The 288,358-nt window shown below is 38.7% G+C and overlaps 3 protein-coding genes and 2 long non-coding RNA genes across 10 annotated transcripts in view; 2 read left to right on the plus strand and 3 right to left on the minus strand.

The window, feature by feature from the left end:
• Window positions 1–1,190: 1,190 nt before the first annotated feature.
• TNRC6C (trinucleotide repeat containing adaptor 6C) lies at window positions 1,191–147,682 on the plus strand. 6 transcript variants are annotated; one of them, XM_058166277.1, is made up of 23 exons: window positions 1,191–2,729; window positions 35,361–35,457; window positions 43,499–43,520; window positions 76,819–77,151; window positions 89,564–92,140; window positions 98,304–98,510; window positions 98,784–98,953; window positions 101,209–101,289; window positions 109,309–109,366; window positions 109,654–109,799; window positions 115,837–115,986; window positions 122,315–122,461; window positions 123,369–123,488; window positions 126,828–126,911; window positions 128,331–128,562; window positions 130,401–130,568; window positions 131,484–131,675; window positions 132,120–132,263; window positions 136,672–136,770; window positions 140,616–140,810; window positions 142,845–142,915; window positions 144,855–144,994; window positions 146,156–147,682. In XM_058166277.1, exons 2-23 carry the CDS (start codon window positions 35,395–35,397, stop codon window positions 146,514–146,516), a joined length of 5,760 nt encoding a protein of 1,919 aa, XP_058022260.1. In that variant the 5' UTR covers window positions 1,191–2,729; window positions 35,361–35,394; the 3' UTR covers window positions 146,517–147,682. The 6 variants fall into 6 exon arrangements, with proteins under 6 accessions (XP_058022260.1, XP_058022259.1, XP_058022261.1 ...); XM_058166276.1 differs by having other exon boundaries at window positions 1,192–2,729; window positions 98,301–98,510; XM_058166278.1 differs by having other exon boundaries at window positions 1,192–2,729; window positions 76,819–77,067; window positions 98,301–98,510.
• A 12,552-nt stretch (window positions 147,683–160,234) lies between these two features.
• On the minus strand, window positions 160,235–164,515 carry LOC131191967 (GTP-binding protein Rhes-like). The gene is made up of 2 exons (XM_058170646.1): window positions 164,433–164,515; window positions 160,235–162,600 (listed from the first exon to the last, which is right to left on the minus strand). Exon 2 carries the CDS (start codon window positions 162,302–162,304, stop codon window positions 161,681–161,683), a length of 624 nt encoding a protein of 207 aa, XP_058026629.1. The 5' UTR covers window positions 162,305–162,600; window positions 164,433–164,515; the 3' UTR covers window positions 160,235–161,680.
• A 37,041-nt stretch (window positions 164,516–201,556) lies between these two features.
• SEC14L1 (SEC14 like lipid binding 1) lies at window positions 201,557–237,647 on the minus strand. Its single transcript, XM_058165733.1, has 16 exons — window positions 237,432–237,647; window positions 234,890–234,980; window positions 222,330–222,479; window positions 222,119–222,250; window positions 221,345–221,473; window positions 219,952–220,183; window positions 219,447–219,556; window positions 214,876–215,065; window positions 212,853–212,941; window positions 211,781–211,851; window positions 210,800–210,971; window positions 210,436–210,570; window positions 208,825–208,959; window positions 206,980–207,234; window positions 205,681–205,859; window positions 201,557–204,076 (listed from the first exon to the last, which is right to left on the minus strand). The coding sequence occupies exons 2-16, from the start codon at window positions 234,950–234,952 to the stop codon at window positions 203,971–203,973; spliced, it is 2,148 nt and encodes a 715-aa protein (XP_058021716.1). The 5' UTR covers window positions 234,953–234,980; window positions 237,432–237,647; the 3' UTR covers window positions 201,557–203,970.
• LOC131189561 (uncharacterized) lies at window positions 219,460–246,666 on the plus strand. Its single transcript, XR_009153072.1, has 5 exons — window positions 219,460–219,565; window positions 219,893–220,038; window positions 244,719–244,781; window positions 244,946–245,111; window positions 245,232–246,666. It is a non-coding gene; the product is annotated as an uncharacterized LOC131189561 (long non-coding RNA).
• Window positions 246,667–288,251: 41,585 nt separating this feature from the next.
• The window catches only part of LOC131189560 (uncharacterized), a 3,184-nt gene continuing 3,077 nt past the window's right edge, over window positions 288,252–288,358 (minus strand). The window contains exon 3 of the long non-coding RNA XR_009153071.1: window positions 288,252–288,358. This exon is cut by the window's right edge and continues 77 nt beyond it. This is a non-coding gene — a long non-coding RNA (uncharacterized LOC131189560).

Here is a 288,358-nt window from a genome sequence, read left to right on the forward strand (position 1 = left end):
ACTTTGCATCTCCTTACATTGGAGGCACTCAGTTTAATTTGGTGCTCCCCTTCAGGTTAGAAAAGTTAACAATCTTTGGCTGTGCACCCTTAAAAATAAGGACCACCAAAGCGAGAATTATGCTATTATTGATTCTCCTCACCTCTTCTCCAGCTCACTAGAGAGCCTATATTAAACAAACATCAAGCCACTTCCTCAGCTTGGTACCTCTTCAGCTTCAGTAGCTGGGTGAATTCCCAAGGCTCACTTCACCCTTTCTGAAACCAGCCAGTGGACCAACAGGTGTAGCTTACCTTATGTATGTCATCCTGGGAAACAGGTTTAAGTTATTATTCTGAACAAGGGATCTCTAGTGGGAACAGGTCGAAATCAATTTTGCCAGATAACTCTGATCTTTCCAGGGCACTGCGAGGCGACCGCTCAGTTTAAGGTAAATTCAGAAGAAACGGGCTAAAGCTGTGGGGTTTTTTTCCCCCCCTAAAGCGGGTAATAAAATTATAAAATAGCAACGGCATTGCATCTTTTACTTTTTTTTTTTTATTTCGGCTCTCCTTTCAGTCACTACCGCTGACTGAACGCTTGTGTTGCGCGACAGAAGGCGGCTACTAACATAATGGCTTCAGCGTACATTCACGAAGGATACAGTTACATAAACAAATAGGCGGATCAAACCACCTATTTGTTTTCCAAATGGTTCGGGGCGGCTGCTACACGTTTCGCCTCGAAGTGTTACCGAAACGAATGCCCTGCGCCTTTCTCGCATTCTCAGCCTTGGGATTTTTGCTTCGCTTTTTTCCCCTGTGTAAAAGCGGCCGGGAACGACCAGCGGTTCTCACTCCCCCTCTATGGAGATTTAGCTAACACACAAGATGGACGGAGCAGGTAAAGCCATTCGGGGCGGGCGCTCACCGCCCAGCCAGGGAAAAGGCCTCGGCACCCGCTCTCACGCGACTAGACAAGGCTGAGAGAAAGGCGGGGCCCGCTAACCGTTCCCGTCGCCCCATTGGCTCGCCTTTTGTATCATCTTTGCATGTCTCGGAGCCTTCTTTTATGCGTTCGGCTTTGGCACGTGATCGGAGAGGTGGTCGGGACTTCCTGTTTGAGGTCAGGGAAGGGAGGGGGAGGGATTCTCGCCTCTCGCTCGCTCTCCCTCTCTCTCGCTCGCTCGCTCTCTCCTTCGCTCCTTGCTCCCTCCCCCTCGCCCCGTTGTGGTCTCGCGCTGGCTGCCTGGCGGGGCTCTTGTCAGTTAGTAACAAAATGGCTGCGGTGGCAGCAGCTCTGCTCCTGAAGCGGAGGGCACAGGCGGCGGAGGCGACGGCGGCTGCTGCTGCTGCTGCTGCTACTACTGCAAGGAGGAGTGGAGGGCCGGTTCGGCTGCATCACTGAACCCAGCGGCGTTGCTTGTCCTGCCAGCGGCCCAACCCCCTTCCCTTACAAGCGAAAGCTCGGTCCGAGGAGACGTCCCTGCGGCTGCTGCCTCCATAAATCCCCCTGGTTCCCCCAGAGAATCTCTCGTCAATCGCTGGGGAGGGACAGGAGAGCGGCGAGCGGCGGCTGCTGTGGATTCTGCTCTTAACTGGGTGGATCCCGCGGGGAGAGGAAACGACTGACGGACCTCCTTGTGAGAAACTCAGCTGCGGGATCGCCCCGGGTTTTGCGGATCCTGTCTTTGTGAGAAAGAGACTGGATTTTGCCTTCTTCTCTGGATCCACCTATGTTTGGTTTGTCTGGGTGGATCCGTATGAAAGAGAGTGGTGGGCTCCTTCCTCACCACGAAGCCTATTTTCTGGATCCTTTTTAGGATCCCGGTACATGAGAGAGACTGCTGGAGCTCCCTTCCTTGGATCCACGTATGAAAAGCACTGCTGGTGGATTTCCCTGGCATTTGTGGATCCTTGCCTGGATTCTTCTCCCCCTTGGATCTTCCTGAAAGAAACTGTTAGATCTTTTTTTTTTCTGCTTGTGTTCTACGTCTCGCTTTCCTTTAAAAAAAAAAGACTTTACTGGGTACTTGGATCTCTGTCTCAGAGTCTTCTGGCTCTTTTTTGTTTTTCTGAGCTAATCTCCTTTAAACTTTTGAATGGGTTTGCTATTATCCATTTTAATTTGCACTTTTGAAAACAAAATATTCAGATGCTCCTCCATGTAAACTGAGAATCTACCAACACCTTTTTAAAAGCCGTACCCTGAACAACTACAAAGCATACAGATTTCACGCTCATCCTGACAGTATATTTTTGCTGCAACCATCTATGTTTAATTTTAAAAACAAAATTCTCTGCGCAGAATTTAGCTGAGAACTCATAATTGTGAGTTTTGCTTCACTGAAGAAAAATAATATTCTTGTTTTGGAATTGGACCTGCCTCTGCTGCACTTATCTTCTGGGCTGGAAATAAAACTGGAGCATACAGCTCTTCTACTGTTGGTTTCTTGTCTGATTTTCCCAACCCCTTCCTACTCTTTTGTGGCAGAATATTTTTGGTGGTTTTTGTTTTTTGTTTTAATTTGGAACGAGCATAGATATTAAAAAAAAAACTGACTTTATTGGCCGTGAGAGATTTTTTTCATATTCAACGTGAAAAATACGGGTATTTTTTGTAAGAAAAAGCATTAAAAGAAAGGAGCACGGTAGTGAAACTCCCAGGCGCCAGACAAAATATTCATTTGTTCTTTTTCAAGGAGACCGAGTCGAAAGCTGCCAAAGAGCCCCAGAAGGAAACGAAGCAAGGTAAGAGAAGGACCATTCACATTCTTAATGTGGAGGCAGAAAAGTTACAATGGAAAAAGACCTCTTATGAAGTTCAGTGCCTGCAGTTCCTTATGAAGTAGCTCTTGATCCAGGACTATGTAACTAATCTGTTTTTTAATCATATAATTATTAAAATGAAAAATTAACAAATCTCCCTCTCAAGCTAATGTATTCACAAGCTAAAAATATCCCCAATTGACAGCTTCAGATACTTTAAAAACTTCAATGTTTCTCAAATTCCTTGCTACTACTGAAAACTCCAAATGCGTCATTTATGAAAAAAATATGGAAGAAAATGAGAAATGATTGCTTTTGAATTATTAAAATTTGCATGGTGTTGTTACTATCTTACTCTTACTATCATGTGGTGTGCTGTTTGGAAAATAGTGATAATTAATCTTGGCAATTTCAGTGTAAGTATCGCTAGAATAGAGAAGCTGATTGAATGTAACCAAGTGGTCAAAACTTGAACTTCATCTATGATTAGTTACTGTTGGGCATTTAAATAATGAGCGGTGCAATTCTGTATAGACTTATTTGAATTAAATTCCATTGTGTTTAGTAGGACTTATCAATTGGTATGTGTAAAGGACTGCAGCCTTCCCCCCCTCCATCCCGAAATAGTTTTTCTGATGTCTCTATTTTTTTGCTGGAGTATTCTTAATAAGGCTAGATTTTTTTCCCTTTTCATAGTATTATTTTTGATTAAATGGAACAAACAATTAAAAATAAACACAAAGATAGAATGACAATTTGCGTGTAATTTTACTATGGAACTTCGCTGAAAGTATATCCAAAATCCTTGGATTATTTAAATCAAAAGCTAGGCTCTTTAGAAACATAGCTCATGCATAGAAGAGTATTGTAATACTTTTAATATTACAAAGGTGACTAAGGCTGATTTAAAATTTCTTAATGTTTTTGTCATTTTATAAACAGAATGCTAAAGGATGGTTTGATTACTTAAAAGTCTGCATGTGGAACAGCAAACAAAATAACATCTTTGTATTACTCTAGACAAATGTTTTTATATCAGTAGATTCATAACATAGAAACCTAGATTGTGAGAAATACCTACATATGAAATCATTTATAATTATTGAAATGTTTTTAAAAGCCGATAATGTGTTTCATTATTTCTGCATATTTGAATTTTTGCTGTTAGTTTTGTCCATACTGTATAATTATTTCTTTCAGAATTTAGAAAAATGAACAGTTTTACACAACAAAAACTCAAGACTTAATATAACTTGTTACAGGAATTTCTGATTATCATCAGAGTTGAGAGTCTCTAGGTTCTGTTTCAACTATATATTCTCAACTTTGATCTAAAATGCCTCAGAAATATTTAAATTTCATTCATATATACAAACATGTTTTATTACTATTTTTATTTTTAAAATTTTAGATTTAAATTTTCTACACAAGTATATTAATAATCTTTCAATTAACAAAACATTTTATCATAGGTAACTTTGGAAAAAAGGCTATTGCCTTTTTAAAATTCATTAAAGTATTTTTTTTCTTTCCAATGTAATTATAGTTATTGATACGTTTTGCTTAACTTTTTAGCATATTTGTAACATAACATGCTTTCCATTTTTAATTACTATGTTAAGTAGACTGTGAACAAAATACAAGATTCTAGTTTTGCAATAATTTTGTTGCATTCTTAATTTTAATGCAAATATGTTTTCACTGATCAAGAATTAAATGGACTTAATGATAGGGTTAGTGCAATATAGAAGACAGAAATGCATTCTGCTTTTCCTTATTGATTTTTCATATTTCCTGAAAAAGAATAGTCAAGCTGAGAGCGACTGACCAGCGCAAAGGAATAGTGGGCTTATAATAGATATAACTCAATGAACATGTCAATGCAGTAGTGCGCAGCAGCTATGAAAAAAAAATGAATTCCATGCTGGAGATCATTACAAAGGAGCCACAAATAATACTATTCTGTAGTGTTCTGATGCAAATATATAATGTGACTATATTTGAAATGCTATATATGCAGACAACAACTGTGTACTTAAAAGTATATTATCAAGCTGAAAGTGCAGAAAATGGTAACTGTAATTATTAGACAATTCCATCATTTTCATATGTAAATGATCATTTAGTGCTTTTTAATGGAGAAAACAGTGCAAAGTAACTGGGCAAAACAGCGGTATATAAAGTTTACATGGCATACAAAGAAATTGATGAAGTTTTTCATTTTCAAAATAAAAAAGAATCAAAGGTTGCCAAATGATGCTGAGTGTTGAAAATGCTTCTTGACACATCATATAGATTCTAAAATGTGGTATCACAACATAAAGCTATAGCCAGCAACTTTGATAATTGTAAAAGGGATTATATATATTCATGCAGAAGAAAATTGCTAGTAAAAATGCTACCTTCAGGATCAGAGAGAGCATGCTTAGACATACTGAGAAACAGCAGCAGAGGAAGCTGTTATTCCTTTCTTTTGGGATTTCCATGGGCATTTAGTTGGCCATTATAGAAATAAATATTGGAGTAGGCCAATGGTTTGATTCACTTAGGTTCTGGTGTCAACAAGCAGTCTGCAAAACACTTTAAAATAATTTGTTCTTCCTCACAATATGAATTTTGGAGGTCCGATATTGATAAAAAATACTATGTCAATGCTAGTCTCTCTATCAGCTAAGCAGGCATAGTCAATCTCATGAAGGGTGTTTGTACTCTTAAATCATAAGCTCTAAAGTGGTATATACTATCTCTCTTGTGATTCAGTAGTCATGCCTTTGTGGAATTCATCACAGTTCTTGAATAGATAAACTGATAAAAGAAAAGTGAATCATGCACTTACCTTTTGGTGAGAAATTTTGCTTTGAACCTCACACTTTTTAAAATGTGTACTAATAAGATAAATATTCTATATTTTGAAATTCTGTCCTTGTAACAGATTTTTTATTGGATGAAAGAGATCCTTTCACATAATAATTACTATTTTCCCCATTGAAAGCAGTAACTTTTAATCTTTAATCTACCATTGTAGCTAATTTTGCAACAGTGATTAACATTGCTGGGCAGACAAATATTAAGGTATTAATTAAACTTTTCAGCTATTTTTGTTGATTTAAATCTTAAATTATAATACATCAGTATTATAAATGTGTATCATAAATTGAAGGATCACATGGTAAGCATTGGAGTATCATATGTCTAACAGCAGGTTTTTTGGGTGTGGTGTCTTTGGATGTGTTTCAGAGATTCAATGTTTTAGCCAGGTGTGAAAAAAGGGCAAAAAGGAATACTCACTGTAGCAAAGTTTATATAAATATTTTTCCTTGCCTTAGTTAAAGATGCAAACAAATTTCCATCAATGGACGGTTCACTTTTATTTACAAGGATGATTGTTTCCTTAATGATAGTAAGTTGTAGGAATACAGTTACTAAAGCATCAACGTAGATATAATTTGGAACTCAGCATCTTAATGGAATAAAAAAACAAGGCCATTGAGAAGGAAGAATGAATAATACCTAAATTTACATTTAGTTGTTCTCTGCAGCTGGTCTTGTTGAGATAAATATGCACTTTTCCCAATACTGTCATCTGGCTCCTTTCCAAAACAAGCTGGAGGAGCAGGAGGTCAGGGGTGGGGCAGCCTTTTCCTTCAGCAAAGGCGGATTTCAGATGGAAAGAATTGCTAAGAAAATCTCTGTGAGAACACTTACAGACTTAATGCTTAGCTTCTACTCATTTCAATTCATCCAAAGAATAAATGCTAATTTTTTATCTTTCAAATCTGTCACTATCCTAGGTAATACCGTTACTTCATATAAAGCAATTTTAAATATTAAATTTAATACGTTTTGGTGAAGCAATATGAACTATATAAAATTATTGTTTTGGCTGTTCGTTAGGATTTGCATTCCTTGCTTTGCAGGATGTTAGCTTGTGATGCACCATCAAGTTGTTAAAAACTAAAATCCATATTACAAGATAATGTCATACTTGAAACCTTTTCCCCCCTGGTGTTGAAGCTGTAGAAAAGAACTGATCATTCTATTTTAGTACTATAGATGAATGATAAGAAACCTCTTAAGTGCCTGATGATGATGCAGTCTAGCCAATTTAGTATCAACTGATGCCTTTTGGTGATAATGTCTTGAGCTTTGAAGTAACTTTATAAAGGTATTTAGCTGGGTCAGAACTGAAAGACTCAAGTATTTTGTTGAATTGTAATATGCTCTGGATGTAACAAACTTATTTACCAAATTAGTTTTCTATGATGCGTGACTTTTGCATCTATGCATAAATATAGCAAGTTGCAGAGAAAGATGAATTACCATTTAAAAACATTCTAAATTGGACTGTTCATTGATTTCAGTGGAACTTGCTTTAAACTGTGTACTAAGAGCTGGGATTTAGAGAGCCACAAAATACTATTGCTGACATACAGAGAGATAGTAGATTTTTATATTTCTTCATTCCTCTAGTTGTGTCTATTTGAAGGAGTGCTTGAATTTTGTTTGTGTCATGGGATTGGATGACAGTGAGAAACTAAATAAAACCCCACACTCTTGGGCATTTGGCATGTTGTGCAGTTCTTTGAACTTTGGTCAACGTTTTGAATTAAAGCAATATTTTCAACTGTGAATTTCCAAATACAAAGGTATTTAAGTAAGTTTCTGTTCTGTAGTCATACTGTAATCAGTATTATTTGCATGAGTGTTACCTATTTTCATCTTCTCAATGAAAGCTATTGGGAAAGTCATCAGATGTTACTATGTAACAAGTCTTTTTTTTTTTTTTAATTTTCTCTGCAATCTAGGTTAACCTTGAATACCCAGTTGGGTGTGGCTTTGTATCTAAAGAAAGGATTCAGAGTGAAGGTAATAAACTTTAGCCTTTGAATCATAAATAGTCTGCGGCATATAGGCCAGTTACCAGATCTTCTCTTGTTATATTTTACAGCTGTGGAGAGCTTAGGAGTGAAAGCAGAATCTGCTATAGAAGTAATGTTTTATGGCTGGCTGCCCAGATTGTCTAGCTTTGTACACAGCTCTGTGGTTTGTCTTTGGAGGGCTAGAAAGGTGAAATGTATTCTTAATAAACAATTTTATCTCTGCAGATTATTTTTCCTTTTGAAAATATTGTTTTGTCATTTAATTTTTAAATAAACTGTGCATAATCATAAAACACAACTAACAAATTCTAGGTCAAGTTTTTTTACATGTCTAGATTACTTCTGCTTATTATTCAAGTTGAAAACTTTGTTCAAGAATGAGGCTAAAAATAATTTTAGCTTTTTTTCAAAATAAATTGATTTCCTTGGAGCAGCCATAAAAATAAAGCTATTGTTAGTACTTGACATAAAAAGATAATTAAACATACTCTACTGTAAAGCCCTTCTCAAATTCTGTCACTGCTGTGGTACATTATAGACAAGAAGAATCATTGACATGCTTTTCTATAACAGCATTGGTAATATTTTGTTACTAAAAGCTTATTAATTCCTTTTTTTGTTTGTTTGACCTTGGTCTTTTATCTTAAGTTAGGGTGTTTTTCTAATTCAGTTTTTATTTTGTTTAATCTTTGAAAGGATCTCCAGGAATTTTTAGTTAAAAAGCCTGTTTGTAATTAGTAGCAAAGATAGATATTTAATCTTTAATCTTTGATTCAATTTCAAAACACTTACGTTTTGAAACTCTAGGCAAAGTAACTAGAGATTTGTTCTATGAATATACTGTATGAGGGATTGTAGGCAAATGAAAGATTCAGCCCAATAGCGGATTTGCTTTACTGCTCCTCGCAGTGTCACCTAGTTGTCAATCATATGGAAATAATATCTACCACCTGTGAGGTTGAAGGAACAAATAGTTTGTTGTTCTACACTTGAGGAAGAGCTGAAAGAACTAATAAGCTTTTTCACCTTGTTAATATCTGCTTACGTTGAAAGTTGTGGATAATATTAACTGCTGTTAGTTGATCTTCAAGAATACAGTTACAGAAGTATAAAAGATATTGTCCATTACTGTATTTTGGCTGTCCCATGTAGTTGACATCTACTATTCTTACCAGTTTCCAGTGTCTAATTATTATTTTTCCCCATACTTTCAAGTCAGTCTTAACTCCTGGTAACTGTTTGTACTAGTACTTGCAGTTTTTCTTGGCAAGATTTCAGAAGTGGTTTTCTAGGACTTCCTTCCTAGGGCTGAGAGGAGGTATGACTGGCCCAAGGTCACCTAGCTGACCTTGTACCTAAGGTGGGACTAGAACTCAGGCTCCCACTGTGTAGCCTTGTGCCTAAACCACCCCACCAAACTGTCTCTCCCATCTGATTTTTAGAGATAGAAAATTAATTTAAAATAACTACTCAAAGCACAGTTTCTCTATTAAATCTATAAGGATAGTATGAAATGTGAAAAACAACTTAATTAACTCAGTTTTATTTCAGTTTAGTTAATCTGTTAATCTGTTTATATTGAATCTTTATTAACTGACTGGTTTGAGCAAAATAAGCAAGAAAGGAATAATAGAGATTTACTTCTCTTGCTGTAAAATATTACTGTAATGGCATTGGTTGAAATATTTTAAATGATAATATTTCATAAAAATTCAGGATTAGTTCATAGCTGTTCAGAAATTGATTTTCAACTGGCAAAATTATTGCTTTCTTTTACTATCTTAAAGGGTTTAGTTTATGCATTGGAAAAAATTATTTATTGATGCACACAAGCATTTCTGTATTCACATTACAGTTTTAAAGGTAGCAGTATTGAATGAAAAATTATATAAAATGTCATTGAGTAATATTTATTCTTATAAGACATGAATATCTATAGTTAGGAGCCATGGTGGCATAGTGGTTATAATGCAGTATTGCTGGCTAACTCTGCCCACAGCCAGCAGTTTGATCCTGATGTGCTCAAATTGACTCATCCTTCCATCCTTCCGAGGTCGGTAAAATGAAGACCCAGATTGTTGGAGGCAATATGCTGACATTTGTAAACCCCTCAGGTAGTGTTATAAAGCACTGTGGTGTGGTATATAAATCTAAGTGTTATTGCTATAGTTGGCATTAATACATTTCCAAAATAGTGCTACTTTGGAATTAAGATTTAAATATAACTAGAAAGTAATGCCTACATATACATTTATGTGTATATAGAATACTTTGAATATTTTTCTTAGGTTTTTTCCTTACAGCTTTTGTAGTTTTTCCATTATTTCTTTTAAAAAGTAAAAAGATTACATTCATTTAATTTTTTATACATTTGTGAAGTATACAGTATTATTTTACTTTTCTTGTACATTTCTTGTACATTTATGAAGTATATTACACACTGTATTAGATTCTCCATTTAATGCCTGCAACTTCCTGCTACATAAATGTCATTGTCCTTTTCCAAATGCATATATGGAGATCATGCTAACTGGAATTAGGCCATGTGAAAGCAATTCCTTACTGTCTCCAAAAGGCACTTGTATTTATCAGAGCTTTTGGGGTTTGATAGGTAGGACTGCTTCATGAAATTGAATATCCTAGTAATTTGAACTGAATATTTTTTCTGAGTCTTTTCAGAGGAAAACAGTGTAATTCACTGAACGTTATCTCACATCAGTCTACCTGAATTTTGCTTGTAACCCTTTCAAACCCGATCCCATCCAGTTATGTGAGGTGAAAATTTCCAGAATTCTCAGCTAGCTCATTAGTACAAGTACACAGAACTTGATAGAGTAATCCACCACACTGATTATATATACTTTATATTGAAATATATTGGTGAGAAACATGCCCCCAAAGGAAATGTTTCCTGATCTTGAAATGATACCCATTTATAAATTGTACCAGTATGTTTTTAAATAATTATTCTTCCAACATACTATTGTAAAAACAGAAAACATATATTTTTAATATACTGCAGATGCAAACAAATATTAAGGAATATGATTTCAGAGCAAGTGCCTCATTATTGTTAATTGTTCCATATTTTTTTTAAAAAATTTTGATGACTCAGATAAAAATGATATATCACTTAAGGGATAGAAAGTGATGGTAACTAATTTGAATAAAGTCATTTATTGAAGAAAAAAATGTTTTTGATTTTTTATTTTATTTTTGGAAGTGGTTTTTGCTTGGTACATTTGCTTTGCACTTATTTGCTACTAATAAAAAAAGAGCATGTTATGGACCAAACATTTAAGAAGCTGGATTAATAGTAGTATTTCTTTGTAATTCAGCTTTTTTACTGAGCTTCCAATAACTGCATGGTTTTTATTTAAACAACAAGCATTTTGCTTTACTATGTCCCTCAAGTGAAGAAAGCATAGAGGATGAACCTGAAGATTGCCTCTCCCTTCTTCTTCTCCTTTTGAGGGGTCCTTGGTGCTATCTGAACTTGGTTGTTTTGTTGCAGACATTTCATCACCCAATATCAATAGTACTTCATAGTGCTTTACAACCTTCTCTAAGCTGTAAAGCTCTCTCTACAGAGTCAGCCATATTGCCCCCAATAATCTGGCTCCTCATTTTACCCATTTTAGAAGGATAGAATGCTGAGTCAACCTTGAGCTGGTGAGACTCAATCTGCTGGCAGTCAGCAGAATTAGCCTGCAATACTGTATTCTAACCACTATGCCACCATGGCTCTTGTTCTGGTTTGTATTGTAATTGTATTGTTATCCTTTCTAAAATAAAATGAATTTCATATTTCTGAGTTCCGTTAATCTATTGGATTGGATTTATACATCACTTTAGCCATGGTTTGGTTAATCATGATTTATTGAATCAGTCACAATTGGTTGGTATCACAAAACATGCTAAGCTATTAATAAAATAATACAGGCTGAAGCATAATTGGCTAAGTTGTGGCTCATGATTTTGGGTGACCTAAGTAAACTGAATAAATATGCTGTGGAGAAATATATTCATGGAGTGCATAAAACACAAATTTAAAGAAGGGCAATCCAAGAAGCAAGTTTTGCAAGTCAAATTATTTTTTCAGGTTACCTCTTTCTGTCCTAAAGAAAATGCACCAAATTTTCTGTACTTTAAAAGTTGTAACAGGAAAATTAAACATTTAGGAAATGCTAAAACCAGCTGACAGACCTTAAAGATAAACGTATTTCCCCTTAAATGATGCTACCAGGCAGGTTTCCATTAACTTTAGGTAGTAAGATAGTTATTGAAAACATTTCTGTTTGTATGCTTCCCTTTCAATATAGTGCTATGATTCCCAAACTGTGCTGCTATGCCCCAGAGCATGCTAGCATACTCACAGGGTGCCACAGGATATTTTACTATTTGATAAATGTCATTGTCTTAACTTTCTCCAGGGCACTATGACACATAGTTTGGGAACTGCTATGCTTGCCATGAAAAAAATTACTTAGTAAGAGTACCAAGAGCACCAAACTTGGAAACTTCTGATAGAATGTGTGGATTGTTTTATTAAGAAAATATTTCGTAAAATGTTGGGATGTATAGTGAGACACTATTCAAATTTGGCTTTCACATATTAAATTTATATTTTATTCTTCCTTGCTTTTGAACATCAAATACCTTATTGCAATGCTGCTTGGATATTCTTTTCATTAGTTTCTCTTCCCCATTCACCTTTCGTTCAAACATAGCAAGCATAACTGAACTATTTTTTGATTTTCAGAAGTTATTCTTCTAGAGTATCACTTAAATTTAAAAGTTTGGTAAATTGATAAAATGTTTTATCTTGGTTTTTACTTAACTGAGTGCAGTATCTTATACACATTTTGTTTAAAATTGTTCAGATATATGAGAATATCACAGAACGGTGATATTCTACATTACACTTTCTACAAGCACAGCTTTCTTTAAGTCAAGAATTTGTTTAGATTATTTCTAATGAATTACATAGAAATGTTTATGTAACTTTCTTGACAGCAATATGGAAATGGCCATTACTTTTTGAGGGGATGTTTTTGAGCTTGCCATCTTAAGCCTACTCTACACTATTTCCTTCTGGTCACCCATCTATATAAGAACTGTATACACCCTACTTAGCTTTTCAAGACAAGTCATGGTTCGATAGCCTGTGCCACATAAATATTGTTCACTTGATTCTTCAGTTTATTGGCACAAAAACTCTATTAGGAAATAAAAACATGGTTGTTTTTAAAGCTGATTTTATTTATATTATCTCAAACTTTAAATCAATTGTGATACGTTTAATACCAGAATTTTAATTTAATATGTATTTAAAATACCCTTAATACTTAATTGACTACTAAAGAGACTTGAAGAAGACTATAAAATAGAAATAATACAAAAAGCAAACTGGTCTACTGATAAGCTGAATATTTTTACACCCATTTTGGCATCTGAAATTCTCAGTTTATATGTGAGTATGTGTGTTAGTCTGGTAAAATCAAGTAAATTTTAAATAATTTAAAATGTAACACATTTATTTTAGAATCGTTAAATATAAAGGTTGGAAAGAATCTTGACAATCTTTTCCAAATCCATTGGCTAATTTAGGCCCCTGACAGAATCTAGAATAGAATTTATTGGCCAAGTGTGATTGGACACACAAGGAATTTGTCTTGGTGTATATGCTCTCAGTGTACATAAAAGAAAAGATACCTTCATCAAGGTACAACATTTACAACATTTACATCTACCATATTTCAAGGTAGCCTTTCCATTTTAAAAAAAATGTACCTAATATCTAATCTACAGGTAGTCCTACATAATGCTTCCTTGTGAACATCTGTTCAGAAATTATTCAGAGTTACAATGGTGCTGAAAAAATGAGATTACAATGTGACTGAAATTATGGCTTTTGTAGCACCCCTGTGGTCACATCAAAATCCAGATGCTTGGCAGCCCACATACACTATGACTGGAAGGATGTTTCAGCTACCCCCCTCTATCTTCTCTCATTTATGTCTCTTTGATCCCCTGCTGCCCTATCTTGCGGGGCAGCAAGTGTAGTTCTGGGGCTGCCTACCACCCTTTGGGAAACTTCAGGTCCCCTCCTAGTCAACACCAATGAACATTCATTTGCCTAGATGCCTTCTCTCCCCTGCTCCATGTGGCAAGTGCCAGCAAGTATTCATTCACTCCCCAACTCACTCCAGCTTGCTAGCTCATTCATTCATCCCTCCTAGTTCTCTGTACCAATCTTTCACTTTTTGCTGTGTCCTTTTCAGACCCAGCTTCTCCAGTGAACATTTCCTACAATATATTTGGCTCCTTAAGTCTTTGTAAAACTGCACTGTTTTCATAAATGGCCGAAGTCACATGTAAAACAATTCTTAATTAACAATTGCAATGGTGATTGCTGGGATTGCTGTCATAGGTCGTGGACACATGTGATGTCTCACTTTACGAATGCCCTGTTTTATGATGGCAATCCTGATCCCAATTGTGGTTGTAAGTCAAAGACTACCTGTAGTGGCAGTTCGTTATAATTTGAATCTATAGCATCTTGTCTTTTCTTTCGGAACAGTTCTGAACAATTCTGTCTTATCCTCTACTACATGATAGGGATTCTGTTAAAAACAGCTTTCATGTTTTCCTCTAGTTTTCTCTTCTAATAGACAAAGCAAACACAATACCTCTAAATAATCTTACCATCTTGGATGTTCCTTTCTGGATACACATCAGTTTATCAATCTCCTTCCTAAAATCTGATGCCCAGAACTCAATGTAATATTCTAGGTGTAGTCTAAATAGTGGAGAATACTAGAGAGAAGAGTATGGAGCCAGTGATTGTTTTTTTTAATGGAACTGTAGCACATTGTTGCTTCTTTCAGGCACACGATCCTCCAAATCACACTGTTCTTTTTCACATGTACTGCTGGTCAGATTTACTTGTAGATATACTTCTGTGCTTAAGATTATAGTTGCACTACATGACCACGACCCCTTTTTCAGCTTTCAATTTCCAAACATTAGGAGTGCTCAAATGTTGTGACATGCCTTGGAGGATTTTAAAGATATTTTGATTACTTTAATATAGTTTAGTTGTGCTTGGTAAATAACTACATAAATATCATAACTTTTTAACATTTTATTTGTTTCATTTCACAGGTTCAGCTGTCTTTCTCTTGTTATTAAACATTATTTTGTCTGAGAGTATTAATACTGCTGGCCTCGTTTCCTATGAGTGTAATAACTGATATGTAGTGGCTTCTAAAAAAAGAACAAGACTGGGAACATTTACTCATATGCACAACCTAATTGGGACTGGCAGAGACTTGTTGCCATCTGAATTACCAACATTGCGAGACGTTCTCAGATATGGCCTACTGTTAAGAAAACAAAGTAGTGATTATGCTAGAAACTACCCAGGAACCAGTCTTACAAGAGATGTATATCCAAAAGTGTTTGAAAAGTGGGAATGAGCAAACAGTTCTTTTGTGACCTCTGTTGTAAATTCAATAGTAACAATCTTGAACAAGATCCAAGAGAGCTGAGATCAAGCCAAAAACGTATCTCTTGGTAGAGGAAAGCTAGATGTCAAGACTTTCACTGTGAAACTTGACAAACTGTTTGACATCCTCAACTGCAAGTGTAAAATTGTTCTGTGTGTCTAATTTGGCTGCCCTGCTGGCTGCAAAAAAGAAGCTCACATTTGCCCTAAGGAGACCAAGATACCAGTGAAGGAACTTGCTTTCATTAAAGGTCAGAGAGACAAGATTGGGTCTTTTGGATCTCATCAGATTGGTTTGCCAGATGTGCCCAAGCAGAAATAAGTAGGCAAAAGGAAAAAGCAGCAAGATGATGAGAGACAAGTCTCACTAAATATAAACAGAGAAGTATTCCAGACATTTCGATACCAACAAATGAAGTAAGTATCTCTTATGATGAAAATGAAGGACATACGACTGATGATGAAGTTGAAGAGGAATGTGATGGAAGTTATGAAGAGAGGCCTTAGACCAAATACAAGTGCCCTCTACTTCAAAAGAAAAGACAGAACACAACAGATTAGAAATAACAAATGTCGCTATGCAGAGCATAAGATGCAGTATTGGTCCATATGCCATGATGCCTGCTTCATAGATGCTTGCTTGATCACTGAAGAAGACAAAAGACTTGTAGTTGACCACAATAAAGTCAAGAAAGCCCAAGAAAAAAAATTATGAAGTCCCTAGATCAAGAATTTGATGAGCTCTGTAAGAAGGGCAATATAGAATGCATCTTCTTCAACGGCTGTATAGATGCAACTAAATTTATGCTGAAAGCAAACAATTCAGACAATTCCCCAGTACCATCAAAGAACATTGTTCTGTGTGCAGTGAGCTGGTGGAAGATATTTTTACCATTTCACTCCAGAGAAAGGCTCAAAAACAGGAAAACCTGCTCCAGTGATTGCAGATAGTCTGGTGTATTTCATGAAGAAGAAAGGTATTGACAAAAGCTTGAAGGCCACTAGTGGAGATTCTACAAGTGTTAACATTGGCTGTGAAGCTGGTGACATACACTGGGTAGAGGTCAAGATTGACTGAAAGTTGATCTGGTTGGTGTATGCACTCCACACAAATGAGTTACCCCTATAACACTTAATGACAAAATTGGATGGAAAGATCTTGTCTAATAACAAATGGGCAGGTAAAATTGGCAATATGCTAGACATTGCAACAGAACTTGACATTGATCCTTCATTTACCAGAGTTTTAACTGGTGAACCTTTCATTTCACTGAGCAACAGTGTTGTAAAGGATCTCTCAACTGATCAAGCACATGGATATAGGATCGCAAAGGCAATAAGGACAGGAGACCCTCTCACAGATTAGCTCTTCTGGAAATTGGCCCTATAAGCCATTCACACTGGTTGACAACTGCAAATAGGCTTTGTCGAATATGGGTTTCAAAGCGTGGCTTTAATGACAAAACTCTCCAAAACTTAAGAATGATAGTGGAATACATTGTTGGTGTGTACTACTCTTGCTGGTTCAACATCAAAGTAAAACATTCCTGGATTGAAGGCCCCTGTCATGTGTTGTTCCAGCTGCACCAAGTCAGACTGCAAAAGATGGCTGCAGTAGATGCTGTTTTGCTAACCATTCAGCTCTCAGCATGGTGCGCTTTCAGTGAAATGATAATCCAGGCAATTTTGTGCTCAGATGACATTCAAGAGAAGAGAGCTGGTGTGCAAAAGATCATTGACTTGAGGGATGCAGACAATGATGCGCTGGGAGATTTTTCTGTACATGCAAGAAAAACGCACTTAATCAGTGCCAGAGCATCCACTCTGCTGGAGCTGATTGACTGGTCTGAAGGTGTATATGAGCCACCTTTGATGTGCAAACTGACTACAGCGGAAATAAAGAAGTTCATTGATGAACCAATGCAACTACCACAGTGGCCCTGTCATGGCCAATCAATAAAGAGGTGTATGAAACAGGTCACAGAGGCAGAAAGCAGAATATATACACATGAGAAACATGAGGATAAGAAGCAAGTTGGCAGCTGATGTCAAAGAATAAATCAAAACAAGACTTGATGAAACTCACTTAAACATTTTTTGTAATTCAGATAATTGCTTTCTGATGTTAGTTTATAATTGCATGGATTATGTTTTGGTGAGCTAGATAAGATTCATGCAGAAAAAACTTTAATTTTTGTAGCACAAGGTGTAATTTTGAGAGGATAAAGTTAACAGTATTTGTGGGCTATATGATCAAATACTAACTAAATGTTGTACAATTGCAAAAATAACAGCAGATTTGAATTCTTGGTGTAAAAACACATATTTTTAGAACCCCCTCACTGAAAAAAATTGCAAAAATTAATTTTCATCCCATTAAATGACACGCCCTAAACCCAGATAGTTCTCCTAAAATTCCTCTGCAGAATTTGGCTCACACTTTCCAAGTCCATTGCTCCTTCAATACACGTGAACTATCCAGGTTATGAAGCTGCCAAGCAGTCCTAAACAGACTCCTCTTGCTTTGCTTTGTAGTTAGGATAAGATAATTATGTTGGAATTATCAATGGGGAAGCCAGATTCACTTAACAGCGGTGTTACTAACTTAACAACTGCAATGATTCGCTTAAAAGTGGCAAGAAAAGTAGTGTTTAATTTTCTCCAAAATTTTCTCATTATTGGCAAAAAGTTTTGTCATTTCATCTGGTCATTGAAAATTGTTCCAGTAGCTTGCTGGATCATCCAGGTGATTTCTGGCAAATCTGAGCAAAGAAGCTATGTGCTTTCTGAAAAGTTATAGGTTTTTAAACATTCTATGCATAACACTCATGTTCATTGTTTCTCTTACGATGGACACATGGATAATGACATCAAATAATGTAAACATGACCTGACTTTACCTTGATTTTTTTTTTGAAATTCCCAGAGTATTATGTACTTTTGTATGGTGGGTTTTTTTTTACAACTTCTAAAGGGAGTAATGTTGATTTTGTATATTCTTTACACTATCTGCTTGATCATGGATTGATGGAGGCCAGCGTATTTGGCAATGGTTTATTGACTTGTGCTTACTCATTATTTTTACTGAATTCTGCATACATCTTCTTGTTTGAAGCATAATGTTCATGATGCACAAAGGAGATTGCAGTGGTAGCATCAATAGTGTATGTGGGTTTTTCCCCCATAGGCAAGAGCCCTGCAAAATACACTTGATAGTCATCTCATTGATTGAAACATCTGCTTCAACCTACCTCTTCAGGGAATTGATTATCCCTATTAGAATAGGTATAACATATGCTTTCTAACAGACAGTGAATATTGGCCCAGTGATGTCATTAAAAATGTGATACAGTATATTGTTTTAATGGTGTTTGTTCAGTCAGTAAGTATTATTATCAATAGTCAAATGCAACACTGAATGTACCATAAATTATAGTACTGCGGGATTGCAGTTGTTTAAAAAGTATTCTTAACTATCATCACTATCTATCTTAACTATCTATCTTAACTATCATCATCATGGCTTTGTGATCCTTTACAACCTGATACCTATTTACCAAGAGAAGTTATGTGACCTATTTTATTAATCTAAGTATTTCTATCACGTAAGATCTGTTACAGAGGCAATGGTGCTGCTAATCTTGCTCCAATTACTTAGTATTATTAGTAATTTGGTTAGGATTCTGACATCTAGGATTGCAGTGAACATAGTGACAACTGTTCTTGTTACCCTTGCAAATAGAAATTTTCTATTCTTTAGATAAACATCCACTCACACAAGCACATGAATGGATACACTGATTCTCAGGAAGTAGATATGAATCAACTTACAACTACAGGTAGTCCTTGACTTACAACAGTACATTTAGTGACTGTTCAAAGTTACAATGGCACTGAAAAAAGTGACTTATGACCTTTGCAGCATCCCCATGGACCCATGATCAAAATTCAGATACTTGGCAGCTGGTTCATATTTATACGGTTGCAGTGTCATGTGATCCCCTTTTGGAATCTTCTGACAAAGAAAGTCAATGGGGAAGCCAGATTCACTTAACAACGGTGTTACTAACTTAACAACTGCAATGATTCGCTTAAAAGTGGCAAGAAAAGTTGTAAAATAGGGCAAAACTCACTTAACAAAAGTTTTGCTTAGCAACATATATTTTGGACTCAAGTGTGGTCATAAGTCGAGGACTATCTATTATTTCTTTGCTGCTTCACAATTGCAGTATACACACAGCCCTGCTGCTAGCATGCTTTCGAAGAAGCTTCAGTGTCCATGACTGTAATAAAATGATGTAAATATGAACAGTTAACCTAATTAAGAGTTACCTTAAATGCTGTAAGACTTTCATATATGTTAACAAGTTCCTCATTATAGGTCTTGTATTTCCTATAAAACCTTCTTTTCAATTTAATTTGGCAAACTTAAACCATTCAGGCAGAGAAACATTCTGTGAAAAGCTTTTTGCCTCAGGCTGAACATGTACTGTAAAGTTTCAGGGTTACGGTTCAGCCATTTCAAAAGAACAAGATGGGGAAAATGAGCTCTTTTAATGCTTCTGTCTTTTGGAGAAACACAACATAAAAAATAGAATTCCTTGTGACAACTTGGTTAAGTGTACTTGCTTATTGATTTCAATGATAGTGTTTTTTTAATAGATCAGTGTGTCAGTCCCCTTAGTAAGCATGCTCTATTGTTTGGATAAACACACACACACTCTATTTTTATTTGCTTTTGCAAACAAGTGACATGACTAGCTTCATTATTTCAAGTAATATATGGTGTTACATACAGTGTAAGGAACTAAAGAATTCAAGGAAGGGGCATAGAAATAGCTCAGAGAGGTAAAAGGAAACTGAACAGAAAGTTATACAATCAATGACACTTGTCATTTGGATGTTGCTGATTTCTTGAGTAGAAGATGCTTACAGAAACAGGATGGTCATGTGCTGGGATAACACATAATGTCAGTTGAACTTGCTGAAATGGTACTGAATTAATGGTTCATAGGCTATTATGTAAATGCATCTCCAGTGTTTCTCAAATCAAAGCAACTTGCCAAATGTCTATTAATTCAGAAGCACAGAGGAAGAAGCCTAGAATTTAAACCTAAAGCATACGTATATAAGCTTTTTACTTCTTTACAGAGAAATGAGCAATCAACTCTTGAGTTTGAGATTTAATTGGCTACAATAAATATTCTAATTCAACCAAGTTGTGTCTTGGAATCCGCTGCAAGTCTAGCCAAGAGTTAAATTATACTGTGTTTCCCCAAAAATAAGACTCTGTTTTATATATTTTTTTCCACCAAAAAAGGTACCAGGTCTTATTTGAGGGGGGATGTCGTCCACTGACTCGCCTCACCTGCGCACATCGCCCCCGGCCTCCTTTTCATTGACAGAAGCCTTCAGGAACTTCTGCAGCTGGCAAGGCTTTCCTGAAAACTCTGCAGCCGATAACAGAGCTCCGGATTGCCTGCAGAGGCCTTTAGGAAAGCCTTGCCAGCTGCAGAAGAAATGGGCTGTCAAGGCAGATGTCAAGGTATGCGAGGCCTGGTTTCAACTGTCCAAAGGTAAGTAGTAGGGTAGCTCCACCTCCCATCCCTGCCCTAGCTTAATTTTTACCTGTGCACCCTGGAATGGGGGTGTGTGTCTTAATTAGGACTTATTTGGGGGTAAGACTTATATTGGACGCACATGTAAAAAACAAGCTAGGACTTACTTTCGGGGTAGGACGTATTTTCAGGGAAACACGGTAGGTTAAATGTCTGAAGATTGGTGATTTACTACCAAGTCTGGTGAATAGAGCAGGAACAGGTTAATGGTTTAATGTGTTGTTGAACTCAATTATTGTGATTTATTAAAACCATGACTAAACTGCCATAGTGTATTGTTTGGACAAAGTCAAAGACTTCAGCTAAACCTTTGTTTGTCTTCTATTCTCAAGTAACAGATAGGCTTGAGCAGCCCATTGATTTTTATTTTTTGGGGGAAAACAGCAAATTCACTAACTTCAAAAAACTAAACAGGGTTAAGTTGAATCTGGTTTGCATTGGATAAAAGCTACCAGAAAATACAGTACCTGTAATGAATTTTTTTTTTAAAAAGTACAGGGAATCCTCGCTTAGCTCTAATTGGAATCAGAGTTGCCACCACTAAACGAAGCAATTGTTAGGCAAAACATCATATGACTGTACCATGTAGTGATGGTAATTCCAGTAGTTCCATTTGTGGTTAGTCATTTTCAAGGTAAGCACTGTTGTTAAGACAGGACCTCATGCTTCTCCTGCCCTGTCATACTTGCCTCTTCTTCAACTCCCCCACCAGACTATGTCCCCCTCCCCCCGAATCAGGGTATTTTACCCCAATTTCTACTGCCTACCCCTGCTGTCCCTGACACCTCCAGCTAATTTTTACTATTGTCTTCTGCTGGCCTGGGTAAGAAAGAACCCCGAGGATGTATGTGGCAAGGCGCAAGCTGGCATGGCAGCAAAGTCTTGTCCACTAAAGAGACCTTCCTCCAGGGTGCTACCACAGCCTCTCCTGAAGACTGTTCTGCATGTCACTTGTTTATCCATCTGGCTCCTTCCTAGCCGGGCTAGGTAAACTGTTATTAACTGACCAGGTTCTGTTTCTTTGCCATGCTCACCACAAGCACCCGGATCCCAGGCCAGCAGCAGGAGGAAGAAAATACTGAAGATCATCTGGGGGTTAGGGCGGGAGAAGTTGAAGTGGCTAGCAGTTGTAAATGCAAGTGGGCTACCAAGCGTTTGAATTTTGATCACGTAACCAAAGGGTGCTGCTGTGGCTGTAATTTCAAGGGCCAATTGTAACTACCATTTATTCAGCACTGCTTCAAATGTTAAATTTATAATTGCAGCAAGATTGACAGAAAGCAAATTAAATAAGTAAATAATCATTAAACAGATGACTGTTATGCAAGGATTACCTGTATCTTGGACAAAAATGCTATCAAGAATAATACATGGATATTTCCATGAATTTACCTGAAATTAAGATTAACTCAAAGATAACTTTATCTATCCATATAAATTTAGAAGTTGATTTAAATGTCCTTAAGTAAAAGATAAATTTGAATGTGAAGTTATTTTAGGATTGACAAGAGGTAAATGCAAAAAAGGTAAGAGGAGAAGATAGTTCTGTAAAGTGTCAATGTTTAACACTTGTTATAGCCCACACATTTTACAACTGGAGTTTCCTTTGGGGTGGGGGTTCATAGATTTATAATTATATGTATATGTTCTTTTGCTTGTTGCTAATTTATAAATTTTCATGATATTTTATGGATTCTTTTTGTACTTTTTTTTTACTTAGTCATGTTATTCTTGGCTGTTTAATTGATATCAAAATGTTTAACTTCATTATTTAGAAAGGAAAAAATCTACATGTAAAAAGAAAGCACATATTTATGTTAAAGTTTTAATATTTTATTTATTGAAGAAGGTTAATAAAAACAGGTTGAAATATTTTTAAAAATATTAAAGTATCACTAGTGTATTAGAATTATAAGTGACATAGAAATAGCTATCAAGCATCTATAGTGGGAAATAAATGCGGTAAATATATAGTAGAAAGTACATATGGTTAGGACTATGTAAGGTATGAAAGTAAGAAAATATATGTACAGTGTATAATATATGTAGTGTGTATTTCTTATGTTGAAACAGAAGATTTAACCCTGCAGAACTGAACAAATGAGCCAGCAAGTCAAAGCAAACAAACAAACAAAATTAGCATCATATAAATTTAAGCTAGTGGTGGTGACCAAAAGTTACCTGAGAATTGGAGGATTAGGTGATTCTGTCACCAAACCCAGTGGCTCCGAGCCTTTTGGGCACCAGAAATCGATTCCATAGAGAAAGGTTTTTCTGCAGACCAGAGGGACTGTGGTTTTGTGTGCTGCTTACATCCTATGGGGCTTCGCTTGCTTGCACGGTTGCTGGCATGCTACTTACTCCACAGACCAGAGGTTTGGGACCCCTGACCTAACCAATAGGTGCAATCTATATTACATTGTAAAAACGTTGGCTAGATTCTCATGAGTTCTTAACGTTCTGTAAATTAAAAGGGTTGCATTCTAGAACACAACTGAGGATAAAACTTATTTCTTTAAATCATTATAATTTACTTTCTAGTAAGATCTTATTAGACCTTTTATTATCTTTTATTATCTAATTAATGAATTTATTCATATCAGGAAATGCCAGCTGCCCTTATTGAGGTGGACAGGGATCTATCTTCCTTTTTTGAAGGCAGTTGCAATGTGATGAAGAGCAAGAGAAGTTTTCATATTTCTCTTTCCCTCTCTCTTTTCAACTAATGGAATAAAGGAGGTAATTGTATGCAGAATGTTTTAACTATGGAGTCCTTGGTGCTCTCTGAGCTTGGTTCTTTGTATCATATAACTGTCTTTGCTGCCAGCATAAACGCAACTTGAAAGTAAAATACATTTTTTAATTGTATATGTTCTTAGAGAATGTTCAAGAAAAGTTATAACTGTCAAGTTTCAATAAAAGAGTAAATAAAAGCTGCATTTTTTATAATACGTAGCAACAGTAATAAGAAAACAAGAAATAGTGGGTTTTTGTTATAACTAACTATTAATTGTGATTTTTAGTAACTACATAAAAATATCTCGATATGGCACTTTCCATGATTGATATGGCACTTTCCATGATTGTATGAAAAGTCATTTTTGATTCCTAGCAACCATATAGATAGGTTTTTCTCCATACAAATCTCTCCCTAACCTGGTCTTACAATAGTGCATTCATTGTCACTGTAACTGAGCCCATTCACTTTGCTGCTAGTCGTTCTCTTCTTTCTTTCCATCTTCTCCAGCATTAGAACCTCCTCTAGGGAACTAGATCCTTATATAATGTGTTCAAAGTAGGATAATTTGAGCCTGGTCATTTGTTCCTCAAGTGGGAGCTCTGGGTTGATTTGTTCAATGATCCATTTGTTTATTTTCCTGGATGTCTATAATATTTTCAGAAATCTTCTCCAACCCCATAGTTCAGTAGCATTAATACTCTTCCTATTCTGCTTCTTCCAATTTCAACTTTTGCTTCCATAAAGTGTCCCAGAGAATATATTTTCTTACACATTGTCTTCTAAATGTGTGCTATTGGTATATAGTTTCTGACTGTATTTGCTACCTAATTCCCTAAGAGCAGATTTGATTTTAGGAATACTCTTGTTGAGGGTGGATGGCCAATAAAAGCTGAATATCTGACTATTCCCCTACTTAATATCCAAAATACATGTAAGAAGGTGATTTAGAAAAAAAACAAGGTGTTTTTAAAAAAGTTTATTAGTACCATGTACAGTAGTACTATTAATTCAATTTGGCTTTAAAAGCCAAATAAGCCTAGATAAGAATGAGTCTTCTTCTGAGCATTCTCCCTTCCCTTTATATCTTTGGGGGAGGAGGGAAAAGCCAAGAAACTATATTTAAAAATAGAACTATTATTAAATTAATTGAGTTAAGTTTACTATCAAGTTAAATGATGCTAGAGAGAATATAACAATATTATCTACAAAACTGCTTATAATACTACAATGTCAACTTAGGATAAAAAAAACTTTTGATTTTGAATTATCTCAAAATTGATATCTACACAGTAATTATTGCATTACATCATGGTAACTTTCCTGAAATTAACATGAGATCCCAACTTTAACTACAGTTGAACTACAGTTCAAATAGCTGTATTTTGGATTTTCCTTGGAAGACTGTGCAATAGCAAATTCATGTGACTACTGCTCTGTTTTTGTCATAGAAAAATTAATCTGTTTCCATATCTTGTTATGGATTTATTATTACCCGTGTCTTGTCTTGAGAAATTCAGTCTGGTTCATAATGAGCAGATCTGTAATCATTCTACAACTCCTGATAGGGTCTAATGACCTCACCTTCCTCAAAACACAAATACAATGTGGAGGTCTGGAGAATGAAAGGTTTTTCATATACAGTTGATTATATCTTGATTTCCACATGAATAAAGATTACATTAGCAGTTTGTTGCCCACAGAGAAGCAAAGTGTATATGTAGTAATGGGGAAAAAAGGCAGAATAAAATTTTCTCCTGCAAATAGCCATGCTATATTTGTATTCTTAAGAAATTGACATAATTTGGGCAACATCAGTGAGGCTAAAGTGTATTTGGAGTTCTTATGGAGTACATATTTCTTACCAGTAACTCTCTTAATAGCGTTACAAAATGTACAGTATATATTTTATGCTTAGTGAATTTGGTGTTACAAGTAATAAATAAGACTCAGATTTTCTGTTCTATGGGTTCTTTGATTTATTTGCTGATACAGTTCATTTTAGAGAAAGTAAAAATGTAATATTCATTATTTAAGGTTTTGAAGGAGACAATTTATGAACATCATATTTTAGCTGTTAGACTTAAAGTTTTTATAAACTTAAATTTTATGATAATTAAAAATACATTCAAATCTACTTTTGTAATCTAGTGAAATCTCAGATTCTGGAATTTTCAGCAGAAATCATGTTCAACAGATACTCTCTTCAGTGAAGAACTGAATTCTTAAATAACAATAAAAATGCATTGTGGCTTTCTTCAGAAGAGGATTAGAGAAATTTTGAAGATAGCCACATTGGCTTTTTGTTGTTGTTTATTCTCTCCATCTGAATTTATTCTTAATATAAGTGTTGTTTAATAATTAATTTGGATAGAATAAGTGGCTTAGACCTAATGATTGCATATTTCTTCCATTGTCAGAAATAATATTCCTCCCACTACCATCTATTAAAGAACAAGGAGAATGTTATTGCACTCACATCCCCGTTACATACTTCCCAAATGCATCTGGCTGGAAATAGCAGGAATAGAGTGGTTTACTATTAGAAGGATTGTGTGATGCTTCGGATTCAGTTTCAAAAAGTTGCTTTAGAATGTATACAACACCTTTTTACAACTCCTTAAATAGCCTAATTTTTCCCTAGGATAAAGTGGCAACAGTGCAATTAAAGGAGAAAATGTGGTTGCTTTAAAGAGTTGTAAATAGATGCTATATTTGTACCCAGCAGCATTTTTCCAAATTATTGACAAAAGCATACTGTAGCCCATTCAATAGCCTTTGGGTTTGATCTAGCATGGCTCTGTTTCCATTTTACGTAATTCTATTATGTTTCTAAAGTTTTAGAAAGCAGCAGAGTCTTAGCATCATGACTCGAAGGGTTTGCCTATTAAAAATGTATAGAGAGCCAGATCAGAGCCATTAGGTACTGTCTTGGTGAAATATATCTTAGTAGGGTCTTTGTTACTGCGAAGCAAGTTATCTCAGGCAGCCCCAGGTAGGTTAATTTACCTTTATCCAGGTGCATGGTAATGCTCAGCTGGTGCACCAACTGAAATTGGATCAAGGCCTGCTGCCCATGATACAAAGCAGTGAGTGGATCACATAGTACGCCAAGTGACAGATCTGCTGTTTCAGGGCAATGCCACATCAAAAGACAATGCTGGAACAGTCAAGGGCTTTCAGGAATGAATATCAAACTCTTTTTGCTGGGATTTAGCCTCTTCATGTTTTATCCCATCCAGACCCTAGCAATCTCATGATACTTAGATAAGATACGAATAGCTTCTTCTACCTAGCATATTGATGATATTGCAGCCTGAACTGATAGATTACCTTTCCAACCACTTTTGTAGAAAATTTAAAAACTGGGAGAAAACCAAATTTTGCCATAGCCCAGAGCAGCAACTGGCCACCTGATCTCCCCACTGTTTGAAACTATTGACTGGAACAACTCTAATGTACCCAGTGACTAAGTCTTGACCATCTTTCCCAGAAAGAGTGAATTAGAAATGGAGGTAATAAGTGGCTTTTTGAATAATAGGCAATGAGACTTGTGTTTCTGGAACTGGTATGAGTATCTTTTAAAATGTTTCATTTCTGTTTTTTTGCCTAGCTTCTTTTTCACAGACGATATTGGCTTACCTTTGTCAAGCCCCCAGAATGCCATACCAGGATTTAGATCACATAGAGAAAATTTGTGGACATCCAAATATTACAGTAATAGTTTTTCTTAAATCCTTCATTGCTGGTCACATGGGCTAGGTATTCAACTTTTCAGAGTATAAAATGCAGTTTAGTTTTTGGGGAAGAAAATATGGGGAATCTGCCTACCAGGTATTCATCTGGCTAGCGTCCTTAGTCTGGTCAGCTTCAGCACATTAGTTTGCTGGTTTTGAGCACATTGGCGGGCTTTTTATCTCCTGCTTGGCCAAGGATGAAAAACAGCTTCTAAAGCACAGCTGAGAGGGAGCAGCAATGAGAAAAGCAGGCAAAGCAGGAGACTGCTTCACTCGCTAGTGCCTCATTAGGGCTGAAAAAAAAGCTTCGGAAAAGCTACATTCTGAGTATAAAATGCACCCAAATTTCCAGTCTCTTTTTTTGGGGGGGAAGGGGGAGTGTGTCTTATACTCCAAAAAATACAGTATTTATAACAAAATACTTTTAGATCATATTAAAATGCTTTAATATACGTTTCATAAATTTCATCTCTATATTACAATACATTGATTTGTTAGTAGAAAAAGGAGCTGGAGAATTACCCAAAGTGCTCACACTATGGAGGTTGAAGAAGAATAGTGGGGGGCTACTGTATATTCTGACCTATTGTTGAAAACACTAAGGGGCTAACAGTTGGCTCATTTGCTCACATCTGTTGGTAGCTGATAAGTTTTTTGGGGAACATGGTAAGGGCACAACTGTCAGACACAAGAAATAAAATGGGCTGGATTTGCTGTATAGTTAAGCACTGGCATGCCTAGAATTTATTCAGAATAGAGCATTGGCCTTGGTAACAAATACTTTAATCAGATTCTCAATATCAAGCATTGAATCCACAGCTGAAATTTATGAGATCTACTCTATGCTGTGAGATCCAAAAGAGTAACTTTTCTGCTGAATATAGAATAGGCAGCAATTAGCCCAAAAGATAGCACTTCATAAGATTTAGCACTAAAGAAATGCAATCAGTCTGATTAAAATCCAGTATTTACACTAATTGTGAATATATTTTAATTGCTGATTATGACCATCATGCTGCCTATCTGTTTGAAGATTGCCAAGAATTCCAGGAAGAGGCTTTTCCCCTACATTTTTGTGAACTTATATAGGGTCCAGTCCAGTGGTGAAATGTAAAATTTGTTACTACCGGTTCTGTGGGCGTGGCTTGGTGGGGGGTAATGTGACTAGGTGGGCGTGGCCAACTTGGTTTTTTTTACTTTTAAAAGCATTTTTTCTACAAAAAATGCTTTTAAAAGGCTCTGATGATCCCAGCTGAGCCACGCAATCATCAGAGGCTTTTTTTTTTACTCTTAAAAGCATTTTTTTGGCCAAAGAAAAAATGCTTTTAAAAGTTTTTTAAAAAAGCATCTGATGATCATGCAGCTCAACTGGGCATGTGGTGGGGGGGAAGGGATTTTTGCTACTGGTTCTCCGGACCACCTGCCACCATCGCTACCGAATCGGGCGAGCCAGTCCGAACCGGGAGCATTTCACCCCTAGTCCAGTCTAGTGGTATACTACTAGCTACAGAGCAGCTGATGTTCTGGGTGTTGTAGCTCAAATCTGCTATGAACTGGATTGACAAATTCCTAAAAATTTAACCATTAGCTCTTGCCAGCTGGTATGAGTTGCTTCCAAATCATCATTGGTCCAATTGCATTATCATGCATGTGCAGGCCTCCCATTCAGGAGGTAATGGAAGTAATGTTCTATGCCTATTGTTAAAAAAGAGCCAGAAAGCGGACACCATGGGATGGAAGCCTTGTGCTTCAAATGCTTTGTGTTTTTGGATCACCAGTTATCAAGAGCACGTGGCAAGAATATCAAAAATCTGGGACAAAATCACATTTTCCTTTCACTCTCTCACATGACAAATCGAGAAATTTGTCTTCCATAGTCTTCCATGCTGAAGTCTCTTCATTTTGCAAAATAGCAAATTAACATGCCCCATCATAGAAACAATTATGCTTCAAAAAATTGTATCTCTATTGATAGCACTGTTTCTTTAGGTTTAGCCATTAACCCAGAAAATTGCAGTTACGTGATGTCTCATTTAACAACTATGGTGATTAACTTATGAGTGCAGGGAAAGTTACATTGTGAGTCGCAATAATGTGGTGTCTCACTTAATGACCATGTCACTTAAAAGTGGAGTTGCCATTCCCAACTGTGTTGTTAAGTGAGAACTACATGCAGTGTGACATAATGTATGAAAATAAGTATTTGTTATGTCAGTAGAGGACACAAATGGCCCTCCTGCAATGGAAACAAAAACCAAAATGACTATGCAGAGTGCCAAGAATAATTCGGTGTTCTTCAAATCCATATTTGATTTAAAGTTTCCCTATGCTATTGTATTGAACATATAGAGAATAATCTCTCTTCCTAGTTCAGAAAGGCAATGGTTGGTTGGTTTTTTTAAATCCTTGTTCTTTTTCAAGTGATGCATATGGAACTTTGAGGAATACAGGAGATGGCCAGCATACACAAAGTGCTGATTTGGAATAATATTCTGAAAATCTAAGGGATGCCTGCTAGATATTATCAGAAAGACTCCTTGTTTCTTCTTCTACATCTTTTCTTGAACTTTTGAAATTATTATTAATGAATAATCTAATGCATAAAAATTCCCTTGACTGGCAAAAATAACCAAGCCTATTTTGTAAATGCATATGTATCTGTGCAAGGGTAAGAACAATATAAGAAAGCATTCTACATATATTCATCAAACCTCTGTGGAGAAGTTTCTTAAACTTCAAAGGCATAAAGTTTTTGCCTCCTTACTTCTCCCTCAGTTGCTTATGTAATTGCTTTTGCAAGAAACTGAAACTGAGCAAAAATCCTTAAAACAACTAAAACCAGGGAGGCTTCAGGAGAGACCATGCTACCAGGTGATTTAAAGCAGGTGGAATTAATCACACACACACATTTTCTTTAGCAGAGAAAAGTAGATTGCATTTTGCTTGAGGCTTTTCCATGGTGCTCTTCCTCCCGATTGCCCTATACAGGGGAATCATACCAAGAAAAGGTCCAGTTCACTTAAGTACATTATTATGGCTTGTAGAGGTTGCCGGCCTTAGCCTGTCTCTTTAAAAACTAACTTTTCTTTATCTCCCAATGTTCTTGGAATATATTCCTCAACCAACCATCTAAGCATAATTGTTGTGGGAAAAACTGAGGAGGGAGTATTGTGTACGCTTCCTTGACTTTACAGATAATGGTGGGATATTAAACTGACAAATAACTCAAGCTGTGTAGCGCTGCAAAGAGCACTTGGGTCATATTTCTTTCAATGTCATGATATGGTTATTCATATCTCTCTCTCCCCCTCCCTCCCTCTACTTATAATGTATGTTAACATCCTTTATTTCTTGTAAACAGCAAAGTTTTATCTTTTATTTAACTAAAAAAAATCCATATTTTTAGCATTCTGTGCTCTGTTTCTCCATATCTATTATATTTAGACATTCAACCAATATATTCTAATTGATTAGAACCTATAATTGATATTTTCCATGTCACATCCAAATCTTTTGAATCTCTGCTTTCCAACTTGAGTCAGATGTCACTTATCCTGATTATTTTTTGGGACCCATTTATGCCATAGGTAGTAGCATATTGCAGATAGTCCTTGCTTTCCGACCATTTGTTCAGTGATCATTTGAAGTTGTGATAGAGATATACAAGTGGTACTTATGAACATTCTTCAAAACTCCAACTCTTGTATCACCTCTATAGTCATGTAATCATAATTTGTGTGCCTGGCAACCAGCTCACACTTATGCCAGTTGGAAGCATCCTTCAGTCATGTGATCACCATTTGCAACTCATTTACTTTGTTTGTGGGAAGCTGCCAGAGAAGGTCACAAGTCACTCTATTCAGTTCTCCTGACCTTTCTGCATTTGCACCCTGCCATTTTCTTCACCCCCTGGCCCTCCTGTATTTGCACACAGCCTGCACCAGGTTCCAAGACATCCTGTAGCTTTTCTGACTTCCTTGCAGCACCGCTGTAATTGTATGCCTGAAAAACCTTGGGAGATTCTTTTAGTGTAGCTTTAGATTAAAGTATAATTAGCTCATCTGGTTGTACTTCCTATCTGATCTACCTAATAAGGTTGATATCAATCTTGCATACCTCAGAATCTCTCCTAAAGAAAAAAATTTCAGAAGTAGCCTTGGATCCTCAAAAAACTCCATTATCCACCGAGTATTTGGAAGCAGTGTTGTTGCTATACCAACAGGAAGTGGATGCACAGATGACCAATTTTCAGAATGCCACGTTACACAAGAGCTGGGCCAGAATTTGCATGGAGTTGCAACTTTGCCGATATTTCTCTGGATTTAATCACTGATCTTGACTCGGGATATACTAGCATACTGGTAGTAATAGATTTACCAAGTTGGTTCATTTTATTGCTTGCAAGGGCCTTCTAATGATTTAGGAAGCAGCTCAACTGTTTTGGAGCTATATTTTTAGATATAGAGCAGTGGTCCCAAATCTTTTTTGGCACCAGGGACCGCTTTCGTGGAAGGTATTTTTTCTCCAGATAATACATAAATAATATATGAATTGATAAACTATCTCTTGAAGTTAAAGGGAGTTAACCATTTACTTCCAAGCTCTTTGAGTTCATGTATTAATACTTTAAAAAACCGCATATTATACACTTTCTTATAAATAAAACTAAGTGCACCTAAAATTCTTAGTTATGCAATCTTTAACAAGAAATGTGTTTCATATTATATATTTCCTTATATTCTGTTCATGTTCCCCTTTGAAAAAATCAAGCTGTAATTGAATAAAAAGATAATGAAATTTTGAACCTTTTTTAAAATCCCTATTTATAGTTAAGTTCATGGCTGTCATCAGTATAACAGCATAATTCACAGTTTATTGATTTTGGTTGCTCAGAGCTGTGGTACAGGGTCAAAAGTTTCATCTGCTATCACAACAGGTCAGGATTTTGTGCCCTGGATATTTGACACTGAGTGAAATTGGCAGAAGAATGATAGACTGCCTATTTTCTCAATTTTGCCAATATACAAACTCTAGCACAATGCCCATGAGACAAAGAGTTTTGTTGTTATCAGCCAGGAAAAAGTTGAGAAATGAGCTGTAACAGTGCCTATTGAAAAGCAGCTTAGCAATATGCTGTGCAGAATTTTTTTATATAATTCTGCATACTTTTAAGATTTAGCTTAATCCAAATATAATTATTAAATCAAAATTATGTTATTTAAATTAGCTAGAAATATGTTATGAATTAATTTGTCAGTATGTACCATTTTTGAATCCAATCTGAAAATACAAATTCATTTATTTCCTATAAGATACCTAAGGTTTCCCTGAAATCTGTTTTAGTGTAATATAATATAGACTGGGGGATCATTGCTGCTAGGAAATATCTTTCTGCCAATGTTAGTTTATAACTTCTTGTTGTTTTAATAAAAGGCTTGCCTATTTTCAAACACATATATATGTTATAATGCAGAATAAAAATAGTTATTAAAATAAGAGACTGTGTGCTTCATTATGCAAATTGACTGTGCAGTGGACTTTGCTTAAAGATAACTTACAAGGAAGGTTTGGGAAGTGCCTGGCAAGAGGGGAACAAAGAATCCAATCCTCTGGCAGATGATGGTCTATCAAAGGAATGAAAGTACTGTATTGGATAGAGTTTACAATAAAGCATGAATTGTTGCTAGTTCTTAAAATTATTTTCCAATCCACATCCTTCCTACAGCCACTTTTTTTTTGGTACTTTTGAAATTAGCCTTTTCTAATTACAATAGACATTCTGTTTTTTATTTTATTTACACTTTCTGTAAGATTTACATTTCCGGCACACTGGAATCAGCTATGATTTTTGCCAAGATTTTTGACTTCCATCTGATCTCAATTTATAATTGTTTTTGTTTCATATTTTTTAACTTAGGCTTTTACGGTATATGCAGCACAAGAATCAGACCCAAACAGTAAACCGGAACATATATCCTTTAATTCTGTCCAAATTAAATTATACTATGGGTGCAGGTTAGGGATTTTGGAGTAATTGTCCGTTTTTAAAAAAATATATATATATATAATTTGATGACCAAACTGATTTATTTTTAAGTGAGTATTTATGGAGATGCTTTGTGCAAAGGGAGTCTTTAGTAAATAGGAAGAAAAGTTTGTTAATCTGTTTTTTTCTGTTTTGTATAAGAAAACTGCAGCCATATACTAAATAAATAAATAATAAAACTAAGGAACATGTAATTGGTATGCATTGGCAAGAAGCCTGTAAAAATTACACTTTTTTTTTAATTTGTGGAAAAGTAAATAATGTTTACAGGCAAAGAATATTTGTTTCAACCTCCCAAAAGAAGGTGATCAAAAAGCTCCTAACCTCTTGGTTTTTAATATTAGACATTATCTGTAAATCAGTTCTAATAATAATAATAATAATAATAATAATAATAATAATAATAATAATAATAATAATAATAATAATAATAATAATAATAATAATAATAATGTTTTAATTTGTATACCGCCCTTCTCCCGAAGGACTCAGGGTGGTGAACAGGCAGATAAAATACAAACAGAAACATACACCATAATTAAAACAACCCTTAAAAAACTGATTCAAATTCGCCAGAAATTTAAAATAACATTACACCCCATAAAAAATTACAGAAATTTAAAACCCACAATTAAAATTTAAAATTTAGAATTTAAAATCAGGCCAGTCCAGCCATACGAAATAAATAGGTTTTAAGTTCGCGGCGAAAGGTCCTAAGGTCAGGTAGTTGTCGAAGCCTGAGGGGAAGCTCGTTCCACAGGGTAGAAGCCCCCACAGAGAAGGCTCTCCCCCTGGGGGCCGCCAGTCGACATTGTTTGGCTGACGGCACCCTGAGGAGTCCCTCTCTGTGGGAACGCACCGGACGCTAGGAGATAGAGGCTGGCAGTAGACGGTCCCGTAAGTAGCCCGGTCCTAAGCCATGGAGCACTTTAAAGGTGGTAACCAATACCTTGAAGCGCACCCGGAAAACAACAGGTAGCCAGTGCAGTCTGCGCAGGATAGGTGTTACGTGGGAGCTTCGAACCGCTCCCTCAATAACCCGCGCAGCCGCATTCTGGACTAGCTGAAGTCTCCGGGTGCTCTTCAAGGGGAGCCCCATGTAGAGAGCATTGCAATAGTCCAGATGAGAAGTAACGAGAGCATGAGTGACCGTGCATAGGGCATCCCGGTCCAGGAAGGGACGCAACTGGCGGATCAGGCGAACCTGATAAAAAGCTCTCCTGGAGACGGTCGTCAAATGATCTTCAAAGGACAACCGACCATCCAGGAGCACGCCCAAGTTGCGTACCTTCTCCATCGGGGCCAACGACTTGCCCCCGATAGACAGCCGCATCTGCAGCTGACTGTACCGAGGTGCCGGCATCCACAGCCACTCCGTCTTGGAGGGATTAAGTTTGAGCCTGTTCCTCCCCATCCAGACCCATACGGCTTCCAAACACCGGGACAGCACTTCGACAGCTTCGCTGGGGTGGCCCAGGGTGGAAAAGTACAGCTGAGTATCATCAGCGTACAGTTGGTATCTCACCCCAAAGCCACTGATGATCTCACCCAGCGGCTTCATATAGATGTTGAACAGGAGGGGTGAGAGAATCGATCCCTGCGGCACCCCACACATTAATCTCTTCCTGCCCAGAGATTTTACATAAAAATTAAAGTTAAATACAATGTTTGAAAGCAGAGTTAGACATCATCTTTTTGCAGATGTTAGAACCAGTGAATTTCTCATAGCTCTTTTGATTTCTTCTAATTGTTTTAGAGATACATTTAGAGCTACATTAATTTTTGAGAGCCACAGAACGTTTCTGGTTTATATCTTTGTTTTTTAAACAAACTGGTGTAATTAGACCTAGTTTTATAATGTTTCATTAGTGTTCAGTTAGTAACTACAAGTAAAATAAATGGTAGCAGTGTACTATGTAAGAAGTATCTCGTATATGATTGTTAATTTAAATTGATATTGATTTAAATTCTATGATGGAAATAATTTAAATATCTGGTGGCAGATAATTTTAGTGTCTACTGTAATTCAGGCTTCCCTGATTTATATAATTGTCTAAAAGAGGTTCTATTCTTTTTTATAAATAGGGAAAAAGAACAAACACAAGAAGAGGAACATTTGATGGAAGAAAAGAAAAAGAAAAAGCAGGAAGAAAAGAAAAAGAAGGAAGGTGCTCAGAAAAAGGTTTGTTAAGATCTCAGTTATATAATTTAACACTTAGCCAATTTCATTCATGTGAGTTGGAAAAAAATTCTTTTGTTGAGAAATATAGTCTAATTAGGTTTCATCATTTGTAAAAAGTACACAAACATTATGCGTAAGTTTGTTCTTATTCTCCTGTGTGCTGCTTGGAGAGTCCAAGCAATGGGTTATCATTGTCTGATTGGCCAGAGACTGAGTTGGAATTTGTTTAGCCACGCTTCTTCTGTCCGGCCAAGCTCCAGTTTTTCAACTCAGTCGTCCTAGAGAGACATGAAATCAGTTTCCCATTACTTGGATTTGTACAAGTGCATTTCAACAAACGAAAAAAACGCAGTTTAAAATATCGGAGCCCTTGGATACATCAGGGCTGATTGCACCGCTGCAGCAGTGGTTTGTCGGCCCATGCCGAGACGGCCTGCAACCAAGGACATCGCCGTTCAGCCAAAGTGCTTGGCAGAGAAAGCGGCAGGTTGCTTATTCAGCCAGCCTGTCTCTGATGGACTCAGCGCCCTTGGATAAGAAAAACTGAGGCTTCGGTCTTACATGAGTTGGCAGCCAGATTTAGCGCTAAGTAAACCATATTGTCAGTTTCGCGCTCGTGCAGGGATCAAGGTTTTTGTGACCATGTTGCCGGTCTCACGCCATTCTCCCTCTGCTACTGCTGTGGTTGGCTAGGGCACCTTGAAACTGTGTTGTCGGTTTTGCGCCATTTCCGCCGCTGCCCCCACCGCAATTAATTACTGGCACTTTCAAGCCGTATTGTCAGTTTGGCGCCAAAACCTGGTTGGGCCTTGGAGATTGACTCCAGCCTTTGGCCTAATTACCACCTTTTCTATCGGCTAGCTGGGCTCAAGACTCCAAAAGAGAGGATCCTTCCCAGGACTGGGATTTGTCCCAGATCCAGGCCTAATTTCAACAATAATATATAAAAGCTATTTCAGCATTCTAAGAGGGTTCCTCTCATTCCAGCAATTCTGATGCTTCCTCCCCCACACATCAGTGGTCAGAAGCCTCTGATTCCAAGAGGGCAAAATTAGCATCTACGGGGCCCTCTACCAGGTATAAGGCTACTACCTCACGATCCATCTCATTAGCATCTGAGAAGGATGCCAGGAGAAGACAAAAGGCCTTAGAGACCCCTATTTGCCTCCTGGCGGAGAAACAGGCTGGCAGAGAAACAGGCTGAGGCAAATAGGGACCCTGGAATCCTGCTCAGCAGCAAGGAGGCTAGCACTTCTTGGGGAAGGAATTACCCCGCTCAGGCCCAGCAGGAGGACCAGCTAAACTGGTCTCCTAATGTCACTACCGGGATGCAAGAATTTCAGACAACAGCCCATGCAGGGGATTTTGCTCCCCTATCCAGCTTGACTACTTCAGGACTGGAGGCTACCTCAATTAACAGACCTTCTGGTCCATCTGCCACCTTCATTCCTACCGCGGCAGGACTCCGCCCGAAGGAAAATCGGGCCTACCTTGTCTCAGGAGCTTTGCAACATTATTACACAAACCATTTCACAGGGCATTGACGCAGCCCTCCTTCAAAGATGTTTCTTGGGTCCATTGTCATTGGGCCCTTCCAGTTCAGTGGTTCTACACCCTCAAGGGCAGCCTGATTGGCTATCTCCAGGAGCCTCACTCCCCACTATCCTCCCATCACAGCGATATTTTGCTCATGGGTGAGGAAGATCTGGGGGAATATGACCTTTCTGAAAGTGAAGGTATCACCCCAGACAAGCCAGTGTTCACTGGCCTTTTTTGTCCCAACTTTTTCAAGACCTTATTATTCAAGGCCAAAACAACAGCAACATGGGGGTAGTCAGTGGGCAGTCTGAGGGTTCCATGGATCCTCAAGACCCTACTGCCCTTCATAGAGCCCTTCTCCTAAGGTTTTTTTAACGTCAACCAAAGGCAGTGGAATCAGCCCAGGCTCCCAGTGGGATGGACAGAAAGATATATACTGTAGAGCAGGATCTAGAGGAGCTCCTGAAATTACCAACTGTGGATGTTCCACTGACCAATCTGGCAACAGCTAACATCCTTCCCTCTGACTCGGCAGAGGGCTTAAAGACCGAGGACAGGAAGGCAGAGCTATTTGCTCATAAGACCCACCAGACAGCAACCTGGGTGATTCGATCATCCTTTTTCACTAGGACATCACTAATATGGCTTTGTCAAATGCAGGCCCAAGCACCCCCCGAGGACCCAGGCTGCATCAGGATATTAATAAACTGATGGTAGCAGCCAAGTATTTGGCAGATGTGACCCTCAATGCGGTGAAGTTTGCCTTGAGGGCGTTGACATCTAATGTCACCTCCAGGTGCCTTTTATGGCTTCAGCATTGGCAAACCGACATGAAATCTAAATGGAGACTGGTGTCTGCTTCCTGTAAGGGAGGCAATCTCTTTGGGGAGGTTTTAGACCCTATCCAAGTGGAAGGCAAAGACGAGGAAAACTCTTCCTCACATCTACAGGAGAGCGGAAAGAAGGACTACCCCTTTCTATCGCAGGCAGTCCTTTCGGGCTCCTGAGCCTGGGTTTAACGTCCCTGCCTATCAGAGGACATATCCTCAGGGTATGGACCGCTCACAGGACATATCATCCTTTCGAAATAGGGCCAGACAGCTGCAGACCAGACGACCCTTTCGGGGAGCCGGCAGCCGACCCTACTGTCGGACAAAGTGACTGTCTATCCAAGGTCCCCATTGGTGGCCGTCTAGGGAGGTTTGCCAGCTGATGGCAGGAAATGACTACTGTCATTTGAACATTGTAAACAATGAGGCTCGGGCTCACTTTAGAGTTCTGCTCCAATCCCCCAAGAAGGTTCATCTGATGCTCGGTGCCCAGGGACACCTGATGGAGGCCGAGATCCAGCACCTGCTGGCCATACACGCCATAGAACCGGTACAGGCAAAGCAGCAGGGTCTCGGCTTCTATTCCATCCTCTTTCTGGTCCAAAAGAAATCAGGGGGAAGCAGAGCCATCTTAGATCTAAAGAAGCTACATGTACACATAAGGTACAAACGCTTCAAAATGCAGTCCCTGCATTCCATCCTGGGTTGCATCAGACAGGGAGATCTCTTAACATTAATAGATCTCAAGGAGGCTTACCTCCATGTCCCCATCAGACCATTCCACAGAAGGTTTCTCAGGTTTTGCTACGCAGGGTTTCACTTCCAATATAGGGCCCTTCCCTTTGGCCTCTCTTCAGCCCCCAGGATCTTCAACAAACTATTGGATGTGGTGGCGGCTCACCTTTGGGTAACACCCATCACAATACAATGTTATCTGGATGACATATTGATTCAGTCGTCATCCCCGCTGCAGGTGAGACAGGACCTTCAAATCATGGTCCAAGCATGGTTTTTCTGTGAATCTGGAGAAGAGCCAAATGACATCCTGATTCATTTGGGAGCAAGGATCAATACCGAGAGGTGTCGAGTCTTCCTCTCCCAAGTACATTGATCCAGCATAAGAGCCATAGTGGAACAGGTCAAATCCCTACAATTAGTGCCATTGGCGCTTCTTTCCCAGTCATTAGGAAAGATGATCTCCTGTCTGGTGATATTCCCTTGGGCACGATTGCCTGCCAGGGCCCTGCAATGGCTACTGGTACCAAGTCAAAGATCCAGGCTCAGCAACTCCAAAACACGGATCAGGTTCCATGGAAGGTGCTCAGATCCTTTGAGTGGTGGACGTCGGCAGCCATGGAGAAGGATTGTCTATTCAAGGAGCCCACTTGTCTAGTTCTGACCTCAGATGCCAGCCTGTTCAGCTGGGACACTCACCTGCAATCCCGAGTGAGCCAGGGTCGGTGGTCTCCGGAGGAACTCCTAAACAACATCAATTGGCTGGAACTAAGAGCGGTGCATCTGGCGCTCCGCCATTTCCAACAGTTGCTGTCGGGTCATCACGTGTTACTATTGATGAACAATGTAACAGCGAAAGCACACGTGAACCGACAGGGTGGCACATGCTCCAGGATCCTGATGCATGAAGCAGAGGATTCAGGCCCGTGGGTGGAGACACACCTTTCCCTGCAAGAGAACACATCTCTGGGGTATGCAACACACAAGTGGACTGGTTGATCATGGCAACCATCGATCAGTCTGAATGGCACCTGAACCCAGACCTGTTTCACCAACTGTCAGCCAAATTCAGCCACCCATATGTAGACCAGGGTGAAATCCAGCTGGTTTTGACAGGTTTTGGAGAACCGGTAGTGGAAATTTTGAGCAGTTCAGAGAACCGGCAAATACCACCTCTGGCTGACCACAGAGTGGGGTGGGAATGGAGATTTTGCAATATCCTTCCCCCAGGAGTGGGGAGGGAATGGGGATTTTATAGTATCCTTCTCCTGGAGTGGGGCGGGAATGGAGATTTTGCAGTAGTCTTCCCCTGCCATGCCCACCAAGCCACACCACACCCACCAAGCCGTGCCCACAGAACCAGTAGTAAAAAAAAAATTGGATTTCACCACTGGTGTAGACCTATTTGCCAGCCCAACGAACTCACAACTAGTAAGATTCTTTTCCAGGTTCCAGACATAGGCAGCCGAGGGGACCAACGCTGTCTGCTGCCCATGGCCTCTGGGCCTGTTTTATGCCTTTCCTCCGACCCCTCTCATATCGAGGGTCATCAGAAAGATCTTGGAGGAAGGAGCGGAGCTCCTCCTCATGGCACCCCACTGGCCCAGGTGAGTATGGTTTGTGAACCTGGTGAACCTATCCATCTCTCACCCCTGGAGGTTACCCCCAGACAGGATCTCCCTCAACCAGGGGGTGGTTCTACAGCCAGAGCCTCAGTGGCTCCAGTTGGGCTGTCTGGCACTTGAACAAGAGATCCTAAAGAGGGACCATTTCTCAGGGAAAGTCATCTGTACTATTCAGGCTTCTCGACGTCCGTCAACGAACAGAATAGATGAAGCCACATAGACATTCTTCTGTCGATGGTGCACCAAGGGGAAGTTAGTCCCCACATTCGCATCTGTTCCAAATGTTTTGGACTTCCTTCAGGTGGGACTTGATAAAGGATTGTCCACTAATACCCTCCGCAGAGAAGTAGCTGCCTTGGCAATTATCCTGAACTGTGATGGAACGACAATCTGCTCACAACATCTGAGGGTACGTAGCTTTCTGAAATGGGTGTCCAATCTACAGCCCCCACCTGTCCACAGATACTCCATTTAGGATCTTTCACTAGTTTTGCAGGCACTCACGTCTCCTCCATTCAAGCCACTGAGGTCCGCCAGTCTTAAACTATTGACCTTTAAGTTTGCCTTTCTTATAGCAATCACATCTGCTAGGCAAATTTCTGACCTGGCAGCCCTTTCTGTGCAAAAGGACTTGTGCATTTTTCATCCAGACAGAGTCATTCTCAGATTGGATCCAACATTCATTCCCAAAATCAATACCTTGTTTCATAAGGGCCCAGAAGGTCATTTTACCGGATTTTTGTCTGAATCCCAGGCATCCCAGGGAACGATTATGGCATTCCTTAGGTGTATGCACGGCCCTTCGCAAATACATCAGCAGAACAGCATCGTTCAGGAGGACTGAATCATTATTTGTTTCATTTCAACCCAGGTCCATGGGTAAAAAGGTAACTCTATCCACCATCGGGTGATTGCTAAAGGCGTGCATTGCTTGGCCTATGAGCATCAGGCCAGACCTGCGCCAGGCAACATCATGGCACACTCAACCAGGAGCATAGCCACCACGGCCACTTGGGCTATACAAGCTTCTGTCCAGGAGATTTGTAGGGCGGCAACTTAGGCCTTTCCTTCACCATTTATCAGGAATTACAAATTGGACAAGTTTGCCTTGGCTGAAGCGGCATTCAGGAGAAGAGTTCTACAGCAGGTTCTTCTAGTCGAGGGGACCCATTTCCTGCCCTCGGGATAATTAGCTTGGGTATATCCCATTGCTTGGACTCTCCAAGCAGCGCACAGGAGAAGGAACGTTGGACTTACCTGAATGTTCATTCTATGTGCACTGTGGGAGAGTCCAACCCCGCCCTGTTTCTATATGGGTCCAATGTCCAGGGGTGGATGAATTCATCATCCTGGCTATGTCCTCTCCAGATCCAAGTCTTTGTCGAAAAGCTGGAGCTCAGCCGGGCGGAAGAGGTATGGCTAAACAAATTCCAACTCAGTCTCTGGCCAATCAGACGATGATAATCAATTGCTTGGACTCTCCCGCTGCACACAGAACGAACGTTCAGGTAAGTCCAACAATTGAAGTCTGTGTGTTTATGTTGGGATCAGAGTTAAATATTGAATTGTCAGAAGCACTTGGGAATGAGTCCATTAGCATCTCAGAGCTGGACATGAACACTACTTGATCAATTTTTGAGACATTTTTCCCAGTTCATATTCATTCTCTCTCCATCTCCTTCTTTCCCCTTTCTAAGGAAGTTTTGCCTGAAGGGACCATGGCAATAACTTAAAATTTTATAGGGATTGCTTTTTATTAAAAGCAAGGATTAATAATTTCTTACTCTTTTAAAAATATTGCTCTTTATAATAGCAAGCTTTATTCCATTATTTAACATGCTGCAAAGATTTTGCCAAGACCCTTCTATCATTTTGAGGGATGGGATTGTCTCACCCCATCCCATTTGTGCCAGCAGAAGAGGCATGCTGTGGGTCCTGTCAGCTCGATTATTCCAGCTGGTGGGGTCTAGGATGAGGGTCTTCTCTGCTGTTGCTCCTGCCCTCTGGAACATTTTTACCCCCGATATGAGGTTGCCCCAACCCTCTTATCCTTTCGTAAGGGCCTAAAGACCTGACTGTGCCAGGTGGCTTGTGGAGGTTGGATGATTGAGTAACAACAGATCTTACCTCAGAAGGCATGATAAAATCAAATATTTAAAACAGCCTTAAGATAGGTAGAGAGAAGACAACAGACTTCTCTTAGGATGTTGTTCTATTTACAATAATAATGATTTTGAGATGTTTAAAGCAGCAAAGGGAATCCAGAACTCTGAATACATTAAAGTTCTTTGTGTATTTAAAACTATCTGAATCATGCAGATTATAATATTAATATGTTTAATATCACTTATTGATTCAAACATTCATGAGGTACTTAAGGCACTTAAGTAGTTATATCCTTTCGTCCTAGAGTGGTTGTAAACTATACTTCGTATGTAGGTGTATACATATGGACATGTGTATACCTACTAATGTGCATATTTCATTACCCAGACTAAATAAATCATTGATAGTCTACATTCTTTTTATAATTTAATTTGTATAATTATTCAAATACATGTGTAATTAATTTGAAGAGTTCAATGTAAATATATTGAAGTGTCATATTTCATAATATGTCACTTTAGCATTTGTACTGTATATTCAATATTTTCTGGTGGCAAAGCAAAGTTACTTTGATCACTATAAACTAGAGCCAGTATAAATTACCTTGTGTTTACTGTGTTGCTTTCATTATTTGTAACAAAAATGTTTTGAGCCTATGCTTTTTTAATGAAGTTATGAATTAAATATATGTGGTGGAGGGAAGATGTGCAACCTGATGTTTTTGAATTGCTTAATTCTCGGGCTTGTGAAGTTTACACTTGAAGGTTTTTAAAAAATTCAAGTTTGTATACCACTAAGCTAGAGAGTCAAGAGTCAACAACATTAAATTTTGCTTGTCCTCATGACACTAAATTGGTTCTGAAAGCACTTCTATAGTTACATTACCAACAGAGAAATCCCATTTCTATATATTATAAGGGTTCAAAAGCCACTAACAGTAAAAATTCTCTCTCTATATATATGTATATATAGTGTGAAATTTATATTTACTGACAAAGTAATAAAGGGAAACTAGTATAGATCTATTTCAAGTTATTTAGTTCTCATCAGCTAGCTATACCCTTCATGGGATTTGAACTTGGGCTTGCTTGCATATTAGGCAGATGTATTAACCTCTAAGCCACAGGTTTTCCTCGCTTTGTCAGTTGTACCAGGGGAAAGATTAAGTGGGTTTAACTGATCATTTTGTTGTTTTTTGTCTTTCAGGCTGCTGAACAAAAAACCAAAGGTAATTGAATATATATATATATATATTGATTTAAATTGTTTCCATGACTATTATAGCAAGAACACGGTATAGTATATAATATGACAAGAGTATGTTTCATAGTATTATTCAATTTGTGATTACAAAGGGGCTGCAAATTAACCCTGGTACTGATTTTAATTGAGTTCGTAAGCAAGTTGGTAACTTTATAGCAGTTCCATCCTAGCAATACAATACTTAAACTGTATGAAATATGGACACAGAATATATAGTCAATATATATAGATGATAGCAAAATTGCAATAATTTTTGTTGATTTTATTATTGTTTTATTACCTTACTTATCTAATAACAGGAAAAGAACATAACTATCATTTTCATGTCCAAAAAAAGACAGTAAAAATGTAAAACTAAGTCATTTCTTGTAACTCTTAAAAATAACAATGGATAATAAGCTCATTCATTTTAGTAGTTTTAGAACCCACAGGGAGAAACTGCATTCATTAAAAAGGTCACTACAGTATTAAATCTACATCTAAAAAAACAGATGGTAAAGCATTCAAGCATTGTCTTGGAATTTTTTTCTAGTATTTGGGCCCAATTAAAATAGCAAGGTAATCGGCTGATTCTTGTTATTCTGAAATAATAATTATTAGTTAAAACACTGGATTTTGAAATTTTGAGATACTGCCTAAACCATTTTGTTGTTGTTTGTGCTAAATATGTTGCTTTAGAGTATATCTAGCCCTGTCATAGCTCAGAGACATAGATTTAGTTTAGACATAATAAGCAGATTCCTTTTCCTTCATGTTCCATTGCCTTTGGATTGAGATAAACATTGCTACTGCAAATAAATCAAGAAAATTGGGTTTTCTGTCAACTGTGTGGAGAGCTTCCCAAGTTTAATTTGTGACACAGATTGTCAATCAGAATGATAGATTATCACATAGGAAGGTCTGAACTGGATTTGAGATAAATTTGCTTCATCCTTCATCCACACCACGATAGCTGAGATGCTGTGATTTGTCCAAAAAAATGCCATGTCCAAAAAGCAAAAAAGAAGGTTGTTTTTAAATTTTAAAGTTCCACTACTGTTTAGATATTATTTTAATGTAAATGTAAAGAAACATTCCCCATGATTCTTACATATGCACCTAGTCCCCACATCTGTTTTTATAAAGTGGAATAGCAAATTCTGTGTCCTATATGGAGATTCTGTATGTTTTGCACTTTACATAATCCTGTAAAAATGCAAAATGTAACATTTATATGGCATAAAGAACATTGCTTCATATCAGAAATTCAAATTGTGATTAGGACTAAGCAATACTATAGTAAACTGAAAAGATAAACAGGAATTTTCAGAACATGAAGGGAATATGAAGAAGTCATTTTGAGCAAGTAGACCTTGCATAGCAAGTGTATGCACTGGAGTTGTTAATGTGCTAAAAGAATATCTCCCCACTTCCTTTCCTTGTGAAAAGATTCATGGACAATTGAGTTGTCAAGTTGGGATTTTTCCTTTTATTTTATTCTAAAACATCTAATGGACATCATTTGTAAGCATCCATGAAAGACAGAACACCACTGTTCATTTGAATAAATAAATCAAACTTCAAACAAGAGGGGGATGGTTTATAGCCATGATGGTGAACCTATGGCACATATGCCAGAGGTGGCATGGAGAGCCCTCTCTGTGGGCACACATGCCGTCGCCATCTGCTCTTCTGGTTTCCGGCGTGCGGATGTGCACCGGCCAGCTGGTCTTCGGGTTTCTGGGGCTCCAGTGCATGCGAAGACCATGTATGATGGAAACCAGAAGATCAGGTGAGCCAGCTGATCTTCGAGTTTCTGGGGCTCCGGTGCATGTGCATGAGTGCGTACATGCATGTTCCGATTTGGGCACTTGGCGCTGAAAAGGTTTGTCATCACTGGTTTACAGTGAAGCATTTACATTCATGATAGCATGAACAAACCACCAAATAAAAATAAGTGGTATGTTTTTAGAGATAAATCTTTTGGGGAAAAGAGGCAGAGGCCTCTGTATCTGTAATCTAACTACCGTAATAAAGATTATATTTGACATAATATAGTGTGGCCAGTGCTTAAAAGCTTGCAAAAAGACTTTGAAGATAATAGCCATTCCGTGAAGATTAAAACACATTTCTGGTAATTCCAGACCCTTCAACATGAGGCTCAATTCATAGATGTTTCTACTAATAGCTGCTGACATATTTAATGTCTATCAAACTTTTTAATCTTTGTTTATAATCATCTGAACTGCTAACCACAGGCAGTCCTTGATTTACAACCATTTGTTTAATGATTGTTTGAATTTACAATGGCACTGAAATAAGTAACTTACAACCATTTTTCACACTTACGACAGTTGCAGCATCCCCATGGTCAACATGATCAAAACTGGCATGTATTTATAAACGTTGCAGTGTCCTGGAGTTATGTGATCATCTTTTGTGACCTTCTGACAAGCAAAGTCAAAGGGGACACCAGAGTCACTTAACAACCATGCTATTAACTTAACAACTGCAGTAATTCTCTTAACGGCTATGGCAAGAAAGAAAGTAAAATAGGGCAAAACTCACTTAACAGCTGTCTTGTTTAATAACAGAAATTTTGAGTTAAATTGTGGGCGTAAGTCAAGGACTACTTGTACATGCTATCTTCGTGCTATTACTTAAATTAAATATGTGCTTTTGCTAAAATATTCCTGATAACCTAAAATTCCTATATAATTTCTTCATGCACTTTTTTGCTTTTTTCCTTCCTATTCTTTACTGATCACTTTCTTTTGCATCTTAATTAGTTTTAAAATACTATTTTTGGTATGGAGCTAGAATTTATTAACCAGAGTGTGAAGATGGGCACATCATCGGTAGTGGTTTTCACTTACCTTCGCTACCGGTTTGGAACTGTGAGTGTGCATGTGTTTTTCCTTCGCTCATGCGCGGCGCTTCTGTGTATATGCAGAGCATTCATGATGACATCCAGGTGGGTGGGTGGAGCCTCTTGTCGCTGCTACCGGTTGCCCGAACCAGGGCGAACCGGTAGAAACCCACCACTGCACATCATATATCACAGATAGCATTTTAGTACTTCCTGATTGATTTTAAATTCAGAAATCAGCATTACTGTCTTTAACAATAAATCCCATTGTTGAATGCCGATGAGACTGACTGAGATGGTATAGGGTTTCCTGCCTGGGCAGGGGGTTGGACTAGAAGGCCTCCAAGGTCCCTTCCAACTCTGATGTTATGTTATGTTATGTTATGAGACTGTAGATACGTCAAAAGGTAAAAACAAGAGGGAGCATTCAGTATAGGGGAAAATCCTGTGTGTTTAGGCTTGAAGAAGCCCAAAACACATGCAGAAACCCTTCAATAAAAATATTGTTCTATATATGTCTACTGAAAAGTAAATTTATTGAGTTCTTTTTAACTTTCCTCTAAAATAGTGGGTATTGTTGTAGAACTATTCATTGAAGGAATACAATTAATATACTTACAAATCTAATTCTTCAGTCTTGCCTTTTGTGGACTTTTTGAAATTCATCTGCTTTGAATATTGAAAGATCATATTCAGGGCAGGTTAGCCCTATATCATGAGATGGTGAAATAAGTGGCAGGCCCTTTGCCACTGCCTTTACTTGGAAGACAGACTAACTATTCAGGTCCCACAACTTGTTTTGGACTTCCTAAATTAGCTTAGCAGTAAAATATATTTCAGCAGATTTGCATTTGCCCATCATTGGCTTACTGGGCTTCTTCTGAAATATCATTCATTAATTAATATTTATTTTCTAATACCAGTATCTAATATCTGCTTTTTGGACCAAAGACTACAATAAAGATTTTAGTTGCAGATCTGTTGCTCGTAATTCAACTAAAAACAGATGTGCCATATCTATTTATCTATGTTTGTTTGGTTGCTTGCTTGCTTTTGAGTCAATGTTGATTCTTGACAATTGCCTGGACTAATTCCTGAAGTTTTCTTTGTAAGGTTTTTGGAAGTGGTTTGCCATTGCCGCCTTCCTGGGCTGAGAGACAAAGGGACTGGCCCAATGTACCAAATTGGCTTCATGCCTAAAGTGGGACTAGAACTCATGGTTTTCTGGTATCTGGTTAACCCTTAATTACTACACCAAACTGACTCTCATATACCTATCATATACCACAGGTGCCGGGAAATGGAAGCATATCACTATTAGTTCTCCGAGCTCCATCCAGTCTCTTATAATTATTATCACTTCAGTAGCATTTTGAAAAATATCCAACATTTAAGCACATTCTTTTATCTCCCTTCCCCCCACTGTTTTTCTTCTATCTCATGTTACTGCTTATGGTACTTGTTTTTATTGAATTGTGTGGTATATTTAATTTTACATTTAATTATTGTGACACAGATATTTCTTCAATTCAGTAAGGTAGCACACTTTCCCTTACTTGCTTCTTTATCTGATTGATTCTTGTTCCGGTAGCCAAAAACTTACAAAATAAGACAGAAGGAATTATTTTCAGCAGTGCTTTTTGTATGCCTCTGATAACTTTTATATGTATCACTTACTTCAGTGAGGCTTGGCCTCAGTGCCCCCATTACTTATTCTACTTTTGGAATCATTTCTCATCATTAAGCTACCAGTTATTTTGAAATCCAAAAGACATGACTGCTTCCAAGGACATGGCTTGTAATTTAACTGCCAAGTCCTCAACACAAATTTATAATCTAGAGAGAAGCTGAGAAACAAATACTATGTAGGTAAAGGTAAAGGTTCCCCTCACACATATGTGTAGTCGTTCCCGACTAGGGGGCAGTGCTAATCTCCGTTTCAAAACCGAAAAGCCAGCACTGTCCGAAGACGTCTCCATGGTCATGTGGCCGGCATGTCTAAATGCCAAAGGTGCACGGAACGCTGTTACTTTCCCACCATAGGTGGTCCCTATTTTTCTACTTGCATTTTTACATGCTTTCGAACTGCTAGGTTGGCAGAAGCTGGGACAAGTAACGGGAGCTCATCCCGTTACATGGCACTAGGATTTCGAACCGTTGAACTGCCAACCTTTCGATTGACATGCTCAGCATCTTAGCCACTGAGCAACCACGTCCCTCTAAAATATTATGTAGATAAGCTAAATTCCTCCCTTGTGCCACTTTCAGCATCTTTTTTTTTTTATTAAAAAGTTTTACAGAAAATTTCCACAAATGCCTCCCTTCCCCTCCCCCTCCCTCCACCCTCCACCCAACCCCCCGACCTCCCAGAGCAAAATACAGGGTATAACATCTAATAATCATAAACTAGAATACGCTAACTATCCATAAACTCGCATCCCTCCCCTAGAGCCCTAACTCCCCTTTTACATAAAGAAAAATATACAAATACAATTTTTACTTTCTATTCATTCATAAGCTATTTGGTACTTCTTGGTCTGATATTTGTTTTGAATATAATCAATCCATCTTCTCCACACTTTCAGCATCTTCATGCTGAACCCAATGCATCATCCAGAATGAACCCAAAACACATATTTTGTTTCAGCACTTATTCAAATTGTGTATCAGTTGGTCAACTATTGCTCAGACTTTAGATCCTGAATCTTGTTCCCCTGTTTTTTTCAATTTGTACTATGCCAGCAACAGTGCAGATATGATGCACAGGGCTTCAGTAGGAGGGAGGAATTGGTGAAAATCACAGGCCAATCAAAATTCAACAGACATGCCGTTTCTTTGCCAGATGGTAAACTGGATGCAGTAATACTCCTCCATTTTCCAAGATGATTTTGCTGTATCCAGCCTTCTTTTTCCTCCACTTAGCATAAAATTCATGCTATTCATCTGTGTATAACTCTGACTGAAAAAAAACACAGTAAAGGCTTCTGGTTCCTTTAATTTATTATCACTCTGAATGCAAGACATGAAGATATTTTACCTACTGTAGGCATAATCCTACAAGGATTGTTACTTTGTTTTTCCATAAAAAGCTCCAGGACCTTCTGCTTTCTTTTGTTTCTTTGTTTCTCTCTCCATCTCTTTCTATCATGTTTATTATTTTTGTTATATTTTAACTTCTAAATGTTTAGAATTTGTTGTTTTCTAAAAACTTATTGTCAGGATTCTGAATGTGTTCAGGGCCCCATTTCTTGGCTTTACTGTTAAATTGGATAATTGCCTTGGCTGCTGTATCTACCTATTTTTGCATTGTTTGCATTATTTTAAAATGTTTTTATTGTTTTAAGAAATGTACGCCTCACAGAATGATGCAGTTGAGATGGGCAGCTATAAAAAATTAAATAGATAAATCTTATTTGAAGTATGGCTATCAAATCTTTGTTCACTAATAGTCTCAAGCTATTCTTAACAGTGGTCTCAGCTGATTGTCATAATATCAGAAGTATTTCTAAATAGATTATATACTTCCATTGCACATTTTATGCAATATGATCTTCATGAGGAATATCAGATGGTTCTGTCCTTTAGTATGTATCATTTCCTTCCTGATTTTCTAGGACAGTCTTAATACCAGAGGCTGTATTTTTTGTGTTATCAATTTCAGTCGCTAGACATGACGTTTTATATGTTACACTTCTATTGGCACTGATTTATTTGCTTTTTACCAACATCATAATCTCAGCAGATGGCAGCACCTGGTTGGCCTTGTCTAAGCTTGAAAGCTGATCCTATTTAGCACTTGGATAGGACAACTCTTCACTTTTTTTTCCTACTTCTGAAAAGCCTTGCCAAGAAAACTGCAGTGACTTCTCCAGGCAGTCTCAGAAAATCGGCATGATTAAATGGAAGAGGGGGAAAAAAAGACTTCTCCAGAGAATATCAGTGATACAGGCTGGGAAATTGAAAAAGCATTCCAGAAGAAGGCAAAGCCAAATTAGTTAAATACTGTTGCAAATAAATTTACATGGATATATCTGTTAAATCGTCAGTAGTTGAAATGTCAAACTCAGCTAAGAGACTTAATTTTATATTGTCATATAAAATATTTTTATGTGCCAGAGCATAAAAAGTTGGGCAGCATATATTGTAAATTTAATAATCATGATAAGATGATGATTATCACAAAATTGTTTTTCCTGAATCATCTGATGCCGCATTTTCTTCCAGCTATTTCAATACTTTTGCTCTGGAAAAAAAATCTGTTGAAATGCAGGCATTTAAAACGTAATTGAACTTTCCTCTCACCATTCCTGGTAATATTCCTGCTCAGTGTAACCAGCAGAATTATAGCCAAAATAAAACTATTGAAAAATAAGGGGAAGATATTCTTATGCTTGAGGGAAATTTCAGGTTTACAGAGATATTCAGGTAGGTAATAAAAATTAAAGGATTAACGGACCTCAAAACATATTTGGAAAAATTGATTTTTTAAGAGAAAAACCTAGAGGATTAGAATCTACTTATTCTGTACTTTTAATAAAAGATTCACTACATTTTCCCTTTGAGCAATACCAAACTCCATAGAAACAGTTATCAGACTAAGAGTATTGAGTGCTCCCTCTGCTGTTTGCAAATTGTTCTTCTTTTCGATTATTCATAAAGAAGGCTCCAGTGTGCAGTCCCATTGTCAGGATGATAAGCTATATTAGGGCATTGTACCTTTTCCTCCATATCTTTTCCATATCTTGCATCTTTCTGTGATTCTGGGAAAATCTGAATTGTTTATAATCCTTCGGTTGCTGCTGAATACTTCTTAATATTCAGAATGTCTTTTTTGATGACTGCTTTGAACCAAATACCGGTGATTCATGAGTTCAGTCTGTTTAGAGGACTACTACTACATTTTAGCAGCTAATACTTCTTTGCTTATATCTATAGTTCATCCAGAAATGGAACCATTAATACCTACTTTTATTTGTATCCTTATTTTGGGTTCTGCTTCATAAATTAGGATTTTTATTCTACTTGGTCCAATTACAAATAGTAATACTTCTAGAAACTGTTTACATTTAAGTCAATAATAGTGTAGAATGGATGACTTCCCTGAAATCATGTTTTTCACTTCCTATCATAACTTGATATAAGCAAAGCTGTAACAAATGCTGATGACTTGTTAGTTATATTGCTGCTTAATACAAAGCATGTATCTTGAAGTAAACTGCATTGAATTTTGAATGAAGGAAGTAATAGCATAATATTATTAGTGGTTTTAATAAAACATTTAATTCATTTTAACATTGATGTAATAGAAACTGATTTACTGGGAGTGGCATTTAATTAATTTAATTCAATTTAGAGAGTTAACTCTATTACATATTAGTACAGAAAATTACCTCTGAACAGTCATTTCTCATTGGTGACATGCAATAAGTTAATTTAGCTCTGAGTTCGTTTGGGTGCTTTGTGAGTTGTGCTCACTGTTGCCATGGTGATGGGTGCTCAAGCAAGAGCTGTCAACTAAAACAATAAATAGAATAAGCCAGCTCTGCACATTGGCACCGTTGTTAGTCTGTAAATACAGACGTATGGATTCCGTTTGCTCTATGCTTGATTTTGGTCTCTTTAGTGTTTTTAGAGGAAGCCACTTGTTTATGCATTTATAATTGATAAAATTGCCCTGGAAGATTTAGCATATATATCTTTGAAGGCATGTCTGATTATGTAAACGAATGGATATATGTGCACAGAAGGGTTCATTGTTATGTGTGCAACAACTGAAAGGAGTGTTGCTAGTTTTCATCAGCTCAGTGATTGTAGACCTGATTTTGCCCAGCTTTGTGTGACTGTATATATGCTTCTATATATGGGAGAAAAAGAGAGTGAAGATGAAAGAGGGTGCTTTCTTCCTTCGTTTCTTTTGTACAGCAGTTGAGAATTACAAAAACTGCTGGATCTGCATTCCCAGTGTTCCTGAATAATTTAAATGCTGCTTCCCATATATGTCATTAATATATGATAGCCCTACAGACATAACATTCTGTTAAGATTCAGATGAATTAATGAAGACTCTTCCCGATAGTGTATCATTCCAGTTTTTCTCTTTTAGACACTGGAATGTGTCTGTTTTAAAAATTTATTAGCCATCTGAGGAAGGAAATTCTTTTGTCATCTTAGTCCATCTTTTAAATAGTAGAAGTGATAAGTTTATATCAGTTGAATAGTGCCTCTGCTTAGAATATATTTTGAAAGCTTCTGTTATTTAAAGTGGGAAGACTAAAAACATAGAACTCCAAAGATTTTTTCTGCAACAGTACTAGATTGACGTGATCAGAATTGAACAGCAGCTTCAACGTATAGAATGCAAATATTACTTAACTGTACTTATTTGACTGCAGTATGTGAAACATTAAATATGGGTATGCAGGTAAGAAAGTCACATATGTAATATCTTAATGTGTCCAAGTATGCGTAGAATAGAGTGCAAAGATGTTGTAAAAATTGACAAGTGTATTTAAATGAAACATGTTTCCAAGTTTCTTACATTCAGGAATGGGTTTTAATCTTAGGGAGCTTCTTTAGTAAAATGCATATAAACACTTTTTATCTTTTCATGTTAAACATGCGAAGCTGTGTAAAGGTAGCTGGGCAAGGCTTCTGTACCTGTCCATAGCCATTCTATTGTTTGAGACAACATATGGTTAAATCCAGGTAATGGATCCTTCCATGAGGAAGGGAGTGATTCCACTGGAGCTTAAAGAGATTCCACCTGCTCTTGAAAAAACCATCTCTGAATTCAACAGTGCCAGACAAAGTTTGTTTTGCATCCAAAGTTTCTCTTTTTTAGAGAAGATTATTTAAAAGGTGGCCAGTATGCAGGTTTCAGAGCCCTCTGGATTTGGAGATTTACTGTCTCTTAATTCTGGATAGGGTTCACTCCCTCAGACATAATTCGTATCCAGCTCCCAATTGAAGAGTATGTGACAGTCATGGCCAAGAGAGACTTTACACAACACCATATCCTGTACCAATTGCTCCCATTCTTGCATCAGGAGATTCTATATATAGTTTCTTCCCAATTGGACTATTTCAACGAAGTCTACCAAAGCTGCAGTACAGGATGGAATATCATGTTAGTGATGAGTGTATCATAGTACTGCGGCCCCAACCTTTATGGTTTGGCAGCCTGATGGAGAGTGAGAGAGGAACTGTCCCACACAAGTGGCAGCCAGCCACACATGAGTTGAGCTATGTACGCACATACACCAAACAGTTCCAAACAGGCCATGGTCTGATAGTGAGCCATGGCCCGGGGGTTGGGGACATGTGCCATAGTATGTCTTTGTTACCACTACTTAATGGATTGCACTGGATTCCCATTGGCTTTCAGGTGATGATTATTACCTTTGAAGCTTTTCATGGAATAGTATCAAATTATCTATGGGATCCAATAGATTAGGTATGAAGCAGTAAGGTTTTTTGATGCCCTAGTGTTGTGTCAACACCTGTGATTGGCATTTTCAGAGCTAGAATGAGCTGCTTTGTAGTGTACCTCTTGGCAGCTCATAGGCAACTGAATAGAGGCTGAATGGGCTATGTATTTGAATGCAGCAAGCTGGTATCTGATTGATTGATGTTACAGGAATCCAAGAAAACTGGTTCCAGATTTGTTTCTAATCTAGGAAGACTTCCAATTGGCCTGTTTTGAAGAAATTCCAGGAGAATCAGTTCCTGATTGGCTGGTTTTGGAATCAGGCTGCTGATTGGTTTTTTGCATTGGTAGACTCCTGATTGGTTCCCTCCATGAAACAATGCCATCTAGTGGGGCCTAGGAAGGGGCCTTTTCTGTTGTGACACCAGCTGTTTGGAGCAGTACTGGATTGGAAAGTCAGGTGAGCCCGTTTGGAAAATAGATTCTCCATATGTTATATTTGGGACTTCAAATTGTGTTGTTTTATATTATGATATTGTAAGTTATTATTTGTCTGTTTCTGGTTTGTTTGTTTGTTTTTAAATTCCATTTTAGCTACTCAGAATCTCAGTTTATAAGTTGGGCAGCCATATAAATAATATGTATGTATGTATGTATGTATACATTCATTCATAGATCCCCAGCCATTAGTTAAACATAAGTAATGTCTGGCATATTACAAAACTAATTTCCCTGTAATATGTTTTCATTCATTCAAATTTCCAAACTCAGACGTGTCCTTATTTATCTTTAATGTTGAAACATACTCAGAGTACATCCAAAGAAACCAAATGCCTCCTCTAATCTGGCTGAGTTGATTATGAGGTAATATTGAATGTGCCAAGACTTCTTATGCACATAATTTCAGGATGTATCTGAAGCTTGTGATTTGACTACTGCTGTATCAAGTTTCAATTCTGTCTAAGTGGTTATAGGTGCTGTTCATGCTGGAATTGTTAATGATAGTGACATAACCCTTTGAAGGCTGAGATCCCTGGCTTAACATGGATATAGATATAGGATATAGTTGCCGTATTGATCATATTGCTGAACTTTCAAATAAGTAGATTGCTGACCTCGGCTAGAACACTGCTGCACTTAAGAATCCTTTGAATTGTTGTAATAGCACAGAGTAGCTCAGGTTAAAGAATGGGAGATTTGGCTGCTGCTTAGCTTGTCTTAACGTGGAATGTAGTGTATTAGAGTGGGCTTAAATTGGATAATGGTCACTTGTAACTCAATCTTGTAATGACAGAATTTATGGGTTACAGTCAGTTAGTTGTATGAAATAGAGCCATAGATAGTACTGGTCCACACTATGAAACTAAGATCTTGATTGCCTATAGAGTAGTAGCATCTCTTATTTAGGAAGATCATCTTGCATTTGTCCTTGCAAAAGCAGTTCTCCAGCCTTTGTTAAAGACATCAACTCTACCGCTGAAGCACTTGAAGTATATTTTTTCTATTGTTTCAACCTCATGGTGATTTGGAAAATTCCATTCTCCTCTAGTTTCTTTGTTTCAGATCTGAAAACAACACCTACAGCCGTCATTGAATTTTTTTTTCTGAGGATAACGGAGGATTTTAGGCCTCACTCATCCTACTAGATCTTAAAATAGCCCCCAAAATAGGTCTCAAGAGCTGACAAACCAATTGCAAAAATTGACAAGTGGTAAGGATCAGTAGTTGAATTTGATTTCAGTCTAAAGAGAAGTCTAATACTATTTTTCATCATCAGATTTTCATCAGATTTTCATGTAGTCTTTATTCTTATACCATCTGACTGCAACAAATAACTGAATGTAGATGATCAAGCTGGAGCAGATTCCAGACTATTTTAGACCAAATATCTTCTCTTACAAAAACAGGGAAATTAAGCCTTTGAAAGATTACAGACAAAGCTAAATTCCTTCCACATTTTGCTCTGCAGGTGGAATGAGGTGAAAGTGGGAATTACTGTAGAGTTTATGTACACATTGCAATACTTGTCTGTATTGAAATATCAATATGTTCATATAAAATATTGTTCATGACCTTTTCATTTGTCTCTGCATGTTTCTTTTGAGTACAAAATATATGAATGGGTAGAAATGGAGATAACTGCAAAAATGAAAGAAATAATGAGAATTGCTGTTAAGGATATAATGTGGGGGGGATAATTATTTCTGCTTTGTAAGATCTAAATTAGAGCTTCATTTGGTATCATATTGGGGTTAGTTAAAAGGTAAAGACCCTGAAATGAAGTCTAACTTGAAACCATCAATTCTCATATCCCTAATCTGAGTGCTAGATACTGTAAATATAGTCATTAATTCAGAGGACAAGTTTTTTCCCCATCTCCTTTATAATTTGACTCAAACATAGTGAAACACTATATCATGAAATGTGTCACACAACAGGGAGACTCCAGAATACTCAGATAATATAATGAGTCTTTAAAGTCATTTGGCAGCTCAGTCTATCAGTCATATCATATCTATACCAGGGGTGGGCTTCAAAAATTTTAGCAAGAGATTTTCTGCCCGGTTGCTGGGTAAGCGTGGCCATAGTGGGTGTGGCCTAGTCGGCCTCCTGCACCATGGCAGAGTGCGGGTGTTTTTGCTTCCCAGGTTCTGGAGGCCCTCTGAAATGGGCCCATTTCTGGCCTTCCCGAACTTCCGGTAGGCCTGTTTTTCACCCTCCTTGAGCCTCTGCACGCGCCCTGCATTTATCTGCATCCAAAATGGGGCGGGGGTGGGGCCAGCCAGGAGTGGGATTTGGGTTTCTTTGAACTGCATAGAATCTTAGCTAGAGGTTCTCCTGAATCCCTGCGAATCCCCAGCAGCCCACCCCTGATCTATACGAGTGTTAAGTGAATACTGCATCCAATGTGGTACACAGTAAACAAAAATGTAATCATAATTAAATGTAACTATGTTATAGCAGTATATTATTCAGAGTGGCATTCTTTAAAAAGCAAATCAACAAAATGTAGTAGTTAATCTTAAAACCGTTAAGAGGAGACATTCATTTTCTTTATTAACAGAAAAAGGGTATTCTTTAACTCAGCAGCTTTCTTTTTTAAAAAAAATCAAACAAACAAACTCTTAAGAGAGGTAGGCTCAATCCTCATTCTTAAAGTTTGGTGATTAATGCTGCCTACTCTCTTCTGCCTAAGGCTAAAAGATACGATAAGGGTATTCTATAGCCTATCCTACCCCTTCTCAAATTAATGACTGGGCAACTAATAACAATGTACAAAAACATAATGTAAAAAAGCCCGCACAAATATAATCAGTAGCCAAGCTTAACTAAAAACACCAATAACAAATCAATGTAACTAGTGAACGAGTTCTGTCAAAGATACGCATCCCAGAGTCCCAGCACAAAACCACATCCTCAAGGCCTTTCAAAAACCCTTACATTTAATAACTCTCTAGTATGCAAGTGAAAAATAATATTCCACATTCCTGTATATCTATATTTCCACAAAAGTACAAAAATAAACCTTAATTCTCATATAAGCTGAAGAACTACTTAATTTCATATATTGTAGAACAGCAAATCTTGTTAATCTGCAGATTGACTGCCAGCCAGCTTAGTCCTCAGCAGAGTTCTTAATTCCAAAGGTCCAGATTTCATTAAGATACAGTTGAAGTTTCCCAAATAACTCTCAGAGACTTTTCTGGATGTTTCACATTGTCTTTTTACTTTGAGAGTCAGCTAAATAGATTTTTTACCTTCTTCCTGGTGTTAGAATGTGAAATATATAACCAGGTAACATAAATGTATTGTTCTTTGTTGCCGTTAGGCATTTGCTAATTCCAAAATTGTTCCATTAGAGCAATTTTAAGACACACTTCAGCAACTCAATTGCAGTTGTACCTTTTTCTTCCTCCTTACATGCATAGCATTAAAATACACTATGATGCTATACATTTTCAGATAGGATGGACGTAGCCATCATAAGGTCTTCAGAATGGTTTGTGCATAGCCATAGACTTCCAGATAAAATTTGGATTATAGGCAGAATGAGAGAAAATGGAATTAAATTTGGTGGGGACAATCGTTTTCTTCATATGGTATTCATGGAAATGACCCTATATAAATCACTCTGTGACATTTTGGAATCAGTTTAGAAAAGGAGTAAAGGCAGGGAAAGAAATCCTCAGACTACATCATAATTGTTAGTATGTTCAATGGTTAAGTTAATCAATGCAGTAGTTAAGTTAGTAACATAGTTGTTAAAAGAATCCGGCTTCCTCATTGACTTTGCTGCTCTGAAGGTCGCAAAAGGTTATCACATGACCCCAGGAGACTGCAACTGTCATAAATGCATGCTACTTTCCAAGTATCCAAATTCTGAACATGCTACCATGGGGATGCTACAATGGTCATAAGTGTGAAAGTGCTGATTGTACGCATGCGCAAGAATGGCGGCGTTTTGAATTTCATGCTGATGGCGGGTCGGGTTTTCCCGGGCCAAGATGCCGTGGACGTCGATCGCCGAGCTGCCTGAGCCCTCCACCCCATATGCCATCATTCCGGCAACCGAAGGGAGACCTTTGGGTCTCGCTGGATCCTCGGTTGCCGGGAATGGGGCTGGAGTCGCGGACGGGTAGCGGACGGCGGATGGTGGTGGCCATTTTGGGGGACGCGGAGCGGCTTCCGCTGGAAATGGCTGGGCTGGATCGTTGCTTGCTGCTTGCTGGCCGCGCACGACATCGGCGGCTGTGTGGTTTGCCGCGTCGGTCATCAGCGGCATTGTCTGTCATCAGCGGCATTGATACCAGCGATACCATCGGCATCGACTGTGGCCTATTAACCACGTTAGGACTTCGGCGGCTGGGTCGTTTAGCTGCATTTGTCATCAGCAGCTGTGCTACCAGCAGCTGTGCTACCAGCGGCCTACTAGCCGCGCTTGATATCGGCGGCTAGATTGTTTGCCGCATTTGTCATCAGCAGCATTGATACCAGCGGCTTGCTAGCCGCGTTTGACATCGGTGGCTGGATGTTAGGACTTCGGCGGCTGGGTCGTTTTGCCGCATTTGTCATCAGCGACTTTGATACCAGCGGTTTTGATACCAGCGGCCTACTAGCCACGCTTGATATCGGCGGCTGGATTGTTTGCCGTATCAAACATCAGCGGCATTGATACCAGCGGCGTTGGATGTTGGTGGCTCTGGCAGGCGGAATTTGACTCCAGCTGATTTCTGGCCACGTACGACATCGGGTGACATCGGTGACTAGAAATCTTTTTTCCTGCTTTCGGCTCTGGCGGCATAAATTATGGGCGGCTTCAGATTTAGTCATGGACGGCATTGGCGGGTGAAACTTTTTGCTGCATTTATCTTCGGTGGCATTAATGGGCAGAATCCATCAGCCGAATTCTCCATCTTTATTAGGCCCCTTACCGGCCGTTACTGGTTCTGGTTCGTGACTGTCCTGGCTCTGACCGTAGGCCGCGATATCATCTATGGTACTGACCAGGGATCCCCTTTTTTCCTGCTGTTATTTATAATCTTTTCATGAAATATTCGCCTACTGAACTTCTTCGACTGCGAGGTTCCCCCGCCTCGCAGGAATGGCCCTCCATGTTATTGAGGGCCTGCCTTAACGAGGGGTCTTGGGATCCGGAGAGGTGGCATGCGATGAAGAAGAACCTCTGGGGATTTTTAAATAGGTTTTTTAAAAAGGGTTTTTCAAAGGGGGGGAGGGAAGAGACGGGTGGGGGGAAAAACCCGTCAGGGAGGGAATGTCCAGTCCCTGGGCTTGTTCATGGCGTTTTTCCATCTGGTCCGAGGGCGGGGGGAGGGGTGTGTTCCAGGTGTTGAGGGCTGTTCCATCTGTACGGTAAGTGGGAGGGGCAGATATGGCGGAAGCAAGGGGCCGTATCATTTTTTGGGAGCACGTGCTCGCTGTTTAAAAGCGATCACGTGCTCCGGCCCCTTAGTCTTTCCCCATTCCCCGGAAGGCCAAGACCCTCAGAGCTTGGGCCTCCGGTTGATGTTGTGCAATGCCCGGTCCGTGGTCAATAAGGCCCCCCGATCTGCGATCTTATTCAGGGGGACTCCGCTGACTTTATGGGCATTACGGAGACCTGGTTGGGCACAGAAGGGGGTGGACCCCTGGTTGAACTGTGCCCTCCAGGTTTCCGAGCATTCCATCAACCGAGGGCCCAAGGTAGGGGTGGAGGGGTGGCAGTTGTGATTCAAGAAGGTCTGGAGCCGAGAGAGTAGCCGGTTGTGAATCCCTCCTTGTGAAGTGGGGCCATAGGAATCAGATGGGTCTGTTGATCACGTACCTGGCTCCTTGCTGCGTGACTACAGCCCTGCCTGAGCTACTGGAGGTGCTTGCCGGAGTGGCGGTTGAGATTCCCAGACTTTTGGTCATGGGGGATTTCAACTTGCCATCGGCCGGCTTGTCATCAACAGTGGTCCAGGAGTTCCAGGCTTCCATGACGGCCTTGGACCTGATTCAAGTAACTGATGGCCCTACGCACATCGGGGGGTCCACACTGGATTTGATTTATATCTCTGGACAGTGGTTTAATGATCTGGTATTAGGAGATTTAGTGACGGAACCTGTGTCATGGTCAGATCATTTTCTCCTCCGCCTAGACTTTCAGACCGTCGCTCACCACCGCAGAAAGATGGAACCAATGCGTTGGTTCCGTCCCAGGCACCTGATGGACCCCGAGAGGTTCCTGACGGAGCTTGGGCCATTCCCTGAGGATCTTGCCCACGGCATGACTGAAGAACTAGTTGCAGCCTGGGAACAGGCCGCGGCTGGGGCTTTGGACCATGTCGTGCCTTTGCGGCCTCTGACCCGGCGCAGATCTCAATTGGCCCCTTGGTTCTCTGAGGAGCTGAGAGAGATGAAACGCCGGAGAAGACGCCTAGAGAGTACCTGGAGGTCCAGCCGTTCCGAGGCTGATCGGACACTAGTTAGGTCTTTTTCGAAGACCTACCTAGTGGCACTGAGGGAGGCGAAACGTTCTTACGTTTCCACCCTCATTGCATTGGCAGATAACAGCCCGGCCACCCTGTTTCGGGTGACCCGCTCTCTTCTACATCAGGAGGGGCGGGATGACCCCTTGCAGGGACGTGCCAAGGAGTTTAGTGGTTATCTATACGATAAAATCGTTCAGCTTCGGGATAGTTTGGACCAAAATTGCGATGATCCAAGTGAGTTGATGGAGACGCGTCTTGTCGATGTTGTTTGGGATGAGTTTGATTCTGTGGCTCTCGAGGACGTGGACAGGCTACTGGGGAGGTTACATGCCACTACATGTTTACTGGACCCGTGTCCCTCCTGGCTGGTGCTGCCCACTCAGGAGGTGACACGAGGCTGGCTCCAGGGAATTATAAATGCTTCATTGTTGGAAGGGGTTTTCCCTGCCGCCTTGAAAGAGGCAGTGGTGAGACCCCTCCTCAAGAAGCCTTCCCTGGACCCAGCTATTTTGGGAAATTATCGTCCAGTCTCCAACCTTCGCAAAGGTTGTAGAGAGTGTGGTGGCATGGCAGCTTCCCCGGTACCTGGATGAAGCTGTCTATCTAGACCCGTTCCAGTCCGGCTTCCGGTCCGAATATAGTACGGAGACAGCTTTTATTTTATTATTTATTTTATTATTTATTTATTTTTATTTATTTACATTTATATCCCGCCCTTCTCCGAAGACTCAGGGCGGCTTACAATGTATAAGGCTTTGGTCGCGTTGGTGGATGACCTCTGGAGGGCCAGGGATAGAGGTTATTCCTCTGCCCTGGTCCTGTTAGATCTCTCAGCGGCTTTTGATATTATCGACCCTGGTATCCTGCTGCACTGGTTGGAGAGTTTGGGAGTGGGAGGCACCGTTTATCGGTGGTTCTCCTCCTATCTCTCTGACCGGTCGTAGATGGTGTTGACAGGAGGGCAGAGATCAACCGCGAGGCGCCTTACTTGTGGGGTGCCTCAGGGGTCGATTCTCTCGCCTCTCCTGTTCAACATCTATATGAAGCCGTTGGGTGAGGTCATCAGTGGCTTTGGGGTGAGTTACCAGCTGTACGCTGACGATACTCAGCTGTACTTTTCCACCCCGGGCCACCGGGGAAGTTGTCGAAGTGCTGTCCAGGTGCCTGGAAGCCGTACGGGTCTGAATGGGGAGAAACAGACTCAAGCTCAATCCCTCCAAGACCAAGTGGCTGTGGATGCCGGCATCCCGGTACAATCAGCTGCAACCGCAGCTGACTGTTGGGGGCGAGTCATTGGCCCCAACAGTAACGGTGCGCAACTTGGGCATTCTCCTGGATGGACGGCTGTCGTTTGAAGACCATTTGGTGGCCGTCTCCAGGAGAGCTTTTTACCAGGTCCGCTTGGTTCGCCAGTTGCGCCCCTTTCTTGACCGGGATGCCTTATGCACGGTCACTCACGCTCTTGTCACTTCTCGTTTGGATTATTGCAATGCTCTCTACATGGGGCTCCCCTTGAAGTGCACTCGGAGGCTTCAGTTAGTTCAGAATGCAGCTGCGTGGGTGATCGAGGGAGCCACACGTTGCTCCCGTGTAACACCGCTCCTGCGCAGTCTGCACTGGCTACCTGTGGTCTTTCGGGTGCGCTTCAAGGTGTTGGTTACCACCTTTAAAGCGCTCCATGGCTTAGGGCCCAGGTACTTACGGGACCGCCTGCTGTTACCTTATGCCTCCCACCGACCCGTACGCTCACACAGAGAGGGTCTTCTCAGGGTGCCATCCGCCAAGCAATGTCGGCTGGCGGCCCCCAGGGGAAGGGCCTTCTCTGTTGGAGCACCTACCCTCTGGAACGAACTTCCCCCTGGTTTGCATCAACTACCTGACCTTCGGACCTTTCGCCGTGAATTGAAAATGCACTTGTTTATCCAAGCGGGACTGGCCTAAATTTTTTAAACTTTTTGAATTTTAAATAATTTTAATTGGGGTATTTTATGAATTTTATGGGTTAAATTTGACGGCTTTAAATTTTCGGCCATTTATAGAATATGTTATTTTAACTTTCTGTTTTAATCTGTATAGTGTATTGTTTTTTATAATCTGGCTGTACACCGCCCTGAGTCCTTCGGGAGAAGGGCAGTATAAAAATCGAAATAATAAATAAATAAATAATAAATAAAAAAATAAAAAAAACAGTCATATTTTCAGTGCCATTATAACTTCAAATTGCCAATAAAGGAATGATTGTAAATCGAGGACTACGTTATTAAATGTAGTTCAATAATGCAATTGTTACATAAGTATTTGTAGAAATACTGTTGCCCTAAAGTTTCTACAGATATTTGTATAAGAACTGTATATTTTAGTATTTTGTATGATACAGGATATGTCCTTGCATATCAGCATTTTCAAGATTGGGTCAAATATAGGCATCATTTTTCCATGGGGACAGTTATTGATGAGGCAAAGAAGTGTGCTATCAAGAAAGCTAAACTAGCTTACAAAGAAAGAAAGGAAGGAAGGAAGGAGTCAGTATATTTTAAACCAACTCTTGTTCCATATTTTCTACAAAGAGTCAATACAGATAGTAAGACAGTAGTTCTCCAGGGATTCTGCAGAGATGGAAAAATAATTGATTTTTAAAAGCACAACTTTGAGAGAGACTGTTACCATAGAAAAGTATATATAAAAACAAACATTTAAGGCTCTCAAAATTAAAAAGCAAGAAATTAAAGGTAGTTCTTAGCGTAATCATACTTTTAAGGGACAATAAGAAACAAATCTAGGTGATCCGTGTAATTTGTATAAAGTGATAGGGAATGCTTTTTGAAAAGTATGTATAGAATGTTCAGTTCTGGAAATCTTTTCAAGAGTAATCTTTTCTAAAAAATTTAAAACTTATGTTGATAGCACATTAGCCTTATTTATTTTATTTTTCTGGATCAGTTTACTTAGATCTTTTTTGGGCTCATTGCAACAGTGGTTCTTCTTGAGATGTATATGTGAATGTTAAATTGAATAATTTAATTAATCCACTGAAAGTGTTTTGCTATACATGCCTCAGTTTAGCATGATACCTAAACGTATTCAGAATTTTCATAATGAGTGAATAAATATGTATAGTACAGTGCCCTGAAAAAAACAACTTTGCTAATACCAAGTTAGTAAAATCTTGTTTGGAAGTATTTCAGTACATGAATTTAAAGGCTAAAGGCTAATTGGGATAGTCCCCGCCCTCCTTTTGTAGGCTTCCATCCTGACACCTCATTTGCAGCCTTACATGCTGCTGTTTAAGGGTGAGAAGTAAAGCAGTTGTCCTTCAGAAGTTTCATACTCTCATCCCATGCTCAAGCCCTACCCCCATCCCCAATTCTTGAAATTGCTGTTTCAGGCAGCTTGAACAGGATAAGCTTGGCAAAGAGAGTAGAAATTGCCTGATGGGGGGGGGGCTACTTCCCCTTCTACCGTATAAGCCCAAACATTCTACTAAAAATGCTCAAGAAAATGTTATCCTAGAAGAATTTAATACATAGCTATTCCCAAATAGAGTTAATTAGCCAAAAATGCCAACGCAGTCCTAGGCTGCATCAACAGAGGGATACACATCAAGATTGTGAGAAGTGATAGTACCGCTCTTTACTATATAATGAGGCCACATTTGGAATACAACATCCAATTCTGGTGGTCACAGTACAAAAAAGGTGCTGAGGCCCTATAACATGTGCAGAGAAGCATCACAAAGATGATTAGAGATCTGGAGACTAAATACAGCTAAGGGAACTAGTTGTGTTTAGCCTAACAAAGAAAATGTTTAGGGGTGTCCTGATAGCCGTCTCCCAGAACTTGCAGGGCTGTCATAGAGAAGAGGGTGTTGATCTATTCTCTGTAGCACCTGCGGGCAGGACAAGAAGGAATGGGTAGAAGCTAGGGAGATCTAACCTGGAAATAAGAATATTTCTGACAGTGAGAATGATTAATCAATCAGTGGAACAGGTTGCCTCCCAGAGTTGAGGTTTTCAAGAAAATACTGAACAGCCATTTTTCTGGGATGGTATAAGGACTCCTGCCTTGGGCACAGGGTTGTACTAGAAGACCACCAATGTCCCTTTTAGCCCTATGATTTTATAATAATGTCTACGAAGACCATGTACTAATGGTCATATCCTCTAATTTCCCAACTACTCATATATAACTAGACCCCCTTGAGAATTAGGTCAGTGTGGTTATGAGTGAGTTTCACATTTTATTTTAAGAGCTTCCTGGACTTTAATTGCCCTATTTGGTTTTTTTTAAAAAAAGGACTTGAAAAATGCAGCAGAAATCTGAAAGCAGACATTGAAATATTTTTACAAAGCATGTTCCTCCCCACCTTCCCCTGTAAGATACCTCATACAATGAAATTTCCTACAAGTCAAATTATTTAATTATCTAACATTGGATATTTAGCTTTTTTCTGCATAGTAGATAACAAAAGGTTTGCTTATGTTAAAAATATTAATGCTTATATAACCTTTGTGATACTTTCATTTTACCAGCAGATGTCTCTGTTGTCAAACTTGAGAGTTTAATAGACAAAGGAAGTAATTTTCTGAATAAAAACTCTCCATTTGAAAATGGGAATTGAGGGGTTAAAATAAGCTTTTCCAATATGAAACTCTTTCATTGCCATTAAAAATAGAACTTGGTGTATTCTTAAGCATCTTGCTTTTTCTACTTGAGTTCCAGTGTTTCAGGAAAACTTGGGTAAGTTTTCTTTGTATCAGGCTTTGATAGGGGATAGTGAGCGTAATAAGCTTAGTTCCATTTAAAAGGTGTTTCCTGTTTCAATTTCCTGTTTCAAGGTTGCTTTAACAACTTATTTCTATACATACTCTATACACCATTTTGTGCATGAAGGTAGTAGCTTCTTTAAGGTTGAAGAGAAGGAGAAAAGAGAACAGAAGAGAAAAATTGGCCATTCGATTGGCTGGATGAATAGCTCTGATTTATGAGATCCATCTGTTTCCTGTAATGAATTCATAAACCCATCAAACAATGACCCAAACCAATTACAGGGGGTTGGGTGGGGGAATACACTGCTATGCTATGTTTAATGCAGTGAAGCACTTGCATTGTATAATCAAAAATTCTTCTCACATACAGTACTTTGTAATGGAGCTTGCTGTATTTAATGGAAGCTGTAAATAAATCCTGTCACAGCAGTGGTTAAGAATGCATTGCTGGGTTTAACTGTTCCATCTCCAGAATGCTTCTTGCAGCGCTCCCCTTCTTTTCCTTCTTAGTGAACCATTGATATTTTGGAGAGTGGGGCAAGGTGAGCAATGTGGGAACAACTTGGGAGCAAAAGAGGTGTACATTGTACAGCATACATACAATTATATATTGTACAATCTTAGATGTGAAGAAACTAGGGATCCAAAAGACCAAGAACTCAATGTGAGGCTTATGTAGCTTTTATTAGTTCCATGTTAAACTTTGCAGAAATGTGTTTAAAAGCTGAATAATTAAGATCTGAGTGACTGATCCCATTCATTGCATTAATAACATTATATGGAATTCCTTAATGCCTTTGCATGGAGTTGGGATGTCTCTGAAATATTTTTTCCTCACATTGGATTATGAAATTTAGTTTTAAATTTAAATATGGGATTATTAGTAGTAGCAAGCAATTAGCTTTATATTGGGAATGTGGGAGATATTTATTAGAAAAATCCAAAGTAATGTGGTTTTCATGCTACTGTGGTTTTGTGTCACAATCGATTCCTGACCTATTTATTTTTTTAAAAAAGAAGCAGTATATAGTTTTGGAATGATCTCTTTAATAAAAATGAAATATTTAGTATGCATGGTGAAATATTTACTCTTATATTTCTTTAACTCCATCGTGATGGCATCAGATTAGATTACATTGTTTGTATCATAAACTGCTGCTTAAATAATAAAATTCATGGAAATATATTACATCAGTAAAAGGGCATAACAGTATAACAAAGTTGGAAGGGAACTTGGTGGTCTTCTAGTCCAATCCCCTGCTCAGGCAGGAAACCCTATACCATTTCATACAAATGGCTGTCCAATCTCTTCTTAAAAACCTCCAGTGTTGGAGCATTCACAATTTCTGGAGGCAAGTCGTTCCACTTATTAATTGTTCTAACTGTCAGGAAATTTCTCCTTAGTTCTAGGTTGCTTCTCTCCTTGATTAGTTTCCACCTATTGCTTCTTCCTCTGCCTTCAGGTGCTTTGGAGAATAGCTTGACTCCCTCTTCTTTGTGGCAGCCTCTGAGATATTAGAACTCTGCCATCATGTCACCTCTAGTCCTTCTTTTCATTAAAAAGATAGTGTCTTTTGTAGATAACGTCTTGTGTAACTAGCCTGGTCTTTTCTGTAGATTGACAGATTGGGTTTGGGATCTGATTAAATGTATGGCATGATCTAATCTATGACCATTGTGCGAGAGGATGTGTTAATATATCTACAATATATTAAGAGCTATCACTTTCAAAAAGTTCAGTTGTGATCAAGAAAAGTGCCTTTAAATCATCTACTATTAAGAAGACATTTGTTGGTTCCATTATCATAAAAAAAATATTTGCAAAATTAATACATTTGTTCAAATCTGCTGGTAATTTCCCCGCAATGCTTTAAAAAACTTCCACTGTTATTTAGCTAGGGCTTGGTATTATGAAATTAAGCTAAAAGGATTTTTTCTTAATATATGTCACAACTTAATGCTTTATTACTTTAAAATGCCTTTTGCAAATAATTACAGTATTTGATATCTAAAGCACAGGGAGTCATGGATCCAATTCATTTGTGATCTACATGATTTTAATTATCTTAGTATAGTTGAGTGTCCCTATTCCAAATTCTATAATCAGGTGAACTTTATTTATTACAGGCACACACCATTTTATTATGTAGTATTTCCCAATCTCTCAATGAATATGAAAGAAGCCTATGTTTTTATACACATTAAACACATTAAACACATTAAAACACATTAAAAACGCTTTATAATAGTTGAAAAATATTAGCTCTATAAAACAATTTTTAAGGTCATTAATTTTAAGTTGGTAACTGATTACCTCTTTATTCTTACCATTGCTGTCAACTGATTAGTTTTTTAATTATTTTATAGCTCTTAACTGATTGATTGCATTTAAATAAATTTACATATTTTAATATACTAATCATTGTGCCATTATAAGGTTGATAAGAAAATAGGCCTTTTTTGTCTTGAGATTGAAATATAGGTTTAATTTGTGCTATATCGGTAACAATAAGGGTGTGGAACTTTTCTTTTTCAGACACAGTCTGGTATAATAGTATAGAGGAGACAATAATACAAAAGCAGAAAAGTTCCATTGTTTTAGATAGATAGATAGATAGATAGATAGATAGATAGATAGATAGATAGATAGATAGATAGATAGATATAAAACAACTGAACTTCTTTCTCTATATGTGTGTGTATGTATGTGTGTGTATAAGATCTATCTATATAAGATAAAATGTGTGTTGTTACCTCCTTCAGCTGAATGTCACCTTCTGCTTCCTATTATTTATAGAAGAATTATACTTTAGCTTAATTGCTATCAACCACATTGGATCAGACCTGATAGGCAAAAGGCTTTTCTTTTGTTTCTACATGATACACAAATTCCTTTGGGGAACAGACAAGTAGACATGACAACAAGAGCACCCTCTTTTTTCTATAGTTTAACAACTATTTCATTCCTGGCAATCAGAAATAAATTGCTGGATATATACATTCTAAATAACAGTCATTGATAACTATAGCCTCCAAATGTTGTCGAAGTCATTAACAGTGATTCTACTCTATCTTCTATTACAGGGGTCCCCAAGCTCTGGCTCAGTACTGGGCTCTGGCCTATTTGGAATTGGGCCATGTGAGTGGCTGGCACACAACTCAACTTGTGCAAGTGGTGGGGTAGTGGACACTCGGATGTGTGTGCAATGGCCTGCCATTCACGTAAGGCTACATGTGTGTGCATGCCGGTCTACAGCTCACATGGCCCAGTTTCCCTCCCCCTCCCAAGCCAGGCCGCCAAGCTGCAAAGGTGGGGGACTGCCATTCTATTAGCTGGTTCTTTAGTTTATGTAAATTTTTATGAATGAGCATTTCATTTTATCAATGTGTATGCTAAAAGTATATTAAGGGAAGCTGGACTAGAATAAGGTGAGCAATGGTTTTAAAACTGGAAGAAGAAATGTTAATAACCTGCACGATGGTGATGATATTCTGAGAGCTAAAATGTAAAAGATCTACACGCTCTAGTAATAAAAACCAAGGAGCACAGTGAAAAATTAAAATTAAATATAAAGAGGAGCGAATCAGCCTTAGAATTGTCAATGATAGCTTCTGCCTTTTAGAATCAGCCATCAACATTAAAGGAACAAGCCGTCAAGAAATAGGCCTCAGTAGCATTTAGTTGAGCAACTACGAAGGCTTTGGAAAAGATTCAGAAGCTGTGTTGTATGTATACTTACAAAGATCAGAATTCTACACAACTTTGTAAAAGTAAAAATTGGATTTTGAAGAAGCAGGGTAAAAAGAGTATTGATGCTTTTGAACTTTGGTGTTCAAAGAGAAGTATTGGAGGTGATACTATTGCTTGCGTTAATGAAACATAACAACATTTTTTACAAAAACCTATCTTGAAGTTCATTTTCTAAGAGATTGCAGTCAGTTTAAATCAGAGTGAACACTATAAATTTCTTAAAGGTCAGCTTGAGTATAGTCTAGCAAGATGTATTGTATTTTTCAGACTATACGATGCTGTAAGACGCACCTAGCTTTTGTGGACGAAAACAAGAAAAAAAAATCTGCCTCTGCCTCCCAGCAATTTGCCTCCTTGCAGCAAACAGCAAACAGCCTGGTCAGCTTCAGCACAGCCTGATTTAGCATTTTAGATAGTTTAGATAATTTATCAATTTAAATAGGCCGCTGCTGCCTATCCCCGCCGCCTGGAACAGGCAAAAAATGGGGAACTTGGAGATGGAAAAGGGTGCACGGAGGCTGAAAACGGGACACGGGAGGCCAAAACTGTGGCACGTGGAGGCGGTGATAGGTGGCAGCGGCGATGGGTGGTAGCGATCCCTGCAGTCTGGAACAGCTGGTAGGCTTTATTCCAGGAGGCAGATCCAACTGCCAGTCAGCTCCTCTTACTAAATCAGGCTGTGCTGAAGCTGACCAGGCTGTTTGCTGTTTGCTGCAAGGAGGCAAATTGCTGGGAGGCAGAGGCCAAAGGGTGGGGGCCAGTTGGTGGGCGGGGCTTCAGCAACATTCACTGTATAAGATGCATAGACATTTCCACCCACTTTTTTGGGGGTGGGAAGTGTCTTATACCCTGAAAAATAGAGTATTTAATAACAAAACGGTATCTTCTCAGATTTGAAAAATCAGATTTCTGCTACTTAATGCAGGCATAACTGTAATGCCTATGATTTTGGATTTCCCTTCTCTAAACCAAAAAGAGAAACCTGCATTGGGAAAAGACCACTGGTATCATGGGTCTTGGATGACTTTGTTTACAGGAGGCATTGCTGTGACTGTCCTTGCCTATTTCTAAAGAGGCTCTGGATCAAAACTTTCCCATTCCCCTGAGATAGCAATTGGACAAAGGAATAAATACGGTGCATACTGAATAATTTACAACCAGATTTATTGCATAATAATAATAATAATAATAATAATTTCAATACTATTGAGGTCAGCAGAAAGAAAAAAAGGTGAAATAAAACTATTGGGGGTGGGATGAAAACCACTGGCCAGATAAAAGTTGTAAAAATACATTGGAAAGAGCAGTTCCTTAGCTGTGGTCCCCATCTCTTCATTCTGTAAATAATTTCTATTTAAGCACTGAATGTAGCTCAAGCCGTATTTGAAAGTGTTGGCAGATTTAGTTGAAACACCTCTAAAGGGAGATTCCCCCCCCCCTTTAATTTACTGTTGTATGAACAAGCCTCTGTCTTGCACATAGCACTTTGTTTTTGAAGCTGCAGCAGCAAGGAGAACAAGCTATGTGAATTTTTAGAAGTTTTAGTTTAAATTATTGAAAGGCATTTCAGTTTAAATTATGTTGTATCAATGTCTTAATTGAATACTGGATTATGATTCATTAGTTCCATAAAGGTTTGATGCAAATCTTTGATGAATCTAATGAAAACAAAACAAAAAAAAATGATGCTTCTGATCTTTTGCAGATGCACCAGAGGAAAAAGAGGATATCAGGGAAGCCTGAAGTTTGTGTAGGCTTGTTCATATAACCCTAAACATACTTTAACATAATATCAAAATTGACTCTTTGGATAAAGCAGCTGTCTTTTAAATGCTGTTTGAGCACATGAAGTAAAAGACATTTTTGTCTAGTTGGATAATATAATAATTTTTAAAGCTGTCTCTCTTTATTTCTTAGATCATAAAAACAGATGGCAATTATTTCTAGAAAGATGACTAGAGTTTATTTTGGCAAAATTTCTGTTTACCTATTGAAGGAATTTTATGCTTTTGATATTGGCCCTACATTTTTTGTCATCTAATCTTCAGTCCTGTTGTACATCTGATATTTAGTTTTTCCAGATTGTTCCTATGCAAAACACTTCTTAAAAATAAATGCAGTTGGTCTGTTGCCATATCTAAGTTATTTCTCAAGCCAGCCATGTGGTTTTTTTTTCCTGTTATTGGTAAGACTCTCAAGTGGCAACAACTACAATGTCTATCTTTGGGCAGTATTTGGAATTTTGTAGCAAGAATACTCCTGCTTTTTTCTTTGAGGAAAAACTTCTCCCATTTAAGCCATTCTGAGAACTGCCAGAAGCATTTGGTTTTGTGCACCTTTTCTTGTCTAGACCTTTGGTTGATCTGGGGTAGAAACCAGTGGTGAGTTTCAGCAGGTTCTGAGTAGTTCTGGAGAACCGGTAGTGGACATTTTGAGTAGTTCAGAGAACCAGCAGTAAAAATGCTGACTAGCCCCGCCCCCATCTATTCTCTGCCTCCCAATTCCCAGCTAATCGGGAGGAAATGGGGATTTTTGCCCTTCCCCTGGAGTGGGGTGGAAATGGAGATTTTACAGTATCCTTCCCCTGCCACGCCCACCAAGCCATGCCTACCAACCCATGCCACACCCACCAAGCCACACACACAGAACCGGTAGTAAAAATTTTTGAAACCCAACACTGGTAGGAACTGGTGTAAAACCCAGTATGTTTGGTCCTATTATTTCTGCCAAGGTTAGTATGTGTGATCTATTTGAGGGCAGGTGTCTCCCTATGTGTATCTCAAAACACCACCTAGATAGCTTTGTAATATTTTGCTTTAGATAATGAGCACCTGCAATATCTTACATTTGAAAATCTAAAGCAGAGCTGTCTCCTTTAACAAATTACTTTCACTGAAGAGAAATTGTAATCTGACAGTTATATAAGGTAATTGTTTATTTTGTTTGAAATAAAGTCCTCAGAAACTTTTAATGGTAATCATGTAATGCTTTAATGCATAATTGCCATATTGGATGGATTCATCTAGAGATAGCTGAAACACTCAAAACATTTCTTATGTAGAAATATTAAATTCTAACCAAATATAGATGTGAGCAAAAATATTGCTTTAAAAATGTCTTGGTTTGCATGTAAATGCAGATGACAGGGCAGCTCCTTTGTGTCTAACTGATCAGTTCATAAAGACACTTCAACTCACATAAAAAATAAGGTTCAGTGAGTAGATTAATCAGATAACAATCATATGAATATATCCTATGTAAACCTTTCTATTTAAATGAGACAAAACCATTTTGTTTGGAAGTATAATAAGTAAATAATATCCATGAACACCTTTCTCATCTCCAATTGTTTTTTAAAAATATCTATATTCTGCTTGTATTTTCTATCACAGTCTATAGGTTAGCCCATTTGTGGCACTTTGGTTCAAAAAGTGTTGTCCTGTGATAATACCACTTTGTCCAGTTAATTCTCTCATGAGAATGAGAGTTTTAGTAGTATATAGATTTTGCTTAATGTTTAGATAGATAGCCCACTGTGTAGCATGCTGCTGTAGTGGATGCCCTCACTCAGCATGGGACTTAATAAGATGATCTGTAAAACCCCGCCTAAGTGTGATAGCCCAGGGCTGGGCATGGAAGCAACACAGCCGGAATGGAAGCTTAACTCCCCTTTATTGCACCAACTTTCCTTCAAAAGTCCTACCGTTAACCGCAAGTCCAGGAGCAAAGCTCTAAACACACACCTCCAATAGTTCCTGGCTGTTATTAGTCCTGAGGAGTAGCACAGTTCTGGGAGCAACCACAGTTCAGGGAATTTCGTTCCATGGAGTCCTCGTCACAGGAAGAGATCATCGGGACTGCAGCATAACCGGGAGCAGAACTGTCCAGCAATTTATAACAGATTTTTAGAGCAATATAAATTGGTTATTAAAACATACTAAGAGAAACATGAAAAGTAAATTACTTCAAAAGAAAAACTCCATTAAATATCCAATATTTACTTGCCCCATGTTTTCACTAGGCATTATTAAGGCAAGCAGCAACCGAACCAGCTTTCCATAGTCAGGACACCAAATCAATGAATAACATTTTATATATCCAACAATCTCACTTCTGTAAGTAAAGAACAGCAGAAGAGGCCTTTAAAAAGAGGCATCCCTCCTTTGCCATCTGATGTTAATGATTTTATTTGCTAATGATTTTATTAATTATTTATCAATAATGACTATTTATTTATCAATATGACTATTATTGATGTTTTTAATGTTTTCAATGCTTTAATGTCTGTAAGCTGCCCAGAGTCATTGCATACTAGATGAGCAGCAAATAAATTAAATAAATAAATAAATAAATAAATAAATAAATAAATAAATAAATAAATAAATAAATGCTGGCCAGAGGGCAAGGCCATGCATGTGTGAAACCAGACCGTCCTTAAGATATTCCAGCCTTGCATTGTTTAGAGTTCGTAAAGGTCAAACTAGTACTCTGACTTAGAACTGGAAACAAATCAGTTTTGAGTGTTTCCAGTCTCATGTGCTTTTTACCCACGTCTGAATACTTTGCTGTGCCTTGCCCTGCTTGCCTAGTCTGGCTATGAGCCTGGGCTGGCTATGTGCGAACACAGCTCCTGTGGTCCGCTTCCTGCCCTCTCCTCCCCACTTGCTTAGTCATCTTGCACCCTCTCTCCCTCGCTGGCGATCCTTCCAAGGCCCAAGGAATCTGGAACTGCTTCATCCTGCTCCTCCGATCGTTCCTCCGTCGCCCTTGCTCCATCTCGTCATCCTCCCTGGACTCAGGCTCCGATGGGGCCATGATGCTCAGCCTTATGTCTTATATTTTTATAGCTTTAATAAGATAAGATTTTTTTTAAAAAAAATCAGAACTTTAATTCTTGCAGCAAAATGTTCTGCATCAGTTTTTCAATTTCACAGTTGTGGATATAGTGAATGATGTATTGTTCCATTAATTTATGTGTGATTTCATCTATTTTTATATATTTTGACTTAGCAGGTTATGGTAAAAGAAATCAAATGTATTAATAGAATTTTTGTTCTGTTTGATAGTGCGTTGTTCTTGGGTAATGTTACCTCAGTGGGGATCAGGGTCTGGGTTTTATTCCAGTTAAAAATTCAGGAAATGTTTCTAGTTTTGAGCAGCTGCAGAGATTTAAACAAAGTCATTGTTTCATCTATATTCCCAGTATATACATTCCTGGTTTGTATTAAATGTACTGCAAATGTAATTCACCATAGTCACTTTGAGTTTTACAAATGAAGTTGAAAAGAATGTAAAAAACAAAGGCTGATGTGAATTTTGTAGGAAATTTAAGCTATTGTTTAATTCTCTGGTAGTATTGAGTAGGAGGGAAAAGAAGATTGGCATCTCTGCTTCCACCTAAGTGTAAGTGGCTGATTTCCACAATTAGAGATTAATTGAGGCATTTGTGAAAGGCAAAATTAAAGCTTCATTGTAATTTGTTAAGAAAATTGTAGGATTGCATGAATTTGCCTGTAGCCTTGGTTACAGTTTTGACTTAGTTTTGTGTGTACCAGGGCCATGATTTGTTCATTTTGAAGATACTCACTTTTATATCTATGTTGTGTTATCGTTCATTTTGCCTAGTAACATTCAAAGTAGAGTATATATACTGCTCTCCTACTACATGGCTCTAGCTTTAAAAGTAATCAGAAATATCAGTTGGCTCACAGTCCCAAAGCAAGACTATTAGTAGATCTCAGTACAGGGAGCATACAACCCTGGCAGTATGCAACTTATGTTAATTACTGATTTGTTTCCAGTTCTAAGTCAGAGTACTAGTTTGACCTTTACGAACTCTAAACAATGCAAGGCTGGAATATCTTAAGGACGGTCTGGTTTCACACATGCATGGCCTTGCCCTCTGGCCAGCATTTATTTATTTATGAAATTTATTTGCTGCTCATCTTGTATGCAATGACTCTGGGCAGCTTACAGACATTAAAGCATTGAAAACATTAAAAACATCAATAATAGTCATTATTGATAAATAGTCATTTTTGATAAATAAATAATAAAATCATTAGCAAATAAAATCATTAACATCAGATGGCAAAGGTGGGACGCCTCTTTTTAAAGGCCTCTTCTGCTGTTCTTTACCTACAGAAGTGAGATTGTTGGATATATAAAATGTTACTCATTGATTTGGTGTCCTGACTATGGAAAGCTAGTTAGGTTTCTGCTTGCCTTAATAATGCCTAGCGAAAACATGGGGCAAGTAAATATTGGGTATTTAATGGAGTTTTTCTTTTGAAGTAATTTACTTTTCATATTTCTCTTAGTATGTTTTAATAACCAATTTATATTGCTCTAAAATTCTGTTATAAATTTCTGGACTGTACAGAGGATATTAAAATGTTCTATAAATAAATTTATGTAATTATATCATAGTAGAATATGATTCTTAAAAGACAAAATATATGAAGCATACTGAAAAAGCATAATTGATTATTTGTGTAATTTTGAGTTAACTAAAATTAGGTGGATCTTATATTTTAAAGACATAAATAAGAATATTTATGTCCTTAAAATAGGGAATTTTAAGGGAATTTTTAGGGAATTGTAAGGAAATATTTTAGGAAAGAAATTTGTTCATATCAGTATCAGTGTGAATGTATCTAATGTCAACCTGTCGGGTAATATGGGTAGTACAAGATGCAATTGTACTTTTGAGAGTCACACATTTTAAAATTTATATGTGTGTGTATAAATTAGATTATTTTATTACTTATAAGTAATTCAAGGTGACAAAGATACATATTGCGCCTTTCTCCTGTTTTCCCCACAACCAAAAACCCCTGTGAAGTAGGTAGAGCACCCAGTCCAACTTTTATGCATAAAATGGGACTAGAACTCACAGTCTTCTGGTTTCTAGGCCAGCACCTTAATTGTTACACCAAAAATTATTCACTCTATTATTATTATTATTATAATGGAAAACTGTTTCTTAAAATGGAGAAAAAGAAATTAAGACTAGAAAAACTAACACATTTCGCTAGTTCTTAACATTAGCAGTTGTAATTCCATATAGATAGTTCTCACTTTATGATTATTCATTTAACAACCATTTGAAGTTATGATGGCACTGCAATATTGTTAAATATTGTTTCCTTAATGTAAATTTCCCCAAGTTTGATATGCTCTTAATATCAAAAGACAGAAAAATATTATTATGGCATACATTTGGAGAGATGAAGAAAAAGAATTTTAGTATATAATATAAAGTTTTAGAAATCACTGACTGTCCAGAAATATTGTTTTGAAATTGTCAGTCACATGACCAAACCTAAAGAATGTAACATTTATGTAGCATAAACTCTGCTTCCTAAGTGTTATATGCTTGATTACTTCACTCGCTTATTCAAGCAAAGAGCATGTTGATGAATTTTAATTTCAAGTGCATTTAAGAAGAGTTGTATTTAATTCTCCCTCTTAATATTTTCTTAACTTTTTATTTTCTTAGTGCCAGAACCTATTAAGACCAGTTTAAGCCAGCCCCAACCTGCCGGTACCAGTACCAGTACTTCCACCAGCACTATTACCAACAATAATAATGGCAAGCGTGCATCTGCCAATGGGCAGCAGCCAGCTGCATCCCGATACCTGCCTCGTGAGGTGCCTCCACGCTTCCGCCAACAAGAACAGAAGCAGCTCTTAAAAAGAGGCCAGCCTCTGCCTGCTGGAACTCTGATCAGCACAAGCCCAGCGCAAGGTACTGGACAAGTAGGAACAAGTCCTCCTCCACAACCAGGAGTAGGTGGACATCACCACCCCAGTAAGACTCAGATCCCCACAGGTGAGTGATCAGGTTGAAAGAAATGTGTTATAGGCAGGACAATTGTTCAGCTGCCCAGCTAAATAGTTAATATTTACCTCAGAGTGGTTGGTTTCTGATTTAAAACACCATGGTCATGTAGAAAGGAAGGCACATTGTTCTCTGTTACAGAATCAGTTCATCTGGAAAGTATAGGTGAACAATATAGAGACAAGACCTGAATGAAGTAATATTGGCAGCTTACTAAACAGGAGATTGATTGGAAACCTTTGTTGATTATGGGCCTTTTGTGGCCATAATCTAACTAAAGGACTTTTCTGCGTAGTTCTTTGAGTTAGGCTCTATAGAAGAGGCAGAAATAAAACCAAAATTGAAACCTTTATCAGAGCAGACTATAAAAGCATTGTTTTGAGTGTTTTGAATACAAAGCAGAGCTCCCATGTTCATAGAGGTTCATTTTGTGCTTGAAATCAAAATTTGACTGTTCACAGTGAAACATGCATGATACAAATTGTTTGTGTATAAAGTATATAACAGTGATGGCGAACCTTTTTGGCACCGAGTACCCAAACTGGAACATGTGCGCGCACATGCCAGAGCGCCAGAAACCTAAAGACCAGCTGGCTGGTGCGCATGGGCTTGCTGGCCACCTGGTCTTTGGGTTTCCGGCATGCGCATGTGCGCTAGCCAGCTGGTCATACAAGTTCCGGAATCCCAAAGAGCAGCTGGTGATGGTGCACATGCCCACAGACCATACCATAGGTTCACCATCATGGGTATATATAGTTATATCCATGACTTATTGTTTGAGAAATGTTACTGTAGCTCAAGTAGATGTCATAAATTGTCAGTCCACCATATGGATATGTACAAAAGCAGGAATCCTAGGAGAACAGACTTAATTCTGAATATAATTTGTATAATGTTGTCTTAATATGTTTTTTTCAAAACTGAATGATTTTACATCCAGATGTTTCAAAATGTTAAGAGAGAATATTGCTAGTGCTTGCAAATTGGCATCTCAAAATCTGACTAAAGTTATTAGCTATTTAAAGTAAGCCATGATTTTTGCAGTTGTTGTTTTAAGAAATGTCAGACCATGAGTTGGCAATCATGCATACTCTAAATGTATTATGAGATATTATAGCAGGATGAACTGCTCCTGTGAGAGTTAATGGGCTTTAGTCCAACTTGTATCATAGATGAGTGGAATTACTTGTGGATCTCAGAGTATATTTCTTCCTAAGAATAGCTTGAGAAAATGAGAGCTGAAAAGTCTACTGAAATTGATCGAGCAATGTTAAATGCAGGACTTATTTGGAGTAAGTAAGTGAAAGGAGAAAGCATCTTCTATCATTGAAACAGCACTCAGAATGATAAAAAAAATCAGCCACTTGGTTCAGTAAATAGAGGGAGACCAGTAGTATTGCCATGCTTTTAAATTTAGTTTTTAGGCTGTACGTTATATTGTTTTAAAGTTCCATTTTAAAAGTTACTGAAGAGAAGAATACTATATATTCCAAACTTAAATTATGGAGTTTGCAACTGCAAAATTTGTTGAAGCTGTTGACTTTGGAAGGGTTTAATAGGGATTTAGACAAGAACTTAAGAATGTTGGACAGTTATAAAATATTGGTTAACCTTGATTCCTAATAGAATTGTCCTATTTATAATATTGTATCTTTCAGTGCTGGTTACTAGCAAACAATATTAAGGAAATGTTATTTCCTTCATGTTTGCTTGAAAACTTTCAATTGGCATTTAGTTGGACTTTGTGTGAAATCATAATAGATTCAATAGACTTGTGTCTGATTTAAAGGGCTGTTCTTACATTCATGAGTTATAGAATCTTGGCCTAAGAAGTTGGCTGTTCTGCCAAAAAAGCACTCAAGACAGCTAACAGCAAAAGGTTAACGGGATTTGGAAGTGGTGCTTACAGTTTTGTCCTCTGTCATCATTTACATTGGACTGAATCTTCACACTTACACAATATGTTTTCTGGTTTAGAAGAACACCAAGCCATATTGTAGTTTGATTTGTTTGAGGATTGTTTGTTTGGAGCTTAATATAATATGTGACTAAAAATATGTAGCCACTCATTATGGTTTTCTATTATGTATAAATAAGGCTACTGTGATTTATTCAACAAAGCAGGCTTTTAAACATTCTAAACTAAAAAATGTCTAAAAATGAGTTTATATGTAAACTCAGTCCCTTTCTGACTGTATATCCTTGCTAGTTTGCCATATGCACTTAAATGAATTCTTAAGTGCTAATAAGTATTTCCAAGTGCAGGGGAAAATCTTCCTCCTTTTTTGCCCTCTCTTTGAGAGGGAAAGATTACATACAATATTCCAGTCTTTATTATAATTTATGTTTAAACCATTTTTCAAGTTCTCTGATTTTATATCTGTACTTCCTTATTTTCCTGGTATTGTTCATTTGTTTCCTGGGTAGGCTAAACTGGCTATGTTAAATGTCAATTTTTTATTATATTCTTAACATTAATTTTATTTTTTTCCCTTTGAACTTGACAACTGTGCTACACTGTGGTTTTACTGTGAATGGAATATTTAGCAAAACAGTGTCAAATATATCATTTACAACAGCAAAGTTAAACAGTTGTTTTTAACTTGCTGTTGCAGCCTTATATCATATTCTTTTTATTAACCATTTTCCTCATAGACTTACGATCACCATGGAACCCAAAATTTATGTTGCTAAGCAAGAGAGTTGTTAAATGAATTGTGCCCCATAAAACAAGCTTTTTGGCACAGTTGTTAAATGAATCACTACAGTTTTAAAGTGAATCATGTTGTTAAGTGAATTCAGCTTTCCCCAATGACTTTGTCAAAAGCAAGCTAGCAAGGATACAAATGGTGATTATATGAACCTGGGACAGTGCAGCTGTCATAAATACGGGTCAGTTGTCAAACGCCTGAATTTTCATCACATGAACATGGGGATGCTGCAGTGGTTGTAAGTGTGAAAACCGGCCATAATCACTTTTTTCAGTGCCATTGTAACTTCACGGTCACTAAGTGACTGGTTGTAAGTCAAGGACTACCTGTGTACATGAAATAAGGTTCATCTTTGTTGATGAGTAGTTTTAGAATAGTAGTTCAATTATCACCGTATATTGTATATTTTTAAAACTCTTAACAATTCAAACTAGGCTACTTTATTGTCAATAAAACATAACTTTATTAGATACGAATATAAATCTGTCATCTGGATTCTGAATTGGATTCTAAACCAGATAAGACTTAATTTTAATTTTAAACCAAATGATCTTAATATCTTGGTTGTATATTAAAGAGTTACATGTCTTTATGATGAAATCAATTTTTGGCGGAGAGCCTCACAAAGATTTGTAAGTGCTGATGCTTCTGAAATTTAAATATGTAAGTGGAGAAGGAAAGAGAAAACTAGAACGGGATGTACACTTAAATAAAAAGAGGACAGAGCAAAGAGGCAGTGACAGTGATCTTTTATTTTTCCAGTAAATAATTAAACTACATGAATAATAAAATAATTTAGATACAACATACATCTTATGTATAATTGTGAATGGCTGACAATTAAAACAGGATTTAAAAAAAGAATAAAACACAACCAATATATTATAAACATAAATAATCAAAAATAGCAACTGTGAAACTCACAGTGTTCCACAATCAATATAACCAAGAAATGAGCTCACTCACACTATGAGGGACCCAGATGTTACAGAAGAAACAAATTTTTAATGTCTTGCAAATGACCAGTAGGGTTTTGGCAAATCTGATCTTGGGAGAAGTGATATTTCAAAATGCCAGAGCTATGGCAGAAAATGTTTTTTTCCTAGGTCCCACTAGATAGCACTGTCTTGCAAATGGGACCCAGAACATGCCTGTTCTTCTGGATGTAACAGGATGGGTAGCCAGTACAGATTTTTTAAAAAGGACAAGTACACTCTGCTGGGGAGCTGTCCTGTCCATAACCTGGTTGCAAGCTATGAAAGGCTTTAAAGGTGATCACTAACATATTGAATTGTACCTGGAAGCATACTGGTAGCTGGTACAGTTCACAGAGCAGAAATATTATAGGGGCTGAATGAACAGCACATAGCCGCCCATGCCACCATATTTTATACCAGTGAAGCTTCCAAATACTCTTCAAGGACAATCCCATATAGAGTAGTAGTTGAATTAGGAGTGACTGTGGGAAGAACTCCCTGGTCTAGAAATGGACATGAATGACACAACATGCAAAGGTCCTTCTGGCCACAGCTGCCACATGCTGTTTAAGTAGGAACCACAAGTCCAGGAGGAGACCCCTGTTAATGCATAAAACATATATGTGTATTTATTTTTAATACATGAAATATGTGCATTTGTGTACATTATGATTAATAATCATAATATGATGCCATATATATCCATTCTAAAGTACACAGAATAGTTTAAATATGAATTGTGTGTGATCAGCTTTCAAGACAATTTAGCTGTGCTTCAATGAATACATTCAGATAATTACGAACATTACTTTGCATATTGTGCCAATGTATTATAGATATGAAAATATAAAGAAGCCAGATATTTGGATCACATCATAACTATATTTAGATCTCACCAAACTGGAGCTCTTCAGATGTGATGGAATTGCAAAGAATTCTGGGACCCCATAATATCTGGAGGGCATTAGCTTAGAAAGCTAGTCTGAAAATTAACTCAGACTATAAAGTTCAGCTGAGTTCAACTTCTTCAGAATGATAGTGTCTGTAACTGCAGTTACAGACAACTGCATTTTGTTTTAGACATATTTAAACACAAAATGTCTGATATCCCTTAGAATGCAATTTAGTTGCCAAATCACTGAGAAGGCAAAAAGTATAACTATAACAGGGAACTTTATCCCAGTTGTCTCTATTGATGCTGCATTTTAATTTCCAGAATTCCTGGTTGTTGATGCAAAGCTAGGAATTCTGGAACTACCATTTATAAACTGTTACCCCTTATAGTTAGGAGTCTAAATTTCAACATAAATTCATTTTCATCACAGAATAAATCTTATGCAAATGTATCTGTTAGATTGTTCAAAGTATGCTGTGCTAATGCCTAACACACCAATTGTATTGCAAATGAAAACTACTACCATTTCTTTTAACTGATTTTGTTCTTGAAATGTTGTAATCTCTAAGATTAAAATTCAGTTGTTACTATATTCCTCAGAATGCATAACCATGAAGCAAGAAAGGAATTAAATTAACTTCAGAAATTCAACTTACAAATGTTAAAAAATGAAAAAAGTGCAATGAAAAATGTAGCCTTAACATATAATAAATGCAATATATTGAAATGGTATTCTGTTGATCAAAGGAAGAATTCACATTTGGTAATTGACTAAATTTTGCATTTATGAACTTAGATTATGAAAACTATGATAGCTAATTGGCAACCTTTTATTTCACAAAGGAACTATATATTTTTAGCTCAGCTAATCGGTTTTAACGGGGTTGGAAGTTGACCTGCTCTTTCTGCTTCTTATGTCCACTTGGAAGTCTTAATCTTCTTTCAAGAAGTTTATGATATAACAGCTGTCTTCTGTTAGGAATGATTGTAAAGCAAATCAAGTTTAGAGTTATAAATGACAGTTCAAGAGAAATAGATTATTCTTTGAGCAGTGGTATGATTTTAGAATGTTCCAAAACCTGAGCAATAGGGAGGGTGTAATAATACAAGTCTTATTTACAAGATTCTTGGTTTACTGCATCTGAAGAACTTAGTGGGGCCATACTTAGTTATACTTAATCTAATTTTAGTCACCTTTTATTTTATTTATCATATTTAGAGTCCATTAGGAGGCATATACATTTTGTTAATAAAATGTTCATCCGGTTTGGATTTTCTGCATTTTTTGATACGTGCAATACTGATTGTTATCAAAGCTTGTCTTACTGATACAGTATTTGATTGAACAAATAGCACCAGTCATTAGATGATTGTTTCTTTTATTTCATAAAACAAGATACATTGGTTGCCACCCACTCCCCAGCATTTCAGTAAATTCAATTAAAAGAATAACTGGGACTATATGTACAACTATTTCAATAAACAGGGCTGATTTGTGCTACCCTACCCTACCAAAATACCACAATTTTGGTTCCTGCCATTACCAAATGGATCCTAGTTAATTCCATGCTCTACTGAAAACAAATTTCTTTCTTAAAATATAATTTATTGAAAATTTTAATAACAATAGTAAAAGACATTCAAACAAAAAGAAAAGTAAAGAAAGTATAGAAAGTGCAGAATTAAGAAAAAAGAAACAAAAGAACAAAGAGGAAGGAATAAGAAAATAAAATAAATATTTAATAATATTTAAATTGCTTCCAATTTTCATCACAAGTACAAACAAATTTAATAATTCTTCTTCACATAAGGTTACAAAAAAGAATCTCTTCTTCTCTTAACCCATCTATTGAAGTACAATAGATCATGAACAAGAGAAAATTCTCAAATATATTAAGTTGACAAGAAAATGGATGAAAAAGAATAATTTTGTTGCTTTGGAGCAGCCAAGTCAATGTTCAGATCTAAATTCTAAAGAAATATTGTGGCTGGCTTAAAATGAGTAGTTCATCATGCTAGAGAATTGTCAAAGTTATATGAAGAAGTTGCTATATATCAGTCTGAAAGATTGATAACCAAGTACAGAAAGTGTTTGACTGCAGTTATTACATTTAAAGGTGATATAATCAGTTACTGAAATTAAGGGCATGAGTACTTTTTCATACAGATACAGTAATGATGCCTAGCTATATCTCTGTCTAGGTTGTTTGTTGCTTTGTCTGCATTCTTCCCTCCTGTGGAACAGTTTGTCACTAAGAAGAAGGTGGCCACTGTTTTTATGATGCTCTGAAGAATAATTACTTTCAGAAGGTCTTTGAAGGTTAATTGTATACAATCATTGGTTTCAGAATAGTTGAGTTTTTTAATGTGATTATTATCATTATCCGATATTATTAAGTACCTCGTGATGAAAACTGAGTTATAGTGGCATTTTTCCAACCAACAAATTTTATGAAAAAATGTTATGTTTTTGGTGGGCCTTCCACCATAAATAACACTACCAGTATTACAGCATCCGATGATGTGAGTTACAGCTCGCAGAAGTGTATGCCTTTTCATGAAGTTTGTTTGTCTGAAGAGGTGGTACCAAATTCCTTTCATATTCCACCATAAATCTCTTTATCACATGTCTTTATCACTCACAGATTATGGGCTTTTTAAAGGTTTGAATACATTTTAATTGTTTTAAATGTGCTTCAGTATGGTTTCTTTGTTGTTGTTGTATTATTTTGCACATGTGTTTTTAACTCTCTAAACTGCCATAGCCACACTGAGATGGACAGCTATATAAAATCCTTTGAGGAAGTTAATTGATCTTACAAATAAGCACATAAATAGCATATTTGGTGACTTTATGAAATAAGTAAAACAATTGCCAAAATTCTTTCAAACTCCATTTATATAGAATCAAGGCCCATATGAAGGTCTGATACTCTGGGGCAACATAATTCAAGCATTCAGAAAAATCCAAAAGGAATTTTCAGAAAATTGTATACAGGTGCTTGGGATTCTTCCAGCAGTGGCTAGATATAGATTTCAATTTATCTCTCCTCTCCCCAATGGTTTAAATAATTGGAATAACATGGATAGTATTTTTTAAAAAATTTCAAATAATTGAAATAACATGGTTAGGTTCATTTTCAAAAATATCCAACCAACAATAATTGTACTGTACAATTCAATCTAGAAATAAGAATCTAGGAATAAATATGGTATGAAAGATATTCTTACATCCTCCTAGCATTGCTGCCAACAAAAACTTAACATGGGAAACTTTTGTAAATAGAAGAGAAGTCAAATGTTTGTTAATACACAGAATTAAATTGACTTGACAATAAGATGTTTGCCATGTCATCCTTTACTTTATTGGAAATGACAGCATAAATACTTTAATACTGTTTAATATTTGTTTATCTTTTTTTATTGGAATTTTTCTCTGTGTTCTACATACATTTCCCTAATGTACTTATTTCACCCCAGTGAAGGAAACATACTGAATTATATATACACTCTTGGTTCAAAGGCATGAAATGTAAAATGCAGAAATTTTTAAAAAAGCCAAGTAATAAAAAGATTTGAATTAAATATTAAACTATGTCCATGAATCTTTGGTACCAAGAAAAAGCAGTGTAACTACTGACAAAATTCAGGATAGAGTTATACTTGTAGTACTTTCTTAATGATGACAATTGGGATTAGACTTGGCATCGCTAAACAACATCATCATAAAAAGGAATGTCACGTGATTTCGCTGCTTAGCAATAGCAATTCTGGCTTTTCCGGTTGCTGTCGTTAAGTGAATCCTGCACCACCAATAAATGTGATGTCACATGGTCTCCATTTGCAATATCCTTCTGGCTTCCCCATTGTTAGAGGCAGGTAACAAAGGTCGTCATTGGTGATTACATGGCCGTGAGATGCTGAAAAGTAATTGACAAGTGACTGGATTGCAATTACGTGATTATGTGGACACTGCGATGGCCACAACTGCGAGGAGCCATTATTACAATCCATTCAGTGCAGTCTTAAATTTGAATATTTGCTGAACAGGTGCTTGTTAAATCTATATAGTCAGAGATATCATGATACATAATATCTCTTTTTAGAAGATTATCCATCATATGTACAAAAGTTATTCAAATTTATATAACTTGCAAATTTCAGAATATTTTTATTTTTGCTATATTATGCAGAATAATTACTGCTGTCAATATTTACAATCCTAACCATTGAAATCTTGTTCAGTTGCACTTCTGTTTTTTCACAATAATGTTTGAATAGTTTTAAAGGTATCTCTAACTATTTTGCTAACTTGTGATAGTAATCATAATTTGATCCATAAACAAGAGTGAAAAACATTGCTAAGTTTTGCAGAAAGTGCAGAAAATATGCACTTATATGTGCTTAATGGAATATACACATCTTTAGCCTAATCTACGTTTTAGAAACTAGTGAATGCAATAATTGTAGTTTTTCTTTGGAGTAATTATATTTGAATAATTACTTCTGGATTACCTGGAGCAGATTACCTGTATGATGTATGTATTTATCTCATCCTTAGTTATCAGATTGGAAGGCTTGAGATATAAATGAGATGAAAGGGTATTTTTTCTTTTTTCCTGATCTTAAGTGAAGGGATACAGGGTTGCTTTCTTCCAAGTCAGCAAGATAATAGTGATTTTTTTCCCCCTGTATCTTATTAGTTTGAAAATGTTATGTTTTGGATCAGATGTTGATACCATCATCCATATAAAAATTGCACAGTGTTTAATAAAAGATGAGAAACAAAATTAAAAAGCCTTAACTAGAAATCAAATACTTGCGCCTCCATGGTAGAACAGATGCAAATATTGAAGGGAAAAACTGCTGCAGTTTGTCTTGTCATTCTGAGACATGCAGCAACAATTCCACATGCTCACAGACTAAAGCTGCCCACTTGCCCACTTTCTACATTCTTGATAAAAGCAGAGAAACAATTAAAAGACTTGGGGGAATTACCTGGTTTTATGTCAGGTTTCCCCTCCCGCCCTCCCCAATATCATTACCACTGCTTGTTTGCCGAGTATGCAGCCCCGTCTTCTTCTTTTTAAGGATGGGAAGAGGAGGGTGGAAATACGAAGGAGGCAGGAATGTGTTTGCATGTAGCCAATCAGCAATATGCGGCTGTTCTTTTGGCTGACTTTCAAAACCAGAAGAAAAGCAGCCACCGTGCTAATTGTGGCTAGGTTTCGAACTGAAAATGTTTTGTGACAGTTGAAAGAATTTAAGGAGGAAGCAAGATCGGTTTAATGTCAGCTGCAATTAGATAATCAAGCTTTTAAATCCTCATCTGTTGATGCCTTACCCAGAGTTAAGGGGGCTATATGCTGGAGGGAGGGGGGGGGAGAGTAGAAGAGTTTCCCTGCATAGAAAGAGCATTTCCAAAGCTAGCAGAGCTAAGGCCTGAGCAAGCTTGCAGGTTGTCTGGGTGCACACTTGCACTGAGCGGTTTTCTTGGCAGCTCTACAGGATGAGGCTCATTCTCAACACAGCCGACATATTGAAGCTGAGAGTCCAGGCGAACCTAGATGCAGAAGGAGAGGCAGCTCTGTACACAATGTAGCGTCTTCTAGGATGGTTGGGCGTCACCTTTCGTCAGGTATTTTATTACTCATTGGCCCCTTTAGAGCAACAAGAGGAAGAAAAAAAAGGGAGGGGGGCAAATAGCATCTGCTTCTGTTAAATCAGTTTATTACATAATGTTTTAGAGGCAGCAGCAGCACAGCGTCCTAAGCTTTTTGGCTGCCTTTCAGGTTTGATAAAATGGCGTCCTCAGAGAAAGAGCTGCTTGCTATAGATATGCTGCGCTGGGCAGAAAAATGAAGTTATTATTTGTCATTATCGACTGCTGTTTGGTTTTGGAGTGTTAGTATTTCACAGAGTACTCATTATCTAATAATGAAGAATGTTCTCTTTTATGCTGCTCAGCTCTTTTCCTGAATACATTAAAGGTTCAGAGGGAGCATACTTCGTTGCATACCGTGGCAAAAAGAGAAGAAAAGAAAAAAAAAGAAAAAGAAAAGAAAATTAGGTTTTTCCACTTGTGTGGCTTAGTATTGGATTCTGTCTGTAAATGAAGCTGTTTTATTTTGGGCTGTCCCTTAACTCTTTCATATCTGCATTAGTATTTCTGGCACAGTCATAGAATTTAAGCTTTTATAAATAATTCTTGTTGGACAAACTTGCAATTTCCACCTAAATGTTTATAGTTGCAAAATTCAGAACACAAACATAAATACTTCACCTATTATTATTAAAAAAAACAAATTCTTACAGATTTCTAACACCTTTAAAAAAGGACTTGACCCTCAGGTTATACATGCTATAGAAATCAGGGGGAGCCTTTTAATAATAAATAAACTTTTACAGACTAAAATAGATCCTTTGTGCATTTTATAAAAACCGTTTTTGTCTTCATCCTAAATATCCACATTATTATACATAAGTTTTGTTTTTATTCTGCTCTAGAAATTTTATTTATTCATATATACTTAGAAGATTGCCTTTTAAAATGCCTTAACTGGTCTTTTAAATAAATAAGAAACACACTGTTGAGTTTAACTGTTAAAAATACCTTTAATTGTTCAATATAAAGAATATTGTACTGCCAAGTTTTTATTTTGATGAATCATAATTTAGACATACTTTATTACTTCATCCCAAAAAGATGCAAGGTTTTTTTAAAAAATAAAAAATTGCCAGTTATTTATAGAAGGCTTAAATATAATTATTTTTCTCTTGGTTTGAGATTTTTCTCAAAATCCTAAATTGTCTCTGACAACTATAGAAAATTTAGTTTACATTTAATAGTAATTCACATTGCAGAACAAAACGTTATTAGAAATAGCGAATTTATTAATATTTAAAATGTTCTGACTACATACAAGAATAACCTCCCTTGAATCTCTTTGTAAATAGTTCAAACTACTACTCTTATTTTCTTTGCTTTTCCTAGTCTCAAAAGCTAGCATTATGCTTTGCTTGATTAGGACATAAGTAAGAAGATTGCTTGCCCTCTTCCTTCTCATGGGTCAGGATTCTATTGACCCCTCTGCCCACATTGGACTGTCATTTATATGTATGGAATACTAACCATTACGTTTAAGTCTTAATTTTCAGGAAACAACTGAGTCTTCTATCTTTTTAATTTTAGCATTTAAAAAGTCTTGAAAGTAACATCATTGTAATGTTTGGATCTATTAGGCCTATTGTTTCTAAGTTCAAGTCCTAAATATCTGTGATACAATAATACATTTTATAAGATTTAAAGTACATTATACATCTTATAGGAATTGATTAACGTTATAAATTTGTTGAAATATTAAAATCATTTGATAAAAGCTAATATTATTTACCTTTAACTTCTGTAATTTGTAGAAAAATATATGCTTGTATGCCCCACAGTATAGGTTAAGAAAGTTGGCTTTGTTAGTTGAGTCTTATAAGAGGAATTTAAGTATTGAGTGTATCTAAAATCTGTACGTATTAGTATAGAGAAGAATTATTTTATCACAGCTTGGAATTTTTAGTGCATTGTTGTACCATGGAAGACTATATTTTAATGTTGTACCATGGAAAACTATATTTTAATGTATATACAAATCTGTACTTCACCTTTCTAATACATATCTTTTATGCCATCAGATACGCTTTATTTATTTTTTTCCAGATGTGATGACAGGCTTTGGAATTGGAAATGTGTGTGAAAATATTGTAATAAGCCATACTTGTACATTTGGTCATTGTCAGGTGATTAATTTTCATAATATTTGATTTTACAGACCTTGGCCACAGTGGATTGGGAGACAACTATGAGAATACTCACTGGGGACAGCAGCCCACTTTCCGAAGTGAAGCCAGTTGCGGCTGGGATAAAGTGATAATAGACAGGACTGACAAGGAAGCGTGGCCTTCCATTACAGGAACTGAGACTGAGTCTGCCTCAGAATGTACTACAGACACTGACTCTGCCTCCAACTGTGGCTCTGAGAATAGTAGCATGGCTACAGGGAGTGCCCAAGGCAACTTCACTGGACATACAAAGAAACCCAATGGCAATAATGGCACCAATGGAGCACTCATCCAAAGCACTTCTAACCAGAGTGCCCTTGGAGCTGGGGGAGCAAATGGTAATGGAAACTCAACCAGAGTGTGGGGTGTTGCCACCAATTCTAACTCTGGCTTAGCTCACTGCTCTGCTAGTGGTGGGGATGGAAAGATGGACAACATGATTGGAGATGGTAGAAGTCAGAATTGCTGGGGTGCTTCCAACTCAAATGCTGGCATTAATCTTAACCTTAACCCCAATGCCAATCCAGCTGCCTGGCCTGTACTTGGACATGAGGGAACTGTGGGAGCAGGCAACCCTTCCAGTATTTGCAGTCCAGTCAGTGCCATAGGTCAGAACATGGGCAACCAGAATGGGAACCCAGCAGGCACCTTAGGTGCTTGGGGAAACTTGTTGCCACAAGAGAGCACAGAACCACAAACGTCCACTTCTCAGAATGTGTCTTTCAGCGTACAACCTCAGAACCTTAACACTGATGGACCAAATAACACTAACCCCATGAACTCTTCACCAAACCCTATCAATGCAATGCAGACAAATGGACTGCCAAACTGGGGCATGGCTGTTGGCATGGGGGCCATCATCCCACCCCATTTGCAAAGCCTTCCTGGTGCTAATGGGACATCAGTTTCTCAAGTCAGTGGGGCTAGTGGTGAAGGAATGGGCAATTCAGTGTGGGGAATATCCCCAAATAATCCTGCCACAGGAAACAGCAATTCTGGGTTCAGTCAGGGGAATGGAGACACTGTGAACTCAGCATTAACTGCTAAGCAAAATGGATCCAGCAATGCTGTGCAAAAGGAAGGTAATGGAACAAGTGTATGGGATCCTGCCAGTCCTGGAGTCTTAGCATGGGGCAGGGGCAATGGCAACAATAGCGTTGGTAGTATGCATTCTGGTGCTTGGGGACATTCAAACCGCAGCACTAGCAATGGTATTAATGGTGAATGGAGCAAACCCCCAAACCAGCATTCCAGCAATGACATCAGTGGAAAAGGATCAACAGGGTGGGATAGCTCTAGTGTTACCAACCAGAATCCTACCATCCAGCAGGGCAATGATCAAATAAACTCTTGGGCCAAAGCTGCAGCAACTGGCAACACAGGTAGTGAAGGAAGTAATGATAGCAATGGAAGTCAAAATGAAGGCAGTACTGGAAGAGAAGGCCCTGGAGAGTGTCGAAGAAGAGACAAGGGAATGATAGACCAAGGACAAGTCCAACTGCCAAGGAATGACCTTGACCCAAGGGTTCTTTCCAACACTGGATGGGGACAGACGCCTGTAAAACAAAACACTGCCTGGGAATTTGAAGAATCTCCAAGGTCTGATCGAAAGAATGACAATGGAACTGAGGCCTGGGGTTGTGCAGCTACTCAGCCTTCAAATGCAGGGGGCAAGAATGATGGGTCCATCATGAACAGTACAAATACCTCTTCAGTATCTGGGTGGGTCAGCTCTCCACCTGCATCCGTTCCAACTAATACAGGTTGGGGTGATAACAATAACAAAGCGCCCAACGGCCCTGGGGGATGGGGAGAGCTAACAAATTCAACTGCTGTCAATAATGCTGCTGCTGCCAAAAGTGGCCACACTTGGAGTGGGACCACAAATCAGGAGGACAAGTCGCCTACTTGGGGGGAACCTCAAAAACCCAAATCTCAAAACTGGGGAGATGGACAGAAATCAAATCCAGGCTGGACTTCAAGTGGTGGAGATTGGGTTGATTCTTCATCTATTCCTGGACATTTGGGAGATGGGAAGAAGAATGGTTCTGGATGGGATGCTGACAACAGATCAGGGTCTGGTTGGAATGACACTACACGTTCTGGGACCAGTGGATGGGGAAATGGCACAAATAGCAAAGTTAATACAGGTACAAGCTGGGGGGAATCTTTAAAATCTGGTCCCCAACAAAATTGGGCTTCTAAATCCCAGGACAACAATGTGAGTAACTGGGGAGGAGCTGCTTCTGTTAAACAGACTGGATCAGGATGGGTTGGTGGACCACTCCCAGCCAAACAGAAAGATAACAGTGAAGCAACTGGGTGGGAAGAGCCTTCTCCACCCTCCATTCGGCGCAAGATGGAGATAGATGATGGTACCTCAGCTTGGGGTGATCCAAATTACAATAACAACAAGACTGTAAATATGTGGGATAGAAACAATTCTGTAATCCAGAGCAGTACCACAGCTACCACCACAACCACCACTATCAACGCAAACATGGCTGAACCTCAGCCACCGCACCAGTCAAGTGCCCAGTCAAACCGGTCCCCTCTGCTTGGCCCAGGTAGGATACATATTTTGACTTTTTTTTTAGCATTGAGTAATAATACTTTTTAACGTATGTATTCAACCTTAAATATATGTTAATATTTAAGATGAAAGTATTAAGGTAGTAATGGCGAACCTTTTCGGCACCAAGTGCCCAAACCGGAATGTACATGTGCACCCGAGCCCTGGAAACCTGAAGACCAGCTGGCCGGTGCGCATGCCCGGCCACCTGATCTTCTGATTTCCGGCGCGCACATGCGCACCGGCCAGCTGGTCTTCAGGTTTCTGGGGCTCTGGCATGCGTGAAGATCAGCTGGCAGGTGCACATGCACGTGCCTTAAACCAAAAGAATAGCTGGTGACGACGCGCGTGCCCACATTGAGGGGTCTGCATGCCACTTCTGGCACACATGCCATAGGTTCGCCATCATGAGTATAAGGTATAAATATAGTTTCCAATATGTTGTTTGCATGAAACTGATTTATTTTCCATCCAAAGTGCAAAACTTGAGTAGGCATGAAAGGCTGACAATACAGTTCTATCCGTAGTTGCTCAAAATAAAATATTAAGTTCAGTTAAGCTTAATTTCAGATAAGTGTGCTTTAGATTGTCACTTGAATTAGGGAAGCAATGTAATTACATAGATTTAAATGAGCAGCAGGATTGTAAAAAAAAAAATTGAAATGATGTCCAACAAAATGAATCTGTGGAACACTGTCATTTAAAAAAATAGCATTAAAAATTCCTTGTTCTAAAGAAAAAGTAGAAAAGAGGCAAAGGAAGTCATATTGGGTAGAGACACTAGTGACCCCTTTTCTTCAGAAAACATATAACCAAATAAATGTGTTTGGGATCATAGATTGACAGTTCAGCGTCACTGACTGACACTTCATATGACACTTCATAAGTCCATCAGCACTTCATGTAACTGATTCTAAAATACTGTCTTCATAATTTGTGCCATATTTCTCTTAGTTCTGTTTTCTCACATTACCTGTGTCTTGTTTAGTCTTTGATTTTCATTATCAGATACTGCATCGGGTAGTGTAATTGGTACTACATCTGAATGTTTTTTGACAAGGAGATATTTCCTCAGTTATTGCTAACCTAAAATCTGCTAAGTTATTGGAGTCAACTTTTTTTAAAAAATCATTAGCTTTTATAAAGATATTTTTGTATGACAATATTGGAAAGCACTTAACATTAAATAATAGCAGCAAAACAACATTGAGAACATCATAATGAAATGTCTGAAAACTTCCAAAACATTTCTTTTCTCTCCCCCTCCCCCCATTTTAGCTTTTTAGACCCCTACAGGAATAATTCAGCTCATACTTAAAACTCTTTGTAATTTAGTTTTAGTTGAAATGTGTTTGTGCATTTTCTGCGTTTCATTTGAAACAGAGGAAGGAAATAGCACAAATATTTAAAGAAACAGTTTTCCATTTCATCCATTATAAATAGGAATTACCCATTTCTGATAAATATGAGGTGCCATATCTCTAGGAATGATTGAATGTGCTTTCATTAGATATGATAGCCACTGCTTCTTCCAATTACTTTTGGATTTTAAATAAAAGGATCAAGCTTGAGAAGGAGAATTTTCAGTTTGTATCTCTACAATTGCTGAATAATTGAAATACCTAATAGTTTGGAATAAAATAGAAACGTGTCCATGGAATATCTGCAGAAAAGTGAGTATAAACCATAGTAAGTAAGCAAATAAATAGTTTAATCAAAGGAATAAGGATTAAGCCAATAAATGGCATATGTGCTTAAGCAGTTGAGAGCACATTAGGAGCAACTGCATCATTTATCCAAATATTCCCCTACTGCAAACAATACTTCCAGGCCTAAAATGGTATTAGAAGGGAACCTTTTCTGCCAATCCCTTTGGCTCATTGTTTAAAAAGTTAGTTTTTTTTAAAATAATACATATTTTTCTTATTGCAACCTCCATGGATTAATAATGATTCATACTTATTGGTTAGCTCAGAGGCAAATAAAATAACATAATAGTTAAAATACAATGTCAAAGTGTAGGGGGGGAAAGCAAAAGTGTGGTTCTGATAAAAATATGGAGAAATAAAATATTTAATCATGCTGCAATATAAACGACAGAATATGTAGAGGTCAAGGTGGTAACCATTCTTAGATTATCTACTGTTACTGGGTAACATAATCACTGGGTGATGCAGAACAACCCTTTTCCCTTTGGGCAACCCCCTCCCCAAAATCTCATACTAGCTATACATCGTCACATCTGTAGGCTTCTCTTTACATCTGAAGCTGAAGACTCTTTGGTGTTTCATGCAAACCATCTCTTATTCCTCCAAAGACTTGTAGAATCAGATAGCTTTTGATAATAGCATCAGCAGCCTTTCAAATGCTTTCAGAATTTCTTTCACCAACAGTCCTGAAGTAGTAATTGCCACCAGTATGTCAAAATGGCAAAAGACCCATAAGGGCACTCTATTTACCCTGTCTTGCTCTAAGGAAAGACTCCTAAAGCGATTAAAGAACCCTATGAGGGCACTACTTGCCACCACAACAAAAGCAATTTTGATGAACAGGAGCAGTACTCTGTCACTTTCCCTAATCCATTGTCTAGTTGTTTGAATGAATGTTCCTCACATTGTGTAGTTCATGCTACAAAGTGCTGAAGTTTTAGGGGATTGTCAGACTCCAGTTTGTATATCAATAGGATAACATTATGTGGCCTTTATTTTAGATTAGTTCTACTAAATATATTAACCAGATACCAGTAGTACATTTTATAATAGTAATTTTAAAAGTTTCCTTTTCTTCTCCATGTAGAAGGTGTTCCATATTACAATTGTGCAGTTATCTTCAGAAAAGGCTTACTTGGAGGGGCCTCTTTGTAGGATGAATAACTGAGAGGCTGTAAGTCAAACCATGTCAATGATTATTGGCATGGTGAAGGGACAGGGCTTATGCTTTTCTACAGCACATTTCTGATAGTGTGCATCAGGCTGGGTGGATGATTTTTAAGACCATTTAATATCATTTTGAATAGAAAACTAAAAACTATAGTAATGGAGATGGGATTTAATTATGAGAATCCTTGAAATTCCATTTACATATATTTTATGCTTTGAAGGATGATTGGGCATTTCCTCAAGTTTGAGAAAGTAGTTGATTGGTTTTTCCTAAAAATTCTAAAATAAAGTAGCACTATTAAATCACAATAGGATAGGATACAGTGTATTAAGAATACTAAGTATTACTTACTTTATTTTATATCTAGTAATCCTAGAATATTCAAATAAATATGAACTATATTACCTTGTTTCCCCCAAATAAGACATCCCCTGATAATAAGCCCAATCAGGCTTTTCAGCGCCAAACGCTTATTTCAGGGTTCAAAAAAATATAAGACAGGGACTTATTTTCGGGGAAGCATGGTAATCAGATGGTTCCAAGAGCATTCTGGATTCTAAATTCTACTAATATTATGCAACTACATTATTGTAGTTAAGGCTACATTTCTTTTTAGGTTACCATTGTATAAATGCAGTGTTGCTTGTCTTAGTTCATTTGAGAGTACATAGCCGATTAAAGAATTAGTCTCCATTAATAAATTATTAATCATCTTTTAAAAAACAGTTAAAGAATATATCATCAAACTGTCAAGTATGGATAACTTTTTACACTTAAGTCAACTTAGAAGATTTTAAGGAATCTTTAAATAATTCAAAGAATTGTTCTGGAATGGTTTTTATTTGGACCAGCAAGAATGCTTTGCTATATGAATCAGTTTAGTTTGAAAGATTACATTCAAAAAAATTTAATTTGTGTATGTAAACTTTCCAGTATCTTGCAATTTGCCCTCTTCAGTCAGGTTCTGTCATTTTCCATACTGAGCCAATGAAAAGACCTGAATGCCTAATTTTTTTGGTTTAGAATAATTTTACTAATGTCTTGCTTTGCTTGGTTGTAGTCAGTGGTGGGATTCAACCAGTTCGCACCACTTCAGGAGAACCGGTTGTTAATTTTCTGAGCAGTTTGGTAAACTGGTTGTTGGAAGAAATCATTAGGGCAGAGAACCGGTTGTTAAATTACTTGAATCCCACCACTGGTTGTAGTGTTTTGAATACATATGTAAATAGTGTAAATATCCATAGCTATTCTTAAAACATTAGTAGAATTCAGATTCCCCACCCCCAGGATTTAAATATTAGCAACACCCAACTTGTTTAAGATTTTTCATACTAACCATCATTATGATTTTGCAACTTTTTTTTGATTCAGTTTATCTCTGGAGAACCTTACAAACTATGAGTGTCTTAATGCATGTTATTGTTGTCATATAATTACAGTATAACTAATTTGACATGGAATGAACTCCCTTGTTGTGAGTAATAATTTACATAGTATGTGGCTCAGTACACAATGTATTTAGCAATTATTTATATCTTATAGATTGATTGTTTTTACTCATTACTAAATTTAAAAAGAACTATGGGAAACTGTTTTTTCTTTTTATTTAACAAGAGTAGATGTTCTAGTGTTATTATAGTATTGATCCTGATTCAATAGAGAAGCTGAAAGCTTTTAAAAGAATACATATTAGAACATTTCAATATTTCCCCAGCAGCTGTTCTTAAAAGAGAATATTTTTAAAAAATCCCTTACAAACTTAGGCTATGCTGTTTTGAATCCATTCAATAACCTTTCATATTTTTCCTTCTGTAAAGTGGAAGTTCCACTTTATAGCTCCTTATTTGGCAAAGTAACTTGTGAATTATGATTTATTTTATCAGACTTGTACTATTTTATTTCCTTGAAGTTTCTCTATTTACATAGTATTTACTATCTATTTAGTGGCTTCCTTATAATATTTAATTGTTCTTAATTTCCTGAATGGTAATATAATTATGGCAGGATAAGATTACATAATAAATCAATTGGTGAAAGCTTTTTTAACATAAAGTCCTGTTAGGAGCAATCTCAAATCTATATATGAACATGTGTTCCTTACTTCAGAGCTCCTAGTTTATAAAACACTCCTATTTATATCCATTCTGTTGATTTGTTAGTTCTTTTCTGCAGTTTTCCCATAAGCTGATTATTCCTTATTCCATTACTTTTCATGTCTTTCCCCAGTTTTTCAAAACCTTTCAACTTTGGTACCAATTTTTTGAAAATAAAGTCAACCAGATTCTGGGTTTCTAGTGGGTAGACCATATTATCCTTGTGATAAGCTTCTAAAGTCATTCCTTTGTTCTTAGATAAGGACTTGTCCAAATGTTTCTAACTGATGGATAAATAGGGATTTGGGCAGTCTTGAAGAAACTCCTTCCACTAACCTAGTTTTGAGATGTACAATACTGAAGAGATGTCATTCTGTAAAGGGTCCAGAAATAACTTACCTTTTAATATATTTGACTACAAGATATTTGAATACTCGACCAAAATAGCAATAAAATTGAACATACTTCCTTAACACACAATAACTGTTATCAGACTGGCTTATTCAAAATAGTCAGTTTATGGGTTAAAATTATTGTTTCATGATACATGAAACAAGGGTTGTTGCTGTGTTGAAAATAGGAGGAGGAGAGTGTATTAGATAAGTCGAGTTATTTATAAAAATAATAAGATGAAATAAATAATATATAAAAATAAGTGTGTTAAACTTAACAGTTTTAAAATTTACATCAAATGTTTAAGATTAGCACATAGCATTAAAAAACATTTTAATTAAAAATCAGAGAGAAAAAGTGTATTTTAAAAGCCCTTATAAAAGTTATGGATGAAACCAGCACTGTTTTTCTCAGAGTCAGAGTTTTGCTTCGAATGAATTGGAAAATTCTTGTGATTTCAGTCATCCAAATGAATGAGTTTTGTTTATTATGGAAGTGTAATATTTTTATAACTTAGTTATAAGTTAATAAAAGTTATATTTTATATAACTTAGTAAATTGTGAAAAGATTTGAATGGGAAAAGATTTAGCAAAGGATTCTTATTGTAGCGCAGAGATTCTTGAATCTTCCTTTAAGAAAAGAAAAGCAAATCTTGTCTTGGGTGACTAAACTTTATCTGAGCTTGCTTCAAGTTATTCATAATTTTTAAGTAAAACAATTAAACATGTCGTATTAACAATTAATTCTGTGTTTTATTTTCAACATGGTTTTTCAATTTCTGATTTCAGCAGGTTGGGGAGAGATGCCTGCTGTCCATGCAAAGCCTGAAGCTTCATGGGGAGAACCTTCCTCCCCTTCTGCTGCAGTTGATAATGGCACTTCAGCCTGGGGGAAGCCCCCTAGCAGTGGTACAGGGTGGGGAGATAACTCTGCTGAGTCAGCAGGGACATATGGAAGAGTGAGCGCACCAGCTGCTGCCCCGGCACTGTGCAAACCAGGTAAAATCTGTAGTTCATTGATTGGCTTGACTAGGGTGGAAGAAAAAAATACTCCTGCTTTTACATTCTTTTTCAATTTAAATAGGTATTCTTTTATATTGTGGAAGATGAAAAATGTGTCAGCATCTAGAATTGCTGTCCTTTTTGTTGATTCATCTGTAGGCTCTCCAATTTTATACCATTGAAGTAAAATATGGTGTTGCTATGATTACAGTTGGCAAGATTTAAAGAGACTAGGGAAGCTTGCTTAAATCTTCCATTTTTTCCCCATAGCTTCTAAATCTTCTATGCAAGAAGGCTGGGGCAGTGGTGGAGATGAAGTAAATCTCAGTACAAGTCAGTGGGAAGATGAAGAAGGAGATATGTGGAATAATACTGCTTCACAAGAGAGCAATTCCTCTTGTAGCTCCTGGGGGAATGCCCCAAAAAAAGGACTTCAGAAGGTAGGACTGAAACAGCTGTGTTACAAGTATCAACAATTTAATTGTCAAATGGTTCAAGCAACAATACTGCTTTCTTTACTGAATAACTCAAATCAATTATTATTGTTACAGACTATCATATTTTATTATTCTATGGAAGAGAAGCCATTGTTTCTACGTTTTGTTGTTGTTGATGATGATGTTGTTGTATGGGCCTGATACTCCAAAGCAGATATACTTAACAAAACTAATTCTAAGGGGCATGTATTTTGTAGAACCATAAGCTTTTATTAAAACCATATTACAACAATCACATCAATACAAAAGAATTAAACAGTTGCCTTATAGTCACGTTCTCAGCAGACAAGAATTCCAAAGTGAGAGTAGTTCAGCTGAAAAGGCCAGAGTCCCATACCTCAATCATACCAATGGTGGGTTGCTCCCGGTTCTGTTCAGTTCTTTAGTAAAAGCTGTGGGAGGCTCCGCCCAGATGTCATAATTGATTATCTGCACATGCGCAGAAGCTTCTGAGTCATACCTTAAGAGAGGAGGATATACAGCATGACCCCTGAGTCATACCTTAAGAGAGGAGGATATACAGCATGCCCTTTTGACCCCTGCCTTTTTGATGGACAGATTCTACCTGGAGCAGAAAGACCTCAAGGCTAGCAAGGATCCAATCTTATTAGAGGATTTACAGATAATAGCCAGAATCTTGGTGGAAACACTATTTTTTGTATCTTTAATAAGAATGTTTGCCATTACTGCAGGTCATATCAGTTACGGATTTAAGTTTGCCCATTTGGATGAACATAAATATTGAAATTATCATTTAGCTCTCAAAGAAGTCTCACTGTTTTATTACATCTTGATATATGGAGGAGAATTGTTCATGACTGGCATGGCCCATAAACTTAATAAAATATGAATTATTCAGTTAAATCTATGGGAAGATTACTCCCGCGATATTACTAATTTATAATTTAGTATTCTTATTCTTGAATTAACATATATATAAACACAATTTAGGTGTCCACTTGATCTTGTGAAGCAAAATAGGACACTGATAAACTTACTAAGATTGTTTTTTGAGGGGCTATAATTTATTTAATTGATCATAGATTATGTATTTACGTTTATGATGGGGTTTATGCCCCACTTTAATCAATCGACTCTTAAAGTTTATATTAAATAAAGCAAAATAAAAATCTAAGCATAGAATATGAGTCTCTCCCCCCCCCCAATATCTATGAAACATTATTTTCCTCCCCCAGTTTCTCCAATTTCTATTATTTTTGTATTAATATTGCGTTATTGTACTTTAATTTTGATTCCATAGTTTTGTACATTGCTTCAGGATAACTAAACTCATTAAATGAATAATTTAAAATGACTAAAAGAAGAAGCTCAAAAATTAATGTCAGATGCACAAAATGTAACCAAGCTGTGCTATTTGCAAATTCAATTCTCCACTTTTCCATTTAACACCAATAAGAATATCTGCCTTCGTCTTTAAAGAAATATTTCTTCCATATGTCTAACTGAGGAATTTCAAATGCTAATTTAATTTGAAATTGGGATCAAACTATAGTTTATTCATTTATTCATTAATTGCAGTTTAAATCTAAGGCCTCAAAGTTTATATGGATGTCTACAAGTCTCCAAAAATAGTTAATCTTGCATGATAGTTGCTCAGATCAATTAAAAAACATCTACTTCAATCTTTTTTTTTCCTGATCCATAGGAATAGAACAGAGAAACCTGGTGGTAAATCCAAAAATCACTGCAGTTTCTATTTACTGCCATGTCCAAGACCCTCCATATTCAAAATATTATACTACAGTAATCATATACATCTTGGCCCTACTGATAATTTAAGGGAAATATATATATTTATATAAAATATATAAAAATACCTTGATGAACGTATCTTTTCTTTTATGTACACTGAGAGCATATGCACCAAGACAAATTCCTTGTGTGTCCAATCACACTTGGCCAATAAAATTCTATTCTATTCTATTCTATTCTATTCTATTCTATTCTATTCTATTCTATTCTATTCTATTCTATATTTAGGCTGCAATCCTGTATCTACTTATTAGGAAATAAGGCAGGGCTACCATTAGGGTTACAAAAAGCTCAGTATTTTCTTTGCTGTCATCTAATGGTTGTCCAGATTTGCCAATGCTAGAGAAAGTTCATTAAATTCAATAGGCTTTTTTGGAGTATATATATTTAGAATTTGGTTTTCTTATTTCTTTTCATTTTCCTAGGGCATGAAGACATCTAGTAAGCAAGATGAGGCCTGGATCATGAATCGTCTGATAAAACAGCTTACAGACATGGGCTTCCCAGTAAGTTATATTCAAATTTCAACGTATTCTAAATGTGAAATTGATTCTCTTCCAAGCAATACATAACATGTCATTAAGATCAGACTCTAGGTGAGTTGACAAAAAAATAGCTGATAAATTTCAAAAAAAATAATAATACAGAGTATATCTAGCAGATTAAATGCAATAGCATGGAGTGGGGGACAGAAAGGGGATAACTTCAAAAGTTGAAACCAGCTCTGTCTCTTTTGTCCAAATGAAGCACTATTGTACATATTTAAGGAGACTGAGCTTGGATCACAGGGCTCATTTTGTCATATTTATGAAAGCAATTAATCTTGTAGAAGCCTGGGATTAGAGGCTCTTAATTTTCATTCTGGAAAAATTGGCAGAAAGCTGGTTAAAGGTAAAATTGTTTAGCATGTAGAAGATGGTAACTTGTTAAGAACCAGTTTCCTTGTACAAAATTAAATCTTATCGATCTCTGAGAATTCTATTTTACTTTCAAAAGATGTTTTAAAAATCAGATTAAAGACTCCTGAGGGTATTTTTTTGATATCAGTTGTAGATTGCCTGAGGAAGTTTTAATGTAATTAATAACTTGTTACAAAACAAAAGATTTATTAGTTTTGCAGATTCTTTTGTATGTCCAGTGTAACATTTTTTTTCCATGTCATTCTTCCAGTCTGTCATTTTTAAATCCACTTTCAAAGTCACAATCAAGTCAGATAATCCTTGTCCTCTCAGACACAAATAAAATTAGCTTCTGGTTCATTGTTCGAAAATATCCTTCGATATGTCCAATGTTAATATACTGTATTTTGTTTCATTTTGTACAGACAGTCCCTGGGTTAAGAATATCTGGGCAACCCATACTTATGAATGAGCTGCCTATTACTAAAAGTGGCAGACACATTGTCCTTTCTCAAGCCAACGAACCACTGAATCTTCACAATATTTTTATGATCTACTGAAGCTGTGTTTTTAATATACAGCCTGTTTTCAATAGTTCTTTAAAACATTGCACAACTTCAGGCGTTCATTGGCTTGAGGAAGGTGAATGCCAGCCACCATTTTTAGTAATGGGCAACTCACTTGTAAGTAAGAGTTTCAATTTACATACAAATTCAAGTGAATGACAGAGTTAGGAATCAAATCATTCTTAATCTGGGGGGCTGCCTATATTAGCAAATTGAGTAAATTGAAATTAAGTTTAAAAATGTTGCTCAAAGTAACAAGGTATTTTACTGCAAATTTCTGAAAGAGGAAGAAGAGATTGGGTGCAATCCTAAAACATCAGCATTGATAAAATCACCATCAATCAATTGCAAAAGACAGCTTTGCTTGGAATGGCTTATATCCCATAACAATACCTTTCACACTATCAAACAACATCTCTCTATCCCAGGTCTTTGGGAAAGACTCAATACGTGGATTAAAAATGCCAACTCTTGTCTAAACACCTGGCTGACTGTGTGATGGACCCGAATTTATTAAATTTATATGCTGCCCAATTCTCAGTGACTCTTGAGTGATTCACAACAATCAAAGAAATTACAACAAAATCAATAAAAGTTGGCAAGAATGATAAAGTGAGCAGTCTCACTCTCCCTTGCCAAAAGCCTGAATGAAAAAAGAAGTGAATGAGAGATAATTAGGAGAAAAAAAATCAAAACACCAGTAGAATGGGTCTATGGAGAAATCTGTGTAAACCCTATGATTTCATTGTTCTACAGATTATTTGAAGTGGATTATGCTAGGGTATAGTATGCAGCTTTGGGTTGTTGTTGTTTTTTGTAGTCTAGAATTTATAGTTACAAGATTTTACTATTTTTATTGCATATTATTTTTTTGGTCTTTTTATTATTAGTATTCTTTGTTTTAAAACAGTTCAAAATTCAGATAAAATACCAAGAAACAACACAAGACCAAACTATCCTTAGAGTTAAAAAGCAAACAAACAAATGAAAAAGATCTATATATTAAACTTACAGTTACTAATTTACTGAAAATATTATACAATACTATATAATCAGATACAAAATATTATTTAAAATATAAAATGTGTGCCAAAGAAAAACATATTGCTTCATCCTCTGATAGAAAATATTACCTTTTCCAGAATGGATAAGTTGTACATTTCTAAAAGCCAATCTAATATCTAGAATAATGTCATTTTTCCAATTTCTCATTATTATTCTTAGACATCTCACATGCACTATACAGTCATAATTCCTTATGGACAGTCTGATTCCAAAGCTTTGATGAATAATTCAAGATAACATTAACTTCTTTAACATTTAAAGGTTTCCCCATAAAACTACTTATGTGCATTAAAATACTATTTCAGAAAAGTATCATATGTTCAATGAACCCTTAATTTTTTTTTACATCTTCAACAAGAAAGTCGTGTTTTTGAGTATATTCTTTAGGTTGTTCCCATTTACTGTAAATATAATTATTTTTATGAACCAGATTTAATTTCAAATCTGTTGATATTTTAACATTTATAAGAATATGAAGCCTTTGAAGGCCATTTTGGCTCTTTCTAGTTCTTTGGTCCATGTTTCAAATATCACAGTAGTGCCTACTTTAAATATTCTTGATTTGTTAAAAAATAGTTTTTATTAAGCATTTTTCACCTTTAAAAACAGAAAAAAACAGAAAAAAAACACAATAAAAAACAAGACAAACATAACAATGTATAATATTCCATGTCAGCATGTATATTCTGCTTTTGTAATTAGTTCTTCTACTCCTATTTCTTATTTAGGTTTCTATTTTCTAGCCACTTGTACATTTTATTCCGTATTTTGTAGTAGTCCGAATCTTCTCTTTCTTTTATTTCCATAGTCATTTTGTCCATTTCTGCACATTCAAGTATCTTTCTGATCACTTTTTCCTCTGATGGCGTATTAATCTGTTTCCAATCTTCCACGAGGGCAATCCTAGCTGCTGTTAATATGTGTTTTTTCATTCTCCGAATAAGAACAGCTCCCTTTTAAGTTCTATCTTTTGTTGCGTAATTTTTTCCAGCTATCTCTTAATTTTACACCAGTATTTTTTTGTATTGGGGCACATCCACCACATATGGTAGTAAGTTCCTAATTTATGGTTGCATTTCCAACATTCAGGAGATAAATTTGGAAACATTTTGGCCAATCTCGCTGGGGGCAAATACAATCTATAAAACATTTTATAGAGATTTTCTTTATAGGCTACTGCCATCATAAATTTGTAATTTCTTTTCCATAATTTATTCCATTTTTCTAATTCTATATTGTGTCCGAAATTTCTGGCCCGACTAATCATTGTCTCCTTTACTGTCTCTTCTTCCATTTTGTATCTTAAAAGAAAGTTGTAAATTTTAGTAATCATTTTTTTTCCATTTCCTTGTTGTAATTTATCCAATTCCAATTGTTCCACATGAATCCCATATTGTTCCCAGTTTTTTTTAAATCTTGTTTTGATTTGTAAATAGAGCCACTATTCCATATTTATTCCTTGCTGAACTCCTGAACCGATTTTAGAACCAATTATTGCCTCCATCGTTGATTGCCAGATTGGGATTTTCCTGTAATGATTCTTTTTAATTTTTCCCCAGACTTTTAACAGAGCATCTCTTAATATATGCCTCTGGAAGTACGAGTGGAATTTATTCTTTCCCTCCCAGAGGAAGCCATGCCAGCCAAGTTGGAGGTCATGGCCTTCTATCGTTAATATTTGTTTATTTTTTAGTTGAATCCAATCCTTAATCCATGTCAAAGCTGCCACCTGATAATAAAGCTCCCAATCTGGGAGACCAAAACCACCCTTATTTCTACTATCTTGTAGTATAATACGTGGTTTTTTCCCCTGACCAAATAAATTTCGATATCGTTTTATTTAATTGTTCAAAAAAAATTTCTAATTTTATTGGCACTGTTTGAAAGAGAGAGTAATTTAGGTAATATATTCATTTTAATTGTTGAAATTCTGCCAATTAATGGTATTTGTAATTTAGTCGAATTGTCCAAATCTTTTTGTATTTGTTGTACATGGTTATTGTAATTATCTTTTTTTATTGTAATACATATTCCCAAGTATTTAACTTTTTTGGCTCTCGAGATCCTCAATTTCTCCTCTAGTTCTTCATTCTGTCTATTGGTTAGATTTTTAGTCAATATTTTAGTTTTCTCTTTATTTTGAGCCCTGCCACTTTGCCGAATTGGCTTACATCTTGTAGTAATAATTGTCCAGATTCTAAAGGTTCTTCTATAATAAATGCCAAATTGTCCTCAAAGGCCTGGACTTCGTACTCCTGTGTTTTAATTTTTAATCTATTTCCCGGTTATATCTAATCTGTAACATTAGCGTCTCCACTGAGAGAAAGAATAACAGAGGAAATAAGGGACATCCGTGTCTTACTCCTTTAGCTATGTTGAAACCTTCTGTTTGTTCGCCATTTAATATTATTTTTACTCTCTGATTGGAATATATTGCTGATCATTTCAGTAAATTTGTCTCCGAAGTTCTTTGCTATTAATTGATTTATCAGAAAATCCCAATTTAGGTTATCAAAAGTTTTTTGTGCATCTAGGAATATCAGTGCCGCTTGTTTTTCCAGGTGTGCCTCATAGTATTCTATATAATTCATTATAATTTGTATATTGTTTTTTATGTGTCTATTGGGCAAAAATCCATTTTGATCCAGGTATATGAATTTATTTGGTATATTTTTAATTTTTTCTGTCATTATAGCCATGAATATTTTACAATCAGCGTTTAACAGCAAATTAATTATGTTAATTAACAAGCATTAGAACAAGCTAAATATTCTTGATTTTTGATAAAGTTATGTTATGGATTTATCTTCTGAAAGCACCTCTGCCTCTATGACATATTTCTATACAATTGTTTCAAAATGGTAAAGCTCCTGGCCTAGGTGGTTTTTCAGTGGAATGGTACAATCCATTTGCAAATTTGCAAATTTTCTGGCCATGTACAATCTGTCAGCTTTGGAATTATTGTTGTTGATTTGTTGGATGTACCTAAAATATAATGGACTGCAAGAAAAGAACCCAGCTTAAAGATTATCAAAAAAACCCTTCATTTCAACCCTGAGCTACAAATATTCTCCTCTATAGAATGGACTGTGTTTTTTCAGAGCACTCTCTGTGGGCACGTGCACCATTACCCCAGCCCAGCTCCATTGCATTTCTCGCCATCGTTTGTAGGAGGAAAAAAAAAGAGTGAAACAGCATTCTGCCTTCATAGCAGTACATTTGCTTTGCTGCCTCCATGGTCTGCCCCTTGCACAGCACTGTGAAATTTAACATGCTTCACAATGGGGAGATGGGGTCCCATCCTTCTCCTGGAGCCCATAATGACTCAGAGCCACAATGCGACCTTGCGTCAACGTGGGCTCGCTGTTGCCTCCCAGATGTCAGTTGCTTTTCTTGCAGAGCTGCCTATGTTGGAATGCCCCACCTCCCTGCCGTTTCACTGGTCTTTGGCTCTCTGCCAACTAGCTGAGTATGGGCATGCTGCTCCCAGGCTCCTCAGCTTCTGGATGTCAGATTACCACCACCCAGCACCAATTCAGGGGTTCCTTTCCCCCTCCCCCCAGGGAGAGACAGGGAAAGAGAGAGGGAGGGAAAGAGAGATAGAGAGAAACAGAGGGAGGCAGAGAGAGAGAGGGAGGAAGGGAAAGAGAGAGAGAAACAGAGGGAGGCAGAGAGAGAGGGAGGGAGGGAAAGATAGGGCCTCTGGTGGCTCAACAGACTAATCCAGTCTGTTATTAACAGCAGCTGCTTGCAATTACTGCAGGTTCAAGCCCCACCAGGCCCAAGGTTGACTCAGCCTTCCATCCTTTATAAGGTAGGTAAAATGAGGACCCAGATTGTTGGGGGCAATAAGTTGACTTTGTATATAATATACAAATGGATGAAGACTATTGCTTGACATAGTGTAAGCCACCCTGAGTCTCCGGAGAAGGGCGGGATATAAATGCAGATTAAAAAAAAGAGAGAGAGAGAGGGAGGGAGGGAAAAAGAGAGAAGCAGAGATAGAGGAAGGGAAAGAGAGAAATGATATTACAAAGTTTTTTTTATTGTTGCTAAACGTAATATTTCAAAAGCAGAAAAAAATTAGGGGCTTAAAAGTGCATTTATCACATTTTTCTTAGAACAGTTAGCTGAACTCTGTGTTGTTTATCATTATTTTAAGTAGTAAAACCTCATTCTTCAAGTTAAATTGCTGTGTTGGCACTTTGCGATAAATAAGTAGGTTTTGGGGTGCATTTTGGGCACTCGGTCTCTAAAAGGTTCGCCATCACTGCCTTAGGCTGTAACATCACACAGTTATATAGAGGGTTGATTTTGTCATTTCCATATATTAAGTATCTTAGATTTTACATTTCTCAAAATATTTCTAGATATGTGATGTGGAAATAAATACTTTGTATTTTGTATTTTAAAAAATGAATGGGATATACATAGAGAAACTAAAATCCCCTTATGTTTGTGGGGTAAAATTAATATTATTAAAATTAATATTCTTTACTTCATTTATGTCCTTAGAGGTATCATAATATGAATACCAAATAAACATTTTCTTCAAATTGACAGGCTACTTAATTTATTTACAGTAGTAGTAGTCCACCTAGGTTTTCATTAGCTAAATTGAAATTACCATTTAAGGATGGTGGCTTTAATTTATCTGATTTGAAAACTATCATTGGGGTTATATTTTATTAGGACTGCAAATTAAAATTTAGTGAAATATCATTCTCTATTGGGGTTATGTTGGAATTTTATTATTTATTCCCCTTGCAGTCATGGCAAGTTCTTAGAACAACATGTATTAAAAAGTACAATTGTTCCCAGGCTGTGAGAATTTTGGGGGTCATTCTGAGGCATAGATTAGTTTTTGATAATGATACTTATGAATAACTCCTTGGAAAATTTATATTTTAAAAATGGGTGGTAAAATGTTATTGGAAACTGTGGGCAAAATCCAGGATAATGACTTCAAATCAGTAATTGTGTAATCATATTAAGGATTTTTCCCAATTCCAAGTTGAATTTTTCTAGTTCACAACAGTTTTCAACTTAAGCATTTTTTGATGGCTCAGAATAGGCTAGATCAGGGATGTCAAACTCAAAGTTCATTGAGGGCCGCCTCAGGGTTGTTTTTGACCTCGAGGGGCCAGGGTGCATGTGACCAGGGTGGACATGGCCAGCTCGACGTCACTCGTATCAGGGGCACCTGTGGTGGCCCAAGCGCTCTGCCAGCAAAAACAAGTTCCCGAGCTCCGTTTTCTGTTGTGGCGGCCTCCTGCATACCCCTGCCAGAGAAAACGGAGGTTGGGAGAGCCACATGCAGTCCTCCCAAGCTCCCTTTTCGCTGGCAGAAGCATTGCTGGCCAGTCCTTCACTGTTTCCAGGGTGACCCCACGAGCCAGATCTAAGCACCCCATGGGCCGGATCCAGCCCTGGGCCTTGAGTTTGACACCCCTGGGCTAGATGCCTTGGCCATTTCAGAGGTATCTAAGGTTCTTTCTATTACATGGAATCCACGATACGGGTTATGGGCTTATTTCCAGTTTGTAGGCAATTATTTCCAGTTTGGGGACAGACTCTTAAACTGGAGTGGGGAACTTATATTTTCCATAGTAAATTTGAAAGCTAGCACCATGGCTATTTCCTATGCCAAATGGTTGAACCTAAAATTGATATTTTAAGTTTCAGTTCACCAGCTGTTGCACACTTAGACATTTCTTGATCTGCAGGTCTTGGCAGGTGATCAGTTATATGTATCTCTTTGCTATGAAAAGCTTTGTTTGCTTTTTCAACACATTAACTTGCTGTTTGACCACAGGGCACATTCTCTCCCCCACTTTAGTTTGCAAACCTCTGAATATTAGCTATTGAAATGTCAATTATTATCATCTCTTAACATAAGGGGAGTATACTTGAGGTGCTTGTAGAATGTTCTTATATATAGTTATAAACTCTGTTTTGTGCAGTTAGCAACCAACACATTTTCTTATTTTTGCAGAGAGAGCCAGCAGAAGAGGCCTTAAAGAGTAACAGTATGAATCTAGATCAGGCCATGAGTAAGTACTTTTGTAAATGATAACCTGTTGATATGAGTGATGATTGTTCTGTTTCAATGAAATAAATTGCATTATTTTAAAACCATTTTATGTAAGAATCAGGTAGACTGTAAATCTGTACTAATTCAGTGCTTTAGAAGAGCATGTTTATTTTAAATTTCAAGTTTTAAAATTTATTGATACTAAGAAAAGTGTAGTGAAAGCAATATAAATGTAACTTCATGTTGACTTGGATAAAGATTCCTAATTTTCTTGTGACATTTTCATATTTGCTTTACCATTTACAGGTGCTCTGCTGGAAAAGAAGGTGGAAATGGACAAGCGTGGAATGGGAGTAGCTGACTACAATGGAATGGTCACCAAACCCCTTGGCTGCCGCCCACCACCGATCTCCAAAGAGTCTTCCATGGACCGCCCCACCTTCCTTGACAAGGTAGGGGCAGCATTCCCCTAAATAATGGAAGATGACAACAATTGATGAAAGTTTGATTAACAAAGGAGAAAATAGTAGGGATAGGTATTCTCTTTGCTTGTCTCCTGTTGATTAATCTCATTCTCTAAACTTTCTAACTTGCTGTAGTAAGATTACAGGAATCAACAGAATGCCTTAATCAAAAGGGACTTGCATGATTCAGCAAGTTAAAGCAATCAAACAACGTTTTCTTTTCTCCCTGTAATTTAAATCCTAGTCTCCTTTAGAATAGGGAAATAGTCTTTTGGATTTATTCTTCATTTATTTATTTGTCAAATTTGTGTAGCCATTTATCTCATGCGTACAACAGTCGAACAACAAGAAATATAAAAACAAGAAATATAAAAAATATAAAATCCAGATTAAAAATAAATATTATAAAAATATATACAGACCCCCTCAGCAAAAGAAGAATAATCATCTAGCATAATTGAGCATATCTACAGTTCCCTGGGAACCTCAGACCTGATTATATAACCAGGTCTTGGGACATTTCCAAAATGTCAAAAGAGATGGCATCAATCTAATTTCAAGGGGAAGAATGTTCCATGAAAAGGGCACTATTATAGAGATGTCTATCATGTCACTGGGACCCATCATATGTAGGTCCCTAGCTGATGGTATCCACAGTATTCCCCCTTTTCTAGATCTAGTTGGGCAGGCTGATGTGATTGGGAAGAGATGGTCTCTCAAATATCCAATCCTATGCCATGAAAGATTTTAAAGGTTAAAAACAGCATCTTGAATTGGATCCAGAAGCAAACTGGCAACCAGTGCACACAGCACAGAAGTATAACATGTCCTGTTAAGGATGTAGGTAACTACTCACTCCACTGCATTCTGTATCAGCTGAAGCTTCCAACTACTCTTCAATGACAAGGGTATGAGTGATTGTAAGCAGGGCCTGCAACTCTAGGAGCAAGCGCACTAGAACATAAGACAAAGCTGTGCAAAGGCATGTCCACCTAGCCATGACTGCCACCTGCTCATCTAGCAGAAGTCACAAGTCTAGGAGGGTCCCCAGATTGCGAATAGAGTCTGTCTGAGGTAGTACAACCCTATCAAGTTTCAAAGATAGTATAGTGTGTGTTCTCTAGCTTGCTTTATATAAATTATTTTGATTCTAGTTGGCCTTTGAGTCCTTTTAATAGTATTGGTTTTTAATAGGCAGGTAGTCAATAGGTATATGAATAGAAACATCCATAACCAAATTATTGAATTAAATTTCTCCAGTATGTGACCAAATTGGTATTTCACATTGCTCTTATCAGAATAGAATAGAATAGAATAGAATAGAATAGAATAGAATAGAATAGAATAGAATAGAATAGAATAGAATTCTTTATTGTCCAAGTGTGATTGGACACACAAGGAATTTGTCTTGGTGCATATGCTCTCAGTGTACATAAAAGAAAAGATACGTTCATCAAGAATTCTAAGGTACAAGACTTAATGATAGTCATAGGATACAAATAAGCAATTAGGAAACAATATCAATATAAATCATAAGGATACAAGCAACAAAGTTACAATCATACAGTCATAAGTGGAAGGTGATGGGTGATGGGAACGATGAGAAGATTAATAGTAGTCCAGATTTAGTAAATAGTTTGACAGTGTTGAGGGAATTATTTGTTTAGCAGAATGATGGTGTTCAGGAAGAAACTGTTCTTGTGTCTAGTTGTTCTGATGTGCAGTGCTTTATAGCGTGGTTTTGAGGGTAGGAGTTGAAACAGTTTATATCCATGATGTGAGGGGTCAGTAAAAGCTGATAAAAACAAAATAAAATAAATTGAATGTGCTAAATTCCAATTCTTTTAGAGTTTTGTGTACTTTTCAAATTAGTTTTTATAGATATTGCTGCCCATATTTAAATTGGCATTTATCAAATAGATTAAGTTTAGAGCCATATGTTAACTTCTTAACAGCATTCCATGATATGCTGGATGTAAGCATTAGTTTTACAAAGTAGAACACTCGTGATATTGAATACTGTTTGTATTTGAGACTCAAGGCAGGATTGCAAAGAGCAGAGGGAAGAAATATTTGAACCTGTTACTGTCATGCAAGCTGCAATTTGTGGAGCATGATGGATATCCTTGCAGAATGTTAAGCATGTTGAGCTGAAAGGCCTTGAGGATATGACTAGAAAATGTCAGGGTCCTCCCTTAGGGCTTTCCAGCATTAAATAAACATCAATTTGATTGATAATAAAGAAACGTTGAGGCTTCTGGGGGGCAGAGTGGAGGGGAGAACCTCTAGCAGGATTTATTTAGAATGTCAGAGATTTTTTATATTTGATTGGTATTGAACATTGTTTTCCCTGCTTCAGGAACATAGAGTATTCCCTGATAATCTGAGTGAATGGTGAGAAGATAATGCAGGTTAACTGTAAAATAATTGTTTTTAGGAAGTTAATGAAGCACATGTATTCTTGAAGCTACTTTTGTTTGCAAAGTACAGAGCAAGCTCAGTACTTCTTTTCCTACCATGCTTCAGGTTTTAAATTGAACGGTATTCCCCTGCTTAAGAGGATATTTAGGCATCAAAAAATTAAATATATATAATGCATTGTAGAGTTCATTGTAATAATTCACCATGAAGTGATGGCATGGGTGGCCACATGAAAGTACATGTATGCAAAGGTCCTTATAGTCATAGTCTACACTTGGAATTCAAACAAAATACAGGAATCCAGGAAGATCCCGAGCTGGAGACCAGCTCTGTCTGTGCAAGCATCTGTGCCATCCAGAATCAAAGATAGGCTGTCTCTCAACTCAATAGCTTGTGTGGACTGTAGGTAGTATTTAGCATGCAGTTATGTTTAATGGCAGTAGAATTCCTGTTTTATCATCTTTTTTCCCCCTAATAAACACTTTCCCATGGGAAGATTTCTTACAGTTCATTTCAAAATCTTCATAAATTCTTTTGCAAAATTTTAAACCATCTACAGGAAATATTCTTGTATTTCAAGTCCATCTGGTCCCTTAATTCATTTATAACTTTCCAGAATCAACATACTAGTCACCCTTTTGCTTATTATTTTTAAAAAATTATTTTAAAAGTCCTTAAATTTACATTGAACTTCTTTCCTCAAGGATAGAAGGAAACACAACCAGTGTAATGAAACTTGCCCTTCTGAAGGCTCTTACCATCCAAAAGTCATTAACAAGCAATTTCCTAAGTTCTTGCTTTCTTAAGTATAGAAATCCAATATCCATTTGAAGTCATTGAACTATGGCTTAGGCATAATGACTTACCCCAGCTCCCAGAGCTCTAAAATGTGCAGAACCTGCTTTGTGCATGCAAAGCCCTTTACATCACACTGCTAGGCTGGAGTTGGGGCAAGGCTTCATGCTGCATTGAAGCTCAGGGGTTCTTACAAACCCAGAGCCGCATCACACCAGCTGTCCAACCTAGTCCTAGCCTTAGTCGCCCTTGCCACCCTGTATTCCAAGGCCCCTGCCGCTCTGCACTCTGTTGCCCCAGCTGACTTTCACCATCTTCCTGCTCCCACTTGCTGATGAAGCATGCATGGCCTGGCCCTTCAAGAACCAGCTGCTAACCTCATTAGGCCATCTTCTCCGAGTCTTGTGAGGAGACCTCTGAGCATAACCTGAAGAAAAGATTTGTGTAGCCAGTAGCTGCCTTGTGGAGGGCCATGCTAGCCATGCTTATCAGATTTCGGAACAGGAAAATAATGGAAGTCAGCTAGCATAGCAGGGGCCGCAAAGTGCTTGGGGGAAAAAGGAACATAGATGGTGTGGTGATAGGTGGGTGGCAGGAGTTAAAGTACCCGTGTGGTCGTAAGTGTGGGAAGGCTGCCAAGGCACTGAATTTTGGGGACTCGTATGTCCCTTCATTCAGCCCCACCATAACTTTAAATAGTTACAGAACAGTTAATGATCATAGTCTTGGACAACCTATATGTGTCAGAAGAAAAGGAGAGGAAGGAGAAAGCACTTGTATCCAAAATTTGCTCTTATTCATCTATTTATTATTATTGCTGAATTCTTGCTTTTGGAACAGATGCAAATATTTTAAAGTCCTTTCTATCATTTACTCTTCTCCTTGAAAATGGTTTCTTTAAGGCAAATCATAGCTTAAATCAAACTGGTAAACTGTGATTTGTACTATCTCTACAAAGCAAAGTGGAAACCAGTTGCTGCTTTTAACTTTAAGCTGTGCAAGTAGTTCCTATAGAAGAGAATATTTGTAGCTCCAGGTTGAACTGTGGAGTCCTTTGTGTGCGCAGAGCTTGGTTGTTTGCTTATTACCTGATTAGGTAACATCATCAATGCTAGTCATTGTGGGGTTTGCTACCTGTTTATATACAGTAACTTACCCTGCTGTTGTTGATGGGGATGTGGTTTTCTCTTCAGTAGTCCCTTGATTAGGGTACTGTTTTCTGCTTGATTGTTATCTGGTATTGATCCCTGCTCATCTGAATGTTGGTTGTTGAAGAAGATGTGTTTTGGTTTTTTGGTTTTCCTTCTTAGATTTTTTATTTTCTTTTTTGAATGATGTGTAAGTGTAGTTTATCACAGTCTGTCTATTTGTGGCTGATTTGTCTAAATGCCAAGCTTCCAGTATTCCCTGGCTTTTCTGAATTTAACTTGGTCTTGGATGCTTAGCGTTTCCCAGTTGAAACAGTGGTTAAATCTGTCTATTGGTTGTGAGATTAAGGAATTTTCATAGTGTCTTCTGACTGCTAGTTGGTTTTATGAACATGTTCTGCTAATCTTCTGCCTGTCTGTCCTACATAATAGTTGTTATAGTCTCTATATTGTATGTTGGAGATGATTTTTACTTTTTCTCCCCTCCACCCTGTCTGGAGGACAAAGAAACCTCCATAGTAAGTAGGCAGTTAATGAGATTTTATTGGTTGTTCCTTGAAGGATCAGAATTATTATGTGTATCACTGGAACTGAAATAAAAGTATCTGTTTCTTCAGCTTCTTAAGAAATCTGTCATTGTTAGAAACATAATTATATCCTGGTTTTTGTTGAGACAAGCTGTGGAGATAGTTACCTAGAGAATTATGTACCATTATTAAGCCTAAATATTTATGCTCAGTCCTTTTACCTGAACAGTCAGATCTATATAATTGTGTTTGTGCTTTAGACTCCAATTGACAATTTATCCAAGAATCCTATGTAGTATTTAGATTAAGGCACCCTGCTTTGAGATGAATTGTCATAGCAATCTCCTTGTCTTCTTTCCCATTTCTTAAACTACTAACTGATTTTTTTTTAAAAAAAAACTTTACTGTTTTGCAATGCTTTCAGCACTATGCTAACATGTTGTTTTTAAAGTCTTGCTTATTCACACAATGAACAGGAGATTGTATAGCATGCTAATAGAATGTATTTTTCTAACAGTTTTTTTGCAGGTTAGAATTTACCTAAACTACAGATGATTATGCATATTGCCAGAGGCTAAAAAACAGATCACTGAAGTTTTGGCAGTCTTAATGTCACAAAAGTGACTATGTTCCAAAATAGTAATGATGCAAAAATGCAGTGTTAGTTTTCTTCAGAATTAGTATATGTGTTTGGGATACTTTAAAAAAAATAATAGAAAAGAAAATAATTTGATATGAAAGTAGAAATTAAAAATAGAAATAGTAATGATTTTTTCCGCGGGAGGACATGCAGTTGTTCCAAATGAGGCACGTAATGCTTGCAATGTAATTCCTGCCTTAAAAATGTTTCAACAAGAGTTTATTGCTTTTTATATTTGAGAATGATTATATATTTATTATTATGCATTTAAAAATTTCAAAGCAAAAAGTAAAGACAAACAGCATCTTAATTCTGTTTCTCTTTTTCTTCTTCCTTCCACTCCATACTTTTCATTATGTATTCCTCATGCCTTTTTAAACAATATTTTGATCTTTTATTCATCCATGTTCCACTTATATTTCCATGGGAAACTGTTTTGTGCACTGTCTGTACCTGGACACTGCACACAGCTCACCCTTTCTTTTTTCAATCAGGATGGCGGCCTAGTGGAAGAGCCCACTACTTCACCATTTTTGCCTTCACCAAGCCTGAAGCTCCCCCTTTCAAACAGTGCACTCCCTAATCAGACCCTGGGTGGGATTGCCTCAGGGCTGGGCATGCAAAACTTGAATTCTTCTAGACAGGTAAGGTACCTTTTCAGTGACAACTGTGTGAAAGTCGGTTGCTGTCTTAGTAAAAGGAATATGTGTTTTCCCCTATTTCAATATCCTTTTTTCAAATGTAAGTAGTAAATGAGTCTAAATCAAAATGTAATTTGGCATCTAGACCTTCTTCAAAGGGAAGTCATTACTACAGGAGATAAACAAAGGTCTTTTAGCTAAATATTATGCCTTTGCTTTTCTGCTGCTGCTTCTCTCCACAACTCCTGCTTCTATTTCTTTTCCTCCCTGCTGCTTTTCCACAGCATTCCTGGATAGTGTTACTCTTTTCTGTGACCTTGCGTAACAACAGAAATCACAGTTCTCCCAACTTGTAATCGTCCTCTTCTTAGGTTTCTTCTTTTCTTGTCCTCAAACAATTATCATTTACTGTGTTGAGGTTATTCTGGTCCCCAAGCAAGCTTTCTTGACTGCAGTATTTGGTTACTAGTAGGGATTAAATCAGTTTCTATTTTCAGTTCACCCAGTCAGTAGATTTGTGGCACTGCCAATCCTGAGTGAGAAATCAGTTCTTAGCACCAGAGAAATTGAATATTTCCATTCATGTTATTATTTATGGGGTCTTCAGCTTTGTTAGGCAAGTGAGTACCTTTGGAATTTTGGGAATGCATTATATCTTTCCCAAGAACTGAAAATAAGGCCGAGCTGAGGATTGATACCCAAAACTTCAACTCTTTTGAATGTAAGTCCTTCCCTAATTTTGAGGTCTAAAAAAACAGAAAAAACATTCAGGATCCTCCTACAAGGAAGAGATGAAGTTGAACTCCCAATGTCAATTACATATACTTCCCTGCAAAACAAATACCACTTTTTCAGAATGCAGACTGTTGATTTTAAAGAGGGACACATACATGAGCACATGTGAACACATGTATTCTCAGTCTTCCCCATTCATTTTCCACTGCACCACCTCCATCCCTACAGGATGATCTCTGCAAAGTCCATCTCCTCCTACTGCCTACTTTTTGCCTGCATATCTACCAGTGTTGTTTTTTTTTAGTGTCCCAGTAGCTGTTTTGCTCTGCAGCATGCCTGTTTCCTATTTACTTATTTGCTTTTTGTTCAATTTGAAAAACATTTTAAGACTATTTGAGGGGGGGGAAGCAAGACCCTAGCATTATGGCCAGTAAGGATCTGCAGGTACTACGATGCCCGTAGGCACTACACTGGGATCCCCTTGCTTACTGCATTATGCCAGTTTGCATACTGATTCTTGTGCATTTAATAATTGCTAATTTATCAAATTTAGTCAGTCAAAAACTACATAGTACATCTAGAGCAGGGTTAGGCAATCTTTGAACCTACCATGTAGTTTAGTTACAACTCAGTAAGCCATCATGTAAGGCATCAAGTTGCCTTAGTGCTCCAAGATGATTGTAGTGATAAAGCTATAACTTTTTTATTTTCATACACACTATCCTGGGCTGAATTATTTCCAGGCCCAATCTGTTCATTTAAAAACCCTAAAAGTATGGGAAAGCCTTTTTAAGAAAAGGAAACATGTTAAGGACTTTCCTTATGTTTTTATCGTTGTTTACTAACCTCCTACCCAAAAAATGTTATGGGTGGGTACCCACAAGTATATAAATAAAGGCAATTTACAGAATATTGAAATAGTACAAGATAAGACTGAAATGTAACATAGAAAGAAAACAACACTAACTTAGGTATCTTTTGCTAATCTTAAATATGAGACAGTTAAGAAAAAATATATACAAGGAAGATGCCTCAGAGCATGTTCAGCTTAAGTTTCTATGTGGACCAAGTGACTGACTCTTTTGCACAGACTTAGGGCTAGCAAGGGAAGAATTTAGCCATCTATTTTAAAATACCTTGAAAAAAAAGAAAGAAAACCTGAAAATCTGTCTCATCATTGCCAGTGTGACGGATAGAGCCTCTTCTGTTGTAGTACAGGTTTCTAAAGAACACTTAGTTGATTCTATCCGCAGTAGCTTATATGAAGACTGCCTTTATTTTTATGAGTCCTTTTATACTGTGTGTTACAATGTGAAACGTAACACTGACTTCTCGTTCCATTTGATCTGTGTCTATTGTATATTGTAGACTTGCATTCTAACTTTGTTAAGCATTCTGTATTCTGAAAGAAGAGCAAGATAAAAATCTTTAGATAAGAAGAATCATAAGAGGAATCATTCTGAAACATTTCCACAATAGAATCATAAAATCATTGCCATCATAGTAAGAAATCGTTTTGAAACCTTTATTACTTTGGGTGATAATAAAGGAAATATGGTACCCTAGTACCATTTCCACACATTCATTGAAACTGTTATACTAAAACTAAAAACAAACAAAAGTTCTTAGAAGGAAATAACTCCATCTATCTATCTATCTATCCACCTATCTATAGAATGTGGAAAACATTGGCTTCTTTGTTTATTTATTGTATTCCTTTAATTTACAAAAGAGAGGAACAAAAGAAACATAGAAAACAAAACCCACAATTATCCACACAAATGCAAAAAAACAACAACAACAAACCCATATTATATTACATATAAAGAGCAGTTAATCGCACGTTTTAAACACATTAAACCTTGAGCAAACAGTAATTTTGATTGGTTTTCCATTATATTGATCGAGAGATTGTTTAAAGCACACAGGTATTAGTAATCCAAGTTTGTAAACATGGGGTGATCAATGTCTTTTCTCCATTGAAAAGTACATTTTATTTTTAAAAAACATAATTCATTTAAAAGTATCCTCTTCGGAGTAGAATAAATAAGACAAGAATCTTTTTTTGTGGTTAAAATCATTAAAAAAATCCCCAGATTTAATATTCTTTTAACAACTTTACCTTCTAATATATTAATCAAAATATTCCAACTTTATATATCTGAATTTTTCCATATATCTCAGATCTATTTCAGTAATCATTTTACTTGTTTATAAAAATATTATAGATTTAGAATAATTCAAAATACACTGCTAATTCAATAATTCTAAATACTACCAATATACCTGAACCAAACTGAATTCAAGAACTGTGTAATTGAAAATGATCATATATAACAATATACCAATTCACAATTTTAGGTAGTCCAGATTCCTCTCGCAATAACACAAACGGTTAAAAAACTTGATTGGTAACAAGCTGATCCATATACATACATATACATGTACACATACCTGTCCGACATTGCCATTTGAGGTAAGCAACATTTCCTGAAATATCCATTAGAATGCCTGAATGGAGCAAATTGACTAAATTCGGTCAAGGCTATCAGCTGTCTACTGCCAGCTCAGCAAGTTGCTTTCCTGTTTTCTCAAATGAGGCAGAAGACTTGTTTACTCAAATTTGGATACACAATAAATCAAGTAGAAAACACCACTGACCAGTAAATTAGACAGGAAAACTTTTGTTTGTACTAATTAGGCAGTAAAGCAGTCAAAGGATACAGAAATTACCATTTAGCTTGGGAGAAATTTGAAATTGTAACTCAGCACAGTACTGTTTCAAACCAGGAATCTTAAGTGTTCTAAACATCACATGTTGCCAACTTCAGATTGCCAACTGGAGTAAAAGAAAAAGCATCTATATAGTTACAGAAGGTGAATACCTATTATTTAAATACTGTTGATACTAAATGAATAGAATACTTGCATATCAAGTAAGAATAAAATAATAAAAAAACTACAGGGCATGTTACAATGCAGTCAATATGTTGGAATGTATTGTAAAGAGTCAAAAGAATATACGTATAGTATATGTACATTGACACCAGCATGTTAAGTATGATTCTATAATTCTGTAAGGCAGACTTAAATATATATGCCTACCTATATATACATATGCATATTTAATCCATTTCTATTAGCAATTCTCCCCATATGGTTGTGCTGTTTTGATCATATTTTATTTATTTATTTATTTATTTATTTATTAAATTTGTATACCGCCCTTCTCCCAAAGGACTCAGGGCGGTTCACAGCCAAGTAAAATAGACAATATATAAATACAGTTAAAATGCAGTTAAAAAACTTATTAAAATTGGCCACAATTAAAATTTAGAGCTAAAACCGCTTAAAACCCATAAATTTAAAACTAACCCAGGCCAGCGAGATGAATAGGTAGGTTTTAAGCTCATGCGAAAGGTCTGGAGGTCCGGAAGTTGGCGAAGTCCTGGGGAGTTCGCTCCAGAGGCGGGAGCCCCACAGAGAAGGCCCTTCCTGGGCGCCGCCAGACGACACTGTCGCTACCGACGGCACCCTGAGGAGTCCCTCTCTGTGAGAGCGCACGGGTCGGTGAGAGGTATTCGGTAGCAGCAGGCGGTCCCGTAAGTAACCCGGCCCTATGCCATGGGCGCTTTAAAGGCGTTCACCAAAACCTTGAAGCGCACCGGAAGGCCACAGGCAGCCAGTGCAGCCTGCGCAGGATAGGTGTCACTTGGGAGCCACGAGGCTCCTCTATCACCAGCGCAGCTGCGTTCTGGACTAACTGTAGCCTCCGGATGCCCCTCAAGGGAGCCCCATGTGAGAGCATTGCAGTAATCCAGGCGAGGCGTCACAAGGGCGTGAGTGACTGTGCACAAGGCATCCCGGTCTAGAAAGGCGCAACTGGCGCACCAGGCGAACCTGGTGGAAAGCTCTCCTGGAGGCGGCCGTCAGGTGTTCATCAAAGACAGCCGTTCATCCAGGAGAACGCCCAAATTGCGCACCCTCTCCATCGGGGCCAATGACTCGCTCCCGACAGTCAGCCGCGGACTCAGCTGACTGTACCGAGATGCCGGCATCCACAGCCACTCTGTCTTGGGGGGATTGAGCTTGAGCCTGTTTCTCCCCATCCAGACCCGTCGGCTTCCAAACACCGGGACAGCACTTGATAGCTTCATTGGGGTGGCCGGTGTGGAAAAGTACAGCTGGGTGTCATCAGCGTACAGCTGGTACCTCACACCGAAACCACTGATGATCTCACCCAGCGGCTTCATATAGATGTTGAACAGAAGGGGCGAGAGAATCGACCCCTGCGGCACCCCACAAGTGAGGCGCCGCGGGGTCAACCTCTGCCCCCCCGTCAACACCGTCTGCGACCGGGTGGAGAGATAGGGGGGGAACCACCGATAAGCGGTGCCTCCACTCCCAATCCCCCAACCGCGCAGCAGGATACCATGGTCGATGGTATCGAAAGCCGCTGAGAGGTCTAATAGGACCAGGGCAGAGGAATAACCCTGTCCCTGGCCCTCCAGAGATCATCCACCAACGCGACCAAAGCCGCCTCAGTGCTGTAACCGGCCGGAAGCCGGACTGGAGCAGGTCAGATAGACAGTTTCCTCCAGGTGCAGGGGAAACTGATATGCCACCATACTCTCTACAACCTTAGCGCGGGTTGGAGACCGGACGATAATTACCTAAAACAGCGGGTCAGGAAGGCTTCTTGAGGAGGGGCCTCACCACCGCCTCTTTCAAGGCGGCCGGAAAGACTCCCTCCAACAAGGAAGCACTCGTAATCCCCTGGAGCCAGCCTCGTGTCACCTCCCGAGTGGCCAGCACCAGCCAGGAGGGGCACGGGTCCAGTAAACACGTGGTGGCATTCAATCTACCCAGCAACCTGTCCATGTCCTCGGGAGTCACAGGGTCAAACTCATCCCAAACAGCATCACCAAGACCGCCCTCAGACGCCCCATCCGAATCGCCACAATTTTGGTCCAGACCGTCCTTAAGCTGAACGATTTTATCGTATAGATAACCGTTAAACTCCTCAGCACGTCCCTGCAACGGGTCATCCCGCTCCCCCTGGTGAAGGAGGGAGCGGGTCACCCGAAACAGGGCAGCTGGGCGGTTATCTGCCGACGCAATGAGGGAGGAGGCGTAGCAACGCCTCGCTTCCCTCAGTGCCACTAGGTAGGTCCTAGTATAGGATCTAACTAGTGTCCGATCAGCCTCTGAACGGCTGGACCTCCAGGAACTCTCTAGACGTCTTCTATTGTTGACTGTCTTCTAACAGCATTTGCAAATTGAAAGTTTTGAGGTAGCCACTCCTTCCAGAGGAAGGTGTCCACATATGGCTGACTACATATAAGAGTTTTATATACTTTTGGATAGTTCTACTCCACAAAGTAGATATTTGTGGAGATGTCTATTAAAACATCAGTATATTGGTATCCACTACAGAAACTTTCTGCGCATTAATGTAACACTTCACTCAAGCATTGATTGAAAGATCTGCTAATTTTTACAGGGGGGCTCCTGTTCAGTAACATGTAGAACAGTTCAAAGAATTGCCATCAAGTAAAATGCACTTCTGAAAAATGTGACTTTTGTTATTCTGCAGATACCGAGTGGCAATCTAGGTATGTTTGGCAATAGCGGAGCAGCACAAGCCAGGACCATGCAACAGCCGCAGCAACCGCCAGTGCAACCTCTTAACTCATCCCAGCCTAGTCTTCGTGCTCAAGTGCCTCAGTTTCTCTCCCCTCAGGTTAGTGGAGATCTACAGCATTATAGGCAGCAGAGCTGGACACAAATGGCTGATCAAAAGTCACTGCTAAATTTGTGGAGAAGAAATTGCGTCGATCATTTCTAGGGGAAAGAGAGATTCTCCGGTGAGAATCTTTCATGATGTTTTCTCTTGGGATTTAATGGGCGCTGCAGACCATTGAAGAAAGGATGGTACAAATAAAGGAGAATATTTGTAGCTCACGATTGACATGAGGGATTCTTGGTGCTCTCTGAACGTTCTTGTTTTATTACCCAAACTAGAGAATATCTTCAGTGCTAACATCGCTAACACTGATGATGTTACTTAGTTTGGGTAACGAAACATCTACAAGAAAACAAGCAAGCTCAGAGAGCACCAAGGACACAGACACCCCCCCAAAAATCCGGATGGTACATTTGAAGATAAGACAGACATGCTCACAGCTAAATAAGGGAGAAACATCATATCGAAATTTAAAAACTCTTTTTTAAATTAAATGAGAACTGGGAGAATTTCTTTGTCGGTAGCCAGAAATATAGAAATCCAGGTTGTATTAATCACTAACACTGATTATTCCTGAAGCAATCAGGATGCTATCTTCTTTTCTTCAGTTCTTCTTCAGTTTTGCAAAGATTTGTTATATTTCTATAAGTGACTATTTTTATACCATGTTCAATACATATTAAGTAGAAATCTTAAGTAAGAAAACCCTAGTTATGATATGCAGCAAGAACAGTATGCTATTACTTTGTCTGATAAAAGCAGTTACTATACATTTCTTGCTTTCTTTATGTATTTATCAACAAGAAACACAATCACGGAAAGTCAGATCACATGCCATTAGTGTATTTTGCTGAAATTCTGGTAAGTGAGTATAGCACTTATAAACTGTTTTATTCTATCTCAGGTTCAAGCACAGCTTTTGCAGTTTGCAGCAAAAAACATTGGTCTCAATCCTGCACTATTAACCTCGCCAATTAATCCTCAGCATATGACGATGTTGAACCAGCTCTATCAGCTGCAGCTGGTAAGTTTTAAAAAAACCAAAGAAATCATATACAATTAATAAAGGTACTATCTTTTTTTGAACATTTTTAGACTCATATTTTGCTGATTGTTTTCAGATTTTTCTGCTCTTTAACTTCTGAGTCATATAAGCTGAAGCATCACCAAAACCATCCCCTAGTACAGCTAGTGTTTCTGTTGCCTTTCTCTTTACCAAAATTTGATCCCTATAATTTTAGTTACATATGATTTCTTCTCAAAGGAACTATAATTGTGTTTTATTTTGCTTAGATGTTTTATCCTCTTTATTATTTTTATTAAAAACTCAAAGTAGCTAACATACTTAATATCCCTCTCCTCTTATTTTCCCTACAACAACCCTGTGAGGTGAGAAGGACTGAGAGAAAGAGAGAAGGTGGCCGAAGGTTATCTAGCCAGTTTTTGTGCTTAAGGCAAGACTAGAATGCGCAGTCTTCTGGTTTTTAGTCTGGTGCCTGAACACTAGATCAAGCTGGCTTGGATCAATCTGTCTTTTGGGGAGGGATTCGATGGGATTCAGAGCACAGAAAATACATTATGTTACGTCACATTATTCCAAATGTTAAAATATTAGTATGGAATTTAATGTATTTTTTGCAAGAATTGAATCTAAGCCATACTATTGAATTGATTTAGGGCAGGGGTGAAATGCTCCCGGTTCGGACTGGATCGCCCGATCTGATAGCGATGGTGGCGGGTGGTTCGGAGAGCCGGTAGCAAAAATCCCTGCCCCCCCCCATGCCCAGCTGAGCCGTGCAATCATCAGAGGTGGGTTTTTTTTTACTTTTAAAAGCATTTTTTCTTCGGCCGAAAAAATGCCTTTAAAAGTAAAAAAAAAAAGCCTCTGATGATCGCACGACTCAGCTGGGATCATCAGAGGCTTTTAAAAGTATTTTTTTACAACCTCTTTGGCCAAAAAGGCTCCTCTGATGATCCCAGCTGAGTTGCCTGATCATCAGAGGGTTTTTTTTTCTTTTAAAGGCAAAAAAAATGCTTTTAAAAGTAAAAAAAAAAAGTTGGCCATGCTCACCCAGACACATTACCCCACCACCACCAAGCCATGCCCATAGAACCGGTAGTAGCAAATTTTACATTTCACCTCTGATTTAGGGATTATTTACTTCTAATAATCTTGATCTAAAAGATGGAGAGAGAGAGATGTGTCTATGGAGATTCTCAATCATCCAGGTCCAAAAATTGCTTTTTCAAAGGTTTTAAAGTCCTCTGTGGCCTCAGCAACTCTCAGAAAGTGTGCTAATGACCAGATGACTGCAAGGAATATAAATCCTTCCACTCTTCACCTATTCAGTCAGTACTGACAAAGCTTCTTGGATGAGAAGCCAAACATCTTCAAGAAAAAACAAAGAAAGTCCAGTAGCCTTTTGAAAAAGCACTTATGCTTTTGGTAATGATGGAGACTGAGCAGAGAATAAACAAGTGCCACCACCATCTGGTTTAAAAGTAGAATTTAAAATGGTTCTTTACTTATAATTGTCTTGAGATCTTAACAGTTTCTCTTTTCCTCTATAATCAACTTCCCCATCACAGAGGGGAATTCATAGAGAGGATATAATTCCCACAAGGCATCAAAAATTGTCCTAAGGGAGGTTGCGGCCCCAAACAAGATCACTTATAGAAACCGGCTTTGGACTTAGGTGGCTTCTTAAATAATAATTTTTTTTAAGGCAAACAGATTTCTATGAATAAATCATGAAAGAGGATGAAGGAAAGATTTTCCTGAAATGAGATGACTCACTGGAATAGAAGTTGCATTAGGCAAAAACATGAGGAATGATCTTGGGAACCATGCAAATCCAAAGTTAATTCATCTATATTCTAAATTCCAAACAAAGTAGGAGATTGACAAAAAGGCAGAGAAAAAGGTTGATGATGGCTATCAAAGGACTTAATGAATTAGAAAGCTATCTTCAGTATATGTCAGATCAAAGATAATGGTAAGCATATTCTGAAATCTAAAGATGATTAACGAATGTTTTAAAATAATATCATTTTTAGATCTGTTTGAGCAAAATTAGGCCACTGTAGACAAAAGGGAATCATTATACCCATTATCCACTTCCATTCTGATCTTCTTGAGCTATTAAAAAAAACAAATGCTTTAAGACAGGCATATATTTCCCATCATTTAAATGGTTCACTTGTTTGTTTACTTTATAGAGTTATAGATAGATTAAAGACAGTCATTTTGGTATAGCTATTATACATACAATGGATATTCATACGTATTATGAATTCTTTTTTAATTACTGGAGAAAATGTGTGTCTTAATTTCATTAGCAGAGGTGATCCATGATAAAGTTCTTGTTCCTAGTAATTACAAAAGCCTATTAACTTAGCTGCTCTTTTTCAAACAAAATGGAAATCTAGATCCATGGGATCTCTTCCAAGCTTCACATGGAAGTCTTTCCTCAACTTCCTGACCCTTGCAATTGTCTTGAATTCCAGTATAGCACCTTTTCATCTATAGGTAAAGATAAATGTTTAAAGATAAATATATGTACTAGTCGTTCCTGACTCTAGGGGAGCGGTGCTCATCTCTGTTTCAAAGCCGAAGAGCCAGTGCTATCTGAAGACATCTCCGTGGTCATGTGGCTGGCATAATTAAATGCCAAAAGCGCACGGAACGCTGTTACCTTCCCACCAAAGGTGGTCCTTAGTTTTCTACTTGCATTTTTATGTGCTTTCAAACTGCTAGGTTGGCAGAATTTGGGACAAGTAACAGGAGCTCACCCCATTAGGCGACACCTATAGAATATTCCATCGATGTATTCCATCTATAGAAATATATTCCATCTATAGAAAGCATCTATAGAACGGTTTCTTTTTAAAACATGTATCATTTTTCTACTCTTCTGTTTCTCTTCAAAATGTAGCCTTCTGTAAATCCATGCCAATTTTACATTTAGAAATCCAATATTGACATAAGTAGGGTTTCTTTCTAAATATGGTTCTGCAAGCAAAATAGGCAAGAGGGTAGTCCTGGACTGAATGGAGAGGTGTATCACTTCTCATTTCTACTTTTTGAAGTATCATGTTCCGGTGATGATACTTTTACTTTTTCTTGCTGTATATTTAATACTTTATCCTCAGTTTTAACCAGCCATCTATTGATTGCAGCCCATGTTTGCTCTGAATCTTACTCAGATTCAGTGCTGTTAGGAATTTCAAGATTTTTGGAGCACCATTCAGTGGAATGGCCGAATGGCAAAGTACTAAATCTATTCAAATGCTGATTAATACACTATTAGTATTGAGTCTCCTTTTTCTGTGACCATACAATTCCTTTCTTTGTATCTTTCAGGCATACCAACGTTTACAAATCCAGCAGCAGATGTTACAGGCTCAGCGTAACGTTTCCGGACCCATCAGACAACAGGAGCAGCAAGTAGGTTTCACTCAATTCCAGATGTACTGTCAGTAAAGAATCTTGTATGGTATATAACAATGACTATTTATAAAATAAACATTCTGTGCCGCATACTTTTATCTAAGAATAAATCATTAATTGTACAGGTAGTCCTCAATTTATGATGACAGTTGGAACTGGAATTTCCATTGTTAAGTGATGTGGTTGTGAAGCATTAATCAATCACATGACCACATTACTTAGCTATGTCAATCCCAGCAGTCTTCATTGACTAGATGTCCAAGTCATTAAGTGGGAAGCAGAAAGAATCCTGGGTAAGGAGCGCAGGGCGCCATGCGGGGGGCACCACAGTCCATGCACAAATTTGGGGTTGCTGCAGTGCAGCAGGAACTCAGTGAGCCTGGGGAAAAGGGGTGCAGGATGTGTGCATCCATGTGTATGACCGCAAGGACACCAGGGAAAGAATATGTTGCAGCTTATGTCTTCTTGGTACACTGAGGCTCTGGGACTGCAAAAAGCCTTTGTGCTTCAATGCAGCATGAAGCCCAGCCCAGTAATGCAACACAAAGAGACTTCTGTCAATGCCACGGCTGTGAGGCTGCAAGAACCCATAAGGTGCAGCACATCTCAAAGCCCTTCACAGCATGCAGCCCAGCCCCAGCCCAACAGCATGGCATGAAGGGTTTTCTTCTACAAGATCCCCTAAGCCGCATCTTGAGACCCTTTGCAGTACAAAGCCCAACCCAGCCCCCACCAAGCAGAGTGGCACAAGGGACCTTGTTGCCACCTGGGAAGTTACAGTGAGCCCAGCAGCAGTCATCCTCACTACCCTGAACTCCAAGGCCCCTCCCATCCTGCGCTCTGCCACGTCAAATGATCTTCACCATCTTCTTCCTCCCACTGCTGACGAGGAAAGCCTAGCCCTGCCCTTTGCGTGAAACTGGTGACCACATGAGGCTATCTACTCCAGATGTTAGCCATGAGAAAATAGCCATGCATGACCTGGGGAAGAAGGCTGAAGGGCCACACCAGGCATGCGTAGTCAGCAACAGGAGACAGTGATGGGGTGACAAGGACCACAGAATACAGGTCATCCAAAGGACATAAATTTGGGAGTGGGGTGATATCAGATGGAGGGAGTTGAAGCACCCCTATATGTGAGGCACCAAGCACGTGAATTTTGATCAGGTGACTATGGGGTTACTGCAATGGCCATAACTGTGGACCAATCTAAATCCATTCAGTATCACTGTAACAAATGGTCATATGTTGAAGACTACCTGTAATAACAGATTTCAGTTTCTGTAACCTATGTCTGACACATCTGAAGTTTCACCAATGAGTTTATTGCTAGTGTAGCTCTTTGGCTCATAGTAGAAAATCATAATCTTTGGGCTGTTTTCTGTTTTTAAAATTCTTGTTACTATTATTTTGTAGGTTGCACGTACAATCAATAACATGCAGCAGCAAATTCAGCAGCACCAGCGCCAGCTGGCCCAGGCCCTGCTTATGAAGCAGCAGCCACCCCCTCCACACCTATCTTTGCACCCCTCTGCAGGCAAATCAGCCATGGATAACTTTTCACCCCATCCCCAAGCTCCTGGCCTATCTGACCTGCAGACCAAAGAGCAACAGTCTTCACCGAACACCTTTGCTCCTTACCCCCTTGGTAAGCGTGGTTTTTGTAAAGGACTTTATTGCTCATAATTTACTAATAATATATTCTCTCTCTCTCTCTCTCTCTCTCTCTCTCTCTCTCTCTCTCTCTCTCTCTCTCTCCCTCATTGTTGCCCAAGTCTTTTTGCCTCATTCCTCACTATTAGAAGCAGCTTCTATGTTTTTCCTTCTCTGTCAATAGAAGAGTAAAATGTAGACAATTCCTATTCACAACGTTAGGTGTCAGCAAGCACAAAACTTTCTGTTTGGGAAATATGAATGGATAACCTGGTGCCCTCTAATTTTTTTTTTATTTTGATCCTGACCAGTTATATAGATTATGAGAATTACAGTCCAGAATATCCCACAAGTTGCCCGATTGCCAGCTCATAGATAACTAAAATTCCTCATGCTTTGAGTCTATCTTCCTTTAGTCTGTTCTTCTCCATGCACCTTTTGCATTTTTATGATGATGTAGTTCAAGCAATGTCGGCTGGCGGCCCCCAGGGGAAGATCTTTCTCTGTGGGGGCTCCCACCCTCTGGAATGAACTTCCCCCGGGTTTACGCCAAATACCTGACCTTCGGACCTTCTGCCGCGAATTGAAAACACATCTATTTATTCGCGCGGGGCTGGCCTAAATTTTATTGGTTTTAAATTTATTATTAATTTTAATGGGGTTTTTAGTTTTATATGGCCATTTTTATAATAAGTTTTTTAATTAGTATTTTAAATTGTATAATTTGTACTGTTTGTTTTTTATCTTGGCTATACACCTCCCTGAGTCCTTCGGGAGAAGGGCGGTATAAAAATTGAATAAATAATAATAATAATAATAATAGTTACTTAATCCAGGACACAGCAGTGCAGAACCTAAGGATGGTGGATCTCCCATGATCCTACTAGATCATGTCTTTAAAAATAAAATAAAAACATACTATAGTTGAGCTCAACTCCTAGGGATTAGATCCATGCATTTTTCTTGGCAGCATTATAAAAGTGTCATTGTCTTCTTTGGGAAAATATTTTTTAACTCCTCAATCTAGCAAATATAGAATTATAAATTCTCTACTGGTTTCCAATCCATGTATTTCTTATATACAACCATTTTTAGATAGAAAAGAAAGAAAATATGATGACATTTATAGCTAAAAATCACCATGCAAATTTTCAGTACATATATCTATTTCTGAAAGACCTCTGCTAAGTTGTCCTGTATTTGAACACTTTTTTTCTGGCATCAGACTTAAAGTGTCTTGGAAGAGATGAATATAGTGGACCTCTTAGTGGCATTTGAAATACTATACTTCATATTTCTCTGGAGTGCCCGGCTGATACAAAATTTGCTAATGCTACTATGCAAGTGATTGGATCCTACATATTGGAATAATCCTAAAAAGTGGCCATTAACCTTTGGAGTTCTTCATTTTGTCACATATTTTTTTTCGACATCTACAAAGTTGATTAAAGAGAAGATGTGCAATATCCTCTACCTCTTAGAGGGCTATCTTTTCCAATATATTACTTTCTTATTTCTATAACACCAGAAAGATTTCTCCAGTAGTATTAAAATTTAGGATCTTAGAATGATAAAAAGTTAACTCCATATCAGCAAAAGAAAAGAATCCTTTTACATCTGTATGTTGAGTTTTTAGAAGTAATGAAGTGAGCTAAGATGATATTTGATTTTTTTTCCTAGTGCTTTTTTTCTTCTCTCCTCTCCTCCTCCTCCTCCTCCTCTACTCATTTGCCTTATCAATAGACATATAATGTTAGTTTATGACCTGAAATATAAATTGCCATTAAATACCAGAAATTAAGAAAGTCTGACAGTTTATCCACTTCCTTTTAGCTGGATTGAACCCAAACATGAATGTAAATAGTATGGACATTCCTGGTGGTTTGTCAGTGAAGGATACTTCTCAGTCCCAGTCTCGCCTTCCTCAGTGGACACACCCCAATTCAATGGATAATCTTTCCAGTGCTGCTTCTCCACTTGACCAGAACCCTAGCAAGCATGGTAATGCATATACCTTATAAATACATAGAATTCATTTGTCATAGAACATTTTTTGTAAATATTCTTTGATAGAATATTTGACAGAATCAAAAGTAGAATGGAGTAAACCAGACTATTAAAATTTTAGATAGATAGATAGATAGATAGATAGATAGATAGATAGATAGATAGATAGATAGATAGATAGATAGATAGATGGAGGAAGCAAAAGAAAGAAAGAATGAATGAATGAATCTTTAGGATATTGTTTTTTTTCCTGAGAATAAGCCCATTGAACTCAGTAGGAGTTTGCAATCATGCCTAGCTTAGCACTTAGAAAATTTAATTTCCTCAGAAATTCTGAGGAATATTTTAGAATATTCACAGAAGGTTTATTTTTTCATTTAAATGAACAACTCCAAAATTATCCTAGAGAACAGAAGATTACTATCAGCCATGCTTCCATTATTAATGTAATTGTATGCAGCTTACAACAGCTGCATCTATAACTATACTTAAAATAATGTATGATGTTTACAATCATTACATTTCAGTCTAAGCATTGAAATGTCTCTTTGGTTGCTTGTTTTGTGGCAAAATCACATTTCTGAAGCTCAGTTATTATTCTATTACTTAAAAGAAATACCAGTGTTATTTACTGATTGAGTTGTTAGCAAAGTCCCATTGTCCTTTTTGTATCCTGCAAAAGTGTAGAAAGGTTTCTGTTTTTAACTGGATGAATCTTTTGTAGTAATCTTCTGACCTTTCCTAATTTAATCTTCTATCCTTCCATTAAATGCACAGAATCATATTGCCTTTTGTGACTGAAATGTAGTTTCATTTGTTTTTGATAGTGAGATGCAATAGGAAACATCACCAGCATTTAATATTGTTAATAAGCTTATGATCTCTTGCCTGTACTTCTTCCATTTCCAGGTGCTATCCCTGGAGGTCTGAGTATTGGTCCTCCAGGAAAGTCCTCCATTGATGATTCTTATGGCCGGTATGATCTTATTCAAAATAGTGAATCACCAGCCAGTCCTCCTGTAGCTGTTCCTCATAGCTGGTCACGTGCCAAATCTGATAGTGATAAAATCTCCAACGGCTCCAGCATCAATTGGCCACCAGGTAATCTTCAATAAGTATTGTAGAAATATTGTCTAGAAGTAATTTAACAAAGTTGTCCTGAAATGCATTGTTGTTGAGAACCCAATGTAGTATGTACTTTGTTTTTTTCAGACCAAAGATATGCATTTCCTTACCTAGCATTCAAAATGCACCAGCTTACTTTTTATGTTCTACTTCCTCATTATTTTTCCATTGAATGAAATGAATAAATGTTCTTTTGAGGCTTTATCTAAGCACTTTATTAATCTTATACTGTTGTTGAACATAGAATATCAGGAATCCCAGTGGTCTAACAATGAACAATTGTTCTGTTCTGCGTTAGTTCTGAAATTTTACAGCAAAATCCACCCACCAAAACTTCCATCGATAAGGCTCTCCATAAATCTCTATTTTCTGTGACTCTTGAGAAGTAAAATGTTGATTTCATCTTGTTTTGCCAAGCAGAATTTCATCCTGGAGTACCATGGAAAGGATTACAAAATATTGACCCTGAAAATGATCCTGATGTTACCCCTGGAAGTGTTCCTACAGGTCCTACAATTAACACCACTATACAGGATGTCAATCGCTATTTACTCAAAAGTGGAGGTACTGTCACAATCATTTATCCTTATTGCATTTTTTTGTTTCTCTTCTAACATATGTGGATTTTAGAGTACATGACAGACTATGTTCAGGCTCAGAATTACCAAGTTATACAGCAGTGTGCATTTTTAATAGTTAAACCTCAAAACAGCTTTGACAACTAAATCAGTGAAATAGTGTGATCTCCTGTAACTGGTTTTGGGGTGTTTGTTTTGCTGTATTTTGTTTTGTTTTTTGGCAGGGGTAAGTTGTACACTAAAAATTCTTCTGGCTATCTCTGTCTTAAGAAAAGATATACTCTTTTATAGGTCTTAAACCCCATCTTGTCTGCTTAACTTGACAGCCACATAATGCTAAATTACTTTTTAATTTTTATCTGAAAAGACGTTAGAAAATGTTGTTGCTTCTTGCCATGTCTCATTTGATATTCAATCTTGTACAACTATAAATTGAAATACCTGATTTGAAATATCTGATACCTTGTCTCTTTTAAATATAAGGGGTTCAATGGAAAGGGGTTTTTTATTCTTCTCTGGAGCTTTCAGCCTGTAAGAAAATTAATAGAACTCATTGAAACTTCTTTCCTCTAGAAGTGGCTCTGTTTTTCTTGGGACTTAGTGAAGATTTATCTCTCACTACGGTTCCTGTATGGTATAGCATAGAAACATATTTTCAGATCTAAGCTAATATTCTGCAATTACCTTGTTACATCAATAATCAAGATAATAACTTACTGAGAGAAAATATCATTCTGATCCGAGAATTATAAAAGCAATATAAAATGTAACAGTTCTTTTTAATGAGATTTTCCCTTTCATATTTGATCTTTTTCAAATATGATGGTATTAAGCCATACTACATGTCCAAATCCTGTAGAACAATGTAAGATACCTATAATGTGTGCTGACCTGAAAAGAGAAGCATTTATTTTTTTTGTTCAGAAAATGGAAGTAATGATCTCTCCTCTGTATCTTCGTGCAAAGGAATGGATCATTTTCCTCTACTCCAGAAGAGAAAATAAATATTGTTCCCTTTCCTGTTCTGAATGTAAGGCTGCTGGGGGGTGGGGGGACTGATATCAGTGATATTGTCAGGGAGCAGGGGGTAAGGAGAAAACCAAACTAAGGCTAGCTGCTTAATTTGGAGAGAGCTTTGCTACCTAATTTAAATTTGTAATACTTCTAAAAGTGCTATTGTGTTATGACATGAATTATTCATTCTCTCTTTTTGGTGTAAAATACATTCCTATATTTCAGAGTGACTGAGGAGCGGGATTACTCTTAAAATCTATATGCACTGGTTGCTTGCAGGCACCAGAAGCTCTAGCCTTACTTCATAGTTAAAATCATATTGTATTTGTGAGATAAAATGCCACCAGAAAGAATTTTCTGTTGAAGTTAAATTTTTAAGTCTTTGGCCTGCTCAACATTTTAAGGAAGATAAGCTTGAAATTAACGTGTTGGTTTTATGACTACATGTGAATTTTGTGGACATGATACAGGGAACTTAGATTTGAGATTCTTGATGGATAATTACTGTACATATATTTGTAAATATCTGGTGCTTTTCCTTTCTTTATGTCCTGTGATACTTTTCTTTTCCTTGCTTCTGACACTTCCTGCACAGTGTCTAATTTTGTTTTTCTGCCTACCTTTTGGCTGATTGAGGGAATTTGAAAAATGCATGTTTTTTCAGCACTTTTCCAACATTTTAGGTGAACATCAGAAGTAGAGTGAAAAAAGTATATACATTTTCACAAATCTTTTAAACAGTTTTCAAGACCTTTTAGAGATGCCTCAGGAGCATAATTTTTAATGTACTAAAAAATGGAAATAAATATTTTCCAATGAAAATATATTAAATGTTATTCTCAACCAATTAGTCCTTAGAGGACCTTCGCATATCTTCAAAGGCAAGTTGCCCTTTGATCTGAAGAAGTTACACACTTGATCGATCTGCTCAATCTGAAAGTGAGCATAAAAGCATATCTATACATTAGTTTTATTCTTTCTCTCCCTGAATTCAGAGACCTATGATGGAACCATTGCCAAATTTCATTGGGCTGTTTCAGGTCTGTTGAATTAAAGTCACTGGGGTTCAAATTTGCAAATAGATCAGAAAGACATCCACAGTCAGAGTTTCTGCTCCAGCCTTTTAAATTGTGTAATGGTTTGCTGAATGGAATGTTAGAATGTTAATTGTGGGGTTTTAGATTATCTCTATTACTCTCACTTTTTCTTTTCGCTGTTTTCACTTTTGTCTCCACTTGCTACTGCTACTTGTACTCTAAAGAGTAGCTCTTATGCAGGGGTGTCAAATTCAAGTGGTCACGGCTGCGTCACATGACGTATCAGGATTTTTTTTCCCTTTCACTAAACCAGGTATTGCCAGCACGTGATGCATCCGGCCTATGGGCTGGGAGTTGACAGCCCTGCTCTCATGTATTTTCCTCATGGAGCAAAAAAAAACAAAAAAACAAAAAAAACAAACCCCAACTTATAAAAGCTAGGGAGATATTTTTATTAGGAAGAAGATATGGGAGGCACCTTTGAAACTTTCTCATTTCTATTTTGGATTTGTATCTTGCCTTCTATTTTACTCTATTCTTTTATGAAACTTATTATATTTTATTACTTTATTTTTTTTAAAAAGAATCAAGAACATTTTCCTTGACCATTGAAATCCTTTACCTCAAATCAAATCAAATCTTTATTGTCAATGTACAATATGTGTACAAGGAAATTGAATATTTAATATTTCACCTTACTTTTCTTTATTAATTTTGCAAGAGAAAAAAAGTTTTTTTTTTAATTTGAAGCAAAATCGGAGGGAATATTTGACACATTATAGAAACTTTGCCAAATTTCACTTTTTTATTTTCTGATTGTTATATAGTTTGCATATTATCTATCTACGGCACTGGTATGCAAAAGACAACTTTCTCCTAGGCAGCATGATAAGTAAGGGAGAATGGAGCATCTTTAAATCTATCTGTAGTTCACTTTCTCTATTAAATTTAGTACAAGTTACTTATGCTTAGAATTAGGTACAGTATAGAGAAGGTGGCATGGATGTTCCATCATGGTCTGTGCAGTGGGGAGTGGATATAAAACAAGTAACTACTGAATCCTAATAGCACCCTGTGCTTATAGATGCTGCTTCCACAGAATATCATACCATCTGTTTTCTGTGGAAAATGTATTTATTAATTTACACTCTAACTTTCCATTCAACAGAATATTCAAGACATCAAGTATTAAAGTTAAAAGCTATTAAAAATAATTAGAATCATATAACAGACACTTCATACATGTTCAAAGTTTGAGGAGTTCAAAATGGAACATACTTGAAGCTAATATAAAAGAATCACAGATTTTAGAATAATATTTCATAAGCAAACCGTGAATCTCAGACGGAGGATTTCTTCATATCCCTAAGAAGACATGGTTATCTTTGACTTTAGTTTGTGATTTGCAAACTACTTAAAATATGGGAGTGATATTCATTCTTTCATTCTTGACATTAGAATAGATGTTTTTGTTGGTAAAGTAACAATAGTAAATTGTGGATTATTAGTTTGGATTGTTTGGAAAAACTTTATACTAAAGTTTATTTCTTGAAGTGCACAGGTTAGGCAGAAGACATGGATATAAGAATCATGTTTGCATTTTCTGCTAAGGCACATATATGCATTGGGAAATAATTTATGTCACTTTCTGAAACGAGCAATGCAACAGATATAGAATTCCAGATGGTTCATAGTAGTGTGATCATCTTAAAGGTGGATGGTTTTCAACAAATCTGTTGCATGGAATCTGACATTTGGTTTTCAGTGTCTCCTTGCATAATGCAGCAATCATAAATTTACCCTGTGTTGTGGTATAATATTGAGTGTCACCATTGTTGTAGGAAGGCTTACTAGAACACACATTTCAGCAACCTTGCAGGAATGTCAAGGGGACAAGATTGGTCAATGGTGGCCATGGCAAGGTTTTTTTACAGGCAAATGGGGCAGAGATGTGCCTTTTCTTCTGAAAATACCTACCATAGAATGCAAGGCAGACTCATCATAATTAACATGGCTGCATTTTCATATTTTTCACATGCAATTCGTAAATTGTGGATACAATGGCAATGAATATTGATGTTGATTATGACAGAGTTAAGGGATATATATTTCTGCATGAACACCATCATCTTTCTCACCGTGTTGTTCTTTGATAGTGAATTCACTACCGTACATTGAACCATGCTTTCTATAACATTTCATAGCTAGGCGTCAAAGGCAGGGCTGGACTAGCATCTTCCCTTGCATGGTTTTTGTTTGCATGTGATGGTGTGAGAATTGCATATGCTATCGTAGACACCATTCTGCCCATCTTTCTTAGTTGCTTCTTTGCTGGTTCTGCAGGGTCATCCCCAACATCATCTCAGAATACCAAGCTGCCTTCATCGAGTGCCTGGCCACTTAGTGCCTCCGGCTACAGTAGCTCTTTCAGCAGCATTGCAGGTATGACCAATGGCCTTTCTCCTAAGAGGCCCCTGGGATAGGAGGTTTTCACACAGCCTCTGTTCTTTGCAGTGACAACAACAGTACAAGTGTACTTCTTTTTGCATATTGGGCTCCTTTGTTCAAATGACTGTCCTAAGAATTTAGCAGTAGTGAACATGTAACTGGGATATGTGTGTGTGTGTGTGTGTGTGTGTGTGTGTGTATGTATATATATATGTACATATATATGTATATGTATATGTGCGACTGCCCATACCAGGCTATGCATTGCTTCAGTATGAGAAACAGACATTCAATATAATGCTAATTTCTGTTAAACTAATTTTGAGACATAAACATTTTCTTCATATACCTAGCATACACACAATTACCAGCAGAAGTTATGCAGCAAAGAACACCACCTATCCGACATTGAGCATTTTATTTTGGGAGAATGACTTGATCCAAAGAGGCGCAGCCCCTATTGCTCTTCTGCGCCCTCTCTCCCTCCCTTTCTCAACCATGTTTTGTCTTGAAGAACGTAGTAATAATCAAGATGGTCATAATCAAGTTGGGTAAGGATGAATATCCGCACCGTCTGTGCTCATGTGTCAGCACGTTATCAAGGTGCTAGCAGCTATTTTATTCTTAGACCATTAGTGCAAGTAGGAATTCAGAGACTCAAGGAGGACACGGGGGAAGGATACTTGAAAGTAGCAGCACGCTTTATTATCTGCGCTTTTGTCAATCTCTAAATTCTGACACAGTGCTCTTGTTCGTGCTTTGTTTCACATTTTCTTTGTTCACTTATTTTTAGCCGCCTAAGTCACCAAGAAACTCTAGGTGGCATATAAAGATTAAAAATATATTTAAAAGAAGCATCATGTACCTAACAGTAAGAAAAATATGACTCACCTACATTGTGGAAACAACAATATAAAGCAGTATATATGATGTGGGATCATAATGTATATCTTATGTGTAAAATGAGAATAACGGACAATAATCTTGTTCATCATCTGCTTGTTGTTTTGCGTGATTTAAGGCAAAAATGCCAGCTGTGGTCTTCATCATGCAGTCACTGGTATGCACTGATGGAGTTAGAAAAAGCAAATGAAAAAAAAAAACATATACATAAATGGTGTGTGTTTTATTCACTCAATGGGAAGAATGGATCCGCCTTTTCTATCACAGTGTGTATTGTATATCAGATAATATTGGACCCAACATTCAAAAATATGTTGGCTACTTTCTTCCTCAGCAACAGCTCTTAAGAATTTTGTTTTATTTATGTACTTGTGCATTTGTCATCTTTCATTGGGACCTTTGCTAGTCATAGCTAATTTGTCCACTGAGGTTTCCCCCAATTTCCAGAATTGGACCCTGAATTAAAGAATAGGAAGAATTAAAGAATTACAACTAGAATTATATATAATTTCTGGGAGCCATCCAAAATACTGCCAGTATTAGTGACTTACAACTGTTTCAGTGACGATTTCAGTTTCAGTCACGATCATGCAGTTGTGATTTAGGTGCTTGGCAGTTGTCACACATTTACAGTGATGATTGCATTGTCCTATGCAGGGGTGAAATATACTTACCTTCCCTACCAGTTCGGAAATATGCACTCCCTGTGCACTTAGACCCTCTGTGCATGCACAAAGCCTTCTGCGCATGCACAGAGGGTCAAAAACAGGTTACTTCCTGGTTAAAACCAGGAAGTAACAACGTCTGGGCAGGTAGGTGGAGCCTTGTGCTGCCGCCGCTACCAGTTCAGCCGAACCGATAGCCTTTTACCCCTAGTTCTATGTCACACAATCACCTTTCCAGCTGTCTTCCAACAAGTGAAGTTAATGGGGAAGCTCTCAGGGAAGATTGCAAGTCACAGCCATATGATATTTCACTTAACAATTATGGTTATTTGCTTAACAACCATGGCAGAAAAATGCTACAAAATGTGATTACATGATTACGTGATTTAACAACCACACTACAATAATGAATTTTCTGGTCCCTATTGTGGTTGTAAGTCAAGGACTATCTGTATGCCTTTTTCAACCGATTCACTAAAAATAAGGTAATTAACAGCTCATCAATCCTTCAAAATTGCAATCTGTTATCATAATATTGTTTTATTTTAGTTTGCAGACTGAACTACTTCAAAGGTTTAGATTTCATCATAACCTGGAAAAAAATGTGGAAACCTCCATTTGGCCAGCAACATATAAACCTATTTCTTTCTTTCCACCAAATGCACCTTTATAGTTGTTACCCTCACTGATTCAAATTATCTTTAACCCCTTTCACAGACTACCCCAAAGGTGCTTTTTCCAAAAGGGTTTTTTCAAAGTCCAGTTGCCATTTGGAAAAAGCACCTTTGAGACAACCATACCCTGGATGATTGAGACTCTTCATAGACATTCTTCCACAGACTCATCATAATCTTTAATTCCAGTTAAAGTAATTTTTTAAGAAATTAAAATGTAATTAAAATTGGCAGTTAAAAAATAAAATCTGAAAGTTCTCTTGAATCTTCAATTCAAAAGGTTTTAAAATAAAGAAATAGTTGATGTTTATTTTACCTAGGATGCATTTTCCTTTGGTGGGGCTGTTTTTCTCTTTGGGGTAAAACTTGGTTTAGATCCTGAAGTTAATTTTTCAGAATTTACTGGTTTTGTGCAAATAATCAATCTTTCTGGAAATGGAGATTTAAATAACTTGGCAGCAACCTGGTTCATATAAGCTACAGCTTTATACTTCATAAAAGGTTAAGAACTGAGAAAAATAGTAGGAGAAGCCGTGCTTAGATGGTGGCATAGAACGGGAGGGTTCTTTTGATTGAAACTCAATACTTGTAGCAGAGTTTAGTAGATTTAATCTATTAGAAAGTGTATTTAAGATTGCAGTTTAGGCTGTGTATCAACTACCTTCCTTTATAGACTTCGGGAAATATCTCAATGATAATCTGTTACTCTATATTTCTATTAATTGACATCTAAGTATGGTTTATTCATATGATTGCTGTTTTAATATGTTACTTAGTTGCCTTAATCATCTTTCAGATGTTTCACTATATTTGGTATAGAAATTCAAGTTAGAGATAGTAGTGATAAAAACTATTCAGAAATATATGATTACAGGAATAAATCATTGTCATAAGGACTACCTGGTGAAAGTTTTGTGAGACACCCCTCTTTCTTCTTCATTCCCTGTGATAGCTAAGTGGGTTACTGAAAATAATAAATGAAGAATCTTCCGCATCTATCTTCCTCTTGCATGTTATCCTTCATCCTCACTTTCCCATTCTCTTTTAATAGGGAGAGGAATTCTCTTTCTGTTTTATTCCTGTAATTCAGGAATTAGGTTTGTAGAATATACTTTGTTTTTGCTGGGCTTCTGGGCTTTAGTAGACAAAGGAATCAAGCCAATTGTTGTCTCTGTGAAGCATGCACTGTTGTTAATCGAAAGTTACAGACCCTTTCCCAAAGATCTTTGTGGATCACAAAGTAGCTTCTATATGCTTCATGAAAATGAGCAGTTTCTTTCCTTTTCTCTTGGGGGCTGGGAGAGTAAAATGATATTATCTGCTTGAGACTGGTAAATATTTGAATTTATTCTGAAGTTATGATGCCAGATGAATTTCATATTTTAGAAACCATTTTGAGAATCTTTGATGGATTAATGAGATTTACATAGCAGAAAACTGGGGGGGGGGGAAGAATTAACAACAAAATTAAAAAAGATGAGCAATTATGTTTCTTAAAATTCACTTATGCTTATATACAGACAGCAGAAACCTGAGGAACTCAGTTTGTCCGTAAACTCCACATTCTGACATTCTAAATTGCATTTCTCTATTACAGGTAAATTGTCAGACATCAAATCAACATGGTCTTCTGGTCCAATTTCTCACACACAAGCCTCTTTGTCACACGAACTCTGGAAGGTTCCCAGGAACACTACAGCTCCTACAAGGCCACCTCCAGGCTTAACGAACACCAAGCCATCGTCTACCTGGGGTGCCAGCCCATTGGGTTGGACCAGCTCTTACTCCTCTGGTATTCCTGAGTTCCTTCTTCTTCTTTTTCTTTTGACTTAATTGCATAGTTTATCTGTGTTCCTTTAAGAGTTTAAGGCAGCATACATAAGGCTTTCTCATCCAGTTTTTCTCCACAAAATCAACCCTGTTAGGGTTGAAAAGGGTAACCAATCTAAAGACAGTCAATGAACCTCCTAGCTAAGGGTAGTTTAGAATTTGGATCAGTCCAACTCTTTCTTAGCTAAATAAATAGAATAGAATAGAATAGAATTTTATTGGCCAAGTGTGATTGTACACACAAGGAATTTGTCTTGGTGCATATGCTCTCAGTGTACATAAAAGAAAAGATACGTTCATCAAATATATATTTAAAAGTAAATATATATTTACTTTTTATGTGGAAAATCCTGACCTAAACATTAGTGTATGTAATAGGTTGTGAAAATAACCTTGAGGAACAGGAGAATTGGCCGCAACCAAGGCAAGAATCAGATAAATTTATATTCAAAGCAGAAGGGTAGTTTCAGAAAGCATCTCATAATTGATCGTCCCTAGTTCTTGTACAGATAAAAGCAGGGAGGAGGAAGGTGCTTTCATTCATGCAAGATTTTTTTTTACAGTAACCCTATAATAAAAGTAACTTTAACATTCTTTACTTTGATTCCCAACTCTGGTCCGCCTCTAAGAAATTCCTAGCTGAGGAATTCTGGGAGTTGAACTTCACAAACCTTAAAATTGTGAAAGTTGGAGAGCCCTGCTTTGAAGACTGACAGTACAATATTGTCAATGTCAATCACTTGAGCTCAGATGCATCTGCCCTCTGTTTAGAGTCTGAATTATTTAATTTATTTTACAAACCTATACAGACGTATCTATGAATAGATTGTATTACACTTACACTACCTTTCATAGATACGTATAGATGATATAGATATATAATGTGCAGCTTAGAAAACACTATAGAAATGTCAACAAGTCTATATTGAAATGTAGTAATTTTATTGTGACTTTCATTTGGCAAGACATGCTTTCATTCTCTCTTCACATTCTGTTCTGCTTTTATTCAATTCCTTGTTATCCTCAAATCAATCAGTCAGCCTATATCAGCCTATATCACTCTCAAAGGACTATTGGAACAGATGTTTTCCCTGTCCTCAATTTAGTGTATTTCTGCAAATCACAGAAGTTTCCAAGCATGGGATATAAGTGTGTGTGCGTACGTCTGCATGTGTGCACGCACACACTTACACACGCACATATACACATACCAGTGGTGGGTTTCAAATTTTTTTACTACTGGTTCTGTGGGCGTGGGTTGACAGTTATGTGACTGGGTGGGAATGGCTTGGCAGTCATGTGGCTGGGTGGGCGTGACTAGGTGGTCACGATCCTAGTTCCACTTAAAAAGTATTCCCCCATCCGGATCTTTTGCAATCCCTCAAAGGGTCAAAGGAAACCAGATTCCATACAGCTCTGAACCCTTAAGGCAAACCAAATACAAGCGGTCCTCACTTAATGGCCGGTTGCTTAGCAAGTGTTCTAATTTACGACTGACCTTCCCAGAGCTACTTGACCTGTTTTTGGAGTTTTGACAACCACGCATATACACACACACGCACACATGCTCACACACTTATGACCAGTTACAATATCCTACCCAGTCATGTGACTGAAGTTTTCTATGTTTTTTGCCAGTTTCCAACAATTCCTTCTGGTTTCTGGTTAAAAATGCCCATTGGGGAAAATGGACTTGTTTAACAACCAGTGTTCACTTAACAACCACAAGGTTCACTTAAACAGCGCTCTCTCTCTCTCTCTCTCTCTCTCTCTCTCTCTCTCTCTCTCTCTCTCTCTCTCTCTCTCTCTGGAATTACACATGAAGGGAGGAGAGGAGGGCTAGCAGACTTTTGCTAAATCTTCTGATCCAAATACATTTCCCGTTAGAAGCACTCGTAGAAATTGTATTCATCAAATTTGTGTCCTGTATCTTCTGCTCTTCTTTTTCAATTATTAGGTTGGCCTTTTCCTAATGTTTTCTTTGTTTGGGTTGTAGGCTCAGCCTGGAGTACTGACAGCTCAGGAAGAACAAGTAGCTGGCTAGTTCTCCGTAACCTCACTCCCCAGGTAAATGAATTTACAATAAATTAGAGGAAGAGTCATAAAAATGCTCAGCATTGTACTTGTAAACTCTTAGACCAGGGATGTCAAACTCAACTTTATTGAGGGCAGCATCAGGACTGTGTTTGATCTCAGGGGAGTATTTTTATTTATTTATTAAATGTTAGAATGGCATAAGCACCAGCTGCATTGGGTGCGTCTGCACTTCACTCATTGAAGGTTTGATGGAGGGCTGGGATTATTGCAATTACAGGGAGGATGCTACTCTATTGGAGAAAGGCAGCAATAGTGAGGGCCCAGTTTCATGTTTCCTAATGATTACATTCTCTTAAGAGTAGGATATTTGAGAAAGTCCTCTGTCCCTGACCTCACTGGATTAGCAGATCATCTTAGATTGGTTCAAGATAACCAGATCCTAAATCATTTGTAGGCCTTTAAAGTTGACAACCAGAGCTTAAAAGATGACAACCAGCACCTTGAATTAAGTCCAGATCACTATTAATCATTGCAGTTCTCAAAGTGTTTCACAGGCAACAGGAAGAATACCAATAAATACTTCAGCAGCAACATTCTTAAATTGTAGCTTTTGGGTGGTATTCAAGGGCAGCCCCATGCAGAGTACTTTCCAGTAGAAATTTATGAACAAGATGGGATTGTGCAATGGTCCTGTTGGCCACAGCTGCCATTTTTCTCATTGAACAAGAATAATTAATTTTCAAATTATGAACCAATTAAAAATAGGGACCTCAATATTCTCAGACTCGCCAGACCTCTGAAATCACAGTCACTCTGTCTTGTGGAGATGGAGACTGAGTATGATGTTCTTCACGTAGATCCTAATAGCATCAAGGGAATGGGTCAGAACTTAGATTACACCTTATATGCAGTCCAGTGTCTCAATAGAGAAATAAGTGAACTGATGCTACCTGGTCCCATGTCAATAGATAACCTCTCATAGTGGCTTTATGCATCTGTAAAGGAATAGAACGAGGTGGCTGGATGGAGTCACTGGAGCAGTGGGCATGAGCTTGGATGGACTCCGGAGGATGGTGGAGGACAGGAGGGCCTGGAGGAATGTCGTCCATGGGGTTGCAATGGGTCGGACACAACTTTGCAACTAACAACAACAAAAGGAATAGAGGAAAGAGAGTTGAACCCTGCAGGTCCCAAGCACCTTCTGGCTTCAATTCTTCCTTCCCAGCAACAAAAACCAGAGCTGGCTCTAGGGAAAGAACAACTACTGTAACACTTGTTTCCTACTCTCATCTCCCAGACATGGTCCAGAACAATACCATGATCAGTGGTTCTGAACACAGTTGAGAGATCAAGGAGGATCAGGAAGGCCACACAATCTTGGTTGTCCACACATCATTGACAAAAGCTAACAAAGTATTCTGACACCCAGCTGAAAAAGGCCAGATAATCAAATTTCTTCCAGGACCCTCTGCAACTGGAACTCTACCACTTTCTCAATAACCTTCACAACAAAAGGAAGCTTGAAATTGTCGACAGGTTTCCAAACTGTCTGGATCTAATGGTGGCTTCTTGAACACGAAGCACATCAATGCCTATTTCAGGGCTGGTGGTTCCACTCCATCCCTCAAAAGTGTATTCATTAGAGCTCTGACCCTGACCTCTCATCACTTTTCTGAAGGCAACTAGGAATGGTAAGGTTCTACTCTACAGGCAGCAGAGCTTGAAGGGAAGCTCCAGAAATAGCTCGATTGTAGGTATGCTTGTTCAGGTAGAGGGTGTGGAAGATGGAAGAGTTGTTTCATCAATACACTAAATCTCTGGGAGGAATCTACGTTGTTTTATTTTATATGTTTTTAAGGTATGGATTTGACTTTTTACTAATATGTTGCTCTCCTTTAGTCAAATAGTAATGCCACTAGGGGAGGAGAGAAATCACTCACACTTTTTTCTTTTTGCTTTCCCTAATTAGATTGATGGCTCTACACTGCGTACTCTATGCTTGCAACATGGTCCTCTTATTACATTCCATCTGAACCTGACTCAAGGGAATGCTGTGGTCCGATACAGTTCCAAGGAGGAAGCAGCAAAGGCTCAGAAGTCTCTGCACATGTATGTTATTTGATTTAGTATTGACTGTTTTTCAAGAATAGCATGCCCAGTTGAGGCTTGTGATATATTTAACGATTGCCTTGGACAGTAAAAAGGAGGTATGAATAGCGAACAAAGAAGGATGGTATTGTTCTGTCCTCCCTCGCCTCCGTCCAAATGATGGCTTAATTAGCCGTCACTATCAGCTCTGGCAGCAGAATAGCCAGCGTCTGCCAAGAGCCTCCATTATCTTCCACGACGCTGGTGAGTGACCTAGAAACAAACTTCAGCTCTTAATCAGTGGATTTGCCTGTTACAAAGAGACACAGCAGCTCTGGCTTCCTTTTATATCCTGTGGGGTGTGATTCCATGACTCAGCACTTCCTAGGCCTGCCCCACCCTTGCTTCTGTTGTTCCCTCCTCTCCTGCCTATGAAACCAAGCCTGATTGCTGTCAGCTGGGTCTGCAGGCGTGGCCTTGGGGGGGAGGGAAGAGTCAGGGGATGGAGGCCTCGTTATCTCTTCCACCTGGCCTGTTTCTGGCTCCTGGAGCTGAGCCAGGCAAGCCGGTGCTCCCGAGGTAAGTCCTGATGGCCCTTCCCCCTCACTGTCCAAGTCGCTTTCTGGCAGCAGGCCCAGCTCGGGGGATACAGAAACAACAGGTATATAGAATGTGTGGGGAGTTATGTGACTAGTCAATCTTATTTTACAACTCTCTATTTTTTAAAAAAAGACTAAACCAATATTGTTTCTGCTTTAAGGCTTCCCTGTCATCCTTAGGTATCAATCTAAATGTCCACAATGTTACATCCATATTCAAAACTTCCTGGTCACGTTTGCCACTGTAATATTTGGTTATTTCACAATGTTCTAACTCAGGGGTGTCAAACTCGATTTCATTGAGGGCCGCTTCAGGGTTGTGTTTGACCTCAGTTGGGGAGGGACATGGCCAGGGTGGGCATGGCCAGCTCGATGTCTGTTTTCGGCCACAATTGCCTCCTGCAGCCCTGTGCCAGTGAAAATGGAGTGGTCCAGCATGGCCCTACAGGCCAGATCTAAGCCTTGAGATTGACACCCGTGTTCTAGCTCTTGAATAATGTTTAAGGGAATGTATATACTGCATTCAGAATAAATGCATAGGTCCTGAGAAGTATGCCTCAGCAGTTTTCCTTTGTGTTTTCAGGTGCGTTTTGGGGAACACTACCATCTTGGCTGAGTTTGCTGGAGAGGAGGAAGTGAACCGTTTTTTAGCACAAGGCCAGCCACTGCCCCCCACTTCCAGTTGGCAGTCCAACACTGGAACCACTCAGACACGTTTGGGCTCCACAAGCAGTTCTCATGGCATGGTGCGCAATGATGCAGGCCACTGGAATACCCCCTGCCTTGGTGGGAAAGGGAGCAGCGATCTGCTCTGGGGTGGGGTCCCTCAGTATTCAAGCAGCCTTTGGGGTCCTCCCAGCACCGATGACGGCAGGGTTATCGGAAGCCCAACGCCTTTGAATACTCTGCTCCCAGGGGATCTTCTCAGCGGGGAGTCCATCTAGGATGCCAGAAAAACAAAATGGAAGTAACAATCATCAGCACTAAAGGAAAAAAAAAAGAAAGAAATAGCAGTAACCCTTTCCAGTCCAGGGCAGCACGAAGGATCCAGCTTTAATAGATCAGACTGGCGGCCCTTTTTTTAGTACCTCTGTCTAATCTTGACTATGAAACTCTGCTGGAGTCCCTTGTGAACTGTTTGCGTTAACAGTATGGGCTCCCTTTGGTCAGTGTCATGTGCTAATGATAGATTTTTGTGTGGGTTTTTTTCCAACGGCTTTTTAATTTTATTTTTATGTTTGTATGGTGTTTTTAAAGACGTATACAAGCTGCTTAGACTAGTTCTATCATGAAGGGCACTTTTCAGAATTTGGGCTGGAAAGGGTTATTTTATCAACTTGGGGAAGTTGGGGTTGGGATGAAGGGGGAGGTGAGAAAGCCTATTTAAAATGAGCCTGTGATAATTATGCACATTACCAGAGGCGGATCCAGTAATCAATGGGGGTGGGGGTGGGGTGGCATCTGACCAGCTTGTCAGCAGCTATTGGGGAACAAATCTTAAGCCCCCTTGGCTGGATGACTTGGATTGAGAGGTGGGGTGGAATATCCAGGTCCACTACTCCCGTGGGTCTTGCCTATGCACATTACACTTGTTTCATTACTTTTTGTGTCATTTTTTTTAATTCTCCCCCCAAATAGTTCAAAGGTCTTTTTTAAAAAAAAAAAAGAAATGAAAGAAAGAAAAAAGAAAGAAAGAAAAATTTAACATATCAAACATGCAATTATACTTGAATCCAGCAGGCCAATAACAAAAATGTGAACACTTTCTATTATTACACTTCCAGGTTGGTATCAGAAAACAAAAGAACAGGCTCTAGGATTATTATTATTTTTTTGGTTCTTTCTTACATGTATGCATTGGGGACAAGTTGAACTGATGTATGAATGTATGGATGTGTGCGTGTGCCAGGTGTACAATTTAACAAATTGTGTGACCTTTTTTTTTTTTTTTCTTCTTTTTCAGTATATGCTTTTGATTTGCTTATCGGTCAAATGTTTAATTGTTATTAGCTTCTAACTTTGCACTGAGTGTCCACAGCCCTTCTTGTAGCTAATCCTACTTGTTTTTTTTAAAATAAAAATTAAAAAAAAACTGATAGGAGGGGCTGGCGACAATTCATGTGTAAATGTTTACTCAAGGACTCTTACCGCATTTTAAAAACTTACAGTGTGTATCTCTGGAGAATAATATGTATATCTACCTTTAGCAGCTTTTTATTGTGGACTAATGCAAGAAAATAATTACCGGAGTATTGCACCATTTTTTCTCATTCGGAATATAAAGTTTAAAAAAAAAAAGGAAAAAAAAACTCTTGTTGAACTGTGGCCATAAATACTTGTAAAGAGTGGATGGTTCCCTGCAAGCTGGAACAGAAACAAGCACTTGGACATAGGTTTTGACTGCTTTTGGAGGAGCCTACGATTTCAGCTCCCACCTGTTTACAAACCTTTTTTTTTTCTCCTTCAAACTTTAAAATAAAAAAAGGAATTAAAAAAAAAGAAAAAAAAGACTTCCATCATAAAGAAACCTATTTTCAGAATGAAGATATGCTACTTCAGAGCTCTGGGATTGAACAGTGTTTGTTGTTGTTACTGTTGTTGTTACTGTTGTTGTTGTTGATCCTTTTCTTTGGCCATTGCTGTGTACTCTTTTTTTTTTTTTCCCTCATCTTCGTCAGAGTGGCGAAAAATATTGTGATCACTATCTTGCACATGGTGGAAGATGTCTCAGGAAAGCCGGGTTTCCCGAGGAGCAACTCCACACCATTTCATGTATTTTTTAAACCCAACTCCTAGCACTGAAGATATTATTAAAAAAAACAAAAAACAAAATAAAAAAGACAGTAAGAGAAGAAGAAAAATACCTAATCTAATGTGTAGCAGTTACATATTTACCAAATAATGGACTCAAAAGAAATAGATGTTTGAAGAGTGCTTTATATATTAAAAAAATTGCTTTATGTTTAAAAAATGATCAATGTTTTTGATTGTTTTGAAAGGAAAAAAGACAATGGAATAACATACCCTTTGAGTATGTTTTTAAAAATTATATGAACATTGTGCTCCCTGACTGCTTGGATCAGGAAACTTGTGCATTACGTTTTGTTTTGTTTTGTTTTGTTTTGTTCAAGGTTAGCTTTTTAATGGTTTTGTTGAATTAAAAAGGGTCCTGCAAAATTGCAAATCAACAAAAGCTGGGTTTTTTTAGAGGATCATGAACTATGCACAGATTGGGTTCCAGACTTGTGTTTTCTCAAGTTTTCGTAGTGTATTTAGCTGAATACCCTTTTCTCAGAGCGATTGCATCTCATTCTCATTACACGCACTCTACATATGTATTGTGTATATATCTCTCTTTTAACACATATACAGATACACACACACACACACACACATATTTATATATAAAATACATATGTGCCTATGTGCGGATTGAAATAGTCAATACAATTTTCCATGCTAAAATTTAGTAATGAATTGTAGAAAAAGAACTCACAATCATTTGAAATTGGAGATGGACATTTTTAAAATAATTCCTGTTGAATTTTTATTTTTTGTTTTATTTTAATGTTTTGCCTTTAATTTTGAACTCAAGATGTCTGTAACTCTGAGATGAAAAGTTTTTAAAAGTTTGTGGCTTTTAATGTTATTTCTCCTCATAGAATGTGATTGTTAAAAACATGCACCAGAAGTTGCTTTCAAGAGTACGAAGATTCTTTGAAACTTAATAAATTGCAGTTTTTCTTGGCTGTTAAGAAGGCATGTGTATTTTTCTTGTGTACAGAGATGACTGTTAACAGATAATCTCCTAGCATTTCTAAGGCTTGCCCCATTCATTACCTGTTAATTGTTCAGCCAGCAAATATCCGAAATGATTAAAATGTCACTTTCAATGTGTGTATGCTACAATTTACAGATTGTTGACGCTCTGCTTGTGATTGCTTAGTGTTGTTATTTATGTTTGTTAGTTGCCTTTTCAATTTCGCAATATAAGATAGGATTGGATTTTTATATGAAAAAGTTGTAAAGTAATTGTATTTTTGTTAAATGCTGTTTCTCTCCCCCTTTTTTCTTTTCTTTTTTTGTCTCTGACATATTATGGAAAAAAATCACTCAATTCAACGTATATACTTTACAAACATATTGTCATATTTCTGGCTAGTATTCCTTTTGCTTTCTTTGACAACAAATTTTATATTTCCATATCTATAACTGGGAAGTTTCCAAACAAAATATTATTCATGGTTTAGGTATACCAATGCTGCCAAGACATTTTTTCCTTCTTTATATTTGCGTGGGAACTTGCTTTTTTTCCTGTGACAAATTATTATATCAACATAAACGTTTATGTCTTTTATACAGCTTCCAGAAAGAAAAGGATTTGTAAAACACTAAGGTTTTTTTCTTGGCCACAATAAGAAATTCAACATGAAAGTCAGGTTTTCTGGGTGATACACTCCAAAGCCATGTTTACTTTTTAAGCTAACTCAGACTACTTACATGTATTGTCTTGATCTAGCTTAAATAATGAAATACCCATTTTTTTTAAAAAATTGTTATGTGTATAGTTCTCTATTCAATGTGTATGTTCCACAACAGGAGGATTGGTATAAATGTTGGAATAAGTTGGTTTTTTTTAAAGAAATCTGTAAATAGTTCTGTTTTAGTCAACCAAGTGACCAGAAGGACTCTCAGATGGGTCAACAGTAACAGGTAAAATGTCATTTTTAGGATTTCCCTGTAGTAACTATAATAACTTGGACTTTTGAGAGAGGTCCATACATTTTTTTAGAGAGAAAAAATGCTAATATAGGATGCTAGTGTATTGATTTTCACAACTGCTGTCATTTTAAATTAGCTTATGGACACCTATCTTGACACATCAGAATTCCAACATAGCTACACATTAATACTATTTTAGATCATAAACCAAAGCACCAGATTCTTATTTACAAGATTGCCTTTGGGCTTCCAGATGAGTTCCATTGTCCTTTTAAAAATAAAAAGAGAGGTAGCTTCAAAATCCTGCTTTGTCTGAAAATACGTACAGGACCCTGAAAAAAAGGTAAAGATCATCTGTGTCCTGCAGGACTATTGAATGTCCTCATTACTTTGACTTAAGAAACGGGTGTTTGTTTCTTTTAATTGATCACACCTAACTAGGACAACCAGTGGCAAAATGCCTTTAGGGAACACTGCCAAATATTGTACTTTCCTAGACCACAGGAAATGTGGCAGATATTTTCATCTTTAAACTCACCAAATAATATGTTCTAAATATTACATAATTAACCAGTCAGGGTTATATTCCTTACTGTTACGATGTAATGTATGTATTTTCAACACTGATTCCTTTCTGTTAATATTGGAAAGAAATTGCACTTTTCCTATTAGAATGTATGTATGCATTACATCAGTTTGTATGCCAACTCCCTAGAATTTAGACAGCTTACAATATTAAAAAAAATTATCTTCCACTGATGTTAATTACTAAGGACTCTCCATTGTTTTATTAAAGAAGTTTTAAAAAAGATTAAACACTAATACATATTAATATAAAATAAATAATAAAGACAAAGCTAAAAGTGCAAGAAAGAAAAGAAGTACCGGTAGCTTCTTTTTTTTTTTATTTTATTTATTTATTTACATTTATATCCCACCCTTCTCCGAAGACTCAGGGCGGCTTACAGTGTGTAAGGCAATAGTCTCATTCTATTTGTATATTTACAAAGTCAACTTATTGCCCCCCAACAATCTGGGTCCTCATTTTACCTACCTTATAAAGGATGGAAGGCTGAGTCAACCTTGGACCTGGTGGGACTAGAACCTGCAGTAATTGCAGGCAGCTATGTTTTAATAACAGGCTTCTTACAGCCTGAGCCACACCGCGGCCCCTGATTTTCTGATTTTCTTAATAGCAATTTTAAGTATAGTTATAAAATTATCTGTTAACTCTGTGGTTACAATTTAACTCTTACTATAATCTACCCTGTCTAGTAATCAAATCAGCAGTCCCCAAACTTGGCATCAGGGACCGATTTCGTGGAAGACAATTTTTCCATGGACCAGTGGGAAGAGCGCACAACTTAGATCTCACCCACCGCTCACCTCCAACTGTTCAGCCCAGTTCCTAACAGGCCATGGACTGGTACTGGTCACGGCCCAGGGGTTGGGGACCCCTGATCTAAACCATAAATCATAAGTGCATTTTATCTGTTCTATACAAAGAAGTCCTTAAGGGGTTTCCAGTCAGCAGTAAATGTAGAGATGTAGTCTTTTCTCTGATTAAAAAAATCAATTTAGCCACCTCAGCAATTTCCATCATATTCAACCATTCATTATAGAGGCTGTTGAGTCTTCCAACATTGTGCATACAATAATCTTGGTGCAGTTATCATATACAAAAAGTTCCATGACATTTTTCTGACTGTCCATGAATCCCAAAAGAAAACCTCTGGTCTCAGTCTTTAAAATCCTCTAAATCAATGTATGTCCAGAACTTTCTAGCTTTTTTACACTTCCAACAAACGTGATAAAATATCCTTTCTTGTTAATATTTCAGACATAAATTTGAAGTGCCTTTATAAATTCTAGACTTGCTTTGGTAATCTGTGCCTCTGACAGGATTATTTTCTCTTCCTCAGTGATAAAATATAGGAGTGCAAAATGGCAGAGAATTCCACAGAAGCTGTTGAGAAGGTGTGTTGTGGCCCCCTGCCTCCTTGATCTCTTGGGAGTGGGTATCAATGCCATCTCACTTTACCTAGACTGCTGGGGACAGGCAGATTCTAACCAAAACAAGACAGTTCTAAAGGTAACATTTTAGGTGATCACCAGCATTCTTAAATTGTTCCTGTAATACCAGTCCCACAAAATAGGTATTTTTCTGTGGACCAGTTAGTATCTGTCTGTAGCTAAGTCACTATGTTCTATATCCCTTGGGGTCTGTAAGGGCAGGTATACAGGGAGCAAATTGCAGGAATTTGTAAGATAAGGCAATGTAGAACTGCTTTGTTTCATTTTAACATTCACTTTCCAAGTACATAGGCAATGAAATTGCTCACTGCTTAAGCTTGTCCCTCTGTCACATAGAAAAGCTTCAGCAGGCTTTATTCTGATGATTTAGGAGCATCACTTACCAATCTCAAAGCAACTGGTTTGTTCCGTTGGAGGAAGGATACGAAAGCAGAGGCTGGGTAGCCCACCCCACCCCACCCCCGCAGCTCTTCCTTCTACTTGGATTGCTCCAGCATGCTAGTTTCTACTGCTCTTTGATCGTGAGAGGTGGAAAAAGCCAAGCCTTGGTCATGCTCTGTGGGCTTCCTTTCTGTGAGCAAGGAGCTGACAGCAATTGACAGAAGGCAGATCAGGTGTTCTTGTCAAGAACATACCCATCACTACAACGGTATGTATCATAAGTAGGAATTTAAGCATGTGCCTAGCCAAAATTCTTTAGTTTACAAAATGGGAGCGGCTTGTGGCTTTAGGGAGAAAAAGTCATGTACAGCTAAATAGTATCAATCCCACTTTTTTAATGCCAGATAGAGGTACCAGCAGGGTCAATATTTTCCTTCTGGAAATCTCAGACCAGTGGAGGTTCACTGCTGAGTCTAATTCTTATTTAGCTCTCCTCCTTTTCACAGTACTGATTTATTTATTTATTTTATTTATTTATTTTGTCACAACAGTATATATAAGCATAAGCATGAAATAACTGTACAATATATAAGCATATATATAAGCTTAAGTATGTAATAACTATATTAATAGGATATAATGGAGGGAAACGATAGGACAGGAACGGTAGACACACTTGTGCTCTTATGCGCACCCCTTACAGACCTTTTAGGAATGGGGTGAGGTCAATAGTAGACAGTTTTTGGTTAAAGCTTTGGGGGTTTTGGGAAGAGACCACGGAGTCAGGTAGTGTGTTCCAAGTATTAACAACTCTGTTACGGAAGTCATATTTTCTGCAATCAAGATTGGATCTGGAAGAATTTCTCAGCAAGAGTGATGCAGTTATGAAAGCTACTGACACATCTTTCTCTTTCAGCAGTGTTGAGGACTGGCCCTAGAGATTCAGCAAGTGTCAAGTAAGAATTACAGGGACTATTAGATGACATCAAAAAGATTGGATGTGGCTGCTATACAAAAATATTGCTGGAAAAAATGTTGATGATCTTAATAGTTCATGTCCATTGCCTTTATCTTGCAGTTCCCAATCATACTAGGGAAAGTAAACTCATTGTTTTAATTGGACTACTCATTAAATATGGATTTAACACTATTAAACTAATCATGGCCTATTATAATCAAGAAAACATCTATGTAAATCTAGTTTTCTCTATCACACCTACATCTATTGCATACTTTTTGAAAGTCCTTTAGTAGTTTCATCTGAATTCCTTCTTTGTACAAAGTAATTATATTTTGTGTCTCTCAGATGACTACAACTTAGTCAGTACACAATTTTACTGACTAAAAATTTCCAGGCCATTTTTTAAAATTCTCCATGAATTTGAAGAAGGTTTGAACCCCCAACTTCAGTAGGATTATTGAAATACCTGTAATACACAATGATAAAGAAGCCCCAATTTGGTAAATATTTCAGTATATCTTTTACAAAAATGTGAATATTGTGATTGGATGACTCAGATGATACTTCCAAATACCGGTAATTACTTTGGGTCAAACTCAAAATGTCAGAGGTATATTATTAGTTCTCATCAATATTCATTTAAAAGCAATGTAAGTGACTATGAAAATTAGATGTTTGCAATCAGAAGTAGAATTCATTGCATATCACGTACTGTTTCAAATTATTTTGAAAAAATAAAATATCCAGTTATATAGCCCTTGATTTATGAATCTGACTTAGTTCAGCCCAGCATATGAAATAAGTTTATTTAAATACTGTAATGTGTGTTTATTTAAGATCTAGTTGCAAAATATTCATTAAGGAAGACATCAAGTGTGGTGCCTCAAAGCTCATCCTTGGGCCTCTACTCATTAACATTTGTATCAGTGATGTAGAGGAGACAGTAGAGGGAACGCATATCAAATCTGCATATTACAGATTCACCGATGAATTAACCTTAGGATAAAAGTATCCACAAGGGATCAATAAAATTGTGATGGAGTTGTTTCCAAAAAATTGTGATGAAGTCAGAGCCCCACTCCTTTTCTACTGATGTTTTCCCTATTTAATCGTAGCACAGTGTTGATTGGGTGATCCTGGAACAGTGTGTTTGAACCTTGGCAACTTTAAAATATGTGGACTTCAACTCCCATAATTCCCCAGCCAGCATGTTCTACCTAGATTTAAGAGGCCACAAACCTCTAGTGGGGAAATAGACTTGCAGCCCAACATAAAACACTCTTAGCTGCAAGCAGACTTCTTATCCTTCCACAGTTGTTGTTTTTAAAGAGACAAATCCTAAATTTTAAATGCCAATAACACTCAAATTTGGAAACAATGTATACATTTTATGCTCTAGAGCAGAGGTGTCAAACTCGCGTGATGCGTTATCATCAGGTGATGTATTGCAACCTTTCCCCTTTCGTTAAACCAAGGGTGGGCATGGCCAGTGCGTGACACATCCGATCCGCAGGCCATGAGTTTGACACCCCTGCTCTAGGGTGTCCATGCCTAAATCTAAAATGCAAATTAGCCTGCGCAGATTAGCAAAAAGATACCTTTAAATGTCTTTAAGTATTTATTAGGAGAGATGTATATTAGTTTGATATTATCCACAGATCTGCGCTAGTTGGAGGTACTATATATATATTTTAATATAATATACAATATATAATAATAATATAATATACAATATATACAATAACTATAAAAGGCATGCATAAGTGCACAAAAGTGCCTACCGTTCCTGTCCTATTGTTTCCTTTCATTATATATACGCTTATATGTTGTATAGTTGTTTCATGCTTATGCTTATATATACTATTGTGACAAAATAAAATTTAAAAAAAATACGCATGCAAGACCATTTACAAACATTTGCATTACTGGTTGTATGTTAACTAATACTTCCAGAGAAAGTCACTAGAGGGAGTAGTTGATTTGAGTTCAAAATTGGGCATACAGTACAACAATTTTGTATGTTGTCATTTTCTGACCTACTTAGGCCTTTCTGTCTTTCCACACATCTTTTGCTTTTCCTATGGTAATTTACAATGGAGAAACAATAAAGATTACTTACAGCTCTACTGAAAATCACTGCAGTCATTAAAGTATTAACTGCACTTGCAACACGCGAGGAATTGGATACAAACAAAATTAAGATTATTTGGCTAATAGATAACATTTCTAGTTGCCCCAGATTCCCTGTGCATCCCTATATAAAACTCCATTACCAGGAAAAATCTATTGAGTGCTCATATTTTCTAGTGGCTAAGGTAGGCTGATGTGATTTCTGCTGCACTTTTCTGTTCCCCCATCGCTGTGCCAGAAGCAAAATCGGTGATGTATCCACTGGGCTGCTGTGATTCCTGAGATTGAGACTAGAAATTGTAATCATACTGTTATAGAGGCCCACTAATCTGTGAAAGCCAGGGGGAAGGAGTCAGATATATATTTGCAAAGATTTCCACCTTATCACACGAATAATATCAGTATCATAAATAAGCACATGCATCTAGCACTCTACGTTTGATTCTAAAAAAGGTGCTTTGGAATTAAGTTTCTTAAAGCAGCTGCATCTTTAAGCTCAACACAGGAGAAAAACACACAGTTATGTTAAAGAATTATTCTGCTGCTGCATCCCTCGAAGCAGCTTTGGAGAATAAAAGTTGAATCACAGCATGGCCTCCTCATGGGCACCCTCCTCCACAGCTTCTCATCTTTTACATGAGACTGCACAAAAGGTCCATAAAAATTCAAATCCAAATTCACCTTTTAATGTTTTGGCAAAGGGGGGGAGGGGTATGTAGAATTTACTTCCCTGAACTCATATTTGGAAATACTGACTGTATGTTGATTTCCTTATAGATTTTCCTGCTTTCTGAACAAGAACCTGAGAAGTTTTATTATAAAAGGTTGAAACACTGTGCAAACTCTTAGTGTACCTAATCATAGTAAGAACATGGCCCAGCAGTCCCAAAGCACCACTTCCCTAAGCTTTTTAAATTGTGTTAAACTTTTGAGTTAACCTTTGTTGGGGCAGGCAGCCAAAGGATGGGAGATGAGACAGTCAATCTTTGCCAATCATTAGCAAGATAGCTAGAACCCTGATTGGTTTGTTGGGCACACTGACTCTTATAAGAGTGGCATCAGCAAGGAGAGTGACAGAGCTGGGTAAAATGATTATAAGCATTTAATGGGGTGAGACAAACCAGACTGTATGAATGCATCCCCTGCTACTAGTTCTGTGTGCCAAGTGTTGGTGTTCATAAGCAAAAGATTCTTTTTTTGCACATCACCTGTCAGTTGAAGAGCCTGTCAGTTCCAATAATGTAGGAAGATGATCAATACCTGTTTCAAAAACATGAGAGAGGAAGTGTACCTCTCAGTCGCAATGTCTGAGTCATATTCATGTTATGGTGGATTATATATTACAGATAAACTTGTAGGTGAAGCATAATAAAGCAGCTCTTTTAGAATGGCATCTGGATAGACGTAAGGACTATTAAGCCTTCGGCAGAGCTAATGCTGTTCGTTTACATTAGGGACAAATAACCCATGGTTCTAAAGATGCTGAATTATAGATGCAAGCGTCCCTCATCATTGCTTATGCTCAAATGGATGGGAGTTGTGGTGTTGAGCACCTACGGGCCACAAACCTCCCATGTGGAGTGTATTGTAAAATATGGAATGATAAAGTGAAAAAAGTAAGGTTCTACATTTAGGCAAAAAAAACAAAATGCACAGGTAACATATGGTACCTTGCTCAATAGTAGTACCTGTGAGAGGGATCTTGGAGTGCTAGTGGACAACCATTTAGATATGAGCCAGCAGTGTGCAGCAGCTGCTAAAAAAGCCAACACAGTTCTGGGCTGCATAAACAGAGGGATAGAATCAAGATCACATGAAGTGTTAGTGCCACTTTATAATGCATTGGTAAGGCCACACTTGGAATATTGCATCCAGTTTTGGTCGCCACGATGTAAAAAAGATGTTGAGACTCTAGAAAGAGTGCAGAGAAGAGCAACAAAGATGATTAGGGGACTGGAGGCTAAAACATATGAAGAACGGTTGCAGGAACTGGGTATGTCTAGTTTAATAAAAAGAAGGACTAGGGGAGACATGATAGCAGTGTTCCAATATCTCAGGGGTTGCCACAAAGAAGAGGGAGTCGGGCTGTTCTCCAAAGCACCTGAGGGTAGAACAAGAAGCAATGGGTGGAAACTGATCAAGGAAAGAAGCAACTTAGAACTAAGGAGAAATTTCCTGACAGTTAGAACAATTAATAAGTGGAACGACTTGCCTGCAGAAGTTGTGAATGCTCCAACACTGGAAATTTTTAAGAAAATGTTGGATAACCATCTGACTGAGATGGTGTAGGGTTTCCTGCCTGGGCAGGGGGTTGGACTAGAAGGCCTCCAAGGTCCCTTCCAACTCTGTTGTTATATTATATTATATTATATTATATTATATTATATTATATTATATTATATTATATTATATTATATTATATTATATTATATTATATTATTATATTATATTATATTATATTATATTATATTATATATATTATATTATATTATATTATATTATATTATATTATATTATATTATATTATATTATATTATATTATATTATATTATATTATATTATATTATATTATATTATATTATATAATATTATATTATATATTAAAGGGGACATTACATAGTATCTTCAAAATGCTAAGTATTCTGACAAAAGAAAAAAGAAAAGAGATGGATTCAGTTCCAAACTGGTGGATTAAGATGTTATTTTCATAATATAGACATATCCACCACACCTTTTCTTTTCCTTTCCTTTCCTCTCCTCTCCTCTCCTCTCCTCTCCTCTCCTCTCCTCTCCTCTGCTAAGGAAAATGTTTTTTTGTTGGAATCTTTTTATTTTTCTCCTTTATGACATAAAGAAGAAAGGGATGCGGGGGGGATTTAGTTCCAACTGGTTTTGACAGGAGAGAAATTGGTGTAAATTAAATACGCACTACATTTGCTGGGGTGAATCTTCTCTTTGATCAATAGTGTAGGACCAATCATAGTTCTTCTGTACTCATCAGAACTCTGATTCCTAAGGCACGGGCAACCTCAGACATTCTAAAGGATTGTCTTTAGAATAGTATGGAATGGAATGGAATAGAATAGAAAGACAGAGTTGGAAGGGACCTTGGAGGTCTTCCAGTCCAACCCCCTGCTTAGGAAGGAAATGCTACACTACAAATGGTTATCTAATCTCTTCTTAAAAACCTCTAGTATTGGAGCACCTAAACTTCTGGAGGCAAATTGTTCCACTGATTAATTGTTCTAACTGTCAGGAAATTTTTCCTTAGTTCTAAGTTGCTTCTCTCCTTGATTAGTTTCCACCCATTGCTTCTTATTCTATCCTCAGGTGCATTGGAGAATAGTTTGACTCCCTCTTCTTTGTAGCAACCCCTGAGATATCGGAGCACTGCTATCATGTCACCCCTAGTCCTTCTTTTCATAAGACTAATCATATCCAGTTCCAGCAACCGTTCTTTATACATTTTATCCTCGAGTGCCCTAATCATCTTTGTTGCTCTTCTTTGCACTCTTTCTAGAGTCTCAACATCTTTTTTACATCATGGCGACCAAAACTGGATGAAGTATTCCAAGCGTGGCCTTACCAAGACATTATAAAGTGGTATTAACACTTCACATGATCTTGATTCTATCCCTCTGTTTATGCAGACTAGAACTGTGTTGGCTTTTTTGACAGCTGCTGCACACTGCTGGCTGATATTTAAGTGATTGTCCACTAGGACTCCAAGATCCTTCTCACAGTCACCACTATTGAGCAAGGTACCACATATACTGTTTTTCTTGCCTAAATGTAGAACCTTACTTTTTGCCACCATTAAATTTCATTTTGTTAGATAGCACCCAATGTTCAAGTCTGTCAAGATCCTTCTTTTTCTTAACCCTATCTTCCGGAGTGTTGGCTCTTCCTTCAGAGTTCATTTTAATAGAAGGATGTCTCATGCGTGTTCTTGTCCTTTGCACCACATCTCTAGAGCTCCCTCTTCTGGGAGGATCTTGTGCCGCTTTTGCATGATAGAGTCATAGCACATTCTCCCTGCAACCATGTCAGTAGCAAGACTGTCCTGAGAAATGTACTGCTTGATTCCCATAACTGATCTTCAATAGTTCCCCACAACCAATCAGGATACAGGTACTACCATAATCTGTAAAATGAGCATACATGGAGGAAATCTTCAGCCATCCATTATCATTTTAACCCAATTATTCCTTCACTAGCAGCCAGCCCTGAAGGAAGTATCTTACCTTGTTTCATTCCTCAAGGCCAGAAATGCACAGGAACACTGAACAGGTGGACAGGTGAGGCACCCAGTACCTTCCTACTATACAGGTATTCACCAAATAACCCAGAAGAGAGAAATTGTGCTTATGTTTTGGATTGGCTGTGTGAGAGAATGACAGAGTCATCTGCTAGAACCACAGCTAGTGAAAAAAAACTGGGAATTGAAATACAGAGGGAGCAGCAGCCAGAAGTAGGGAGATTACTTTGACTCATAAATGTTTAAATAAATACAAATGGGATAGTTCAATGGGTAATCCACTACTCCGCTTTAATTTATGAAGATTACTAGAACATCTTACGTTCACCATCCACTGTAATTTTGTTTACTCTCAGTTTACTGTATTTATGGCTTTGTTTTGCAGTATGAAAAATCATTTCTTCATAAAATACACACTATTTCTTTTCTGCTGTGACAAACACAGAACAAATTTACCTAGTTCCTCTTTTGATAGAACTCAGAAGTAATTCTTATTAATCTACATAGTTTAAGTGAACTGAAACCCGAAGCACATCACTCACAACGGTGCCTTCCTGATGCTTCTGGGACTTTTATCCTAGCAAGTAATTGTAATGTCTTGAGATAACACACAACATTTCTTTCATATCTTCCTAATCAATAAGAGGGATTATTATCACTCTCATTCTGCAGAAATCCAGCTGAGAGAACAAGATATTCCCAGAGTCTATGCCCACAAGGGTATAACTAAGAAAGAACTGAAATTGATGTCTCCTAAGGGGCAACTTCTCAGGCTTGTATCTGTCCCAGAAATCCTAAGAGCATAGAAACCTACAGAAGCTCAGCAGGTGCATGACCTACAAATGCATAAGAACAAAAGCAGAAAGCAGAATGTACAAATCAGTGCAACAGAAACTGGTGACATGTTCCTCTTGTAGTTACACCTCTTACAGGAAGAATGCAAATACAGTGGTGCTTCTGGCAGAGTTACTGGCAGGGTTTGACTTTTCTTTTATTGGATACAAGCTTTGAAAAGTTATTTTTAAGAAAATCAAAATCACGTCCAGGCCAACTGACCCACTGGGTGATGAATCTCTTTCCACAGTATAGATGCAGAGATGTCACCGAAATGGTTTCGCTCGGTGCAAACATAATCAGTGCAAGGACATATTCATGCAAACGTTAGAAATAAAAAAGCACTGTAGTCTAGGAAGCAACACACACACACACACACATCTGCTGTTCAATAAGCATATGAAACTGTCTACCTTCCCCCTCTTGAAACAATGTCTACTCAGGCATTTGAAAATACAAACCATCAGTAGATGCCCCCAGAATGAAATGTTCCTTAAGAGATTCCTCAAATGCTCGCCTTTGCAGTTCATGCTCTATACCTTGCAATATTGTTTCAGACATTACCCAACTGACCCATATTCCCTCCTTTAGCCTAGCCAAGCTTACTCCTACAGCTCCGTGTCATATAGGAGGCGGCTCTTCCACTTTACAAATTACAGCCTTAATTTGGTGAGGAGATCACATTGGATTTACACTGTTTACAGACAACATCCCATACTGATAGTGACTAGGTTTTGCAAAACAAAACAAAACAAAACAACATCATCTTGATGCTGACATTCTCACATTCAACAGACGGTGCAACTATTTGCTTTGTTCATGGGGGGCCTCAGGGGGGCTTCACTGGAGAAAGTCTCGCGTCTTCTCCGCACAACAGGGCTCAGCAGGCTGGGCAGGTTGACTTGCTGAAGCAGCTGTCTGAAAACTTCCATCACATTCTCATTCTCCTTAGCTGATGCCTCCAGGAAACGGTTGTTCCAGTCAAGCTCCACCAAGGAGAGAACATCTTCAGGCAATACTTGCCTAACGCCGCCAGTTTCAGCCTTATTGCCCACCACTACAATCGGTGGGAACTTATCTTCTTTCAGCTCAAGGATCTCCTCGTGTAAAGTCTTCACACGCTCAAAGGACTCCGCGTCATCCACAGCATAGACCAAGGCAAAAGCATCACTGTTCTGGATGGAGAGCTTGCGCATCGCAGGGAATGAATAACTACCACTAGTGTCCAAGATCTCCACCTTGATGGTAATTCCACTGACCTCATACTCCTTGCTGTGCAGCTCCTCTACTGTCCGGCGATGCTTTGGCTCAAATGTGTTCTGCAGGAATCGCCGGATGAGGGAAGTCTTGCCAACCCCGGCTGCCCCCAGAAACACCAGGCGTACTTGGCTCTTCTTCACGGCCAGAGACATGCTTCTCTGGATCTTGCAGACAGGTGGAGGCAAAACTCTCAAGTCCCAAACACCAACAGAACAAAGCTTGCCGGTTTTTAGCCAATCTGGAGAACTGCAACTGTGTTCAAAGTCTCCCTGCTTGTTTTCTCTTTATTTACACTCCTTCCTGTCACAGACACAAACAGAGAGAGAGTCTCAAAGCTCCCCCAATCTCTGCTGGAGAGAATGTTGAGGGACGGGCAAAATGTAGGGGAGAGAGAGAAGAAAAGTCTGGACCAATCCGCTGACTGCTGTTTCTGAAGTCAAATCTCAGCCTGTGGAGGGAGAGAGAGAGAGAGACTTAGAATAGGCTGGCTATTGTAAAGGCTTGTCTGGCTCTTAGCTGCCATGAATGTGAAAGACTAAATTTTTCTCCCTTCTGAGATTAGCCACTGTGGCTAGCACAGCAACGGGACCCTCTGCACTGCCTAGCATAGTCAATATCTCTTCCTCTTCTTGAGTTGGAAATCTTTACCATATCCAAGGACACAAACAACATTTTTTATTGGTACTTCAGACAGAGCTACTGAGGACTTTGGATTCGGTAAAATATGAGGAGAGGGATTGAAAAGGACAACTAATATCAGAATGTTTTACTTGCTTGAATAATATGAATAGTCTTGTAAAATTCAGGCTGGGAAATTAGAGAAGCCTCAAATGTTCTAGTCCAGGGGTCTCCAACCTTGGCAACTTTAAGACTTGTGGACTTCAACTCCCAGAGTTACTCAGCCAGCTGGCTGAGGAATTCTGGGAGTTGAAGTCCACAAGTCTTAAAGTTGCCAAGGTTGGAGACCCCTGTTCTAGTCGACTCTTTCTGTTCTGGTTGCTTAATTTGCATTGAGTAATAAAACTATTTGGTGGGAAGGAATCTCAGGGCCACCTGTCCCATCTCCACAATGAAGGGAGGAAAAGCTTCACATATACACAAGGAGAAACACACAACAGAGTCTTCCTAACTGACCCTCATGGACCCATTAAGCACTGCCAGGTTTTCAGTACCATATCAGGCAACCTGGGACAAGAAGGGATCAGTCAGGAAAAAGAAAAACGTGAGTGGAATGAATTTCCTAAATTCAATCAACCTACTGTGAATAAGCAGGCCTCACTTGTTTCTTTTCATTTGCTATGGGGATATCCAAATGAGAATATCTGGAGTTGATTGTGGGGCATCGCATGGGAGTGATTGAGGCACCATTGGGTTGTGTGTGTGTGTGCGTGTGTTTTGAATTTTGTGGTTTATGATTTTATGGTTATGGGATTTTATTCTTGTGAGCCACTCAGAGCTGCTTTTAATATGGACAGCTATCAAAATCTTATAAGTATAATAAAATAAAACAAATAACACATACCGGTAAATAAAAAAATATATTCCTGGCAGGTTGAACAGGGGAGGGAAAGACAACCAACATTTTAAATATAATAATGCATTTGTATTTTATCTGAGATTCCAAAGAGTAGTGGATATTGGTTCACTTTCATCATAAATTCTTAATATCACCTGTATGATTAACTTCGTTGATCCTCAGAAATACATTCTTTTAAGGGAAAGTTTCGCTGCTGTGAAGAGGACTTCAAGGCAGAGATTCTTCTCTTAAGATGTCCATCTCAAGCCAAGAAAAATACATTGCACTGAACAAAATGGGAAGATGTTATGCTTGCCATCCTTGCCTGGGGATGTTTCAGAGCCCAGATTGCTCCTCTGTGCTTGAGGAAGGGTTGACAGGGAGTGAGGAGAAGGGAATCAGTGAGCATCTTGCTAGGTCTCCTAAACATTTCAGATAGGCCTCCTGTTTCTCAGTTCCAGGGTTTTTCTGGATTTCTCCATGGGCACCTGGCCCAGGTACAATCAGACTGAAATGCTACCAATGGCAGCAGCTCTTTGCAAGAGCACATTTGGCAAAACTTACATTATCATCCATTCATTATATAGTTTATTTTTATGTATTATTTATCATGAGATTTAATACCTTTATTTGGTAGAACTCAAGGTAACATAGACAATGCCCCTGACTTCTATTTCCTGCACAACAACAAAAATTCTGTGAGGCTGAGAGAGAATGACTGGAACCAGCTGGCTTTCTATGCCCAAGATAGGACTAAAACTTACCTTTTCCCGCTGTCTGGTCCAAGACCTGAATCACTCCATCAACCTGCTTTCTTCCCTCACCCACACCAAAGCCTCCTCTTTTTATAGATTATGCAATGTGTGAATCAACACTTAGAGGCCATTCACAGTAGGAATTTATAGCTTCCAGCACCAACATCACAGTGTCTTTCTTGCGGACAGGCTATATACCATATATCACCCCAGCAATGCAATGGCTCAGTGAATCACTCATGTGGACAGTTTCTAAACAAGCTGAAAGGAAAGGTCATCCATGCCATGTCTCTGCTCTCTTTCCTGGAAATCTTGCTGTTGAAACCATGCCACAGGAGCTATGATTATTCTTCCAAAGAACCTCTCTTTCTACACCAGGGGCTGTTTGTTTTTTTAAAATAATGCTTTGATTTTAAATGGTCTTTTATTAGAATAGAATAGAATAGAATAGAATAGAATAGAATAGAATAGAATAGAATAGAATAGAATAGAATAGTTGAATTTTATTGGCCAAGTGTGATTGGACACACAAGGAATTTGTCTTGGTGCATATGCTCTCAGTGTACATAAAACAAAAGATACGTTCATCAAGGTACAACATTTACAACACAAATGATGGTCAATATATCAATATAAATCATAAGGATTGCCAGCAACAAAGTTACAGTCATACAGTCATAAGTGGAAGGAGATGGGTGATGGGAACGATGAGAAGATTAATAGTAGTGCAGATTTAGTAAATAGTTTGACAGTGTTGAGGGAATTAATTGTTTAGCAGAGTGATGGCGTTTGGGGAAAAACTGTTCTTGTGTCTAGTTGTTCTGATGTGCAGTGCTCTATAGCATCGTTTTGAGGGTAGGAGTTGAAACAGTTTATGTCCTGGATGTGAGGGATCTGTAAATATTTTCACGGCCCTCTTCTTGATTCGTGCAGTATACAGGTCCTCAATGGAAGGCAGGTTGGTAGCAATTATTTTTTCTGCAGTTCTAATTATCCTCTGAAGTCTGTGTCTTTCTTGTTCGGTTGCAGAACCGAACCAGACAGTTATAGAGGTGCAAATGACAGACTCAATAATTCCTCTGTAGAACTGAATCATAATTATATTATTATATGAGCATCTTTGTGGGAAACATGTCCCAAAAGGCATCCCGCCCAACCAGAAGACTTTTTAAAACAAACAATTCCCACATAATTTTCTTTGTGTGAAAGGAGCTGCATGGGCTTCGGGCTGTTTTTATGTATTTGCTGCAGGACTTAGGATCAGGGAAACAAAGGCTGAAATCCACAGTCACCAAATCTTGGTAGATGTAAGCTAGTTACTCTCCCTCAGCCTTCACCTCCTCTGGAAATACTTGAAGGCAGGAATGCTACGAGGCTTCCTTGAGGAACTAAAGGAAAAGTGGGTTATACATCAGACAAAATATTTAAAACAATCAATGTAGAACGGTGAGGGTAACTTTACACTGCTGCCATACCACAGGAGAACATGGGCAATCCTCCAAAAATAGACAACCCAGAGAGTCAGAAACCAACATGTACATATAATAGAGGGACCTAATGCAGGTTAAAGGAAAGAAATACCAACAGGTAAAGTGAAGGTGCATGTGTCAGGGGGGATGACAGATTTTATTTAGTTCGTTATTTTTTTATATATTTTATATATAATATATTATTATTTATAATAACAACAACAACAACAACAACAGCAGAGTTTGAAGGGACCTTGGAGGCTTTCTAGTCCAACCCCCTGCCCAGGCAGGAAACCCTACACCATCTCAGTCAGATGGTTATCCAACATTTTCTTAAAAATTTCCAGTGTTGGAGCATTCACAACTTCTGAAGGCAAGTCGTTCCACTTATTAATTGTTCTAACTGTCAGGAAATTTCTCCTTAGTTCTAGATTGCTTCTGTCCTTGATTAGTTTCCACCCATTGCTTCTTGTTCTACCCTCAGGTGCTTTGGAGAATAGTTTGATTCCCTCTTTTTTATGGCAACCCCTGAGATATTGGAACACTGCTATCATGTCTCCCCTAGTCCTTCTTTTCATTAAACTAGGCATACCGAGTTCCTGCAACCGTTCTTCATATGTTTTAGCCTCCAGTCCCCTAATCATCTTTGTTGCTCTTCTCTGCACTCTTTCTAGAGTCTCAACATCTTTTTTACATCGTGGCGACCAAAACTGGATGCAATATTCCAAGTGTGGCTTTACCAAGGCATTATAAAATGGCACTAACACTTCACGTGATCTTGATTCTATCCCTCTGTTTATGCAGCCCAGAACTGTGTTGGCTTTTTTGGCAGTTGCTGCACACTGCTGGCTCATATCTAAATGGTTGTCCACTAGGATTTCAAGATCCCTCTCACAGTTACTACTATTGAGCAAGGTATCACATATACGGTACCTGTGCATTTTGTTTTTTTGGCCTAAATGTAGAATATTACTTTTTTCACTATTGAATTTCATTTTGTTAGATAGCACCCAATGTTCTAGTCTGTCAAGATCTTTCTTTATCTTGAGCCTGTCTTCTGGAGTGTTGGATATTCCTGCCAGCTTGGTGTCATCTGCAAATTTGATGAATTCCCCATCTATCCCCTCGTCCAAGTCATTGATGAAGATGTTGAAGAGTACTGGGCCTAAAACAGAGCCTTGGGGTACTCCACTGCATACTTCCCTCCATGTGGATGTAGTTCCATTGAGGACTACATGTTGAGTGTGGTTGGTCAGCCAGTTACGAATCCATCTGGTGGTGGTGCTGTCTAACCCACATTTTTCTACTTTATCTAGTAGTAGGTTATGGTCTACTTTATCAAATGCTTTACTGAAGTCCAAGTAAATCATATCAACAGCATTCCTCTGGTCCACTAATTTTGTCACTTTGTCAAAGAATGCAATAAGATTAGTAGGAATCTATAGGAATTTATAGGAATGTAGTAGGAATTTATAGGAATGTATCCCATAAATTTCCTCACAGTAACCTTTTTTAAATATAAACAATTTCTAGGAGAAACGTTCCATTGCTTTATTGCAAGTACTGTTGGAATGTCCATTTGAAGCACATACACACACAAAAAAGACATCACACTGAAAGAAGTGGGAAAAAGTTTCCTTTTTCATGACACCTCTCTCTATATATATATGTTTTAAGGCCAAGATTGTTCCATGGCTAAGGAAGGGGAAATGGTGAATGGGGAGAATAAAGGGGCATACAAATTTAATTAATAAAATAATTAAAAAGGGACATTGCATGGAAAGCAGTATATGAACTTATTCTTGCACCTGTGCATGCCGAGTTTAGGTCTTTGATCTTTATTTTTACAGGGGGTTTTTTAGTAAAGTTTTACAAAACATATAAAACTATCAAAAAGTAATAAAAGAAGAAGAAGAAAAAGAAAAAAAGAAGAAGAAAAACAAAAGTGTAGGAAGGAAGAATAAAAAAGACAGTTGTTTTTCCCCCCTGTATGGTGCGATGTAACTTAGCAGTTTAGCTTAATTTACACCAACTGCAGCTTCTGGATATTTTTCAAGGATGGTTCCACAAGACCACATTGCAGAGCCAAAATAAATGTAACTCAGGTGTGAATAAAGGCTGTATTATCCAACCAGCTCAGGCAGTGGTGGGTTTCAAATTTTTTTACTACTGGTTCTGTTGGCATGGCTTGGTCGGTGTGGCAGGAGAAAGATACCGTAAAATCTCCATTCCCACCCCAATCCAGGGGAAGGTTACTGCAAAATCCCCATTTCTTCCTGAACAGCTGGGAATTGGGAGACAGAGAATAGATGGAAGCGGGGCCAGTCAGAATTTTTACTACCGGTTCCCTGAACTACTCAAAATTTCCACTACTGGTTCTCCAGAGATGGTCAGAACCTGCTGAAACCCACCTCTGAGCTCAGGAAGTCTTAGCAGGCACACTAACAAAAATAACAGAGTCGGAAGGAAACTTGGAGGTCTTTTAGTTTAACCCTCTGCTCAGGCAGGAAACCCTATACCAGGGGTATCAAACTCGCGATGAAACGTTGTCATCACGTGATGTATTGCAACTTTGTTCCCCTTTGCTAAACCAGGGGTGGGCGTGGCCAGCGTGTAACCGCAACTGTTCTTTATATGTTTTAGCCTCCAGTCCCCTAGTTACACTACAGTAATTACAAGGATCAGGAGGAGTTTGGTAGAACTTTTTCTGAACAGCAGATTTCATTGAAAGGTGGGCAGTGAACCAGCAATGCCCTTCTGGATTTTACATTTTTGGTTGCTTCTGGAAACAGTCTTTGAATGTCATGAAAGGAAAGAAATGGCTACTGGTTTCATATTTATAATTATATTTTTATTCCTCTAGGATGGCAGAGTAGGTGCGATAAAAGGAACCATTCTTATGTTTTGCCCCCTTCTGACACACAAAGTCAATGGGGAAGCCGTATTCCCTTAACAACAGTGTTCCTAACTCGACTGCAGTCATTCACTTAACAACTATCCCAAGAAAGGTCATAAACTGGGGCAAAACTTCACTTAACAAGGGTCTCATTCAGCAACATAGATTTTGGGCTCAATTGTGATCATAAGTCGAGAACTACCTGAACAAACTCTGACTGTAATGGCCCAAGGACCAGCACTGTCAGGCAACCCAGAAGCTTGATGTCACTGAAAAGCACTGGGATGTTCGGGGGAATGAATAAGAGGAAGTTTTTCCTCATCCACCGATGTGATCAAAACAATCTCACTGCTGTAAGCCTAATGAAAACCCCGCAGGAGTAGTTTAGCAACTGAAGGGTCTAGCCACTATCCCCTTGGAGACAATGCAGCTCTTGGAGCTCTCCACTTAGCAGCAATGTGTGAGAACTCATCATGTGCTTCTATTTTCTGTCAACTGGGCACGTAAACAATAACCTATAAGAGGCATTGCTCAGTACCAAGCTACAGACTGCAACAAAGCTGATAACGGAGCCAAACAATAAATTGCAAGCTCTCCTGGTCTATAAAAGCTTGTGGGGCTGGCAGCTTCTGAATAAAGGGGTGTCCTTTATCCCCTAGGGCTATCCTCTTATTTAATAAAGTGGGGTGGGAATCATTCTGGCTTCCCTTATCTGTTCGCCTCCTGTGATTGTTTCTACTTATTCATTGCAATGATTGCCCTGGCCCTAGACAACAAGCACAAAGGATAGCAGCTGCAGTCTCCTCTTTCTCCACTCTCCTTCCTTATCTTTCATTGCTTATTTAATGCAGTTAAACTAGGAGCTAATTTTCCACGTTAAGAACAGCCACAGCCATCATGCTAAGTGTAATTGACATGCTGTCACAATTGCTCTGCTGGCTTGGCCACCAGGGTGCTGAGAAACCCGGGGGAGGAAGGGATTGCAGAGCTGTCAAGACATTTTATTTCTAGGACACAATCATGCCTCAGTAATCAGCAGTGTTCTTTATTAGCCTACGGGGTTTATGTCTGGACAGCTGTATCAACAGAGGGCTGATCTTATAATTCCTGCTTCTCACTTTCCTCTTTGGGGCACGCTTCCATCTTGAGCCTGTGGACGTGAAAGAAACTAGGACCCTATGAAGTCCCTCTCTAGCACCTTTGTTCCCACCGTGAAAGACACATTATGCTAGTTTTAGAAAGAGATGCTGCCAATTCCATGAGTAGTTATTAAGCATCATTGGTTTTTATTTGGTTATCCCAGATCACCCAGCCCATGAAGCCATCCAACCATACTTTTCCATCCTTAATATACAGCCAAGATAAGTGTTTAGATGTTTAAAATTTAGTAACTGGAACAGGAAGGTTCTGCAGTGAGCCAGAACACACAGTTACAGCTGATTGGTTGGGGACTGCTGGCTCCTGCGTGAGGCAATCTCCGTTGTGATTGGTTGCTGTGAGTGTGGAGAGGGAGTTTCCCTTTTTTCCACACCTTTATATTCTGTGTGTCCTGTGAGCTCTGTGATTTACCTCATGATGCTCCTATTTGACTGACTATCTAGTTTGCTGTATATTGATGTAAAATATCTTTACCTAAAGCTATGACTTCACCAGCTGAGCAATTCCCTGACCAGAAATATATTGCAACAGTACAAAGAGGGCGGGCATTTCACACAATATTGTGATTCTATGACGCAACCACCTGTTGAAGGGGAGGGGCTCCTGCCAGGGGTCATAAGGAGAGACTCCAATTTATAGTCTCTTCAGGAGAGGAAAGGTCTGAGGTAAAACCCTTAGGTCTATATCTACCATTTCCCAAGGGAAGGCAGAAGTCTGGTTACGTTCTTGTAATATAGGTGATCAACAATAAAATATCTGCTTGAGCCTATCCATGAGTAGTTCTGGTTGCCTGTGCCTGACAGTCTAAGGAGATTCTCAGTATTCCAGGTCATGGTTGTTCCAAAAGTGCTTTTTCAAGAGGCAACTGGACTTTCTGGTTTTTCTTTGAGCTGAAGAAGCTTCATGGATGAGAAGCGAAATGTCTTCAAAGAAAAAACAGAAAGTCCAGTTGCCTCTTGAAAAAGCACTTTTGTGTCTGACAGGCTCCTTCCAACATCATTTTCTACTCTTCTTTTACAGCCTTTGTTTCTTAGATGGAGAGCAACAAAGAAAAGGCAGGTATCTGCTACTCTCAAATGTCTCTAAAGTTGATTTTTAATGGCTGCATATCAAGGGTGCCGTGGCTTGAACTACTGTTGAGTAGAAAATATTGCAACTGAGCATAATAATCTATTCTGCTCCTAAATCATATGCTGATTATTAATGGTATGCCTTCTTGGCTAAATTTATGTTGAAGTACATGTCAAGGATGCCCTAGTCCTTCTTTCCTTTAAAATATGGCTTTAGAATCTCTAATACGAATTTCTGGAAAGATCAATGAAATTTTGATAGCGGGAGAAAGGATAATGTTTGGTGGTATTTTATGATTTATAAATAGAATTGTAACTTCTATTTCTAATCTTATTTCATAATACCTAAGATTGGGATCCAGTCTGCTTATTCTATAAATTGCAATACATTAAACTGAATGCCCTGGCATTGGATCAAGTCATGATTTGTATGAAAATAGTAACTTTAGGTTATGCTTTGACTTCTTTATTTGACCAAAAGGATTTCTAGGAATCAAATGTAAATGTTAACATTGAGCTTATCCCTATTTTGATAATTAGATGAAAACCAAACTTGATAGGGAAATTAGGGCCATCTTCTCTTGGTACAGAATGCAACAACCCACATGCTGGTGGGGGAGAATGCTTGAATAGTGTTACATTCATATTGTCAGTGTGACATTAGCTACCAAGAGTTTCTAAGTAAAATTTAAACTGCTAGTTCAGAACTGCAAAGAGGATCATCTTCTCCAGATAAAAACTATCCACCGTGCTTGAGCACTATGAGTAGGGATGCTTCAGCTATCCTATCCTCAAGTGGTTGAAAGGGATGAGAACTCTGGAGAGGCATTCTTGGTCACAACCCACTGCGACTGATCATGCTACTCCCAAGATTCAGTTGACCTCTGAATCTTTTAGTGTTTTGGAAATAGATGAAAACCTAGCTAATCCACTGAGGATTTCAATATTTATTGTGCAGGACAGTTTTTATTTTTTTAAAACATAGCCATTGTCTTTATCCTGGGGCTCAGAGGGAGTGACTGGCCCAGTATCAGTCAGGTGGATCTCTGCCTCAATCAACTTGAGCAACATATATACAGTTTGTATGCATGTATTTGTGTGTATATGTATGTATGTATATATGTATGTACTGTATGTATATATGTATGTAATTATGTACTGCTAAAACAATTCCCCTAAGAAGGAGAAACTTAATGAAGTTCCTTGACAAAAGCTTTTAAGATCTATTAAACAGAAAACTTGAGCTACTGAAAGAAACCTGAAAGTGCATAATGGTTATGAATCTCCTTCTCACTCCATAAAAAAAAGCAAACATTTAAAGGGCATGTTTGGTAACTATGATATGAAATTATTCATAATTGAAGGGGCCATTTTTATTAGAGTTAGCAGTAGCAACAGAGAGGGTAATTCTGTGGTCCTTGCAGAGTATCCCAGGGGCCTTAGGTGTTCTGACCTAGGCTTCCTGAGTCAGTAAAACACACGAGTAGTCCCAAAAACCTCTTTTATTACAACAGCTGTGAATTCTGTTCATTCACAGATGAGTCCCAAATAGTTATAAAGAGTCCTTCGGATAAGGCTGATAATCACCCACCTTTATCTCCCTTGACACACTGACAAAGACCTAATTGGCAAAGCCACACGGAGTCCAGAATCAAACAGAGCTTCAGACTTTAAACTGAACAGAATTAACAAAGTTGCTTCCTGCAAAGGCCCACGAGCAAAGGCACGTGGGCCTTTGCAAGAAGCAACTTTGTTAATTGGGAAGGGCCAATCATCTCCAAGCCCTACTCTTGAGTCTTCCCTTTTGTTTTAACTGTTCTTGTCTTCTGGCAGCTCTGCGCATGCGCGCACTGGGAACAGGTTCCCCCTGTTCCTCTGCCTCACTGAGGTCTGACTCTGGAGGCTCCGGAGGCAGCACGTACCTCCCAGATGGCCCTTTCTCTGACTCCGATCCAGACTCCAGGACTGACCCATATTCCTCCCCAACCTCCTCACTGTTGGACTCTGCTGCTAGCTCCGCAGGCCACTGGCAGACCACAACATTAGGAGACTGCAGGACTTCTCGCTGAGCAGAATGAGAGTCCTATCGTCTGACATTTTTCTTAAAATGTCCCTAGCAGCAAAGAGATTGAAGAGACATTGTTCCAGGAATACATCAAGAGTTCACTTAAAGAAAGGGTTTGATCCATTGTATATCATTAAAAAAAATGATGAAAAACTAATCAGGAATCATCTTTCTCTGATCCCCATGAAATAATCTAGAGCACAGTTTGAATGAATGATCAAACATCAGTCAGAACAGCTGAGAATTATGCTACTGAGCAGTTCAGTTAGCCTCTGAAAATGCCGGCCAGTGAAATGTCAAGTTATCAAAAAGTCAGACAGTGCCCATTTAGACTGAAATCTCATCACCATTTAATTGATGCTGGCCACAAAAGTCAACACTATTATAAAAAGAAAATAACTTTTCCTTGGCAGGGCTTAGAAAATGATATTTCTTCTACCATTAAATCCCCTCCCTTTGATCCCATAAGGTTGCTTTGCCTGTTCCCTTTAATGTCTTGTCTTAACCCAAACTTCTGCACAAGTTTTCTCCAGTCACAGAATTCTGAGAACTGTACTTCCAAGACAGTTGAAATTGATTAGCCATTTTCTTTTTTAAATACTCCTTAAATAAGGAAAGTCCAACATGACCTGCTGGATCCATAACTGTTTAATCCTGGGAAAATAATAAACTCTTCTTTTTTCAAAATAAGGGCAAGAAAGGCAAGTGAAATCTTATGTGTTATAATGACAGGTTAAGGCATTGAACAGCAACAGGTAAGCAAATGTTAGGATTGGTCTGATCCTGGTCATTGGCATTTTTTTTTTAAAAGGGATCTTTTATTCTATTTTATTTGAAAATGATGGGAGGTCTACCTTCTTCTAGGTGTTATATCTTAGTTTTTCTTCTCTTAAGTACTGATACTCAAGTGTTCACAAATCATATTATTTTCATTGAAATGAAGGAAGCACTGTGATGCCACAAACACTTGCTTTTTTTTTTTTTTTTGGTGTTATGTGCCAATGTAACACAAGTTCAAAAGGGCTGATCAAAGCAGCAACACCCAACCGTTGGTGCTCCTGGCTGTGGAAAGAATCTACAGTCAGTCTATAAAATGCTTGGCATATTTTAACTGATGAAGAAAACCAGCTGAAGTGATTGAAGAGTTGTAACCAAATACTTCGTATCAAAAGGCCATTTCCCTATGTATGTTATTTCCCCTATGTCACCCAATTAGATTTCCCTGAGATTTCAGCACACAATCTAATTCTTTTTTTAAGCAAACATCTTGTGGGTTGTTAATGTTATTGATAATTCAGCAAAATGTGTTCTTGGCTGAATCAGCCATCTCTGTGAATGACACCTTCTGGCAACTGGCATGCCTAAGGAGGACAGGAAGCCTGAAACCAAACAAGGCTGCAATCAATCAATGCTATCCAGAAAGGGGCAACTGTAGCACAACATTCGCCCTGAATCTGGAGGTCAGACAGCTATGGCTTTGGATCTTAAATGGTGTCTTTACGACACCCAGTCTCTCCTCATGATCTCCCTCAATGTAGAGAATGCAACAGACACTCCAATCAAAGCACCATGAAATTTGTCTAATGCTTTAATTAAATACGATCATCTTTGCTTGCAAAAGGATAGCTCCAGAATTACAAGAAGGGAAATGGATCCACTCAGTTAGGGCTGTCAAAAAATAAGTGAAGCTTCTAGAAAATAGCCAGGTGTCAAAATCTTTGTGGATATGCCATCTGGGCATATTACAAAGAAATGTCTAAGGAAAGCAAGAACATTTCATGCTACTCCTGATTTTCACATACTTATATCACCACACCAGGGGTGAAATCCAGCAGGTTCTGACAGGTTCTGGAGAACCGGTAGCGAAAATTTTGAGTAGTTCAGAGAACCGACAAATACCACCTCTGGCTGGCCACAGAGTAGGGTGGGAATGGAGATTTGCAATATACTTCCCCTGGAGTGGGGTGGGAATGGAGATTTTGCAGTCTCCTTCCCCTGCCATGCCCACCAAGCTACCCCCACAGAACCGGTAGTAAAAAAAATGAATTTCACCACTGCCCCATACTCATATCAAATTCTATTTTAGTTTCCTAGGGGATTTGGTCAACTTTCCTTGCAGAATGGACTTTAATATAAAAAAGCTTTCACCAGGAATTCTCCCTGAACCAACCTTTGGGTTTTCCTGTTATAAGACATTGTAGAGGGAGAGTCTTGTTTATGACACCCAAAAGCAGAAAAGTCTGGTTGCACTTTTTCAGATGAACATATTTTATTACCAAGGACTCCACGCATATGATAGAGAAAGATGTAGCTTACAAAAGCTGACTAAAATTTGAAAAGAAGCATTAATTTATGTGCAGATTGAATTCAATCAGTTAAGAACTTGGCTATTTTTGTTGGTTCAGCCATGCCATAAGTTTCACAGCAAGGAAATAATAAAATGAAGGCTTAGAGTCCTTAAAGATAGGCAACATGCTCTGTACAATACATTCTGTCTAGTTCACTTTAACACTGCAGAAAAGATCAAGTAAATAAGCAGGCTTCTTGGGTGCCCCTTAGTTACTAGGCAACATGAATGTTAAGCTGGGAAACTAGGTTCGCTCTCCAGTTTCAAGTGAATTTAAGACTTGGGAAAAGCGAATTTCCAAGGAAAAAAAAATCAGGTTTTGTTCTAAACTAAATGAAATTTTCATTGGGATTCATCAACTCCTTCTTCCTACAGACAATTGGCTAAAGAGAGACAGAGGGAACAGCTGCACTAGAACTAATATACTTCATCTCTCTGGACTTATGCTTGCAAGCAGGACTTCTTGGGGGAGGGTGAATTGTCAACATCAAAATGACAGGCATGACCAAGTCATTGAAGCCCCTCCCCTTTTTAAGGTAGAACACATACATTGCATGTTAAATTTGGGCAATAACGAGGCAGGAGACCAGATGAGTGACAACAGCTCTTTAGTTTATAGTGAACCCAGCAGCGAACAACAGACAAACCCCTCTTTATATACAGTTCAGTCGGAGGCAACAGCCAATCAGCAACGTGCTATTTCCCGCTCTAATTTCCCTCCAAAACTCTTAAAGATACATTACACTCCTTTCCTCCCAGAAAACATTTTACCCCTATTTACATGAAATTAGCATCTTATTTCTCTACGTAGTCACGCAAGTAGACTGGGCGTCTCCTAACTCTTTCGGACCTGCACAATTCATTCTCTGGGAGTGAGTCGAGCTGGCCGGAGGGACTCTTTGTTCCTCTCAGCTCCTCCTCTAGGCCATCCGGCCCTGGATTATTTGCAGAATCGTTCCTGCTCTCTTCAGGAGGGACCGGTTGGTGTCGCTGTACCTCATCACACTCAGATAAGTCCCGCGTTTGCCCCGGGTTTGAGTCAGCTGTGGATTCAAACATTGGATAGTCAGGGCCTGTTTCTGGACTTGTGATTGTTCTTTTTCTTAATTGATCTATGTGGCGCTTCCAAACCCGGCCATCCTCTGTCTCTACCCGATACGATTTGGGTCCGGTTGTTTCAAGGATTGTCCCCTTAACCCAATTTGGGCCTTCTCCGTAATTGTGTGCCCATACTGGACTTCCACTGTCATTTCTCTTGTTTTACCGTTTGTCCCTTTGTACCCGTCTGGGGTGTAGTTTGGGTTTAACGGTCTAATGGGCACCTAAGCTTCCTGCCCATCAGTAGCTCTGCTGGGCTGCGGCCAGTTGCTACACAGGGGTTCTGTGTTGTACTGCTAGGAAGGTGTCAATTTTAATTGCCAATCGCCTGGCCTGATTCTGGACAATGCTTCCTTTGCACTCCGTGCAAGCGTTCTGCAAGGCCGTTCGTCGCAGGGTGGAAAGGCGCCGAGAGGACATGCGGATGCCCTCTTCTGCCAAGTACCCTCAAACAGGGTCGCTGTGAATTGAGGGCCGTTGTCGGAGACTAGGGTGTCTGGTAACCCGTGGGTTACAAATAGGCGCCGCAGGACTGGGATTACGGCCTCGGCTGTCATGGATCTCATAAGAATGATTTCCAGCCATTTGGAATAGGCATCGACTACCACTAGGAATGTTTGCCCATGGAAGGGGCCGGCAAAATCGATGTGGATCCTAGACCATGGGCCCTGGGGTCTCTCCCACTCCCGAGTTGGGGCCGTTGGTGGTAGTGGTCTGGACTCCTGGCAGGCTTGGCATTTTCCTACCCTGTCGCTAATCTCCTTGTCCATCAAAGGCCACCACACATAGCTCCTTGCTAAACCCTTCATTCTCACTATCCCAGGGTGGCCCTCGTGTAGGAGTTCCAAAACTTTTTCCCGCAATTTCTCCGGGATCACCACTCTATCCCCCCAGAGCAGACACCCTCCTTGAGCCGACAACTCCCCGCGTTTCTTTACATATTCCTTAAACCGCTCGCCCGGCGCAGCGGGCCATCCTCTTTGCACCCAACCCATTACAGTTCTGATTGTAATGTCCTTGTAAGAAGCCTGAGCCACCTCCTTGGAAGTGACTGGACCCGAGTCCAAAGAGTCAATTAGCAGGACGGGTGCGCCCGGAGTGGGGTCTTCGATAGTCTCTGGTAGTGGGCATCTGCTCAAAGCGTCTGCATGCCCTAACTCCTTTCCTGGCCGATGCAACAATTTGTACGAATACGCAGCCAGAAAGATAGTCCATCGGGTCAGTCTAGGCGAAAGTGCCACGGGCGTTGGGCGGTCGCCTGCCAACAGGCCTAGTAGGGGTCTATGGTCTGTGACTATTTCGAAATCACGGCCAAATACATATTCATGGAACTTCTTTACCCCGGAAACTATGGCCAAGGCTTCTCTATCTAGCTGACTATAGTTTCTTTCAGCCGATGACATTGTTCGGGAGTAAAATGCTATAGGGGCTTCTGTGCCATTTGGCAACCTGTGGCTGAGCACAGCCCCCACCCGTAGGGAGACGCATCACAAACTAACACCAATGGCAGCGTGCCATTGTATTGAATCAGTAAACTATCGCTAGACAGAAGGTTTTTTACTGCTTCGAATGCCCTAGCTTCCGCCTTTCCCCAAGACCACACAGCTGTCTTCGTTAGTAATTTGTGGAGCGGTTCGGCTATGGTCGCCTTATTTTTTAAAAATACCGCGTAAAAATTGACCAGACCTAAGAACGCCTGTAACTCCGTTTTGTTTTGGGGAGCTGGGGCCTTCCTGATTGCCCTAACCTTGCTCTCAGTGGGGTGGATTCCTTCCTTGTCTATCCGATAGCCCAGGAATTCCACGGATCCTACCCCTATCTGGCATTTATTCAGTTTGACTTTGAGACCGGCGGACCGGAAAATGCCCAGAACTTTTCTCAACCGTACCCCTAAGTCTTCTAGATTTTCGGCGGATACCAGTACGTCATCAAAGTACGGTACCACCCCGGGGAGTCCCTGCAATAGCCGCTCCATTAGGTTCTGAAATAACCCTGGAGCCACACTAACCCCAAACTGTAACCGGGTGCATTTAAAAGCACCCCTGTGCGTTACGATCGTTTGTGCTTCGGCTGTGTTGCTATCTACGGGTAACTGCTGATAGGCTTGGGCCAAATCTAGCTTGGCGAAGACCTGGCCTTGCCCCAAAGAGTGCAGTAAGTGTTGTACTACTGGGACGGGGTAGGCACTCTTCTGCAACGCTTTATTAAGCGTTGCCTTGTAGTCAGCACAAATCCGGACCGACCCGTCCGGTTTGATCGGGGTGACTATGGGTGTCTCCCACTTTGCATGGTCAACTGGCACTAGTATTCCCTGGCTTACTAGTTTGTCCAGCTCCCGGTCAATTTTGGGCTTCAGGGCGAACGGGACCCTCCTAGCCTTTAACCGGATAGGGGCAACCTGTGGGTCAAGGTTAAAGGAGATCGGGGTCCCCTCGTACTTGCCCAAACAGTCTTTGAAGACGTCCCCGAACTCCTTCATTAGTGCGTCCTTTAGGTCGACGTCGTTCCGGAAGACTCCGGTCACTCCCATGCCCAATGCCCGGAACCAGTCCAGTCCCAACAAGCTCGGCAAGGTTCCGTCGACCACGGTGATGGGCAGGGTCTTGTTGTGTTGTCCATACTTGACTTGGACGGACGTTACCCCTCGGACGGGGATGCGATTTCCTTGGTAATCTTGTACCCTTAGTTTCTGTGGTTGCAGCTTGCGCTTCGCGACGGCTGGCAAACGTTTCACGAGAGTGTCCCAGGACATGATCGTGATCGATGAACCGGTGTCCACTTCCATTCGGCACGGCACCCCTTCAATGTGCGTTTTAGTAAAAATCTTTTTTTCAAGGCGCGTGGCTGCTTGGCCTACTCTCACGGCAGTCTGATTGAGTTTCGCGCCTTTTTTGAATTGACCAATCACGGGCCTCTTCGTCGTTCCCGCGCTCTGATTGGTCGGTTTGAATTTTTGGCGGGAAGGTTGGGGCGCTCGACAGGCCTGTGCTATGTGCCCCTTCCTTTCGCAACGCCGACAAGTCGCATCCTTAAATTTGCAGTCTTGTCGTTTGTGTTGTCCCCCGCAACTCGCGCATTCGTCCCTGTCTTCTTTCCTTGGCCTCCCGGTGTGGAAGACTTCTTCCTCTTCCTCGCCGTCCTCTTCGGCCTGGACTTCCTCATTGTGGACCGGGGTTGTTTTCGCCCCAGCCCCCATCGCGATCGGTGTTTGCAAGGTTTCTGCCGCTTGGGTGGACATCTCGTGAGCCCTGGCCTCGTCCAAGGCGACGGCCAGTGTTAGGTTGCTTCTGGACAGCAGCCGCCGTCGCAATCGGATGTCTCTGACCCCGCAGATGAGTTGGTCGAGTAATGCGTCTTCCAAGTCTCGATATTCGCAATGGTTAGCGGCTTTTCTCAGCGCTGCCATGTATTCGCGAATCGATTCGCCCTCTCGTTGCATCCGTTGCCGCAATTCGAACCTTTGAACAAATTTTGAGGGCGTCGGTGCGTAGTGAGCCCGAAGGGCGGTCTGCAGGGTTTGCCACGGTACCGACTGTACCGGCGTTGGCTCCGAAAGCGACTCTGCGGTGTCGAAAACTTCCGAACCGCAGTGGCTTAGGAAGTATGCTCTCTTCCTGTTGTCGGAGACCCCCTGGAGTTCGTTTGCTTCGAGGAAACACTCGAAACGAGCCATGTATGACCCCCATTTTTCTTTGGCTGGGTCGAATGGCGCTGGCGGTGTATAGCTGGACATCGTTGCTATCCGCCCTTATTTTGCTGGGTTCGTTCCTGGCGCTCTTTTGCCTCGAGATCCCACCTTCGTCGCCAGTGTTAGATTCGGGCAATAACGAGGCAGGAGACCAGATGAGTGACAACAGCTCTTTAGTTTATAGTGAACCCAGCAGCGAACAACAGACAAACCCCTCTTTATATACAGTTCAGTCGGAGGCAACAGCCAATCAGCAACGTGCTATTTCCCGCTCTAATTTCCCTCCAAAACTCTTAAAGATACATTACATTGCATATCCATATAAAGGAGTAGGACTTTGATTGCTGTTCAAGGCATACACAGCTGCTCCTTGCTTCAAATGATGATGACTAATCATTTTAGAATAATTATAAAAGCATATATATGTTAGCTTAGGCCAGGGAGTAAACAGCAGTGTTTCTGTTTCAGCTTTTAGTCACCTTTGTTGTTGTTAGTTGCAAAGTCCTGTCCGACCCATTGTGACCCCATGGACAACATTCCTCCAAGCCTTCCTGTTACCTTATATGCTTGGTAATTTAAGCAAAAATAGTGGAGGCTATACTCCAGGAATCTGTCAATAGGCAATGAGCATACTTTTTCAAAAATTCTATCAGATTGAGCCAGCTAACATTGCTTAAGATTTGATCCTGTAGAAGAAAATATGGCACTGGTCAGGATAAGTGAATTAATTAATGAATTACTTATTTACTTACTTACTTACTTACTATTTATTTATTTATTTATTTATTTATTTATTTATTTATTTATTTATTTAACCTTTATGACACCTATCTCCAATACAAAGTGACTCTGGGTGGCTTACAAGTTCTAAAACAAGTAAAAAAATTAGTTAAAATATGAAAACAGAAATTTTTTAAATTTTAAGATTTAAAAAAGATTACAATAAAAGGAAAACACCCCTTCTGTATTTACCTTCTTCCATGGGATTTGAAAAACAATGGTTAAAACCTGTTAGCTCAGCCATAAAATATTTTGAGGGCTAAGATACTTCTTAAGAAGAAGATACTAGGAGACAAACATTAATTTTGGAAAACCAAAGACAGTTTAATAGTTACTCACTTGAAAGGAAGTATTTTGATGAAATGCTCTTTCTTCTTTCAAAACCCACTGTCCTCTTTATATCATGGTTTTACATCATTATGGTATCTCACTAAACTCCTGATGTGCTGCTATATCCAATCAAATACTCTGCCAGTGTGTTTAATCACACATATATTACACTTTCTACATAGTGGCTTATATTGCTGCTTCTTTTTAAATTTGATACAATTTTTTTTTAAAAAATCTGCTTTTGATACCAAAATTTTTAAAAAAATCTGTGCCTCAGTGAAATCATGTGATGGTCGGCAGTGTTAAACAAATGGGAAATTTGTGAGAGGTATTTTCCCTACAAATTCATATCAAAGCCTGCAGTCAGGTTACTGATTAGAGCAGCAGGCAGAGCTTATAAGTATCACTTTGATAGAATGAGAACAAACCTTTCAGATTTTTCTATAATTGCTCCTGATCTTGACAATCCAAATATCTGCCAGTCATATGTTTTCCACCTGGGCCTCTGTGGTGAATGCTCATATTAATATAATATTAAATCCTAATACTTGGACAATGACATTCATTGCGATGCATGTCTTTTCTCAGATCAATAGAAAGCGTAGGGAAAGATTAGGAAATACATTATTTTGTAAACCACCAGCCACAGTTTGATCTGATCATAATTCCTTCTAGGATCTACATCCCAGATGAAAATTCTCTTTCTTTGTCTGTCCTGATTAGTGCTGAGATTAGTTGCTAGATCATTTTGCACGCTTTTTTGAGCTGCAGGGCATTAAACATGAAACAGTTGAATCATCATGTATTTTAAAGAGATTGATAAGAGTATTGTTTCAAATATATTCTTGTTGCATTTAGCCGAGAAAAATAACATGAAATCATGTGAAATACCTTTTGAAAGTTAGAAGATACTATACACAAGGATGAGGTTAGCAAAGCTTCTGCCAAGAATTTCTTATTGTCTGAAGGAACACGTGAAGATTAATTAGTCTAAAGCAAATGTTCTAATATTCCAGAAAATGCTTCATGTCCCAGTTAGCTGGAAGATCAATGGAAGATGATGATCTATTAAGCGGATTGTGATTTTTAATTATTTAGGAATTCATTTTCAGCCCTCTACTTACTGGATCAAGCAAGCAAAGAAACTCCTTATAAGACTCATTTGCAATTATTAATAACATTAATGTAGCAAAAATTATGGACCAGCAGCTATTAAAAATATTTGAGGTTGAAATTTAGGGTTTGATGCTATATGGAATGCAGATTTAGACTGTATCTCTTGGGACAGTTCCATTTTAGAAATTATCCAGTCTAAATTCTTAAAGACTCTTATCTGAATTCCTTATGTTCCACTTAATTCTCTTATTCCATTACAATTAAGCTGTATCTCTTGTAAGGCCTTCTTGAGGCTATGCCACCTCAGATATTGGCTAAAATAAATTTTGGGGGGAATATACTTGGCTTAGCTTACCTTATTTGATATATCTGAACTTTCCTTAAGACAAATAAGTCTTGTTTGGCTTATTGTGGTTTTTCTTTCCCATAACTGGTTGGGATTTCTTACGAAATCATAGCAGATCTCAAGCATAGGATTTGAGACCTAGATCTTAAAACAGAACAAGAGCTTCACATTTGCATTGTAGCTCGATAATTATCCTTTCCCGACCTTGACCATTCCCAGGTACTTAAAAAAACATTTTATACATTTTAGATAGACTTTTTTTTATTTTGGTCTGAATTTGCCAAATACATCGGCAATGCATCCCTATGAAAACCATCCCTATATATGTTCTGATTCAGTAGCTGAGTCTGTATCTCATATACCATTAGAATATTCATAATATACAAAATGGAGGACAGACTTATATCACCAATGGTTAGAAAAATTAATGGTTCTGAGGAAGGAATGCTGCTTTCCTCCTATGAGACCAAACTTCAGCCATTTCCAAAAAGGTTACCAGATTTCTAATCATAACAATAAAAGAACAATACAATATCTCTGGCTTGTAAAAGTCACTGCTAAATCATTTCAGGCTTTCTGCACAAGTTGATTGCTGTTTTGTATTGGATATACTATTGTTATGTCTTTAAAAATTGGTTTCAGTCCATAAACAAATGGAATGCTAATCACAATAGATCAGATTTACTGCATAAACTGAAGTACACTGTTATTTTCAATGTCTTTCTGTGCCTGGGGGAACTCTTGAATTCTGCATAGTTGCTAGTTTGGGCTTTGGACAAGTGGACAAATTTTTTCACTGTCATCTTTATGACAAAATGTTTTCTTTTGAGTCTTATGCTGTTCCTTCCTCTGCTGTTCCTCAGCATTTAACATCCAAAGAATTACTGCTTCTGATTCTAGCAAGAACACACACTAAATAGAACAATTAACTATATTATTGCCTTACCCTCCATGAATTTGTATAATCCCCTGTTAGAGTCTTGTGTGAAAAGGGTTACTTTTGCCTGTTGACAGCTCAGTTGCACTTGACACTATTCATGTGGTCAAGGAGAGTCAGAACCCCAGCATAGAGGAGACATCATTCTTTTCCCTTGCCAGAGGGAAAAAAGCTTAGTGCCTTACATCCGCTGTTAACCTTGACACCAGTGGGGTTTTTCCTCCCACTGCAAATATCACTTGTAGGGTAATTCCAATCGAATCAACTGCAGGAATAAAATTATGTGATCATGGATATGCTTCAGATCCTGCCCTGAACTGGGTGCTTTGAACTGCTTCTCTGGTTAGATCTTTATTGCGTCTTTAAAAAGTATTAAGTTCAGCTTTTGTTTCAAAATTGTACAAATTTTCATAGTTCCTTTCAGGTTCCAGTTGAATTTGGGCTTCAGCTGATCTGCTCATAGTCTCTTCACTGATAGTACTGATGGCTTCTTTTCATACTCTGCTCCAGGTACTGAAAGTGGACCACTGTAGTAACATTGACACTGAGAAGCATGTCGGTGATGGGCTGTTGGGAAATGGATGGGAAACATTGTGCAAGAATGCAACTTCCGACCGGCATTTTGGATAAGGTTAGGCCAGATTTAATTCTCTGATATCACTGCAAGTCAATATCGCAGTGATACGTGTGTCTATATTTATTTATTTATTTATTTATTATATTTGTATACCGCCCTTCTCCCGAAGGACTCAGGGCGGTTCACAGTCAATAAAAACAACAAAAAACATATAATACATATAAAACAGCTAAAAAAAGAATAGAAAACTTATTCAACTGATGGCCTAAAACTTTTAAATACAAATTTAAAACCCCGTTTAAAACCCCTGATTTAAAACCTCAATTTAAAACTATGTTCACGCTAGTCCTGCTCTTCGAAACAACAACGTCTTCAGCTTGCGGCGGAAGGTCCTGAGGTCGGGGAGTTGATGAAGCCCCAGAGAGAGCTCGTTCCGGAGGGTAGGAGCCCCCACAGAGAAGGCCCTCCCCCTGGAGGTCGCCAGCCGACATTGTTTAGCTGACGGTATCCGGAGGAGGCCCTCTCTGTGAGAGCGCACTGGTCGGTGAGAGGCTACTGGTGGCAGCAGGCAGTCCCGTAAATATCCCGGCTCTAAGCCATGGAGCGCTTTAAAGGTGATAACAAGTACCTTGAAGTGAACCCGGAAGACCACCGGGAGCCAGTGCAGACTGCGCAGGAGGGGTGTTACACGGGAGCCACAAGGTGCTCCCTCTATCACCCGCGCAGCCGCATTCTGGACCAGTTGGAGTCTCAGGGTACCCTTCAAGGGGAGCCCAATGTAGAGAGCATTGCAGTAGTCCAGGCGGGATGTAACAAGGGCATGAGCGACCGTGCATAAGGAAGCCCGATCCAGAAAGGGGCGTAACTGGCGTATCAGGCGGACCTGATGAAAAGCTCCCCTGGCGACGGCCGTCATATGATCTTCTAAAGACAGCCGTACATCCAGGAGGACACCCAGATTGCGAGCCCTTTCCGTGGGGCCAATAGCTCGCCCCAGTATTGATTGGAATCAATTTTTTCCCGATCAGTATGTTACAGTCCTTGGGACATGGTGCTCAGGGGCTAGGATGTTGAGCTTGTCGGTCGAAAGGTCGGCAGCTCAGTGGTTCGAATCCCTCGTGCTGCCGTGTAACGTGGTGAGCTCCCGTTACTTGTCCCAGCTCCTGCCAACCTAGCAGTTTCGAAATCACGTAAAAATGCAAGTAGAAAAAATAGGGACCATCTTTGGTGGGAAGGTAACAGCGTTCCGTGCACCTTTGGTGTCGAGTCATGCCAGCCACATGACCATGGAGATGTCTTCAGACAGCGCTGGCTCCTCGGCTTTGTAACGGAGATGAGCACCGCCCCCTAGAGACGGCAACGACTAGCACATATATGCGAGGGGAACCTTTACCTTATGTTACAGATGCAGGAATTATTGTAAAAATAAAGCTGAATTAGAAAAGGGAAAAATAGTTCAAAAGCATTAAGTAGCTATATTGTAAAGAAGTAAAACAGAAAAGTTTTTCTTCTTTCCATCAACAAATATTATGTTTCAGATTCATGAATTTAGATTCTACGACACAGCTAGAATTCTAGTAATGCAAATCTAAGGCAAAGTCATATATTATGTATTACTTTACTGAATTAATATCCTGCCTTTTCACTGGGGGTTCAAGGTAGAATATTGAGCCAATTGCTTGATGGGTACTTCAACCTGTATCTTCCTGGTCCAATGCCTCACCTTAAGCATTTCAATATACTGATTAGAACCACTCAAGAATTCTTTTTGTTAATAGAATTCTTTACATTTTGCAATATAAGATAGCAGGCAACTTAGCAAACCTCTGTGAGCCAATTGATCTTATATTTGGAGACACTCCCCCTCTTCTATTTTAGTTTAGCTGTTACTTCAAGTCTACAGTTTCCTTGGCAACCAACAAGGGTACCATGTCTCTTTCTCCACAACCCCACCTCCATACAGTATGCTGCTATAAGCCTGACCTTCTTCAGATCAAAATTTGCAAAATGAAATATCAGCCCTTTGTCCTGGTAGTGACAGCTTAAGTAGCTGAGTGAGCAGAAACTACTATAAATATGATAGGCATATTTGAAAAGATGTGGACATGTGTTTGAAATCACATGTAAAAAGCCTCCTACTCTATCCTAGCCATTTCATCTCGCTGGTGTTCTAGAAATCTTGGACCCTTGGTTCTGCTTTAAACACAACTAGAAGCTAGGCCTCACTGCAACATCCTTCACCTTGCCATTTTTTTCTCCCATGTGCCAGCTTCTCAGAAGACAACCTGAATCATGACTGGACACTGGGGTTGTTAGAGCAAAAGCTGTTATGTGCAAATGGTGACAGGCTTGTTGCTACACTTTCGCCAGTGGGGACGGGTTGGGGATTGTGATAAACTCTGCTCCCGAGCTTTGAAGTTGATCCATGTAGTGACTTGGGATTCTACACAGAAGCATTTTGTTAGAGACAAAATAAGATGCAGCGATCAACCTTGCATGAAAGAAAACAAAATTTAAGACTCCCTAATGATTTCAAGATTGAACTGAAGAGACACCACAGGTGAGCAAGAGATGCTGCTTTGCTTTTATTCTCTGGCAAGGACATAAATATGCTGGTGTGAAGAGACAGGTAGATATTTAAAATGGTAAGATTCCTTCTACCAATCTTGTTTTCTCCTTCTATCTTTTTTTTTTTTTTTTGGTCTTCATCTATGTCCTTTGCTAGAGAGGGCCTTGAACTACTTCGGAGCTTAATTCTCTCTTCCTTAATTCTAAGATGTAATTGGTTTGAGAACCTGGAAGAGAATCGGACAGAGAGAAAATGAAGAACATTTCAGATACTTTTCAGCTTCAATGTCAGGGTTCCAAGTAACACCCCCAACCAATGAAGACTCCAAGGCCAGCAGTTCCTCAAAGTTCCATTTTATTAGCGATGTCATATTGGCATATCTGGGAAAACCCGAATCTGGAAACCCTTGGGTTTTTCCCCACCTAAAGTAAAGTCAAAGTCCCTTTCCCTTCAACCACATGTCCATCACATGGTACAATCAATCCGTAAAGTTATAATGACACTGAAAAAACTGACTTATGACCGTTTCTCATGCTTACGACTGTGGTAGCATCCCCATGGTCACATGTTCAAAATTCAGATGCTTGGCATCTGATTCATATATATGATGGCTACAGTATCTGTTTTGCAACTTTCTGGCAAGCAAAGTCAATCCGGAAGCCAGATTCACTTAACGACCATGTTACCAATTTAAGAACTGCAGTGATTCACCTGTGGCAAGAAAGGTTATAAAATGGAGCAAAATTCACTTAACAATTATCTCACTTAGCAACAGAAATTTTGGGCTCATTCATGGTTGTAAGTTGAGGACTACCTGTATCCTTGATAGGCAAGGAAAGGTGCCCTTTGTAAGAGACCAGTGTGGAAAGGGCTCTACGTCTTGGCTAGGATCCCCACAATGTATTATGGCAGTGATTCCCAAACTGTGAGCCGCGGCTCCCCCCGGGGGCGCGCCACACTCTAAGGGCAGCGAAGAAGCAGCGTCCGCTCCACGCGGTGCCGCGAGATCCCAGGCGCACAAAGCCGGACACGGCCGCAGCGACCGGGACTCGCACACCGCAACTCGGGACAACTCCAAAGCCAAGGGACCCCGCAGCCGCACCACACAGGCAGGCCACAGCAGGCAGGAAGGCGGCAGGCGCCGACGGCGGACCAAAGGAGAAGCGCGAGCTCCGGCCCGCCCGCCCGCCTGAACCACAGCGCCCGCCCAGACCCGCCGCCTGGCGAAACAGCGGCGCACCTCCCTCAGTCTGCCCGCGGCGCCACTGGCCTCCCAGACCACCCGACACGCTGCCCAACACGGCTGCGGCCACCACGCTCGGCGGCATCGGGAAAGAGGGCTGCGCGAAAATAGCAAAACCACCCGTTAGTTCCTCCCAGGTGAGCCAGGCTGGGCGAGAACAGCCACCTCCTCCACAAGGCGGAGACCCGAGGGAACAAGGGGATCGCGAGGCCAAACTCCGAGACCAAGCAGGGACCCCACGCCTGGGAAAGTTCCACAGAGGCGCTCCCATCAAAGGAGGCAGGCGTCCATCAGCAAAACATGAGTATGCCAAACACTTTGTAGAAACAGACTTTTTGATTAAACTCACATACCTATGTGATATCTTTGAAAAGTTGAATGTGTTGAATCTCTCTTTACAAGGAGGCAATATGCACATTTTAAAGTTAACAGAAAAGATTTCAGCTTTCAGAAAAAAATTCAGAAAAAAAGACAAAAATTAAAAAAAAAATCGGATGTACCTATTAAGGGAGCCGCGGAAAAAATCCGAAGTGTTATGGGAGCCGCAAACCGAAAAAGATTGGGAACCTCTGTATTATGGCATTGTATATTTAAACATGATTTGATAATAAGGCTGCAATGTCTGGATTCATACAACATATTAAAGCCAAACCAACCTCTTTATGTTTCAGGGCATTGTGTAAGTTCAGTATTATGCAGATAAAGATTTGGGGGCAAGTGTGATTTCCTTCTTCTTCTTCTTCTTTATTGTATCCTGGGAAGCTGTGCTTGCTAACATTTTCATTTCTGACCTAGGATTTGAATTTTGCCTCTCTCTCTCTTTAGACCTTTGTAACTAAAATGTCTGAAATTGGGGGAAGCTTTTCTCCCTTCCTTATTACAGATGCAAACTCTTGTGTTGGTTTCTGCTCAGCCCTCTCATAACAAGCTGTTCTTGTTTTGCAGTCTCATTTAGACAGGGGGCAATTAGCTATAGTCTGAGTTAAACTGAAAGCTGTGCTCTTAAGTGGTTATTGATAAATAGCTGTGTTGCTAACACGGAGCAATTAACATCCAGGGTTGCCATTCCCTAATTCAAGTTTTTATAGCTTATTATCAGATGATACAAATGCTGGCTTCCTGCATCCAAGGTAGTAATGACAGCTCTCCACCAAGAGCCTTCATCTTGGATATTAAAGTTATTGGCTAAATACAGGCTCTTAATGTGTCACCATAGCAACCAGAAAACCGTGCTCAGCATTTCAATGGCAATAGGCCCGATGGGTGTTCTGTTTCCTGAGATGACCATTTCTGGTGGTTTTAAGATCATCTTGTCCTCCTATCAGTACGAGGAGCAGCTAGCCCCAACTACATTTATCAAACACAGCTAATTCCTTAACGCTAGTGTAAGGTCCCTGATGTTTCCCTGACCACTGAGATGCCAAAGAGAGTGAGGCTCAAGATGAGGCTTGCAAAAGAGCTGGGTGATACTATTTCGAAAACACAGACAAAAGCATGTAAGGAATAGCCACACCCTGCAAGAGTGGCTCAGAGTATTATATACATTTTACGCCAATAGAAACAAAGTTTATCCAATCAGACAAAGGTTCATCAACAACGTGATCTTTCTTTATTCAGGCTCGATTCTGTTCATGCTTTGCTATCTTACAGAATGTCCCTTGTCCTTGTGTGTTTGGGCTCCGAGGCATCCCCCCTTTATCTATGGAGCAGGTTGTTCCTGGGAATTGTCTCCAAGGATGTGCCTAGCTCTGAAACAAATTACAGAAGCGAGAAACCAGATTGAAAAGGATACAGTTCTCTTACAGAATAAATTCCTAACAAATGATTCCCAACCATAGCAAAAGAGCACAAGCAACTTCCTTAACAGAAGCAAAGAGCAAAAGTTAGATTGATTCATATCAATATGGCCTTTCATTACTGTAGCTTCCTTCCCCAATGTAGTATTTTCCAGATGCAGAAGGAGTGGTGGCCTTAAGAGAGCCAGAAGGGATCCAGCTTGGGGAAAGCAGGTACAAAGATGAGATCTGAGGCTGCAGCTGTTACATTACCATAACAACAACAACAAAAAAGTGGACTCTTTTAGAGGTTACCCTGTCCTGTGATTTAAGAGACAAATCCACAAGAGACAAGACTATTTTGATAACAATATGGAAACGGTTTGGCACTGCTTTCATCCCAATATTTTTGTTTTCAGTTCCAGTATTATGTAGCAGTTTCCCATTCAAATCCTAACCAGGATGAAACCTATTTAGTTCTGGAGCCCAAAGAAGAGGTCCTTGGTACACTCTAAGTTTGGTTGTTTCCTTGCAGACATTTCATTACCCAAACTAGGTAACATCATCAGTGACTAGCAGTTCTCATTTCAACCCTGAGTTACAAATATTGTCCATTATTGAGACCAAATAAGGTTGACCAGGTGCCCCTTTTTGCTGAGACGCTGTTAAATACTTCCTCCCCCCCACCATCCATTTTTGTTTGGACCCTTTCCCATTAGTGTCAAAGGGCTAATTTAGAATTTTAACCTAAATGTCTTAATTGCCCCAACATACAATTTCATTTTTCTCTCTCTGGTTAGAGCTGGGAGGGTATGTTCACTGAGCCATTTAAATGCTTTACGGAGAAGCCTACAGGCAAACTCATTTTTAAAGCATTTAAAAGTGGCTTCATATTTAAATGCTATAAACACAGTATGAAAAGAACATATTTCAGAGATAGATGGCTGTCCATGGGAAAACGCCTGGGCAATTATAGTCTGCTGAGGGCTTTTTCTGAGGCAGAATGATGAAAAACTCACTCGGTTCAAAATCTCTACAGAAACATTTACAAAGCAATCACAAAATGCCCAGTATTATTGTTAATTGGACAAATTCTCTATTTATTTTTTTTAAGCTCCATTAACACTTGCAAAAAAAACCCAACCACTCCAATCTGTGCCACTCTCAATCATTTAGTGGCCGTGTCACAACATTCTTCCTTCTAATAAATCTATAACCACCCGTTAAGAAATATGCCACAGACTGGTGGCAATGAAGATCTTGGAAAACTAAACTAAACTAAAGCTACGAAGACTGGAATCTCGCAAGCGATGGTTTTTCTTGGGATACTCTGTGGAAGTGAAAGTTGGACTTTGAAGAAGCAGGGTAGAAAGAGTAGTGAGACTTTCGAACTTTAGTGCTGGAGAAGACACCTAAGAATACCATGGACAGCTCAGAAACATTACCTGCAGACTTAGCTCTCTGGAGAAGGCTCTAATGCTGGGAAAAGTGAAAGTAAAGAGAACAGTTTAGGGATAGTTTGTCATGGGGAAAAAAAATCTGTCTATCTGGTTGCTAAGAGTGACACTAACTTGATGGCACATAATCAAATACAGGAGCAGGAAGGAGTGGCTGCTTTGTGAAAGTGCAGGAATAAACCACCCACAACACTGAGAACTGTGAAAAAAAACTGAGAATTAGTTCTTAGGTCATTCTTCTTTTCAGCCTTTCTGCAGAATTTTCCCATATGATATGTAAGTTTTTGCTTGCTGCCCCCCTCGTTATCCCCACTGAACTACTGGAATAAGGGAAGCTGTACAATTCAAAAACGTGGATCATCCTCAGGGGAAAAAAATGGCCCCTCTCTTTAGGGACACGAAACAATCAGCAAGTTGTAAGCCAACTCTTGCCTTTGGTTGGAAGATTACTAGAGAATCCTTCAGGGAGGGAGGAAGAGATAGAGAGATAGTAACTTGGTGGGCGTGGCTTGGTGGCAGGAGTGAAATGTAAAATTTGTTACTACCAGTTCTGGAGGCATGGCTTGGTGGTGGGGTAATGTGACTGTGTGGGTGTGGCCAACTTTTTTTTTTTACTTTTAAAAGCATTTTTTCTACAACCTCTTCACCTGAATGATCAGGCAACTCAGCTGGGAATTCTGGGAGTTGAAGTCCTCCAGGCTTAAAGTTGCCAAAGTTGGAGACCCCTGTTTTAAACGATTCTGACGATCCCAGCTGAGTTGCCTGATCACCAGAACCCTTTAAAAGCATTTTTTCTATAACCTCTTCAGCCGATGAGGCGGTAAAAAAAATGCTTTTAAAAGGTTCAGACGATTCCAGCTGAGCCATGTGATCATCATAGGCTTTTTTTTACTTTTAAAAGCATTTTTTCAGCCAAAGAAAAAATGCTTTTAAAAGTTAAAAAAACCTTCTGATGATCGCGCGGCTCAGCTGGGCATGGGGGGGGCAGGAATTTTTGCTACCGGTTCTCCGAACCACCTGCCGCCATCATTACTGTATTGGGTGATCCTGTCCGAACGGGGGCATTTCACACCTGCTTGGTGGGTGTGGCAGGGAAGGATACTGCAAAATCTCCATTCCCACCTCACTCCTGGGAGAAGGATATTGCAAAATCTTCATTCCCACCCCACTCGGGGGCCAGCCAGAGGTCATATTTGCTCAAAATTTCCACTAATGGTTCTCCAGAACCTGTCAAAACCTGCTGGATATCACCCCTGCATATATTTAAACTTCAGAACTTCCATTCTGTCTGGTCAATCATCTCATTGGATAATATTCATTCCAGGACCATTAGAAGGAGTAGGAAGAGGCAGGGTTTTGTTTGTTCATTGATCACTGTGCTCCTCCTTTGATCAGGTTGCTTCTCCTTCGTTCTGCTCTCCCCAGATAGACCTTCTCAAATAATTAAATCAAAATATTAAATTGTAGAACTGAACTGTGTTCCCCACTCTGAATCCTACAGGTTTCTTTTCAAAAGCAATCATCTTAATATTTTAACTTTAAACGGGCTCCTTTAAAGCTATGCTTTCTAGGGGATTGCTAGCATTTGTTTGATCTTTCCCAGAACAGGGAATTCGATAATGTTTTTATAACAAGGTGTTATTAAAAATCTGAAATTATGAAACAGAATGGGAGAGACTGAGTTGGGGAACAGAAGGGCATAATAAACATCTGAGGCTACTCTAAAAGCTAATAATTGCCATTCAATTTACACATGGAGTAGGAGGTCAAATACTTTAGCAGCCTTTATCTTATGGCCTATAGATAGAAGAGGAAATGTGGGGGGAGCCTTGTTTTTGTACTCCTTTCCTTTTGTAACTTATCTTGTTTAAATATTGCCTTTCTCTTGCTTTCCTTGGAAACCACAAAAGCTCTAAAATATCACCTCACGTGATGATGGTGCTGGGCTCTATGCTTGACCAGCTGTGGTTCCTGCATAATGGATTTGAATGAACGGAGTGAGTCCAGCCTCCAGGGCAGGGAGCTCCATCTGTTGCTTCCTCTTCCCTCAGACTGTAACAGACGTGGACTGGCACTTTCCTAGGCTGCCCATGTGATTAATGTTTCTAATGGAACTGCTTTTTGTTTGGCTGCAACTGGAAAACTCCAAAAACATTTACTGCAGTGCTCTCTTGCTCTTATGAAGTAACACCGTCTGGCAGTCACCCCCTTTTAAGATGGCTTATTAGAGCCCGTTCTGTCTGATGGTTAAGGCTCCAGGCTAGAAAACGGGAGACAGTGAGTTCAAGTTCTCCCTCAGCCATGAAAGTCAGCTGGGTGACTTTGAGCCAGTCATTCTCTCTCAGCCCTACTTACCTCGAAGGGTGGTTGTTGTGGGGGAAAATAGGAGGAGGAAGGTGTGTTGGATATGTTTGCCACTTTGAGTTATTTGTAAAAATAATAAAGGAGGGATATGAATAAATAAATAAATCCCCTTATTGCTACTATGCAGATTCCAGAATTAGTTTTTGGATTGAGGTCCTTTGGAAGGTCTTCTATATGAATACTACTTCATATTACCATTTTGGAAACATGTCAACCAAAAGTTGAAGTTTGTAATTGTTACTACAAATAAAAGAGAGAATTTCCCATTATCAAAACAATCCAACCACTTTGGATTGACTTTTCTTTTATATATCTATTCCTTAGCTTGCTTTTTATCTAGCTTTAAATAGTGGTCTCCAATGTCAAAACATGGTGCTTTACAGATTTATTTACAACTAGCATTTATGAGCCAAGCAAAATGCAGATTCCATCTGTTGGGGTAGAATAAATGAGAACTCTTATTCTCAGTAACCAGATCAGGTAATACAGACCTTACCTCCAGGTAGCCAAGACTGAATTGACAGGTTGCAATCTCTTGAAGGTCATCTCAGGGGTCAGGAGATTTTTTCATATTTCATCATTTGACAGAATAGGTAACTCCAACAGAGAGGAAAATCTAATGGGAAAAAAAAACCTCTTCCTGAGCCAATAGAAGCCATCATGGTCCTCTCTTATCCCCTACCACCCCCCACCCCCTTATATTCTAAGGTCAAAAGGAATTAGAAGGAAACATGATGAAGTTGAACCTGGGGATTTGCTTGGAGAAGGCATGGATCTACATCTGAAAATAACAAAATAACAGGGAAGGGACCTAGTTCAATCCCCCACCAAAGCAGTAGACCCTACACCATTTCTGACAGATGGCAGTCCAGTCTCTTCTCAAAAGCTCCCAGTGATGAAACTCCCACAACTTCTGAAGGCAACTTCTGTTCCATTGGTTGATTGTTCTGTCAGACAATTTCTCCTTATTTCTAGGTTGAATCTCTCCTTGATCAGTTTCCATCCATTATTCCTTCTCTGGCCTTCGGGTATTTTGAAGAATAGCTTGACCTCTTCCTCTCTGTGACAGCCCCTCAAGTATTGGAACACTGCTATCATGTCTCCCCTGGTCCTTCTCTTCACTAGACTAGCCAAGCCCAGTTTCTATCCTTTAAATTAAAAAGTCAAGAGAAGAGCTGCAAATAGATTTCTACCAACCTTTCTGCAAAAGCCCAGTGGAATGCTGGATGTCTTGGGGGCTCCAATGACTGAATTTTCTATCATAGCAGTCACTTAAGATGGCCTTGTAACTTTTGTAAATGCATTTCTTTTTTTCTTTAAATGAATAGGCTAAGAACAGCCCAAAAGTTATTCTATCGTGGTCTGTGAGATTATGAATTTCAGTTACAATGTCTATTATCAACTTCTATTACTGTGGGATAACATGCTGTTTTATTACATTGGCTGGTTCTGCAGGACAAAATTTTATAGCTCTCAACATATAACATTCAGATCAAGGGAAGGTATTTAATTATCATTACAAATAATTTCAGAGGAAGATGGGAGTCTTTATACCCTCCCAGTTTTGGCAATCAGTGGTTCTCTGGAAGAAATGGATTTTGGTGATAATGATAATGATGATATTCTCCAGTCATTGCTATGAGAAACTTCTTGGACCTCCAACAATGGAATGAAGGTTTTAGGGAGATGAATATAACTAAGCTCAAAATAGAACTGTGGTCTGCTCCAGTTTAGCTGTGCCCTAGCAAGCTCAGCATTCTGGGCTGAAGCTGTTTCGATTTCAGCATTTAGGTTAGATGAGAGACAATGGGAAATGGAGCCGTGTGACCATGCAAAAGGGCACCAAATAACTCATATGGTTTTGCATATTTTTTTAAAAGTGTTTTGTTTGCAATGGGTGTCTGCAGTGTCTAAATACACGAATAAAGCAACCTAAGGCGGTTTCGCTGTAATACTTGCGGGCGGGGGGTGGGTGGGAAGGATAAGGAGGAGAAGCTGCCTGCACTAAATTAAACTAAGAAAGGAGTCATCATCTGCTTGGTAGAACAACTGTGAAAAATATTTATAATCAGTTTCCATCCGAACAAGAGAACTGTGTTCTGATCAAGCCTTGCAAATCCTTTTCAGTAGGTTTTTTTAAAAAGCATTGTGGGTTAAACATTTGAATTATTCAGAGAGATGGTAGGTATAGGGTGACAATATGGGGCACTGTCCATATCTCAAATTAAAGTAATCTTTCGGTATAATCTGTATCCTTGGGTAATTTTTACCATTATTGTTGTAATATTAACTGTGATAAGACAGTGACTGACTATGTCACAACATTTCAGCTTCTCTCGAACTCTAAAAAGTCTCCTTGTTAATTTGGTCTTTTTTTCCAACTGAAAATTGCAATGAGGTTTTGAAGAGCTAAAGGGATGAGAGTGACACTTCTTTTTTCATCTCATGAACTCATCCAGAATCCACCAGACTGTCTCCTAATATCCTAGCTGTGTGAGCTTGAACTGTTGAACCAACTGAATGCATCTGTTCATTTCCAGTCAAGGTCAACCAAGCACACGCAGCCAACATCCATCCCAATGTTCATAGGAGCATGAGATGGATGCATCTTGAGCCACTTGCTTCTCTTGGGCATTATCAAGACTTGGTTTAGGTTGAGAAGAAAGATGTGGCTGCCGTGATCTTCTCTTTCTTGGTAATGTTTATAGATTTCAGAATTATTTCATAGGTTTTCTATAGATGTTATAAATATCTGGGGCCTTGATGCACTGTATGTAGGTGGGGAAGCTATCCTTCCCTACCTTTTCATCAATCTTTGTGAATTTTCATTGGTAGATACCTTCACTAGACACTTGTGAGCTCTCGTAACAACAGCAGATTAACTACATGCTGGCTGTGAGTGTGCATCTGTGGTGTTGAAAATACCAGCTATAGTTCTAGTTTAAAAAGATATATAGTGGCTGAAAAAGTGATTGAAAAACATAATTAGGATCTTCAGTTAAAAAAGTCAGTGAATGTTTCCTTAAGATACAAAGTTGTCTGATATGGAGAAAGATCTTTAGTTCATCCAGTCTGGTATCATGAATGAATTGCTAACTAGGGGAAGCGCTTTACCATTCCAGGCAAGACTATCCCTCAACCCTGAAACTCACAATGAAATGTGACTGATTAAACAATGTCTTGTGCTTTCCCACTGAATTACAGAGTTTTTCCTGTTTTATTTATTAAATTTTAATGCCACTGATGTTCACTGATAACACTGGAGTAGGTGGTGACTCTGGGTGGCATACGCTATTATAGTATATTCATCTTATGCAAGATTCATTTTATACAAAATGTATTTATGTAGTGCTGGGCTGTCTGCTACATAATTAACTTTTGGGGGGGGGGGAGGGGTTTAAGGAAACAACCTGATGGTGAATGATATTATTTGCATAATTTGAAATGTAGTGGGCCGAATTTGAATTCATGCCTTTTAATGCCATATTCTTCAAATCAAAAAAATGTATTATACTTAATTCGTATTTAAATTTTACCATACATTCCTACAAGGTAACTATGACAAACTCAGCCATCTTGCTGTTTATACATAGAAGCTAGAGTATTATATTTGCAGAATGCCGTCCCTGCACCACACATGGAAGAAGAGGCTAGGACTTTCAAAGAAATAATGATTATTTTGAAAAGACTAATTTTTTTAAAAAAACATGAACTGTTTTAAAATAAGGTTTTTGTGTTAAGATTAGCACATCTGCCAAATGTGCCTGATTTGACCATGAAGCACTAAGATAGCCCCACACCTAATCAACATCAATATTGAGACGAAGGGACGAAACTTTCCAGGCTTGCAGTGAATATTTATAAGAGCAGCTGTAGAAATTCCAGAAGTTGGAATCTGAACGGAGTTGTGTATTGCATGTCTATGTATTCCAGTTTGCAGTTTGTGTGGAAGTTATCAGACGGCGAATGCCTATCTCAGAAGTGTGGAAACGACAATCCCAAGTTCATAAATATGTATTCACAAATTGAGAAATGGATGCAGGCTGTTCACTCAAGGGATCTTCATGCCACCTCCACATCCACAGATCCAGAAGACAGCTAAGGGGTAACATATGAAGAATGTGTGTGAATTGGTTTTATTCCAAGTCTTCTTTTGCTCTTTTAAATTTCCCTGAACACTTAGATTTAGTCTGCAAGTGCGACGGAGGGATGCATTTGGCAAAATTCAGCCATCTCTAGCCAGGGATATACCGTGGGCACTTGCCACTGCTAATTTATCAAAAGGCAGTTTTTCAGGCAGAGAGAACTGAATTATTATTATTTTTTAAACCAGGTTGACGTTTACTTAACAAGACTAAAATGCAAAATAGAGAATCGTTCATGGACCAGATGCAGCCTCAACATGAAGTCAGTCAGCCAGTCAAGGTGAAACTCATTCTCCTCTCTCCCCCCCAGGTAAATATTCACCTGGAGAATAGAAGCAGCCATCAGTTGCTAAAGATTACTTGCATCATCTAGTGGGCATTCCTGACTCTGCACCATCTGCATCAGTGAGATTATTCAGTCAGTAACGGTCTGAAGAGGCCTACATCCATACTTCAGGAAAACTGATTGGAGACCTAAGACAACCAGGTTGATTCCCCCAGGGTGGTTTTATAGTCAAATATTCATATTATTGAATCACAAGACTAGGTAAAAAATATTCAGAAAAGGGAAAGATAATACTTTTTAAAATGGCAAATTGAGGCTTGCCGTCTGTACATTTCTAGATATTTCTCTGTAAGAAATTGCATATTTCTCCATCAAAGCAGTTTCTCTGGCTGCAAACCTCCTCCCCAAAAGTTTTCATCTGTCTTTATGATATGTTAGATTTCTCGCTTATCAACAACTTATAAATTTATTTATAATTATATATTGTTTATAATTTATAAATAAATTATAATATATATAGGTAGGATTGTTTACAAACACAATATGGCAAATCAAAGTGTGTGTTAATTCTGCTGTCACATTAATAACTGTATCCCTTTAGAAAGGGCAAAATGTAAATATTTAGCCAGTCTGGTGTAGTGGTTAAAGGCTACAAACCAGGACACTGTGAGCTCCAGTCCCACCTTAGACACAAAGACAGCAGAATGAGTTTGAGTCAGTCATTCTCATTCAGTCCTACGGAGCAGACAATGGTAAACCATTTATAAAATCTTGCTAAGAACACCGCAATCAACCGACCTGAAGGCATCAAAAAAGAAAAAAAACCACAGCTATTTATTTAAGATATTAGTTCAAATGCTCAAAGTTCTCTTGTTGACATTCCCATTCTGAGCCCTGATGGCACACGGGTTAGAATGTAGTATTGCAGATTGCAGTATTGTAGTTCGATCCTGAAGGGCTAAATGTTGACTCAAGTTTTCCATCCTTCCGAAGTCGGTAAAATGAGAACCGAGATTGTTCAGGGCAATATGCTGATATTATAAACTCCCTGAAGAATGCTGTAAAACACTATGGAGTGGTATATAAGTCTAAGTGCTATTGCTATTCTTCTGCAATATTGAAAGGAAATTATCCATTTCTTTATTGAAAGGAAATGGATAAGAACATAAGAGTAGAAAAACATGTAAATAGTATTTATGTAGTCTACATTACCCTGTTAAAGTATGACCAGCAAGTGGCATTAATGGAGAAGCCAATGAATTGGCTGCCATTTCTCTAGAATTATCAGAACTCATCAAAATTCAAAGTTTAAAAGGAAAAGGTAGCTGGGACTATGAATTAGAAGGCTGTGATGGTGAACTTGGTACCTCAGAGTCTGCCCCCAATCACATTGGATCATACTTTTCTAGCCTCCTATTATGACCTTCTTCAATTCACATACAACTTACATACATACATACATACATATACATACATACATATATATATATATATGCAAGTCTTGCATATTCGGGCCTTCTCCCGTGTAAGGTTGAGAGTATCTTGGCAACATTTCGACAAGGTCCCACTCGTCATCTTCAGGCTGGTGCTTACGGCTTTGTGCTTCTCTGAGCAAAGCGTGGTCAGAGCTGCCGTCTCTTTATAAATACTGGTGGAGAGGTGTGGAGTGCTGGCTTTGTTGCTGTAAGCGGGTTGGTTGTGGTGTTACATCTTGATTGGTTGATGGAGTTGATATTTGCAGATTAGTCGGCTGTTTCATAGCATCCTGTATGGGTGTGGTCCTAGCTGTGTGCCCATTAGTCTTAACGACCTGGGTAATGGGCTGTGCTGCAACATCCTGAGCTCTAGTGCTATGACATCCTGAGTACTTGCTGCAACATCCTGGGCAGATGGCTGTGATGCAGCACCCCGGGCTCTAGCCTGGCTCCGAGTCTAAGGTCCTGTCATGTGTTCATGGCGTGTGTCAGCTTGCTTTGTGTGGGGATTGGAGGGGGGGCTGCAGCCCATTATCGAGGTCGTTAAGACTAATGGGCACACAGCTACGACCACACCCACACAGGATGCTATGAAACAGCCAACTAATCTGCAAACAACATCATCAACCAATCAAGATGTAACAACACAGCCAATCAACCTGCTTACAGCAACAAAGCCAGCACTCCCCACCTCCCCACCAGTATTTATAGAGACGGCAGCTCCAACCACGCTTTGCTCGCAGAAGCACAAAGCCGTAAGCACCAGCCTGAAGATAACGAGTGGGACCTCGTCGAAACATCACCAAGATACTCTCAACCTTACACGGGAAAAGACCTGAACACGCCAAGACTTGCATACCTATACCCGTGAAAATCTACGAATACACACACACACACACACACATTTACAGTTTAATTTTTTAATTTCAGTGTATCTTCATTTAGCAAGATAAAGATTTGAAATGAGTGTTTATAATCTGCTCCATCACAATAGCAATAGCACTTAGACTTATATAATGCTCCAGTGCTTTTACAACCCTCTCTAAGCAGTTTACAGAGTCAGCACATTGCCTCCAACAATCTGGGTCCTCATTTTACTGACCTCGAAAGGATGGAAGGCTGAGCCTTGAGCTGGTGAGAATCAAACTGCGGGCAGTCACCAGAATTAGCCTGCAATACTGCATGCTAGACACTATGCTACCACTGCTCAATACAAACAAAAAACTAAGGAAATCTGGTAGAACAGCCTGCTTATTCAGAAGTCAATGCCATAAAATTTAAATAGGGTTACCCTGTAAGAATATGGAAGCTTGTAGCCTAGGTGTACTACATATGTACTATTTCTGTGAAGTATTTGCCTTGTTTCAGTTCTGAATGATTGCATTTCTTGCAATCTATCAAAGCTTCATATAGGTTATAAAGGGAGTCCAAAAGTACCAATGCTATCCAATTTTGATCCTTGTTTCATTTATTCCATTAAACAAAGTACACAATATGCTTGGGTGAGAAAGCAATCATCCTGTTAAAATTCAGTAAATGTCTCTGCTCTTTCAACTACAATGACTGAACCAAATGCTGTTATAATTAGTGACCCGTGTCTCACACCTTCAGCTCAGAAATATTTTAGGATTTTCTTTCCTCCAGAAATCTGCAGGGTCTGACTGCACAGATGGAACCATTAGAAATAGTTTTATGAGCTCCAGTTTGATGGGTATCAATTACATTTCAATGAGGTCTTCAGAAGTATCTTTTGGGTGGGCAGTGGGTGTCTGTAAAATCTGCGGTGACACCAGTGACAAGGGGACCCTATATGAGATTCATACAGCACACAAAAATCATTTAATGAAATAGCCACACAACCATCCCTACACTTAGCACTCTTGATGCATCTTGTAGAAAATCACCACTTCTGAAGCATGCTGAGAAGAAATGGATTCAGACATTTTTCCCATATCACATTTATTACTGATACAAATAAAAAAAATATTTAAAAGACTGTTACCTTATTACCAAGATTGAGGTAATACGCTTAGAAAACATTTACAGAAATCAATATGAAATTCAGGAACGGCGAGAAGGCGGGAGAAAGTTGCTAAATTAAGTTAATAGAAGGAAGGATTACCAGGTTTATCAGTTCTGGCAGAACAGAGGCAGAATAATAGTAAGTTCACACACTAAGGAGAGGAGCAAAGAGTTAATTGGCCATAGGTGGGATGTCATGCTTTTTATGAGGAATAACAACCCTTCCACTCCAAGTGTGCGTGTGCTTTGAGCTCTGAAATGCATTCTCCTCCCAAAGTCCAGCGTATTGCCCCTCCCAGGGACATCGCTGAGGAAACAGACATCTTAAGACAGAAAACAGAGTTCCAATCGTTAAATGTTTTGCAAAATCAGACATCCATGGGCTGATAGCAGCCATTGAATGAAACATCTTTACAGCTGCCAGCAAAATTGCCATGGGGGAGAGGAAACTATCTTTTATAGAGCCCCTGTTTTGGAGAGGGAGAATGTACCATTTTGCAACCAGGCAAGGGGGACACTAATTACAAGAGGATGAACGTGGCACAATGTTTCTGAGGCTGGGAACCATGTTCGTGATTACATACTAACAATTAAAACTGCTACTGAAGATAATTACTATACTAGTGCTCTTAGTAGTTAAGAAACTATCACAAAAAAGCAGCGGCTGGATGAAATACAGCATGGGTGGGTCTGTGGAACAAATCTATACTCTTTCAACTCCATTTAACCAGCATTCAGAATGGTCATCTAGATTAATACTTTAAGCACTCACCGGTTTTAGTTTTATAATTCATATGACAAATCCTTTGAATTAACACATAAACACTCTGATCTTAAAACGAATTCCTTTAGCTTTCTAATTAATAAATTGCCAGGTTGCATTCATCATTACTTTCATTTTCCTGAAACAGAGTGTATGTTAACCTTTTACAAGTTATGTAAGCAGAGAATAAGCACAGAGTCTTCTCTAAACAAGGCGATAATTATACACCGGAGAGGTGTGTGTGTGTGTGTGTGGGGGGGGTAACTAAAGCTTTAAATGGGAATGAATGAATCCAACAGATACTATTTCAGCAGCTATTGTTGGCTATGCGAACTAATTTGCAATGCTTGAAGAATTATACTCATTTGCATCAGCAAGGCTAGCCTGGCAGCTGGCTGTTTTAGGTCCAAGGCTTCCAAAAGGCATGCTTCAAATACCAATGAAGCAAGTGCTGGAGAGTTTAAGCAACCTTTAGCAAATTTACTATTACGGAAATATGTGGATGTCTGCAATGAATTATTGCCACAGCAGGCTGTGCTCTGTTAGGAGGGTAAACATCCCCTCTGTACTGCAGGAGCGCATGAGGTTTCTCTTGGCATTCACAGGGCAGATCAGGGAAGTGGAGAAGAGCGCAGGAAGGAAAGGGCTGATGCAGCGACTTCTCCAGGAAGCTCTTGGCAGAAAAGATGCCACTGTTTATAGGGTATTTGTCGAGGATGAAAAGAAGCAAACAAGGTACAATAATGTGCACCTCCGGGAGAAACAAACCTGAGGACTCAAAGGAGGGCCAGCCTTTGGGTTGAGTTGAGAAGAGCCTGCTCTGCCCTCTTCCTTCCCACCTTCGATGCTCAGAAGTGTAAGTTCTAGCTTAATGCCTTTCAATGTCCCCTTCCCCCCCCAAAGGAGTCTGTCCTTAACCATGTGAGCTAGCAGAATGAACTCGTGTTAAAAGAGCTGCCTGATAGGACGGACAGCTCGCCTCCCTCTGTCAGGGCAGCACCTGTTGCTGAGAAAAGGGTTCAGCCAGTTCACCAGCTGGCTTTTCACAAAATGTCAGGCACCCAGCTACTGCACTGCACTCCTTAGGCCTTCCTTAATGCTGGGCTGTAACAGAGGAGAGACTCAGGAGAGCAGAAGCAGAAGTGGGGGAGGGGAGGTGTACTTAAACTTTGCGAAAGTCTCACTGGCAAAAGCTTTGGGACAGACTTCTAATGCATTACAAATATATCAACAGGAAGTTAAATAAATTCTCAGCCATACGACCACTGATTTGATTCTTCCTTTGCAAAACAGCCCTTTACATTTCCAAGTGAGGATTTGTGCAAGCGTATGTATAAAAAACTATGGCTATTAAGATTAGACACACTCTTTCGGTTCTAATTCAAAACAAAACCAGAATATTTAAATGCACACAGCTACTTTTACTATCTATAAAAAGACCTTCCATTTGTGTGTTTTGTTTTTGCAAGTGTCACTGATGATGATGATGATGATGAAGATGCTGTATTGCAGAGGGCTGCCATAGACGAGGGTCCAGCCGTCTCATCAACTGGCTTTTGTAGGCAGCGGCACTACCTGGAAATCATGGAGCTGGACTGAGACTGGCCGGAGGAAGTTGTAGCAGCACTGAGCTGAGAAAATCCACTGTGACTTGATTCAAGGCTGCTCATGGATCCCCTGTGGAAAGATTGACTCACGGTAAGGATAACACAACTTCACATGCCGAGCTGAATGCATTGGGGGGGAGGGGGGGGAAAATCTCAAATGGAATTGGCAGTGCCTACTGATAGGCTCAATGTATAGTATTGATCATGGAGTCATTTCATTAGTTTTAGCTTCCACAACTCCTAGCCAATCTGAGGAGCCATATGGCATACAGCAGGTGGAGAAGGGCTGGTTTATATAGTCAGTTAGCCAAGGAACCAGAATAAATCATCCATGTACGTATATGCCAACTTTCTAACTTCCCAAAGCAACTTCCAACTATTACAATAAACAAAGATGCCGAAGTCATAATACTAAAAAGCCATATTTTTTTAAAAAAAGAATAAAAGGTACTACAGGTTGCCATATATCTTTATAGCTAATACCACCGAAAAAAACAACTATTCCATAATACCCTGTTTAAGAACCTACAGTAAGAAAATAAATTGTTCTTCAGGATTTAACTGAAGGTCTGCAATTCCAACTTCTTATTCAATAAACTAAGAAATACTAAGTTTTCTCTAACAAATAAACACGTAGTGTATGGAATCCAGAAAATTCCTTAAATTGATTCAGATTACAAATGATTAATCTGAGTCAATTTAAGGAATCTTCTGGATTTTACATACTAAAAAATGTTCACATATACAGTTGCCACTTATAACCAAAAACCAAACTGATTTGAAGAGACAAAATGCCAATACCTGCACTCATCTTATAATGAATAGCATCAAAAAGAGATATGTCAAAAATTCATTTATAAAATTCTTTGGCTTGCTATTTTCTTTCTCTTCAAATCAATAAGCAAAGGTTGTCATTCTTTGATGCAACTTGCTAGTCTAAGAAAAAATTCTGGAACTAGGCAGACAATGTTTGACCTTTTTAATGTTAAAAAAGATCAGTAAAGCTATTTACGTAGTCCATAATTAATGTAGCTTTTGAGACCTGCACATAAGTTTTAATGATAACAATTTGCCCCTTATGTCTTGTCTAAAAACAATCTTAACTTTTTCCCTCTGTCTCTATCAAACCAATGTTTGTTAATATTAATCAAATGTACTTATTGTTTAGAGGGCAGTGGATATATTAGCTTCCCCTAGAGATTATCAATTTTTCCTATAGGAAAAAAACAGTCAAGATCATTTTCCAACTTTGTACAAAATGCTATTTTTTTGTGAAACCAGTCAACCGAGGCAAGAAAATTATAAGGTTTTGTTAACTGAACAGCAATATAATATATGCATTTTTGCTATGGAGCCCAGCGAGTAATGTGAAGAATGGAGATAAGAGAATGCAGTAAGAGAGCAGGACCTTAAACGTCAGATGAACTGCTTTTAACCAAAGGTGTTGTCTGAAACCTCACAGTATCATCTTGATGACTCTGAAGACTCTAGGAAAACCAAGTCGTGGAAATGCTATTGTTCCTGTACTATTCTGGGTACAGGAACAATAGCATTGTTTCTGTTCCTATTTGACTGCTTGCATTTAAGGCTTAGTGAGCCTTAAGACATTTTCTCATTGTTTTTTTTTTTTTTATAAAAAAAGACTGGCATTTGCATCATTACAGTTAACTTTACCTGAAATCTTCTGACCCAATTACTTCTGTGTAGTACATCACTTTGCATTTGTGAGATGAGACCTGTAGAGATGCCAGTACATCATCAACACGAGGCAGACTGGTGGTAGCGCAGGCAGGCATACTGTGGAACTTCCACTGGAGAATGTAGAAGCCAGGCCATCTAGTCACATGAGATCCCTGAAAAAAGCAAGAGCAGAGTAAATTAGTGCTAATAGCCATCCATTTGGGTATAACGTAGTGCACTTCATAAATCGGCAGTTGTACACTGAGTCCCCCTTTCATGCTCAGCCTACTTGATCAATTCAGAGAGGCTGGCAGGCAAGAATGTAAGAAACATAGTTCCATTAAACACAATTTGGTTTTCTTGTGTTTATGGTTATTGATCATTATGGCTTATGATAGATAAATATGAAAAATAAGAATTAATTGGCAAGTATGGCATACATAACACCTACTATCACATCTTGACTTGGTGGTAAGCCTCAATGTTTAGACTGGTGCACATAGAATCACAAAGTTGTAATGAATTATGTAGCCCACCATCCTACAGATGAAGTTATGCATAGTTTTGAACATACTAATTTGTTACTATCCTATGATTTGTGTGTCACCCTTTTAAAATGCAGAGACGTAATGGTCAGAGATTCCAAAATGTGGATATTTCCCCTAAAAAACAGCTATATCCCAGAAGAAGGTTGCAAAATTTTAAGGAGGGATAGAGAGAGGGATTAATCCCCAACTAAAGCAGTTAAAGATTGAAAGGCACATCCCCTGGCAGAGATTCCTTATTGATGTACAGTTAATCTGTGAAGTGCATGACTGATTAAAATATCACTCTCCCCTTACCCTGAAAGAGCAGTTACTTTAAGGTTGAGTTGAGCAGTTACTTTAAGGTCAATGATGAATTGGCATCCCAGTTTATAGAACTCTGAAATGAGTCGTTGGCCAAATGTTCTGGTGTGAAGCAGAATGCAAAATAGGTTTAGTGGGAGAAACCAAACTCAAACTATTTGAGGAGGACTTAAGATCTCTTCCCCTCCTACAGCCATATTAAGGCAACCCGTTTTGGATGCGAAAACACACAACGTCCTCACTTTCTAAGGATTTCACACCGCTACAGTGATACATTAGGAATTGTATTAAGACTGGCTAATGACATAACCACAAAGAAGCAACATAAGAATGCTGTGGTGGGTTATCCAGAACATGCTTGAATTAAAAAGCCTGTTCTGATAAATCCTAAAAGCATTTTGCTAGGAATCAAAAGTAGGGATTGTGTTTAGAGACGTGTTCTCACCTGCACACTTTCCCCTTCCTTGCAGATGAGCGGTGATTCCACCATACTGTAGTCTCGCCCAAGTTGCCAGGCTTTGTCTATCAACTGTACGTTATTGCCACCTGGGGAGGTAATACTATGTGCCCCTACCAACGAGTCTTTTTTTGGAGGCTGAGGGGCTCTCTTGGAGTGATAGATGTTGAAAACAATATCCCCTTTACAAACATCAAAATCCCAAGTGATCACAGAAGTAGCTTCCACAATCTGAATGAAAATCTGGAAAGAAAAGCAAGTGGATATATTAGAAACTCAAGCCACGGCAGATATCTCTACCTGTCGAGGCTCCCCTGTCAGTCTTCTCTCAATAAGAATTGTGCACTATGTCTGGTTTGAAGCCTGCTATTTGTATCAGTTACAGTACCAATAAAGGAGAATATTTGTAGCTCAGGGTTGAAAAGAAGGGGTCCCTGGTGCTGAGCTTGCTTTCTTGCAGATGTTTCATTACTCAAAACTAGATAACATCATCAGTGTTAGTAAGGAGTGGGGTTTGTTCTCAGTTTCTATTCTAGTGGCTTGCGCTGTCAGTATTGGTGGGGACGTTTGTGGTTGGGCTGTTTACTATTAGCTTGTTTGGCAGTTCCTTGACTGGGGTATTGTTTACTTGATTGTTGGTCTGATGTTAATCTCACAGTTAATCTATGCTTATTTGAGTGCTGATTGCTGGAGTGGTGCTTGGGTCTTTTTGTTCCCTTTTTGGTTTGTTGATGATCGCTTTTGCATAATATGTAGATACTGTTTATGTCTATGTGTCTATTGATGGCTAATTTATCAGGGTGCCAAGCTTCTTGAAATTCCCTAGCGCTTTTGGACTTGGCTTGATTTAGGATGCTCAGTTTCCAATTGAAACTATGGTTAAATCTGTCCATAGTTACAGTACCACCTATCAGAAATTGGATGGAATAGTTCATCTAGCTACAACATCCATTAATTGTGTCACATACTTAAAGCAATAGTGTCTGCTATTGTACAGTTTTAATCTTCATGTTAGATGATTGTTAAAACCTTAACATAGCAAATCAAAATCTGATGCAGGAAAGGAAAGACCTATGGCTATTTAAGCAAAAATAATCAAGAACTAGAAACAGAAACTAGGAAGACTAGGAAAATACTGTGAGCCAAGCATTAGCAGAACCGTTAACACTATTCATACCACAGAGGGTGAGAACAGAGGAGGGTCTGCTCCCCTTTTGTAACTTTTTAATTATAGATTTTGGAATGCTGCATCCTTCAAGTGAAACTGGGGAAGAAAGTCAAGGGCTGGACACTTCCCATACTTCACTTAAGGTCTCTTTTCCTTAGAAATAAAGCATTACTATTACAAATTCATAGATACGATTTGAGGCCACTTAGATGATACTCAAGATAGCAATCTTGCCCAAATTGTCATGCCAGATTGAAGCACCTAATGGAAAGTACATTTTTTTTAGAAGGGAAAGGTTTATGGTATGATTTTTCCTAACTGTGGACATAGCATTTCAGTTTTGAAATCAAGAGTATCACTTGAACTACTTCTGAAAATAAAATTGCTTCCAAAAATCCTCCCTACATAGGCTGCCCAGCTAAATAGCAGGCCCTAAGGAAAGCTGAACCTGGATAGTACTCAGAGGAGAGCCTACCAGAAAATAGCAAAACTAGAGGCTAGACTAGGAAGTTAAAAAAAAAGTGCCAGAAAATATCCATGGTAAACCATTTCCTTAGTATTTCTAAGAAAACAACACGGATTTATTCATGAGGTCATCAGGAACTGACCTTGATTTGAAGATTATTTTTAGCAATCACCAGAAGGAAAGGGGAAAAATGATTTACCTCATGGGGAGCTCCTTTGAAGACACTTGCGGACTGATAAATAGTTTCTGTCCACAATTTTATGTCTTCGTTTTCCAGTTCTTCTGCTGTCCGGTACAAAGATTTGGGAACCAGCCCACCTTCTGGAACTTCACACTAAATAAATAAAGTGTGGAGAGAAAAGAGTTAGAAAAATGGACTGATTTCTGCTCCAGCTGAAAACATCTCAGGAAGAATATTCCACAGCCAATTTGAAATAGCGAGAAGATATAAACAGCTTAATGAGTAAAACAATTGTGTGTGACTGGAAATGACCCCATTTTCTCACTGTAGCTTATGTCTGCCCTCACAACGTACTTCTCAAGCAGACACTGATGAGGCACAGACTGAGGGTTAATTAGCCTGAAACACTGGATTCTGCTTGACTTCACTGTTAAGACAAGCTGAATTCAGAAACTAGCTTTTCAGAAGTAAAAAAACATCATTTACAGTGTTATATACAAATGAATACTGTACATAGATAGGATTTGAGTTCATTATTATCAATGGTATATATTACAGCATATATTCTAAAGATGTTACCTAAATGACATGGTTCTATCATGAGGTCTGGGGATCCTGCAAATGTGGAGAACCAGCAAGATGGCTATATTATCTGTGAGTGGTAGCTGCCACTCTCCTACTTTTTTAGTTTGATTTATTGTGATTGTGATTTTTTATTTCTTTACACGTTCGTTTTTTGTTGTTTTAACTTGAGAACGGCTTAGAATCATGTAAATAAGACGGGGACTATATTAAATTTTAAAACAAAGCAAAACATTTTCTTGAAGCACCGAGTGTGAGGTTGGGTGGACAATGTGACGACAGACTTTGTAGGCAGCCAGTTGTCTCCCAGAGTAAGCAGCTCCAGGCTAACTTGAAGCCTCTTCTAGAAAGCACCTCAGAGAAGCAAGCGGCATGGCAAAGAATGTTTCAAACTACTCAGCTCTCCCAACTGCTTACCAACAGCTGAGAGAGAAAAATTCTCTCAGAAAAATTCTTGTTGTATCACTTGCCACTTCCCAGTACCTGACAGAGGAAAGTATGACCCAAGAATGCATTTTCTCATGCTGCTTTCCTTATCCCAATTTCTGGATTCATTAAAGGGACTAGTGGCATAAAAATACCGATCTTGCTGGAGGCTCAGAAAGCCTTTGGGAGTGCTCTGGAAAAACACTGAGAAGAGCCTTCTCCCTATGAACTCCCTTGGGTTTAATTAATTCAAGCAAATGCTGTGCGACTGCCTACAATACATGCTAAAGGGTCCCAAACCAGAGGTGTGTGCCAAAGGACCTTTAGGCTGGGTGACTTCCACAAAGCCTTTGAGAAATCCCAAAACGTTCCAGCCTAGAAACACTTGACTTCACTTGAATCCAAAGGAATTGAAAGCCACCCAAACTGCTTTGCTAAATTGAACTGGATGATCCCTTCAGCAAATTGTGTCCCTTATGCAATTCAAACGGCTTCTTTGAAATGAATCTAGGACTCTTTGCCCAGGCCTAATAGACTGGGCACTGGATTGCACTAGCACAGAGAGTGAATTATTACAGGTCATTGAGCTTGGTTGTCAAAGAAACTGACTTTTCTACCTACCATACATTCTCCACCAAGAAAATCGGGAATAATTTCTTTGTCAATGTAATCCAACAGCCCGCCAGGACTCTGGTAATCATTGCCAGCATAAATCAGGAATTTCTTTCGAGTGTTGTCATCAATGAAAGGGCTAACCTACGAACAAAATACTAAAGTAGTAACATTCCAAATACATCAATGAACTCAAGAGAAACACGTTATTCCAATGGCCACTTAGGTCTCTGCCCTAGCTGGATTTCTACCTATGGCTGCAAAAATCAAGCACACTCTAAATATCAAGCTTGCCAATCTTGTCTATTCCAAAGTACATACTGACCCCAATTTACAAAACATAAATTCCCAGAGAATCAACTTAAGAACCTACCAGTGTCCAAAGGACTGGAAACACTCTGGGAGCTCGGAGAATTAGAAGACGTCCTAGCGTTTCTGGATAATTAGCTTCTACCACCTCAATGATCCTCAGCAAGGCCTTGACCCCAGGTCTCCATAGGTGGCGCATGTTCAAGCCCTCCAGATCCACCAAGCAAGTCCAAGAGCTGAGTTTTCCCAAAATAAAACATAATCAGCATGTTCAACTTAAATCAATCAAGCAATTATTTGATTGTGACAGTATACAAATATACCATACTATGTTAGATGTTTTTACTCCTCACTTAAATTCTGGTAGGTAGAAAAGTTTTAAATCATAATTGTAATACCTGAAATATTTGTTAATAAGAGAGAAAGAGAATAAATTTACCCTCCTCTTTTTCAAATCCAGATGCTTATAATTCCTTCAATATCCTTCCAACTCTTTCAATATTTGTGTTTAATTGCATTGTTCAATGCAAACACTCCTAATTTCACTGATCCACCTTTTTGGCCTTACAATATTTTTATTGTTTTCATCAATTCATTCATTCATTCAATTGTTTTTATCCGTCCTGGTTTTAAAATATTGTATATATGGAATTCCCAAACAGTCTTCTTTTCACACTGGTTCAATATAATTAGCTGAGCTACACTAGATGGTATCTATTTTCATACTGCTCTTGGGATTATCATCACTTCCCATTCCCACCTGCACTTATCTGGATCTATTCTTAGCTCTTACTCTGAGGTATCTGACACTGCTGTTTAATGAGTAAACTTTAGCAGAGTGGATGGGATGCCAGAATCTTGCAGAATCAAGTCTGGCTATGTGTGCCATATTGCATAAATGATTACTGGAACTGTGCTAAACTGTTCCATTTGTTAACCTAGGACTTGATCAAAACACTGCACAGCAAAACTTTATCTCAATTAGCATAAACATGTCTAAAGTTCAGTGAAACAGACTCATGGGACTTCAAGGAAGTTTCTGTACCTAATAGGCCTTCCAAATACTTTTGTATTTTCTTTACACCTCCTCAGTCCTTCTTCATTTATAGATAGAACCTGCACATTAATAAAAGAAAGATGAGAATGTTGAATTATGTTGCTGTAAAATGACCATGGACAAAATTTCAGACACAGAGTTACTTTGGGTTTAACTTTGATTTTTGTAAGAAATTTAAAAATAAAATGAAAGTCAGTATTTTTTTGTGTAGTATCCAAACTATAAAATAATTTGAATATCTAGTTTTGAGGAATTAATATGTGCATATATTTTAAAATTTAAAATTATGCCTCTTACAATTTAAAAATGAATCAAATACATCAGAAGATATTACTTTATATTTATTCGGCCTTTCAAAGAATGTTTAAAAAGAAATTAATATGATTTATGGTGATGACATAAGAAATGTGAAAGTTCATACAATCTGGTCTTGTCCATCTACAGCTTTGTTTGGATTTCAAATCATTACATATGTGAATAAACTTTGGGGAAGAAATATTATAGCCAAAGATCTCAATGCAATGTTGACCTATTTTCCTAAAATGCAGAATTTGTTATCTCATTGAGATGTTGGCACTTTGGAGGCTGGATCATGGAAAAAGTGGTCTTTTTTTATGAAATTGGAAAAACAATTTCCCTCTTTCTTATATTCAGAGGCAGGAAGGCTGTCCTGATATCTGAGGATTAACACCTCATTCTCCTATTCGGAAGTGAGCAATCTGTAGTAGCCCCAGATTAGCTGGCCAATAATGAGAAATGCCATATCTCAAGAGCAAAAAGCTGCCCATATGTTTATTCTTGCACAACAGACAAAAAAAGCATGTTGCTATTCTAATAAAAGAGATATCAAAATGAACAGATTGTCAATGCCATTCTAGAGTGCTCTCCGCTGTAATGTAACTTTTCCCAACTGACAATACCCTGCAGATATTTTGGACATGGTTAATAGGAGCAACCAAACTGAGGAACATCCAGTTATGCTAACTGATACAAGATAATTGAAATGAGGATGTAACATTCCCTAGAGAAATCATCTGCAAATTGTATCTGAGGCACTTACATAGCGAAGCAGGGCTTCTTCTCCAAGTGCTCGCACCAAACCTTTGGTATCCATCTGGCCTAGTCTCAACACGTAAAGTGGACGCCCATCTGAACCAAAAGAATAATAATGGTGACATTATTCTGATAAATCAAGAAATGGTTAGAAGGCCTTCTGTATTGGATTCTGTATAAACTGGAATGATCAATACTTGCTTATTAGCTTAAATTTCCAACAAACATTTTGGCTGCATAATAAAGATGGTACATAAGTAAAGATGATAAAGATTTAACAGTGATTAAATAAATGGCCAATGTCTTTTGACCGCTTGTTTAATGGCTGTTCAAAGTTATGAGGGCCTCAGAAAGGGTGCTTTACAGCCCATTCAGCACTTCCAACGACTGTAAAATGTCATACCGCCCTGCCACTCCTATGGTCACATGACTGCATTTTGGGTACTTGGCAACTAGCTTGCGTTTACAACTGGTTACCAAGAAACCCATGATCACGTGATCACCATTTGCAATTTCCTCTGCCAGAAAGCCAATTCTGGTCATAAGTTGCCTATATAGGAACGGCTGGCTTGAAAACATGCTTAATATTATTTTCCTTTTTTATTATATTATTTCAATTTCTATGGCCGCCCACTTGTCAACTTTATTGTAGTATTGTAAGTATTATAATCAGAAGAGCCAATGGGAATGAAAAAAAAAACACCCTATTATGATAAAGAGAATATTTTCCCCTAGACGAACAGGACAACCATGAGTTAAGGACATACCGAGAAGTTATCAACGAAAGTTAGAAGATACTGGTCTAACTTTAGTGACTCTTCAATCATGTTAGGACACCTTCCCAATGGGTATTCATTTTTGTTAGAGTTTGAGGCCCCTTGATTCCAAAATGGTTTTGGGTAGCTTAACATTTTAAAATTATTCATAACATAAAAGGGAAAAAAATTAGTGCCGAAACAAAGTCACACAGATAATAACTTCCCAAATCACCAGAGAATCCCTAACCTGAAGCTTGGGAACAGAGGGAGGTTTTCAGAGGCTTCTGGAAGGACAGGAACCATAGTGTGGGGAACCCAAAGGTGCTTTTTTTCAAAAGGCAACTGGACTTTGTTTTTCCTCGAAGACATTTTGCTTGTCATCCATGAAGCTTTTCAGTTCGCTGCTGAATTGAAGAAGCTTCTTGGATGAGAAGCAAAATGTCTTCATGGAAAAACAAAGTCGAATTGCCTTTTGAGAACGGCACCTTTTAGACAACCATGACCTGGATGATTGCTAATTTCCATAAACATGGTGATGCTGTTCCAGAGAAGGTTCTCTGTTCCCAGGAGATGGCAGTTAACTGAAAGAACCTGGAGCGCACCCACTCTGCCTGATCATAGTGAATGGGCAGAAACCACTGGGAACATGCAGTCCCACAAATAACCAGACCCTATGCCCAGAAAGCATAGAAGGGATGGCCAGCATCTTGAATTACATCCAGAAATCAACTGGCAGCTTGTAAAACAGTGATGACACATGGCAGTAACATGAGATACCCATTACAGCCTATGCTCCTGAACTTTGGACCAGCTGTGAATGGTCTTCAATGGCCACCAAAGGTACAACTTGATTTGATCCCATGGAGCGTTTTGGCCAGCCACTGCTATATGCTGTGTTCATCAAATTCCCAAATGGTGCATGGTTGAAAAACTGAGCGGAAATCTGAAGTTGCAGATAGTTAATGTATTTTTTATATTGTCTTAACCTTGCATTTACCACTTAAGAGATGACAACAACTGAAATAGCTTACATGCCAAATAAATAATAAAGCCAAGACTTCTCACTTTCTAATTGGATGCCTTCTACTATCCAGATACCTTTATCTTTATATGTTACCTTTTACTCCAAGAAAATATCATAAACACTTTCACAATCAGTTTTAGGTACTTTAACACAAGTCTCATTTGGCGCTCTTTAGCAAACCACACTGGCAGCATTTCAGAAGACCTAAGACTTCCCCCTATAAAATGTCTGCATCGCTGTTACTATACCTTTGTCATGATGGTGCCAACCACCTGCATAATAATCCTGCAGTACTTGAGGAGGGTTCCAGGTATCCAGGATGTAGTCCACCTGATGCTGTTTGCGCCATGTTAAAGACTGGCACAGGATTTCTCTGGCCTTATCAATGTTGAAATCTCTGGCACGCAAGAATCTTAAGATGTGTTCATCTTTGGGGATCTATAAATGTAGTAATCACTGAATAAGAATTGTCAAATATATATATAATACTCCATAAGAAAATTTCAAGGAGTAAGCTAGTCCCTTTCTGTGCTTAAGCCCCATCCCTTCTCCATAAGAAAGCTGCCATTTCTTTCATTCATTAATTCCACAGAAAAATAGAACCACCAGACAAGAAATTTAAAAGAATATTTGGAGAACACCTAAAATCATTGATGAGAAATGCAGTGAACAGAAGCAAACTGTGATATTACAGCTGTATATATACATCAACTAAATTCCAGAGAAATAATTAAGACATTGGAAGTTACTGTATAAACAATAAGTTACTCTATTAATGAATACTCAGCTCAGACTTCTGAAAAGAATAAACACTTGGCTGCAACAGAAAAAATACTTTCTAATGTTAAGCAATCTGATATCAAAAGCTCCCTGCCTTTTTTGCTGCTAGTAAACAGAAATTGTAAGCAGCATAAATAGAATGAAATAGATAATTAAATATAACTATCAAATCAAAATCTTTACTGTTATTGGCCAGCACAAAGCAACAACGATCTAATGTATCAGTTCTGGAAAACTTGGCTAAAAATAAAAAAAAATACTGGTATACAAAACTGAGAAGTCACTAAAATACTTAAATCAATATAAAGGTAAAGGTAAAGGTTCCCCTCGCACATATATGCTAGTCGTTCCCGACTCTAGGGGGCGGTGCTCATCTCTGTTTCAAAGCCGAAGAGCCAGCGCTGTCCAAAGACGTCTCCGTGGTCATGTGGCCGGCATGACTCAACGCCAAAGGCGCACGGAACGCTGTTACCTTCCCACCAAAGGTGGTCCCTATTTTTTCTATTTGCATTTTTACGTGCTTTCAAAACTGCTAGGTTGGCAGAATAAATCAATATAACACTTATAAAATAGAATTTAAATCAAATCAAGACTAGATACAATGTAATATTTATTTATAACCCACCTTGACTATTTTTACAAAAAGCTCGTGGTGACAAACACATCCAGCACACACTCTGATCATTGCATGATTCACCTTGTACCTGCTTACAGGCAAAGACTTAAAGCCATAAAACCAATAATTAAATCAGTGAAAACCTGGACGGAGGAATCAGAATTAAAGCTACAGGCATGTTTTGACTGCACTGATTGGAATATTTTTAAAGATACCTCTGCAGACCTGGATGAACTCACAGATATTGTAACATCATATGTCAGCTTCTGTGAAGACCTATGTGTACCTACAAGAAACTTGCGAATACACAGTAATAACAAACCTTGGTTTACACCTAAACTTAAGCAGCTACGACATTCCAAAGAGGAAGCCTACAGAAAAGGTGATAAAATGCTGTACAATCAGGCCAGAAATGCACTAACAAGGGAGATAAGAGCAGCAAAAAGAAGCTACTCTGAAAAGCTAAAGAATCAATTTTCAGCAAATGAACCAGCAAACATGTGGAAAACTCTTAAAAATATCACCGGCTATGGCAAACCTCCTTCCCAGGCTGAAGGTAATCAACAACTGGCAGATGACCTGAATGAGTTTTACTGCAGGTTTGAAAGGAAACTACAGCCACCTATCTCCACAACCCCCATCTCAGACACACCAACAACAGCCAAGCCTCCTACAACTGACCCCATTTCATTGGGTTCACAACCCCTAGTGATCACAGAAAAGGAAGTGCAGGACCTATTTCACAGACAAAAGCCGGGAAAAGCTCCAGGCCCAGACAAGATAACTCCTTCTTGCTTAAAAGTCTGTGCTGACCAATTGGCCCCCATCTTCACCCATATTTTCAATAAATCACTAGAGATGTGCTATGTTCCTTCTTGCTTCAAACGCTCTACCATCATCCCAGTGCCAAGAAGCCCACCATCAAGGAACTGAATGACTACAGACCAGTTGCTCTAACATCTGTAGTCATGAAAACCTTTGAAAGGCTAGTGCTTTCCTACCTGAAAACCATCACGAATCCGCTGTTAGACCCTTGCAATTTGCATACCGAGCAAATAGATCAACAGATGATGCTGTTAATATGGCTCTGCACTACATCCTACAACATCTTGAGTCTCCAAAGACCTATGCAAGGGTCCTTTTGTAGACTTTAGTTCAGCATTCAATACCATCATTCCAGACATTCTTCTAACTAAGCTAAACCAGCTACAGGTACCGGAACAGACTTGTAAGTGGATCACAAGCTTCCTAACAAACAGGAAGCAGCAGGTGAAGCTAAGCAAGATCACATCAAATACCTGTACAATTAGCACAGGGGCGCCCCAAGGCTGTGTGCTCTCCCCACTTCTCTTCTCTCTGTATACCAATGACTGCATCTCCAATGATCCATTTGTTAAGCTACTGAAGTTCGCAGATGACACAACAGTGATTGGTCTCATTCGAGACAATGATGAATCCGCATATAGACGAGAGGTCGAACGACTAGCCTTGTGGTGCAACCAAAACAATCTGGAACTGAACACACTCAAAACCGTAGAAATGGTGGTAGACTTTAGGAAAAACCCTTCCATACTTCCACCTCTCACAATACTTGACAACACAGTATCAACAGTAGAAACCTTCAAATTTCTGGGTTCTATCATATCGCAAGATCTCAAATGGACAGCTAACATCAAAACATCATTAAAAAGGACAACAAAGAATGTTCTTTCTGCGCCAACTCAGTAAGCTCAAACTGCCCAAGGAGCTGCTGATCCAATTCTACAGAGGAATTATTGAGTCTGTCATTTGCACCTCTATAACTGTCTGGTTCGGTTCTGCAACCCAACAAGAAAAACACAGACTTCAGAGGATAATTAGAACTGCAGAAAAAATAATTGCTACCAACCTGCCTTCCATTGAGGACCTGTATACTGCACGAATCAAGAAGAGGGCCGTGAAAATATTTGCAGATCCCTCGCATCCTGGACATAAACTGTTTCAACTCCTACCCTCAAAACGACGCTATAGAGCACTGCACACCAGAACAACTAGACACAAGAACAGTTTTTTCCCGAAGGCCATCACTCTGCTAAACAAATAATTCCCTCAACACTGTCAGACTATTTACTAAATCTGCACTACTATTAATCGTTTCATAGTTCCCATCACCAATCTCTTTCCACTTATGACTGTATGACTATAACTTGTTGCTGGCAATCCTTATGATTTATATTGCTATATTGATCATCAATTGTGTTGTAAATGTTGTACCTTGATGAACGTATCTTTTCTTTTATGTACACTGAGAGCATATGCACCAAGACAAATTCCTTGTGTGTCCAATCACACTTGGCCAATAAAATTCTATTCTATTCTATTCTATTCTATTCCTCCTCCTATTTTCCCCACAATAACAACTCTGTGTGAGAGTGTGACTGGCCCAAGATTACTCTTTTATGAATAAGATTAGACTTTTATGGTTAAGGTGGGCCATGAACTCAATGGTCTCCTGCTTTTCAGCCTGGTACCTTAATCATATTTTAAACCAGGTTTCTCCAACCTGGCAACTTTAAGACTTGTGGACTTCAACTCCCAGAATTCCACAGCCAGGAAAGCTGAATTCTGGTAGTTGAACTCCACAAGTCTTAAAGCTGCCAGGTTGGAGACCCCTGGTTTAAACAATGCTTATATATTTTAGTAATAATACAGTAAGAGTCTATCCTATAACTTAAATAATTCTTTGATAAAACAAGGTAATGAAGACTGAAAAACCAAATAACCGGAGTTAATAAATGATAATGTAAATATGGCGTGATTTTTGTTCAGTCTAACTAGCCTTTTCTAACGGTCAGTTCCCGATGTGCTCTATGGCTGACATATGCTAAAAATTCCCCAGTGGCTCTCTTACCCCTCTCCCTTTAACAGGAACCACATGCTGCTGCTTTTAAATTCAAACACAACATGGTCAGGGTTGGGAAGTTATAGGAGTAAGGGGTGGGCAGAGATCCATTCAAATTGCAATGCTTAAATTTATTGTGTTAGCAGCCCATTTGGTCCTTCTCCTTCCAATCTTCTCTAAGCATCTGCCAATAATGTTGTCTTATTCCTGCCTCACACCAAAACAGAACACAACTTTTAGGTTCATCCGGAAAAAAATATGTTAAGTTTTGGTCTTGCACAAACCATTTGAAATTGATCCATAAAAAACATCACGAGGTGGTATTGGAGAAAGGAGAATCACCCAATTCTGAAATAGATTTGGGAATCTAAATTCTGCACTATGGGAAACTAAAGGTTAGAATTTTCTAATCTATAAATAAATACATAAACAATTTTGTGCTTGGTTTTCCTTCCTCTGGACACTGACATTCTGCCAGACATTCTTGTACATCATGCGCTTTTCTGACGGACAGGAAGCAAAAGAGAGACACATCCTCTTACTTTGCCTTTGTGTGTTTCCTGGAGCCACTGCCGAAGCCTGATGAGGCAGCTTTCCTGAAGTGGGGTCAAATCGCCCAGATACCTCTTGATATAATCTGCATCTAATTTGTCTGAAAAATGTAAGTAGCATTGTTTTCATTGCCCATACTTCCAGTGGAAACCCTCATTTGCAAACCAAACTGTTGGAAATGTTCAATTATTTACATAAATTAGCCGGTAGCAGTTTTGATAGATATTTTCATCAGTTCTATAGTTCCTTGTAACCTCCACACTGCTAACTGCTCTCAACATCTACCATCGGAATCCCAAGTTGATAAAAAAAATCCACAACTATGTATCTACTTGATATTCCTGAAAAAAAGATATAACTGTACAACTGCTTGCCTGCATTTTTTTTCTGAATAAATTAATTAATTTGATTTTTTGCTTGTATCCCTAAAATCCAGCTGAGATTATGATGGCATTCATGGAATAGTTATAAAAGAGGACGGGACAAACCACACACCATCAGGGGTTCCAGCCGCCAGTTCTGATGCATTGTTGCAGGTGTTGATTTCCTTGGTGTTCAGTCCCTCTTTGACGGCAGTTTCTGGTATGTTGATTGGAGGGGATAGCGACCGTCTAAAGTGAGCTGTGCCATGTTCAAATGCAAACTTAGCAGGGGGAGTCCAACGAGGAAGAAATGTTACACCTTCTTCTTCTAGCTGCTTCAAGTAGTACTCTATTATCTCTTTGCCCTTTCAAAACAAGACAATCCTTACATCAATGCATTGTAGGCACATATGGCTGGTGTGTGTGTGTGTGTGTGTGTGTGTGAGAGAGAGAGAGAGAGAGAGAGAGAGAGAGAGAGAGAGAGAAGAATCCACATACCGTATATACTCGAATATAAGCCGATCCGAGTATAAGCCGAGGTCCCCAATTTTACCCCAAAAACTGGGGTAAACTGGGGACTCGAGTATAAGCCGAGGGTGGGAAATGAGGCACCTACCGGTTGGGGAAACCCTCCCCCCCTCAGCTGAGAAGGCTGGCGGCTCCCCCGCCCCGCCCTCTCACTGCACCGGCAGGGCTTCAGTCCGGTAAAATGTGAAAAAAAGAAAAAAAAAAAACTCGAGTATAAGCCGTATATACTCGAGTATAAGCCGAGGGGCTTAAAAAAAAAAAAACTCGAGTATAAGCCGTATAGACCCGAGTATAAGCCGAGGGGACGTTTTTCAGCACAAAAAATGTGCTGAAAAACTCGGCTTATACTCGAGTATATACGGTAATTAGTTCCTGATTGAAGAAAACTAAGTCTGCTGGAATTGCAGGAACCTAGTGTTATGTTGGAGACTTCAATTCAGCATTACAAAGTCTCAGTAGAAACGCAAGAAGAGAAGAACAAATATATTCCCATGACTTTCAGTACAAAAAGAAAAAAGAAAGAAATGAAAAATATGTCCTCTAGAACTTTTTGTTCAAAAACAGACATAACTATCTTTTGAATCATGAAGATCATTCCAGGTCATGAGTAACTTCATTCCTTCTAAATATAAATTGTAAAGTAGACTATTGTTAGTGGCTTAGTGCTGAAGGGCCAACTTCTTCTAAACTGGTTTATTCTTCAGCAGAACATGATCCCCAATATTTTTGTATTCATTCATTCCTGTTATTGGATAACTATCTCTGACAAGATCAAAAGGTGGGACCTGATGATAGTACTTCTAAATGACCAGAGCCCGTCATATTCAGTTTCCCCTCTTGCCAATATAATAGAGTAGAACATGCCTCTAATAAAAGATGGGAGCAAACACAGACTATGTAGTCATACAAGATCAATAAAAACTTTCTCAGGAGCTGAAAATTGTTCCCAGCCTTCAGGAAACAACAACATTATTTGCATATAAAACTTAAAAGATTACCTTTTTAATATTGCTAGTATATTGCTTCATAGCAATCTTTTCTACTGTGCTTTCAAAGCCAAAGAAAGATTTAATGTCAAGACTGGCAGACTGCTCAAAACATGTCCAGTCTTCATTGTCTGGGTGCACCTGGAGATTTAAGAAATAAAAGTAGGCACAAGGTATAAGAAAACCTTAATCCAGTAGCACAGGACAATTATTTAAGAATTGGATAGTGCATTTTCCTTTTCTTCACTCACACCTTTTTTCTCACCAACATATCAGAATGTTCAATAAGCCCAACATGTTGTTTGAAAAATATTACTATCTTAAATAATAATTCTTTTGAATGGAAATTATTGGATCCAATAATTTGGAGAAAACCTACAAATTCCAACCTTGTGAATTAGATTTTCCTCAGATCAGAATTGCCAACAATAACACATTCTGAGTATCATGGAACAATTTACATCACAACTGATCAGGAAAATCTGTTGGGTATATTCTTCTTGCTCCTAAACTCCCCTCAAGAGCTACGTTCTCATCATTATGCTTTTAGAAAAGTAAGCAAGAACATCTCTTCAAGTAAGTCTGCAGAGTCAAATCAATAATAATGCTATAGGGGTTAACTGTGCTTTTAACTGTTTCTAATTTTATGCCCTTGGCACCCTAGATAGGAAAAACAGAACCATAAATAATTGAAACCATAAATAACAAAGAATGCTTAACTAGAAACGGCCAGACAGACGTTCTTAGAAAGACCGTAATATAAAATTGAAGCCTAACCTTACTCACCGTATATGAGCATTTTTCATTAATGACAACTCTGTTTGAGAAAGTTTCATTGTAGGCCTCTATGTGTAAAGTGCGGTCTCTTCTATTCAAGGCGTTCTTTTGGATAAAGTAAACATAATCTACCCCTGCAATCTGAGACAGAGAACAGAGATGAATTTAAGAAGCAGCCCAATAGACAGTGATTTGGACAAAGAACCTGACTAGGTGTTACCTTTTTCAGGAGCCGTGGAGCATCCACATCCAGTTTACAACGTCTTTCAGTCACATGGATTGCTCGGTCGTCACTCTTGTATTCACTCATAATATCACTGCCTACAAACATGGGGATGAGAGAGCAAGTGGGAAACCTTTTCTCGTATGCCTGTAAGAAAAGGAGAATATAAACATCAGCCTCTGCCACAAGACTCTCAAGGCAGCATTTCCCATACTTGTTAACTAATCACAAAGGCCCTCTTCATTTTAATAAATGGCTAAATTCTATTAAAAACTAAGATGCTAGCTTGCATTTCTCACATATCTAACAAGAGCAGTGTATGGCACTGGAGGAGCATCTTTAGGCAATCGTCTTTCCAAAGTACTTCCTCCAAGCCTAATACAGACATCAAAAGCTTATTCTTTCCATACTGGTTGTTCCCAAGCATATCTACACAAATTCAACTCAGAACTGGGGCCACCATTTCCCAGCCTGTATTCATGCCTAAGTACATATAGGTAGTCCTCACTTATGATGGCAAGTGGGACCTCAGTGACAGCAATCCCTGCAGTCCTGGTTGCCATCATTAATATAGTTATTAGGAAAGACAGCGTCCTGCAGCCAAAGTTACTGGGGAAGCTGATAAAAGTTGCAAGTCCCAGGCTGGCAGGCAGGTAAGTAGCTGCTGCCAGATGTGTGCGAGGCATGCTGCAAGAAGGGTACATGAGGTTGAGGTATGGATTGGACACAAAAGGTTGTATGAGAGAAATTGGGGAGGGTATATGACAGGGCATATTCATTCATAAACCAAATTCTTGTATCAGATCAGATTCTTGTATGAGATCATTGTATTTACCTATTCCCACACATTTGCACTGAAACAACCCATTAAGATTATCTATCTGTGCATGTGTATTTATTAATTGTATCATGCTTTTAACTTCTTAGAATTTCTCTATTATACCCTCATTTTTATTTGATATAGGGGCATACATTTGGGTTTTTAATATTGACATGGTACACTGCTAATTGTAAAATCATGATACAATCCAATTTCAGAATAAACTTTAAGGTATTCCAGCATAATTATATAACATTATTTTCAGGAAAAATGTTTTCAATTTATTGTATCACGTTATCCAGATACTTTCCAACACATTCACTTATTCCTAGACTATGAATTTGTAATCTCTGCATCTCTCAGGGGGCATTTAGGAACTTTTCTGCTGTGAATAAAATTGTCAGATTCCTGGCAAATCTTTGCATCCCCTGAAAACCAGAATTTGCCAGGGACTCAGATTTTTATTGCTTTCTGAGGTTATTCCTCCATTGTATGAAAATTATCAAACTAATATTCTTTTCTTCTGACAGAAAGCTGGACATTAATAAAAAGTTATTTCCTTTTCTGCCTCTAAACATTTTAGCTTCAGTGTGAAGGAACACAGTGCTTTACCTTGAATGTAGATTTAACACCCTAAGACATAAATATGAATTCTAAGAATCCATTCAGGTACAATAGTAAATTAAACTTTAGAAATCCACCTCTAGTGCTAAAGATTAGAAAGATATTTCCAGGGTGGAATATATGAATAGTAGTATGTGGTTTTAGAATTCAAAATAAACATGAAGTAGCCATTTTTGCTAATGGCTCTCTAGGAGTCTCTGGAGGCTGGGGACAGCAAAAAAGTCACTTCCTGTCCAACCGTAAGTTGGCAAACGAGCTGTTTCTGGCCTCCAAAGGGCCTCCAGGGGTGGTAGGGAAGGCCGTTTTCACCCTCCCCAGACTCATAGAGAGGCTCTGGAGCCAGGTGAGAGAGAAAAACAGGCCTACCAGGCCATCACGTGCCAGGAGCGGGGGGAGGGGGGTCATGGGCACATACACAAGGCGCATAGATTATGGGTGTGGGCATGTGCGCGTGCGACCCCCACATGCCCCCTCACCTCCTGGCAAAAAAGGTTAGCCATCACTGTCATAGGGAAACCGAGAAGTAAATTCAGAAACATCTGAGCCATGAAAGGAGCTCTAGCTACCTAGCTTTTCTGCTTAACTGTCGTTCAGCTATTATAGTAACTGAGAATCTTGAATATCCCTCACCTTCCCCAAAATATACAAGCTGTGCAGAAAAAAAATAGGTAGATCTAACCTTCATTGTTACTAAACCTTTAAAAATGCAGTGTGTTAATACCCTGTGCAACTAGCCATGTTTAGAATGCTTTCATGAAGAAGATAACTAGGCAGGTACTTTTAATTTAATTTTAAAATGCTTAGCACGTATGCGTCTTCAATAGAGCTGCGTGAAGCCAGCTGCAATGGCATTTTATTTTCCAAGAACAGTTTTCTAGCATTATGTGTATGACAAAGTCTGACATCAGCTGCAACTGAACAAAGCCTTCAGATATTATTTCCCACATACCAGCTTGTAAATCTTAACACAAACAGTAAGTATGTAGTTGCTTAGCAACCACAAGATTTGCAATAAGCTATTTTTTCAGCCAGAGGTTTGAACATTTTATAATACATTTGGATTAATTTTAAAGATTTTATATAAGATTCTAGTGATATCCCCAAAGTGTGCCTGAATAAATTACTCTAGATATATCAAAAGAATAAGTGATTATCCATCACACAGCCACAGCATCCTAAACAGTGTGCTAACAGCTAAAGCAGTGCTAATGTCAGCATTAGAAGAGCATTTCAAAGATCAGTTTTATAAAATCGATGCTATATTGGGAAATGTTAAAGCAATCAAGAAGTCAGTGTTAGTGGCGCTCTCTTCCGTTATGCTGGTGCTATAGCTTTTTAAAAAGACTACAGGATACGAAAGCCACCTGCTCCCTCCTTTAAAACAGATGTCTGCCAAGAAACCACATGGGAGCTTAAACCCATGTAAATATTGCTAAGTGCCACTCACAGGAGAGTAGTGTCAATTATTTTTATTTGACAATATAGGTACTCCGAGACAATTAATGTATCAATATTGTACCTCTTGGCTACAAAAGGTTGTATCCACTAATTAGATATACCAGCTTAAAGTTACCAAGAATTTCCTCTGACAAATGAATAGCAGAAATGCTATAAAACGCCCAGGGATATTGTTGTGCCATTTCCATATCATATTCTATGAACCATAGTAATCATATCAGAAGTATACAAACATTACAGGCACACAGACATTATCAGAAGTGTATCAAAAGGTTTTGGCAATCTAAAATATGCTATTTTTTTAAAAAAAAAGTAAACTTTCCTTCTTGATAACATTTCTTCCTTTTAGGTAAGTTAAATTTCTGTTTTATAAATTAACCACTCCACTAAATGCAGAAATTAACTTTTTTGTCTCTTGAAGCATATTGACTATTTCCACACTTGCCTCATTACAGTAATATAGATCCCTTCACCTAATTATCTAACCCAGTGGTTCTCAACCTGCGATGTCATTACAGGCGGTTGGTGAACAGTTGAAAATGATTTATACCTTGAGTTAAGTCTTGGAGGATCTGTGGTCAGGGTTCGTGGCCACAAAAGGTTTTTAAAAGGGATCCAGTGTGAAGAAAAGGTTGAGAACCACTGATCTAACGTATGCCTCCAATGTGAATAGAGCACCAGCAAGATAAATATCTCATCTTTCTTACAGCTACTACTTAGAAAAGCCAATCTTAAAAAATCCTACAGGTCTTTTCCCCCCTCAACTTTTTTTCCTCACAATTCAAATTATCAATTGGTCCACTGTTGTGTTATTGTTATGTTTTGCATCCAAAATTGATTATAAATAACTTTGCTATTTTTAAGACAAGGTTTCCAGGTCTTGTTCAGGAGCATATAAAGTAGCTGTCATTTATATTGTTGGCAAGCGCTTAAAACAACTAGAAAATTTTGATTGTCGCTCCTAGTAGCAAAATGCATCATCATAAGAGTAGTTCACACCTTGAATCCAATTCAAAATTGCATACAATCTTGACTGCTGTATGGATAAGAACATTAAAAGTTAAATTGGACTTCTCTCATACAGCATCATCACTACAGGAGCCTTGTGCAGATAACTAAGTTATAAATGGCCAATCTAAAACTGCATAACGGCTTACAAAGAAATTTTGTGAGAAAATATGCTTAAATAATTTTATTGTAGTGAAGTATTTAGTGAAGTAGACCCGCTTAAGTCATCAAGATATATGGCATTTCCTATAAGAGGCTGGTAAAAAAATTAACTAAAGAGATTCATATAAAAGTAAACCGATGCTGAATACTTCACACATATTTCCTTATAAGATATCTTCTCATACTATCATTCTTTGGGTAACCTTTCAAAAAGCCTTGAAGTACTGTATTAACAAATGAAAAAATCTGGGGAAAAACCCATTCACACTCAGTTCTACTCCTTGCAACAAAAAGGAACATTTTACAAACTTGAGAAATTTATTACAGAAACACAAATAGTATTCTAAACTAGACAATCTAACTTCAAGATTGTCAAGCAAAACTATGTAAGTAACAAAATAAAACATACTAAATGAACAATTCAAAATTCACTCTTGGGACTGAATAAAGAAAATGTACTAGCAGAGCTAGATAAGTTCTTGAAGTTAGTCCAAGATCGATGTCACTCACATTTCCTAAACACATGGAGAAACATAATATGTTTTGGAAAAGAAAATAATTCCACCAGGAAGCCAATTATTTATTCTGATATTGTGGCTCAAACATCTCTAAATGCCCTGATACTTATTCCCACCATCTTGTGGGATTCAGGAAATGTAAGAATATGGCAAACACATCCTTTTCATCATTCTGGGCTCATACATATTCCAGCAAGAGCATGATAACATCTCTGCCTGTTTGCTGCAGTGAAATCCCGATTTGCATCAAGAAGGGCCATGTTGTTAAGACAGCTTGAAAATGGTTGCCTCGGTAATTCTATTAATTCATCTGCTTCCATAACCTGCTTACAATATATGTGAAAGTTCTGAGATTTCACATTTGGATTCTCAAAACTCTCAGTTGCTTTCTTGTATGAAACATTTCTCCTTTTCACATTTGATGTGATGGTGAATATTTTCTAGCAGGAGGCAATCAAGCATGTTAATCCTAATAGATATGCCACACCAACACTGTAATTCTTCTAAAAATGTTTTACCCACAGCTGCAGATGAAGACATCTTTCTAACACAGCTGATATCCCATAAACTCATAACCCATATAGTTAATTGTGTCTCCCATTATTTCCCAGGATATTTTCATCCATTAATCAAAGAATGTAAATGTTACTACGTATCCTACATTCAATTACTATAAGATAGTATTTCTTTATTGTACTGTTGCTTAGAGATCTTCAAATTATGGCTTAATGAATATTAATCAGTGACATGACATTTTAACAAATTAGAACAAAAGTGCCCTGCAAGATGGCAAAAATAAAGAAGCACTAAAATATACAGAAGAACAAATTCAATGGGAATAGATTCCAATGTCAGTTCCATGACCTGAGTAATAAATGCTCCCTTCTTGCAGTTAATTAATTATTTTAACTGATCTATAAAGCTAATAAAATGAGCCATGCTTAGCACTTGGATGGGGAACCATCCAGAAAGCTCAGGTTAGATTAGGAAGTTGAAAAAGAGAATGCAATGAGAAAATATTTCCATTTATTGCGAGGAAAGCTGCATTAAAGCGTTCCATGTAAACCATCATGAATTGAACAATAACTGAAGATATTGCTCACATAATAAAGGTAGTCCTTGCTTACCCACAGTATTTGGCACCATGAAGTCTCTCCTTAAGCAATACAGTCATATGCCATGATGAGACATTTACAACCTCATTCCTACAGAAACCAGTAACAAAGGCTGCAAATGGCAATCACATGACTCTGGGATGCTACAACGTTGTAACTGCAAGTTGGTTGCAAAGTGCTCGAATCATGATGACATGTCTGCGGGGACACTGCAATGGCTACAACTACAAGAATGCATTACTAAGTAGCTTCCTGCAACAAACAGATATCAAAAGGTGGAACGAAGATATTGTAGACAAAAGAGCATCCAGCTTTTTATCTGCTTCCTCTTTTAGCTATTGGAGTAGCTATTAGAGTAGCTAGATGAAAGATGCTTTAACGATAGACCAGACATTGCAATATTGCAGTTACTTATATGTAGTAGAAAAATTCACTACACAAGGGGACTACATTATTCATAAACATCACAGGAGAGACATTTAAGACCTGAGGCTCTATTCTGGAGTTGAATAATGACAATATAATTGCCAGGAAGCATAGATGAATATTTCCTCTCACTAAAGGTTTGGTTACTATGGCCTACCTTCAGCTTCATATGCATGTATAAATTAATTGCTATCCTGCCTATTTTTCCACTTGACGTTCAGGATAAATTAACAAACAGTTCAAATTCATAAAAAGAATAAAAGTAACAATTAAACCAATTTGCTACTGTCAGCTGTATACACGTTTCAATCGGAAGGCCTTCAGAATACTAAATATCAGCATTAAACCCAGGAGGAATAAAAACCATCTAAGTTCCTTTGCTTGTCTGCATATGAAAACATTTTGCATAGATAATGCATAGATGCATCCACAGAAACTTAAAAAAAATAAACTAGTTAAAAGTTAAATTACAGTTGAGTACAATGCCACAATGCAGTTCAGTTGGGCACTTAATAGATATTTAGACCTCCTTTTCATGGCTATATATATAAGAGAGTTCAGACAGCGCTCTACTTATGAGTTAGGGATGAGACTCAGTGGGATGTCAGCAGCGGCAGTTTTTTCTAATTTTGTTTGCAGAAGAAAACAAACTTTCAAACTGAGGGCTCAGTCAATTTTGACAGATGGTGTTGATGGAAGGGAAGTGGCTGAGATAGAGAGGTCTACTCTCCTTCCGGATGAGAGATGGCAGTGAGGACCTTGTTTATACCTTCAGCTATCCCATGAACCAGGAATGTGGTACAGGTATATCTGTGTCTTGGGGTGAGTGGGTGTTATTGCTGAGTGACTGGGATAAGAGGTTTGGAGAGCTAGATCAGCCAACTGGTTAAGACAGTTGTCTCATCTGAGTGTTATCTGGGGTACTTTGACCTGGGAGAGAGATGCCAGAAGATGGAGGGAAAGGAGGTATGCCAGGAGCTAAGGAGTAGACAATAATATAATGGGAGTGATGGGCAGTGGAAGGTAGAACGGGGCATGGAAAGGCAGCCTTCATACTTAAACTAATTCTGTGTTCCACATCCCCGAGCTCTGCTCCAATACTCTATCACTGGATGGTCCACATTGCTGGGTGGACAGCTATAGGGGAACTATCCATTGGCTTTCAAGCCACAACTTTGTGCAGGAGAAATAGAATGGCCGTAGTCATCTGGGAATCTCTGGTGGTTTTCAAAGGTACTGCTCTACAGATAGCAGAAGGGACATCCTATGTGCAAAGGATCAGATGGGATTGCTGCTGCTATGCCAACTTTCCTCCAACATACTGACTTTCATGGCTGAACTGTTGGAGCCTGAGGCTGGTTGCTGGTGAGGTTCATAAGACTTACAGTCATCAGGGACTTCAAATTATCTTCACTGGGTGCACAGTCAGTGGCTCTGGGAGTTTATGGCCACAGTGAACCTAATCCAATTCATTGAGGACCCAACACACGACCCAGGAGCCTCCAAGCCTGCCACCTTCTATAAGATGTCACAAATTTGGTTTTTCCCTTAGGCATTACATGACCCAACTTTAAGGGGTTTATCTAATGATACAGAGAGAGATAATTATAGAAAGGGTGGCTAATATTTTTTAGTGTTTTGCTCTGATATTTTTGTCTGCTGCTTTAAATCTGATGTTAGTCATTCATATTTGCATGTGCTAGTTGGTCAGCTATATAAACTGAATCAATCAATCAATCAATCATTTTTAGAATCACATATCTGATTATGATCTATAGGCATTTAAGTCTAAGCATTTTCAATTAATGAAATTCAACTTCTTATACCATTCCAGATTGTGCCTGAAAGAAGTGAAGGAATATTAAATAAGAATTTCAATTAGAATGTTTCAAACTTTTTTTAAAAAAACCTAACCTATAACATAAGGCAACAATAACTATGACCTATATATTTCAGCCTTACAGCACTTACGCGAAGACTTCTCTTGTTTAAGAAAGGAAGAAATTTTTTGTTTAATTACAAACCAATATACTTTAAGCAATCATTGTCAAGTAAATATTGTTTCTATTTTCAGTTGCAAATAATAAACATGATTGATCCTGCTCTGCTGTCTACTCTGGGTGTATTTCAGAATGCTAGAAATCAAAATCAGCACAATTAATATTGCCAACCTTTAACTCATCAAAATTAAATGCATTTTCTTTTCTGAAGTTCCATTTCACTGAATCTATTAAAAAGAACAGTGCAGAGAAATTTTATTCTTTTCTTAATTTTTTTCCTATTTCATGCTTATTCCTGACCAACTCTGACTATAAATCCTTAGGTATGGATTAAGATGCTTTAAAGTTTTAATATCCAAAATGGAGTTAATACGTATTTTTAGAACAGATCTCAGGGAACCCACAATTCAATATTTAGGAACCCTAGATATATTTCTCAGAATTATTTATTGTATCCATTTTTGTTGGATGCTTTAAATAAAAAAAGTATTTCCCCAGATGTAGCCACTAAGCAGAACTCTCTATGCTTTATATTGCAAGACTAAAAAAACCCCATTGCATTATTTGTATAAAAAACTACTTGAACAGCTTTGAAAAATCCATTTGGCCATTGGTGTATGACATTTGGCATACAAAAACTATGAATGAAGATATTTTTACCAAGTTTTAAAACTATCTGCAAACTGCTTTGGTGGGGGGAGCATTTCAACACTCAGGAAAGCGTTGAATTAATTCATTTGATACATATAGTGTCTTTTTCTGAGTTCTATTCATATGTACTGTGGAAATGTAACAAAATCACTGATCATAGCAATCACTGAAGGAGATGTATTTGAGAGAACAGAAAAGTTATTGAACAGTTGCTAGTAATGAAGAATACAACACAATCAATTTGCACACAGAGGCAAATAGTACCAGAACAGGACTTTACAAGAGAGACTACAATTTATATAGAATCACTGAATATAGGAGATGAATGGAACCTCATCTAATCTTGGCCCATTGTTAACACAAGAATCCACTAAAGCACTTCCAGCATAAAGCTTCACTTTCAAATGGAGGTTTTAAAAGCTTCACTGCAAGGAAATGCAACGTTTATTGTCAAGAATTTTCTCCCAGTGTTTAAATTTTTCTTTTACTTTAGCCCACTAGTCCTTGTCCTGCTCTTGGTTTCAATAGAGAATAGATACCTCTCCCATATGATAGTCTTTTCAATATCTGTGGATTGTTGTTATGTAGCTCCTTAGATTTTTCTTCTTTTCTTTTCTTTTTTGAAAACTAAGCATGCCCAGGTCTTTTAGGTAATTCATATAGGTCTTGGTTTTCAGAATCCTTATCACCATAACTTATGTTCCATCTGTTTCATTTTCCTTTCACATTACACTCAGAATTGAATACAGTATTTTAAGTATGGTCTAATTAGTGTAATTATAATAAAACTATCATCTTCTGTCATCTGTATGGAACCCTTTTTTTCACTGCATTTGACCCAATGTTCAACTTTTTGATGGTGATATACTTGAGTATTTCAATGAGAATCACCTAGAGGCAAATTTGTACTAGATTTGTACATATTCTAGTACTAGATATGTACTAGAGATAAATTCCTTGTGTGTCTAATCACACTTGGTCATATTCAATTCAATTCAATTCAGAGTTAATTGAATCAAACATCTTATGGTTGAGTTAGTTGCATAGTGGAAGGCATTGGTGCTGAAGAATTGTTTAGCGTAACAGTCCCTAGCATTACTACATAATTCTAGAATTAGTCAAGCAGTTAGTAGACATCCAAAAAACTTTGCCTTGCACACACCAATAATCCCAGGACTATCTCAGGGATGGCCACGCTAAAACAACAAAAGTGTATTACATTTAAGGTCCTACACCAAGAAAACAAAAAAGTGGATGGGATGCAGGAAACAGCAATTGTGATAAAAGACAGAATAAAGAGGTAGCAATAAATGTCCAGGAACCATAGATTATAATCTCAGCTGCTAGCACACGTTGAATGCAATATCTCATTAGGCCCTGCAATGTTACTATGGCTTTCCCATGTTATCCATTCCCATGCTGTTCTCAAACAAGCCCTCTCCAAACCAACAGAATTTAATCAGTTCAACTTTGTCTCTCAGTGCTCAATTTTTTTGAGGACCGGCTGCCAGCAGTTTGGCGGATCGAATCTCACCAGGCTCAAGATTGACTCAGCTTTTCATCCTTCTGAGGTCAGTAAAATGAGGACCCAGATTGTTGGGGGCAATATGCTGATTCTGTAAACCACTTAGAGAGGGCTGTAAAGCACTATGAAGCGGTATATAAGTCTAAGTACTATTGCTATTAATATACTAGCCCTACAAAAGCTACTCAGAAAACAAATAAAGTAGTTTTACTGATCAGTAAATCAAAAAGACAAGCTAGAGGGACAGCAGCTGAAAACTTCCAATATGACAAATGGTGAGGGATGCTTTGAACAACTGTAAGGCCAGCAGTACTACTCCCCTTCCAATAATGATTAATAACACAGTCAAACCTGAGTGAAGATCCAAGTTAATCTACATACAGTATTTTAATTTACTGTACAGTAAAATACAGTATTTTAAGTCTTCTTTCTGTTGCTAAAATTTAATTTTAAGGTTCTGAAGCCAATGGTATTTTAAAAAGCATTTAATAATATCAAATACTGATATCATTTTATCAGTACTTAACATATCAAATACTGATATCATTTTATCAGTATTTCTTAGCACAAAGCAACTGTTTTACATAGCACATTGTGCCTATTTGCTATTGCCAACGCCTTCAGATGTGCTGTTCCTCCTACAACAATTCTGCCAATAATATTTCTGGTTTAGGAGCAAAAGATTTTTAAAGGGTACAGGATTTTTTTTCCTCTCTCCTACAGGAGAGGAGGGAGGAGTATTTCAAAGTAAACCAAGAAAACAGTAAATATTACAGTCTCAGAACCAGATGCTCCAGAATAACTATTTCGGACATCACTTAACCATTGTATACCAAATATTTTTTACAATGCAAAACTATAATATGCAGAACATATCTTTGGATTCTAAAAAAAATCACAGCAATGTAATAAAAATTATAATAAAAAAATAAATAATTACTTTTCTTTTTATTATTATTATTATTATTTTTAGTATAATAGTTCCATCTTCCATTAAACAGTGTGTTGTCTGGGTACATGTATCTTTGTGCAGTAATAATCAAAATTTACAGCAATATTGATTACATTAATATTACTTCTAACCCTAATTTTACAATACTAATATTGAACATTATAAAAATATTCACTTCTCCCTCTTAACGTATCTTCTAATAAGAATGTAATATTAAACATAATAATCCTAATAGTTATAAAAGTAATCATAGTGTTTATGTCTCTCTCTTAACATATTTTCTATATTTCACTGATCTTCTTCGTTTCCCTATTTTTAACTTCCGTTTTTATTCTCTAACCATCAATAAAATAGTTCCCGTGTCATATAATGTTCAGCTTGTTCTTTCTCCTTAATTGCAAGTGTTAATCTATTCATTTCTGCACATTCTAATATTTTCCTGATTACATTCTCGTCAGCAGGGATCTCTTCATTTTTCCAGTTTTGAGTGAATACAATTCTAGCTGCAATTAATATATGAATAATTAGATATGCATTCCCCTTACTATAGGTTTCAGGTAAAATCCCCAACAAAAATATTTCTAGTTTTAAGCCAATGTGTTGTTTTATCATCTTTTCCAGACACGTATGTATTTTTGTCCAGTATTTTTTTGCTTCTACGCATGTCCACCACATAAGATAATAAGACCCAGGTATCTGGTGGCACTTCCAACATTTAGCCGACCTATCTTTAAACATCTTTGCCAACCTCACCGGTGCAAAATGCCATCTATAAAACATCCTTTACAAATTTTCTTTATATGCAGTTGATATTGTTAATTTATAGTTCCTGTCCCACAAAAAAAATTAAAAAGAAAAATTACAGCAGGATTATAAAAATTATAATAAAAAGAAAATAATTACTTTCCTAAATAATTAGAGAAAAATATGATTTTACAGCAATCTGTTTCTGATTTCATCAGCAGATAGCAATCTGTTTAAGGCCAAGCAGTCAAAAGTAATATAATTAAGATATTATGCCAAACCAACCATTTCTTACAAATGCATTTCTATAACATAACTTAATCAACCAACGTCCTCAATAGTCATGTGTATTATTCCAATCTTTTTCATAATATTGTTTCAAGTCATATATTTATGTCAAAGAACAGAAATAAACATGCCATCTTGAATATATATAACTGGAGCTAGTTATAAACACCAACTTCTTTAGAGTATATTTCTTTTCTTAATTAACCAATCAAGCAATAAACAGAGACAATACAATTCATGATTATATTACCAAAACAGATACTTACAGCCATAATTAGCTCAAAGGGGTGTTTATACACCCTCACGGGTGACTGGTATTTCTGCACCATGGTTGCCAATAATTTGTACTATACAGATCTAAAAATAAAATAAAAAACAATTATAGGTATATTGCAGCTGAAACAATAATACTCACCAAGACTTTGTAGATCATGTAGTTAGCACCCTAGTCTCTTATTCCACTGATCTAAGCAAACAGATCTTAAAAACTGAAAATAAGAATTCACTATGAGAATATAGTAGCCTTCCATTTTGTTGAAACATCTCAGGTGTTTAGAGGCACCATCCATGTTTCCACCATTATTTAGCTAGAAGAGATATACAGTAGTTATTCTAGTTCTTACTCTTTAATGTTTATCAAAAAAAAAATTGAAGTGATTTTGACCAATATACTTATATAAGCCCTTGGAATTCTCAGTACAAGTTTGAAGACATTACCAAAAAAGATATATAAAGTGAGCTATCCCCTAAATCAAATAGCCAATTTTGTGATTTAAACAGTATACACGAATTATTAAATTTCTGGTTCATTCTCTGCTGGGACTCAAGATTGATAACAATCATTTTAATAAACAAGTTTATTTTAAAATCATTAAAATATTTTAAAAAACCTCATGAGCACAATAAAGAGAATATAACACAATAGCTTTCATCTATACATTTTGTTATGTGTTTCACAGTATTTTCATAGATCCGTTTTTGTGCTGATAAACACACCAAGAAAGCTGATACTAAAAATAACTACCACACAGCACCATCCTTAAGGAATGTGTGGAACTGAGTTATTACTGCATATTGACATATGGGTTTTTCAGAAATGAAAGCCATACATTTGTTCTTCAAAGAATATATAAATCTAACTAACCTTTTACATTAATTCAAAGGGCAAATAAACATTTTAAAGCGATACAAATTTACCAAAAAAAAATCAAAGAGAAATTAATAAGGAACACTTTTAGAGCTGCAAGGGGAACTCTCTTTAACCAAGCGACTACTTCTATAAACTTCTATATGGACTTCTATAAACTAAGGAGAAGAACCCTGAAGAAAGTGAGCTCCTTTCAAAGCAAAACCACAATCAACTACTTGTCAGCATAAAAAGATTATCTATCATCAAATATCTAAGCAGAACTATCAGACCAAATCATAAGCTCATAAGCTCATTCTCAAAAAGCAACTGTTCTTTCCGCTTCCTATTTATGCAAGACTACAAAATAGCACAAAACACAATTGTTTATTATTGCTCCTCTATTATTAAAAAGCAAACAAAACATGGAATTTATTTACTATGCATCAACTTGACACAGATAAATTTTGAGCTGAACACTGGGACTCAGCCCTCCTCCCCAATATTTGTGAATATAGCATGGAAAAAGTTTAACATGGAAAGGAAGCTAGGCATCATGCCAACTTGAGATGCCTGGCTGCGGTGTAGAAATGAATGCTACATGCAAATCAAGGAAAACAAGCATACAGAAGAATGAAGAAGCAGTTTAGAGAGCGAAGTAAAAAGGGGAATAAAATGAGAATTCTGAGATTAAAGCAAGGGTGTTAAAATACATTGATTGAGTTTGTGTTATAAGAAGAATGGGGGGGGGAGGAAAAGAGAAGTGCATTGCAGGGCAAGGGTGAGTAGAGTTCAGCAAGAAAGAGAATAAGGATACAGCGGAATGGTCTAAGAAGAGATTGGGGCAACCATTCGTCTGAAATGGTAGAACGTTTCTTGCCTGAGCAGGGGGTTAGACTAGAAGACCTCCAAGGTCCCTTCCAAGTCTGTTAAGATGAAACTGGCGACCAGCGATATCTGGTAGATCATACATTCCCCATGTTCTGTTCTGTTGATGCCAATTAGATGGATTTTAGGTGATTTGGTTGGGCAGGAGGGCCAGAACAGATTCAGAGAACAGAGGCTCCTTCCAGTTTAATGGTGCAAAAATATAATGGGAGAGTCTGCAAAAGGATGGGAAGAAGTAGATACGGAGAAGAACTGGGGGAGAGGTGGGGGGGGGGGAAGCTCAAGACCGAGTGACTGTAACGTGGAGAAAGGCGCTTGGCCAAAATTTAGGGTCGAACTAGCTTGTTCAATGCGGGGTAATCCTATGAAAAGAGCGAATCGGGGGGCGCAAGCCCGGGTAAAGGACCGGGCGGTGGGGGGTGGGTCGATGGCACCTTTCCCAAGGCACCGTCAGAGCAGGGAAAGCGAATAAAGGCGACCATAGTATAGACCACCATTCGGTGGGACGCGAAGGGAGAGGGGACGGAAGGCAGGAGAAGCGGACGAGGATCCTTCCCCGATTTAGGGCCCCGCTTCCAACCGCCCACAGGTCCAGGCGCGCCAGATGCGAAAGTCCCCATTTAAAAGCCCAGACACGGGGCTGGGGAACCAACCTGGGAGGCAGAGCCAAGAGGGCGCGAGATGAAAGGAAAGAAGGGGGGGGGAGAGAAGGTGGTGGGAAGAGCCGGGGGTGGGGGGGGGGAGAAGAAGGGAAGAAGCAGCAGCCCATCAAGGTGGGCGAGGCGGAAACCCACCTTCTTTATCGCCAAGGCCGGCAGCTCTCCTGCTTCATGTCGGCTCCCCGTCCTTGTGATGCCGCTGGCGATGGAAGGGGCCCCTCCTGAATGGTGCTGCCCCCCAACCCCGCCGGTTTCGGGAAGCGACAAAGAGGAGGAGGAAGCCGAGCGACAACGGACCGGCGATGTTACCCAGTGGCGAACCAGAGGAGGAGGAGGAGGAGGGGCCCTGTCGCCCGGCCGCTTGTGCGCCCGCGCACTCTGAAGAACGGCTAAGCACACACCCCCTCACAGCGGGGGGGGGAAGGAGCTCTTTCTGCGCATGCTCTCCGTAAACTCGCTTCTGCGCACAAACTAGAGTGAGGATGCGTGGAAATTTCCCCCCCCCTCCCTCGTGATAAGTTTTCTCTCAATTCCTCCCCCGCCCCTTTAAAGAGAAGAATTCATTTTTCACGTGGGGGGGCCGGAATATTGGTTTGTAGGAAAGGCTCACGTGTTCCTTGTATTTTTGACAAAGTGAGTGACGTGATTGGTTAGGAGCCAACACGGTTTAGCCCTTTGTTTTATTAGATGAGGGATTATTTGGATTGTCAGCCCAAGCAAACAAATAAGAAGAAGAAGAAAAAGGGAGTATCCATGCTTATTTCATAAACCTTAATAATAAAGATAAACTTTCCAGGAACCCACTGCTTAGTCATTCAATCATCTTTTTCTGTGATTCCAAGGGGGGGGGAGATAACTCAACAATAACGGAAAAACAATTCCCCTTAAGTTTGACGTAGTTTTTGTGGAATAGTTCAGTAGCTCATACAGAATATTGCATTTTAGGATTGCCTGGAAATAAATCAGATGTCCAAGAGGACTTGCATAATTGTAGGGTCTTAAAGGATGAAAGGATAAAGATTGCTGTACTGAATGTTTTTGGAAGAAACAAAGCAATAATAGATTATAGAGATTATATACTAGATTACAGCAGAGTTTATCATATATAAATGCAAGATAAGTTTGCTCAGGAACGATACCACCTTGTACAATTAGCACAGGGGCCCCCAAGGCTGTGTGCTCTGCCCACTTCTCTCTGTATACCAATGACTGCATCTCCAATGATCCATCTGTTAAGCTACTGAAGTTCGCAGATGACACAACAGTGATTGGTCTCATTCGAGACAATGACGAATCCGCATATAGACGAGAGGTCGAACGACTAGCCTTGTGGTGCAACCAAAACAATCTGGAACTGAACACACTCAAAACTGTAGAAATGGTGGTAGACTTTAGGAGAAACCCTTCAATACTTCCACCTCTCACAATACTTGACAACACAGTATCAACAGTAGAAACCTTCAAATTTCTAGGTTCTATCATATAGCAAGATCTAAAATGGACGGCTAACATTAAAAACATCATTAAAAAAGGACAACAAAGAATGTTCTTTCTGCGCCAACTCAGTAAGCTCAAACTGCCCAAGGAGCTGCTGATTCAGTTCTACAGAGGAATTATTGAGTCTGTCATTTGCACCTCTATAACTGTCTGGTTCGGTTCTGCAACCCAACAAGAAAAACACAGACTTCAGAGGATAATTAGAACTGCAGAAAAAATAATTGCTACCAACCTGCCTTCCATTGAGGACCTGTATACTGCACGAGTCAAGAAGAGGGCCGTGAAAATATTTGCAGATCCCTCACATCCTGGACATAAACTGTTTCAACTCCTACCCTCAAAACGACGCTATAGAGCACTGCACACCAGAACAACTAGACAAAAGAACAGTTTTTCCCCCGAACGCCATCACTCTGCTAAACAAATAATTCCCTCAACACTGTCAGACTATTTACTGAATCTGCACTACTATTAATCGTCTCATAGTTCCCATCACCAATCTCTTTCCACTTATGACTGTATGACTATAACTTGTTGCTGGCAATCCTTATGATTTATATTGATATATTGACCATCAATTGTGTTGTAAATGTTGTACCTTGATGAACGTATCTTTTCTTTTATGTACACTGAGAGCATATGCACCAAGAAAAATTCCTTGTGTGTCCAATCACACTTGGCCAATAAAATTCTATCTATTTCTCTGAAATAACTTTAGGAAAAGCTTGTGGAGACATTCTGTCATATACAGGTAGTCCTTGACTTACAACCATTCATTTAGTGACCAAAGTTACAGTGAAACTGAAAAAGTGACTTATGACTTTTTCACACTTACGACATTGCAACACTCCCATGGTCACATGATCAAAATTCAGACATTTGGCAACTGGCTCATATTTATGATAGTTTCAAATCACCTTTTGCGTTCTTCTGACGAGCAAAGTTAATGGCGAAACCAGATTCACTTTACAACTGTGTTACTAACTTAACAACTGTGGTGATTCACTTGAGAAGTGTAGCAAGGAAAATTGTAGCATGGGGCAAAACTCACTTAACTGCTTCGCTTAGCAACGTAAATGTTAAACTTTGCTTATCAGAAGGTCTCAAAAGGTGATCACATGAACCCAAGACACTGTAACAATCTTAAACACAAGTTAGTTGCTGAATTTCTGAATTTTGATAAAGTGACGACAGGGATGCTCTGCTGGTCACAATGGTTTAATAATTAAATTGGTAAAAGTATTTCCTTTTATATCTTACCATAGCATAAAGCACTACTGCAGCATTATGATTAATAAAGGCAGATTTAGTATGAAGATTGAATAAAAAGAAATGCCTCCATTGGTATAGGTCACTAACAAATGGCAGTACTGATGTATTGGAACTTCTGATGTATTCAATAGCATCTGTTCTTTTATTTCAGTTGCCATGAAATTGCTGTGAGAAAAGGTTATATTGCCATTGTTCATGAAATGCAGTGAATACTCCACTGTGCGGTTTAAACAACGGGTTTAATTTTTGACTGCCAAAGTAGTCCAATTGAAATTCATTACCGTATGCAGGCTGTTTTTAGTGATGACTGTATTGATACTATGCATTTCTGGGCTAAAAAAATGTAAAGATGATAAACCAGGAAGAGTTGATTTCTATGATAAATGAGTAATTGTCAATGATTGTAACCAAGGAGCTTCACATGAGAAGGTTGATGAACTGATCAAGAACTGTCAGCAGATCACTCAAAGGGAAGTTGCTATATTTGATCAAAAATGTGACACTTTACAAGAACGTGTGGATCAGGTTGTTGAATATCTGAAGGTTTATGCAACATGAACTCATTGTAAATTAGAGACTCAGAAAAGTAAGCAGGAGGAAGAAAACAAAGCAAGGTTGCCACTGATCTGTGTTCCTAAAACAACAAACGCCAAGAGCTATTTCACTTGCTATTACATGATAAAACTTTGTTAAGAAAAAATGTGAATGGTTGTCAGGACTATTTTTTGCAGGTAGTCCTTCACTTAAGACCATTCAGTTAATGACCATTCAAAGTTATGATGCTGAAAAATGTGTTCTATGACTGGTCTTTGCACTTAATCAGTCCATCACTAAAATCATGTGATCATATTTGGACTTGATCCACTTGGCAGCTGGCATCTTGGCAACCAATGATTTACAATGGTTGCAGCATCTTGGGGTCAGGTGATTACCATTTATGTCTTTCCCAGGGGACTTCCAACAAGCAAAGTCAATGGGGGAACCATATTCACTTAATGACCATGGAAAAAGGTTATAAATCGGATATGACTCACTTAACAATGGACATTCCAGTCTCAGTTATGGTCATGTCAAGGACTCCCTATACTATAAATGCATCTGAAGGTCTCTCAAACCTGGTTGTGCCATCAGGCCTGGGATCCCAGAGGACTGGTAAATTACTAAGGTGGTTCCAGTACAGGTAGTCCTCGACTTACAACAGTTCATTTACTGACCATTCAAACTTACAATGGCATTGAAAAAAGTGACTTACAACCATTTTTCGCACTTAGGACCTTTGAAGCATACCCATGATCATGTGATCAAAATTAAGATGCTTGGCAATTGGTTTATACTTATGATGGTTGCAGTGTACCAAGGTCATGTGATCCCCTTTTGCAACCTTCTGACAAGCAAAGTCAATGGGGGAGCTAGATTCACTTAACAACCAGGTGACTAACTTATCAGCTGCAGCGATTCACTTAACAACTGTGGCAAGAAAAGTTGTAAAATGTGGCAAATGTGGCCGGTTTAGCTCTGCCTGGTAAGGCCTGTTATTAAGAACACAAAGCCTGCAATTACTGCAGGTTCGAGCCCGGCCCAAGGTTGACTCAGCCTTCCATCCTTTATAAGGTAGGTAAAATGAGGACCCAGATTGTTGGGGGGGCAATAAGTTGACTTTGTAAATATATACAAATAGAATGAGACTATTGCCCTATACATTGTAAGCCGCCCTGAGTCTTCGGAGAAGGGCGGGGTATAAATGTAAACAAAAAAAAAACAAAAAAAAACCTCTCTTAACAAATGTCTCACTTAATAGTAGAAATTTTGGGCTCAGTTGTAGACGTAAGTCAGGACTACCTGTATTATTAACGTGTTTACACAATATTCCTTTTTTGTCTTGTTTTTAATAATTAATAATAGATGAATATTTATTAATTCACTATCTTTCGCTTCCTTGTGTACCATCCAGAGTCACTTGTGAAATGGATGGCTATGTAAATTTGACAGATAAATAAAATATGACAACACTTCCAGTTACAACAGCATTTAAATATTATATAAGTAATTAGTAATTACTAAGTGAATGTGACATGTTCAAAAGGCCAGTTTCTGAAGGCAGATACAGACAGGGTCAGAAAACAATATATTTCCACATAACATTTTCATAAACTTAAAAAATGCTGCATTTATTATCTGGTGTAGATAACTACCATCAACTACCATCTGACCCTTGTCACATTTGATTATCAGAGCAACTAAAGAAAAAGCATAAGGAATTAACAAATACTTTAATTTAACATTTCAGTTAAATTAAATTTCCCTGTCTCCCTTAATAATTACCGGTAATCATTTCAAAGCTTCACTATTTTGTGAAAACATGTTTAGTTTAGACAGTTGTACTGTGTTACGAAGTTCATGTTGCAAGCCAAGATTCTCATGAAGTTGTCACTCCCTATAAATAGATCACATTTTCTGAAATCAGCGTTTCTTCCCGTCAGCAATTTTTGATTGCAAGAGAACTATTTTGCATCATTCAGCAGAGAAGCTTTCCTGTTCCCTGAATCACTACTTTGGACAAGCAAATCCTTAAACCTTACTAAGACCAGCTGAGGAAAATGACAGAGTGGCACTTACTCATTCAGTGTCCTACAGTGTCCTACAGAGTCTCCAAATTAATTCTTCCATTGCCTCACCCTGGCAAGGCTAGTGAAAGCTATAGTGGCAGTCCCAGAAGGGTATTTAGGATACACAGACCGATACTCTGGGCTCTTTTAATGCCATATCCATAATGGCTTAGTGGGTGATGATTATGGCTGTAAGGGGACAACAGTGACTCTATCTCAGTTCTTCATGTCCAGTCATATAACCATGGTATAGTGTTTCTTCTTTGTCCAGTAGCTGTCCTTTCTTCTTCACTAGGAATCCACTCCAGTCTTTCCTCCTCTATTTTCTGAACTTATTCCATTCCAACTTTCCAGATCTGAGATCCTTACCGTTCTTCCAACTCATCTATTTTAGTTCTTTCCATCCAATTCCTCTGTCTCCATTCAGTATCGCAGGATTCAACAAGATGTCTTATTTTTTCTCTCTAGCTTGCATCCACTCACTTCCTCATTCTATCCTTCTCATGCCTTCATCATGCTGTCAATTTCTTTCTTATTCTTTTCACAGCTTCTCTGGTTACTGTTTTCCTAATTGGGCAACATGCAAAGAAATGGGATTGCTGATAGAAACTTCACTGCACAGTATGGTAAATTTCTCCCCTCACACTCCCTATGGGTGCTTGTTCTTCATACAAAAATGGAAAAACTACTTGCACTTTCCCTCTGCACCCCACTGAAATGCAACCCAGAAACCTGCAACAGTCTCTATCATGAGGACCAAAATTCTGCACTAGTTATTAACAACAACAAAAATCTCAATTAAATTTCTTCTAGCAGATAAGTCTTGAGATAATGAGTGTTTTATATCTATACCCCCCGGTTTACGCCTAATATCTGACCTTCGGACCTTTCGCCGCGAACTGAAAACATATTTGTTTGTTCGCGCGGGGCTTTCTTAAATTGGTTAGATTTTAAATTTAATTGTTATTTAGTTTTAAATTGGGGTTTTTTAGATTATATATTTTAATTTATCGGCCTAACTGTATAATAAGTTTTTTAATTTATTTTTAATTGTACATTGTTTATTTTTATCTTGGCTGTACACCGCCCTGAGTCCTTCGGGAGAAGGGCGGTCTAGAAATCTAATAAAATAAAATAAAAATAAATAAATAAATCTATTATCTATTATAATCAAACTAGCTGGATGCCCATGCTTCGCTATGAAACTATGTGCTCGGGCTTGATAAATTGACACGTACAGCCTGAAACTTAATGTAGAATGTGTAACTCCATAGCATCAGAGTGTATTAATATAATGCAACCTGGCAGTTGGAACAGAGGGGGAGTGGGAGCAGAATGTCCCAGCCTGCAGCATCCATCGGTATTCATCTGGCTAGCATCCTGTCAGTGTGTGAGAGAGTTGAAGGGTGTTTGGAAACTCAAACAGTATTTGAAGGAGACAGGAAGGAGCCTGACCATGGCTTAGCTCAAGTGTTCTGTATTAAAGCTGCTTCCTACTGTGAAAGTAAAACTGAAAGTGAAACTCCTCTCCTCTGCTTGTGTTTTGCATTGGAACAGATTTCTTTTCAGGTGGGGAGGGGGAGTAGAACTCCTTACCATCAGAGCGTGTTAATAATAATGTAGGAAATACTAATGCTCTGATGGTCATTTCGAAAAATCCTTTCTTAATTAGCACCTAGAAGCCAAGAGGAACATGCGTAGCAAATTTCAAGTTTGTAGGCTTTACGATTTTGGAGATTTCATGATTAATGTGTGAGTGGTTCTCACTTTTATATATATAAATTTTAAAAATCAAAATATGGCAAATGCTTCTCTAGAATATTTGGTTTCATGTGAGTTATCAAGAAAGGTGTGGGATCCAATATGCAAAAGCAGAAATAGATTTGAAAATAAAACAAATTGGACACCATAAAAGTACTGTGAGAGCTGCCTGACTTCTAAGAAAAATCAGACGTGAATGTAATGACGGTGGTTTCCGTTTCATCTTACCCGCTTTGCAATGTTCAACCTGTACATTTGTAAATAAATACGAATATTGACTTTTTAGGGATGGACCGTCCAAAGGAACTCATTTAAGATAAACGCTGGACTATTGACCTTCACTTCTTAGGTAAGTACGATAAGCCTGACTCCTGATGGCCTTTTTGGACTTCCAGTGAATGGACATAGGTAGAAACTTGCCACAATGCTTAAATTCTGTCATAAATTAATTTTTATTTTAAGTTGTTGCCAATGTCTTTATTATAAAAAAAAGATCTTGTTCCTTCCTGACAGGATTTCTTTTCTGGAATTCTTGAAAGGATTCATCTCAACTAAGTTCGCACTAGCACCATCAGAAGTACTTACTTCAGTGTCTTGGATGTTTGAGTTGCCATTATCTGTTTCTTCCTCCAGGGACTCTTTGAGATTGGACAGCCAGAGTGCCCATAACACTCCAAATGTGAGTAGTTTCAAAGATTTAAATAGTGCCATGATGATACTTATTTATATTTTTAGTCTTTGGTATCAATCTACAACACTGAATATGTTTTTTTTTCTTTTTCTCCCTGCTTTTACATAGTCACAACTTGCACATTCTTTTAAAATAAATAACTAGGAAGTTCAAAATGGAGTATTAGCTCAAAAAGTTGACCTTCACTGCATCATTGCCTAAGATGTATGCAGAAAAACACTTGTGGTACCTGCCTGAAAACCAAACATGACTCATGGAAATTCTAGGAGAGAAAGGTCATATGATTTGCAGTAAGTTTGGTAGACCACTAATCGCCTCCTAGGCATTTTGTGCCAAGATTTCTGTATACATACAGAATTGAGTGCCAACATCTAACATCACAAGATCGATGAAGCAAGCTGGAAAACAAAACAGGAGGTTCATTTATTTGGATTAGAACATTGGTATGCTTAAATTCTGAAGTCAAGTCTTGATGGATAATTTTAAGGCAAGAGGATTAAATATCAAACTGGTTCTGTATATGTTCCATACACGCAATGCTATCTTTACAGGCCGCACAACCATGATGGGAATGAGAAGTGAGTCCTCCAGAGTACTCTCCCTTTCATAAGCAGGGTTGCTTTTCAACTATATAAAGAGCCTTTTGAATCCAAACCAATATTTTTAAGGCATGGTGTTTGCCCTCTTCCCAATCTATGTAACTGGCAATAGTTGGGGAATTGACAAGTGGCTATTGCATGTGGTTATTACTCTAAAAGAAAAAAGCTTCTGAGCATGTCCAAGATGGCGCCGCCCTGCTGATCAGGAAAGCGGCGGTGGGCCTTTTCGGGCCTTGTCCGGTTCTGGGGGGGGGGCTTGGTGACATCTTAGGCCCCCGCCCTGATGGAAGAACATCCAGTCACCCGGAGGAGGGGTGACTTGGTGCAGGACGACTTCGGAGGGCGTCGGGAGGAGCCCCGGAGCGTCCTTGCTGCAGCGGTGATCCTGGCGGCTTGCTGGGTGGCTGCGGCTTGCCGAGTTGCCACCGGCCTTTTCGACGTTCTGGCGGCGGCGGCAGCGACGGCGACAGGGGGGTCTCTGATATTCAGGGCCCCCCTTGGACCCCGCCTGTGGGAGAAAGCAGTGGTGGCCCTGGCAGCTTGCCGGGCGGTTTGCCCGGCTTGCCGGGTGGCTTGCTGGGCGGCCTGCAGCTTGCTGAGCTGCCGCCGGCCTTTTTGGCGTTCTGGCGGCAGCAGCGGCGGGGGCCTTTGACACCTTGGGCCCCCTTAGATCCCCGCCCTGATGGAGGAGGCTTCAGTCGTTCAGGAAGATGGGTGACGGGCGACTTCGGGGGTGAGGGGAGGAGCCCCGGAGGGGTTGCGCCCAGTGGAGATCTGGAGGGCCTCCCGGGCCCCCGTCGGCCTTGTTGGCTTCCTGGCGGCAGTGGCGGCCTGGCTTTTCTTCGTTTGGCGCTGGCGCCGGTGGAGCCCCGGGATTGCTGGCAGGATTTGGCGACTGGCGTCCCTTCCTAGATGGTGGGGATGTCGGTGGCCTCATGCGGCGGCGATGGCGGGCGGAGGTGGCGGCGGTGGCGGCGGTGGCGGCGGTGGCGGCGGTGGCGGCCTGCCTCGGTGTTTCAAGGCGGCGGACGGCCTGTTTAACATCTTTATCATCGGTCCCCCCCCCCTTCTTCCTTAGTCCACCCCTGACTATTTATAGGGGGTGGTGAACTGACTGAGTGAGCGGTTTTGTCCTCTACCGCATAAGGATCACTATTGACTGTTTCCCATCAGGACAGACTGACAGACTGGTTGTGGTCACTGTATCATCTGTTACCATCTTGACCAGCCCAGGATGGGCCTCCTGCCGGACTTCTTTGTGATGCGAACGTTTACTGCGGCTGACCTTCTTGCCCTGCGAGATGCCCCTCTCTCGCGGGTTTGGCCCTCCATATTATCGAGGGCCCACCTTGAGGACGGGCTTTGGAGCCCCGAGAGGTGGCATTCTAAAAATAGGAGGCTTAGGGCTTTTAATTAGCTGTTTTAAGAGATTTTTAAGGGAGTTCTAATGGGGATTTTAAGGGTTGGGGGAGGATTTGTGGTGGGAGAGAACCCGTCGGGAGGATCCAGCCCTGTGCTTGTTCGCGACATTATTACATCTGGTCCGAAGGCAGGGGGGGAGGGTTCTGTTCCAGGACTAGAGGGTTGTTCAATCTGTACAGTAAGTGGGAGAGGCAGATATGGCGGAGGGGGGGGGGCGTATCGAGTGTTGGGAGCACGTGCTCGATGTTTGACGGCGATCACGTGCTCCGGCCCCTCAGTTCCTACCTGTTCCTCAGGTGGCCATGATCCTCAGAGCCTGGATCTTCAGTTGATGTTATGTAATGCCCGGTCCGTGGCTAATAAAGCCCCCCTGATTTGTGATCTTATTCAGGGGGAGTCCGCGGACCTTATGGGCATTACGGAGACCTGGTTGGGTCCGAGCATTTCATCAGCCGAGGGCCCAAGGTAGGGGTGGGGGGGTGGCGGTTGTCATTAAGGAAGATCTAGAGCCGAGGGAGGCCACTGTCCCTCAGATTGCCGGTTGTGAATCCCTCTATGTGAGGTGGGGCCATAGGAATCAGTTGGGCTTGTTGATCGCGTACCTGGCTCCTTGCTGCGTCACCACAGCCCTGCCCGAGCTGTTGGAGGTACTTGCCTCCGTGGCGGTTGAGACCCCCAGACTTATAGTCATGGGGGATTTCAACTTGCCATCGGCTGGCTTGTTATCGACTGCAGCTCGGGAGTTCCAGGCTTCCATGATGGCCTTGGACCTGATTCAGGTAAATGATGGCCCCACGCACATGGGGGGAGGCACACTGGACCTGATTTATATCTCTGGACAGTGATTAAATGATTTGGAATTAGATGATTTAGTAACAGAACCGATGTCATGGTCCGATCATTTCCTCCTTCGACTAGACTTCCGAACCGCCATCCACCATCGCAGGGAGACGGAACCTATATGGTGGTTCCGTCCCAGGCGCCTGATGGACCCCGAGAGATTCCTGACGGAGCTTGGGCCATTCCCTGAGGATCTGGCCCACGGCACGACTAAGGAACCAGTTGCGGCCTGGGAGCGGGCCGCGGCTGGGGCCTTGGACTGTGTCGTGCCTTTGCGACCTCTGACCCGGCGCAGATCTCGTTTGGCCCCTTGGTTCTCCGAGGGGCTGAGGGAGATGAAACGCCGGAGAAGACGTCTAGAGAGCACCTGGAGGTCCAGCCGTTCCGAAGCTGATCGGACACTAGTTAGGTCCTATTCTAGGACCTACCTAGTGGCAATGAGGGAGGCGAGGCGCTCATATACCTCCACCCTCATTGCGTCGGCAGATAACCGCCCGGCCGCCCTGTTTCGGGTGACCCGCTCCCTCCTTCATCAGGAGGTGCGGGATGACCCGTTGCAGGGATGTGCTGAGGAGTTTAGTGGTTATCTATACGATAAAATCGCTCAGCTCCGGGATGGTCTGGACCGAAATTGGGATGATCCAAGCGAGGGAGAGGAGACACGTCTTGTTGAGTCCATTTGGGATGAGTTTGACCCTGTGGCTCCCGAGGACGTGGACAGGCTGTTGGGGAGGCTGCACACCACTACATGTTTACTGGACCCGTGTCCTTCCTGGCTGGTACTGGCCACTCAGGAGGTGACACGAGGCTGGCTCCAGGAGATTATCAACGCTTCTCTGTTGGAAGGGGTTTTCCCTGCCGCCTTGAAAGAGGCGGTGGTGAGACCCCTCCTCAAGAAGCCTTCCCTGGACCCAGCTATTTTGGGTAATTACCGTCCAGTCTCCAACCTTCGCTTTGTTGCGAAGGTTGTAGAGAGTGCTGTGGCGCGACAGCTACCCCAATACCTGGATGAAGCCGTCTATCTAGACCCGTTCCAGTCCGGCTTCCGACCCGGGTACAGCACGGAGACAGCTTTGGTCGCATTGGTGGATGATCTCTGGAGGGCCAGGGCCAGGGGTTATTCCTCTGCCCTGGTCCTATTAGACCTCTCAGCGGCTTTTGATACCATCGACCATGGTATCCTGCTGCGCCGGTTGGGGGGATTGGGAGTGGGAGGCACCGTATATCGGTGGTTCTCCTCCTATCTCTCTGACCGGTCACAGGCAGTGTTGACAGGGGCAGAGGTGGGCGCGAGGGACCTCACTTGTGGGGTGCCGCGGGGCTCGATTCTCTCGCCCCTTCTGTTCAACATCTATATGAAGCCGTTGGGTGAGATCATCAGTGGCTTTGGGGTGAGATACCAGCTGTACGCTGATGACACCCAGCTGTACTTCTCCACCCCAGGCCACCCCAATGAAGCTGTTGAAGTGCTGTCCCGGTGCGTGGAAGCCATACGGGTCTGGATGGGGAGAAACAGGCTCAAGCTTAATCCCTCCAAGACGGAGTGGCTGTGGATGCCGGCACCCCGATTCAGTCAGCTGCAGCCGCGGCTGACTGTTGGAGGCGAGTTATTGGCCCCAAAGGATAGGGTGCGCAACTTAGGTGTCCTCCTGGATGAACGGCTGTCGTTTGAAGATCATTTGACGGCCGTCTCCAGGGGGGCCTTCCACCAGGTTCGCCTGGTTCGGCAGTTGCGCCCCTTCCTTGATCGGGATGCCTTGTGCACGGTCACTCATGCGCTCGTTACCTCTTGCTTGGATTATTGTAATGCTCTCTACATGGGGCTCCCCTTGAAGTGCACTCGGAGGCTTCAGTTAGTCCAGAATGCAGCTGCGCGGGTGATAGAGGGAGCTCCGCGTAGCTCCCATATAACACCGCTCCTGCGCAGACTGCACTGGCTACCTGTGGCCTTTCGAGTGCGCTTTAAGGTGCTGGTTACGACCTTTAAAGCGCTCCATGGCTTAGGGCCTGGGTACTTACGGGACCGCCTGCTGTTACCACATGCCTCCCACCGACCCGTACGCTCTCACAGAGAGGGACTTCTCAGGGTGCCGTCCGCCAAGCAATGTCGGCTGGCGGCCCCCAGGGGAAGGTCCTTCTCTGTGGGGGCTCCCACCCTCTGGAACGAACTTCCCCCGGGTTTACGCCAAATACCTGACCTTCGGACATTCCATCGCGAACTGAAGACACATCTTTTTATTCGCGCGGGGCTGTCTTAAATTGAATTTTATCAAATTTTTAAAATTCTTATTAATTAATTTTAAATGGGGTTTTAGCTCACTGTATATTTTAATTTTCAGGCCAATTTTAAAATAAGTTTTTTAATTGCTTTTTAAATTATATATTGTACTGTCTGTTTTATTTTTGCCTGTACACCGCCCTGAGTCCTTCGGGAGAAGGGCGGTATAGAAATCAAATAAATAAAATAAATAAATAAATAAAATGTGTCTGCAAGAAAACAAGCAAGCTCAGAGAGCACCACGGGCACAAACACCCCTTGCTGCCAAATAAATACTGCCCATTAAATGGACAGGAATTTTTAGAACCTTAGAATGGAAGCAGAATTACACCAATCAGAGCAGGAGCTTAGCATGGTTTACTATGTTAACTGGCAATAGTTTGCCAGCATTCGAGGTGTGGGGAGAAGAGTAAGATGCTAAGAATTTCTCCAGGGATTTTCTGCATACTAAATATATAATCTATCTCTAAGCCTGCGAGTCCCTTGGACTGCAAGGCGAACAAACAAGTCAGTTCTAGAGGAGATCAACCCTGACTGCTCTTTAGAAGGCCAGATCCTGAAGATGAAACTGAAATACTTTGGCCACCTAATGAGAAAGAAGGACTCACTGGAGAAGAGCTTAATGCTGGGAAAGATTGAGGGCAAAAGAAGAACGGAACGACAGAGAATGAGGTGGCTGGATGGAGTCACTGAAGCAGTAGGCATGAGTTTAAATGGACTCCAGAGGATGGTAGAGGACAGGAAGGCCTGGAGGAATGTTGTCCATGGGGTCGTGATGGGTCGGACACGACTTCGCAACTAACAACAAAAAAGCTATATTCCCCATCCCATCCCGTTTAAAGTCTCAATACTGTACTATATAGTGTTTAGTTTATATAGTCTTAACAACTGTGTCAACCACATAAGTGGAAAGTATGAGAAGAAAAAAATGGAAGTGATGCATGTAAATATGTTCATATGGAGTATGACAGCTCCAGACAAAGCAAGCATGAAAACAATTGCTTTCATCCTCTCATAATGGAAATATCTGCAGCACTGTACAGGACCAGATAACTGGTAAAGTAAAGGGGCAGGGGGAGGAAGAGAGAGGGAGTTGGGGAAGAGAGAAAAAACAATGAGTAAAACTTCACTCTCTTGCTGTATTTTCTGTGCAATGATTAACATCTTAAGAATCTGCTTCATTAAGGATAGTTGTAAAAAAGCAGTTTTAGAATGGAAAGAAATTGGATAGAATTTTGTTCTGAATTTTGTTCTAAGTCTGAAAATCTTAGATGGAAAAATAGTGTGAAGGAGGATAACAGCCTATGGACTGAAGAGTTCCAAAAATGGATTTCTGTGTTCCTTTCTTAATAGCCTTGCTTTCTCCGTTGCTAGCTAAACAAGCTCCTACAATAAAACATCTGTGGCTGTAGGATAAAATCTGTTGTCTTATGTCTTGCCTTATATGGATGGCTGCATTGGAAAACAATGACCCAGGCAAGCTTCTTCAAGTCATAGATGTTTCCAAAATTGGGGGAAGGAAGGAAAATAAGCCAGGTGGTCAACTTCATATTGGTGTTCATTACTTGATCTCAAACCTGGGTGGGCCTTTCCTCAACTGCAGCTAACCACGGTATCAAGATATCCTGGCATCTTCTTTTTCCACTTTAACTCTCTGATGCAACCTTCCTCTCATCCATAGACCAAGAGTGAGATTGAGCCTTAAGTCATCCTTAGCCATATTGATGTTAAAGTATTATTTCCTCGCTTATTCTGACACCATCTAAGGGCAGCCTTGAACTGGACAAAGTCCCACTAAGTCCAGCTTGGCAGTAACTAGAAACAGACTATAGGAGCAGGGAAAGGGATCAGCAATGGGGACAGCCAATGTTATGCTGATATATTTTCCTGATGATTCCCCGATGGAGGAGTACTTTGATTGGTAAAAGACCCAATAACAAACCCCAAATCCAACAGCACATGCACCTTGCATGAGCAAAAAGACAGGGTTTGCATTGCAACACTGCAACCACATTCTTACCTTTTTTTTTTAGATTTTTTTTATCCCACCTTTATTATTTTTGTAAATAACTCAAGACAGCAAACACACACAATATTCTTTCCTCCTTTTATTTTCCCCACAACAGTAACCCTGCGAGGCGAGGACTCGAGAGAGTGACTGACCCAAAGTCACCAGCCTGGTGCCTTAATCACTAGATTGAACTGACCAAACCCTGTTCCTTGAGGTCCTGTTGTCTGGATCTGGAATTTGATGGATACCGAACTGGTGTCAAATTACCAATATTTCCAGCCCCTGGTTAAAATAATGATTCTTCATTTAAAATAAGCATTCCCTAGAAGAACTGCATCAATTAGTAATAGCAATAGCACTTAGATGTATATACTGCTTCCCAGTGCTTTCCAATTGTCTCTAAGTGGTTTACAGAGTCAGCATATTGCCCCCAACAATCTGGGTCCTCATTTTACCCACCTCGGAAGGCTGGAAGGCTGAGTCAGCTTTGAGCCGGTCAGGATCAAACTGCCAAACTGCTGCATGAAGGTGATGGAGGTGATCGCCTGAATAGCTGAAATGGACATCCAGTTATGTGGCCACTATCAAACCCATGTAGAAGTTTTGTATATAATTATGTGGATTATGTGTATTTGTTTACTTCTGTCATGTTCTCATCATACTCTACAGCAGGGGTGTCAAACTTGCGGCATCAAAGCGGCATCACATGGTGTATCAGGACTTTTCCCCCCTTTGCTAAACTGGGCATGGGTGTGGCCAGCATCTTACACATCCGGCCTGCAGGCCATGAGTTTGACAGCTCTGCTCTAAATCAGGGGTCTCCAACCTTGGCAACTCTAAGACTTGTGGACTTCAACTCCCAGAATACCTCAGCCAGCAAAGCTGGCTGAGGAATTCTGGGAGTTGAAGTCCACAAGTCTTAAAGTTATCAAGGTTGGAGACCCCTGCTCTAAATAATAACTATAATAGGCTGAATTTGACTTACAGTAAATAAGACTTATAATAAATAAGTAATAGATAAGTTTATTTTTGCAATATTTATTCAGCTTCTATAACCACGGAGAAAGCACTGAAGTCCCTCCTGTGCAGTGGAAGTACCGTCAGCAACACACCTCCCCCGCTTCACCTCTGAAACCTCACAGGACTCATAGTTTCCACAGGGTAATTATACAGTCTACGAACCCAATAGTCGATCTTCCTGAGAGACGCAGCTGGGAGTCTCACAAAACCTAAATAAATGCCCTGCCCAGTAGCACATTCCAAAACTTTTCTATTCTCTGAGGAAATCTTTCCAGCCGTAAAGGTTAACGCATTTCTAGCAAGCTTTACAACAAACAGTGTAGCAATCATTGAAGTGGGTGGAAGGTATTAAATAAATCGTTTTATGTAAAAAGAAAATCCTAAACTGAAGGCAGATTATGAGACATTAAAAGACAAAAGCACTATGAAAATTGCAATTAAAATGATACCGTAGCAACAAAACATCTGGACCAGCAGAGAACATCAGTTAGTTTTTTAAAAAAAATGAGAGGAAGTTTTTGTTGTCTGATTAAAAAAGAAAACACAAGTGCGCTTCAGGGTCGGGGAGCTAAAATGATGGAAATGTCTATTTTTGTATTTCTACGTACCACAGTCGGTGTGGGAGAGCAGGTCTCAAAGAGAACAATGGAATAATATTCACAAATAACATATTCCTCCAGGCTTTCTCAGAGATTAAAAAGACTGGGGATATTTCCAAGATTTTGAGATTCTCAGTCATTTTAAAAACAGAATGATAGTATGCAATTTGCTGCATTTGAACTCCCCTTCTCCCAAATGGGGCTCCTACCTCCTCACAATCTATTCCCTTCATACAGAAAGAGAGGAACTAAGTAAAAAAATGTACTGTATGTTGGATATTAATTCCTAACCTAACCTTGTAACAACAAATGTTGCCAGTCAGACCCTTGGGGAACCATTATGGGATATGGTAAGTGTTGGAAGTTCTTGACTTGCAATGTTTCTTTTCCAAGTTAGCCAAATAGCTTTCAAAATAATAATAATAATAATAGTAATAGTAATAATAATAATAATAAAAATAAATTAACTAACAAGTACAAGGAAACAAGTAACAGTATAAACATAGACATGGACAAATGAAAAAAAATTGGCACACAAAAATGGAATACAAATAGGCAAAACATAGCCATAGACACATAGAATGATTACATATAATTGGGAATAGTAGGACAGGGATGTTAGGCAGGCTGGTGCGCTTATGCATGCCCCCTTTATGTTGAATTATGTTGAAGCAACTATAGAATTCCCTACATAATTAAGCCAACAACTATAGAATTCCCTACATAATTAAGCCAGTGACAGGAGATATTACAAGGTTTTGGACTGAGTCAATATATACTAGTCACAGCCAGTTAAGAATTTGCCAATCAGGCAAACAAATTTGAGTCCAGGAACTGTGATGGATTAAATGAGATTTCAAAACCCTGAAACTGAGACAAGCTATATGTTAGAGGTTATGGTGTGTGGTTAATATTGAACTCAATCAATTAATCATCTACCATTTAGCTGATTAATCTATTGGTTGAATGTTAATGCTTACAGTCCTAAAAATAGTGCTCTATGGGCAGTAGATTGGATACAAATTATAAAAATAAGTAACAAAAGAATTGAATTGATGAAAACAAATTACATTCATAAGTAGCTATTTTCGAGGACATGAAAGGAATTATCAAAGCTTGTCTTCAGGGAGAATTCTTTTCTTCTTGTTTTCTTGCTCCTGACCTTTGATTTGCAGCTGGAGTTATAGAGCTACAGATTTATGGAATGTAAAAACCTTCAATTGTCATAATGGAAACTCTCTTTATGAGAGAAAAAAACCCTGACAAAATACCCCATGTCTCTGAAAAATCTAGCACCATTAGTGGACAAGTGGCAGCTTTAAATTTTCTCCCTTACTTTAGCTTATTTAGAAGATATAAGGTTACTATACAGAAAAAACTGACCAATTTAAATATGCAATTATTGGTAGCCCAAGGAATCTTGGTAAAATAAAATTAAAATAAGATAACATAATAACAGAGTTGGAAGAGACCTTGGAGATCTTCTAGCCCAACCCCCTGCCCAGGCAGGAAACCCTACACCATCTCAGTCAGATGGTTATCCAACATTTTCTTAAAAATTTCCAGTGTTGGAGCATTCACAACTTCTGGAGGCAAGTTGTTCCACTTATTGATTGTTCTAACTGTCAGGAAATTTCTTCTTGGTTCTAAGTTGCTTCTCTCCTTTATTAGTTTCCACCCATTGCTTCTTGTCCTGCCTTTAGGTGCTTTGGAGAATAGCTTGACTCCCTCTTCTTTGTAGCAGCCCCTGAGATATTGGAACACTGCTATCACGTCTCCCCTAGTCCTTCTTTTCATTAAACTAGACATACCTAGTTCCTGCAACCGTTCTTCATATGTTTCACTCTCCAGTCCCCTAATCATCTTTGTTGCTCTTCTCTGCACTCTTTCTAGAGTCTCAATATCTTTTTTCTCAATATCTCAATATCTTTTTTCTCAATATCTTTTATTAAGGATGATTGTGATGATGTTTCATCTCCAATCCCCCCCAATTTTAACCTTAGAGTGGCTACTGTTGACCTCACCCCATTCCTAAGAGGTCTGTAAGGGGCGTGCATAAGAGCACCAGCGTGCCTACTGTCCCTGTCCTAATGTTCCCTTTAATTGTATTCATTTTATGTATTCAATTCATGATTATACTTATATATATTATTTAATACGTACTCAATAAATAAATAATAAATAAATAAAATAAATTAAGGATGATTATGATGTGCAAAACGGTGTATTGGAAAATACATAGGTTGCAGCAGCTACATATTTGACTGAGTTTTAAAATTACAATTCTCAATTTTAGACATTAAGTCTAGAATCTCCATGGGTGAATCTTAGTGCAAATATTAATAATTAGGTTGGGATGGCACAATTAGAACAAGCAGTAACATTACAGTCTTTGCAAAAGCTGACAGAAGGTTCTTGAATCAGGCCTACTGTATATAGATGCTATATCTTCAGTGGTACATTCCATTTATATCCCACATGCGTATTACGGTAGACACAGTGTTGGCGTTATTGGACATTTGTCCTCAAGGGACTGACGAAAGCAAGTGCTTATTCAAGGAAAATTAACTTCCAGTACTTCTGCACTGATAAGCACATTTGTGCTTTTCATTTTTTTAAGTCAGGGAGAGAAAAGGAAATCAGACCAGATGAGGCTTTGTTAATAGAACACTTTTTATAATTTCTGCTGATAAAGGCACTCTGAAAAGCAGCAAGCAACCTTGGTCAAATTCTTGGCAGTCAAACCTAGTCACCCTCCAATTAAATTGCAGCAAGTACAGTAGAATTTAGGTCACTGTTTAGCTCTGTAGAATTTATTCTGAACGCTTCTTTAAATATTTAAGACATGGCTGTCTAATTAAGCCAGCCCATTAAAAAAAACCAAGAGGCATCATGTTCATTCAAAAATATGTTCATGGTTATGTTTGCTCTTCTTTCACATTTTTAACATCAAAAATACTGTATAAATCTCCATGCAGCATAAAAGAAGCTGTTTAACTATACCTAGAGGCTGAACATTTTCCCTCTTTGGACTGCTTTTAATAGAGACTTGTAATGTTTCTCCAAAGCAGTGTTTTATCAGTATGAAGATCAGTAGGATGATAAAATAAGGTAAAATAATCTTTTATCACCTGATTTGCTTTGATAACAGGTGATTTATGTGGGATAATGGCAGTAAAGAGGTTAAACCCAAGCGCCTCTGTTGTACGCCATCTAGTGTAGAGTCACTTGTCTTGAAATGAACGGCTATATAAATTGGTTTAATAAAAATAAATAAAAAACTAATCAGTTCTCGTCTTATAATATTGTCCCTTTACATTGACTCATACATGGCTATGTTTGCTTAATCACATTGTAGACCGAAGCACAGCAAGCTGGGTTCATAAACCTGCTAAATCATCAACCAGTGTTAATAAAACCAGTAGTTAGACATCTATTCACTGAACTAAAGAAAGCATACTATTACAGTATCCGCTTATCACTTAATAAATTCAGGAAAAAAATAGATAGGATTCCCCAAATGGTTCATTGCTCTATTTATACAGAATATAGCAGAGGCAGAATTTGTATGTCTAAACAAATTATCTGTTGGTAAAATGATCACAATGCCTTGCTACTACCATACATTTGAATATTAGGCTCATCAGAGGCTTCTTTGTATTGTTGATCAGCTTAGCTTTCATTGTCAATAGGACGCTCCCCTATCTGGGCCCACTTCAGATACAGTATATTGCAATGAATTTTATTAATTATCCTTTTAGCAACTTTCCAAGGTTACATTGACTCATCGGTGGCTACATTTGCTTAATCACAGTTTGTAGACTGAGGCGCAGCAAGCTCAATTTTGTTTGAAGATGTTGGAAATTAAAGCTGGGATTTCTCGCAAGCGAAACATGGACTCTACTGCTGAACCACTTCCATCTTATGGAGTGTTTACAGATGTGACCAAATGTATTGGTATCTCTCCACTTTTTCAAAGAGTCTGCTTTAGGACTATGGAGTAAAAAATATTAGATGCCGTTTACTTGCGGCAGTTTCAACTTATTTCATAGCAAGTTGGGATTCTTCAAGTGAAGGGGTACCAATATTGTGGCCATATCTGTGTACTGCATTCTTTTGCCGCTACAGCAGCCATTCCTGAACCAATGACCTCCAGAATGTAGTTGTTAAATTTTTCTCAGAATGGAATGATTAACACTCCCTTTATGCTTTTTATAATAACAATCCTGTAAGGGAGGCTGGCTTAGACACAATCCAGCTTCTGTGACGACGGAGGATAGATTTGAATGTGGATGTCAACCCTGAAGCTGACCTGACCAAAGCTATCTTGGAGCTTCAGTGTTGCCACACTGGAGCTGAGGGATAGGGAGGGGGGATTAAAGACACCTGGGGTTTTGTAGGCAAAATAAAATACTTCTCTTGGGAACTAAGGACATTCTCACAACTGGCCCGAGGAAGGAGGAGTGATGTTGCCAGGCAACCAGATAGCGTCATGAATGAACCATGTGACTGATTGTTTGGGGTTGAGGGAAAACTTTTACTTTTAATTAGGTGAAAACTGCGGGAACCTTCAGAGTTGGTTTTCACCAGATCTGTGCCAATATAATGTATCCAATAAAGCTATTCTTTGAGGAATCCACCTGTCTCAGAGTCTTGCTTGCTATGGGTCTATTACTTGGAACTCTGACAGTGGACTTGAGATCTAGCCAGCACCTTAACCAGCAGGCTGCATACATTAGACTTTCATAATTCCCAGCCAAGACAACCAATTGTCACAGTGGCTAGTGATTATGGGAGATGGCTCCCTCCTGCTGAAAGACAGAGCTTGCTGAGATAAACAGAAGATGTCTCAGAGGCTTGAATGTTGCCTAGGTTGCCTCATAACACTGAAAAGTAATGTTGGTCATTGTTGATAGCTTAGTGCAGTGCATGACTCCAGCTCTATGATTTAATTAGCTAACCATGATTTTTAAAAATCATAGGCCACTACATTGTTGGAACCCAGATCTCCCCAGTTGCTGAATTCACATATAGCAATGTTGTCCCTCCTCCCAATCGAGCTGATGTTGTCGTGTCCCACTCCTCCGCTGACGGCTGGGTCAGGGAAATCCGAATCAGGCTTGCCTCTGCAGCTCTGCCCAAAGTCCTAGCAAAGTCCTCAGAGCAGGCAGGAGACCAGTAAGTGACTTCAGCAAGATAAGTTCGACTTTTGCCTGACTCAGAGACTGCCAGAAAGTAGATCCTTTATATAGGCCATGGGGTGTGGCTCCATGACTCAGCACTCATTAAGGCCTGCCCCTCCCTTCCCTCTGTTGCCTCCGCCTATCCAATCTTCTGATGCGAGGATTACTCCAATCAGCTGTTGGGAATAAACCCTCCTCAGGCTCACATGCTGTGGAGGAGGGGGAGGGGTCTAGCTGCTCCGTTTGCCTGGGCATGGAGTCAGGGCTGGGGCCGGGAGATTCTCCTTCTTCTGCAGTTTGTGTGGGCATGGAGCCAGGACTTGGGCCGGGAGGCATACATTCCTCAGTGTTCGGGAGCAGGTAAGAAGGCCCCGGCTGCTCTGAGGGCGGGCAAGACACAACAGATGTTGTGAAGGAACTATAGCTTTCGAGCCTCTGCTTTGCCAATATGTTTGCCTCATAATGCTTAAGCTGTGGGGGACAGAGTTATATTGCAGTGCTTGTCACACCTCATAGCTAGCATCAGAAGGACTCCTTTCTTCATAGTATTATATAAGCCACAGCCTGATTTACTCTTTTTTATATTGCAAAAAAAAAAAAAAAAAGTCACAGATTTCAAGCCATGTTCCTGGTAGACACAAAGGGAAGTTGCATAAGGCATACTGATAGCTGCAAAAACCACAATGTTCATACCCCTGCTGTCTTTTGCTACTTTTCCCACACAAACCACGGTCACGGAAGTATTTCTATCTATATTTTATCTATGCCATGTAGTTCACAAATTATCGTGTCAGAAGCTATGCTGCCATTGCAGCCAATTGCTTTTTGTGTGCGTGAACAATTTGCATGTATCAGTAATTACTAGTTACCAGTTAAGCAGTTCATTCTTGTGACATTTTATGAAACAGTATCCACTGTTCTTTTAAAGTGGCATAGCAGGAAGTACAAGAACATCTTGTACAAGAATTCTGCCTTGCTGGACTGGTACAAGTTAAACGAGTTCTGTCAGCTACAAAATAATCTACAAATGCTCTGAAGCACCATTCTCTTTAGATAATCATCTAATCAGATTTTGTTCTGATTATTTCATAAAGCAACTTTTATGGCAGTTTTAATTGTGCAAGGAAATCTCTCTGATCCACATGCATTTAAATGAATATTTCAAAAAAAATTTGAAATGCCACTCTAAGGAAACTAGATGCAGAACCTCAATACATGTGTATAGTATGACCTCCATGAATAAAGGTGTGCCTCCCATGAAGAGGCAAACAGAAAGAAATCAAGACATTTGATTAGCATCTTGATGTTTCATACAAAAAGTCCCATTGTCTTATGACCAACCTGTACCATTTGGTCTCCTTGCCCACTCCCCAAAGTCTCAAAGTCTCTACTGAACAGAATTTCTTCACAATTTTGATGAAGGATTTGTAGTTGTGTAAGTTGTGTAGTTCCAAAAATTAAGACACTTTGCCTTTTGTTCCATCTATTTATCCCCACCCCCACCCCACAAAATGTTAAATATGACCTGCCCACACCTCTGCCCAACTATAGATATTTGCAATAGGGACATCCTACTTCTAATATTTTCTCATTCCACCTTACATTATTGGATACAATATCTGGAACTACATATCTGCATAAAAAGAATGCATTTAAGCTTAAACAAAACGAATACAAAACCTAACAACCTCAGTAGATGAAACTGAGGATCCTGCTAAACTCTTGTTAAAAATATATAGCAAAGCTAAAGACAAAATTAATCTAGTCATTAATAATAGAATGAATTAAGATGATATGTAAATCGTGTGGGGGTTGGTATTATTTGCTGTTTTTAATTACTGCATGTGACTAAATAAGTAAATAAAAATAGTGGAACAATTTCCCCCAACTTGGTGCCTCCAGAAGCATTGGATGGCCATTTCATCAACCAGCCAAGCTATTCTCAATCAGTGGCCATTCTTTGTGGGAATAATCAGTGTAATTGGAGAATACCATGGAAGGCTAATACAGCAACTACACAAGATATATAAACTATACCCATGATGGCGAACCTATGGCACGCGTGCTACAGTTGGCACGTGGAGCCATCTCTGCGGGCATGTGAACTGACACCCAGGTCAGCTCCACCGCCATGCCCACGCCCCTTCCGCCAGCCAGCTGATTTTTGGGTCTTGCTGGGAGGCGCACGTGCACGGCGGGGGGTGGGGGTGGGGTACGGCGCCCCCCCTGCCCCGTTTTTGGTCTCAGGAGGCTTCAGGGAGGCCTGCTAGCACAAAAAGAGAGTGAAACTTTTTTTTTCCCGGGAGGTTTTTCGTTCCAAAGAGTCTACTGCTTGAGCAGGGAGTTGGACTAGAAGACCTCCAAGGTTCCTTCCAACTCTATGTTTTATGAATAAGGCAAATGAATAGAACTGCATATTGGCCAGTTTTAAATAAATCAAATACACAGTATTTTGAACACTCCTATGATAACAATATTTATTTATTTATTTATTTATTTATTTATTTATTTATTTATTTATTTATTTATTTATTATTCATATTTGTATACCGCCCTATCTCCCGAAGGACTCAGGGCGGTTCACAGGCACATAAAACATTTATATACAAATTAAGATCATCATTAAAAAACTTATTCTAATGCCCAATTATTAAAAAATATAAATATAAATATTAAAACCAATTTAAAACCCCTATAAATTTAAAATCTAAGCCAGTCCTGCACAGATGAATAAATGTGTCTTGCATATTTGTTCATGTAGTGTGAAGTCTCTAAAAAGATTGCTTACATCTAAAACAGACTTCTAAATTCTGGAATGAAAAGCCTTGTCTATTTGTTAAATGGGAAAAAAAACCACCTCATAATTTTTTGCATTCCTGCTTTCTTGTTTTCCTGCTTTTCCCCCCCTCTAACTCCCTTTCCCTCTGTATGTTTAGACAACTTTTAAGGCTATGAAAGTACACACGATACAATGGTACCGGAGGAGTAGCAAGGATTGAAAGAATGTAAATAAAAGCTTTCAGGAAACATTTTCATTGATTAATAGAAACTTATATAGAGCCACTTTTATCTTCAGACATTTCCTCTGTAATAATGAGGAAGAGAAACAACCATCACCACCAATTAGCAGAACAATGAGATTTTTAAAGTTTTTGCACATAGCATCCTCTCCAAAAGAGAATGCGTTCTATAGAAAATAACTCTCCTGTCTACGGCACTTGCTTGAAAAATATTCCCAGAGTCAAAGCGTCCTTCCCCATTTCATGAGTGGAAGTGGTGATAATTCTACCCAGGGCCTATACAAGCTGTTCTCCAACAAGCTTTGTGCAGCTCAACAGCCAAGAACAGGAGCCCACTAGGAACATTTGACTCATGCAATGTCTCTTATATATGGTAGGCCGAAGAAATGACCATATTGTGTAGCTTAGATAGGTGGGAATATAGCAGTTTTAATGCAAAGCAAATTGTTCCCTTCAGGGAAAGCTAGTACAAAGTGCAAAATCACAGGATGCAAGACTATAACGTGCAACATTTTGCCAAATCACCTTGTTATTTCAACAGGACTTGAAAACGGATTCCTTGAAACATTAGACTGTTCTGCTAAACTGTTTCATCATAAGTACATATTTTGTAAGCAAGAACATCTTCCCTCTTTAAAAAAGAAAGCTTATGGTAAAACAAGGATGGCAGCACACATCAAAGAAACCTCTAGATACTTCTCTCCACCTTCCTTTATTCTGATAAATAATGTTTCAGTAAAATTAGTAAAATGGAAATGCTATGAGGATTCTGCAGATGATCAAATGAAAGCAGGGCACATAGGAATACTAGAATCTGCTTTCCACCAAGTCATTGTCTATATCCATCTAGTTAATACCAATTACATTGACCAGCTGCAATTCCCAGTGATCTTCCATAGTGGTCTTTCTTCAAGTACACGGTGGTGAAACTAGGAACAATTCTATATAAGTTATAGGTACTACAGTTAAAAGGTAGCCTCTTCCCCAAGAGCTCACTGCCACTCGTTTTCATCAGACTTACTCAAGAAAATAAGATCTTCCTTGACTATTTGTCTATGCCAGCTAATATTTGTAAAGGCCAAAATCAATGTGTTGTGGTGGATATATTGAGCTGGAAAGCTAAGCCAATCTCCTCACTTGCTCTGCCTCTATTCTTGTGATAATGGTCTCTGGACAACAACAATACTATCAAGACCAGAGGCCTTGGTAATTGTCATAAAACAACTAAAAACAAAACAAAAAGCAACTCTAAGGGTCACCCAGCTAGTTTCATGTCTAACATAGGATCAGAATTCTCAGTCTCCTTGTTTCGAACTAGTAGTCTCTAATCATTACACCAAACTGGGTCTAGGTCCATAATGGCTAACCTATGGCATGCGTGCCACAGGTGGCATGCAGTGCCCTCTTTGTGGGCATGTGAGCTGTCACCTCAGTTCAGCTTTGCTGTGCATGTGCGTGCGCCTCCCACTGACCAACTGGTCATCTGGTCTCTGCCATGCATGTGGGGTGTGTGTGTGTGTGGGGGGGCGCATGCACATGCGCAGGATGGCAGGATGCATGTGGGGGGTGCATGCGCATGCAGTGGGGGGTCTGCACGTGCATTGCATTTTGGGGGTTCGGGCGCGCTTTGGGCACTCGGTTGACCAATATTTAATACTCTAATCATTCGAGAAGATTTCTGTCTCCTAAATTTTTCAGTGATGATTTTCAACTGCGACTGTTTTTGAAGAAAGGAATTTTGAATAGAAAATCCAGTATGAAACCACTGAATAAAAACAAGTAATTTAATGCTGTCACTGGAACTGTGATAACAGATTTATATCATTTTACATATTGTCAGTATTGTACCAGTGTTGGGTGGTTTTCTATCTGATTTACTTTCTGTATGGTCGCTGTGATTTTTTTTTTTTACATACACTTAAACTTTAATTCTTTCCTCTCACCACCAACACCACTTTTTATTGGGTCTGGATTCTCCGGGCCTCCTGTTTATGGAACAATGTGTTGTACCTTACACGTGTGACCTCTTCTTCACAACAATTTAGGACATAATCAAACCATTATTGCCATGTTACTTCTATGTCACAGAACACACTTTCTTAGCGATCAGCACTTAGTTCCTATTCATTCCACCTACAGAGTGGAAAGGCGGCTTTCCTTTTTTAACCAGGACTTTTGAGTCAGATTAATAATGATTTGGCTTTTTAAAATCTGGTTTCAATGGTTTTTTTTTTCTTTTCATATTTAGATTCAGCTGTTACTGCACTGATTGTACCGTAAACTCTTTTGGATGAGAGATGTAAGACGTAAAATATAAGATGAAATATTTTTTTTTAAAAAAATAAGATAGGTCAGTGTACTCATCTCCCAGAATTGAAAAAATAAGTGTCCTGCAGAAGATCATCTAGTGATCTCACAAAAGAGACAATATTTTAACTAGGGCAGAAGTAAGAAAGAAGATCGATTTCAAAGCTTGTATATTTTCCCTACTTCCATTACATAATCCAGATAAAGTGATTAGTGGAGAAAAACCAAGGCATGTTGTAATATATTTTAGTTCTTGGGAGGAGCCATTTCAAAATAAAAGGGTGGATGACTTGAAAGAGCAGCTTTGACAATCTCTTGGTCACTGTGTTCTCTTTCAGAGTAAGGTCACAAGGTAATTGGGACTCAACAGAACTAGCAAACACCATATTTGAGGTCTTCAAGTACAGGCCTCAACATACGACTGGTCACTTAGCATCTGCTTGAAGCTACAACAAATTCCCCCACGTTTCAGGTGCTTGGTAACCAAATTTATGACTGTTTACAGCATGACTGCAATCTACAATGGCTTTTGGCAAAAAAGTTTCAAAGCAAACAATTAGTTCACTTAAAGACCATGATGTTTGCTTAATGGCTGCCACAAAAAGGTTGTAAAATTGCGTTGGTTACGTGAGTGACCTGCCTTACAACTGTCACAGGTTCCATTATGATCAAAATGGCTTAAATTGATGAGCTTTTGGTGGCATTGGAAGGAGTCCATTGGATAGACTACATTTGGCTCCTAGGCCAGAAATTTTCATACCGGAGAGCGTTCAGGCCTTTCAGGCCTTACCTCCATGTTTTATTTCAGCTTACTGTTATATCACATTACAAAATTTTTGAAAAAGCTGTTTCAATTGGCAAATTCACAAAGAGGGGAAGTAAAGGTGCCAAATTCTCTAGAAATTCAAACAAAGGCCAAGCATGCCATCAGTTATGAAAGGGAAACTTCCTACTCTAGAGAGTAACAATAACCGCAGGAAATTGAACTTATGGTGTGCCCTTGTAACAGAGATATGACATAATTTCCCATCAAAGGGTTTATCTTGCTAAGTGTACATTTCACTACAAATAGTTAGCTGTCCATAGATTTTTTTTAAAAAAATGTGTTAGCTAAGAATCTTTAAAACCAGGAGATTTCTTGAGTGTTGAAAATGCAATATACATTCCTAATCTTTGGTGGTAAGAGAAGGGAGCTGTCATTCTCATATATTTTAATCTCTCATTCTTAAAAAGGATATAGTATTATTTAAACTACTTGAAATGACCAAAATGATTTCTATTAAATTCTATAGCAGCCTTCCCCAAAACAGGTGCAAAATAATTCTAACTCTTCAGCCCTTCAGCCCTGCGGATTGCAACAGATGCTGGATCAAGAGTCACTAATACGTAGATACAAAATCATTTCCCTGTTCTCCCTTCCTGACTCTGCTTATGCTTCCTGTTTCATGGCTGCCACAAGCAGCTAGAAAAAAATGTTTTAAGCAGAAGTGTAAAAAAGAGAGGAAATGTTGCTAATTTCCTTCTTTCCCAATTTTTTTTTGTATGCTGACAGTGCTCCTTAAAGTATCTGGTAGAAGGCTAACAGGCAGAATTTATATTGTACGTTCCAAAAATGTTACCCCATATTATAAAGAATACAGTATAACAGAGTTGGTTATCTTGGAGGTCTTCTAATCCAATCCCTGGCTCAAGACTCTACTATTCTGGACAAATGGCTATCCCTTCTTGAAAACCTCCAGTGATAGAGCACCCCCAACTTCTGGAGGCAAGCTCTCCACTGATTAATTGTAATATCTTGAATATCTTACTATCTTGTAGAAAAGGATAGATCAGAGTATAGTGGAGACACAAGAAAACATTTGGCTGAGTTTAGTTCCTTAAGACCAGATTATGGGCTGTAGAGTCACCTAAGCCAGGGGTCTCCAACCTTGGTCCTTTTAAGACGTGTGGACTTCAGCAAAGCTGGCTGAGGAACTCTGGGAGTTGAAGTCCACACGTCTTAAAGGGACCAAGGTTGGAGACCCCTGACCTAAGCAGTTGTCTAAATAATTTCTTCTGAAAGTAAAAACAACAACAATATTCCTACTCCCAAGGCAATGAAAATAGAATCCCAAAAGTCCAAAATATTTTTGTTCCCATTGAATAAGACATAAGTTAAGATCTGTTGAAAGATTGGGCATCTCTGTTCTGGAGCCAGGAATTTCTATTATAAGTCATGACGGTACCCATGATTTTATGACTTTTTTGGTGGCAGCCATTAAACAAATCAATGTATTATTATGGGCAATTTTACTGGAAACTGCCCAAAAATTGCCCCAAACCAGCAAATTGCGGTCACATGTTGTGGAACGCTGCAACTGGCCATAAAGGTGAGCATCTGAAATGCAGTCATATGACCACAGGGGTGTGTGCAGGCATCGGAACTCCAGAACTGAGCCATAGGTAATTTAGGGGGAGTTCTTTGTAAGTTTGAATGGTTGCTAAGCAACTGGTTGCAAGTAGCTTTTGGGAGTCCTTTGAAAGTTTGAATGGTTGCTAAGCAACTGGTCATTAAGTGGAGCATGACCTGTATAAAGAATAAAAGAGACCCTGTGGATTTTACTCCGCTGATCGTAACCAACTATAAGGAACATGCTCATCTCCATTTCAAGGCCATTGAGCCAGCACTGTCCGAAGACATTTCCATAGGCATGTGGCCAGCATTATGTCACAGAGTGCTGTTACTTTCCCACCAAAGTAGTACCTATTCATCTTCCCGCATTTGCATGTTTTCGAATTGATAGCTGGGTAGGAGCTGGGGCAAAAATGGGTGCTCACCCTGTCACATGGTGCTCGGATTTTGAATCTGGACTGTTGACTTTCCAGTAAACAAATCTGGTGTCTTAACTTCCAAGCCATCTTGCTCCCCCTGTATCAAGAATAGGCTTAAGTAAACTATTGTGTTGTTGGAAAGACAATCAGATTAAGGCTTCACTGAAATTTACCTTTCTACAGTATCCTATCATAGTTCTGTTTTGGGAGAGAGCTATTACGTGTGTTAAGTTTGAGATAAGTTTCTCAGATGTTCATATTGTTTTGAACTGTATTCTTACTGCATAGAAATTGCTATGTGTACAAAGAAAGTGGTTTCTGTGTCCTACTTAGAGCTAAAATGTTTATTCTTCAGTTTTGTCTCAACTACTCAGTCAGCAGAAATCTTTCCAGATCAGCCTATGAAGAAATCTCCAGTATAGATCTCACTGAGTTGGATAAACTTCAGTAAATAGTGCTATTTATTGAAAGACTTATAAAGTTTGTATGTATAAAAGCTTATTTGTGTATGTATATTTGAAAGTTTCTACATGCATTTACAAATAATTTGTCTTTTATGTTTTTGTTGTTTTCTTTTAGTTTGCTTTTGCTGTATTCATTTTCTTTTCTTTATACTGTTCTGTTCTGTACTGTTTAGGTTTTCTTCATGCTTCCCCCCCCCCTCAATTACAGTTATTAAAGAAAAAAAAGAAACTTTCATCTGACGCATTGCCGGTGAGAAAATAGAGGCCATGACTTATGTCTTCAAAGCTCTAGAATGCTGCAAGCTGTTTCTACTGCAAACCCTTCCTGCATTCTAGCCGTATTGGGTTGCACAATGGATTGGAAAGTTTGTCTGGAAATCTGGCATGCCATGACAAAGGAGAAGACCTTCTGAGGGTATTCAATTGTTGGAATGAGCCTGAGATATGACTAAGATGAATGGCCATCGCCAAAGATAAGCAGCATCATGAGAAGATTGTGTCAGAGTTTTCTTGCTGGCAAAATGTTCTCAATTGCCATTATGAGCATGCTGGCTAATCACAATCTAACACTTTATGGGACTTCAAATCAGCTGCCTGTGCCAAACAATGTAAGCTTTCTTAAAACTGTGGAGCAGATTGTTGAGTTTGATGCTATTCTTTGGCAGCATCTAAGATGAGTCATCACCCAAAATATTTACACACAACCCTTCCTTGGAAAACAATTTAAAATGAGATCACACAGTTCTTGGCACTGAAAGATTATGGCAGATTTAAGGAGAGCAAGGAATTGTTCTGCACGCCTAATATCAGGCGTGAAGTAAATTAATGGTGTGTTTTCCAACAAGAAAAGTTAGGGGAAATGTTTCTGCAGTTGGAAGCACCAAAGAATATTTTCTAGGCAATATAGAAGGGAAGAAGAATGGATCTGAGAGTTGAATTCTCCATAAGCTTTCGTCCTGTCCATTCCTCATTCAGTGATTGCAATGGTCAGATGCTTTTTAAAAAAAAATAATTTATGAGCTTTTCTCTAAACTGAGAAATTTTTGAATGGTAAATTTTGAAGCAACATCTGAGAACATCAATTCTCATAATGAAACTAGTGAGGGTCACATGATGGACAGTTAAGTGTAGGTGACAAATCTTATTAAAGACCACAGAGGGAAGACAGACGATTCCACAACTGATATTAAAGATGATGTTATGAGAAATGAAAGAATATATGATGAAATCACCACAAACATACATGATTTCAAATTTCTACGTGGGTTCATATTGCTGTAAATGTGGCGAGCAAAAGACTGGATTCATGGTGAGTGGTGGAACAACTGAACAAAGCAGTTTTATACCAACACTCTTATTTATTAGGCAGGGAAAGTTTTTGTAAAAATGTTTTAAGGAGTGCACAGATATTGGCAAAGGAACTTCCCAATGAAGCTATTTTCCCACTTGTTCAAGAATTCAAGAACTGTATTACAAAAGAAGAAATGTTGAATAGAAAACATGACATAATCTCATACAATTAAATAAATAAATGGATTCTAGATTGTGCAATGTAACCAGTTGGATAATGTTCACTGTGGCTTCTATTTGGGATGTTGCCCAATATTACAAGCTCTTTGGTATATCTGAGGAAGACCTACACCAACCATTCTGGGCATAGACAAAATATTCACACAGAATAACACATATGTTGATGTAAGTAATTTGGGTGACAAACTGAAAACATTTCAAGATACATCTCAAAATGATCAACTTCAAAGGCTACCCTGGAATCAGTGGCATCTGTAAGGGGGCAAGAAGATCTGACAAAAGCAGTGTCAGGGTATTGCAATGGAAGCAGAACTCTTTTCTATATGCATCATAATATCATACACATTCTCCAAAGAGTTATGTTGATAAGTGCTAGTAGTGAACATGCTTGCCTCCCACATGGAAGGTTGAGAGTTCAGCCCTAGGTAGCAACAGATGCTTCTCCCCCAGGGTGCAAAAAAAATAATAATTATCTGCCGCAAACTCTGTGTAGGCATCAGGAAGGGCATCCAGCCAGTAAATGCTCAGCTCCATCCAATCACCCTGACTCCACCCCAAATTAAGGGATTACAGGGTTGTAAAAAGATAGTGTATGCTTGTATGTATGTATCTATGTATGCAGGTCTTGGCATATTCAGGTCTTTTCCCGTGTAAGTTTGAGAGTATCTTGGTGACGTTTTGACGAGGTCTCACTCGTCATCTTCAGGCTGGTGCTTACGGTAAAGCGTGGTCAGAGCTGCCGTCTCTCTATAAATACTGGTGGGGAGGTGGGGAGTGTTGCTGTAAGTGGGTTGGTTGGCTCTGTGGTTGCATCTTGATTGGTAGATGGAGTGGGTGTTTGCAGATTAGTCGGCTGTTATCTATGTATGTATATACATATACATACACACACAAAGAAAACCATCCTTTTTTTTATTTAAAACCATCCTTTCTTCTTAAAAAAACAAGAGAAAAAACAGAATAACCTACAAAATAGAGACAAGGGGGGAAATTGGTGCATAAAAGGATATCAGCAAATAAACAGTGAGTTTACATTTGTCATGACATTAGAAGTTCAGTATTTATTAGTTAGTAGATTGCTTGTGTAGAACTAAATACATTTATCTTTTTTTAAAAAAAATAGAAATCTCTGAACAAGAATATCATCCTTATTTATCATTATTCCAAGGATAAATAGACATAATATATTTGGTAGCATATAACAATAAATATTTTTTTTAAAAAAGGAGAAATCAATAGAAACGTAAGTATTTTTCAAATTGCTTCCCATTGTACTCTAACATACTATTACAATCAACATGTTTATTACCATTTGAAATAATTTCTGATTACACCACTTGTTCTCCCCCTAAAAATAGTTACTTTTTTGCATGTTGAATGAGACATAGGAGAGCCATTTTGCTTAAATTAGGTCAAGCTTCTGTTCTGAATATATACTATTAATTTTGCTATGGCTGCCTCTCCTCCAAGTTTGGTCTCACAGTCTCTTTATCAATGCTAAACTAGGTTTGCCCTCATGTCCATCAAGACATAACTTAATATACTGTGATGTTTTTTATCTATATGTTTTGAAACAGTTTCTAATTTTAAAAATCTGGGATTTCAATTCAAGCCTTGTTTTTATGGGCTTTTAAAAAAAAAAATATTGTGCATTTCCTTCCAGTACTTTTCATTTTTTTATATGACCAGTATATGTGATAAAATGTGAATCTTTACAATTTCCATCCTATTTTATATCATTTATTCATTTTTTGCAATGACTGACAATTATATACCATCTTAAAACATTTCCCACCAATTTTCTCTTAAATTATAGCTTGGCATACATTTTATTGCTTTTTTCTATAATTCTTCACATTCTTACAGTATATTGAAATTGTTTCTTTAAAATGTTGCATCCACTTTATAATGCAATTTTGTATTTGTTCTTTCTCCATGTTATACTTTAATAGTAAATAAATATATCGAGTTTTATTTCATAATTTGTCCTTTTGTTTTGTATCCTGGAACCATAAATATTTGTGAAGTCCATTAACAGACTAGCTCCTCCCACTATGTGGAGATTTTGTCCATTCAGTCATCCATGACAAACAATTTGAAGGACAACATAACTTGAAATTTGGACAAGCAAGTCTATCTTTTTTTCCAATGCTTTTTTTGTTCTGTACTCCTAAAACTTCCTCTTGCCAGTGGAGAAAGCAGCTTCCCCAAACTGTAGTTAATAAAAGCACAACTTTATACCCTAATAACATAGGAAAAGCTGGTTGCCTATCTCAAGACAACATAAGCTGGCCAAAACTGGTCCTTCAGGAAGCAGTTCAGATCAAGGTAGTCTGGAAAGTTACCCTGATAATTCTTTAAACAGATAAAAATTCCAGTGTTTACTATGCAGACAATCTAAGTTATATTTGTTCTTCGGTCATTTGAAATTTACCTAAATTTTTTTAAAAAACAAAACCATGGTAAGTGTTACTTCTCCATTATTGAGATACGTAAGCAAAGTAATACAGTGAGATTAGAATAGGAAATATGGCAGAATGAAGAATTTTCAAGGTTTTGACCTAGTGAGAGCCATGGAGGCAGCATAGTTGTCAAATTGGCACAGGAAAATCCTATTGAGATAGATTTAAACCTGGGTTACTTTGAGCTCAGTCCCACATCTTAATTGCTGCTCCATGTACCAGCTCAGATATGAGAGAGAATAAAGAAATAATTTTAGAACCAAAGTTCTTGTGGTAAGTCAACCAAGAGTCAAAGTTAGAAAAATCTTGTTCCTCCCTTGCAAACAAACCCTAAACAGGAACTATTAAATCTGAAATAAAATAGCTATAGCTGCTTCGCATTTCACTAAAAAGAAGCTCATCCATAGAAACATGATTTAACATTTTTAAACCTTGATATGTTAAAATATTTTTGTCATAATCCAGCTACATTTCTCAGTAATAGGACTATATTAGGGGTCTGCAACCTTAAATACTCAAAGAGCCATTTGGACCCGTTTCCCACAGAAAAGAAAACACTGGGAGCCACAAAACCCTTCCCGTATCTAACTATTTCTTGAGCGGCCACAAAACTAGCATATGTAGTTGAATTAAATATTGTTTTCTTCTGAAACTTTTCTTTTCTTGGATTTATCCATGGTTGGCCTACCGGGGGTTGAAAAGCTCAATAAATCGTGTACTGGTGGATGTTGCACATTGGCAGTTGTGATGCATATTTTGAGTGATAGGGAGCTGCAGCAGTGGGGTGAAAGAGTCGCAGGTTGCTGACCCCTGAACTATATAGTATGTAGGTTGGTGACAGTGGAAGGAGGTAGGATTGAGGGGAGGTGTCCCTCTGTCCACTGCAGTGTGGCCCTTGAAACTAGTATCTGAAGCAGTTACCCATTTATTAAGAAGGATGGAGTTATGGTTCCTTAGCTTTTGTTGAGTGTATGCTGCACTTTAGGCTGAAAGTTGCTGTTTTTAGTATGAAGATTACAAAAAATAGGCAAATTCTTCAGGCCAACTGACCTTTTTCCTCCTGGACATTGAGTCAACACACGGTGTTGTTCCAGGAAGATAAAATTATTGCTTTTGGGGCGTGTTTCATATGACGTTCCTATTCTTATTCATTCAGGGAAAAAACTTTTTATTGGAAAACTAACAAATGTTCTGCCTTAGCAAAACAATATATTTCAGTTCATGAACAAAGCTGCATTACTTTTTTCTTTTGGTTAATCTCCCCCCACCCCACTCGCTCATAGTACTTGCTAGTATTATGAGAGGTTTCTGTCAGAAAAAATAAATGGGTGAGGATGGGAGGCAATACAGATGAATACAGGTTAGGCAAATAAAGAACAAGCTGTAAATTGCAGCCGAGTTCTCCCATTTGCATTCGTAACACACATTCCATGCAACTCTGGGCTTTGAGTTTATGAGCATGATCCAAGATTGCAGTCTAGTCATGCATCAGTTATCATTCTTGGTTTCTTTAATAGCACAAAGATTGGTTTAGAAATTTCTGTGTATGGGTTTTACAGGCCCTTTTCAATTTTTGCTAACTCCTATGAGAAGCTTTGATTACATAAAAGGGACTTAGAGCTTTTAAAAAGGAACAAAACAATGATTGTAGCCATATTGCAGTCTTGTTAGTTGACACATGTTGAATCTTGGGACGTTTATGAATCAGGTGTTTAAAAATGTAGTTGAGAAAGCACTAACTTAAAAGGAAACATCCAGGTGGTCCCAGTTGGCTGTGGGATACAACTGAGAATCTCCCTCACCTAGGTCATAAAAGAGCCATGAGGACCAGAATGACCACTATGGTGCTGGTGGAAGCCCAGATGTCATGAAAACAATCACAAGAACTTCCAAGACCATTGAGATCTACCTTGGCTGAATTAAAAGAAGTAACTGTCAGATAACCACTATGGGAGAAGTGTTTATGGGAGAAAGAGGACAACTACAGACTCCCAGACCCAACCCTTCCATTTCTCATGGCCTCAAGAGCTCATCATTTCTGATTTCCCTATCTGTGGTTTTATACTGGAATGATACATTTGCAATTTACAAGGAGGCACTGTGTACCTAGTTATTAAAAGCCGTAATACAAAAGGAGTGACAAATTCTACAGCAGCCATTCAGCCTAGTCAGGAAACACAATAGAAATGGGAAAGTAGGAGAATCTTTTACCAAAACTGTTGCAACTTTGGAGGAAAAAAAACCACTGCTACAGATTGAAATCTGGAAAATTATTGCAGCAAGGATGAGAAAAAGAAATTGTAACTGGAGATGCATCATGATTTTGTAGGAGATAAGCAACTAGCAAGTTTAGACTACATGATACATGAACCTATGCCCAGGAGGGACACCGAGTAGTATGGCTCTTTGCATAGTTACAAAACATTGCACTAAACAGGGGAGCTAAAGGCAGCATTTAAGAATGCCAGTCTGGTCACATGCAACATGGGTGAAGGAGGTTAGGAAGCTCTTGGACTCTGGGCTTACTGGAGGGCATGGCGAGGGAATCCCTGTCAGTACATTCCTTTCTATATTTCTAAAACTTTTCCATTTTTTTTAATTTTTGCATTATTTAGGGGATGTTCTTTCCCTTCTTTTTAATTTAAGTATCCAAGATACTCTTAATGTTTAAATATTTTCATGAGGTATTACTACACCTCAAACAGAACAATTAAATAGATGGAAACTTTAATCTTCATAGTTGAATAGAACCGCTTAAAGGGTTTTCTGGAGGTTTGGAGGAGGGGACGGTTTGGAGATATTTTAATAAACTGTGTATGGATTTTGCTAGAAATAAAGACCACATGGAAAAATGGGTGTTTCTCCCAGAGAACAAGGATATTTACTGCGAATTGACACTATTCAAACAAGTATCTATCTTTTATAGTGCCCCTTTACGGCCAGGCCAACATGCACACAGAATGACTTGCTGATCAGAAATATCCCTGCCATCAATATAGCCCAGCATTGAGCTAGAACTATATAAATGTATTTGTTTATTAAAAATTTAAACCTTTTTAAAATTTAAATTAATAATTCCCCCTTCTAGTTCCTGCATTTCTGACATGAGACGAGATGAGGCATGTGGTATCTTTAAATCAGCACCTTTGCTAGTATTAAGTATTATGCTCCAATTGTTTTGGCAAATATGGAATCCCCCCCCCCACCCACTTTAGATGAGCTGCTAAACCAGCTTCACTTTGATACTTCTGATTGTGCCAAGTTAGTATTATGGGGAAAGCCAAATCTGTAGGTAACACAATTTCCTTCTTTACTTCTCTCTCTTTTCCCTTCCTATGTGTTCCTGGGTAGTGGAATATATAAGTTAATAAGATTAAATCATTTACCAAAAAGTACAGAATGCTCCAAAGTGATATGTTGATGTGGGTCCCACAATTGTGAGGCAGTTGAAATTGTCCACCTACACTTTGAAGCACTCTGTACATTTTGGTAAATGATTTAATCAACATTATAAGATTTAAAATATTCTTTACATAACAATCCAGTACTATATATTTATAAATGGTTTTTAGAATGTGCTAAATTAGATATTCTAGAATATAGGAAAAACATGGAATCATGGAATAAGAAGGGGAACTAACTGGTACAAGAGGCAATAGAAGACCATAAGATACATTTATTAGAATTTTTTTTATCCTGCCTTTTATTACTTTGTAAGTAATTTATGATTGTGAACATACATAATTCCCCTCTTCATGCTATGTTCCCCACAACAACAAACCTGTGAGGTGGGTTGGACTGAGAGTGAGTGACTGGCCCAACTGGCTTTCATGCATAAGGCAGGACAAGAACTCCCAGTCTCCTAGTTTCTAGGCCAGCACCTTGGTTTTAACTCACTATGATTTCACTGTTCCGACTGTAAAGCTGCTTGGAGACAATCATTGAATGGGAATACCAAATACTGTACCATGATTTCATATTCATACATAAGGAGAAATTTCCTGACAGTTAGAACAATTAATAAGTGGAACGACTTGCCTGCAGAAGTTGTGAATGCTCCAACACTGGAAATTTTTAAGAAAATGTTGGATAACCATCTGACTGAGATGGTGTAGGGTTCCTGCCTGGGCAGGGGGTTGGACTAGAAGGCCTCCAAGGTCCCTTCCAACTCTGTTGTTATGTTATGTTATGTTATTACATTTAGTGCAACAGAAAAAATATTTTGTGCATAGTGGACAACCATGCATCTTTTTAGGGGGAAAAATGTGTTAATTCAGCTAACTGTTGATTACTATACAGAATATGATTTTTTAAATAGGGTAGCTTAGTTTGATAAATCTGACTCTGACCCACAAAAGCATATACTACATTGAAAGTGGCACATACCTTATTTTATCTTTGTATCTTAAAGCATTTTGCAAATTTCATTATAATCTAGTGATTTACTACACAAATTTCAGATATAACAGAACTTCAACTCTAATCTAGAGAACTGTAGCCATTATCAAAGTTATGGGGACTAACACAAGGATGACCAGTTTAAAATATGGTCACATAGTGAGGGAATCTCATTAATTGTATATTGTTAAGTGAAAAAAAATTAATACAAAGCTGCCTTTTTTGCTCATAGCCCTTTATACACAAAAATCTATGTGAAAGCATAGATTCAAATGAATACATGGATAAAGCTTAGGCCCCAAAACCCTCAAAATCTCTCTGAAGTTTCCCCTTCTTTTACTAGAGTTGTTTCTTACCTTGTTTCTCAACCTTAATCAAGATTACCAAGCAAGTAACAGTCCACACCTAACATCTGCTTTTATCTCCACACATCCCTACCCTTGGCAACCTTACAAAACTATTTAATGATGTGAAAGGGCCACAGTGGTAGTTTACAAACACCTCAGTAAAGCTTAACAAAAAGAAGCAAGCAAAAAATGATTCCTTTCAGCTCCCAAGATTATATTGAAGTATGGCCATCTTGACATTTCTAAGACAGGATGTTAAAACAATTTTTTTACTTACAATTGACCTTTAAGGGGCCAGATAGGGGCTGGGATAGCTCAGGCAGTAGAGAAGTCTGTTATTAGAACACAGAGCCTGCAATTCTGCAGGTTCGAGCCCGGCCCAAGGTTGACTCAGCCTTCCACCCTTTATAAGGTAGGTAAAATGAGGACCCAGATTGTTGGGGGGGCAATAAGTTGACTTTGTAAAAAAATATACAAATAGAATGAGACTATTGCCTTATACATTGTAAGCCGCCCTGAGTCTTCGGAGAAGGGCGGGGTATAAATGTAAACAAAAAAAAAAAAAGGAACATTCCATCAAGAGGAAATGTATAGTTAATTCCTTGAAAATAACCCTAAAAGGTTGCTTTGTGTTACATGTTTTCTCAGAGTGGGTTAATTCAGTTTTAAGGCACAGGAATGATAAGCTAGCTCACATAAATGCTGTCCTGAATTTTATTACTTTCATTTTCTTCATTGCATCAGATCATCAAGACTGAATAGCAAATTTTAGTCCTTCCCCATAATAGGGCCGACAATATTGGGTTGTGCCCAACAGACCTTTGGAAAACAGGACAGCAAGATGAATAAAATCTTCAATGAATGAATCGAAGGTGTCAGAGTCCGAGATAAAATTTATTTCTCATTGAATATGAGGAAACTATACATTTCTTTATATTTATTTATTTAACAGAATGTGTTGACATTTGTAAGCAGAATAACCCCTTCTGAAGAAATAGCTCCTTCTGCTAATAGTAATAGCACTTAGACCTATATACCCCTTTACAGTGCTTTTAGAGCCCTCTCTAAGCGATTTACAGTCAGCATATTGCCCCCAACAATCTGGGTCCTCATTTTACCCACCTCGGAAGGATGGAAGGCTGAGTCAACCTTGAGCCTGGTGAGATTCAAACTGCCAAATTGCAGTCAGCAGAAATAGCCTGCAGTACTGCATTGTAACCACTGCGCAACTGCGGCTCGTAATGTGTAAAGCAGAGATACAGGACACTTGTTTGGTATTTTAAAATGTTAAAAGTATTTACAGCTTTAGTGGTTGTAGTGTTTCCGTAGAAGAAATGGTGAGACATAGTAGTTTTGTGTCTCGTTCGCTTTCCCCGCAGCCGGGCCCTTCTTATCTCCTTCCGGACGCTGAGGAATGTCCTGGCATGCCTCCAGGCCCCAGCCCTGGCTCCATGCCCAGTCCTGGCATGCCCAGACAGGCCGAGGAAGAAGAAGTGCTTCCAGCCCCCAGCCCTGGCTCCATGCCCAGGCAAACGGAGCAACTAGACCCCTCCCCCTCCCCCACAGCATGTGAGCCTGAGGGAGGTCAATTACCAACAGCTGGAGCCTGGAGCGACCCTCGTCAACAGAAGGAAGGGAGGGGCAGGCCTGGATAAGTGCTGAGTCATGGAGCCACACCCCATGGCCTATATAAAGGATCTGCTTTCTGGCATTCTCTGAGTCAGGCAAAGTCTACCTTATATTGCTGAAGTCACTTCCTGGTCTCCTGCCTGCCTTGAGAACTTTGCTAGGACTTTGGCAGAGCTGCAGAGGCACGCCTGATTCGGATTTCCCTGACCCGGCCGTCAGCGGAGGAGTGGGACACGACAAGTAGTGTGATCCACTTTTCCCCTGGTAACTTATATAAACTCCGTATTAACCTGTGTCACCCAATATTTTATTGCTGGCTTTTGCTCTCTGCATTTCTTTTGATTACCCTCTAATAACATTATCTTCTACAGACACTTAACATCTGTCCTAGACTTAAGCCATTTATCTCAACTTTTATTACTGTAGTGAAAAGACACGTGACTCTAAAAGAGAGGAAAAGTTGATGAATGCCAAGACAAGACATCTCTCCAGGAATGTTCTAGGCAGGCATATCCGGATGCGAAATTAAATCCTCCTCCTTTACTTATGAAACAAGTAAGCTAAGAAAAGTCAGAATGAGCTGAAAACTTCAGTGTTGACCTAACTGGGAAGACATTATGTTCCAGCTGGCACAAAAGAGATCCATCTGCAATCTCTCTTGGAATTCTTGTTCACAAAAGGACACTTTATATATTCTTTTTGATTTGTGCAAATTTCTGGACTCATTTTTCTGTAAGTATGCTTGTCTTAAATCCTAAGAGTGTACTGATATTCAACTAACCACTCGATGCCAGAACACTACCAAATAATTTAAGGGACTTCCTCAAATTGTGTGATGAACCACTGATATCTCATTTCCTATTATCTGAAATTGACTTGCTATCCTGTCTGACTGAGTAACAAAGCTAGGGCTGATTGTGATTTTGTGGCTTCTTGTAAATCCTGCTTGCTTTCATAGAGCCACAATTCAGCCTGATTTTGAGAGACATCCAGGTTTCCATTGCAAAACTGGAAGTTCATTTTTAACACCACTCCACAGGTGGAAAGAAATTGGACCTTTGTACTCTCCACCGTCTATCCTCCCTGAGTGAAAATTCATTTTCTTTGCATTCCTTCATCAGTCCTGTATGTTTTTTAAAATTATAAATTTATCACAGGAGCTGGTCCAAAAAACTGTACTTCAATGCTTTAATAAGGCTAAACACAAACATCTCCTGGCAGGCGAGAATACAGTATGCTGTATCAGGATATACGGCTGAATGCTAATCAGTATCAACACAGCTCAAGAATGCAATTTTTTAAAGTGACACTTCAATCTTGATATTAATCCTTGATTTGTAACAGTGGCTGTCAACTAATGGTATGCCAAATGAGTCTAGGCAGGGCACAAATTCCATCCTTAAATTGAGAAACATGAGGGGTGAGAACAGGTGGTCTCCAGTTGAGTTTCCCTTCCAAAACAAGGGAAGGGGGTACATCTTGGCAGAACATTTGATGAAGTCTGGGATTGGAACAGCTACTGAAAGATTATGGTGTGGGAACCAAAATAATGGTTTGCACTGGTTAGTTCACTTAATAATATGTTTATTTTAATCTTGGTTTAGAAAAAGCTAATTCCTACACTAGGAAGTACTACTTTGCTCACAATTAGTTCTATTTTAATTACAAAAAGTATTGTATACAGTATCAATGCATTTAAAAAAGGCTTACTAGAAGTGATAAGCCTAACAGAATGCTTATAAAGCATGGCCTTTTGGTTATCTTACTAGAACTCAAATTTGTTGAAAAGAAATGGCTGAGAAATATTACACTGAAAGATATTTCAGAACAACTTACATGAGCAACATGTTTTAAGTTGCTCTAGCAACACAACTAACAATGAAAGCATTTTAAAAGACTTTATCAAGAAAACACACTGAAAGTTGTTGTCAACCAGATAAATTCTTAAAACTAACCTAGATTATCGTTTGGCAAAATGCTACAACAAAGATAATAGTGTTTGTTTCATTTAGGCATTGAAAGGTAAGTCCATATAGGCAGGGCTGTTTGAATCAGATACAATATAGTGACAAGAGAGAACAAAATCAAGAAGTTGTTGCCTTTGCTGTTGTAAGTGCCTTTTCTATTATGTCAGCCTGGGGTGATTCACATTTTCTAGCAGGACAAGGAAGCCAACTTCCTATACTTCTCATACTTCTCCAGCAGTATATGATGGAAGACAGACTTTGGCAAAAGTAGTGTAATTCCTTTCCACAGCTATACAATATTCAAATAGAGCTTCATGCACCCTTACCTCAGCTATGAGTTAGCCTTATGTTACAAGCATTCCAAGACTTGGATGAATAAAGTAATACACATATATAACAAGACTCCCTTAGCACTGATTTTCATGAAGGGAAAATAACTGAAGTAAATTGCAACCACTCCCAAAGTTATAACATTAGAAAACACGAAAAGAATTAAACAAGATAGACTTCCCAATCTCAGATGTTTAATTATGAATCCTTGAGAACACAATGTCATTAACCAATTTTTATATATATTATTGATGGAACATAAGGTTTACCAATCATAACCAATATCCCGCCCAATCTGTTTTGCACTTCTTATATTAAGCAAATGACTTAATTTAAAGCCTCTAAAAAGAGGTTCCTTTCAACTTCCTTCTACTACCCCAAAATTGTTTTCAAATTGGAATTTGAATTGCCAAGCTGACATGTCTCCTTATGTTAAAATGTCCTGCTAATATAGTAAGAGCATGCAGAGATTCACCATTTATGATATGGGCCATAAAGCAGCAGTGGTTCAGAAAACAATTTTAGTTAACCATTTGACTTAAGGACTATAAAACAAAGTTTTTAAACTCATAGGTACCTGAACACAATTGGAATTTTAAAAAAGCAGCTTTAGATTTCCCTATTTGACTGAACTTAAAAATATTCAAGTGTCAATTTTGGTAGTTTCTTTATCCATTGTTGAATTTATGTGGAAACAAAAGAAGTGCTTTTAGGGTCAATCAGTTGAGAAAGCTGTGCCTATTCCATGCCTGAAATTAGGGGATAATATTAAAAGCTAAACTGTCATTTTCTAGTTTTAGCAGAAATTCTTACGTATCTCCTCCACTTATAATGTATCCCTTCTATTTCTGCCCGTTAGAACTTTGTATTTCAAAAAGACTGAATTAAATGGCTTATGCAGATGCCCTATGTTCTTGCCTTAAATAAAGCACACAGTTTGTTCAAAGTACTCTGATGGAATTTTCCAGAAGAGCTTGTTCCTCAAACTTCCTGAAATGGCTTGCTAAAAAGCACAGCACTTGTTTTCCTTCTGTTGTTCAGACAGCTCCCTTATGTAATCAATTAGGGTAACAATTCTTGGAATGCAATTACAGCAATTTTGTTTACAGCAGAAAAAATACCAAAGAAAGTAGAAGACCATTCAGAGAACTTTATTCCACCTAGTGGTAGAAATATATTCTATCATGTAGTGTTATTTAAAAAACTTCTGTCACATCATAAATCGACTACTGAAAGGTATCAAAAATCCAAATTCCATAGCTGGTACTGAGTCAAAACAAATATTTTGATATGCCCTTTAAATAAATTAAGGGTTCTATAATTTAATTGAAAGGCATTAAAACCTCAAATCTTATAAAACCTCAAAAATAGGTCTAATTAAACTTCTTGTAGGACAATGGAAAATGTTTTGCTATTATGGTCAAAAATCAACAATTCACATGCTGTGAAATAGAATATATTTATTGCTTTGGTGCCTATTTGCTAAACTGGTATGAGTCTGTTTATCTTGAAATGAATCCTATTGAACCAGACCTCCAAAAAGACATATGGCATATATTGAAGTATACCCAAGAGAAGGTTCTGAATTGCCCATGCAATTCCAAGTTAGTGAAATAATTAGCTAGCTCCAGATGACATTTAAATAATTCTGCAATCTTAGATCCGTAACATTTAAAAACATACACTGTTTTACAGTATGGAAAACAAGGTTTCTGATAGAAGACCATATGGCAAAAGGGTTCATATACAATGAGGCTTTTCCCCAAACTGAGTAATTCTATTCTATTCTATTCTATTCTATTCTATTCTATTCTATTCTATTCTATTCTATCTATTATCCATCTATCTAGTTCTTCTGATAACTAAATGATTATGTTTATCATGGATATTCTTGACTTTTCCATAACTGACAAGCTTAATTTGGTAGAATGCATACACAAATTTCCTGCAAATAACAGATACTTTTCACTCCTGGCTTTCTAGACTCAATATACTTCCCCTAATCACATTATAGTATTATTGATGAAAGTGACACTTTCAATCTTTCTTGCTTCTTGGTGCATCTACAATATTAAACATTTAAACTGAAAGGGTTGTTAAGGAGTCAAAAGTTTATTTTTAACCATAAAGTGAAAATTACCAGCCAATGCAAATCTCCATCCTAGACAACCTAGACTTCAGTTGTAAGTTTGCATTTATACCTGGAAAAAATCTGAATTGATTCCAGCAAAGCATAGCTAGAATATGAGCTGAACTGAAATCCAATGAGAGGCTGCACCAAACATTTAGCTAAAATAATTTGATGGGAAAGGAGGGATTTTTTGAGTGGAAGAACCTCAGTATTGTTGCACCATCTAAGATTAACCTGAGCTTCCCTCTCATTCTAAAATTATGCATAATTAATTACTCTGAATTTGTCAGTTGGTTATTCTAAAATAGTTAACATAATCTTGTTTTCTGGTAATTGACCTGGAGACACTTATCAGAGATCAACAAGAGCTCTCAAGGCTCTCATATGATAAATTTGAAAATGGGATAAAGCTATCACAGCTATAGAATTGGCAGCCAGCCATTTGTTGGCTAGTTTGGAAGAAATACTGGAGATGCTTGATTAAAGATTTATTTTAATTATTTAATCCTTAACTTCTTGGACTGCATTTTATATGCAGATTTGTATCTCTGGATGAATAGGATAAAGCATCTATCTATGGTTATATCCATGAGCTTTTCCCATAGGGATACCATTGAAATGGAATAAAAATCACACTTGGAATCAACAATGTTGCAAAGGGTGGAGAACGGATAGTGGAGAACAACGTTGAAAGGATGGAGAACGAAAGAATGTTGTGTCACACGAAAACTGGTTAGTCTCAGTTTTCAATGCTGAACTCAAATGTTTCAGGATTTTTCTACCAGGTATGGTTTCTGAGTGAACTATAACTTATTTTTGATAATAGCCTATATTTACAATTTAATTTGAAGCACAAAAAGCCGTGTTTAATTATCTGGTGGGTTTTATCTCAAAGGCCAGCAATACTCAGCCAGCATACTGGGACTCAACTTTTCTTGGTTTTCCCATGTTTCAAATATCCTGGGGAAATCATTCACTATACTCATCGCTGACTATACTGAGGTTGTCAGGGAAAAAGTCCAGGTGAAAGTCCAAGAAATGAACTTTCAATGACATGTTAGATTCTATTGCTTAGTATTTTGTGGATTTCTTGCTTTATTATTCCCCAAACTGTTTGTGAACAAATGAGATATACCGTATATACTCGAGTATAAGCCGACCCGAATATAAGCCGAGGCACCTAATTTTACCACAAAAAACTGGGAAAAACTATTGACTCGAGTATAAGCCGAGGGTGGGAAATGAGGCAGCTACTGGTCAATGTAAAAAATAAAGATAGAGCCAAGTAAAATAACATGAATATTTATTTGAACGAAAAACAATAAAAGTGCAAAAGGGGGAAGGAGGATTCCCAGCTCTAAACAAAGGGAAATCCCGGAATGCCAGCGCGAAAGGTGGTGCTCGCGTTCCTCCTCCCTTGCTCAAAAGCCCCAACATGATATTGGAATTGGATGCCATTATATACCTGCTGAGGGGATAATTTGAATAACTTGAAAGATATAAAAGCTCTAAACATATTTGTTTAAAAATCTAAAATCTATACTTAAAATAAATGAATATAAAGTAATAAAGTTCTTTAAAGTTGTAATTCACTTTGCTGCTGAAAAAGAAAGGAAGCTTAACACCTTAAATGGTATTTATTAACTGAAATATCATCAAATCAAATATATAATGAGGTATATTATAATGACCTTTGTTTTCAGAAAGAAGCATGATGGAAGTTTTTCAATAAAGGGAAATATAGAAAAACTTAGTGTCATGCTCATATATCATCTTTACAGATGTTGTTAACACTATACTATGGCAGCATATGATGGTACAATGTTTCAATCAATTTCAGGATGAAAAACTCATCAATGAGGAGGAGGTATAATTTATTAACCTTGTATGATATCAGTTTCTCAAGGACTCTAGAAGGACCGAGGAAGAAATCTCTGCCCCTCCCACTTTCCCTTTCCAACCCAGCCTTCCAAGGGGACCCGAGAGGAAGAAATCTCTGCCCCTCCCACTTTCCTTTCCAACCCAGCCTTCCAAGGGGACCTTTGAGGAGAAATCTCTGCCCCTCCCACTTTCCCTTTCCAAGGCAGCCTTCCAAGAGGACCTCTCGAAAAGAGCGAAAGCTTTCTCCTGGTCGTTTACCACCACCATACCCTCCACGCCCGGCCATCCTAGGCTGGGTTAGAAACAAGGAGGAAGTTCAAGGACCACATCGATGGCACGAGCTCAGATTGCCGGCTGGGGATGATGGGCGCTGCAGTGCGATCTCGGGAGAGACTAGGGGAAGAAAGAATGACTGTTTCCCACACCCTAGGATTGGGAAAACATTGACCCCCCTTAGTTGCGGAGAAGGGTTGCGCTTCAAAGCGGTCGCCTCCATCCATCAATCCATCCTTCCTTCCTTCCTTCCTTCCATCCTTTTTTTTTCCCAGCGAGCGGTGCGTGTGTGTGACATGCAAGCAAGGCGTCTCACGGGCATGTGAACTGGGTATGTCTAGTTTAGGGGTGACATGATAGGAACATTCCAATATCTCAGGGGCTGCCACAAAGAAGGGGGAATCAAACTATTCTCCAAAGCACCTGAGGGCAGGACAAGAAGCATGGGTGGAAACTAATCAAGGAGAGAAGCAACCTAGAACTAAGGAGAAATTTCCTGACAGTTAGAACAATTAACCAGTGGAACAACTTGCCTCCAGAAGTTGTGAATGCTCTAACACTGGAAGTTTTTAAGAAGATATTGGATAAGCATTTGAAGTGGTATAAGGTTTCCTGCGTAAGCAGGGTTAGACTAGAAGACCTCCAAGGTCCTTCCAACTCTATTATTCTGTTTTTTTGTTCTGTTTTCTTTCTAATCTATCTATCTATCTATCTATCTATCTATCTATCTATCTATCTATCTATCTATCTATCTATCTATCTATCTATCTATCTAATTAGCTAGCTAGCTAGCTATCATTATCTCGCTTCAAAAGACAAAACCTAAACACGAAGTTGTAGCTGAATAGCCCTACATAATTTAGCTTTTTCCAAGCTGGTGATTTCCAAAGGCTTTGAAATGCGACTTTCCTCATCCTCTGCCAGGATAAGCTGATGTGCTCAGAAGGCTGGGAATGGTGGCATTTCCCTACATTTCTTGTGGGCAGAAGGTGGACCCCTATGTTTCCTTGAAAACACCTCCCAATATTTATTAGAGTGACTTCTCTCCCCAGAAGAAAGGTGCGAGCGCTGTTTAACAATCCCGTCAGCTAAATCCTATCGAGTCAAAGGGGCCAGTCAATGGGGCTAGGATGAATTCTGGGTCACCAGGGACCCTTTTTTTGTGCCGTTCCCCAACCAGGGCGGGCCAAGCAGCCGCTCTTTAGCGGCTCTGGAATGGATGTTGAGGTAACCCGAAGGCAGCCTCTTTTCAACTCCCCGCCTTTTAAACGCGTCCTGCCGGGCGGCGACAGGGACGCGGACACCAAAAGCGCCCGTTCTTCTCCGCTTTTATTTTATTTTAGTATTCAATCGGCAGCAGAGGCTCGAGCCTTCTGGGCGCCGGGAAAAGGAGCCGAGGAGCTGCAGCAACGTTGCAAGAGAGCCGAAAAGAGGGTGGGGGAGAGAAGCAAAAGAAGAAGAAGCAGCAAGCTTTCCAGCCGACTTGATTGTGGCGCGAGAATCCGATCCACCGCCTCCTTCCCCGGCCGACAGGGCTGAACTGCCGCGCTGCACCACCACTTCCCAAAACAGATTTCCAGACTTGGAAGCAGCCCGCCACGAAAGGAGGAGGAGGAGGAGGAAGCGGCGCGGCTGCTCCTGCTGCTGTTTCGCTCTCCGCCCCTTCCAGCGCCTTGGCGCAGGCGAGAGAGCAGAGAAAGGAACGCGCCGTCCGACCGGCTGTGTGTGTTTGTGGTGGGGTCTCGTCCCAGCCACCCACCCACTCGCTCCCTTTCCCTCTTGGGCGTGGGCTGATCTTAGAAGCCGCACTGTCGGCGGGGCCGTCGCCTCCTCCTCTTCCTCCACGCCGCTCCTCTTGCACGCCCCTCAACCCCCATCCCCACCCTCTCCGCGTGAAGGTCACCTCCTCCCTCTTCCAGGCGGCGGCGGCGGCGGCTCCGGCGGGCGCCACAGCCGGCAGCTCCGCTTCCTCCCACCTTCCTCCTTGCTAAAGGGCCAAAGTCGGCTCCCCGCCCGCGCGGGACCCGAGCCAAGCGTCGCAGTCCAGCGAGCGGTGGCGACATGCCGGCGCCGCTCCGCTTTCACCGTTCGGCTGGACTGCGACGCTTCTCGTCGCAATAACTCCGCCAGGCTGTGCGCGAAGAAACCATTTAAAAGCCCAACTTCTGAAGCACGGAGGAGAAGAGAAAGCCCTGGCGGGGCTTTTAAATGGTTTCTTGGCGGCACAGCCTGGCGGGAGTTACTGCGGACCCGAGCCAAGCGGTCGCAGTCCAGCGAGCGGTGAAAGCGGGTGGCGCTCGGCATGTCGCTTTCACCGCTCGGCTGGACTGCGACCGCTTGGCTCGTCGCAATAACTCCCGCCAGGCTGTGCCGAAGAAACCATTTAAAAGCCCAACTTCTGAAGCACGGAGGAGAAGAAAGCCCTGGCGGGGCTTTTAAATGGTTTCTTCGCGGCACAGCCTGGCGGGAGTTACTGCGGACCCGAGCAAGCCGGTCCCAGTCCAGCCGAATGGTGAAAGCGGAGCGGCGCTCGGCATGTCGCTTTCACCGTTCGGCTGGACTGCGACCGGCTTGGCTCAGGTCCGCGCGGCGAACTGCTCAGCCTTGGGCAAATCCCGCCGGACGATCTCGCCGCCTCTTTGGCGTCTCCTGTGCGGGGTTCCCGAAGTACATCAAGACGTAGACTCGAGTATAAGCCGAGGGGGCGCTTTTCAGCACAAAAAACGTGCTGAAAAACTCGGCTTATACTCGAGTATATACGGTACTTGGGGCATTCTACCTGAGCTTGATGGGGTTTTTTTTTCTTCTTACTGTCCTACTCATGGAATAAACACCTTACTTTGTAGATCCAAATTGCAGGCTAAGAAAAGTAAGAGGACTTTCAGATCTCCAAAAATACCCGTACTCCATTTCACATTGTATCTTTTTTTTTTCTTGTTCTCATATAACTCTTTCCTGTTAGCAGCATGGGCCAATATGTTGAAAATAAATTATTCCCATTATGAAGAAGAGTCTTCCGGCTTAATTTTCAAGGTGCCAATGATTTACATTGTGTTCATAGCCAAGAGCCTCCATAACTGAATAAACATATTTACAAAACATTAGTCCATCTCATTGGGAGAATAAATTGTTACATTCATTATGGTGGCTATGAAAGAAAAAAACCCCTTAAATATAATGACAGTGAAGATTCCCTTTCATTTTGATCCTAAAAGTTCATCCTGCTTCTAAGACAACTTCAAATCACAAACAAGATTTTTCAGATCCCCTTGCATCAACAAATGTGACTCATTTCAGATAACCTGAAATGTTAGATCAGAAATACTTTTCTGCTTTACCTAAGCACTATCATTATTAGTCATTGTCACTAACTGTTCCATTTTTAGAAGCTTTGGTACATGGGGCTACCTTCACTGCAGATGGTAAATCTGGGTATTTCATAGTGTGCTTATTTTACAGATGATCCCTGTTGAGTTTAGGCAGAAATAACATAAATTGGGGGTGGGGAGTGGGCCGATTCCTCCAAACTAAACATATCTGATACAGATACGCTACTATAGTTAACATAAAGCACCATAATGTCACTAACTGAACAGAATAATAGGGTCACAAAAAACTAAGCCTGATAGAAAAAAATTGACCTCATTTTTTCATAATTCATCATGAAAAAGGTTGCTTAGAACACTTATTACAATCCTTGTGAGACAATGGTTGACTGTGTTATCTTTCCACC

The sequence above is a fragment of the Ahaetulla prasina genome, chromosome 2 (genome assembly GCF_028640845.1).
Source record: "Ahaetulla prasina isolate Xishuangbanna chromosome 2, ASM2864084v1, whole genome shotgun sequence".
NCBI lineage: Eukaryota > Metazoa > Chordata > Lepidosauria > Squamata > Colubridae > Ahaetulla > Ahaetulla prasina.

What these genes read in the sequence shown, in the direction of transcription:
- SEC14L1 (XM_058165733.1), bottom strand. Translation starts at nt 234,952, where the DNA reads ATGGTGCAGAAATACCAGTCACCCGTGAGGGTGTATAAACACCCCTTT. An exon ending in ATGAAAAATGCTCATATACG is followed by an intron (nt 221,474 to 222,118) that starts GTGAGTAAGGTT and finishes TTAAATCTCCAG; the next exon opens with GTGCACCCAGACAATGAAGA. An exon ending in TTCTTGGTGGAGAATGTATG is followed by an intron (nt 208,960 to 210,435) that starts GTAGGTAGAAAA and finishes TTATTTATTTAG; the next exon opens with TGTGAAGTTCCAGAAGGTGG.
- TNRC6C (XM_058166276.1), top strand. Translation starts at nt 35,395, where the DNA reads ATGGAAGAAAAGAAAAAGAAAAAGCAGGAAGAAAAGAAAAAGAAGGAA. An exon ending in TAAGACTCAGATCCCCACAG is followed by an intron (nt 77,152 to 89,563) that starts GTGAGTGATCAG and finishes TTGATTTTACAG; the next exon opens with ACCTTGGCCACAGTGGATTG. An exon ending in CAGCATCAATTGGCCACCAG is followed by an intron (nt 131,676 to 132,119) that starts GTAATCTTCAAT and finishes TTTGCCAAGCAG; the next exon opens with AATTTCATCCTGGAGTACCA.
- LOC131191967 (XM_058170646.1), bottom strand. Translation starts at nt 162,304, where the DNA reads ATGTCTCTGGCCGTGAAGAAGAGCCAAGTACGCCTGGTGTTTCTGGGG.